The sequence below is a fragment of the Camelus bactrianus genome, chromosome 2 (genome assembly GCF_048773025.1).
Source record: "Camelus bactrianus isolate YW-2024 breed Bactrian camel chromosome 2, ASM4877302v1, whole genome shotgun sequence".
Lineage (NCBI taxonomy): Eukaryota > Metazoa > Chordata > Mammalia > Artiodactyla > Camelidae > Camelus > Camelus bactrianus.
This window is the reverse complement of record NC_133540.1, coordinates 11,666,519-11,890,868: the sequence shown is the minus strand read 5'-3', so window position 1 is coordinate 11,890,868 and position 224,350 is coordinate 11,666,519. Positions and strand designations below refer to the sequence as shown.

At 43.6% G+C, this 224,350-nt stretch overlaps 1 protein-coding gene and 1 long non-coding RNA gene across 54 annotated transcripts; one reads left to right on the top strand and one right to left on the bottom strand.

Moving 5' to 3' along the window:
- Window positions 1–20,482: 20,482 nt before the first annotated feature.
- LOC141579475 (uncharacterized) lies at window positions 20,483–215,501 on the bottom strand. 50 transcript variants are annotated; one of them, XM_074375806.1, is made up of 35 exons: window positions 215,282–215,494; window positions 213,477–213,855; window positions 212,724–212,859; window positions 210,168–210,254; window positions 209,660–209,820; window positions 209,323–209,369; window positions 206,649–206,777; window positions 206,172–206,305; window positions 205,713–205,765; window positions 203,769–203,933; window positions 203,349–203,461; window positions 201,397–201,940; window positions 193,924–194,083; window positions 190,147–190,870; window positions 163,343–163,528; window positions 160,738–160,858; window positions 157,380–160,017; window positions 139,897–139,984; window positions 133,301–138,687; window positions 132,643–132,779; window positions 127,989–128,562; window positions 126,438–126,607; window positions 106,063–106,248; window positions 103,378–103,601; window positions 77,790–85,162; window positions 73,153–73,728; window positions 51,136–51,321; window positions 48,431–48,655; window positions 45,223–45,394; window positions 43,044–43,227; window positions 42,088–42,287; window positions 41,664–41,787; window positions 39,692–39,852; window positions 36,142–36,237; window positions 22,804–24,733 (listed from the first exon to the last, which is right to left on the bottom strand). In XM_074375806.1, the coding sequence occupies exons 3-11, from the start codon at window positions 212,763–212,765 to the stop codon at window positions 203,458–203,460; spliced, it is 822 nt and encodes a 273-aa protein (XP_074231907.1). In that variant the 5' UTR covers window positions 212,766–212,859; window positions 213,477–213,855; window positions 215,282–215,494; the 3' UTR covers window positions 22,804–24,733; window positions 36,142–36,237; window positions 39,692–39,852; window positions 41,664–41,787; window positions 42,088–42,287; window positions 43,044–43,227; window positions 45,223–45,394; window positions 48,431–48,655; window positions 51,136–51,321; window positions 73,153–73,728; window positions 77,790–85,162; window positions 103,378–103,601; window positions 106,063–106,248; window positions 126,438–126,607; window positions 127,989–128,562; window positions 132,643–132,779; window positions 133,301–138,687; window positions 139,897–139,984; window positions 157,380–160,017; window positions 160,738–160,858; window positions 163,343–163,528; window positions 190,147–190,870; window positions 193,924–194,083; window positions 201,397–201,940; window positions 203,349–203,457. The 50 variants fall into 50 exon arrangements, 49 of the variants coding, with proteins under 49 accessions (XP_074232025.1, XP_074231907.1, XP_074232055.1 ...); XM_074375924.1 differs by lacking the exons at window positions 43,044–43,227; window positions 45,223–45,394 and adding an exon at window positions 20,483–21,081 and having other exon boundaries at window positions 24,520–24,733; XM_074375954.1 differs by lacking the exons at window positions 43,044–43,227; window positions 45,223–45,394 and adding an exon at window positions 205,239–205,430 and having other exon boundaries at window positions 203,769–204,434; window positions 215,282–215,501.
- A 198-nt stretch (window positions 215,502–215,699) lies between these two features.
- Window positions 215,700–223,141, top strand: LOC141579527 (uncharacterized). 4 transcript variants are annotated; one of them, XR_012511070.1, is made up of 5 exons: window positions 215,700–215,858; window positions 217,244–217,480; window positions 219,615–219,781; window positions 220,609–220,738; window positions 222,336–223,141. It is a non-coding gene; the product is annotated as an uncharacterized LOC141579527 (long non-coding RNA). The 4 variants fall into 4 exon arrangements; XR_012511068.1 differs by lacking the exon at window positions 219,615–219,781 and having other exon boundaries at window positions 215,702–215,858; window positions 221,647–223,141; XR_012511069.1 differs by lacking the exon at window positions 219,615–219,781 and having other exon boundaries at window positions 215,702–215,858; window positions 221,644–223,141.
- The last annotated feature ends 1,209 nt before the right edge of the window (window positions 223,142–224,350 follow it).

The window sequence follows — 224,350 nt, the reverse complement described above, 5'->3', positions numbered from 1 at the left end:
ACTGTTTCTACTATTACACTTTCCCTTAGAGCTTGATGAACGAATTTCCTCCACTTGCTCAGTTCTGAGAGCTACGTGTGTGGGAAAGCCACCCTTCACCTAGCTGTTTGGGAACACAAGGTTTATTTTTAGTTCAAATTACACTGCATAAATGTATAAAGGGAGGTACAAACCCCCACTCATTTTTTCATTGAAAACTGCAGGAATTTCTAACCGGAACTAGGAAACAGACTGAGAAAACAAAGTAAATGTTTCTCCTACAACCAGTTCCCTTTGGACTACATGAAGGAACGTCTCTCCACATGCTCAGTTGAGAAAAAAATTTTTGTGAAAGACGTCCTTCAACTAGCTTGCTGGGAACATAAAATTTTTTATCAGTTAGAAATTACACTATATGGATATATATATTGAGGTACTAGCTCCAATATATTTCTACAGTGAAAACTGCTGGAACATCAAACGGGCACTAGGAAACAAACTGAGAAAGCAGAAAAAAGTTTCCACTGCAAACCGTTTCCTTTGTGCTAGATGAACGAACGTCTGTCAACATGCTGTGTTCTGAGAGATGTTTCTTAGAAAGCCGTCTTTCATATATCTTGTTGAGAACACAAATTTTTTTCAGATGAAAAAACATTATCTACATATATATGGGGAGGTAGAATTTCCAACACGTTTTAAGTTTGAAAACTTCATAAACTTCACAAAGGCACAAGGAAACAGACTAAGAAACAAGAGAAAGTATTTTCCCTGCAACCCGTTCCCTTTGTGCTGGATGAACGAAAGTCTATCCACATGCTCAGTTCAGAGAGATAATTTTTTGTGGAAGCCGCCTTCACCAAGCTTGTTGGGAACGCAAAGATTCATTTCCTTTGGAAACTACACTACATACATGTATATGTAGATGTACTAGTTCCAAGTATTCATTACTGTGACAACTGCAGGAGCTTCAAATCGGCACTAGCAAACAGAATGAGAAAACAGAGTAAGTGTTTCTCCTGCAACCCGTTCTCTTTGTGCAAGTTGAACGAACTTCTCTCCACTTACTCAGTTCTGAGGGCTATCTGTGTGTGAATCCGTCCTTCAGCAAACTTTTTGTGAAAGCAAAGTTTGTTTTCATTTGGAAACTACACTTCATACATATATATGGGGTGGTACTAGCTCCAACTCTGTTATAGAGGGAAAACTGCATGAACTTTAAACAAGCCCTAGGAAACAGGGTGATAGAACAGAGTAAATGTTTCCCCTGAAAACCGTTCCCTTTTTGCTAGATGAACGAACGTCTATCCACATGCTCATTTCGGAGTATTAAGTGTGTGTGAATGCCGTCCTGCAGCTAGCTTGATGGGAACACAAAGTTTCTTTTCAGTTGGAATCTACACTACAAACATATATATGAGGAGGTACTAGCTCCAACTCGATTTTACAGTGAAAACTGCAGGCACTTCAAACAGACACAAGGAAACAGACTGAGAAATCACAGTAATTTTTTCCCAGCAACCCGTTCCCTTTGTTCTAGATGAACGAAAGTAGATCCACATGCTCATTTCTGAGAGATAATTGTGTGTGGAATCATTCCTTCAACAAACTTTCGGGAACAGAAATTTCTTTCCATTTGGAAACTACCAAACATAAATATATACAGGGAGGCACAAGTTCCAACGCAGTTTGACAGGGAAAAGGGCAGGATATTGAAACCTGCACTAGGAAACAGACTGAGAAACGAGAGTAATTGTTTATCCTGCAAAAACTTCCCCTTGTGCTAGATGAACGAATGTCTCTCCACATGCTCTGTTATGAGAGATTAGTGTGTGTGAAAGCCGTCCTTCAGATTGCATTTTGGGAACGCAAATATCTTTTCAGTTGGAATCTACTCTTCATACATATATATTGGTGGGTTCAAGCTCCAACTCGATTTTACAGGGAAAACTGCAGCCATTTCAAACAGGCACTAGGAAACACTATGAGAAAACAGAGTAAGTGATTTCCCTGCAACCCGTTCCCTTTGTGCTAAATGAACGAACGTCTCTCCACGTGCTTTTTTCGGAGAGATAAGTATGTGTAAAAACCTTCCTTCACCTAGCTTGTTAGGAACATAAAGTTTCTTTACATTTGTATACTGCACTTCTTACATATATTTGGGGAGATAATAGCTCCATTACGGTTTTAAAGTGAAAACTGCAGGAACTTCAAACCTGCACTAGGGAACAGACTGAGAACAGAGATTAAGTGTTTTCCCTGCGGCCGCTCCATTTGTGCTAGTTGAACGACCGTCTCTCCACAAGCTCAGTTCTGAGAGATAATTGTGTGTGAAAACCGAACTTCACAAGATTTGTTGGGACCACAAATAATCTGTTCAGTTTGAAACTACAGTACATACGTATATATAGGGAGGTACTATCTTCAACTCGGTTTTAGATTGAAAACTGCAGGCACTTCAAGCAGACACAAGGAAACAGAGTGCGAAAACTGAGTAAGTGATTTTCTTGTAAACGTTCCCTGTGTGCTAAATGAACGAACGTCTCTCCACATGCTCAGATCTGAGAGATAAGTGTGTGTGAAAGCCGTTCTTCACCTAGCTTGTCGGTAACACAAAGGTTGTTTTAAGTTGGAAACTACACTACATACATCTATAAGGGTATTTAATAGCTCAAACTCGGATTTACAGTGAAATCTGCAGGAACTTCAATCCGGCACTAGGAAAAGTCTGAGAAACCAGAGTAGGTGTTTCTCCTGCAATTCGTCCCCTTTTTTCTAGATGAAAAACTTCTCTCCACATGCTCACTTCTCAGATAATGGTGTATGAAAGCAGTCCTTCCCCTAGCTTGTTGGAAACACAAAGATTGTTTTCAGTTGCAAACTATACTCGATACATATATATGGGGAGGTACTAGCCCGAACTAGATTTTACATTGAAAACCGCATGAACTTCAAACAGGCACTAGGAGACTGACTGAGAAACCAGAATATTTCTTTTACTAGAAACCACTCCCTTTAAGCTAAGTGAACGAACGTCTGTCTATATGTTTAATCCTGAGTGTTAAGTGTGTGGGAATTCTTCTATCTTCTATCTTGTTTGGAACACATTTTCTTTTCAGTGGGTAAATACACTGCATACATTTATATGTGGAATTACTAGCTCCAACTCGACTTTACAGAGTAAACTTCATGAATTTCTAAAGGGCACTAGGCAAAGATACTGAGAAACCAGTGAAATTTTTTCTACCCCAATCAGTTCCATTTTTGCTAGATGAAACATCGTCTCACCACATGCTCTATTCTGAGAGATAAATGATTTTGCAAGCCATCCTAAAACTTACTTGTTTGAAAAACATTTTGTTTTCAGTGGGTAACTACACTACATGAATACATGTGTGGAGGTATAGCTCCATCTCCGTTTTACAGTGAAAACTGCATTAATTTCCAAGCGGCACTAGGAAACATACTGTGTGTCCAGGGTAAGTGTTTCTATTTCAACCCTTTACCTTTGTGTAGATGAACGAATGTCTCTCCACTTGCTCAATTCTGAGAGTTAAGTGTGTGGGAAACCTTCAATCACCTAGCTTGTTGGGATCACACAGTTTCGTTAGAGCCGGGAAATTCACTGCTTACATATATAATGGGAAGTACTATCTCCAATTCGGTGTTACAGTGAAAACTTCATGAACTTCAATCTGGCAAGAGGAAAACATACTGAAAACCCAGTAGAAGTCTTTCTAGTAGAAACCATTCCATTTAAGCTAGATGAACGAACTTCTCTCCACATGCTCATTTATGAGATTTAATTGTGAAGCCATCAATCTCCTTGCTTGTTGGGAACACACAGTTTCTTTTATGTGGGGACTACACTTCTTATATATGTATATGGATGTACTAGCTCAAACTCGGTTTTATCGTGAAAACATCATGAACATCAAACCGGCAGTAGAAAACATACTGAGAAACCCGAGTACGTGTTTCTACAAACCCATTCCCTTTATGCTAGATTATCGAACGTCTATTCACATTTTCAATTCTGACTTTTAAATGAGTATGAAAGCCGTCAATCACGTAGCTTGTTGGGAACACACAGTTTCTTTTGTGTGGAAAATTAAGCTAAATAAATATATTTTGGGAGGTACAAGCTCCAACTCGGTTTTTCAGTGAGAACTGCATGAATCTCCAACGGGCACTAGGAAAACATACTGAGAAACCAGAGCAAGTGTTTCGACTGCAACCCATTATTTCATGCTAGATGAATGAACGTCTCTCCACTTGCACAATTCTGAGAGTTAAGTTGTGTGAAAGTCTTCAATCAGCTAGCTTGTTGGGAACACAGTTTCTTATGAGTGGGTAAATTCACTACATTTGTGTAAATGTGAAGGTACTAGTTCCAACTGGGATTTACAATGAAAACTGCATGAAATTCAAACCAGCACTAGGAAGCTTACTGAGAATCCAGTGTAGGTGTTTCTACTGCAAACCATTCCCTTTATTATAGACAAATGAATATCTCTCCACATTCTCAATATTCAGAACTGAATGAGTGTTGAAGCCATCCTTCACCTACCTTGTTGGAAACCCAGAGTTTCAGTCCAATGGAAACTACCCTTATTTCATATATATGGGGACTTTCTAGCACGGACTCGGTTTTACACTGCAAACCGCTTTTATTTGAAACCGGCTTTGAGAAACATGCTGACAACTCAGAAAATGTGTTTCTGTATATCACTTAACCTTCAATGCTGGATGAAAAAACGCCTCTCCACAGTCTTACTTCTGACATCTGAATTTGTTTTGGAGACGTCCTACACCTATCTTTTTGGAAAACCAGATTTTCTGGTATAGGGGAACTACGCAACTTACATATCTAAGGGGAGGCACTTGCTCCAACGTGGTTTTCCACACTAAATCGCTTTTACATTGAAAACGGTGTTAGGAAACATGCTGAAATTGTAGAGAATGTGTGTCTATAATACCTCTGCATTTTATGCTGCATGAAGGAACTCCTCTCAACATGCTCAATTTTCATAACTGTATGAGTGTGGAAACCGTATTTCACCCAGCTTGTTGGAAACCCAGAGTTCCAGTCCAAGGTAAACTACGCTCCTTCCATATATATCGGGACGTACTAGTACAAACTCGATTTTACAGTGCAAACCGCCTTTACTTGAAACCGGCTATGAGAAACATGCATAGAAATCAGAGTATTTCTTTCTGTATGTCCCTTAACCTTCAATGCTGGATGAAGGAACGCCACTCCACAAGCTCACTTCGGATATCTGAATGTGTCTTGGAGCCATTCTTCAACTAACTTGTTGGAAACGCAGAGTTTGTGGTATAGAGGAATTAAGCTGCTTACATATCTAAGGGGAGGCACTTGCTCCAACTTGGTTTTCCACAGCAAACCGGTTTTACATTGAAAACGGAGGTAGGAAACCTGCTGAGATAACAGTGTGTGTGAAGAATACCTCTGCATTTTATGCTGCATGAAAGAACGTCTCTCCACATGCTCAATTTTCTGAGCTGTATGAGTATGGAAGCCATACTTCACCTAGCTTGTTGGAAACCCAGAGTTTCAGTCCAAGGTAAACTACGCTGCTTTAATATATATGGGGACGTACTGGCACCAACAAGGTTTTTCACAGTAAACCACTTTTATTTCAAACCGACTTTGAGGAACATGCTGAGAAATCAGAGTAATTATTTCTGTCACATAACCGTCCATGCTGGATGAAAGAAAGCCTCCCCACAAGCTCACTTCTGACATCTGAGTTTGTGTTGGAGCCGTCCTTCAGCTAACTTGTTGGAAACCCAGAGTTTCTGGTATAGGGGAACTACGCTACTTACATATCTAAGGGGAGGCACTCGCTCCTAAGTGGTTTTCCACAGCAAACTGGATTTACATTGAAAAAGGCGTTAGGAAACATGTTTAGAAATCAGAGAATTTGTGTCTCGAATACCTCTGCCTTTTATGCTGCATGAAGGAACGCGTCTCAACATAATCAATTATCAGATCTGTATGAGTGTGAAAGCCGTTCTTCACCTAGCTTTTTGGAAACTCAGTGTTTCAGTCCAAGGTAAACTACGCTGCTTTCCAATATATGGGGATGTACTAGCACGAACTCGATTTTTTTCACTGCAAACCGCTTTTACTTGAAAACGGCTTTGAGAAACATGCTGAGAAATCAGAGTACTTGTTTCTGTATGTAACTTAACCTTCAAGGCTGGATGAAAGAAACCTCTCCACAAGCTCACTTTTGACATCTGAATTTCTCTTCGAGCCGTCCTTCACCTAACTTGTTGGAACCCCAGAGTTTCTTGTATAGAGGAACTATGCAACTTACATATGTAAGGGGGGGCTCTCGCTCCAACTTCTTTTTCCAGATCAAACCACTTTTACATTGAAACCGGCGTAAGAAACACGGTCAGAAATCAGAGAATGTGTGTCTAGAAGTCCCTCTGCCCTTTATGCTGAAGGAACGCCTCTCCACATGCTCAATTTTCAGGAATGTAGGAGTGTGGAAGCCGCATTTCACCTAGCTTGTTGGAAACCCAGACTTTCAGTCCAATGTAAACTTCGCTGCTTACATATATATGGGGATGTACTAGCACGAACTCAGCTTTTCACTGCAAACCGCTTTTACTTGAAACCGGGTTTAAGAAACATACTGAGAAATCAGAGAACGTGTTTGTACATCTCATTCTGACTTTTATGTTTACTGTGAAACGCTGGTTTCAAAAAAATTACTTTGCTTTGGTAAACTGTTTTGAATCGTGTTCCTCTGCTTTGATATGTAAATTGGGTAGTTCCCGTATTCCAGAAACTCTGGTTTTCCAACATGTTAGGAGAAGGACGTCTCCAACACAAATTCAAATGTCAGAAGTGATCTTGTGGAGAGGCGTACTTTCATCCAGCATTGAAGGTTAAGTGACATACAGAAATACTTATTCTGAATTCTCAGCATGTTTCCTAATGCCAGTTTCTAAGGAAGAGTGGTTTGCTGTGGAAAACCGCTTTGGAGCGAGAGCCTCTGCTTAGATATGTAAGCAGCGTAGTTCCCCTAGACCAGAAACCCTTGTTCTCGAAGAAGTAATGTGAAGAATGGCTTCAACTCACATTTAGATGTCAGAAGTGAGCATGTTGGGAGGCGTTCCTTCTTCCACCATTGAAGGTTAAGTGACATACTGAAACACTCACTCTGATTTCTTAGCATGTTTCTGAAATCCGTTTCAAGTAAAAACGTTTTGCAGTGGAAATGCGAGTTGGTGCTAGGACGTCCCCAAATATAAGAAAGCAGCGTAGTTCCCCTAGTCCTGAAACTATGGTTCCCAAAAAGTTAGGTGAAAGACGGCTTCCGTACATATACAGATTTGAAAATAGAGCATGTGGAGTGAAGTTCTTTCACCCATCATAAAAGGCAGAGTGACATGTAGAAACACATTCTGTGATTTCTCAGCGTGTTTACTAACGCTGGTTTCAAAGTAAAAGTGGTTTGCTTAGGAAAACCGCGTTGGAGCGAGTGCCTCCGGTTAGATATGTAAGTAGCGTAGTTCCCCTAGACCAGAAACTCTGGGTGTCCAACAAGTTAGGTGAAGGACAGCTTCAACACACATTCAAATGTCAGAAGTTATCATGTGGAGAGGCGTTCTTTCATCCAGCATTGAAGGTTAAGTGACATACTGAAACACTTACACTGATTTCTCAGTATGTTTTTCAGAGCCGGTTGCAAGTAAACGCGGTTTGCAGTGTAAAACCTTTTTGGTACTAGTGCATCCCAATAGATATGTATGTAGCGTAGTTTCCCTATCCCAAAAACTGTGGGTTCCCAATTAGCTAGTTGAAGGATGGCTTCCAAACTCATACATATCTAAAAATTGAGCATGTGGTGTGGAGTTCTTTCATACAGCATAAAAGATGGAGTGACATATAGAAACACTAACTCTGATTTCTCAGCATGATTCTGAAAGCCGGTTTCAAGTGAAAGCTCTTTGGAATGGAAAAGCCTCCTGGAGATTGTGCCTCCCCTTATATATGAAAGTACCGTAATTCCCCGAGGCCAGATACTCTGGGTTCTCAAAAACCTTGGTGAAGGTTGGCTTCTACTCACATATGTTTCCAAAATGGAACAAGTGCAGAAGCATTCCTTTATCTTACCTAAACAGCAAGGCTTCATCTCAAGCACTTACCATGATTTCTCTGCATGTTTACTTGAGTAGATTTAAAGCTAAAAGCATTTTTCGCTCAGAAACCCAGTTAGAGCTTATTCCTGCTGTTATATATATCGGTCGGGCAGTGCCCCAACACCACAGTTCTGTGCTTCCAGCAGTGTTGGTGAAGGATGGCTTCCACACACTTTCGGTTTCCTCTCCTCCTCACTCTTCTGCTTAGACATCAATGCAGGTTGTGTATTGTGGAAGCCAAGGATTTATTTTTCATTTAGGATCATCCTCGGAGAAAACTGAGACCTGCTTCTGCTTCTTTTCCCTGCTAGATTTCCCCTTGTTGCATTTCAAATCCTCAACAGTGAGTTCCTTTAACCAAGTAATTATTTCAAAAAAATGAGCAGGTTTCCATAGGGCCATTTCTTCTTTTATATTCTTGCTTTTTAATACCTCCCTTCCATCTCTTTATCTCCAGTTGTCTTATTTCTATGTCCTTTGGTTTGGGCTGATGGCTAATCAGCATTAGTGTAGAAATTGTGGCTTGATATTACTGATCTATATTCTTTCCATGGATATTTGATTTATCATTGGATTTTAGGGAAGATAGTTTCTTTAAAAAAATTCTGGTAAGTAACTTGTGGGGGATACTGATTCTCTTGGCCTAGAATTATAATGCTTAATTTCTGAATAAGTGATACTTTCATAGAGCTCAAAATTCCAAAGGTTTGAGTGTCACCACTGTCCCGAAGCCTTTTATACTTTTCTTTGGGGGCACTCAGAACTGAGTGTGTGTGTGTGTGTGAGTGTGGCCTTCTGAAGTTAGTTTAGCCTGAAATGAGCAAAGACAAGTACCCCCCGTTTTACACAGATGACTTTCACAAATTGATACCTTTTAAAAATATATGAACTGTAATGTTGTATAATTTTACAAGAGGCAGTGAACTTCAGGGCTGTCAGCAATGGAGGCAGAACAGTTGGAGGGAAAGCAGGTACTCGTGCTCAGTGGCTGAAGTCACACAACATCCACGGCCACCTCTGGTTAATCTTATAGAGTTGGTGCTGTCTGCAGGCATTCAGGGCTGTGCCCCCCTCCCCACCAAAGATATATATTAGGAAAAGTGTTGAGACTCAGTATAAGAAACAATAAAGAATTAGTAAGGGGAATTGAGTTTATTGTTTTTAAAAAGAAAAATTAGCATCCAGGTAGTTTAATTTCAGCTCCTAATAGATTAATGTGTTGACATTCACAAGGATGCGTAAACACCTGCAAGATCTTGTGGCGGCACCGGAGACTCTGAAGCAGCAATCACCACACACATAGTTCACTGCTGCCCTTGACAGCCTTATAGAATTACTTGATTAAGAAAAGGCCATAGATGTTAAATATCATCATTTTGAGAAACCAGTTCTTTTGAAATCTTATATACAAATGTAACTGAATTGGATAAAGAAATGCTAAATGTGTAATAAAGTATCCAAAGAGGTAATGATTACTGAAATCACCACAAATTGAAGAGGACCACAGCATAATGTGCATATATATTTTAAAGATCTGGAAGAATCAGCTTAGCAGTATATTCAAGACATCTAGAGATGATGTCAAAAGGGGGTGTCTTTGGATAGCTTTTTGTGAATGTTAGAGTGAAGTCAGGGTCAGGTACACAAATTAGGTTTAAAAGCAAAAGGTGAAACAGATTTCTTTTCAAAAATCTATTGTGTCTGTTTAGAAATCATCAAATCCATGGGTCAAGGTAAGAAAAGAAAAAAAAAAACTAGTGACCACGTGACTGTTTCAGGAGCTGGTAATAAAATGACAGTTGACAATTGTGTAAATTAGATATGTTCTTGGTGCCCAACTGACCCAAATATTTTTAGTCCATGTGCCAAAAATATATCAAGGAATAAATAGTGATCTATGTTTTGTCAGATCTTTTATCCCCCCTTCAAGCCTGCATTGTGATTGGGAAACTAAGAACTTCTACTGCAGGGAGGGGGATTTTCAGAAATGGAATGTCCCCCAACTGAGAAAATAAAGAAAATGTAGCCGTACACTGTAGAGACACAGGGAGATCTGTTGAGCCAGATGACACTTGCTTTACTGTCAACTAGTAGGAGGTGCAGGTTTTGATGAATTGGGTACCATGTTGCTGCCTTTCTCAAGGTATTGCCCAAGGCTCTTGAGAAGCGATGAATTGGGGCCAAGGAATTAGCCTCCGATTGCCCTTTGCCATAGATGTTGTCTGTATTCTCCAATTTTAAGCTTTAGCTTAGACAAGTTGTAGCGTCTTGCCAAGTGAGCTACAGACAGGAAGTGAGTCTTGAAGCATACGGCTCTTTCTTCCTCACTGCAGCAGAGAACCACTGCATTGGAGCATCCTGAGATGTCATCGATGGTCATTTTTCATGTTAGGAATCAGTAAGGATGCTATGTCCACATGTATGTGGAGGGTAAGATTTCAGTCTCTAAAGTGGTAATGATGGGTTGACCTTTTCACTTAAAGAGTCTCACATCAACAAATGCGTGTCTGTTCTGGACCAAGAAGAAGCAAGTGTTTGAAAAAGAATAGCTTGAAAGGTCAGTGGGACATGTCAGGCATCTTCTTCATGTCTTCAAGTTCGGGTATCAATAATGCTTTTCCTATCCTGAGTGATACTGACAATTTGCCGTGTTCTGTGCCTCATGAATACCAAAGGCTTTCCTAAATAATATATCTAGAAATGGTAACATTCTTGATATGTGTTAAACCGGGGGAGATGAAGTAATTAAAATTAGTTCCAAATACTGATTTTTTTAAGGACATCAATTTTATAGAAACTTTTGAAGAATTAAAGTGACAGAAAATTTCAAAGCACTTTTCCTTCTGGTAAGAAAGGGTTCTGTATTCCTTTACTGATGAATGTAACATAGAATCAGTACTAATATTGTTTGTATTGTACTTAGTGTTTATAGAGTGATTCACAGATATTCTCCTATTTCATCTGTGCAATGACCTCTGGAAGGTAAGATTTCCTAGTTATGCTTTTTAATGTCTATTTTTAGCTCTGTCTAAAAGCAGATTGATTGAGCTCCATTTGCTCAGTTTAGAAGGCTGGACTGATTAATTGTGTCAGAACATTCCAGGAGGCAGAGGAAAGGAAGATACATGGGTTCTACATGATGGAAACTGCTCCTGAAATGATTTGACCAGCAGCCTTATCCATTTTTCCCAAGGCTGGAAACAGAACACAACCCAAGACATGGAAAACAGGGAGCCCATGTGACCACAGCCTTGGCATGTATAGTCACGGCTGTACTCCTGTGCCTTAGAGAGGAGGATGCTTTTGGTCTCTGTTCTACAAACTCTGTTTTGCTTCATCTCCACAGTGTCTTGTTTTATTGGCATATGCTGAAACTTGATTTACATTTCATACCATTAAAACAAATATCAAGATCTCTTTATCATTTATTAGCTATTTGGTAAATAGTTTTTGGTGAATATTGAACTTTATTATTAGGTCTTACCATGTCAATGTACAACACCTAGTTCCCCAGATAACAGCAGTGGCTTAAACATGCTAAAATTGTATTTCCCTCTTATATAAAGAAGTCAAGCAATCGGTAGCCCAGGGCTGGTTTGCATGATGGCCGCTGGGTCAGAGAACAAGATGCCTGTTATCTTCAGCCCATCAACATGATGGCCCAAATTGGCTGCCTAAGGGTCAACCATCAGGTCCACATTCCAGGAGCAGAAAGGAGGGAAGAAATGTGCTTCAGTTCCCTTTTGGGATGGTTCTGTAAAGTCCCTTGTAGCTTTCCTGCTTTTATTTTGCTTTAGACAGAGGGCTGAGAGACAGCTTTCTATGAGGTAAGCTCAATTCAGGACCAGCCATCTCCCTTGAGGGGAGGGGAGGGAGTGGGCGGGAAGGAACCGATCATCCTGCACATGGTGTAAGACACCACGATGAGCCGCCGGGGGCCTCTGCAGTCCGTCCATTGCTTCGGGCTGCACTGAGCAGTTGGTAACGGTTGAGATTTTCACATAGAGGTGCGTGTATGCTGGACCAATTGCTCGGTTCATTTAAACTAGTGGCGACCAGAGCACGTTGGAAAACACATTTGTTCTCACCTTCTAGCCAGTGACCCTCTCGCCAGGTTTCTGTCCTGCTGTTCATTTCCACGTTATTTTCCAAAACTCCCGGAGGAAATGTAAGCAGCCTGATGCTCAAATGCTTTTCTGTGTGATTCCCCCCTTGTTCTTTGCAGGAACAATAATTTGCCTAGAAAAGAGTGGACGAAATTCCAACCCTCCATTTCTTTAAAGCTCTGAGATTTGGTGTTAGGAAATAGAAGAAAATTCCAGAAACACCCTTAAGAAACATTATTCTTTCAAATGTGATTTGGAACAGCAAAGGACAATATATTTTATAGAACAATTTTTAAGACAACTGAATTGGCAGTAAGTTCACATAATGAAACTTCCAACAAGTCTTTATAATTCTCCTGGAAATTCCTTGGTTCTTGGTGTAAATTATTAATAATTAATATCAGCTTTCTATTCTTTCTCTTCCTGTAGTTGTAGAGTTAACATGAAAATAGCTTCCTGTGTCACTGAGAAAGCCTCCTGGTCAGCCTTCTAGTTAAACAGCATGTGTGCATTTCGGTGGCAGGTTTGCTAAATATTAGTTTTCAGGCACTTGAGGGATGCCCATCACACCAGCACTGCGGGAGCCTATTTCTCACCCACGACCAGGTGAGACCCTCCTTTCTTCCGCTGCCTCGCCCAGGCCCCAGCATTCTGGTTCTTTCTCATGACCCATTTTCATAAAGTTCAGCCCTGCACCAGCCGAGCAAGTCTTGGTTTCTCAAAGACCAGGGTCTTAGTTCTAGGCTTTCTGTTAAAGGACCGTGTATAAAATCAGGAAACTTTATATGTCTTTTGAGGCCTCAGGATCTCTGCAATTAAAACAAGAACTTCAGTTACAATACTATTCTTTTCCACTTCTGAATTTCTAAAACTCCACACAATAGCTTTTTTATTAATTAGCTAAAAATTTTTCCAGAATATATTTTTCGAAGATTCAGAAATATGTGTTAATTTATATTTAAAGATGCTATATTAAAGAAATGGAATAATTATTTACTTTTAAAAAGTAATTTAAGTCAAGAAATGTTTGATACTGAATGTTTACTATGAGTTCAAGTATGTAAGCTTAATTTTTGTGGTACTGTCAATAAACAACACAACGTGAGAGTTCTGGGTTAAGTTTTATCTGGGGCAAAATGAGGACCAGAACCCAGGTGACAACATCTCAGAGAGCTCGGAGGAACTGCTCTGAAGATGAGGGGGAGCTCAGCATAATATGAGATTTCATTGAAGGGGGACGTGCCGTCAAGTATACGTTAAGTCCGAGGCTGCTGCTAGTCGAGGAACAGGTGTCTCTGTTAATGATTTTAGTGCTTTTCTAGATAGGAGGAAATGCAAGAATTTGGGCTCTTAAAGTTTCCTGAAAATGTCTAACTATCTGAAGGCTTTTCTGCCCATTTTCCCAGAGCACAGAGCGACCCATTCCTGATCTCCACACAGAATTATTTTCAGAGGGTGTTGAAGGTCAGCAGCTGCAGTGGCTCATGACTTAATCAAATCAGAGGCAGATGGCAAGTGCCAATTTTTATTTGACAATATGTATATATTGTAGGAAAAAATTCACTTTTCAACCCTACCCCTGTTTTGCTTTTAGTTAGAGATCACCTGATAACTGTTAGATGACTTAAGTCAGACGAGGGGTTGAAGGAGTCGTCTCTTGAGCCAGCCAGTGCTCTATGTCAGCCTCCTTGGTCACATTCAATTTTCTTTCTCTTCAAACAGCATGCATCTGATATTATGAAGTTTGGAGCCTGTCCTGAGCACATGGGGTCTGGAAGTGGCCCTGTTCCTGTGGTCTTTGTTTATTCTGTGAATTATGGTGTGAATCTTTATGTGCCCAAGCTTCATCAAAATTTCAAACTTAAATGATTTAAATATGGGAGATGGATGCCAAGTTCTGGGAATAGATTTTCAGGATAACAGCCAGGATTGGTAAAAAGTAGGGAGAATGGCTACAGCCTTTAAAAAGAAATGTTATTTTACAATTTCTGGCAGATAAATTAAAGTGCTTGTTGGGATTCTGTCAGGAATGTTTAATTGGGAGACCTATCTCCCATTTTCATGAAATAAAGTAATTTTATTATATGTTTAGTGCCTACTGCCTAACAAATATGTATCCCCTATGCATATAGTTTTATCGTTTAATCTCTACAAAGATTCCCTGGAGAACACAAGTGTCACAGGTGAGGGAACCAAGATCGTCCAGGGTATGTGGCTGGAAGGCAGATGGGCTGGATGGCTTACCCTCCTTCAGGCTGATACAGAGACACCAAGGTTTATTGACAAGCCTGTTGTTGAAGTGGTTTATTTAATACTTTGCTTCCTTGATGAAGTGGATCTTTTGAAATTGTTTATGTCTGGATTATCTTCCCCTCTCTCCTCTGCCTCAGGACTTCTCCTCATAAGTAGTATGAATTCAGCCTGAACTGATTCAGGAAAATCAGAAAATAAAAAATTAGCCCACACAAATGCCTGATAAGTCTTTGTATTTCAGTACTTCCTAAAACTCTTAGAAACGCAAGGAAGGTGTGTTACCTCGGGGACTGAGTGCATTTCAAGTGTGAGAAATGTAAGTGTGATCTGGTAAAGGCACAGGCTCTATAGACAGTGATCCGGGTTTGGATACTGGCTCCCCTAAGTACTGGAAACATGACCACCCAAAGCCTCAGTTTCTTCATGTGTTAAATGGGCTGATGGAGCTCACCTCCAAGTGGCTAAGTCAAAATGAGATGGTACGAGTGACTCTCAGGCAGAATGCTTGTCAAAGTGCTAGTTGCTCTTGCTGCTTTATAATGTCTTCTTAGGTATTTCCATTGTCCATTGGCTTGCAAATATCTCCTCATTTGATTTAAAAAAAATAGCATGCCCTAAAAATTTTAAAAATAACGAATGAAGATTTACTGATTAATGCTGGGTGTATTTTTATAGGTCATTTATTAAAAAAAAAAAGTAGGAGTTCTCTAAAGAGAATTTATTCTGTGTGCCTAGAATATGATTCAGTTAAAAATGATTTTCCTTTAAAAACTTTTCAGAAATTATCTGTGATATTTTTCTTGAATAGTAGTTTAAGATTTCTGAGGAGGTTTTACATTTAGAAAAGTTTATTCTTGTAACAATTGACACGTTAAATAAATGTTTCAAACCCTGGACAGCATAAAGCCCTGGCTTTTTTTTTTTTTAATATATATAATTTTGGTGGTTAGTGCTATGACATATTATTTATTAACGGTTTTGATTTTGCTTCTGGGTTGTCCTAGGTTTCGGCGCATGTGCCTGGGAAGGTATCTCGGGCAAAGATGCTTATTTAAGAAGGTTGTCATTGTAAATGCTCTCAAGAGGATTAAACAAATTCCACAGCAAATAAATGAACATGTTTGGAAGGTTTTCCACCCTCATGTAATTTCCAGAAAACAGACATGGTTCACTTGCTAAACCAAACACACAGGTACAGTAATGAGCCTGGCTCACATGACTGGACAGCACCGAGGGAGCCTCATCTATTGGCGTGGGTTACGCTGCAGGAAGCGCAACTGAAATTTTAATTAGAATTTATTTCCAGCGAGTGCTGCTTCCGCGTTTTTCTCCCCAAAGTAAGGAAGCGCCCTCTTTGCCTGACCATCAGTCTGCAGAGCCCCGCGGCTCACACACTCCCCTGTTCATCAGAAGGCTGATGGAGCCAGTTTGCTTAGACACACTTAGCTACACTCGCAGCGGGGATCATCAGTCTCTTCTGTGTGTTCACCTCCACGTGCAGGGGAGAAAATCGATTTTTGCTGCCGACAAACGCTAATTGACTACCAGTTGTTTCAGAGGGACTGTGATGTTGAAAACTGGTGTCCCTTTCATTTTTATATGTTGGATGCTGACAAATTGCACGGCCACACCCCCACTGTAAGTACACCCACCAGGGAGGGTGTCGGAGTTTGAATCTGTGTGTTTTAGTATTCTGATTCTGGCACTTGTCAGCTTTCAGTGTTTTTGCTGGGTTTGGGAGACTATTTCTCGAGCGATTTCTTTGGCTACCTATAAATTTGCAAAGCCGTCTCCTTCAGTGGGGTTCCGATGAGTTGAGTTGGGAGGGGCATGTGAAATTGAGGCTGGCAGAGAGGTGCAATGAAAACTAGCCACCATCTGGTTACCTCTCATTTTTTATGGGCCAAAGATGCTTGTCTTCTTTTCTTTCCTCCTCCATCCATCCCTTCAGGTCAGGGAGTCGTCTTCAAGAATTTCATCCTAAAATGTAAAGTAATGATGAAGGCAGTGTGTTTCTGTTGTTGATTTCATTTGATTTGCATTCATTGTTAAAGATTTTCTGGTGAGGTTCTTATGAGCTCTTAAAAGCTGGAAGAGCTGCACAACCAAGGAGAGAAAGTCAGAGAAACGAGTCAGCGGCCCCTGTGAGGTATGCGGGACGAAGGCAGGAGGTGGGGCAGAGGCAGCACCGTGGCCTCCACTGCAGCCCTGTGGGCAACGTGCGCATGTAAAGCCAGTGTCTCTTGTCACCATGTGTTCTAACAGGACTCCCACTAAAGGAATGCGAGATTTGGGGAGGCCTTACCTTTTACCCTCTGGTCAAACATCTTTAATGCTGACTGTATTTATTCAAGATGACACAGAGATCACCTGCAGAGCGTGAGGGAGCAGTGCTTGCTTCCTGTCTTGCCCGCCCCAGGCTCACTCATCAGATACCTGATTCTCGCAGGCACTGCAGTGCCCGTTGGGGGAGCTCTGCTCCTGGGGGTCTCTGCTCCTGTGGGGGGAGCTCTGCTTCTCGGGGAGCTGGGCATGGGAGTGCGCACATTGGAGCCGGCCGCACCAGCGCTGATACTTCTCTACATGTTGAGCCCTTTGTGTAAGTAGTAGAGGTGGGATCCAGTGTCTTCCTGTGTCTATGGAGTTCTCCAGCAAATCCAACTTGGAGGAAAGAAAGAAAATGCCTACTGTTCCATGACTGTGTCCTAAGGGTTTAAAGCTCATGCGGAGCACACGTGAGATCTCATTCAGTAAATATTCTGGGGTCTTTACTCTGACTTGTCATGAATTTTGCATTCTCATAATGTTATTTCTCTTAAAACATGTCTAAGCAACCATTTTTGTGTGATGGTTATCGTGCGTAAGTGTCCTGAAGAAACTGTTGTGGATGGAAGTGTGGGCATCAGTGGTACAAGAATGTTTGGTGGCCCTGGGTGCTGCCCGAGCTCCACACCGTTTGTTACCAGCAGTCTTTCAGATTGCATCTTATTCCAGAGCTCACCGGGGCTCCCATCTCTCACTACGTGACTTGAGAGAATATTTGTTCAGAGGGTAGGGGACAGGATGCTTCCAAGTCTGGGTTCTGGGGTTCCCTGTCTAAAGGTGGCACTGGCACAAATCCTTTATTCATGGAGTAATGAAGCCCCCCAGTCTCGTGGCTAATTGGGACACCGTGTCCTTCATGTTAGGAGCTGGAGGGCTTGGGTTAGGCCCCCAAACCTGTTTATTGGTGAGCTTTCAGTCCTATAACTCCACCTGGGTTGTCCCGTTTCAGTCACATGACTTTGATTTTTGCAGGTAGGTGTGACTCCTGGATAGTGCCTGGGACTTCCTGGTTTCCCCTACAGTAGGGACACTGAAGAAAGTTCACCCCATAAGGTGTGTCCGGGGGCCTCGAGGACAAGTAGGGACCCACAGACTGATGTCTGGATGGGTGGCGATCAGGCCCGAGTCTTGGAAGAACAGAGATTCCATTACTGTTTTAACAGTGAATTTGAAGGAGTAATTCTGGAAGGTCTGATGCAACTGAGATTAAAATTATTATATGGTTTTTATTGTTAGCAGGAGTGGTTTTTAACCCTTAGACCCAGTCCCCCCTATTGACAATAAATATTTTGTAACCTTTCTTTTCTGTGCCCGGAAGTGAACGTCATAGAAAATGTAACCTAACTATAAATATGATAAACAAATAGACAGGTAGATGGAAAGATGTGGTGCCTAAACTCTTATATTATGGGGTATTTTATATTCTATGCTAATTAGTGACCACTCAGGACAAAAGGCACATACAAAGGGAGTCACTTCTAATAAACTATTTTTCCAAGCCTTACCTAACTGGGAAACAAGTGGCTTCAGAATGTTAGAGCACCTCCCAGGTCCCCGGGGAAATCGCCTTGTCAGAGTTACACTTGCTGATGGTGTCCTGTGCCAAGTGAAAGCAAATGCGGTTCGGAAGCTGCCCGGAGGCTGACTCCGGGGATTCCTTCTCCGTCGCAGCTGTGAGGGAGCCTTGTCTTTCCTGACCACAACCACAGAGGCGATTTTGAATCTCTTAAAACTGCCATACCAGTGTATATCACAACCCTCACAAGATACGTTGAATAAAGTAGAAAACTTTAAGTGTCTCCTTTAGGATAGAAATAGGGTATAAAAGAAATAAATTAAAAAATTCTAGTGCCCGAATAAGTGCTACATTACACTGGCTGCATTATAAGGTTAGAAAAGTTCATTACTGCTTTACATACCACATCTTGTAGTTAGATTTTATTTATCTTTTTTCCCTAAAGAAAAAACAATCATTTGATGAGTTCTTGTGTCAGAGGTGATGAGCAGAAAGCTAGTGTAAAACCGGGAATCGTGGTGCTGGTTAGTCTAAGACAATCTCCGTCACTGCGCAGATCATCTTTACTCATTTTACTGCACTTTTTGGAATCACCTTCTCACTTGGAAAAACTCCCGTGTCAGTTGGATTTGCTAGTAAAACAATTATTTTTCTTTCCTAGAACATCAGTGATGTTTTCAAGATGATAAAAAAAATTTGCCCATGGCATTTAAACAGTTGCTTGTTCTCGTAACTCATGGCTCACGGTCTCATATTTGTCACAATTGGAACTGTGTTTTCTTTGTGCAAATTCTCATTGCTTTGGTGATGCAGGGACACTTGTCCTTACTGGATGGAGTATGATAGTAGTTTTTTGCATTCTCTCCCTAAATCTGGAGTCCTGTGTTATGTTTCCTGTTAACTTAAAAAATAGGAATATTGTTATTTACCTAAATATCTAACCTCACAACAGTGGTGCATATGAAATTGGTCCAAATAGGAATTCCAATATTAAATGAAACAGTAATTTCACAACCCACTTTTCCAAAAATTTGGATTGATGGTTCAATTATACCAGGGACATTAGCTGTTTTAATTGAATCAATCATTGCTTTCTTCAATAAAATTTTCCATTCTATCTGCTCTTTTGGTTTATTGTTCTTCAGTGTTTCATTTGCTTTCTTTCCCAAAAATATATGATTTTGGCATTTGTCATTGAAAAACCTTACTGGTTTTGCTACCTCACGCTGGAGAGGAAGGCTTGTGACTGTTTTATAGTCACTGGTTTCATGGTTGTATGAGTGCTTAATGCCACGTTGCAGGGGTGTGGAGACCTAATGAATTGTGTACATAAAAGGCTTAGTCTACACTGAGTGCAGGGTTAGTGTTCGCAGCCCATGTCATCAGTATCATAATTAATCCATTACAATCATCCTCTATTAATCAGTGTTTTCCTTCTAACGTCTCCAGGAGAGGAAAAGTAGTAGTCTAAATGCAAAACTTTGCCAAACTTTCAGTCAATTCAAAACCTTTAAAGCTTTGCTGTCAATAGGAATGTGTGCCTGCTATCCCTAATTCTGCTCCTCCTGACCCAGGACACGGTCTCCACTGCTGATGATCCATGAGGTACTGGATTCTTGATCCCATGGCTCTGTGTGTTCTGAGACATCTGGGGACTTCAGCACTGTTTTAGGGGCTTTGGGTCCCACCTCTTCATAGCATTGCTGAGATGAGATCTGTGGGTTCATCCTCATTCTTGAGTGTTCGGTGCATTTTTCCTAGAACCAACACACGCCACCGTGGCAGCACTGCTTTGACCACGTGCTGGGACAGCGTATGCTTGTCAGTTCTTGAGTTTAAATTTTTTGTTCTAATTTCTAAAATGGGGTATATTGACAGATACACCCCATGTAAACAGAAGCTCTGTGGGGTTTTCAGCAGCTTCTAAGAGCATAAATATTCCTGAAGCAGTAATCTTCCTCCCAACAAGTGAGAAGCAAGCCGGTAAGCCCTGGGTGCCTGTCGCGGCCAAGCTCTGCAGCCCAGGCTGCTCACCGAGGAGCAAGGAGAAAATCTTAAAACCTACTTCCATGCCGTCTTTCACAGAATCTCAGAAATGAACGTTTTAATATCTAAAGAGGGGTGATTTTGCTAAATAAATTTTTTATTTTTTTCCTTTTTCAGTTTTATCGGGTAGAATTATTACAGTTCAACTTCACATACACATATTGCATGTAAATACATGTATAGAGCATACTGCATTTTTTAGTTTAAATATATATACTAATTATTCTTTCTAAGAACAGATTAGAGCTTTAGATTTTTAAAATTACAGTTACCAGAGGAATAAGGACATCTACAAAAGAATAAACAGAATATGGTAATCCTATCACAAAGGACAGTCAGATGTACTTACACATATTCAAGAAATCAAAATAATATTATTTCATTTGTGGTCTTATTATTATTGCTATTAATTTTAGATTCCCCATAAATGAAGTCATATGGCATTTTTCTTTCTCTTTCCACTACACTTCACTTAGAATGACAGTCTTCAGGTCCATCCATGTTGCTGCAAATGGCATCTTTTATGTCTGAGTAGTATTCCATTGTATATATGTATCACCTCGTCTTTATCCAGTCATGTGCTGATGGACATTTGTGTTGTTTCCATGTTCCTTGTTCTATGTCCCTTCTGGCAACAATTACTGATTTTAAATATTTTCCACATTAAAATCCTTCCTGAAAGAGATGTGGTAACTGGAATCAAAAACAGTTACAGCACAGGGTTGTGTGTGATGGGCCCTGGGGGCTTGGTAGGAAGGTTGGCAGAAAGGATTTCAGATTCTGATCAAATGATTCCTCCTCTTGTAGCCCTGATGATCGCCTCTCTCACGGCCGGTCCTACTAGTCTGATCAGTCCCTTCTGTGATTCCTACTGTATTGTGCACAAATTTTGTCCAATTGGTGTCATCCAGCAGGGACCTTAAGTGAGGCACGCAAGCTCCTGTGTTGGTTTCTTCCATCAGCCCTTAACTTCCTTGGGAGCCAGGACTGTCTCAATGCCCCAAGGATCCCTAATGCCTAGTGAGATGCCTGATAAAGCTGGTACTTAACGAGCACATAAGTCAAATGGAAAAACCTGATCAAAGAAAAGGCCCTCATTTCTCAGACATGTCTACTTGAGTACATAGGGTAAAATGACATGTCTTCTTGGATTTGCTGTCAAAAACTTCAACAAAGGACAAATAAAAGAACAAAGGTCTGAATAAAGGAAATATGGAAAAGTTTGTGAATTCCTTAATCTGGGTGATGGGCTGATTGTACTATACTTACTGATATATACTTAAGTTAGTTTATAATTTTACTGTCATTAGCTGAATAGCAAGTATTAATACGTATTAATTGAAAACCTTAGAACTGAATAAACTTACCCCACACAAAATCCTTAATATCCTAGTAGTTTGTCTTTCAGAAATCTTTTCCCACAAAGACAGGAAAAAAGGGAAAGGCAGATCCGTGGAGTATTTCCACGTTGTCAAAAGACCAAAGGCCGATAAAAAAGAAGAGATTGTAAAAAAGATAAAGAGGCTGAAATCAATGTCTGGTAAACCTAGCTAACAATCCTAAATGGCCCAACTTAACTAACCTCAGCACTGCTGCATCAAGAATGGGGCAAATAGCACCTAGTGGATTTTTTTTTTAATAAATAAATAATGATCCAGTTCCTACCACAGGCAATTATGATAAGACTGAGTATAAGTTCTAACACCAACTAGTGTACAAATCATAATTTCTACTTGATTCAAACTGCTTCTTCTATAAAATTTGAATCTTTTTATTCTTAAGACAGATTTGTGGCCTATGACCTAGTGATAAAATTTTCAACTGGCTTGTATTAAAAAAGTTCACCATAGTGAGAGTTTATTACATAAAGTATTCCTTTTTGGGAAACCCATGTGCCTTGTCACTCTCTTTCATAAGATTTCCTGTGGAAAATTCAATCCTTCATTCAGGAAAAGGCTGAGCAATATACCTCATGGAAAACCTTCATAAACTGCAACACAAGAAAATGAAAATGAAAGTGAGCAGCCCGTAAAGCCGGCAGACACACAGCGCACGGCTGTGTTCCCGCCTCGAAATTCCGTAACCAGCAGGGAAAATGTGCATTTCAAGAAATAGACATAAACACTTTTCAGGACCTGAGCACACAATTTCCCTTTCAGGGTTTAGTGGGCTTCCATTTAATTCTATGAGAAATGTTTAAAACAACAGAACAACAGCTGAGATAGGGTTTAAAGTAACTTTTATGTCTTAGTGAAAATAATGCCAACTGATAGTTATCATTTTTACTTTATTTGATCTCACTCTCTTACTTTACCTCCCCAACTTCCTCCACAAAATGATTGTGAACATCCCCTCCTGTGTCAGAAGGCTAAGTAGAAAGTACCAATCAAATGGAGGTGTGCTTTGTTGTTTTATTTTTCAAAACAAACAAGTTTCATTCATGTGATTTAATAATTTACATCAGAAACAAAGTCTACTCAATAAATGGTAGCCAACACATGTCATCATAGCTGCTCATCAGGTTTGGCCCCACGTTACACACCTTTACATGGACATGTGCCATGTGCTGTCATGAGAAACGGTGAGTGGGGACAGGGCCTCTGCTCTCACAGGGCACACATCCTGGTGGGGGAGGTGGTGTTCAATCATTGCCCTTTTTTTGTTAATGTACTTACAAATTATGGGAAATGCTATTTAAAAAGAACAAAATGAGTCAATGAAAGTGAAAAATACAAGGACAGTATTTAGGCTGAGGGAAGTCAGGGAACCTCTTTGAAGAGCTGACACTCCACTGAGACCCAAAGGACAACTCCGGTGCTGCAGGTGAAGGGCAGGGACACATTGATAAAGGGCTGATATCCAGAATATACCAAAATCTCTTTAAACTCAACAAGAAGGATGAACAACCTGATTGAAAAATGAGCAAAATGCCTGAACACACACCTCATCAAAGAAGAAGTCTAGATGCCAAAGAAGTCTACGGAAAGATGCTCCACAGCATCTGTCATCAAGGGGATGCAGACTGAAACAGCGAGGTACCACTGCACACCTGTCAGAACTGCCAAAACGCAGAACGCTGACAGCACCGAATGCTGTTGAGGATGTGGAGCGTCAGGAATTCTCATGCATTGCTGGTGGGAATGTAAAATTGCCCAGATACTTTGGAAGACGGTCTGGCAATTTTTTACAAAACTAAACGTACTCCTAACATATGATCCGGCAACTGTGCTCCTTGGTGTTTACTCGACGAAATGGAAACTTATGTCCACACACAAAACTGCATACAGATGTTAATAGCAGCTTTATTCATAATCACCAGAACTCAGAAGCAACTAAGCTGTTCTTCAGTAGGTGAATGGATTAACTGTGGTCCAGCCAGAAAATGGACTATTATTTGGTGCTAAAATGAAATGAGTTATCAAGGCATGGAAAGACATGGAGGAACCTTAAATGCATATTACTAAGGGAAAGAAGCCAATATGGGAAGGTTCCGCAACTGTCTGATTCCAACTGTATGGTGTTCTGGGAAAGGGAAAACCACAGAGACTAAAAGATCAGTGGCTGTCAGAGGCTAGAGGGGAAGGAGCAATGAATGAGGTGCAGCACGGAGCATTTTAAGGTCACTAAGACAGACTACTTTGTATGATGCTGTGACGGTGGATACATGTCATTGCACATCTGTAAAAACCCACAGAGTGCACACCACCAAGTGTAAATCCTAGTGTCAAGTCTGGGCTCTGGGTGATGATGACGTGTCAGTGCAGGTTCACCGATTGTCGCAAATGCACGCTCTGGTGCAGGCGTCAATAGTGAGGAGGCTGTAGGGACAAACTGCTGTTCATAAACCCAATCCAGCCCCAGACACTGCTGTTAATAAAGCTCTGTGGGTGTGTGGAATTTCCGGATGCTCTGGCGTCTGAACAGCAGAGCTGAGCAGCTGCACCAGAGATCAGGAGGTTTGCAGACCCTGAAATACTTACTCCCAAGCCCTTCACAGAAAAAGTCTGCTGAGCCCTTTTCTAAACGAATCAGAATTCACCCTGATGAGACAGGACAGCAGGGCCCAAACCAGGCATGGTTAATGGGACTGAAGCAATGTTTTAGTTCCAACACCTTTGCTGAAGTCCTGCAGATCCAGCGACAGACTGTAGCCAGGAAGCTTCTGCAGAAGGAGTCGGTAGCAGGCCTTCCCGCCAGGCTCCGTGATGCTGGGGGCCGCGCGCTGCACGGGGGCCACCCGCTTGAAGAAGGCGGACTTGCTGTGGAAGCCGATCAACTCATAGAGCTCGGAGAGGATGCTGCACTGCTGAATTCTCTCCTAGGAATGCTGAAGCACAGGGAGAAAAGCAACAAGCATCTGAACGAAACATGTAATTGAAAAAAGACCCGTAAAATATTTTCCCTTAAAACAGAGACCCAACGACACAGGAAGGAAGAGGAAGGCTGACTTCATGCACTGATGGGACCGGATGCAGAAATGCAGGGAAGCAGCGCTGTGCAGATGCTCCAGACCCCCTCTGGGCCCCACCTTTCCGAGTTCCGCCTCTCCTTTTACTAGAAAGTTCCGTATTCCCTGAAACAGAGGAATCTGCTACCTAAATATGGGACACAGAGAAGGGAAAGAGGAAAAGGACGGGAAAGTAAAGGAACAACAGTTCATCTAGACCCTGTGGTTTGGGTGGGACTTTCACCAAACACACAACCTCTCAAAGCACAGAGCACACAGTGAGAGGCTGACAGAGTGACTGCGACTTCTGCTCCTTAAACACCAGCTACCTGGCAGCACACGCTGTGCCCGTTACTGAATCATTACAATCATTTCAGAAACTATTACTACCCCGGCTCACAGGCAAGGAAATCTGAATCTCGGGGAGGATTATTATCATCCTGGACAAATTCCCACGGCCCAGAAGTGTCAGAGCCTCCGGCAGACCCTGGACTAAAATGCTCCTCATCACCAAGGGCACTGAGCCTCAGGCTGAGGCCACGTCAGGTCTGCAGGGGCCCAGAGCACGAGTCTGTGGGACAGGGAGTGGTCCCACTTGAAGTGCCAGGCCAAGGCCCTCAGGAACCTATGTAATGAAACCAAATACCCAAACTCATTTCCAACGCACTTCCCTGTCCGGGAGGACTGCTCGGCACATCTGGCTTATCACCTGTGCCCAGGCTGTGCAAGGGGCCCAGACAGTGATATGACGTCCCCATGGAAGTGGCTCAGAGACCGCTTCATCACAGGAGAGACTCTCCCGGCTTCCAACGTTAACTCTCCATTACATTTCCAACTGGAAAGTAAGTTTAGACTTGTTTTCCTCTCCAGAAACAAAGAGAGTGGTAACATCAGCGGGAAACTCAAGACTGAGGAAGAGTCTCCTGGCCATTTGGAAGGATAGGCTGGGGAGGGAACAGAGACAGGGATCAGAAAGACCCGTGTTCCAGTCCAAAGTCTGCACATCACTCGCTTTGACAGTTTCCTTATTAATACAGGTGATAAAATCTAATTATGATTGTTGGGAAAACTAAATGAAATAACGTATGCCACTAGCATAGGTGTAAAATCCTCCATGAATGTTCCAGAAATGGACGTGACCATGGTTAGATACTGTCTGCCAAGTCTTGTGTGCTAAGTTCACATCAGCCAGCCAGAGATGTGCCAGAGAATGCCTCAACAGCGAGCAGCCTTCTCCAACTTGGAAACTCACAGTGTCCGAAGAACAGGCAGTGGTGGATGCTTTGGGACACTCTGGAGGTAGCACTCCAGTGATGACTTTAAAAAGCTGGGGAGAATTTAGGGGACCATACAGTTCAAATACAGAAAACTCATTCCATGTCTACAAATATTCATCTCAAGCCATGATGATTCATAGAGGAAATACATATTCAAACGTATATCATTTTCCCACATAAGTGCATCAAAACAATTTGGAAAGAATGTAACTTTCTTCTCTAGATCACACAGTGGGGATTACGAGGTTTGTACTGAAAGCCCTACGTGTAAATCATCTGCAAACGTAACTGGGTCCATTATCAGTCATCATCATTCGAAGGGAAGGATGGAAAAGAACAAAGCCAAGCTAATACGCTCCGGTATTTTGTTGGGTTACGATGTCACAGAGGAGACGGACAGGTCATCAAGGAACCACTCTGCCGTGATCACGGAGCCGGAGAGCGGGATGGGCGGCCAGATGTATGGCGCAGCCATAGCTGTGCCTGCGCTTCTAGGCAGGTACCCAGTCACTTCGACAAGGTGTCAAAATTGTATGCCCACGTCCTCATCACCTGTCATGCATTAAAGAGAAATGGAAACCTATAAACGGCCAATAACCTCGGTGGGTACACCGTCCAAAGAGCAAAGTCACAGTTTGACAACTGGCCATCCCGGTTCCCTGGGATTCATTCTTGGAGAACCTTAAAAACCACTCCTCTGTCCTCAAGAAGTGCTGCCTACTTTTCCGATCTTTGGCTCAGGGATACACCACGTTCACGTGGACTTTAATGTCTGCACAGATTTGACTGTCTTTCTCCAGGTTCACTTGTCCATTCTGAAGAGGCCTGAGTTAAGTCCAAATTCCATAAGATCAATTCCCTCTAGTGACAACTCACCGAGTCTGCAATTACAAACCAACTGAACAGGACTGTCCTCAGCTAAAAATGTCACCCATCCTTCACTGTTTTCTTAATCTCCTCTCCTGGCTAATTGCAACAGACTAACACCACCCTCCAACAAGATCCCCAACTATGTCAAATAGAAAGTAAGATCCATAAAAGAGGAGACAACTCCATAGTCACCTCTGAATTCCTAGCATATATTAATGTCAATAAATAGAACTATGATTATGGCTTCTTTCCTTTAAAACCTTTCTGGTTATTTAAATGAGACCATGGAAGGGAGGTGTTTGGGTCCAGTATCTTGATCCAGAAAACTCTGGAGACCTTTTTCAGAATGGCTGCCCACTGATTCATTCAAAACACAACTTCTCTTTCCGGGAGGAGCTGTGATTTTCTGCCAGGAGTTTGTTGTCACTCTCATGCCAGAACAGATTTAAACTAAATACTTACATTGGATATGTTATTTTCCCCCGCTTCCAAAAAATTGACTTTCCTTACTTCCTTGCCTTGAGGAATGCTTTTTTGCTTTTCTTTCTAATTCACTCTTTTATACAGCAGGATTCAGGATGTGCTTGGCCTTACATAAGAACAGCCATCCAACTCCCAGTGTGAGAGGCCTGGGGCTCACCTCCTGCCCTCCTGTCAAGGCAACTGAAAATCAGTTCAGGAGCCAACTGGCCCCCCAGGGCTTCTAAGGCTCAAGTATCTCCCAGAATCCTTGCTTTCTGGTTTGACTTGGCTTCTGAGGATTTCCCCTCACTTTCTTGACAATTAGCTGTGCAGCTTGAAAGATGAGGAAGGAAGGTCTTATTTCTTAATCAGCATTTTAAGGAACTTATGTAATGAAGGTTTTCAAGAGTTTCTAGATCCCTCCATTGCCGAGACAGAAAACACACTAGATATTTTCTAAATCTAGCTATCATGTGCATGTTTTCTTTGCTTTTGTTTTCTTAACTGCTAACGGACATTTTTAATTAAAAAATAAAATAAGGCCCCAAATAGGATAGAACATTGAAGAGGAAACAAAATTAAAGGGCAAAGACAGAAAAATGATAAGTACTCTAGAAAGTTAATAGAAAACATACACTATGGATCAGATCAGCAATTCTCAGTAACAGCTAATTGAAACCTGACCATGAGGTAAAATGTCTCTCCTGTCAGGAGACGGCCAACAGAAAACAGAATTAAATCAACAAACTAAAATTCTAAGTCTGGCGAGGTAGAGAAGTCTACCAGCTAAATGTGTTTTCTTCTGGAAAAGAGGGAGATACACAAGATCTTTTCTGTGGAGCCTGAGCCCAGGTGAGGACGGTGAAGTGAGCTCTGTAAGTACCCAATTAGCAAAGTGAGTGATGAATAAAGGGACGTGAGCTTTGATGACAGAGATGATACTACTATTCACTTGTCCTGTAAGTATATCTTCACGTTCAATGATCAATACCTCGGCGTCCTCAGGGATTGAGATTATAGGAAAATGCACAGCCCGGGCCTAGACCTCCTCTATGATTGTGGCACTGCACTTAGATGTTTCAAGGGCACCTCCAACTTCACCTGCAAATAGTTGATTTCACGGTGCTCCTCCAATAGCCGTCCTGCCCAGGGCCCCTTGTAGGGGGTCAAGGTCTCTCTGCCTCTCCCAGCTCAGTCCCATCACTCATAGATGTGACTGGACCCCTCCTTCAGGGCCCAATTTCCTCAGTCAACGAGTCCCACCACCCACACCTCACCTACCAGATTCTCACTGGCACTCCCTCAGCACTAACTCTGTGCTGGGGACCACGCTGCACATTGTGCACACGTTATCTCACTGGATCTCCACAGAAGTCCTGGGAAGTCGGTATATCACTGCTTCAATTAATAAGATAAATTGTTTCACTTCCTTGAGTGTGTCATCCAAAGTGACATGGCTACTGAGCCACAAACCTGGGACTGAAAATCACTTGAAAATTGAACACTGCTACACCTCACAGCCACCCTACTCTGACTTATCACATCACCTCCTGCCGAGCCTTCTAAATGTTTCTAAGCATTCTACAAGACAAAAGTGATCTACGAGAGCACCCCTCTCCCCTACTTAAAATCTGACAATGACGTTCCACTTCCCTTAGGAGAAAGCCCCACCGGGCCTGAGCACAGCCCAATGGCCCGGCATCCGCGTTCCCTGCGCAGCCGCGCCGCCTCACCCACCATGCAGCGCTACATGTGCCGTGTCCAGGACAGGGATGCTGACTCCGTACAACCCAGGGCTCGTCTCACTCAAACAATGATCACCCTCTTCAGTGCTGACTCTCAGAAAATTGTTTTCTCTGGATGAATCAATATTTTTTTCCTTACAACTTCCCATCATTGATAATGAGCTCCCCCCAAAAGAGAGAAGACCTAATCCTCAGACTCCTTATCTGTAAAGTGTGAATAACAAGGAAATATGAGAGGTTTTAAGCGAAATACTATTCATGTGAAGCTAAAGGACAATTCCCAACATACAGTAAGCACTCAATATTTGCTTACTTAATATTAATAAGAATATAATGCATTCCAGCAACCTTAAATCAATGCTTTATGGCTTTGTCCAAAAGACTACCGACAAACTATTGGACGAACCCCTTTGAGCAGATCCGCCCAAGCGTACTGGGATAGGTAAGTCTTGACTCCAGTTACAGCTGCAGCCAACCAGCACTACGGGGCGGGGGCAGTTTGCTCAAACTCGTACATGTTGCTTGAGCATTTAATTGTCACTAATGAATAAAGACAGGTGTTCTTTAGTCAAATCTCCTGAAACATAAATCTTCAAAGATTGATGCAAATTAGTTTCAAGTACAACACTCTCACTAGAAATTATTTGAAAATTATAGTCTTAGCTCCTCCACACATCGAAAGGGCATTTTCTTAATGTATCTGACTATATACACTGAGAGGATTGTTTAAAAGAAATTAAGATGAAGCCATAATGAATAAGCTTTCAGTATAATCTGCACAAAGCCCCACCCAAGGATCTCACTTCTCACTTCCACATAGGTGTTCAGGTAGCTTAACCTGGGTCTTGGTTTCTTATGACACGGGGGTGGGAAGAATTGTGGATAGATTTATGTAGCAAATATAAATCTAGGGTATTTGCTGTGTAGGAATCCTAGAAATAAATAAATTGATATATACTCCCACCCTTAGAAAGCTCAGCCTTTCCAATTACAACAGCATTAAAAATAAAATGAGAGATACATTTAACAAAATTTTACAAGATTTGCACATTGAACATTTTGAAGTATCACCAAAAAAAATTAAAAGATCTACATATATGGAAGGCATCCCATGTTCATGGAATGGTAGACAATATTGTTAAAAATGTTAAGAATCCCCAAAGTGATCTACAAATTTAATGGAATCCCTATCAAAATTCCAGCTGACTTCTTTGCAAAAATTGAAAAACTGATGCCAAAATTCATATGGAAGTGCAAGGGTCCCAGGTCAGCCAAAACAATCTTGAAAAAGAAGAGCAAAGTTGGAGGACTCACTCAAAGGTTACTACAAATCTATAGTACACAAGTCATTATGGTACTGGCATAAGTTTGGATGCATAAATCTATGAGACACAATAAAAAATCCAGGGGGGAAATTTACATTTACAGTCATTTTTCCAGAAATGTGCCAACAACACTCTATTGAAAGAATAGTCTATTCAACAAATGGTGCAGAGACACCTGAGTATCTGAAGGAAAAAGAATGAATCTGGAATCTGGACCCCCGTATTTTATTTAACAAATAAAATATTAATTCAAAATGGATCACAGACGGAAATGTAAAAACTAAATGTATAAGCTTTCTAAAAGAAGACATAGTTTAAATCTTTGTGGTCCTAGGATAGGCTATGGCTTTCTAGATACAATACCAAGAGCACAAGTGAAAAAAAAGAAAGATAAAATGGACTTCATCAAAATTAAAACCATTTGTTACAAAGGACATCATCAAGAAAGTGAAATGAAAGGGGAAGGGGGTAGCTCAAGTGATAGAGTGCGTCCTTAGCAAGAAAAATAAAATGAATAAATCTAATTACCTCCCCTAGAAATAAATTGTTTTAATGTTTAAAAAAAGTAAAGTGAAACGACAATCTGCAGAATAGGAGAAAAATTTTGCAAAGCATATATCTAATAAGATACTAGTATCCAGGATATAAAACAAATGCTTACACCTGACCAATACAAAGAAAATCGACCCAATTTTTAAATATGCCAAGTATTTAAATAGATACACAATTGGCCAATAAGCATATGAAAAGATGCTCAGCATCACTAGCGAAATCAACATCAAAATGAGATCTGACTTTACACTCACTAGGATGGTTATAATCAAAACATGGACAATAACAAGTGTTGGTCAGGAGGCAGAGAAATGGGAACCCTCAATACACAGCCGTTGGAAAGGGGCAATGGTACAGCTTCTTTGGAAAAGCCTGGTGTTTCCTCAAAAGGTTAGAATTATATGGCACAGCAATTCCACTCCTACATATAGAGTCATCCCTCAGTATCCTCGGGATTTCGTTTCAGGAAACCCCCACCCTGGATACCATAATCCAAGGATGTTCGAGTTCCTTTACAATCAGCCATCTGGATCCATGAAGTGGAAACTACAGATATGGTGGGCCAACTGTACAGCCAACAGAATGAAAATATATTCTCACAAAACTTGCACATCAATATTCATGGCAGTATCATTCAGAGTAGCCAAAGGTTACAAACAATATCCATCCATCAATGAACGGATAAACAAAATTACCAAGAATAGTCCCACAAACATTTGGTCATTGAATCTTTGACAAAGGAGGTGAGAACATACAATGGAGTAAAGACAGCCTCTTCAGAAAATGGTATAGGGAAAACTGGACAGCTGCATGTAAATCAATGAAGTTAGGCTACTCCCTCACAGCATACACAAAAATAAATTCAAAATGGCTTAAAGACTTAAACATGTAGAAAAGACACTATAAACCTCTTAGAAGAAAACATAGGCAAAACATCTGACATACATCTCAACAAAGTTTTCCTAGAGCAGTCTAATCAAGCAATAGAGATACAAGCAAAATAATACAAGTGGGATCTAATTAAACTTACAAGCTTTTGCACAGAAAAGGAAACAAACAGCAAAACAAAAAGACCATCTATGGAATGGGAGAAAACAGTTGCAATAAATGAAACTGACAAGGGCTTAATTCCCAGAATATGTAAACAGCTTTTACACTTAATAAGAAAGAAAAACAAACAATTCAATTCAATAATGGGCAGAAGTCCTAAAGAAACATTTCTCCAATGAAGATATACAAATGGCCAATAGGCACATGAAAAAAATGCTCAATATCATTATCAGAGAAATGCAAATCAAAACTGCAATCAAGTCTCACCTCTCACCAGTCCGAATACCCATCATTCTGAAGTTCACAGATAAATGCTGGAGAGACTGCGGAGAATTGGGAAGCCTCCTACAATGTGGTGGGAATGCAGTTTGGTGGAGCCATTGTGGAAAACTGTATAGAGGTTCCTCAAAAGACAAAAAATTGATCTCCCATATGACCCAGAAATCCCACTCCTGGACATATATCCAGAAGGAACCCTAACTCAAAAAGACACTTTCACCCCAATGTTCATAGCAGCACTATTTACAATAGCAAGACATGGAAGCAACCTAAATATCCACTGAAAGATGACTGGATAAAGAGACTGTAGTATATTTCTCCAATAGACTACTATTCAGCCATAAAATAATAACAAAATAATGCCATTTGCAGCAACATGAATGGACCTGGAGAATTTCATTCTAAGAATAGTAAGCCAGAAAGAGAAAGAAAAATACCATATGAAATCGCTCACATGTGGAATCTTAAAAAAAAAAAAATCAAAAAACAAAGACACAAAAAGATAAACTTATATACAGAAAAGAAACAGACACAGAGACATAGAAACCAAACTATGGTTACCAGAGGGGAGAGGGTGTGGGAAGGAATATATTGGGAGTTCAAGATTTGCAGATACTGAGTATGTATAGAATAAACCGCAAGTTTATATTGTATAGCACAGGAGAATATATTTAATATCTTATAGTAACTTATGTTTAAAAAGAATATGAAAATGAATACAGGTATTTTCCTATTTAACTGAATTTTTGTGCTGTACACAAGAAACTGACACAACATTATAAACTGACTAGACTTCAATGAAAATATTTTTAAATAGACCAAAAACGAAAAAAAAGAAAAAGGATATTATGAAACCAAAAGTATAAAGTACTGACTCAGGCTACAATATGGATGAACCTTGAAATTTTATGCTAAAATAAGCCAGACACAAAAGGACAAATAGTGCCCTTTAAGGTGAACTGTATCTAAGCGTTTACTGTACTACTTCTGTAAATTTTCCGGAGGTTTGAAGTCTATCAATATCAAAATAAAATGTATTATTCATTAAAATCATAAAACGCTTCCTCACAGGAGGGCTTTAATTATTAAATGCAGAAATGCATGTAAAGCTCCTGGAAAAACAATTTGCACGTCCACACACAGACACTGCTGTCACTGACTCTCAGAGGGTGGTGCCAGCGCTGATGAGGGCTGCCTCCACTCGCTGCCCTGCAGAGAGGAGTGAGGGCCTGGGCTCTGACAGGCAGGGTGAGCGTGACCCTGGTTCAGACACAGCCATGCCCCAGACTCTGTGTTACCCAACTTTCTTATACAAATTGCAACATGTAATGTAAAAACGCTACAGGGATGTATCTTACAACACAGGGAATACAGCCAATGTTTACAGTAACTATAAATGGAGCATCTATTGTACACCTGAAACATATCATTTTAAATCAGCTATATCTTTGTAAAAAATTAAAAAAATAATTTAAAAATGTTATCACTTTAATATTCAATTCGGTTTTTAAGTAACGACTAAACAGCTTAGAATGTATAAAAGCATTTAAGTGTGCTGTATGTTTACATATTTATTTACTTTCAGCCTCCTGCTAAAAGAGAAATTAAACAATTTTTTTAAACACACCTTAACAACCATAACAACAAAAAGGCAAAATTGAGAGTGAAGAGAAATTGGAGATTCAATACTTAAATGAAACCAGGGGGAGGTAAAGTCATAAATATGGATTCCCTGGTGTCAGGGCAAGTGTTAAAGTCCGACTAGAAATTCAGCTGTCAGATTCTTGGCAGCTAAAGCAAAAAGAAAAGATCATAGGGGGTGGTAGAGCGTGTGCTTAGCGTGCACGGGGTCCCGGTTTCAAGCCCCAGGGCCTCCACTATCAGATAAATACACCTAATAACCTACCCCCCCAAAAGAGTCCGAAAGAAAAGAAAAAGAGAAATTTCTTTCCAAAAAAACCTGATATTAAATTTGGATTAAATACTTAAAAAAAAATAGAAATATAGAAAAGATGAGTGACACTGTGAAGGAAAAGCCCAGCTGGGCTAACGAGCTAAGTCACAAATCTAAGTGTGATAAGTGTCGGTTTACTGATCTAAGTATTGCTGGGCTAACTCGTAAATCTGAAGTTTAGTGTCATTTTACTGGGCTAATAAGCTAACTCGTAAATCCAAGGTCAACAATTGTCAGTAACGTGATCTGTTCCAAATTCATAAGCTTCAGTGTACTGATTCCTTGCTTTTTGTTGTTTGAGCCTTATTGGCTAATAGCCCCTTACTTGTAATTAACCCTATAGAACCTCATGTGCAGGTCTTGGAGGTGCTCAAAGCTTCGGAACAGGAGCCCCTCTGAGCCCGCCAGCATAAAAAATCTCAGTGCTTGTTTCTTGGCTGGCCTGTTCTATCCGTAACAACACAAGCGATAATGCCCTTGAGATAAATCTGTGATGGCTGCTGGCAGGTCCCCATGTCTCACGTGGCAAAATCTGAAACATCCTTCTCACCACTCAGAGTCATCATAAGCCCACTCCACACTTCACGCTGTTAAATGCAGGGGCACAGGCAGGGCCCGGCCTTTGCTCTCTCTGTGTCATCACAGTGAGACAGGATGGAAGGGGCAGAGCACAGCCATTCAAGGAAGGCCACAGCAATTAACATCAAAATGGTGAAGGATTCAACCCCCAGTAGGCCTTGAGGCTCAGGATGAAGAGATTTAACTTCTAGCAGAGCTTGAGCTTCATTATAAACCCATTGTAATAGTAACATGGTGAATATCATGCCCCAAGGTACCATGGCAGTCCCAAGGCTAGCCACAAAATGTCAAAGTGTGGGAAATGGCCAACTCCCCGGGAATCCCAGCCCCTTGCCTTTAGGCTGGTTCTTCTACATATTAGCAAATGAAACCACCAAGCCCAAGAAAACGAGCAACACAGCGCCACCTCGCGGTCACCCCTCTCTCTCCCTCTTCGGAGAAAGACCACAATCTGTGGAGTGTGTACTTACTTTTAATCTGAGCACCCAAACCCCACACCTCGTGGCCTTTCTGTTGCCTTTCAATGTGTCTCTGTGAATAAATCTACCTTTTCTCAACACTGGCTTGCTCTTGAATACTTTACTGCACGAAGCCAAGGAACAAAATCTGGTGGGACACATCCCAGGGGCTCAACCAAAGCCTGGGACACAGCCCTTCTCATGCCTCACGTTTTTTTCCTTGTATCAACAGGACTGGGTTGTGAAGGGAGCTCTGAGGCCCCAGCTAAGGGACAGAAGCCGCCCCCAGGGCTCGAATTGGCGGGCAGCCTCTTCCCCAGCAGGGGCCTTGGGGTCTGCCCGGTTCTCTGTGTTTCTCTGTTGTGCTGACTCCCCAGCCACAGAGCGTTCTCCCTAGGCCTGTCCCCACAAAACCCTTCTCTCCAAAATACAAGCACATCATGTCACAATCCTCTTGTTCAACCAGGAAATGCTTAACCCACTTTTTCCCTCCACAGTAAAGTACCTAACTGTCCTCCCTCCCATCACAACACTTCTTTCTTTGTGAGAACTCTGCACTCCCCACACACCACCCTGAACGCAGGTGCCTTGCTGGCTGGGAACGAGATGTTTCAGTCTCACACAGCCTGCATCCTTTCACTTTCCCCTTGTTACCATAAAAAAGCCTTTCCTGAGTCACCCACAAATCTGATTCCGAACTTCATAAAGTGCTGAGGTTGCAGTCACTGTGTGCATACCTCCCAGGTTTTGACTAAATTTCCTTCACGAGATCTTCATTAAGGAGCTGCATCAAGAAGTCGAAAGAGGATATTCTTACTTCTGAGAGAAGGAGCCTGCAAGAAATTTAAATGGCTTTCAAGACAGAGTTAACCAGGGACAGAGAGGTCACGGGGCCTAGTCAACAATGTCATGAGGCAAAATGTTCTTCAAAGACTCAGAGTGGCTTCTGAACGTAGAGTCGGCAGGGAGGAGGTGACACGCAGTGAGTGGGGTGAGTGACACAGGGTACGCTCCCCCAGCTGGGGAAGAATTGGATTTTGTTCTAGTTTTCCAAACAATTTCTTAATACCTTTTTCTCCTATTGTCACATACCATTTCCTATGAATTAAGAATATCAATGTCAGTCATTTGGGCCAGTTGGGAGAAGCTACACGATGCCATTCACAGGGCTGGGGCATGACAGCCACGCCAGTCTAGGTTGAAAGACCAGTGGGGGTATTTCCATGGTGATCACGGGCATGCAGCAAACTCCCCAGCTTCAATGACCTCATCTCAAAGGTGGGGCAATAAAACTACGAAGAATAGTGCGTGATGATTATGGAAGACATCTGTTTACTAGGTAAGTGCCCGTGACAGCTGCAGCTTAATGGGGAATGAGTATGATTAACAAGGCCCTGTCTACCTGGCCACACGCTCCCTGCCTTCCTGCCTTGGTGCAGCAGCAGAGTTTGTTTAGCTGAGATGAACGCCCCCCAGAGCAGCCCCGACGGGAAAGCTCGCAGCTCTGCATTGTGAGGCGTGTTCCTTTCCTTCTCAGTGCTGATCACAGTTTGCTGTCATCTGTTTTTATGTTTATCCCTTTTGTAACTTCCTCTCCTCCAGAGTTTGCTCAAGCAGTGCAGGGCCAGGTGTGTCTTGCGGCCTGCCCGATATTCTGGGCTGGGAAACAGCCGACCACACATCTGGCTCTGGTGCTGAACGGAGAGGGAAGAAGGCCCTGGGGCTCATGCTGAACTGAGGCCCATGCACCCAAAATTATGGTCTGACTTTGGGCAGATTACACAGTCTTCTTTACCCTGAGATTCCTCATCTGTCCATGAAAATAACTGCCCATGGCACACAGAGTTACCAAGATTAAAGGAAATCACCAAATTCACAGCATATTCAAGGGGCTACCAGTGCATTCTCAACAGACAAATGCTGCCTTTACGGCTCTGACACACGCCAAGCGGGGCGGCCACACACAGTGAACACTGCTAAGTGCTTCATGTGTGCTACAATACTCTTTAGAACTTACAACAATCCCAGGAAGAAACGAATATTATCATGCCCATTTCACAGATTCACCAACAGGTTAAGAGAGGTTACATTCTAGTCCAAGGCCGTATGGTGAGGAAATGGTTATTTAAACAGGAATGTGGGCCCAGGCTTAGGCTCCATCTCTCTCCCATCCACCTGACCACTTGCCTATGAATTCCACCTGTCCAATACACATGTTTGCAGCCGGCCAGCTCTTAAATGCAATGTTTGCCACCATTTGTCAATGTTGGTTAATTACCATAAACTGTTCTCAGAAACCACAACAGAAAAGAAACGTGGACTTAAGCAATTCTGCATTGCGTTCTCCTGTAATGTGCAGTCACCCTTCACTACACCACCAAATCCAAATGTATGCTTCCTCCATGTTTATGTTTGCACACGGCTTATTAAAGAAGAATGTACCTGCAGTAATTCCATCTCGGTTGCTTTCCAAGGTTGCAGATTATCCATAATCCGTCCATGAATGAAAATACTACAATGTGAATGAAAATACTGCAACCATGTCAGTAAACAAAGAATGCTGAAACCAAGTCATCAGCGGCTGCTGCCACCCCCCAGCGAGTGCATGCCTGCAGCCCAGCCTCTCAGCCACTCACAATGGTGCCCTCTGAGTGGATTCAGAGTAAGAAAGGACAGGATACTGGCCCTAGATACCTAGGTACCCGCCAAAGGGATGAATTCAATGACACAAATGTTTGCTTCCTCCCATACATAGAAAAGCAGTAAATACTTGATCTTGAGATATCTGGTTTTCTTTAGATAACAAGCAATATTTTATTGTTCCAACTACCTGGTCTTTCTTGTAAAACTTCTATATATCCTAGCTCTTCCCCTACCTCTTGGGAGCAGTCCCTCAGAGTGATCTGAGAGGTTGCCATCCCGGCTCGAGTCCTCCAGCCAAATAAAACATAACTCTTAACATTTAGGCTGAACGTTTATTTCAATGAAGTCCCAGAATAGACAGAACTCATCAATTCTGTAATGGAACACACTGGATCAGGAAACAAAAGCGTGTTTTAGTCTGGAAAAACTACGGTTTCCTCTTTCTTCCTGTCATTATTCAATCCCACCAGAACTCATTAATTTGCTGTCTGCTCATCTGGCAACCAAGATCAGAGAAGAGTCAACTCAGCAGAGTGCTCTACTCGGGAGAACACCCCGCAGCAGCACTGCAGGCTACCTGTCCTCCCGCACGCTCTGCTGACACTTGGTGTCCTCCGTGACGACCAGGACAACAGAGCTGTTCACAACAGCTGTGAAGTCCCACACGTTAAATAAATCATTTTATTTTATACGATATTTTACGTATATACCCATCTCTGAAAACAGCTTTGCTAGAAGCCCAAATCTTCAGCATCAATCTGCAAAGGCAAATCCGGTCCGCAAGAGAAAACTAGACTTAAGAGGAAGCTAAGGCATCCAAAGTACTCTCAACAACCTAAGGCCTCCAAAGTCCCCTGCAGGACCTTCAACCAAACTGCCTGCAGGCCTGCAGCTGCAGGCCACAACATGTCTGCTTTTAAAGCAACCCCTTCCTGCCCTCGGGCACTACAACGTCACTCTAGGCCCTCCCATCTCAGGATAAGAGCAGCCGCTGCAGAACCTCACAGGGCAGCACTGACAGGACTGGACAAAGAGGATCAGAGCTAAACAAAGCCTTCTGATGACACGAGCTTGTCACTCTGTCACTTTACATATGAAGATATATATAGAGAGAGGTGAGGTGATCTTGCTCAAAGTCACATAGCTAATAAGTGGCAAAGTCTATAACTCTGCTCCTCCCTCCGGCATGACGCCCCAGCTGGGACGCCCACAGGGTTCTCTCCTGCCTGCCGGACCAGTCCTTTACTGTCACTCATAAAACACCACAGGGTGTGACCCTAGCCTACATTTTCAGCATCTTTTCCCTGCAGTCTCGCAGGAACAAGGCGGTTCGGGCCATTGTATGACTTCTGGCTCCCAGAAGCCTCCGTGCTCAGGCTGGTCTTGCCTGTGCATCCAGTACCCTGCTCAGAGGCTCTTCCTCCCCTGCAGGAACACGTTCCCACTCTCCGCATGACACCCCCTCAGGGAAGCCCTCCTCTCGCCCTCAGCTCAGCAGGTGTCCCAGGCCACATCCCGAGCTGCACCATTAAGACTGCGGGTGCCCAGGTTTGCTAGTCAGACCAGCAGCCTCAGAGCCAGGGTTTATGCCCGGGTCACCCTGCAAACCTACTGCCCGCCATACAGACCCAGCCAGCAGGTCACCTGAAAGTCGCAGCAAGTGTCCCACCCAATCCCGAAGTCTCTTCATTTGCCAGCACCGCTGATGACTGGTCTCCAAACTTTGGTCAGTTTTGCACAAAACAGCAGCTTCCACTGTGAAGCAGGGGGTTTTCTCTTCTGCTCCCCATCCTTACTGGAAACGTCTAGGGAAATGAAAAGGCCTTTTCTCAACCCTTTTCTGATGACACCCACCCACCCACAATACTCACATGCTCAAGAGCTTTGGCTCAACCTGATTTTGTTTCCCTTACGCTAAGGGGCTCAAAACACTGCGGGATTCTTTCACTTTTGAGGGTATTTTTACTCAGTTTATCGGCTTTAATCTGTTTTTGTCTCTCTCTTCAATATCCCTAGAAGTTGCCACTTCTTATTCCATTCAGCAGCCTCCCTCCCAACATCTAGTCTAGGAAATCAGCTGTGATGATGGGCCCGGGGGCAGTCACAGAAGTTGCAACTAAGGCACAGAGAGGTGACATAATTTGCCCGAGTAGATCAGCTTCAAGCCCCAACACTGTGTGTCACTTCCCTCTGTTTAACTCTTATGCTAAGCAAGCGAACTTTTTGTAGATTATGGTTATAAACAGATGAGGTATGAAAATACATACAAGGACACACATCAACTCTAAGATGTTCATTAACTCCACTATTTTTTTCTATTTATTTTATTTCTATTAAAAAAATTAAGAACCTCTGCAGTCAATATAGCAAAATGTTACTGGGCTTTAAATACAGAATATAGAGGTTTTAAGTGTGTCATTACTCATCCTTATTTGTATGTTCACAAGACAAACTGATTTGAAAGTCTCTCTCCCCTCCCCCTACTCACTACTGGCTCTCACCTGAGCTCCCAAACCACACATCTAACAGCCTTTCACTTTACCCACAGCTGAACTCATCAGTTATCCCCCCAGAACTCCCTCTACAGATTTCCCTCCTCAGAGCATAGCAGGACCATCATTTACCTCATTAATCCACCCAGAAACCTGTTCCTTACTCTATCCTACCTTCACAGACATCATTCATCCTTTCCTTTTTACCATCTAAACATGCCTTCAATCTGTTCGCTTTTACCCGCTGACCATCCCACCGCTCAAGTGGAAGCCACCAACACTGCCCACCTGGACTCACGAGTCTCCCAAGTGGCCCCAAAGCCACTCTCCCCTACTTGAGACAAATGGGATTGTGTCACTCCCACGCTTTTAGGACTGTTTTCAAACCCACTGTTCTTAGAAGAATCTCCAAGTTCTTCACCTGATGAATGTCTTTGCCATCAAATTGTCAGCTCAGGGAGGGGAGGACACGCCCTCTCCCCTAGGACCTGCCCTCTCCCAGAGCATCAGCTTGGGAGGACCTGCTGAGCTACACCAGCCTGTATTCTAACCCTGGTCTTGAGTTCTTAGCAAACTGCTTCAACTATCCATACAAATCCAAGGTAGATTAGAAAGATTTTAGATGTTGAGCTAGACTATTGATTTGGGGATTTTGCACTAGCAACCTGCAAGTACATGTTCTAATGATTCTGTCTTCTTAAAACCACACCCAGATTTAAGTAGTATTTGTGGAATGTCTTCGGAGTAAAAGGGACTGTACTTTTACAGACTTTATGTTTTATACCATGAACAACCCGGACAGGGTCACAAATGGAACCGCCTCACAAGTGACAGAAGACAGGTGACAGGCATATAGCAACAGGTCACAAAGATGGCAAGAGCAAAGTTGTTTCTCCAACCCCACAAAAAATTTTTGAAAGAACTGAAAACTCTGAATTTTGAAAGTAAAATACTATCATATAAAGAAATAAAATAATCCTCTTCATCAGTGTTTCAAGATCTGACTCCAGAATTTTTAGCATGCCATATTGAATCCTAGCACAGAAAAATCACATGGACTAGTGGTGAGTAAGTTCCAGGAAAACTACAGTAATTCCTCCACTTGTAAAAGGACATAAACTCACCTGTCGAAGATGAATGTAAACCCCATTCTGGAGAAATTCGGAAGCTCCCAGGCTCTGCTTCTGGATGGCAAGGACACGGACAGCTTTGAAGCATGCTTCTAACTCAGTCACCAGCATTCTTACACTGCAGGGGGAAACGGAGGCCCTCAGTCAAGAGCAGAGGTGTTCCTGTCGTGTCTCGCAGGCCGTGCCTCGGGGACTCAGTGCCCTGCAGCAGCCCGGCCCCAGGCGAGGACACGCAGCATGGCCCACCCAAGCAGCAGGTACACTGGGCTTGAGAAAGCCCATCCCCGATGGGGGCAAGAGTGGCTGGTGGGTTTGAGTGAACATAATTGCCCATAGAAATATGCCTGCATTCATTCAAGTGATACAAGCAACAGTAGCAGGCTATTTAACAAAATTTCAACTGTCAGTGGAAATTTACCATTCCTTTCTGCTTGTCCCCTGCACTCTGAGACAGGCTTAGGCTCTCTCACACCGGCAGCTCTGATGCAACAGTTGTGAAGTCGTTTTACTTTGCTGCAAGTGTCCTCGCTCCCGGTGTGGCTATGACTGTCGTCTCTTAACACAGTCAGATGTCTTACTGGATCTCTCCCTGCGTTCCTTGCTCCTGCTTCTCAGATCCTAAGATAAAGGGCAAGTGATGACACATGACAAGAAAAGGCACCGTGGACTTGAACTAAGTCCTCAGTGATCCCCTAGGTGAGTGCTGCCCACCCCTTACCTTCGATTCTCAAGGTTCTGACCAGGGTGACATCCAGACAGGAGAGCGTCCTGGGCCAATTAAAAGCTGTGTGACTTGGGCCCTGGGACAGGTGCAGGAGCTGGTTCCAGAGGCGTGCCCCTCCCCACCTCTGCTCCCCTCTCTCCCATGGACCCACTGCCAAGCCCCCAGGTTCCCTGATATTCTGTCCTTCTCTTGTAATCTAATCCAAGCCCTTTTCCTCTTCCTTTATTCCCTAATTATCACCAGCTGAAGTGGTTTTTCAGTCACAGTATCTGAATAAATTTCCGGCAGTTGAAAAAGAGGTCTCCAGATGTCAATGCCCATATGCTGGTTCCTGAAGACAGCCCCTGGTTATGGGGTCCCTCACCAACACCCACGGGGCATCAGACATGTTGCAGAGTCGACCACCCCAACAAGAGTTTGCTGTGACCCCAATGCCCGCACAGCATCCCTGCTCTCATAAATATATTTGACGCACTTATCCGTTACTAAGAAGCAAAATTAAAAAAATTGCTCATGTTTCTTACTAAAATTATTTATGAGGTGGAAAAAGAAATTGTAATAGAAAAGAATAAATTTGACTGCATGTTAGATCTGTTCCTTTGGCTTTAAACCTTTGCTGTTTTCTAGGCTCAGACTTGGTAGCTCTGTACCTTTTGTAAAAGATAGTTGCCTTTAGCCTGAAATATCCAGGAGAGCCTATTCTCCGGGCTCTGATCTTTCACGATGTTAACTCTTCTGCACTTACATAGAGATGGCAAGTTGCAAAATAGAGAATCAACTTTGATTTTTTTTGGAGGTTTTAGAGGGGCACCATGATTTGACCCACGTGGACAGCTGCAAGAACAAAGAAGTCCAAGGAGAAACAATTCGTACCGCAAGAAGTTTGCAACAACCAACCACATCCCCGCCCCTTTTTAGTATAAAAGCGGACTGATTCCTGACTTGGGGGAGACGGTTCTCCAGCATGTCATTCTGCCATCTTCTGGGTCTGCCAGCTTTTCAAATAAAGTTAGTATTCCTTGCTCCATCACCTCAATCTCCCAATTTATTGGCCTGTCATGCAGCAAGCAGTACGAGTTTCGACTTGGTAACAAGATGACTGCATTGGAGGTAGTATGTCTCCACTCTTTCCTCGTTTCCAATATGTAACATGCACATCATTTATGATCTAGTGCAAATAATTCATCAAAGACTACCACAAAAAGAAACTACACTCACCTAGCTATCAACACTGAAGTCACAACCTATCAAATTTATATGCTGTTTAAAAACACAAATAAAAAACCTAAAATAGGGAATTGATTCCACAGAAATAAAATTATTTCTACTCCTTCAGAACCTTTTTTCTTTTCTATTTTATTTTGTTTTGCATATTGAAAAGAAAATAAAAGACAAATCATTTTATTTCACGTATTTTGTTATAGCTACATAATTTAATTACTACAAAGAGATTTAAATTGCAATAAAAAATTGTTCATATATTGTACAAATATATATGCACAATCAATGTGGATAAGGAAAGGAATGGACATTTACTAAAAATCCACTGCACATCCAGTCTTTTACAAGCATATCCTGGAATATAAGCTCTATGATCCAGGGGTCCCCCACCTGCATTCTCACTGCTGAGTCCCTTAGTAATCTTCTACCAAGGCACCAGCATAGAACCACGCGATCAGTATTTTCGGTATAAATGAGGGAATTAGCTCATTCAATTCTAAAACAAAAACCCTAAAGTAAATACTGAACTTATTTACAGATAAAGAAAATTGGGCACAAACAACTACAGTTTCTTCCCCAAGTTCACAAAGCTAATAACTGGTAAAGGCAAGATTTGAACTCGTCTGTCTGATTCTAAAAACTAAGGTGGAAGTCCCTTATGACTGGGGAGGGTCCAGCAGCACAGCCTATCACCCTATCTTTGTTCAGATCTAGCCTTAGACAGCCTGAGACAGCACCCCATTCCTATGGAACTTGAGGGCAAATGATAACAATAAGGATTTTATATCCAGTAGTTTCTTAGGTATCATTTATATAAACTGTCAGCAGGACAGCAGAAAAACTCTGGGAAATATGAGTGGGTCCAGACCTTTTTGCTGATTAGAAACTCAGTCTATCAGGACAGAGTGACCTTCCCATGAGAGGCCACACGGACCTAAACTAAAGGCAGCTGAGCAATGAAAACTAGCAAGACCCTGGAACTCAAGCAAGAAGGATCCCTGCCATCTCCCACCCTGTTGCCTCTTCATCCACGTGGACACGAAGACAGAAGACCTAGGTTCTTGTCCAAGTTACACTATCATGAATTCTCACCCATAAAAAGTTACGACTCTATGCTGTCCTAAGTCCTTTCCAACTCAAATATGTTGACACCAATATCTCAGCAGAATGTCTATGTCTCCACATCCTCTCTTCTATAAGGAGAATAGTTCTATGGCCACAAAGCAGAAATCCAATTAAAAACACCATGCACTAAGCAAGGTGAATGTCTGCGTAAGAGACTTTGCTCTCACGCTCAGTGAATGAAAACTCAGAAAAATTGGTCCTTCTCCCTCAGCAAGTGGGAGGTAGGCTGATTGTGTGGGTGGGTGGGTGTGCGTGTGTGTGTGTAAATCAAATACAATGACGTCTGGGATCTGTACAGATTTTTTTTAAGTTACTGTCATTTCATGAGGATGAGACACCCTTTAAAATAATTTGAATCTAGTGTTCTGAGAGAGTCTCAGGATCTTTTGGTGGAGGAGGGGAAAGGAAAGGAAGAAAGAAGTAAATGAAGCAAAGGAGTAAGAATACTGCAAGTGAAAGGCAAGACATTAATTTTGTTCCTACTTGCATCACAAACAAATTACGGACTGGCTTTGCCCCGATGTCCTGTCGAGCACTGAGTTGCAGATGAAGAGGTGACAGCCCATTTCTCACTGAGCTTGTGACTGTACGTGGCATCTTATAGAAACAAATCATTTATCCTGATCAAACACTCTAGCAGCAGGCCGTAATTCTCCTATTTTGAGAGACAAGAAAATAGGAGTTCAAAGTGGGTAGATAACTTGACAAAAGTCAGAGGAACAGTAAACAAGAGAGGATGAATTCAAACTCAGATCTGAATGCAGAGTCTGATCTTCCCACTCCCAGGACTGGACAATCCTTAACACACACACTCCCCAGCTCCCCTGCAGTGTTCCTGGCACCAAGCATTTCCCATGGTGATGGACTCCAGTTCTCACAGACACAGCACTCTGTGCAGCCAATGACCTTGATCAGACCTTGATCATCTACCTGCCATGCCCACCAGGCTTCACCATAAAGGTAGGAAAGCTGGCTTTCAAGTGCATACAAAGCCACCCCTGGTCTAACGTGGGCTCTTCTGGGGCTTCTCCAGCCTAAATGCAGCCATAAAAGTGCTCAGAGTTTGTACATGAGCCACACTACCTCTCTCCATCTGTCTCCACACCTATACTTCTTAGCTATGACCATTTTGATAATATTGGAAACAAATTTTTAAAAACACAAAAGAAAGGATCCTCGAACAATTACTTAATACTTACAATTTTAAATGATTTTTTACAAAGTGAGTATTTACAAACCGAATCTGCCTTCCTAGGTGTCAGTTTAAACAGTTAAAAAATATAATAGCAAAAAATTCTCACTTACAAAATTAACAAAAACATCAACAATAATCTGGAATAAACTCACAATTAATGCCCATGTTGTACATGGAGAAATCTACAGGACTGTACTGAGGGGTAAATAAGAGGTGTGAATGTAGAGACATCAACATATTGCACGGAGGAAAACAGTTTTGTAAATATGGAAGTTCTCCTAAAAATAATTCAAAACTTAATAAAAATCCCATGAATACTCTTATCTGATTTTTTTTTAAATTGAACAATATATTTTAGAATTCTTCAGGAATAATAAAGTCATAATAATAGCCAAGAAAGTTTGGGATGGAAGAAAAGAACAAAAAAAAAATCGCAATGTCAGATAATAATTAATTTTTACAATATTTAAGATATAGCGCTGGAGTAAGAAAGTAAGATTGACAGAAATAAAGCATGAGCTCAAAAAGAGACTCTAGTGTACATAAGTATTTTATACATGTGGGATTTCAAATCAAAGAGCAAAGTATGAATTCAATAATTGTCCTGGGACAATCAGAGGATCACCTGGAAAGAACAAATTCTATTCCTGTCATAATGACCACAAAAATAATTACAGATAGTGATGTAAATATTAAAATACTAATAACAGCAAATACAACTCTTTGCTCACATTAATTCAACTTCTCCTTACTATAACAAGTACTATTATCATCTCCATCTTAGACATTAAATAAACCTACATAAGAGATTTATACCATTATAAGAAAGTATTTCTAAGAATAATAACAAAGATAAAACACAAAAGGAAGACATTTACTATCTTAAGAATATTTTGAGCCACAACAAATATAAACCTACTGAACAAAATGAAACGAAAGAAATGACAAGGAAAAACTCTGTGATAGATGTTGATGAAGACAAGGGATTAATGTTCATAACATACAAAGAGCTGTCACAAAGCAAAAAGAAGCTTCCTCACTTAAATTTGTGCAAAGGACAAAATGGATCATTCACTTTTCAAAAGTCAGATGGCTAATCAGTGAAAAATGCTCAATACCTCACTGGTCATCAAATGCAAACTAAAACAATGAAAAAGCACTTTTGCTCATCTTATTGGTAAATATTTTTAAAAGATATTGTAGCTAGTGTCCATCTGTGGGAGAAAAAACTGTGAGCGACCTTTTTGGAGGATGACATGTCAATGGATATGTAAACTCTGAAAAACGTATGTACACACTGATTCAACCCCACTTCTAGGAATCGTTTCGTTTAGAAAAAAAATCAGTTCAAATAGATATACTGTTTACACTGGTGGGAAGAAAAGCTGAAGTGAAATCATATCCAGCGATAGAGAATTGGTTACGTAAGTAATTCTACATTTCTCATTCCACACTGGAGAAGGAATTTCTAGTCACTTGAAAGTAGCCTGTGATGAAAGTAAATTTCACATCCAGGGACTAAATTTCCAGAAGACTTAACTAAAGGCATGCTCATACAAGATCACAGGAATGTCTGTTAAAGAAAGATGCCAGTCAAACATCTTTTCTGACAGTGGAAAATGGAGAAAAGTTAAGTGTCCACCATCAAGACAATAATGCGGTAAATCACGGTGAGCTGTGGGCACTGAGGGGGCCAGCGTTTCCCCGTGGCCCAGGGCCTTGTCCACAGCACTCTCCCACCAAAGGTGTCCTTGCACAAGAGACCACACCTGCACATCAGGAGACCCCTCCACTCTATCTGAAAGGACCGGGTGAGTCTGGAGTGGGAGGACGTCTATGATATACCCCTGAGTGAATAAAGCGAGCTGCAGAAAACATATAGTATGGCCTTATTTTTCAAAAAACAATATATACACACATATACATAGATTTCTCATATGTATATATGTATGTATGTATGGGTATATATATATGTCATAGGCATAAAGGTCATGAAATATATACACCACATTGGCAACAGCTTTTACACTCAGGAAATAAGGGGAAGGGAGGTAGGGCTCTTTCGGTACCACCACAGCTCTCTTTTCAGTATTTCAGTTAAGTACACTTGGAATTTAAAAGTTTATTTAAGCCCGAAGTAAAATGGACGATGCCTCCACAAGACATAATGCTATACTGGTCATTAAAAATCATGCCAGGAGAGATAGAATATTGTAGAAAAACATGTAATAAGCCGAATGGAAAATGGAGGTCTCCACACAGTAAACAGGCACAGAGTGCTCACTGGTTTTTATGACAGAGCTGATACTCACTGATGAAAATAACAGAAAGTAGATGTTAAAGTGTTAATTATTATTTCTGACTAGTGGGACCTGGATAGCCGTTTTTGTCCCTTTCTTCAGAATTATTGCATTAAATATACATTATTTTTCATCTGAAAAAAGAATTTTTAGATGTGTAGTACCACACATTGGAGAATAATACACGAGTACTTACAGAAACAAATAACTAGGAGACACTGCAGCAGCGCCACACAATGTAGAACGGGCGATCCTGATTAACACCGTGCAGTTACATAAGGACCCACAAAGTGAGAGCACCTGCTGTAACAGGGCGCGGCCCCCTTCTATTTGTCACCTGTGTCTTCAGGGCTGAGTCAGTTCTGAGCATGGCCAGTGTCAGTGTTGGTGTCTGGATGGATGCCACTGGATGTGAGGGCACCTGCAAGCCGAGAGGAATAACAGAAATCATCCTCTGCCTTTTCTGTCTTGTTTCTTTGTTACTTTAAATGAGAGGCATAAATAAGATAAACTGTGTATCTTCCCTACTGAAATTTCAGTAATGAAACAGTTTTCAAAGGTTTTCAAAGTGTTCACAACTTATATTCTGCCTATAACCGTCTTTTCATCAAAGCTTCATATTTATTAAATGTTAATTAACTCAGTTAATTAACTCCCTGTTGAAACCTTCTACTATAGAGCATGAAATGCACTATGTGAAAGGACCACGCCTGCAGTGACTAGCTTGGCTGTCTTGACGGCAGTGCAGTCAGCCCCCAACATCCCGTGGCTCTGAGCTCCTGATGCTGCTAAGAGAGCACGCTGCCGCCTCAGATGGAGAGAAAGTGTGAAAGCATTTCCTGAAATCTACAGCACTGACAAAACATAACGGACAAATCCCAGGCTCCTTTGAAGCTGTCATTTTCGGTTTCTGGCCAACCCCAGTCAATGAGCAGAACCACCTCATTCCCGAGCAATGGCACTCACTTCGTAAGGAGTTCTGGAGAAATTTCCAGGTATAGAATGTAACCAACTATACGTAGAACTCTGACAAAAGAAACAATGCAATACCCTGATTTTGGAAGACACTCAGAATATTCTCCTAAGCCTTTGTAGCTGGAAAGGCTGGGCTTCTCCTGAGCCACTTATTTATTTCACAGCCAGTGAGCATCTCCCACAAACCCTGTTAACTTGTGTCTGCTGGGAGCCTCAGGCACACTCTAGCTGTCGATCTTATAAGTCACAGGGCAGAGGTGTGTGTCTCACGGCTGCAACCCTCAAACAGGCTCGCCTCCTAGCCTCAGAGTTTGAACTTGGCCCCATTTTCTAACCTGTTTATTTGGTATCTGTTCTTCTGTAAGCTGCCTGAAATGCTTTTTGGAACAAGTCAGAAGAATGAGTGGGTAGATAAATGGACAGATGGGCAGGTGAGAGATGGGCAGACCGAAAGAGAGACTCCAAGAAAAGGGGAACAAATAAAATTTCCTGTGCAAAACCCTCTTCTAGTCAGTGAAGGAAACCACCACGGAGAAGAGTGAAGAGGCAGGTAGGTTAGGACTGTTTCCTGGATTCCATGAAAAGTCACACCAAGAGATGAGAGGGTAGAACTATAAATAATAAAAGGAAAAAAGCACACATGCTTGAAAAATATATCTACAATATGTACTTTCTAAAGAATAGATTCAAATCAGCAGGGCCCAATACCACAATTCTTGGGTATTTACAGAAATGAGAATCCCATCTCCAAACCACAAGGCATCCCTTTGGAGCACTGCGAGTCTACACGGGGCAGTCATAAAGCCATCACCGCAAAATTTATGCTATCCTGCACTTACGAGGAACGAGCAGTTGTGCACGCGTGACAGTTACAACCCACAGCACCTCTACGGGGGAGGGAAGCCTAGCGAGCCCCATCTCTGCAGGACAGAAAACCAGTCCTGGAGAGCCTAAGCCTACATACCAGTTCTCCATCTCACAGGACTGGTCACTCCAGAGCAGGACTCGAACTCGAACACACGTCTATAAGCACGATATTATCATGCTTTGTGTGATTTTTGTGTGTATAATACATTTGTTTCTGGCATGAAAGGATATTTAATAAATAATTGATTGCCTTGTCTATCTCATTAGCTCACAATCAATCTTTATACTGTTGAATTGTACTCTTTTCCTCTGGAGAACAGAATGGAAAGAGCGGGTGTCAGAATGAGGTGGAGCTCCATTCTTTATCTGGTATCTCATCTCATCCAAGTCCCCAACCAGGGAGAAGGAGCCAATGTTCTCTTCATCTTTTAAAGAGAGAGCTCCACTGATGATGACTTACTCAACCCAAAAACCAAGGCTGGGGGAAGGGCACATGTAGCAACCAGAGCAGTATCAGATGTAGGAAAGTGAAAAGAGCTCACGGGAGGGCTCAGGGGGTCAGCCTGATTTAATTTCAATCGATAAAAGATACCACACTGTAAAAACACTAGCATGCAATAGATTTGTTCTTTCTTGACAAGTTTCCACAGCCCACATGTAACATTATCGTGAACCAGTGAAAGGAAGCGTCTACAGATAGGGAAAATCAATGTCACAGGCAGGCTGAAACACAGGCTGGAGTTTAGGAAGAGAAAGGGCATAGTTAAGAATTGGGGAAAGGCTGGAGGAAAAAATCACAAGGACTCTCAAGCATCATCCTACAATCATATAATCATTCATTCAAGAGAGAGTTACTGAGGTCCTATTTTGTGCAAGATTGTACACAAGGCAAAGCAAGAGCACAGCGACCATGTTGGCAGCAACGGGAGGGGCTAAAATACACTTATGATCCCGGTACCTTGCACACTTGTCCTCAGTATAAAGGCAAAGAAAAAAAGTAAAATAATATTCTGTAAACTCAAAGCATTGCTGAAAAAAAATTAAAGAAGTCCTAAATACCTGGACAGACACTCCACGTACATTCCTGGATCAGAAGACAGTGCTCTTGGAATGGCAGTGCTCCCCAGAATGATCCGTATATTCTACTTGGTCTCGATCACAATCCCAGCGGGCTCCTCTGCAAAAACTGTTTAGCTGCTGTTATAATTCATATGGGAATTCGAGGGTCTCAGTAACCAAAACGATCTTGAAAAAGAAGAACAACATGAGAGGACTTGTAATTCTCAATTTGAAATTTTACAACTGTATCTCTAGGTGAGATTAGAGGCCATTTTTAAGTTATTACTGTGTTTATCCTTATTTTCTAAATTCTCTAGAATGAATATAATTGTTATAATAAGGAAAATAAAAAGTAAGGTATCTTTTAAAACATGCACACCGATTCATTCATTGGAAAAAATGTATTTTAACTATAAAGTGGTAAACAAATATCTAGTGAAAAAGGACTACTTAAAAACAAGAGTGCATTTACATTTTTAAGAAATTGAAAACTGAAAAGCACAAACACATCAAGTTTCTAGGGAGACAAATACAACATATTAACAATTATTTTCAAAAATTCTAATTGAACAATGAAAACTCAAGAAATGGAAAATCGCGATTGACAGCCAAATGCAAACACATGGAGAGCAAAGGCCTAGAAATCACAGTTCCTTTAACTCTGCTACTAACTCAGTAGGGGAGGAAATTCCTCACTGAGGAGACAGTGGAATCCCATGCATAAGACAGGATACACAGTAGAAACTGCGCTAGAATCGGGGGTGACTTTCTTAGAAGAATTCTAAAGTTAGAACATTGCTGAAAAACTATAAATACACTGACAGACAGATTAAAACACACAGTCATATATATTATATAGAAACATATGAAGTCTGCTCCCATGTTACATAGAAATACAAACATATTTGTTCATTTATGGGCACTGATTACTTTTTCCCAGGTAGAATATTTCAACTAAAACAAATAATCAATAATACACCCCTCTTGTCAAAACTAGTTGATAAGTTACTCTGCTATGTAATCATAATATGCCTAAGATAGATCTAAAATAAGTGAAAAAGATCTTTGTATGGTTTCTTGAACTCTTCTCAACATTCCAAACTTAATTTTAAAATAGATCTGAGCAGTATTTCTATATTATCTTTTCCCTCGTGAAATGACCAATACAGTCTGTTGTCAAATTTCTGTCCTTACAATGATTCACGAACACCGTATCCTCACAAAACTGCTGGACAGCAAGTCACTATCCAGACACTGTGACCAAACAAACGAAACACAAGGAAGACAGTGACCCTATTCTGGAGGGCTTACCGTCTGCGTCAACACCGGGGTTTTTATTTGATTGGTTTGATTGGGTAGCAAAATAAAATCAATCAATTATTTTCCTCTCTGAGCATTCTGTAAGTCATGACTCTTTTCAGTGTCATGAGCAGGAAAGAATTAAGCATGACTTGATTAGGTCAAATAGCAACAATCATCACCGGAGAGTGAGTAATAAAGAAGTTAACTGATAGCAATTCTTCTGCCTACATGAGACCTAAAATAAACCTACACTGATATCCGAAAGGAAAATGAGGAGATGAGGTTCCCAATGAGAAAACAAACAAACAAGAAACCAAAAAAGGAAAGACTTTTTCATTAACGATTCCAGGCAGTAGTGGAGCATGGTGGTGAAGAGCACAGATGCTTGGGGACAATCATGAGGCTCTGAACTCCCACAGCACTGGGTAGCTTTGACACTCATAAGTCAGTGAAATTTTCTGCACCTCAGCCTCCTATCCATAGACTGGGTATAACAACAGCACCCGTCTCCTAGGACGGTCCTAAAAATTAAGATATTTTATATGTAAATTTTAAATAAAATACCTCAGATTTTAAATATTGCCCCAAAAGCACAAGGAAAAAAGAAAACAGAGATAAATTTGAGTTCATCAAATTTAAAACTTCGCTTCAAAGGACACCATCCAGAAAGTGAAAAAAACAACACTCAGGAGAAAATATTTTCAAATAATTTATCTGATTAGGAATTTGTATCTCCAAATAAAAAAGTGCTCCTACAATTCAACAAAAAAGACAACTAAATTAAAAAATGAATAAAGGATCCGAAATGGTATTTTTCAAGGAAAATATACAAATGGCCAATAAGCACAATGAAACGATGTTCAAAATCATTAGCTGTAAGGGAAATCATGTCAAAACTACTAGGAGAAACTGCTTCACACTCACTACATTAGGTTATAATTAAAGAAATAATAAGAAGAACTAATGAGTACACACAGGAATCAGAGATAGCAGCCCTTGCTGGTGAGATGTAACGCTGCGTGGCTACTTTGGAAAACAGCCTGGCAGGACCTCAGAGAGTTGAACAGTTGGTTTCTGAATGACCCAGCAATTCTGCTCTGTGGGCACACACGTAAGAGAACTGAAAACAAATGTCCACATAAAAACTACAGGAATGTACACGGTGCCATTATTCATCACAGCCAAAAAGAAGAAACAACCAAAATGCCTATCACCTGATGAATGCGTAAACAGAAGGGCCCAGCCATACAGTGGAATATTATTCAGTAATAGCAAAGCATGGAGTACTGACCCAGGCAACAACGTGGACAAACATTGAAAACGTTACTCAGTGTGAAAGGAGTTAGTCAAATAGACGGTTCCATTTACATGAATTGACTCGATTTACATGAAATGTCCCGCACAGGCAAATCCACAGAGGGAGAAGAGTGGCTCCCTGGGGCTGGGGGAGGATGGGGAAGATGGGAATGAGTGCTTATGCATATGGGGTTTCCTGTTAGGAGGATGAAAATATTCTAAGATTGACTGGGATGCACAATTCTTGGCATAGAGTAAAAACCGGTGTAAATATTAATGGGTGAATTGTATTAAAACTGTTAAGAACAAAAGCACCTCGGGTCAGTACCTTCCCATAGTAGATGCAAATTGCTAACTTTTATTACAGGAAGAAGAAACTGCCCTCAGCATGAAAGCAGGAGATCAGCAAATGTGAGTTAACCGAAATTGGACAAGAGCAGTTCACTTGAAACAGTTGCTGAGTGTATACGAAATATTCAGAATGAAGAAAATCAGTTTGACATCAAGATGAAGCATTCTGCTTCAAATGCCGATCAAGGATTCGGCAAGCCCACCTGCTAGAAATAACCAGAGAAGAAACCTGGTTCTTAAACCAAGCACCACATCCAACAAGGAAATGGTGGTGAGGAAAGCAGTCAGCCAAAATACTGGAACAGTTTGCTACAAATAATTTCTCCACTGAAATTTCAAAAATAAAATGAAAGTGATGCAATGCTGCGCTGCCCTCACGTGAATGGGCTTCCTCCGGTGCTCGACAGTTTTGTAACCCCGAATGAGAGACTCAGGAGAATCAGCATGGCTCCTGGGAGTCCCCAGGTGACTGCCCACCAGCACGCTGACCACCATCACATCTGCCAGGGTTGAATTGCAGAGAAGAGACCAACTTCTGAAAGGCACAGGAAATGTTGGCAAGGGAAAAAATGGCTGCAGTCAGTCCTGGGACAGAGGCCCTGACAGCAGAGGCCAGAAGGCTGCAGGTGAACTGGAGTGGCCCTGGGGAAGGAAGGGACCACAAGGGAGCAGATCTCAATTCTCTTCTCTCTCTCCCTTGGGTAGGAGAGATAAAGCCTGCATCATTCTCACCTGGAACTGTGGGTTATGGCTGGCAGAAGTCCTACCGACACGGAATGATTATTCAAGACTCTGTGGGAAAAGTCCAGAAAAAGAGAAGGAGTAGGGAGCCAACTCCACGAGCCTCTCAAATTCTCCTATATTTACTGTGTATAATGAAAGGAAAAAGTCATTAACTGTTGTGTGATAGTAAGTAGGAACTTGAGGAAAGACGGGAGGAGACAGAGATTGTAGAAACCACAATGAGTACAAAGGCTTAGTGTATCTTTAGGGAAGTCATGGGGTGAGGGGAATAAGATACATTCTTTAGATATGTGAATTACAAAGCAGACCACGAGACCAGCCAGGTCCTTGTTTTGGGGATAATAGACTATCTAAAAGCACACAAGCCCAGCTTGTATAGCTGAGGGCCTGGGTCCTTGCTTTGAAATGAGCAGAGTGCTATCTAAAGCATCAACTATGCAAGCAAATCATTGTCTCTGCTTTTTAAGGCAAGGAGACAGGAGTGAGGATGCACAGGCTCCTGCTTGCAAAGCAGTTACTAAGCACACATTTTTCTTCTGAACATTGACAGGCGCCTGGGGTCTGTTACAATTTGTTAACCTAATCTTGGGCTCCCACATGTAACCATTATGGAACCATTATGGAGGACACCCTAGGATAACAAATCCTAGCCCTGGGTCTTTTCCTGCCACCTTCAGACACTCTAGCATGATCTAGATACATCCCTGATTAACGATCCCACAGAACCACCCAGACTCTTAACTCCTGGCGCTTGAAACTTAATTTTAGCTCTACACAACTTAACAAAGAAAAGTTTCAGAAATAGAAGATATTACATTCTTTTATATCTCATCATATGAACTAATTTTTCTGATTGCTCTAAGCTGATTCTAATTGGCAAAGCACCTAATTCTGCAGGTGTATTCAGTACTTTCCATTGGGCATAACTTGCCAGTTTGGGCTCGCTAAATTCTATTGGTCAAATACTGATACACTTAATTGATTTCATTGTTCATCAGTTTCAGCCAGGAGGAGAGGGAGTGTCACTCTGTTCCTCAGCCCACCCTCAACACTTTTCTCATCAGCAACTCAGGTCTCCTGAAAATAAAACAAAGAATTTGTTTCCCTTCTACGCTTTCCACAAACCCAACAGGAAACATCAGCCTGGAGAAAGAATTCAACAAAAATGTTCAAACAAAAATCTATAAAACCTGAAGCAACTCCATCTCCGAATCATGATACACAATGACATGAAAGTAAGTGTGTCAAGCACAAAGCAGCGTGAGCCTGACCACCTCATTTCTATTCTTCAAAGGAAGGAAGGTTTTCATATTTTTTATTATCACTCTTTCTCATTGCTTCTGATTAAGCCAAAAATTAGTTTATGAAATAATTAAGCACTGCAATAACAGATTTTTGTTGTATCAATTATAGAAGGCATTCGGAGGGGATAGGAAAACCTACCTTTGTAAAAAATGTAAAATTTCTTCCCCTGTTAAAAACACGTATACAAAATGCAACAGAGAATTCAAATTCTTGCGGAGAGGAGCAAAAGCCACAGAATCAAAGCAAAGTCATTACTATGAGTCAATTCAAAATTCACTAGACAAGCATGCTCAAAGCATTCAAAGAATTTTAAAGGCACACTGCAAACCATTCACTTAATGATCTGCAGGCTAGAGGAATAATTTCCCTCTTTAACAGACAACAGAAATCAAAAGGGTGCCCCTCCAAACAAAGACGAAAGATCAATCAGGTTTTTAACAGTTCTTATAAATCAGCATGTTCTAAAGAACAAAATTCAGAAATTTTAAACATTCATTCAAACCACAATGAAACAAGCACTTAAAAAAAAGAAAAAAACCCCAAAGAAACTAAGCACATTGATGATGCACTTGGATCAATGAGAACGTCTTTTACCCTTCGAAGAACAGGCTATAGCCTTTTACTTGAAAATTAACACTACTTTAAATATAACTCCTAAAACGGATTTCATCATTCATGTTGCCTTGAAAACTCTGAGGCACTTGTATCTGATCAGAAAAGCAATTCTAGTAATAGTATGTTACAATTCAGCGCCAGTTTGCTTTAGAAGAAAAAAGAAAAGCTACTGTTCCTCAAATCCTGCACAGAGTGTGAAGTGCCTCCCGGCCTCTTTCTCCTCCCGTTTTCTAAGCTCATGCTCCCCAACCCTTCTGAAACAAGTATGACAACCTCTTATTTCCAATATGCCAAATGACAAAAGAATATCAATTTATTTGTGTAAATATATGCCTACTTCTTGAACTGGAGGAGGAAGGTATCAGAGGGCTACAAGGAACTTATTTCTACCTTCCTGAAATCACACACAAACACGTTCACACAGACACAAACACATACACACTGAATTACTGAGCACTTCACAAGCTTAGGAATTCCAACTTCTAGAAGATAACTTTGCAGTAAGTTTAAAATACAAAACTGTCAAGTTCTGAAAGACTTGATCATCTGCTAAATCATCCAAATATCAACGAGACCCAATTTGCCTTCTCTGTAGAATGTAATTTCCCATGATGTCAAAGCAGACCCTAAGAAGTACTGGATCCAAGACTCGTGTTTATCACTAGCTATTATCGTTTTTAAACAAGTAAACAGATTCAGAAAAGTATGTCCCAACATTTATTCTTATTGAAATAGCATATGTATTCAATTGTCTATACAGAAAATAGTTCCCATGATGGTGTTTAAGAGCTATTTTGTGTATTGCAATATTTATTTTTAATTGAAGACAAGGAGGGTGGGTATTACTCAGTTGTAGAGCACTTGCTTACCATGCACAATGTGCTGGCTTCAATCCCCAGTAATCCCCCCCCCCCAAAAAAGTGCTTATTTAAAAATAAGAAAAAAGTTATAAAAAAATGCAGACTAAAAACCACTGCAATGTAGAAGCCAGAACTATAAAAAAAAACATGTGTTTCTATCAAATACTGACTATATGTCAAACACAGGGACAACCACAAATCACCCCTGACAACCATCACGTGTGGTTCTCAGCAACCCTTCTAAGTAGACACGGATGAGAAGCCCAGCACTGCGGATGAGGAGACGGAGCTCGGAGGAGCCGGGGACGCTGACCGTCCTACTCCCCGTGACACCACGTCAGCCCAGGACAAGTGCTGACAGAGCTGCAGTGAGGGGACATGCAGCTGCGTGGAAACTTCGGGAGCTGGGAGTCCCAGAAAACACTCAAAATTGTTCAGTGAAAAACCAGCTCAAATATATTACATTGTGTCACATTCTTTAAACAGGGAACATGACTGAGACCTTTTTGATGCCTCCGTGTCCTTTATGCCATCATCAGTTATTTGCCCTCACAGCATGACCAGTGATGATCTGGACCCCTTATGAAGTGCACTCAGATGGCAGAGCTTTTAAAGCTGTTTTATGAAGTTTGTAAGACTCTGTCTATTCCTCACACAGGCGGTCATCCATCACTTCTCACTGGTGTGGACGTACTATCTAAAATCACTCCTTTCTGCTTTTTAAAATCCCTTCATCTAATCCAGACTTTTCAACAGCAAAGAATCAGCTCAACCACAGACAGTGAACAGCTTTTCAACAAATGGTCTCGAACAGCCCATCGGACTACCTGGAAGCCCTTTTCTTTTATTAAACCCACTTCCGGGTACTTCATCATTTTCTGATTGGTGGACTTGGCCTCTGACTGGCCTACTCAGAGAGCTCCCAGCCTCACATCCGAGGATGGGAGAGGGCCCTGCTCTTCGGAGAAATCAGTGAGGAAGGCGGACATCCTCCAGTCAGGACTGCACGTGTAGAAGTGCCACAACGTGCTCAGAAATTATACCGTAAGCACACCTGGGCTCCCATGGACTGGTTTCATATTAACCAAACTCACGAGACACTGATGCAAGAAAACCAGAAACTTAACTTATTAATGTAACAGAATATGTGAAACTATGAACCAGACTGAAATATCAGAGTTCAACCATGAGTACATTTTCTCCTCCACAGCCCAATCACGGGCAGGCAGTCACATGGCAACCATGGACAGAAGCAGAGCAGGAAGGGTTTCTAGATTAACTCAATGGACTAAATTTCTGTTATACCAACAGATCTACTGCCTGGAAAACAATTAACGCTAATCACGGTGCACTCTTCGTGGACAGTGGCTGAGACACGACTGTGAGCACCTGTGTAACTCTCCTTTCCCTGTCCTTATTGGGCAAACTGATGCACAGAGGTACAGAGATCCAGGGATGCAGATACCTATAAACACCCAAAGCCCATGCCTGGGAGCCTCAAAACCAGACAGCCAGGGTTTAAATACCAGCTCTGCCACTTACTAGCTCTGTGACCTTGGCCAACTTACCCTCTGTGTGCCTCAGTTTCCACACTGTAAAACTGGGATAAAAATCAAACATTCCTTACACGATTGTTGAGAAGATTGAAGGATTCATTTCTGTAAAACTCTCAGAAAAGAATGTAGCACATTATTGGTGCTCAACAAATGTCAACTTAATATTAAAGTGATTTACAAGTCTCCTTTCTAATCATCTTCTGTGTTTCCTGGCTAGACTAAGTCCCAAAGAAAATCCTTATTTCTCCTTTTATAAACTCTTGGGAAGCACCCTTCAGTTCCATACCACCATCTGTTTAAACTGAGGGAGGGGATGCCTCCTCCCCACTCCTCTTGGCCACGGAGAGTGCTTCTCCACACCACAGACCCATGGCCCACAGCTAGCCTTTATCACACTAACAGAGTGAGGTGTGAGTCCGGAGAGACAAGTAGGGTATGTGAAACCGTTCCTTTCCTTCCAGTGCTGGCCACACTTGGGAAGCACCCGGGATGCTCAGCTCCATGGCAGGACAGCCCTGTGCATGATGGGGCAGGTCCTCTCAAGGGAAGGCTCGCTGTGGCCCAGAGTTACCTGGGACAGGGTGAGTCTCTACTTCTGGGACACAGTATAATGACACGCATTTTCCCACAGCCCTGAAGTTCATGGAGAACGTGGCTTCATCAGTAAAAATGAAGACATATATCACCTGCTTACTCTTTTCTGTCATCTCTCAGTTGGCTGCTGGAGACAACATGTGTATAAGTATTGGATCCCATTAAGCCCCAACCAATTTGAAGTAACAAAAAATTCTGTGGCTTAACGTTGGTTCAGGGCGACTGTGTAACAGTTCTGACTTTGCTGATGCTAAATTATGGGTATAGGAAATATCGAACCTCCTCAAATATCTTTCATCATAAAACCAGCTTTCCTTATTTTCCTGTTTCTTAGTAATTGCCAAAGACTATCAAATGATGGCTTCTCACAAAACAGTAGCTAAAGTTTATGAGCCCTCTTGACATACCCACTGTGGTAAACACTTTACATAATTTCTAATTCTCACAATTCTACAAAGCAGATATGAGCATCCCCATCTCACAGACGAGGGAAATCTCAGAACGAACTGACTTAGGCTCACGTGGCTCAGTGGCAGCGTGTGCACGCAAACCCAAGTCAAAAAACTACACCCCTTACTATATGTACCAAATCTCCTACCACTAATTAACACACAGCGGCGGGGTCAATACTCAGGGAACCCAGTACAATGTTCAGCTTTAAGGTGCTCCAGAGGCCGCTTCTAGCTGTTTTATAAATTCCTTTCTCACTGGTTTCTAGCACTGGAAGAAAAGTCCGATTTTGCCATTGTTTGCACAGCCAGTCTGAGATGTTCACAGCGAGATGACAGAATAAAACTAAGATATAAGCAGAACAATATTTACAGGTAGACAGACATAATGTAGACTGTGCTATTCTGAAGCATTAAGCAAAGAAATCAAAATAAAATAACGTTGTTTAAGCTTTCTTTAACAAATAGGAAAATTAAGAAGTTAAGAAGGTGCAACAGCGCCACCTATGTCTAAAAAGACCTTCCAGGTTGCCGGGAAACATGCAACACAAAATTGCCTGTAGGATCAGAAACGAGAATCAGATAACTAAAAGCTTCTGTAGCACATACTGCACTTTGTTTCAGGGTAAGGGAGGGGTATTCAATATTTAATCTGATATTGCTAATACTCCTGAATATAAACAAAAGACATAGGCTTATGGAAACTCATCTTAGAGGAGGAAAGAAACCAGTCCATCCTCTTCAGTTTACAGGAAGTGGAGACTGAGATCTGGGATATGTCCTCCTGGCAATCGGCAGCAAAGCTCTCCTAGGCCTCATGTCTTGCACTGTAGCAAATACCAACAGATCTTTACTAGGCCTATATTCATAAAAGTAACGTCTGTATTTTTCCAACAGTAGGTAATCTTAGTATCTTGCCAAATACTTCTCAAAGAGCCAGGAAATCATAAAAGTTTGTTGAAATACAAAAACATTTATTTACATATTAAAACAGCATGAGATTTATTCTATTAAAAAAGTTACATGTCAAATCAATGTTTTGATATTTTAAACCTGTTAAAAGTGTAAGAAAAATAAACAAAATTTTCTTTAATCACAAAAGAGAGAAGATTATTCCCCGAAAATGATAAATGTGGATTTTTTTAAACTTAACGGATCTGGTCAGAATCCACGAATTTAAATGTCTGAGTGGATGTTAGACGGTAACATGAATTCTGAGTTGTAACAATACACATTCTGTGAAAATAATCTTCAAGGTCGTCTGCTTAAGGCAATTTAACTAATCCCTGTCTCTAAAGAATGATACAGATTTCATTAAAACTTCATAGTGCACTAAAAAAAATAAATGAATCCTTGTTACTTTAAGCCATATTCATATATATCATATATATACATATTGAATATGCATCAGAAATAAGCCACCCCCTTTAGTATTCAGAGTTGATCCTTCTAAAATACCTGTCATTGTGACAGCACATTTTTATTAAGCACCTTTTGGGTGCTTTGTATACAAGGCGTCTAACTCTCACAGACAAGGAAAACGATATTACTCAAATTTCACAAATGAGGAAATGTACTTAAGCCATAAAAACAACTTACCTATTCATCATCAGGAAAGAAAAGAGTAATGATTTTACTTACAATATTCACTGACAATCTTTTCTTCCATACTAAGACTACATAAAACCAATTCAGTCTTTCTAAGTATTTCTGTCAGTAAGGGCCAATAGAGAAAAGCAAGTAACATCACTAGCAATGGTTGGACTTTCAAAGCCCACTTCTCTTTTGCATTATAATTATTTTTAATGTTTTGTTTTTAGTGCTCACAGAGCACTAAAATTAAAAAAAAATTAACTTTTTAAGTCATTACATGAGAATAAAACTTTTGTAAAAATGTACAATTTTAATTTATGCCACTCTGTCTCACATTCTCACTGGTGTCTCTCCTTTGAAGTCCTCATCAGGCTGAGATCACTAAAATTGGCCATTTATGGAGTCACAGGAGTTCGGCAATCCACTCAACGGGAGGCTGATTAGAGGAGCAATTAAAAATGCATTCTGTGCAGCCAGGGTTCCAGCACTGAGCAAGCCACTGCCAGCTGTGTGTAATTTGGGACAAGGTGCTCCATCTCTCAATCCCTCAGCTGCAAAAAAGGAGACACTGATACCTACCCTCAAACACCTGCTATGAAGTAAAACATGAGGAAAGCATTTTAGCCTTAGGCAGGTGTCCATTCAGAGCGAGTTTGGTCATTATGATGATGAGGATGGGTGTTAATAAATTAAGCTAGACCAGAAAATAGAAATCACCATAAAGGATAAACATTTAAATCAATGAGCATTTTCTTTTGGATGGATTGCAGAATATTCTATTGATTTTTTTAATAAACCAAGATTTGTCCATTAATAATAGATTTACAGGTTCATGGACAAGTCTCCAGAAAAAGAATTAGAGGCCTCTAACCTCTGAATACTAAGAAAGTAAAGTTTAAAAAGAATTATGGGGGAGATTATACCTCATTTGGGAGAGTATGTGCTTAGCATGTATGCGGCCCTCAGTTCAGTCCCCAGTAACTCCATTTAAAAACTATTTTTTTAAGAAATTGAGAATTAAAGCAAACAGATGGAGGAATACAGAATTTTTTTAGAGACTCAACTCAGACTTCTGATGGGGAATAAAACATCCATTTCTCAGAGGAAATCTTGAAAACTATGTAAACTGGATCTGAGATGTCTAGTCTTTTAACATTATTGAAGAATTCATATTACCAAGTCTTAAAACTACCTGATAACCCACAGTGGTGATAGTGATCATAACAGCTGCCAACACGGATCGAGCTCCGGCTAGGAATGCTCTGTTCTGACATCTCTGCCCCCGAGGCCTCACCAGGCTGAGAGCACTAACTTCGGACATTCATGAGCATCTCGTGTAAGTCCTCAATTTGTGCTTCTCACTCCCCCCTCACCAGGCCCTCTGAGGGAAGCACTGTGATCATCTTCCCCACCCGCAGTTAAGGCCACTAAGGCACAGAGACTAAACCCGATCCAGGTCACACTGGCATTAAAGGACGTGTGTATTTCTGCTGTTTTACTTTTTACAAAGGAATCTGAGATATCAATTCAAGGGACACTGTTAAATAATAAAGTCTGTCTGGTCTCCACCTCAAAGAGCACATAATATAGATTCCTGATGTAGGATGAGGCTGCCGCCACAAACTGACTCAGCTTGAAATTAATATCCAAGATGAAGCAGCGGATTCACGTAAATATTCACGACTGTCAACTCCTCTCTCGGGTCTGGGCCCTTCACTGCCTGAACGGGGGTGAAATCCCCACCCCTGTCAGGGAGGGAAGAGCTGCTCTTCCAGGTCGCACCCAGGCTTCACGGGCTGTTTCCCCTCACAGACTGTCGTCAACGATTAAAAAGCTCTCAAGATTTTTACACCATGCAAAACTGAAAGACATTTCTGCAGATGGAGCACTTTCTCAGGCTTAAACAATTTTTGCCTACACTCAGCAAGGGGGAGAAAAGAAACATGACTCTGCAAAGTCTCTGAGCCTCACCACTCACAGGAGTAGAACTGCCTCAGCACAAGATGACAGTTCACATTGCAGGGTGAGAACAAAATAAAGCCGCCCCAACCACAGGCACTCCCAGAGACAGCGCTCAGCAGTCTTCTGCACACTCACGGTTGTGCAGCCCTCACCACCATCTATTTCCAGAAAACTCCATCATCCCAGAAGAAACCCCCTGTCACTATCAGTCATTCCCTAATCCTCCTCCACCCAGCCCCTTGCAACCATCACCTGCTCTCTGCCTCTGCATTTGCCTATTCTGCGCATTTCAGATCACTGAAGTCAATAATATGTGGCCGTTTATGTCTGGTTCCTTTCACTTAACGTGCTATTATCAAAGCTTTTCCATGTTGAAGTGGTATCAGCATCTCTGTCTTTTTTTTTTTTTTTGAAAACGTTAGTTTATTAAAGGGTGGTAAGTAATATCAAAAAGAGTAGAGTGGAGCATAAGGGGTGGGGATTCAAAGGGAAAAGGGTGGGTTGAGCAGTCAGGGTGGACTTCCCAGAACAGGTGGCCTTTTTCATCTTCCCCTTTATTTTTTTTCCTTTTTATTCACCCTTACGTATGAATAATGTTCCACTACATGGAGATACTACATTCAGTTCATCCATTCAGCAGCTATGTATGGACGACATCCAGAAGAATGAGGGTAAGAGGTGACTAGCAGGGATGGCATTAAAGCAAAGGGCAAGATGTGCTTTAAAAAAAAAAGCCAACAAACAGAGGCACAAGGAAATTTAGTCCGTTTCTGAGCAAAGTGCATGCTTGCTTCGGCAGGACTACAGTGCAGGTCTGGGGAGGATATTGGCAGGAATCACAGGGAGGGAGTCACCTAAGAAGACTCCCCACCGAAATCAGCTCAGCCAATTCTCCTCCCTCATGTTTCTAGGCTTCTCTTATTTCATGTAATAGCACTTTAACTACACATCTGATCATGTGCATCAGACCAACTTACCTTGAAGCCGCAGAAAATCATTCACTGACCGGAGCAGATCCAGGACAAAACTGTGATGGACCAGGGAGTACTGCAGCATCCCAGCCTGCAGGCACAAACCCCACATGTGCCTTGGTGATGTCCAGAAAGTAAAATGCATGGAAATATCTCACTGCTGGTGCACAACATCTGCCCCCAAATTGCCCCAAATCATACTGGTAAAGCACTACTCAAACCTCTCACTACAAAAAAAAAAAAAAAATGCTAAGAAGGCAAATTTAGGCTCTGCCATTGAAAACCTGCAACCATCAATGCCAGTATCTGAGCTGGAATGCTCCTGACTTCAAAAACCACTGCGGACTTATTTTTCAAACGGGAAAGCATATATGTATCCCACGTAGATGATATTACAGTAGGATTTTTATTTTCGAAACTTCCAGTTCAAAATTAGCACAAGAAAGATTATGTTCCAGCTTTTAAAAAACTCAATTATCTTCCACTTTCTTAATTTTGAACCTATTATTATTTTATAAATGGAGCAATGCTTCATATTATAAACCAAGTGTTTGGCTTCTGCAAACAAAACCTTTATGACCTCACTATTTCAGAGCAAACTTTAATGATGTTTTGAGAGGTGGGGCCTGGGGCGCTCACTAACAGCCCTTTAAATACTGACAAGGATGTGCTATTAATTAATGCAAAGGCACTAAGTCCACATTAACTAGGAAACCAAAGAAACTACACCAAAGCCTTACTTTATCATTTTTAAATATTCCTATTGTTTGAATATTAAAGTTCTTAAAAGATATGATTTTTTTGAGAAAGACAACAGCTGTATTAAATTTCCTCTTACCAAGAAAGCAAACTTTATCAAGAGTAAAAACCCCTGTGGAAATTCAAAAGACAGGACGTTTCTAGATAAGTGAACATGCAGATCTGAACACAAACATAAATCCTATCAGATCTCACTCGAACCAGCTCAACAAAGTCCTGGGCTACCCTGGAACTTAGCTCTTCTCTTCCAAATGTTGGCTGAGCTAACATCATCACACAAGGCAGGGAAGAAGTGAAGAGGAAAGTCCACCTGGCGTCCTCCATCTCTTTCCTTCAAGCCAAAAGGCGCCGCAAGGGCGGCCCAGCTAACAAGCCCTCCCCATAAGGAAATCCGGCATCCACACTGCCCCTGCCGTCCCCAAGCAGCCCCGATGCCCCTCTCCCACTTGTGGCCTCCCAGCCTGTGAATGGTCTTCTAATTTCACTCCCCAGTTGGTGGCACCCTCCCCCTCTTCCCCGCTACACACAAACACACACACACACACACACACACACACACACACACACACACACACAAACGCGGAGCCAAGGCAGGCTTCCCAAAGCATAAATTTGATTACATCACCCCACTTCAAACCCTTCAGAGGCTCCCTGGTAGAGTTCTAGCCCCACCCCCGACCCTGAACGCCCATCCTCACCTCAGTACCCTGGTCCCCAGTGACCTCAGTGGCCCCCTGACCTGCTCCTACTTCCCACTTGCCTCCAGGCTCATTGTGACTGTTTCTCAAGGAAGCCTTCCCTCCCTCCATCCTCCGCAATTTGTTCCTCTGTTCATAGAACATTCTAGGCTAAGTCAACTTCTGACACTGCTAAGCTCCCAAGGAGCATTTTGCTTACTAATGTGGGTCCAACCTCTCTCCCCTAGACACTCAGAAGTGTGTGTGTTATGAATAAATGAATGATGGGGTGGGTCTCAAAGGGACAGCCAGACCTGCTCTCGCCCGTCCCGACCTTTCTTACTGTAGAATATCAGAAGCAAAACCAGAAGTACCTTTCCTGAGGGTCACTTCCTGCTGACACCCTTCACTGCCTCCTGTGTCATTTCTAGTAAAACCCAAGCTCTTCGAAAGCCCTCCACCCCAGGCCCTCTCCAGTGTCCTCCCCAGCAGGGGCACCCACAACCCTGGACCACACATGGCACTCTCCCCGAGTCCCCACCGCACAAGCCTCCAGGCCTCTACCCGGGCTGCTCTGCCACATGAGCCACAGTCTTCATGCTTTCTACTGGCTGACCCTTACTCTGCCTTCACAACTGAATGTAGAGCCCATTTCTTCCAGGAAGTCCTCTCTGATAATATCCTTTAAGTCTTGGCAGGTCTCCCTCTGTAGCAGCACTGCATGGTGACCAACTGGGTGTTTGCTTGCTCCTTTGTGACCACGACCTATTGGGGGCCACGTGGGAAGGATTGAGAGATTACAAGAGAGGTGGGAGAAGCAAAAAGCAAAAATCACAGCTGAAGTCCCAAATTCAAGGATTCTTTCTCAGAAAAACAATAAAATATTTCACATGTGTGCAATTTGGCTACTATTTTTGTGGCTTGCGGGAAGCAAGGGCTTGGTGTTCTAGTCCAAAACCCGGGTTACATGCAAAGAAATGTATATATTCATATCCAAAGGAAACCAGAGCTGCTCCACAACAGTTTGCAGTCAGAATTGAAAGGAATTTTGATAAAGGCAATGTCTCTCTCTCTCTCTTCTTTCTTTTCTGGCATCATATAATTTTAGAAGTATTTGCGTGACTAAGAGATGGCTACAGCCCGTGATTCTGCACTGGAGAGTTTGGGCTGAGGAAGCCCAGATTACATTCACTGTGTAAATGCAATCACACCAACAAACTGACAAGTTCCCTTGTGGAGGAGCTGATGTTCCAAAGCAGGCAAACTCATGCAGTAAGAAAACTCTAAATAAAAAGTAAGAAATTCAATGTTCTGTACTCAATTTCATTAGCTATATGGGCCATTACCTGATAGTATATCTTGTCTAATGAAACCCAAAAATAAATTGTGAACGTTGATTTTCTTCATCTGACTGTTTTATGCTAAATTTGGATATCAAACCCACAATCCATACGGACAGCTCAGGCCTATGCTGCAGCAGAGCTACATCCCGTAGAAGAAAGTCTATCAAGGAAGAACTGGAGAGTTTCCCTTCAGAAGCTGCTAAGTCTGGTTTTGCACCTATACATCATTTGCAACCACTTCATCGTCAAAGGAGTAAGACCTTACCTCTGTGGGGCGTAAAGCACTGCGGTGCTTCAGAACAATCAAAGAACACTGAGCTTTGTGAATCAGTCCTGAGACACTTAAATCGTACTTTTTCTGAAAGGCCCCAAAACTGACCCACTTCACCATTTCACGTACACCAGGGAGGTACCGGAATTAGTAGAGAAAACACGCCCTTGAAGTCTGACAAGACCCTGCTTGAATCCTGTTACAGTATTTACTACCCTCTAAAAGGACCAATAACTTAACCCCTCTGAGAAGGCTTGCCAATCCGCAAAAGGGGGCTGCCACCGCCCACCTGGGAGGCATGGATGTGAATGCAACACGCAAGTAGGGCGGCCGACTGGTACCTGACACGGGGCCTGGCTAGTTTCCCTCCGCTGCCCTTGTCCCCCTTTAAACTTGTGCTCTTTACCCGGTACCAAATGCCCGGAATAGACTGCCCGAATATTCTGTGTATCCCTGGATACATGCCTTACCCTTAGGAGGCCAGAAAAACAACTGCCTCCTCCCCAGTCACTATCAATGTTCTTAAGAGTCTGGATTTTTTTAACCTCTATTTTGCAGGGAGACTATTCCAGAATTTTTCAAGCACCATTCTCCAGGTTGGCTCCTCTCCCAGCGCCCATCCCTTCTCACCTCAGATCCTCTGTCTGCCTTCTGTTCATTGGAAAGCGAGTCAAGAAGAGCGGGGACTCCCTAGGCCTTCTTCCCTCCCTGATATGTTAGTGTGACTACATTCAACCCACGCCCCAATCCAACTCCAGCTTCTGAGGACTCTACCCTCCCGGACCCTGCAGACTCTGCAACTTCCCAAGACACACACGTGGCCACGACCCTCCCTTCAGATTTCTTCCTGGCTGGCCCTGCCCACCCCCCGGCCCCTTAAAGATAAATGACATTGCCCTGAAAATCCCAAACGCCGCTGACTGACACACCAAAGCTGCATGGTCTGGGCTTTCCTCCAACCCAGGCACAGACCTGCCCCCCCTCAGCCTCAGTCTGCAGCTCTCAAGATGATCTAATTCACATGCGCGTCTGTGAACACCAGCTAAGAATGACGACTCCCAACGTGTATCTCTAGTCCGGCTCCTTCAACTCAGCCCCAGGCTCATAGACCCGAGTACCTCTATGAAGTCCAAACTTGGACGAAAAATGGCATCTTAAAAATGCCTCATGTCCACCATTTATTCTGGAATTCAATTTCTGGAAGGTACCTCCCATGCTCCCCATTTTAGTAACAGACCCAGCACTCACCTAGGTGTTTGAGGTCACATTCAATTTCCCCTGTTCCCTCCCTCCAGCCCTGGCCTGGAATATTAGTCCTGTCATTTCCGTTGCTATGCCCATCTCAAGTCTGGTTCTGCAGGGACCACGGCCGGATCCCCACAGGCTCACAGCAAGGTGCACTGAGTCACAGTCCTCCGAAGGGTGCTCCCTGGAGGGGGAGGCATCTCCTGCCACTGGTCACCACAGAAGGCACTGGATTCTCACAGAGGCTCTGGAGAAGGGACTCAAGGTTCTCCCGTGATCTGAGCTTTGAAGGTCCCGAGGTCTGGCGGAGCTCCTATTAGCAGACAAACTTGCCACTGAGCAGATGAGGATGGAGGAGCCCAAGCAAGGCTGTCCTCACTCCAACCCCTGGGCCCTCAGGAGCCACGGGAAAGGCCTGTGTCCAGGGCACAGCCCAACAATCACAGATCCCAGCCTGCATTTGCCAACCCGGACAGCCTAGACACCTTCTACTTGCGAGACTTACTTCTGTTCTGTTCCCCCCCGAGAATGTGATGGACACTTTCAGAATATCTGGCCTGTCTCAAGCGAGACAAAGTCAGTGAAGGATGAAGTGTTCACATTTGGACTAGAGCATGAAAGGAGAAACAAGACCTCATGATCAGCATGATGGTGGTGGCCAAACTCTTCCCCTGGGTGAGATGAACAAGGGTGGGGGTGAGAATCCAAGGTCTTAGATTGGCCAAAGCATCTTCCTTCAATGCTGACTGGGGGTTGGAGACTCACTAACGCAAACTAACGACACGGCTATCAGTGGGGGACGTCAGCAGCAACAAACACGGAGTCAGCTCTTTAATGCCAACATGGGTTAAAAGTAAAGGCCGGTGCAGGGAGGCCTGCACGGCTGCTGAGGCAAACCACAGACCCGGCTCTGAATGCCCACTGGCTGGAGCAGAGAGGAAGCTACGGTCCCTTTAACAGTCCCTGTGTCCACCAGATCCATGTAAGCCAGCTACTTAGGAGAAGTACATGTTGTCCTGATACTCAGAAAAACCAGCCTCGTAAAGGGAACAAAAGAGTGGCATGGATTTTAGACCCACTTCTGCCCCTTTATGAAGGCAAAATTAAGTAAATGGCACGGGGAAGTTGAATGTAAAAAAAAAAAAAATTAAATAACCAAACGGTGACTGATTCCTCCAACATTGTACCCTGCAGCTGCTCACCCCCAAGCTTGCCACTTTCTCACCAGTGACTGCCGGTCAGGAAGCGCCGTCACGCACGTCACACAGAGACAGCCAGGAACCGCGTGCTGAGCACGTTTGTGTAAAAGCAGGAATCGAGCAAGATGCTGCAGACTTTGACTTCACAAGTTTAAATACTCCCTGAAAAGAATCCCTCAACAGCCGCCTAAATCAATTCGCATCTCACTTCTTCTAAACAATTAAACTAATTGAATAAGGGTACATTTGTCACCAAATATAAGTAGGACCAAACAGGTTCCTCAAAGCAAAGATTTTAACAGATATCAAACACCAGTGGGTGATGTGCTAACAAATCAAATATTCCAAAAAATTAGAAAATAACAAGATGACTAGGATAATGCATGGATCAAGGCACCTGAAAAGTTTCTGCTTTTTAAAGCGATGGAGACAGCACGGAGGGCGATCTAGCTATTTCCAATGCAGGATATGCACAGCCACCTTTTCAGACGCAACTGCGCGGTACAAGAGAAAAAGTTATAAAGAAAAAGGAAAGGAGGAACAAGCGAAAATTAGAAACACACAAGAACAAAAATGACTTTGACAGCATGTACAAGAATTTACGTGAGTGTGTGAGGCCAGGGACGCAGGGACAGTGAGACCCACCCTCACCTCCTGCTCCAGGGAAGGCAGGGGCCTGAGGGGAGCGACGCTGCTTGGGGACCCCAACGTGGTCAGCGCCCCTAACCGAAACTCCACATACATGCGTCTAGGCAGCTTTTAAGCCACAAAATGTGGTCGCATTACAGGCTGGACAGTTTTACTCACTCCCAAAGTGAGTAGCAGGAGAGAATTAGTCTCTGCTCCTGCACCAAAGCATTGTTTTAAAAATTAATGGCTGTGGAATAGTGAAAGCAACAATGGAGTAAAAGTGACTGGAGGAGAACGTGCTTGACCCGAGCTCACTGGCCGCGTTATCTCACTGACGTTCTGATGCTGGCTGAGCCATTATGGTACCAAAGCAGACAGATCCACCAGGAGGGATTTTAATGCGCTGCTGTATTTTGATGCCGAGAGCCATGCCTGGTACACGAGGTTCTGGGTAAACAATGGTGACAGTGTCAACACTATGGGCTAAGCACACATCCAGCTACTCCGCCAAATCCCAAGGGCAGACTTCAAAAGGCAAATACAAGCTGGAATTCTCTGGTGGGTCTGCAGACTCAGAACCAAGCAGTTGCTGAGCAAAAATGTCACCAGTGCCTCCTATGACAAAAGAGGAGGCACTGGCCATGGGGCTTGGGCAGGGCTCCAGGCTTCCACTGCTCACCCACCAGTCTGTCCAGGGGGAGAACATGGTCCCTGCTTACGTTGCACTGATGCACCTACCTTGACTAACGCCTGGGGGCTCAGCAGGAGGTGACATGTGAGGTGAACGGAGCCAGCCTCGGTGTAGCCCGGTGCTGGCAGCTGTGCCCACAGAAATGCCCAGGCACCTAAACCTGCCACCTCATCCCCAAGGAGCAGAAGGGGGTGCGGACGTGTAGATCACAGGGCCCTGCGAGGACAAATAAAAATCATGGCCACTACATGTCTCACCCCTTACTAAAGTCATAGAGGTATATCCGGGAGGAACAGAAAATTCATACAGAGCCCACCAGGCACCACACGTAGGTGGGACTCAGGCCCCCTGTGCCTCTCACTCACAGGGATGGTCTGGACTTTCTTTTTATCAATTCTCTGGCATCTTCTCCTCCAACTTACCAACAACTAGAAAGTAGGATTTGATCTTAGGTAAGTTCAAGAATCACAGAGCACTGCCTCCACAGCGGGCCTGTGCCAGGTCCTCCGACCGTCACCTGTGGTACCGCCATGAGCGCCCTCCAGACTCAAGGCCCGAGGCCGTAGGCCGTGGGGGCACAGCTTCCCTCATTCTCCCCAGCAAAGGGGGACCACCTCTGGGCAAAGGCATCTCACCTCTTCTGCCCGAAGGAAAGCATGATAGATACACGGGGAAACAGAGCATAAGGTGGGGAGGTAGTAAGCCCAGGATAGCTCGTCTGCACATCCAAGGCAAAAGTGGGGCCATTGACTTAATCACAGGGACAAAGTGAGGATGAGTCTTTCCCTGCTTTGTCTCATACTCCGTGATACGCCTTTCCCTGCATAAGGAGTTCATCCGGAATTCCCTGGAGGTGTTTCTGATGTCCTAACTTGGCATGCTGGCTGTCGGGGAGGAAGAGAGGGCCTGAACCCAGCAGGTGCTGGGCCTGGGAGGCAGGAGACACCGGCTCCAGAAAAAGCTCAACAAGCATCTCGTTCTGCCTCTCGGGATACAGCATCTCATTTATAAGCAAACTGATGAGACTGCCCCAGGACAGGCTGCCTAACAAAATTGAAATGAGAGCCATGTAAAGAAAGCTTCCCAGTTGCCACATTTAAAACGGTAAACAAAGAAACAATCAAACAAACCAAAAACAGATACTAGAAACTAATTTTAAGAACAGATCTTACTTAATCTGCTGTATGTAAAATACTATCATTTTGACATGTAATCAATATATGAAAGTAACAAGATAGTTTACATACTGTTTACTAGACAAGTCTCAGCGTCTGATGTGCATTTGACCTACAGCACATCTCAGCCCAGACCAGCCTCTTCCCCAGCGCTCATAGCATCAGTGGCTGTGGCTACTCTATTGGACAGCAACTCCAGGGGTCCCACCAGGGGTCTTGGCTGAAAAGCGGGAGGAAGTCTCCACACTGACCCTAAAAGGATGTCTCTGAAACAAAGGCAGATTCACTTTTAAATGTCTGTAAATCGTCGGGCTGCACCTCCCTCTGCCCTTGGCTACAAGACAGGCCTCTTCCTTGCTGATCCCTTCCTGGATGTAGGGAAGGAACCCGGCACACAGCCAGGGTGGCCGGGCCTACAGGTAGACTTACCTGCTGTCTGTGTCCAGTCCCATGAAGTCCTCCTTCTCAAACAAGGTGCAGAGGAGTGGGATCTTGTCCCCAGACTTGTCAGGGGCCCCATCCAGCCACTTGGACTTGAGCAAGATGAAGAGTGACTCAGTGAAGTCCTCGATCCTCTTCTCCACCACCCTGCAGTCCTCGTAGTTTGAAGGCCACATAGGTGCGCGGCTACTCGGCTACCTCCCCATGCAGCACAAAGACAAGGTGCTGAGAGTCATTAAGCGTGGTGCCATACAGCTCCTCTGCACATGGAGCTTCTCGAAGGACTTGGCAGAGAGGCAGTCGGTAATGGTGACAAGGCCCACGACCGTGCGGTGTGTCTGGAAGTCACTCCACGCATTCTCGAACGCATAGTGGTGCCTGTAGTGGATACAGAGTGCCCACTGGGAGCCGCACGGGCTGATCTGGCTCACCAAGGGGATTCGTTTATAGATGCAAAAGAAATTGTCCTCTGAAATGATCCCCACGGGTTGGACGACTACGGGGAGAGTCTCGTATTCCTCAGCACACTGCACGTAGTCAGGGATGCTCATGTTGCAGGCCCTGCTGAGAGGGGAGAGGAGATCAATGTAAATATTGTGCTGCGGGCTGCGGGCCTCTCTGGGTTGCAGTGACCTGGTGTGTACCAGTCAGAAGGCAGGGGAAGCACAAGTAAAGCCGGGGGTACAGTTTGACCTCAGAGTCTGTACATGGCTACCGTAGCTCGGATCACATTACCCAGCTTTTGGTCTAGGCTTCCTGCCCCTGCATACAAGGGTCATTTCTTGTTTTCTGTTTCCAAGCACCTAGCAAGACCCTGATGCAAAGTCAGTGCTCAACACTGCGGAATAAAGAAATGAACAAAGGAAATGCTTTCCCCACCCCCCTTCAGCAGATTATAAAGAAAAGAACCGCAGTAGGATCAAAAGATCTGGATTTCAACACCAATTTATTTGAACTCCTAAACTGCAGAATAATGGATAAGAAAACTTGCCTTGGGGAAGAGGGTACAGCTCAGTGGTAGAGCACATACATATCATGTATGAGGTCCTGGGTTCAATCCCCAGTACCTCATTTTAAAAAATGAAACAAATGAATAATCCTAATTACCCTTCTCAAAAAATATTTTTTAATTCAAAATTCAAAAAACACCTTGCAATTGACACAACATTGTAAACTTGACTATACTTCAATTTAAAAAAAATCCTTGCCCTACAAGAATATATCTGGATTACGGAAGTTTGCAAATGTAAAATGCCTAGGGTACCACCTGCATAAAGAGGGGGGACTGCACAAATTTACTATCCCTCCTTTATGAGCTATATTTCCTTTGGGGGGTGTTATAAACTCTCAGAGCTTATTTTCTCAGATTTAAAAAACAAAACAATACTTGATTCTCGGTACTGCTGAAGAATCAGATAAGCCTGTGAAAGCATCTGACCCACAGAGGTTACTCAATAAATGTTTGTTGAATGAATGAATAAACAAGCAAAGTGAATGCTGCTCCCTGCCACAGAACATCAAAATGGTACTTCCTGGAAATCCCAAGCCCACGTTACACCCGACTACACAATAAACATGTGGGTGACCTGGGCAGGCCTGTGTGTTTCTCTAAGCCCCAGTTTAATGATAGATAGAAATGAGGGCAATAACACAAACCTCAAAGGGTTAGTGAGTCAGTAATGAATTGTACCCCAACTATGCAAGACGGAACCATTAAGGAAAATTGGGCAAAGGGTCCATAGGCCCTCCGTATATTATCTCCTACAAGTACAGGGGAACCTACATTACATCTCAAAATAAAAAGTCTAATATTTTAAAGAGGCTATTGAGGTTAAATGAGCTCATTGTCTCAAATAAGGAACACACAGTACAAGTACAACAATGCCTAGCCATGAGATACTCTCAGTTAACATTCCCACTGAACCCACTGGTCCCTCCAACTTCAGAGCTTGAGGATGGGTCCTCGTGGCCAAAGGCCACTGCACCTGAAGTTAACAAAGCTAATGGTCCCCACTTGCAAGAGCCCCTGTCACCACCCTTGTTCTAATTTTCTATTTGTAATATTTTTTTTATTTAATAGAAACCCCCAATTGCATAGCCTTCAGGTCACCAAAACCTGACCACAGAGATCATGATGGCAGCCCTCCTTGGTGAAACAATAAAATGAAAAGCCATTTCCACAAGACCTCTGTGTAAATCTACTAGGGAACTTCATCTTGGACAGAGGAAGAGGACTGGGGAGGAGGGGGCAATCTGGGGGCACAGAGAACTATGGGCCACCTATCCCACGATGGACTTTAGACTCAACCCTCACCCTCCAGGTAATTCAAAATACACACCGACAGAGTGCTATGGACAAGATTTTTTTAAAGAAATCCCTGACTCCCTAGCAGGTCTTGTTTCTACTGAGACACAGATGGCTTATGTGTATAATGTTTCACAAAAGCCTTAAAATATTATCACCCCAACTTGACACATCAAGAAACTGAGGTAGAGAATTTTATCATATTGTACAAGATTAGAGAGAGGCCACGTCAGACACCGTATTTAAACCCAAGCCCCTGTTCCAGGGCTCACACTAGAAATTGTGACATGCTGCCCCTTTCCTGCCCTCTCCCTGCAATAAATTTCTGAAGAGTCTTTTCTGTGCCATCTGGAATCACAATAATTTCAATTTTCCACAAAGAGCTATGTCACTCCCTGGAGGACATATCAAAATCTAAAGGGTTGGGATGGGAGGAGAGATTTGCATTTTCTGTTTCTCAAAGGAAACATGGCTTTAAAAGAAACTGAAAAGCACTTATCTAGTCTAAGCCCTCATTGTGCAGAGAAAGAAACGGAAGTTCAGAAGAGATGAGGAAAGGGCCTTATTAACAAATATTGCTTCAGCGCAGCATCATGCCAGCCCTGGGCACTGCTGGGGGAGGATCTGGGAGGCACAGGAGAATGAGTGTTAGAAAAAGGAAAGAGAAGAAGCATACAAGGCCCTGTCTCTACACCACCATACCATGAAATTCCACCAAATTACCCGGTATGGGATCAGCCAATATTAAGGTGGGCTAAACAGGTTATAGAAACCTGGAATTCTCAAACATAGTGCAAATTCCAACATTTAGTCTGCTTTTTTCCCCAGTTCAAGCATCAACTCAGTGGGCACTCTGTTCCAGGGACTACACGAGGCCTGGAGTTCTCCCAAGTACAAATCTCTATTACGTGTGCAAACCACATAAAGGCCCACCAGAAGAAAAGTGCCCACAGATAAGATGGAATTCCTGAAGCTGAAAGCAGTCAACCAGCGTATGTTACTAGGAAAATTGATGCTGCTAGAAATGGACTCATGGACTTAGAAAGCAAACTGTGGTTAGCAGGCAGGAAAAGGGGGATTAACAGATACACATTAATAAATATAAAATAAATGACAAGGACCTACTATATAGCACAGGGAACTATATTCAATTTCTTGTAATGAGTTGTGCTAAAAACAATCTAAAACATATTTATATACATATGCATATGTTTATAACTGAATCTCTGCTGTACACCTGAAACTAATATTGTAAATTGACTACACTTCATTAAAAATAATTTTAAAAAATAAGTACAAATAAAATCAACGCCATTAAGATAAAATAAAAGAACAATCTTATCCCCTCAGCTGTAGGTGGTGGAGAATTCTGGTTACAAGCACCAAGTCCACTGGATCACTCCAGCACTGACTGTCACTCTTTCTGACCATCAGACAGTCACTTGGCTACACTGAGGTTACTTTTCTCTTCTGTGTAAATCTACAGTGACAACTAATGATGTATAGAATCTCATCATTCACAAGCCCAACAATTAGTGAGGACTTCCCATGGGCCAGGCTCTGGAGAGATGAAAAGATAGGGTCCCAGATATATTCAAGGGTAGAAGAAGTTTATGCCATAAAGACAATTACTCTTCCTGTTTTGATAGACAGATTCAATGCAATTCTGATTAGAATTCCTACCAGACATTTCATGGAATGTAACAAGTTAATTTATGGTCAGGAACAGCCAAGAAACTTCTTTAGAACCACCACTGTGGAGGGGTGGATAGGTCATTCATTTCCACTGGTCTTTCTGAAGTGATGAAAACGTTCTGGAATAATAATTGTTGCACCACTGTGAATATGCTAAAAGCTGCTGAATTGTACCATTTAAATGGGTGGAATTCATGGTGTGTGAACAATATCACAATAAAGCTGTTATATGAAAAAGTATTCCTTGACAATTATTTTTCCCTCTATACAACTAGTCTACCCCACAATTTAAGAAAAACAAAAAACCAAAACTAACTAAACAGTGCCAGGAGCTTTTTAGGACTGCAATGTCCCTGGGTCTCCAACGCCTCTGGTGGTGCTGTTCCAGTTAACACACACTAGCTGGGCTGGGCTAGTTAGGGACTGTAACTATGTTTTTAAAATCGACGGTCACACGTTTCACCCTGGGAGAGGGAAGGAAGGAGCATGTCACAGCCTCATGCCTTCAGCTCATTTTTAAATGAACCTAGCCCTGCTTTCAACACTGTAATCCCTGGCACTATAAAAACACGTGACATCAACAAGCACCGCCATCATAACACCTGAAAGTGTTCAAGGTACTTACCTGTGGCAGAAACACTGAGGGGGGAGACGGAAACTCCCTCAGCACTGGCGCTCACTTTTCCAGACTGCATCAGGAGAAACTGGGCTTTACAGCTTGAGGCTCTAAGCCCGGGAAGCAGCGCGCATGCCGCTGAGCTGGTCCTCAGGGAGCTGGAAAGGGAGAGGAGGGCAGCCCCGGGGTCGCAGGGCAGGGAAAGCGGGGGTGGGGACGCGGGCTGCAGCCCCGCTCTGAGGCCAGACCCAGCCCCAGCCGCCCGCCCCCGATCGGGTCCGCAGAACCCGCCCACCCGGGACACAGCCCTCCCAGGGGCAGGGACGAGCCTGCGGCCAAGGAGAGGAAGCCCGGGAGGAGAGGACTCCTGCGCGGGAGAGGGGAAGGTGTCGCCAGCCGCAGACTGAGGGGAGCCCAGCTGGGACGAGAGGCGGCAGGTGCACACCTGGCCCTGGACAGCTGTGGCCAGGGCGCCGGGGTAGGTGGCACGGGCAGAGGTGTCTGGCCCGAGAAATTCAGCTGAACACAGGCTGACTCGCGCCCTCGCGGGCTTTGACGCGATGACCGCCCTCCGCAGACGCCTGAACCTTTTCCCGGGAGCCCCCCACCTTGCATTTCCAGAGCCAGGGGCCCCGGCACCGGGCAGGAGCTAAAGGCCTACCGGTTGACAGAGCTGAGAAGACTTTGGGGCCGATTCCCAGCTCGGAGCTGGGGCTTCCAACCCCCGGTCCAGCTGGCACCGACTGCGCATGCGCAGGAGGGCCAGCGATCTTCTCTTGGTTCTGTGATAGAGGCTGGGGCATCGAGGGAGGGAGAAGATGGGGGGAGGAGGAGAGGAGGGGAAAAGTGGAGGGAGACAGATGGACAGGAGGAGCAGAGAGTAGGTAGGGATCTTGAGAGGGGAGGGGAGTAGCAGAGATGTAGAGAAAAAGCTTTACTTCTGGGGCACCCCGAAGGAGGCGGCAGACCTGCCTCTGTACCTTTCTGTAACCCTTCAAGGCCCGCAGCTCAAGTTTTACCTCCCTGGTCCAGCCCTCCAGGCGATGCCTCTGCTGAAACCCTACGGGGATCACACCCGTTGTCCCCACGTGGAGCTGGGTTTCCTGTTGCTGTGGGAACCAAGCACCCGCAGGTGTTGTCTCTCAGAACTACCTTGGGAAGTGTACATTTTCCCCTTTTACAGGCTGGGAAAAAGGCAGGCACGATCTCTGCCTTAGCTCCACTGTCCCAGGTGTTGGCCTTGCGGGGAGCGGGAGGTACAAGATCAGAGCCCCAGACAGAGCAGACTGCCTGAGTGTTGGTGCATAGTCCCATCCCTCCTGGGTAAAACACACCTAACCCAAGTGGAACCATCAAGGGCTCACAGTAGGTTCCTGGGTGTGGGAGAGCTGTCCTCAGTTCCAGTACCCAGCTTGCTAGGTAGATAGGAGTGTTACCGAGTCCAAATTCATTCTCCTCAGTGAAGGACAGGCCAATAAGTGGGAGACCCGCTGCTGGGGCATGGAAAAGGAAGTTTCTGTAGAGCTAGATGGCAAACTAATGTCCTGGAAAGCCATCTCCCCAAGTCAGAATTCAGGCTCTTTCCTACGTGCTTGGTTGTTGCAATATTCCTGGTGTAGGAATTCCTTGTTGTTAGAATCCTTTGTTCTTGCAGCTATCTGCCTGGGTCAAATATCTGTAAACCTCGAACCAAACAAACGTTATTTTCTATTCTGTAATTTGTTATCTTTTTATGAATGAAAAAGTGTTAAATATCCTTAAAGGTCAGAGCCTTCAGAATAGGCTCTTCTGTATATTTCAGGCTCTAGGCAACATTGTTTTACAAGCAAGATGAAGCCTAGGAGACAGAGCAAAGTGTTAAAATCAAAGGAACAGATCTAATATGGAGTCAGGTTTGTTTTTTTCTATTACCGAGGCAGAAGCCACTTGAGGATTTAAATCCATTTAAGTTAAAAATAACTAAAACTTTAAAGGAATTTACATACATATTTGGGAATGTGCATACCATATCTGGAAAAGCATCCAAAGGATAGTAAACAGTGGCATCTCCAGGGACGGCTTGAAGAACAGAGGATGAGGGAAAACTTCTTTCACTTGTGTATTTTTGTGCTGTTTGAATTGTTTTTAACCATATGCATGTATTTCTTTTTCAGTGTAAAAAAAGTGTAATGGAGCAAAGGAGTAACAAGCTCAGCAAATACAGCAGCCATGGAATCACTGAGCCATCAATTTGATTTCAGCCAGGAAGCATTTATTGACTCTCTCCTATGTGCCCAGTGCTGTTTTAAAACTTCTTTTATTATTATTAATTTTATTATTATTTATAATATTATTATTGATTTTATTTATTTATTCTTATTCTTACTCTTATTCTTATTCTTATTCTTATTTTATTATTATTATTATTATTATTATTATTATTATTATTATTTTATAAAATAGCAACATTCTATCCCTCACCCCTGGCCATGGCTGGTGGAATACCAACTGAGTTTTTATTGAATTTTTTTCCAAGGAGTAGAGATGAGTTATAAACTGAACATATCTTCAGGGCAAAACAGGCGGAGTGGTTTTACAGCACGCCAGACAGCTATGAAGGGTTTTCAATAGAGGCACCCAGACGCTGAGAGAGAAATCCTCCAGGACCCTACAAAAAGCTGCCCAAACTTCCTTCTCCATGGCACTACTGAATTAGGAAAGAACAAATCTGACTCCATAGTAGATCTGTTCCTTTGACTTTAAGAAAGTCAAGTTAATACGCTCCGGTCTTTTCATGGGTTATGATGTCACAGAGGAGATGGACAGGTTAACAAGGGACGACTCTGCAGTGATCACGGAGCCGAGGAGCGGGATGGGCTGCAAGATGTTTGACGCAGACGCAGCTGGGACCGAGCTTCTAGGCAGGAACCCAAAGTCACCTCGACAAGGTGTCAAACACGTGTGTCCACATCCTCATCACCTGACATGTATTAACGAGAAATGGAAACCCATAAAATGCCAATAACCTTGGTGGATATACCGTCCAAATTGCAAAGTCACAGTTTGACAACTGGCCATCCCGGTTCCCTGGGATTCATTCTTGGAGAACCTTAAAAACCACTCCTCTGTCTTCAAGAAGTGCTTTCTAGTTGTCCGATCTTTGGCTCAGGGATACAGCACGTTCAAGTGAACTTCAATGTCTGCACAGATTTGACTGTCTTTCTCCAGGTTCACTTGTCCATTCTAAAGAGGCCTGAGCTAAGTCCATCCTCCGTAAAATCTATTCCCTCCAGTGACTAATCATTGAGCCTGCAATTAAAAGTCAACTGAACAAGGCTGTCTGTCCTCAGCTAAAGTTTACCCACCCTTCACTGCTTTCTTAATCTCCTCTCCTGGCTAATTGCAACAGACTAACACCTCCCTCTACCCCAACTATGTCAGTTTGTCTCCCCAAAGAGAAAGTAAGTTCCATAAAATAGGAGACAACTCCATAGTTGTTGCCGACGAAATGAATCACAGAGCTGCTGTGGTGCAAAATGTCTCCCGATATTCGGGTTCCTTTATTTTTTATACCATCTACACAAAGGAGTAACTCTTGCCAAGCACAGAGAGTAAACATTTTTTAGGTTGACGCATGTGCACTACATCTAAGGCTTCCTTATCTTAATTACACTGAGACTCTCCTGTTCCCAGGCCTGTTCCTTTTGAGGAACTAATAAACATTCTTGTCTGCAAGCAATGTTTCCCCTGGGAATGGGCAGAGTCCTTTGGCAGGAATTTATGTTTGCAGATAAGTCCGGTCACTTCTGTGAAATGTCCCGCGTGCAGGCACATCCACAGCTTATATGCTAAGTTACCTTCACATAGTTACCTCTGAATTCCTAGCATATAGTAATGTCAATAAATAGAAATATGATTGTGGCTTCTTTCCTTTAAAACATTTCTGGTTATTTAAATGACCCTTGGAAGAGAGGTGTTTGCGGTCCAGTATCTTGATCCACAATACTCTGGAGGCCTTTTTCGGAATGGCTGTTCACTGATCCATTCAAAACACAACTTCTCATTCCAGGAATAGCTGTGCTTTTCTGCCAGGAGTTTGTGGTCACTCTCATGCCAGAAGAGCTTTAAACTATATCCTTACTATGGATTTGTTATTTTTCCCCTCTTCCAAAAATATTGACATTCCTTACTTTCTTGCCTTGAGGATTTTTTTTCCTTGTTCAACCTTTAGTAAACCAGGCTTCTTGGGATGGGCTTGGTCTTACATATGATCAGCCATCCAACTCCCAGTGTGAGAGGAATCGGGCTCACCTCCTGCCCTCCTGTCAGGGCAACTAAAACTCAGTTCAGGAGCCAACAGGCACCCCAGGGCTTCTAAGGCTCGCTTATCTCCCAGAATCCCTGCTTTCTGGTTTGTCTTGGCTTCTGAGGATTTCCCCTCACTTTCTTGACAATTAGCTGTGCAGCTTGAAAGATGAGGAAGGAAGGTTTTATTTCTTAATCAGAATTTCAAGTAACTTGTGTAATGAAGGTTTTCACGAGATTCTAGAACACTCCATTGCCGAGACAGAAAACACACTAGATATTTTCTAAATTTAGATATCATGTGCATTTTTCTTTGTTTTTGTTTTCTTAACTGCTAACAGACATTTTTTAATTAAAAAAAATAACGCCCCAAATAGGATAGAACATTGAAGGGGCATACAAAATTAAAGGACAAAGACAGAAAAATGATAAATACTGTACAAAGTTAATATAATACATACACTATGGATCAGATCATCAATTCTCAGTAACAGCTAATTGAAATATGATCATGAGGTAAAACGTCTCTCCTGTCAGGAGATGGCCAACAGAAAATAGAATTAATACAACAAACTAAAATTCTAAGTCTGGCGAGGTACAGAACGCTACCAGCTTAATGTGTCTTCTTCTGGAAAAGAGGGAGGCTCACCAGCTCTTTACTGTGGAGCCTGAACCCAAGTGAGGGCGGTAAAGTGAGCTCTGTAAGTACCCAATTAACAAAGTGAGTGATGAATAAATAGACGTGAGCTTTGATGACAGAGATGATACTACTATTCACTTGTCCTGTAAAGTATGTCTTCACGTTCAGTGATCAAACCTCAGCATCCTCAGGGATTGAGATTATAGGAAAATGCAAGGCCGGGCCCAGACCTCCTCTTTGAGCTCGTGACATTGCACTTAGATGTCTCAAGGGCACCTCAAACTCCACCTGCAAAGAGCTGACTTCACGGTTCTCCTCCAATAGCAGTCCTGCCCAGGGCCCCTGGTCCGGGGACAAGGTCTCCCTCCCTATCCCAGCTCAGGCCCATCACTCACAGATGTGACTGGACCCCTCGTTCAGGGCCCAGATTTCCTCAGTCATGGAGTCCCACTACCCACACCTGTCCTACCAGGTACTCAATGGCACTCACACAGCACTGACTCTGTGCTGGGGACCACGCTGCACACTGCACACATGTAATCTCACTGGATCTCCACAGCAGTCTTGGGAAGTCGGTACATCACTGCTTTAATTGATTAGATAAATTGTTTCACTTCCTTGAGTGCGTCATCCAAAGTGCCACGGCTACTGAGCCACAAACCTAGGACTGAAAACCACTTGAAAACTGAACACTGCTACACCTCGCAGCCACCCTAATTTGACTCATCACATCACCTCCTGCCGAGACTTCTAAATGTTTCTAAGCATTTTACAAGACAAAAGTGATCTACGAGAGCACCCCACTCCCCTACTAAAAATCTGTCAATGATGGTCCACTGCCCTTAGGATAAAGCCCCACAGGCCTGAGCACAGCCCAACTGTCCGGCATCCACGTCCCCTGCGCGCCCTCGCCGCCTCATCCACCACACAGCCTTACACATGCCGTGTCCAGGACAGGGATGCTGACTCCGTACAACCCGGGGCTCATCTCAATCGAACAATGATCACCCTCTTCAGTGGTCACCCTCTTCATTGCTGACTCTCAGAAAAATATTTTCTCAGGATGAATCAATATCTTTTTCCTTACAACTTCCCGTCATTGATAATGAGCTCCCCCCAAAAGAGAGAAGACATAATTCTCAGTCTCCTTATCTGTAAAGTGTGAATAACAAGGAAATATGTGAGGTTTTAAGAGAAATAATATTCATGTGAGGCTGAGGGACAATTCCCAACATACAGTAAGCACTCAATATGTGCTTACTTAATATTAATAAGAATATATTGCATTCCAGCAACCTTAAATCAATGTTTTATGGCTTTCTCCAACAGACTGACAAACTGTTGGACGAACCCCTTTGAGCAGATCAGCACAAGTTTACTGGGAGAGGTAAGTGCTGACTCCAGTTACAGCTGCAGCCAACCAGCACTACGGGGAGGGGGTAGTTTGCTCAAACTCTTACATGTTGCTTGAGCATTTAGTTGTCGTTATTGAATAAAGACAGGTGTTCTTTAGTCAAAGCTCCTGAAACATAAATCTTCAAAGATTGATGCAAATTAGGTTTAAAGAACAACACTCTCACTCGAAATTATTTGAAAATTATAGTCTTAGCTCCTCTGCACATCAAAAGGCCATGTTCTTAATGTATCTGACTAAATACACCAAAAGGTTTGTTTAAAAGAAATTAAGATGAAGCCATCCTGAATAAGCTCTCAGTATCAACTGCTCAAAGCCTCAACCAAGGGTCTCATTTCTCACTTCCAGATAGGTGTTCAGGTAGATTAACGTGAGTCTTGGTTTCTTATAACATGGGGGTCAGAAGAGTTGTGGAAAGATTTATGTAGCAAATATAAACCTAGAGTATTTGCTGTGTGGGAATCCTAGAAATAAACAAATTGATATATAGTCCCACCCTTAAGAAGCTCAGCCTTTCCATTTACAACAGCATTAAAAATTAAATGAGAGATACATTTAACAAAAATTTACAAGATTTGTACATTGAACATTTTCAAGTATCACCGAAATAAAATTTACAAGATCTACATATATGGAAGTCATCTCATGTTCATGGAATGGTAGACAATTTTGTTAAAAATGTTAAGACTCCCCAAAGTGATCTACAAATTCTGTGGAATCCCTATCAAAATTCCAGCTGACTTCTTTGCAAAAATTAAAAAATTGATCCCAAAATTCATATGGAAGTGCAAGGGGCCCAGGACAGACAAAACAATCTTGAAAAAGTAGAGCAAAGATGGAGGACTCACTTTAAAGGGTACTAAAAAGCTATAGTACTAAAGTCAGTATGGTATTGTCATAAGTTTGGATTAATAAATCTATGAGACACTATAAAAACCCAGGGGGAAAAAACTTACATTTACATTCAGTTTTCCACAAGGGTGCCAACAACACTTCATTGAAAGTAGAGTCTATTCAACAAATGGTGCAGTGACACCTGGGTATCTGCAGGGAAAAGAAGGTATCTGCAGGGAAAAGAATGTATCTGGAATCTGGACCCCCATATTTTATATAACAAATAAATTTAATTCAAAATGGATCACAGAAAGAAACGTAAAAACTAAATGTATAAACTATTTAAAAGAAGACACAGTATAAAACTTTGTGGTCCTAGGATAGGCTTTGGTTTCCTAGATACAATACCAAGAGCACAAGTGATAGAAGAAAAAAGCAGATAAACTGGACTTCATCTAAATTAAAACATTTTCTTACAAAGGACATCATCAAGAAAGTGAAATGACATTGGAGGGGGTATCTCAAGTGATAGAGTGCGTGCTTAGCAAAAAAATAAAATAAATCAATACATCAAATTACCTCCCCTATAAAGAAATTTTTTTTAATGTTTAAAAATCTAAAGTGAAAGGACAATCTGCAGAATAGGAGAAAAAATTTGCAAAGCATGTATCTAATAAGAGAGTTGTATCCAGGATATAGAACAAATGCTCACAACTGAACAATACAAAGAAAATAGACCCAATTTTTAAATTTGCCAAGGATTTAAATAGATATACAAATGGCCAATAAGCATATGAAAAGATGCTCATCATCACTAGCCAAATCAAAATGAAAATGAGATCGCTTTTTACACCCACTAGGATGGTTATAATCAAAACATGGACAATAATAAGTGTCGTTCAGGAGGCAGAGAAACCTCATATGCAGCCAGTGGAAAGGGACAATGGTGTATCTTCTTTGGAGAATTATGGTGTTTCCTCAAAAGGTTAGCGTTATGTGGTTCAGCAATTCCACTCCTACATATAGATTTATCCCTCAGTATCCTCGGGGGGTTGGATCAGGAACCCCCCACCCTGGATAACATACTCCAAGGAAGTTCGAGTCCCTTTACAGCCATCTGGATCCATGAAGTGGAAACTACAGATATGGCGGACCAACTGTACAGCCAACAGAATGAAAACATACTCTCATAAAATCTTGCACATCAATATTCATGGCAGTATCATTCAGAGTAGCCAAAGTTACAAACAATATCCATCCATCAATGAACGGATAAACAAAATTACCAAGAATATTCCCACAAACTTTTGGTCATTGAATCTTTGACAAAGGATGTTAGAACATACAATGGAGTAAAGACAGCCTCTTCAGCAAATGGTGTAGGGAAAACTGGACAGCTGCATGTAAATCAATGAAGTTAGACTACTCCCTCACTGCATACACAAAAATAAATTCAAAATGGCTTAAAGACTTAAACATGTCGACAAGATAGTATAAAACCCCTAGAAGAAAACATAGGCAAAACATCTGACATACATCTCAGCAATGTTCTCCTAGAGCAGTCTACTCAAGCAATAGAAATAGAAGCAAAAATATACAAGTGGGAAATAATTAATCTTACAAGCTTTTTCACAGCAAAGGAAAGAGTAAGCAAAACAAAAAGAAAACCTATGGAATGGGAGAATATATTTGCAATAAATGAGACGGACAAGGGCTTAATTCGCAGAATATGTAAACAGATTTACACGTAATAAGAAAGAAAAACAAACAATTCAATCCAAAAATGGGCAGAAGACCTAAAGAAACATTTCTCCAATGAAGACATACAATTGGCCAATAGGCACATGAAAAAGTGCTCAATATCATTATCAGAGAAATGCAAATCAAAACTGCAATCAAGTCTCACCTCTCACCAGTCAGAATAGCCACCATTCAGAAGTTCACAAACAATAAATGCTGGAGAGGCCGTGGAGAATAGGGAACCCTCCTACACTGTGGTGGGAATGCAGTTTGGTGGAGCCATTGTAGAAAACAGTATAGAGGTTCTTCAAAAGACAAAAAATTGACCTCCCATATGACCCAGCAATCCCACTCCTAGGCACATATCCAGAAGGAACCCTAATTCAAAAAGACACCTACACCCCAATGTTCACAGCAGCACTATTTACAATCGCAAGACATGGAAACATCTAAATATCCACTGACAGATGAATGGATAAAGAGGTTTTAGTATAATTGTAAAATAGACTACTATTCAGCCATAAAAATATAATAAAATAATGCCATTTGCAGCAACATGAATGGACCTGGAGAATTTCATTCTAAGAAAAGTAAGCCAGAAAGAGAAAGAAAAATATCATATGAGATCGCTCACATGTGGAATCAAAAAAAACCAAAAACCAAAAAACAAAAAAGAAAGAAACAAAAAGATAAAGTTATATACAGAACAGAAACAGACACAGAGACATAGAAACCAAACTATGGTTACCAGAGGGGAGAGGGTGTGGGAAGGAATAATTTGGGATTTCAAGATTTGCAGATACTGACTATGTATAGAATAAACAGCAAGTTTATACTGTATAGCACAGGAAAATATATTTAATATCTTATAGTAACTTATGTTTAAAAAGAATATGAAAATGAATACAGGTATGTTCCTATATAACTGAATTGTTGTGCTGTACCCAAGAAACTGACACAACATTATAAACTGACTAGACTTCAATGAAAATATTTTTAAATAGACCAATAAGGAAAAAAAAGAAAAAGGATATTATCAAACCAAAAGAATAAAGTACTGATTCAGGCTACAATATGGATGAACCTTGAAACTTTATGCTAAAATAAGCCAGACACAAAAGGACAAATAGTGCCCTTTTAGATGAACTGTATCTAAGCGTTTACTGTACTACTCCTGTAAATTTTCCGGAGGTTTGAAATCTATCAATATCAAAATAAAATGTATTATTCATTAAAAATATAAAAGGATTCTTTAAAGGAGGGCTTTAATTATTAAATGCAGAAGTGCAATTAAAGCTCCTGGAACAACACTTTGCACGTCCACAGACAGTCACTGCTTTCACTGCCACTCAGAGGGTGGTGCCAGCGCTGATGAAGGCTGCCTCCACTCGCTCCCCTGCAGAGAGGTGTGAGAGCCTGGGCTCTGACAGGCAGGGTGACGGTGACCCTGGCTCAGACACAGCCATGCCCCAGACTCTGCGATAACCAACTTTCTTATACAAACTGCTCCATGTAACATAAACACGCTACAGGGATGTAACTTACAACACAGGGAATATAGCCAATGTTTTACAATAACTATAAATGGAGCATAACATTAAAAATTGTGCATCTATTGTACACCAGAAACTTATATCATACTGTAAATCAGCTATACTTTTATAAAAAATTAAAAAATAATTTAAAAATGTTATCTCTTTAGTAGGCAATTTGGTTTTTAAGTAAATACTAAACAGCTTAGAATGTATAAAAGCATTAAAGTGTGATGTTTGTTTACATATTTATTTACTTTCAGCCTCCTGCTAAAAGAGAAATTAAACAATTTTTTTAAACACAGCTTAAAAACCATAACAACAAATAGACAAAGTGAGAGTGAAGAGAAAATGGAGATTCAATAATTAAATGAAACCAGGGGGAGGTAAAGTCATAAAAATGGATGCCAATAAGCCAGTGTAAGTGTTAAAGGCCTACTAGAAATTCAGCTGTAAGATTCTTGGCAGCTGATGTGAAGGAAAAGCTCAGCTGGACTAACGAGCTAAGTCATAAATCTAAGTGTGATAAGTGTCGCTTTAGTGATCTAAGTTCTGCCGGGCTAACTCGTAAATATGAAGTTTAGTGTTAGTTTACTGGGCTAACAAGCTAACTCGTAAATCCAATCTCAACATGTGTCAGTAACGTGATCTGTTCCAAATTGATAAGCTCCAGTGTACTGATTACTTGCTTTTTGTTGTTTGAGCCTTATTAGCTAATAGCCCCATACTTGTAATTAAACCTATAAAACCTCATGTGCATATCTTGGAGGTGCCCAGAGCTTCCTAGCAGAAGCCCCTCTGAGCCCGCTGGCAAAATAAATCTGAGTACTCCAACCCTCCGAGTGGTGCTTGTTTCTTCGCTGGCCTGTGGTTTCTGTAACATTAAAGCAAAAAGAAAAAGATGATGGGGCGGGCGGGAGAGCTCAGTTGTAGAGCGTGTTCTTAGCGTGCACGGGGTCCCGGGTTAAAGCCCCAGGGCATCGACTAACAGATAAATATACCTAATTACCTACCCCCCTCCAAAAGAGACCCAAAGAAAAGAAAACGAGAAATTTCTTTCATAAAAAAACCTGATATTAAATTTAGATTAAATATTTTAAGAAAAATAGAAAAAGATGAGTGACACAAGCGATAATGCCCGAGAGATAAATCCGCGGTGACTGCTGGAAGGTCCCCATATCCCAAGTGCAAAAATCTGAAACAACCTTCTCACCACTCCGAGTCATCCTCAGCCCACCCCACCCCTCCCCCTGTTAAATGCAGGAGCACAGGCAGGGCCTGGCCTTTGCTCTCTCTGTGTCATCATAGTGAGACAGGATGGAAGGGGACAGAGCACAGCCATTCAAGGAAGGCCACAGCAATTAACATCAAAATGGTGAAGGATTCAACCTCCAATAGGCCTTGAGGCTCAGGATGAAGAGATTTAACTACTAGCAGAGCTTGAGCTTCATTATACACCCATTGTAATAGTAACATGGTGAATAACACGCCTCCAGGCACAATGGCAGTCCCAAGGCTAGCCACGAAAGGTCACAGGTTGGGAAATGGCCAACTCCCCGGGAATCCCAGCCCCTTGCCCTTAGGCTGGTCCTTCTACTTATTAGCATATGAAACCACCAAGCCCAAGAAAACAAGCAACACAGCGCCACCTCGCGGTCACCCCTCTCTCTCCCTCTTCGGAGAAAGCCCACACTCTGTGGAGTGTGTACCTACTTTTAATCTGAGCACCCAACCCCCACACCTCGTGGCGATTCTCTTGACTTTCAATGTATCTCTCTGAGTAAATCTACGTTTACTCAACAGTTGTTTGCTCTTGAATAATTTCCTACACGAAGCCAAAGACCAACATCTGGAGGGACAAATCCCAGGGGCTCATCTAATGCGTGGGACACAGCCCTTCTCATGCCCCACATCTGTTTTCTTGTATCAACAGGACTGGGTTGTGAAGGGAGTTCTTAGGCCCCAGCTAAGGGACAGAAGCAGCCCTGGCGTCGCCCAGGTTCTCTGTGGTTCTCTGTTGTGCTGACTCCCCAGCCACAGAGCGTTCTCCCTAGGCCTGTCCTCACAAAACCCTTCCCTCCAAAATACAAGAACATCATGTCACAGTCATCTTGTTCAACCAGGAAATGTTCAGCCCACTTTTTCCTTCCCCAGTAAAAACCTAACTGTTCTCCCTCCCATCCCACCTCTTCTTTCTTTGTGAGAAACCTGCTCTTCACACAGACAATCCTGAACGCAGGTGCCTTGCTGGCTGGGACCGAGATGTTTCAGTCTCACAGCCTGCGTCCTTTCACTTTACCCTTGCTACATTAAGCCTTTCCTGAGTCTCCCACACCTCTGATTCTGAACTTCACAAAGTGCTGAGGTTACAGTCACTATGTTCATACCTCCCAGGTTTTAGCTAGTTTTCCTTCGCAATATCTTCACTAAGGAGCTGCATCAAGAAGTTTAAAGAGGCTATTCTTACATTTGAACTGAGGAGCCTGCATAAAATTTAAATGGCTTTGAAGGGAGAGTTAACCAGGGACAGAGTTGTCGCAGGTCCTAGTCAACAGTGTCACGAGGCAAAATATTCTTCAAAGGCTCAGATTGGCTTCTGAACACGGAGTCGGCAGGGAGGAGATGCCAGGCAGTGAGTGGAGTGAGTGACACTGGGTACCCTTCCCCAGCTGGGGAAGAATTGGTTTTTGTTCTAGTTTTCCAATTTCTTACTACCATTTTCTCTTATTGTCACATACCATTTCCTACGAATTAAGAAAATTAATGTCAGTCATTTGGGTCGCTTGGGAGAAGCTACGTGATGCCATTCACAGGGCTGGGACATGACAGCCACACCAGTCTAGGTTAAAAGACCAGTGGGGGTAATTTCCGAAGTATAGAAGGGCATGCAGCAAACTCCCCAGCTTCAATGACCTCATCTCAAAGGTGGGGCCAATACAACTACCAAGCAATGCACGTGATGATTATGGCCAACATCTGTCTACAAGGTTATGTGCCCGTGACAGCTGTCGCTTAATGGTGAATGAGTACGATCAGCGAGGCTCAGTCTACCTGGCCACACGCGCCCTGCCTTCCTGCCTTGGTGCAGCAGCAGAGCTTGTTTAGCTGAGATGAACGCCCCCAGGGCAGCCCCGACGGGAAAGCTCCCATCTCTGCACAGCGAGGTGTGTTCCTTTCCTTCTCAAAGCTGATCACAGTTTGCTGTCGTCTGTTTTTATGTTTATCCCTTTAGTACCTGCCTCCCCTCCTGGGTTTTGCTCAAAAAGCACAGGTCCAGGTATGTCTTGCTGCCTGCTGGATATTCTGGGCTGGGAGACAGGCGAGCCCACACCTGATGAACGGAGAGGCCAGAAGGCCCAGGGGCCCATGCTGAACCGAGGACCCTGCACCCAAAATTATGGTCTGAGTTTGGGCAAATTACACAGTCTTATTTACCCTGTGATTCCTCATCTGTCCAAGAAAATAACTGCCCATGGCACATACAGTTACACGGATTAAAGGAAATCACCAAATTCACAACATATTCAAGGGGCCACCAGTGCGTCCTCAACAGACACATGCTGCCTTTACTGCTCTGACACACGCTAAGTGGGGCGGACGGATGCAGTGAACACTGCTAAGTGCCAGTTTGTTAAGTGCTTCATGTGTGTTATAATATTGTTTACAACTTGCAACAAACTCAGGAAGAAATGAATATTATCATGCCCATTTCACAGATTCACCAACAGGTTAAGGGAAGTTACACTCTAGTCCAAGGCCCTTTGGTGAGGAAATGGCTATTTAAGCCTGAATCTGAGCCCAGGCCTAGGCTACGTTTCTCTCCAATCCACCTGACCACTTGCCTATGAAAGCCACCTGTCCAAAACACAAGTTTGCACAGGCCAGCTCTTAAATGCAATGTGTGCCACTGTTTGTCAATGTTGGTTAATTACCATAAACTGCTCTCCGAAACCGCTACAGAAAAGACAGGTAGACCCACATCCCTGCCCACAAAGAAGAGGAGTTCTGTCTTGCCTTCTCCTGTAGTGTGCAGAACACCTTCCCTACACCACCAAATCTTTTTTATATGCTTCATCCGTGTTTATGTTTGCACACGGCATATTAAACTAGAAGGTAACTGAGGTAATTCCATCTCGGTTGCTTTCCAAGGTTGCAGGTTATCCTTAATCAGTCCGTGAACGAAAATACTACAATGTGTATGAAAATACTGCAACCATGTCAGTAAACAAAGAATGCTGAAACCAAGTCAACAGCGGCTGCTGCCACCCCCCAGCCAGGACAGGCCTGCAGCCCAGCCTTTGCAGCCACTCACAATGCTGCCCTCTGAGGGGACTCAGAATAAGAAAGGACAGGATACTGGCCCTAGATAGCTAGGTGCTTGTCAAATGAATGAATTCAGTGAGCCCAAATGTTAGCTTCCTCCCATAAATATAAAAGCACTAAATTCTTTAACTTGAGATATCTGGTTTTCTTTAGATAACAAGCAATCTTTTATTGTTCCAACTACCTGGTCTTTGTTGTAAATCTCCTATATATCTTAGCTCCTCCCCTAAGTCTTTGGAACAGTCCCTCAGAGAAATCTGAGAGGCTGTCATCCCCGCTGGAGTCCTCTCACTGAATAAAACTTAACTCTTAACTTTTATGCTGAACATTTATTTCAGTCGACACAACTTACAACAAACCCAGGAAGAAGTGAATTTTATCATGCCCATTTTACTGATTCACCAACAGGCTAAGTGAGGTTACATTCTATTCCAAATTCCTATGGTGTGGAAATGCCGATTTAAACCTGAAGCTGGGGTGCCCATGCCTGTGCTCCTTCTCTCTCCCATCTACCTCATCACTTCTCTGTGAAATCCACCTGTCCAATACAAAAGTTTGCAGCCTGCCACCTCTTAAATGCAATGTGTGCCACCATTTGTCAATGCTGGTTAATTACCATAAACTGCTCTCAGAAGCCGTTACAGAAAAAACAGGTGGAGCCAATTCCCTGCCCACAAAGAAGAGGAATTCTGCCTTACCTTCACCTGTAATGTGCAGAAACCCTTCCCTACACCACTAAATTCAAACGTATGCTTCATCCGTGTTTATGTTTGCACAGGACTCATTAAAGAACAAGGTGTCTGCAATAATTCCATATCGGTTCCTTTCCAAATATACAGATTAGCCCAAATCAGATCCAGAACAGACACAACTCATCAAATCCGCAATGAAACACACTGGATTAAGAACAAAATGCTTGTCCTAGTCCAGAAAACTACGGGTCCCTCTTTCTTCCTGTCATTATACAAACCCACCAGAACTCAATAATTTGCTGTCTGCTCATCTGGCAACCAAACTCAGAGAAGAGTCAACTCAGCAGAGCGCCCTACTGGGGAGAACACCCCGCAGCAGCACTGCGAGCTTCTTGCCCTCCCGCATGCTCTGCTGACCCTTAGTGTCCTCCGTGACCAGGCCAAAAGAGCTGTTCCCAACAGCTGCAAAGTCCCACACATTAAATAAAAGCATTTTATTTTAGACGATATGTTACATATATACCCATCTCTGAAAGCAGCTTTTCCAGAAGCTCAAATCTTCAACATTAATCTGCAAAGGCAATCCGGGTCCCCAAGGGAAAGCAAGTCTTAAGACGATGCTAAGGCCTCCAAAGTCCTCTCCAGAACCATCAATCAAACTGCCTGCATGTCTGCAGCTGCAGGCGGCTACATGTCTGTTTTTAAAGCACCCCCCTCCTGCCTTCGTGTGCTACAATGTCCCTCTACGCCCTCCCATCTCAGGGTAAGAGCAGCCGCTGCAGAAACTTGCAGGGCAGCACTGACAGTACTGGACACAGAGGATCAGAGCTAAACTAAGCCTTCTGATGACACGAGCTTGTCACTCTGTCACTTTACAGATGAAGATATATATAGAGGGGTGGGGTGATCTTGCTCAAAGTCACACAGCTAATAATTGGCAAAGTGTATAACTCTGCTCCTCCCTTCAGCGTGACGCCCCATCTGGGATGCTCACAGGGTTCTCTCGTGCCTGCCTGACCAGTCCTTTCCGGTCACTGATAACCCACCACAGGGTCTGTCCGCAGGCTGCCTTTTCAACATCTTTTCCCTCCAGTTTCTCAGGAAAAAGGCTGCTCCGGCCACTGTATGACTTCCTGCTCACCGAACCCTCCGTGCTCAGGCCAGTCATGCCTGTGTATCCGGCACCCTGCTCAGAGGCTCTTCCGTCCCTGCAGGTGGATTTTTCCACTCTCTGCAGGACACCCCCTCAAGGGAGCCTTCCTCTCGCCCTCAGCATGGCAGGTGTCCCAGGCCACATCCCGAGCTGCCCCATTAAGAATGCTTGTGCCCAGTTCTGCTAGTCAGACCAGCAGCTTCAGAGCCCAGGTTTATGCCCGGGTCACCAGGCAGAACTACTGCCCATCTCCCAGCCCCTACCCAGCAGGTCACCAGGAAGTCACAGTAGGTGCCCCACCCAATCCAGAAGGCTGTTCACTTGCCAGCAATGATGATGACTGCTTTCCAACCTTTGGTCAGTTTCACACAAAATAGCAGCTTTCACTTTAGAAGCGGGGGGGTTTCCCTTCTGCTGTCCATCCTTACCGGAAACATCAAGGGAAACCAAATCGCCTTTTCTCAAATCTATTCTGATGACACATTTCCACCCACAATACTCACATACTCAAGAAGTTTGGGTCCACGTGGTTTTGTTTCCCTTACGCTAAGTGGCTCAAAAGACTTTGGGATTCTTTCTCTTTGGAGGGTATTTGTTTGTACTCAGTTTATCGGCTTTAATCTGTTTTTGTCTCTCTCGTCAGGGTCCGTGGCAGTTGCCACTTCTCTCTCCCTACAGCAGCCTCCCTCCCAACTTCTAATCTAGGAAATCAGCTGTGATGAGGGGCCCGGGGGAAGTCACAGAAGATGGATCTAAGGCACAGAGAGGCGACATAATTTGCCCGAGAAGATCAGCTTCAACCCCCAACAGTGTCACGTCCCTCTGTTTAACTCTTATGCTAAACTACTTAACTTTTAATAGATTATGGTTATAAACAGATGAGGTATCAAAATACATACAAGGACACACGTCAACTCTAAGATTTTCATTAACTCCACTATTTTGCTTCTATTTATTTTATTTGTATTAAAAGAATTAAGAACCTCTGCAGTCAATATAGCAAAATGTTAATGGGTTTTAAATCCAGAATATAGAGGCATAAGTGTATTACTCACACTTTTTTGTATATTCACAAGGTAAAATGATTTGAAGGTCTCTCTCCCCTGCCCCCTACCCACTACTGGCTCTCACCTGAACTCCCAGACCACACATCTAACAGCCTTTCATTTTACCCACAGCTGAACTCATCAGTTTTCCCACAGAACTCCCTCTGCAGCTTCCCCTCCTCAGAGCACAGCAGGACCATCATTTACCATACTAATCCACCCAAAAACCCTGGCCTTACTCCATCCTACCCACACAGACATCATTCATCCTTTCATTTTACCATCTAACATGAATTCAATCTGTTCGCTTTTTCCCACTGACCGTCCCAATTCTCAGGTGGAACCCACAAATACTTCCCACATGGAATCATGAGTCTCCCAGTGGCCCCCCAGCCACTTTTCCCTACTTGACACAAATGGGATTCTGTCACTCCCATGCTTTTAAGACTCTTTTCAAACCCACTGTTCTTAGAAGAAACTCCAAGTTCTTCACCTGGTGAAGGTCTTTGCCATGAAACTATCAGCTCAGGGAGGGGAGGACCCGGCCTCTCCCCTCAGCCCCACCCTCTGGCAGAGCATCACCTCTGGAGGACCTGCTGAGCTACACAAGCCTGTATTCTAACCCTGGTCTTGAGTTCTTAGCAAACTGCTTCACTTATCCATACAAATCCAAGGTAGATTAGAAAGATGTTAGATATTTAACTAGACTTTTGATTTGGGGATTTTGCACTAGCAACCTGCAAGTACATGTTCTAATACTTCTGTCTTCTTAAAACCACACCCAGATTTCAGTGGTATCTGTGGAATGCTTTCAGAAAAAAAGGAACTGTACTTTCACAGACTTTATGTTTTATAATATGAACAACCTGGACAGGGTCACGAATAGAACCGCCTAAAAAGTGACAGAAGACGGGTTAGAGGCATAAAGCAACAGGTCGCAAGGACAGTAAGAGCAAAGTTGTTTCTCCAAATCCACCCTAAAAAGTGAAAGAACAGAAAATTCTGAATTTTGAAAGTAAAAGACTATCATATAAAAAATAAAATAATCCTCTTCATCAGGGTTTCAAGATCTGACTGCAGAATTTTTAGCAGGCCATACTGAATCCTAGCACAGAAAAATCAGATGGACTAGTGGTGAGTAAGTTCCAGGAAAACGGCAGTAAAACCTCCACTTGTAAGAGGACACACAACCACTTGTCGAAGGTGATTGTCAACCACATTCTGGAGAAATTCAGAAGATTCAGGTTCCACTTCCAGATGGTGATGACAAGGAAGAACCGCTTGGATGCACGCTTCTAACTGAGTCACCGGCATTCTAACACTGCAGGGGGAAAAGGAGGCCCTCAGTCAAGAGCAGAGGTGTTCCTGTCGTGTTTCGCAGGGCGCGCCTCGGGCACTCAGCGCCCTGCAGCAGCCCGGCCCCAGGCGAGGACACGCAGCGTGGCCCCCCAAAGCAGGAAGGGCACTGTGCTTGAGAAAACCCACCCCTGATGTGGGCAAGATGGGCTGGTGGGGTTGAGTGAACCTATAAATGCCCACAGAAACACACCTGCATTCATTCAAGTGATACAACCAAAAGTAGCAGGCTATTTGGCAAAATTTCAATTGTCAGTGGAAATTTTACCATTCCTTTCTGCTTGTCCCCTGCACTCTGAGACAGGCTCAGGCTCTCTCACACCTGCAGGTCTGATGCAATAGTTGTGAAGTCATTTTACTTTGCTGCGATTGTCCTCGCTTCCCGTATCACTCTGTCTGTCCTCTCTTAACACAGTCAGATGTCTCTCCCTGAGTTCCTTGCTCCTGCTCCTCAGATCCTGAGATAAAGGGCAAGTGAAGACACATGACCAGAAAAGGCACTGTGGACTTGAACAAAGTCCTCAGTGACCCCCTAGGGGAGTGCTGCCTACCTGTCAACTTCAGTTCTCAAGGTTCTGCCCAGGGTGACATCCAGCCAGGAGAGTGGCCCAGGCCAATTAAAAGCTGTGTGGCTTGGGTGCGGGGACAGGTGCAGGAGCTGTTTCTGGAGCCGGGCCCCTCCACACCTCTGCTCCCCTCTCTCCCTAGGCCCAGCTGCCAAGCCCCCAGCCTCCCTGATCTTCTGCATTTCTCTTCTACTCTACTCCAAACAATTTTCCTCTTCCTTTTTTCCCAAATTATCCCCAGCTGGAGTGATTTTTCAATCACAGTATCTGAAAAAATTTCCTGCAGCCGAAAAAGAGGTCTCCAGAGGGCAATGCCCATACGCTGTTTCCTGAATAGAGCCCCAGGCTGGGGGGACCCTCACCAACACTCCTGGGGGCATTAGACATGTTGCGGGGTCAACCACCCTCAACAAGAGTTTGCTGAGACCCCAAGGCCCGCACAGCATCCCTGCTCACAAAAATGTAGTCAGCTCACTTATCAGTTATTAAGAAGCAAAAATACAAAATTGCTTATGTTTCTTACTAAAATTATTTATGAGATGGAAAAAGAAATTGTAATAGGAAAGAAGAAATCTGACTCCGTGTTGGATCTGTTCCTTTGGCTTTAATCCTTTGCCCTGTTTTCTAGGCTCAGACTAGTTAGCTCTACACCTTTTGTGAAAGAAAGTTGACTTTAGCCTGAAATATACAGGAGAGCCTATTCTCTGGGCTCTGATCTTTAAGGATGTTAGCTCTTCTGCACTTATGTAGAGAGTTTCAAGTTGCAAAATAAAGAATAACCTTATTTTTGTTGAAGGTTTTAAAGGGGCACCATGATTTCACCCACATGGACAGCTGCAAGGACAAAGGACACCAAGGACAAACAATTCGTACAGCAAGAAGTTTGCAACAACCAACCACACCCCTCCCCTTTGCAGTATAAAAGGAGCATGAATTCTGACTTGGGGAAGAGGGTTCTCCAGGAAATCAGTCTGACATCTTCTGCGTCTGCCAGCTTTTCAGATAAAGTCACTATTCCTTGCCCCAACACCTCATCTCCCAGTTTATTGGCCTGTCATGCGGCAAGTAGAATGTGTTTGGACTCGGTAACAAAATACATTGGAGTTAGTATGTCTCCACTTCTTCCTCATTTCCAATATGTAGCATGCACATCATTTATGATCTAGTGAAAATAATTCATCAAAGACAACAATAACAAGAAACTCACCTAGCTATCAACACTGAAGTCACAACCTATTAATTTTACATGCCATTTAACAACAAAACCAAAAAACTTAATATAAAGGCTTGATTCCATGGAAATAAAATTATTTCTAGTCCTACAAAACTTTTTCTTTTCTATTTTCTTTTGTTTTCATTATTGAAAGGAAAATAAAAATCAAATCATTTTATTTCACGTATTTTTGTTATAGCTACATATTTTAAATACTACAAAGAGATTTAAATTGCAACAAAAAAAGTTCACATATTAGTATAAATATATATATACAATCAATGGGGATTAGGAAAAGAATAGACATTTACTAAAAACCCACTGCAATCCAGTCATTTACAAGCATATCCTGGAATATAAGCTCTATGATCCAGGGGTCCCCCACCCCCATTCTCATTGCCAACTCCCTTAGTAATCAACTACCAAGGCACCAGCATAGAACCACGCAATCAGTATTTTAGGTATAAGTGAGGCAATTAGCTCATTCAATTCTAAAACAAAAACCCTAAAATAAACACTGAACTTATTTACAGATAAAGAAAATTGGACACAAAAAAGTAAACTTTCTTCCTCAACGTCACGAAGCTATTAAATGGTAAAGGCAAGATTTCAACTCGTCTGCCTGATTATAAAAACTAAGGTGGAAATCCCATTCCACTTGTGATGGTCCAGCAGCACAAACTATCACCCTATCTTTGTTCAGATCAAGCCTTAGACAGCCTGAGACAGCACCCATTTCCTATGGAATTCGAGGGCAAATGATAAAAATAAGGGTTTTATATCCAGCAGTTTTCTTAGGTCTCATTTACATAAAGTGTCAGCAGGTCAGCAGAAAAACTCTGGGCAATGTGAGTGGGTCCAGAGCTTTTTGCTGATAAGAAACTCAATCTATCAGGATAGAGTGACATTCCCATGAGAGGCCACATGGACATAAACTAAAGGCAGCTGAGCAATGAAAACTAGCAAGACCCTGGAACTCAAGCAAGAAGGATACCTGCCATCCCACACCCATTTGCCTCTTCATCCATGTGGACACAATGTCAGGAAACCAAGGTTCTTGTCCAAGTTACACCATCATGGATTCTCACCCATAAAAATTTACGACTCTATGCTGTCTTAAGTCCTTTCCAACTCAAATATGATGACACCAATATCTAAGCAGAATCTCTATGTCTCCACTTCCTCTCTTCTAGTAGGAGAATAATTCTATGGCCACAGAGAAATCCAATAAAAAAAACAATGCATGAAGCCAGGAGAAAGTCTGCTTAAGATACTTTGCTCTCATGCTCAGTGAATGAAAACTCAGAAAAAGTGGTCCTTCTCCCTCAGGAAATGAGAGGTAGCCAGATGTGTGTGTGTGTGTGTAAATCAAATACAGTCAAGTCTGGGATGTGAACAGATTGTTTTATGTCACTGTCATTTCTAGGGAATGAGCCAACTTTTAAAGTAATTTGAATCTAGTGTTCTGAGAGAGTCTCAGGATCTTTTGGTGGAGGAAGGGAAAGGAAAGGAGGAGAGGTAATGAAGCAAAGGAGTAAGTATACTGCTAGGGAAAGGCAAAACATTAATTTTGTTCCTACTGGCATAACATACAAATTAGGAACTGTCTTTCTCCCGATGTCTTCTCGAGCACTGAGTTGCAGAAGAAGCGACAGCCTATTTCTCACTGAGCTTGTGACTATACGTGACATCTTGTAGTCACAGATAATTTACCCTGAACAAATGCTAGCAGCAGGTTGTAATTCTCCTGTTTTGAGAGACAAGGAAACAGGAGTTCAAAGAGGGTAGATAACTTGACAAAAGTCAGAGGACCAGTAAACAAGAGAGGATGAATTCAAACTCAGATCTGAATGCAGAGTCTCATCTTCCCACTCCCAGGGCTGGAAAATCCTTAACACACAGGCTCCCCAGCTCCCCTGCATTGTTCCTGGCACCAAGCATTTCCCATGGCAGAGGTCTCCAGTTCTCACAGACACAGCACTCTGTGCAGCCAATGACCTTCATCGGATCTTGATCACCTACCTGCCACGCCCACCAGGCTTCACCATACAGGCAGGAAAGCAGGCTTTCAAGTGCATACGAAGCCACCCCATGTGTAACCTGGGTTCTTCTGGGGCTTCTCCAGCCTAAAGGCAGCCATGAAACTGCTCACAGTTTGTACATGAGCCACACTACCTCTCTCCATCTGTCTCCCCACCTATACTACTTAGCTATGACCATTTTGAGAATCTTGGAAACAAATTTTTAAAAACACAAAAGAAAGGATTCTGTAACAAGTACTTAATACTTACAATTTTAAATGACAATTTACAAAGTGAGTATTTACAAACCGAATCTGCCTTCCTATGTGTCAGTTTGAACAGTTAAAATATATAATAGCAAAAAATTTTCACTTACAAAATTAACAAAAACATCAACAATAATCTGGAATAAACTCTAAAACAATGTCCATGTTTTACATGGAGAAAGTACAGGACTGTACTGAGTGGTAAAGTAAGAGGTGTGAATGTAGAGACATCAACATATTGTATGGAGGAAAGTAGTTTTGTAAAGATGTAAGTTCTCCGAAATATAATTCAAAACTTACTAAAAAATCCCATAACAACTCTTATCTGTTTTTTTTTAACTTGAAAAAAATATTTTAGAATTCTTCAGGAATAATAAAGTCATAATACTAGCCAAGAAAATTAGGGATGGAAAAAACAATCAAAAAAAATCGCATTGTCAGATATTAAATAAATTTTTACAATATGTTAGATATAGCACTGGAATAAGAAAGTATGATTGACAGAAATAAACCATGAGCTCAAAAAGAGACTCTAGTATACATAAGTATTTTTTACAGGTGGGATTTCAAATCAAAGAGCCAAGTATGAATTCAATAATTGTCTTGGGACAATCAGAGAATCACCTGGAAAAAACAAATTCTATTCCAGTCATAATGACCACAAGAAAAATTAGAGATAGTGATGTAAATATTAGAAAGTACTAATAACAGCAAATATAACTCTTTGCTCATATTAATTCAACTTCTCCTCTCTATAACAAGTACTATTATCATCTCCATCTTAGAGATTAGAAAAACCTACAGAAGAGATATATACCATTATAAGAAAGTATTTCTAAGAATAAAATCAAGGATAAAACCCAAAGAGAAGACATTTACTATCTTAAGATTATTTTGGGCCACAACAAAAATAAACCTACTGAACAAAATGAAAGGCAAGATATGACAAGTAAAAGCTCTGTGATACATGTTGATGAAGACAAGGGGTTAATGTTCATAACATACAAAGAGCTGTCACAAAGCAACAAGAAGCTCCCTCACTTAAATGTGTGCAAAGGACAAAAGGGATCATTCACTTTTTAAAAGTCAGATGGCTAATGAGTGAAAAATGCTCAATACCTCTCTGGTCATCAAGTGCAAACTAAAACAAAGAAAAAGCACTTTTGCTCATCTTATTGGCAAATGTTTTTAAAAGATATTCTAGCTAGTGTCCATCTTTGAGAGAACAAACTGTTAGCGAACTTTTTGGAAGACGACATATCAATGGATATGTAAACTCTGAAAAACGTGTGTACACACACACTGAACTCCACTTTTAGGAATCATTTCACTTAGAAAAAAAGATCAGTTCAAAAACATGTACTCATCAGAGCATTTACACAGCAGTTTTTACAATGGTGGGAAGAAAAGCTGAAGTGAAATCATATCCAGTGATAGAGAATTGGTTACATAAGTTATTCTACATCTTTTCATTCCCCACAGGAGAAGGAATTTCTAGAGTCACTTGAAAGCGGCCTGTGATGTATGTAATTGTCACATCCAGGGACTGAATTTCCAGAAACCTTAACTAAAGGAATACTCATTCATGGTCACAGGAATGTTTGTAAAGGAAGAATGAAAGTCAAACACCATTTCTGACAGTGGAAAATGGAGAAAACTTAAGTATCCACCATGAAGACAATGATGCCGTAAATCAAGGCGAGCTGTAGGCACTAAGGGGCCAGCGTTTCGGCGTGGTCCAAGGCCTTGTCCACAGTACTCTCCCACCGAAGGTGTCCTTGCACAAGAGACCAAACCTACATATCAGGAGACCCCACTACTCTATCTGAAAGGACCGGGTGAGTCTGGAGTGGGAGGAAGTCTATGATATACCCCTGAGTGAATAAACTGAGCTGCAGAAAACATATAGTATGGCCTTATTTTTCAATAAAGCATATATACACACACATATAGATAGATTTCTGATATACGTGTATGTATGAATGTGTATATATATATGACATAGACATACAGGTCATGACATATATACACCACATTTTCAGCAGTTTTTACTCTCAGGAAAAAAGGGGAATGGATGTAGGGGCTTTTTGGTACCACCACAGTTCTCTTTTCAGTACTTCAGTTAAGTATACTTGGAATTTCAAAGTTTATTTAAGTCCGAACTAAAATGGAACATGCCTCCACAAGACAGAATGCTATACTGGTCATTAAAAATCATGCTAGGGGGGATAGAATATTGTAGAAAAACGTGAAATCAGCACAATGGAAAATGGAGGTCTCCACACAGAAAAAGGCACAGATTGCTCACTGGTTTTTATGACAGAGGAGATACACAATGATGAAAAGAACAGAAAATAGATGTTAAAGTGTTAATTATTATCTCTGAGTAGTGGGATCAGGATAGAAACTTTTGCCCCTTTTTTCAGACTTTTATATTAAATACACATTATTTTTCATCTAAAAAAGCATTTTTAGATGTCTATTACCACACATTGAAAAAAATACACGAGTACTTACAGAAACAATAACTAGGAGACACTGCAGCAGCGCCACACAATGTAGAACGGGCGATCCTGATTAAAACCACGCAGTTACATAAGGACCCACAAAGTGAGAGCACCTGCTGTAACAGGGCGTGGCCGCCTTCTATTTGCCAGTTGTGTCTTCAAGGCTGAGGCAGTTCTGAGCACGGCCAGTGTCAGTGCTGGTGTCTGGATGGATGCCACTGGAGGTGAGGGCACCTGCAAGCCGAGAGGAAGAACAGAAATCATCCTCTGCTTTTTCTGTCTTGTTTCTCTGTTACTTTTAAAGAGAGGCATAAATAAGATAAACTAAATCTTCCCTACTGAAATTTCAGTAATGAAACCGTTTTCAAAGTGTTCACAACTTATATTCTGACTATAACTGTCTTTTCAACAAAGCATCATATTTATTAAATGTTAATTAACACAGTTAATTAACTACCTGTTAAAACCTATTAAAGAACATGAAATGCACTACGTGAAAGCACCACGCCTGCAGTAACTACCTTAGCTGTCTTCACGGCAGTGCAGTCAGCCCCCACCATCCCGTAGCCCTGAGCTCCTGATGCTGGTAAGAGAGCACGCTGCCACCTCAGATGGAGAGAAACGGTGAAAGTGTTTTCTGAAATCTACAGCACTGACAAAACATAACTGACAAATCCCAGGCTCCTTTGAGGCTGTCATTTTATGTTTCTGACCAACACCCGTCAATGAGCAGAACCACCCCATTTCCGAGCCATGGGACTCACGTGGGAAGCAGTTTTGGAGAAATTTCCAGGTATAGAATGTAACCAACTATACATAGAACTCTGAAAAAATAAAAGATACAATACCCTGATTTTGGAAGACACTCAAAATATTCTCCTAAGCCTTAGTAGCTGGAAAGGCTGGGCTTATCCTAAGCCACTTATTTATTTCACAGCCAGTGAGCATCTCCCACCAACCCTATTTCCCTGTGTCTGCTGGGAGCCTCAGACACACTCTTGCTGTCGATCATATAAGTCACAGGGCAGACGCGTGTGTCTCACGCCTGCAACACTAACACAGGCCCACCTCCTAGCCTCACAGTTTGAACTTAGCCCCATTTTCTAACCTGTTTATTTGGTATCTGTTTTTCTGTAAGCTGCCTGAAATGCTTTTTGGAACAAGTCAGAAGAATGAGTGGGTAGAGAAATGGACAGTTGGACAGGTGAGAGGTGGGCAGACAGACAGAGAGACTCCAAGAAAAGGGGAACAAAGAAAATTCCCTATGCAGAACCCACTTCTAGTCAGGGAAGAAAACCGCCACGGAGACGTGTGAAGAGGCAGGTGGCTTAGGGCTGTTTCCTGGATTCCATGAAAAGTCCCACCAAGAGAGAGGGTAGAACTATAAATAATAAAAGAAAAAAGCATGCATGCTTGAAAAATATATCTACAATATGTACTTTCTAAAGAATAGATTCAAATCAGCAGGGCCCAATAACACAATCCTTGGATATTTACAGAAATGAGAATCCCATCTCCAAACCACAAGGCATCCATTAGGAGCACTGAGAGTCTTCACGGGGGGGTCATAAAGCCGTAACCGCAAAAGCTATGCTCTCCTGCACTTACGAGGAACGAGCAGCTGTGCTAGGGCTGCCCACGTGCGTCACTTACACCCCCAGCACCTCTATGGGGGGGACGCCTAGCGAGCCCCGTCTCTGCAGGACAGAAAACTAGTCCGAGAGACGCTAAGCCGGCCTACAAGTTCTCCATCTCACAGGACTGGTCATTCCAGAGCAGGACTCGAACTCGGACCCACGTTTGTTATCACGGTTCTACCGTGCTTTGTGTGCTTATTTTGTGTATAATACATTTGTTTCTGGCATGAAAGGACATTTAATAAATGATCGGTTGTCTTGCTATCTCTTTAGCTCACAATCTTTATATTTTTGAATTGTACTCTTTTCCCCTGGAGAAAGGAACGGAAAGAGCAGTGGTCAGAATGAGCTGGGGCTCCATTCTTTATCTGTTACCTCATCTCATCCAAGTCCCCAACCAGGGAGAAGGATCAAATGTCCTCTTCATCTTTTAAAGAGAGGTCTCCAGTGATGGTGACTTACTCAACTCCAAAACCAAGTCTGGGGGAAGGGCACATGCAGCTACCAGAGCAGTATCATGTATAGGAAGATGAAAAGAGTTCAGGGGGTTAGCCTGATTTAATTTCAATCGATAAAAGAATACCACACACTAAAAATACTAGCATGCAATGGATTGGCTCTTTCTTGACATCTAGAAAGTTTCCACAGCCCATATGTAACATTATCGTGAACTAGTGAAAGGAAGAGTCCACAGATAGGGAAAATCAATGCCACAGGCAGGCTGAAACCCAGGCTGGAGGAAAGGAAGAGAAAGGGCATAGTTAAGAAAAGGGGAAAGTCTGGGAAAAAGATATCATCACAAGGATTCTCAAGCATCATTCAGCAATCATAAAATCATTCATTCAATAAAGAGTTACTTAGGTCCTATTTTGTGCAAGATTTTAGAGGGCAAAGAAAGACCGCAGGGTCCATGGTAGCAGCAAGTGGTGGGGCTATAATACAGTTCTCATTCTGGTACCTTGCACATTTTTACTCAGTATAAAGGGAAAAAATAAAGAAAAATAATACTATGTAAACTCTACACATTGTTGAGATAAAATTAAAGAAGACCTAAATACCTGGACAGACACACCACGCGCATTCCTGGATCAGATGACAGTGCTCTTGGAATGTCAGTGCTCCACAGAGCGATCCATATATTCAACGTGGTCTCGATCACAATCCCAGTGGGCTCCTCTGCAGTAACTGACTAGCTGCTGCTACAATTCATATGGGAATTCGAGGGTCTCAGTAACCAAAACGTACTTGAAAAAGAAGAACAACGTGAGAGGACTTGTAATTCTCAATTTCAAACCTTACAACTGTATCTCCAGGTGAGATTAGAGGCCATTTTAACTTATTACTGTGTTTATCCTTATTTTCTAAATTCTCTACAACGAATATACCTGTTAGAATAAGAAAAATAAAAAGTAAGGTATCTTTTAAAACATGCACAACGATTCATTCATTGGGAAAAAAATTATTTTAACTATAAAGAGATAAACAAATATCTAGTGAAAAAAGACTACTTAAAAAAAAGGGTGCATTTACATTTTTCATAAATTGAAAACTGAAAAACAGAAACACATCAAGTTTCTAGGGAGACAAATAGAAAATATCAACACTTATTTTCAAAAATTCTAATTGAACATTGAAAACTCAAGAAAGGGAATATCGTGATTGACAGCCAACTGCAAACACATGGAGAGCAAAGGCCTAGAAATCACAGTTCCTTTAAATCTGCTACTAACTCAATAGCAGAGGAAATTCCTCCCTGAGGGGACAGTTGAATCCCATGCATAAGACAGGATACACAGTACAAACTGCACTAGAATCTGGGGTGATTTTCTTAGAACAATTCTGAAGTTACAACATTGCTGAAAAACTATAAAAACACTGACAGACAGATTAAAACACACGGTCATATATATTATATAGGAACATATGAAGTCTGCTCCCATATTACATAGAAATACAAACATATTTGTGCATTTATAGGCACTGATTACTTTATCTCAGATAGAATATTTCAACTAAAACAAAAAATCAATAATACACACCTCTTGTCAAATCTACTTGATAAGTTACTCTGCTATGTAACCATAATGTGTCTAAGATAGATCTAAAATTAGTGAAAAAGATCTTTGTATGGTTCCTTGAATTCTTCTCAAAATTCCAAGCTTAATTTTAAAATAGATCTGAGCAGTATTTCTATATTATCTTTTCCCTTGTGAAATGAACAACATAGTCTGTTGTCAAACTTCTGTCCTTACAGTGATTCACGAGCACCATATCCTCACAAAACTGCTGGACAGCAAGGCGCTATCCAGACACTGTGACCAAACAAATGAAACACAAGGAAGACAGTGACACTATTCTGGAGGGCATATAATCTGTGTCAACACCGGGTTTTTATTTGATTAGTTTGATTGGGTAGCAAGATGAAATCAATCAAGTACTTTCTTCTTTGAGCATGTTGTAAGTCATGACTCTTTTCAGTGTCATGAGCAGGAAAGAGTTAAGCATGACTTGATTAGGTTAAATAGCAACAATCATAAACGGAGAGTGAGTAATAAAGAAGTTAACTGATAGCAATACTTCTGCCTACATGAGACCTAAAATAAATCTACACTGATATCTGAAAGGAAAATGAGGAAATGAGGTCCCAAAAGAGAAAACAAACAAACAAGAAATCAAAAACTGTAACAGTTTTTCATTAAAGATTCCAGGAAGGAGTGGAGCATGTTGGTGAAAAGCACAGATGTTGGGGACAAACATGAGGGTCTGAACTCCCACAGCACTGGGTAGCTGTGACACTGATATGTCAGTGAAATTTTCTGCATCTCAGTCTCCTATCCATAGACTGGGGACAACAACCGCACCCATCTCCTAGAACGGTCCTACGAATTAAGTTATTTTATATATAAAATTTTAAATAAAATACCTCAGATTTTATATAATACCCCAAAAGCACAAGGAACAAAGAAAACAGAGATAAACTGGAGTTCATCAAAATTTAAAACTTTGCTTCAAAGGGCACCATCCAGAGTGTGAAAAACCAATACACAGGAGAAAATTTTTTCAAATCATTTATCTGATTAGGAATTTGTATCTCCAAGTGAAAAAAAAAAAAAAAACCCTACAACTCAACAATAAAAAGGCAACTCAATTAAAAGGTCAATAAAGGATCTGAAAAGGTATTTTTCAAGGAAAATATACAAATGGCCAATAAGGACAATGAAACGATGTTCAATATCATTAGCTCTAAGGGAAATCAAGTCAAAACCACTAGAAGAAACCGCTTCACACCCACAACAATAGGTTATAATAAAAAAAAAAATAACAACCACTAATGAGGACACAGAGGAAGCGGAGCAGTCAGCAGTTGCTGGTGAGGACGTAACACAGCATGGCCACTTTGGTAAACAGCCTGGCAGGTCCTCAGGGAGTTGAACATTTGGTTTCTGAATGACCCAGCAATTCTGCTGTCTGGGCACACACGTAAGAGAACTGAAAACAAATGTCCACATAAAAACTCCTAAAGGAATTTTTGCAGCGACACTACTCATCACAGCCAAAAAGCAGAAACAACCCAAATGCCTATCACCTGATGAATGGGTAAACAGTGGGGCCCAGCCATACAGTGGAATATTATTCAGCAATAGCATAAAACTGACCCAGGCCACAACGTGGACAAACATTGAAAAAGATACTCAGTGTGAAAGAAGTCAGTCACAATAGACGGTTCCACTTACATGAAGTGACTCGATTTAAATGAAATGTCCAGTACAGGCAAATCCACAGAGAGAGAAGAGTGGCTCATTGGGGCTTGGGGAGGATGGGGAAGATGGAAATATCTGCTTATGCATACGGGGATTCCTGTTGGGTGGAAGAAAATGTTCTAAGATTGAATGGGATGCACAATTCTAGGCATAGAGTAAAAACCGCTGTACATTTTAATGGGTGAATTGTAATAAAACTGTTAAGAAAAAAAGCACCTCGGGCCAGTACCTTCCCATAGAAAATGCAAATTGCTAAATTTCATTACAGGAAGAAGAAATTGCCCTCAGCATGAAAGCAGGAGATCAGCAAATGTGAGTTAACCGTAATTGGACAAGAGCATTTCACTTGAAACAGTTGCTGAGTGTACACGAAATATTCAGAAACAGGAAAATTAGTTTCACATCACGAAGAAGCATTCTGCTTCAAATGCAGATCAATGATTCGGCAAGCCAAGCTGGTAGAAATGACCAGAGAAGAAACCTGGTCTGTAAAACAAGCACCAGAGCCAGCAAGGAAGTGGTGATGAGGAAAGCAGGCGGCCGAAAATCTGGAACAGTTTGCTACAAATAATTTCTCCAATGAAAATTCAAAAATAAAATGAATGTGATGTAATGCTCTGTTGGCCTCACGTGAATGGCCTTCCTTCGGTTCTCGACTGTTCTGTAACCCCGATTGAGAGACTCAGGAGAATCAGCATGGCTCCTGGGAGTCCCCAAATGACTGCCCACCAGCACGCTGACCACCATCACATCTGCCAGGGTGGAATTGCAGAGAAGAGACCAACTTCTGAAAGGAAATGTTGACAAGGGAAGAAAAGGCTGCAGTCAGTCCTGGGACAGAGGCCCTCTGAGCAGAGGCCAGAAGGCTTCAGGTGAACTGCAGTGGCTCTGGGGCAAGAAGGGACCACGGGGGAGCATATCTCAATTCTCTCCTCTCTCCCCCTTGGGTAGGAGAGATAAAGCCTGCATACTTCTCACCTGGAACTGTGGCATCTGGCTGGCAGAAGTCTTACCAGCACGGAATGATTATTCAAGACTCTGTGTAAAAAGTCAAGAAATCGAGAGGGAGTAGGGAGCCAACTCCACGAGCCTCTCAAATGCTCCCATATTTATTGTGTATAATCAAAGGAAAAATTCATCAACAGTTGTGAGATAGTAAGGAGGAACTTCGGGAAAGACGGGATGAGGCAGAGATTGTAAAATCCACAATGAGTACAAAGGATTAGTGTATCTTTAGGGAAGTCATGGGGTGAGGGGAACAAGATACATTTTTAGATATGTGAATTACAAAGCAGACCACCAGACCAGCCAGGTCCTTGTTTTGGGGATAATAGACTATCTAACAGCACACAAGCCCAGCGTTTATTGCTGAGGGCCAAAGTCCTTGCTTTGCAACCAGCAGAGTGCTACCTAAAACCTCAACTATGCAAGCAAAGCATTGTCTCTGCTTTTTAAGGCAAGGAGACTGGTGTGAGGATGCACAGGCACTTGCTTGCAAAGCAGTTTCTAAGCATATTTTTTTCTTATCAAAGTTCACAGCCGGCTGAGGTGTGCTACAGTTTGTTAAACCAATCATGGGCTTTCACATGGAACCATTATGGAGGACAACCTAGGATGACAAATCCTGCCTCTCGGTCTTTTCCTGCCATCTTCAGCCACTCTAGCAGGGTCTAGGCACATCCGTGAATAACGATCCTACAGAACCACCCACACTCTTAAATCCTGGTGCTTGAAACTTAATTTTAGCTCTACACAACTTACCGTAGAAAAGTTTCAGAAATAAAAGATATGATATCCCTTTTATATCTCATCATATTACTGATTTTTCTGATTGCTCTAAGCTGCTTCTACTTGGTAAAGCACATAATTCTACAGGTGAACTCAATAATTTCCATTGGGCATATCTATCATTTTTGGGTTCGCTAACTACTATTGGTCAAATATCGATACACTTAATTGATTTATTTGTTTATCAATTTCAGCCGGGAGGAGAGGGAGTGTCACTCTTTTCCTCAGCCCAACCTCAACACCTTTCTCATCAACTCAGGACTCCTGAAAACAAAACAAAGTATTTGTTTCCCTTCTACTCTTTCCACAAACACAACAGGAAACATCAGCCTGGAGAAAGAATGCAACAAAAATGTTAAAACAAAAATCTACAAACCTGAAGCAACTCCATCTACGAATCATGATACACAATGAAATGAGAGTAAGTGTGTCAGGCACAAAGCAGGCGTGAGCCTGACCACCTCATTTCTATTCTTCAAAGGAAGGAAGGTTTTTGTATTTTTTTTATCATTCTTTGTCATTGTTTCTGATTATGCCAAAAAATAGTTTATGAAATAATTATGCACTGCAATAACAGATTTTTATTGTATCAAGTATAGATGGCATTCAGAGGGGATAGGAAAACCCAGCTCTGTAAAAAATGCAAAATTTCTTCCCCTGTTAATAACACGTATACAAAATGCCACAGAGAATTCAAATTATTGTGGAGAGGAGCAAAAGCCACAGAACAAAAGCAAAGTCATTACAATGAGTCAATTCAAAATTCACTGGACAAACATGCTCAATGCATTCAAAGAATTTTAAAGGCACACTGCAAACCATTCACTTAATGATCTACAGGCTAGAGGAAGCATTTCCCTCTTTAAAAGACAACAGAAATCAATAGGGTGCCCCAACAAACAAGGACCAAAGAACAATCAGGTTTTTAACGGTTCTCATAAATCAGCATGTTCTAAACATCAAAATCCAGAAATTTTAAACATTCATTCAAACCACAATGAAACAAGCATTTCAAAAAAAAAAAAAAAAAACAAAGAAACTAAGCACACAGACCATGTACATAGATTAATAAGCATGTCTTGTACCGCTGGAAGAAAGAACAGGCTATAGCCTTTTACTTGAAAAATAAAACTACTTTTAAAGATAACTGCTAAAACACATTTCAACATTCATGTTGCCTTCAAAAATCTGAGGCACTTGTATCTGATCAGAAAAGCAATTCTGAGTAATAGTATGTTACAATTCAGCGCCAGATTGCTTTAGAATAAAAAAGAAAAGCTACTGTTCCTCAAATCCTGCACAGAGTGTGAAGTGCCTCCCGGCCTCTTTCTCCTCCCGTTTTCTATGCTCATGCTCCCCAACACTTCTGAAACAAGTATGACAACCTCTTATTCCCAATATGCCAAATGACAAAAGAATATCAATTTATTTGTGTAAATATATGCCTACACCTTGAACTTGAGGAGAAAGGTATCAGAATTCTATATGGAACTTATTTCTACCTTCCTGAAATCACACACACAAACGTTCACACAGACACAGACACATACCCCCTGGATTACTGGACACTTCAAAAGCTTACGAATTCCAACTTCTAGAAGATAACTTTGTAGTTAGTTTAAAATGCAATTCTGTCAGCTTTTGAAAGCCTTGATCATCTGCTAAACCATCCAAATATCAAAGAGACCCAATTAGCCTTCTCTGTAGAATGTAATTTCCATTGATGGCAAAACAGACCCTAAGAAGTACTGGATCAAAGACTCGTGTTTATCACTACCTATGATCGTTTTTAAGCACATTAAAAGATTCAGAAATGTATGTCTCAACAACATTTATTTTTATTGAAATAGCATACGTGTTCAATTGTCTATACAGAGACTAGGTCCCATGATGGTGTTTAAGATCTATTTTGTGTATTGCAATATTTATTTTCAAGTGCAGACAAGGAGGGTGTGTATTACTCAGTTTTAGAGCACCTACTTAGCATGCACAATGTCCTGGCTTCAATCCCCAGTACCTCCAAAATAATAAATAAAAATAAGTGCATATTTAAAAATAAGAATAAAGTTATAAAAAAATACAGACTAAAAACCACTGCAATCTAGCTGCTACAATTATACTAAAAAAACAAGGGTTTCTATCAAACACTGAGTATATGCCAATCACAGAGACAATCACAAATCACACCTGACAACCATCACGTGTGGTTCTCAGCTAACCTACTAAGTAGACACGGATGAGCAACCCGGCACTGCGGATGAGGAGATGGATCTCGGAGGAGCAGTGGACGCTGACAGTCCTGCTCCCCGCGACACCACGTCAGCCCAGGGCAAACGCTGACAGAGCTGCTCTGATGGGACACCAAGCTGCATGGAGCCTTGGGGCACTGGGAAGTCCCAGAAAACACTCAAAATTGTTCAGTGAAAAACCAGCTCAAATATATTACATTGTGCCACATCCTTTAAACAGGGAACATGACTGAGACTTTTTGATGCCTCCGTGTCCTTTCCGCCATCATCAATTATTTGCCCTCTCAACGTGACCAGTGATGAACTGGACCCCATATGAAGTGCACTCAGATGGCAGAGCTTTTAAAGCTGTTTTATGAATTTTGTAAGACTCTGTCTATGCCTCACCCAGGCGGTCATCCATCACTTCTCACCGGTGTGGACGTACCACCTGAAATCACTCCTTTCTCCTTTTTAAAATCCCTTCATCTAATCCAGACTTTTCAACAGCAAAGCAGCAGCTCAACCACAGACAGTGGACAGCTTCTCACCAAATGGACTCGAACAGCCCATCGGACTACCTGGAAGCCCTTTTCTTCTATTAAACCCACTTCCGGGTACTTCATCATTTTCTGGTTGGTGGACTTGGCCACCGACTGGCCAACTCATAGAGCTCCCAGCCTCACATCCAGGGGTAGGAGAGGACCCTGCTCTTGGGAGAAATCAGTGAGGAAGGCGGACATCCTCCAGCCAGGTTTGCACGGGTAGAAGTGCAACAGTGTGCTCAGAAATTATACCTTTAGCTTCCCTGGGCTCCCATGGACTGGTTTCACATTAACCAAACTCATGACACACTGATGCAAGAAAACCAGAAACTTATTAATGTAACAGAAGAAGTGAAACTATGAACCAGACTGAAATATCAGAGTTCAACCATGAGTACATTTTCTCCTCCACAGCCCAATCACGGGCAGGCAGTCACATGGCAACCATGGACAGAAGCAGAGCAGGAAGGGTTTGTAGATTAACTCAATGGACTAAATTTCTGTTATACGAAAAGTTCTACTGCCTAGAAAATAATTAACGCTAATCACAGTGCACACTTCGTGGACAGTGGCCGAGACATGACAGTGAGCACCTGTGTAACTCTCCTTTCCCTGTCCTTTCTGGGCTAACTGATGCAAAGTGGTACAAAGATTCAGGGATGCAGATACCTCTAAACACCGAAAGCCCATCTCTGGGAGCCTCAAAACCAGACAGCCAGGGTTTAAATACCAGCTCTGCCACTTACTAGCTCTGTGACCTTGGCCAACTTACCCTCTCCGTGCCGAAATTTCCACACTGTAAAACTGGGATAAAATTCAATCCTTCCTTACTCACTTGTTGAGAAGATTGAAGGATTCATTTCTGTAAAACTCTCAGAAAAGAATGTACCACATTTTTGTTGTTCAACAAATGTCAACTTAATATAAAAGTGATTTACAAGTCTCCCTTCTAGTAATATTATGTGTTTCCTGGCTAGTATAATTCCCAAAGAAAATCCTTATTTCTCCTTTTATAAACTCTTGGGGAGCACCCTCCCATTCCATCCCACCACCTGTTTAAACTAGGTAGGTGATGCCTCCTCCCAACTCCTCTGGGCCATGGAGAGTGCTTCTCCCTTCATACCCCTGGCCGCTGGATCACAGCTAGCCCTCGTCACACTAACAGGGTGAGGTGTGAGTCCGGGGAGACAAGCAGGGAATGTGAAACCCTGCCTTTCCCTCCAGTGTTGGTCACCATTGGGAAGCACCTGGGATGCTCAGCTCCATGTCAGGACAGCCCTGTGCATGAAGGGGCAGGTCCTCTCAAGGGAAGGCTCGCTGTGGCCCAGAGTTACCTGGGACAGTGTGAGTCTCTAATTCTGGGACACAGTATCATTACACACATTTTCCCACAGCCCTGAAGTTCATGGAGAACGTGGCTTCATCAATAACAAAGAAGACATTTATCGCCTGCCTACTCTTTTGTGTCATCTCTCAGTTGGCTGCTGGAGACAACATGCATATAAGTATTGGATCCCCTTAGGCCCCAACATATATGAAGTAACAAAAAATTCTGTGGCTTAACGTTGGTTCAGGGTGACTGTGTAACAGTTCTGACTCTGCTGATGCTTAATTATGGGTATAGGAACTATGGAACCTCCTCAAATATCTTTCATCATAAAGCCAGCATTTCTTGTTTTCCTGTTTCTTAGTAATTGACAAAGACTATAAAATGATGGCTTCACACCAAACAGCAGCTAAAGATTATGAGCCCTCTTGACATACCCACTGTGGTAAACACTTTACATAATTTCTAATTCTCACAATTCTACAAAGCAGATACCAACGTCCCAATCTCTCAGACGAGGGAAAAACTCAGAACGAACTGACTCAGGCTCACATGGCTCAGTGGCAGCGCGTGCACGCAAACCCAAGTCAAAAAACTACACCCCTTCCTATATGTACCAAATCTCCTACCACCAATTAACACACAGCAGCGGGGTCAATACTCAGGGAAACCAGCACACTTTTCAGATTTAAGGTGCTCCAGAGGCTGCTACTAGCTGTTTTATAAATTCCCGGCTCACTGGTTTCTAACACTGGAAGAAAAGTCCGACTTTGCCATTGTTTACACAGCAAGTCTGAGATGTTCACAGCGAGATGACAGAATAAAACTAAAATATAAGCAGAACAATTTTTCCAGGTAGACAGACATAATGGACATTGTGCTATTCTGAATCATCAAGCAAAGAAATCAAAACAAAATAACGTTGTTTAAGCCTTCTTTAACAAACAGGAAAATTAAGACGGTAAGATGGTGCAACAAGCGCCACCTATGGCTAAAAAGACCTTCCAGGTTGCCAGGAAGCATGCAACACAAAATTGCCTGTAGGATCAGAAACGAGAATCAGATAACTAAAAGCTTCTGTAGCACATACTGCACTTTGCTTCGGGGGAAGCGAGGGTAACTCAGTATTTAATCTGATATTGCTAATACTCCTGAATATAAACAAAAGACACAGGCTCATGGAAACTCATCTTAGAAGAGGAAAGAATCCAGTCCAGCCACTTCATTTTACAGGAGGGGAGACTGAGACATGGGACCTGTCCTCCTTGCAATCGGCAGCAAATCTCTCCTAGGCCTCATGTCTTGCACTGTAGCAAAAACGAACAGATTTGTACTAGGCCTATATTCATAAAAGCCGCGTCTGTATTTTTCCGAAAGTAGGTTATCTAAGTATCTTGCAACATACTTCTCAAAATCCAGGAAATCATACGTTTGTTGAAATACAAAAACATTTATTTACATAATAAAACAACATGAGCTTTATTGTCTCTATTAAAAAAGTTACATATCAAATCAATGTTTTGATATTTTAAACCTGTTAAGAGTGCAGGAAAAAAGATCAAAATTTTCTTTAATCACAAAAGAGAGAAGCTTATTCCCTGAAAATGATCAATGTGGATGTCAGAATCCAACGAATTTAAATGTCTGAGTGGATGGTTACACGGCAACATGACATCTGAGTTCTAACAATACACATTCTGTGTAAATAATCTTCAAGGTCGTCTGTTTAAGGCAATTTAACTAGTCCCTGTCTGACTAGAATGATACAGATTTCATTAAAACTTCATAGTGCACTAAAAAATAAATGAATCCTTGTTACTTTAAGCCATATTCATATATATCATATATATACATATTAAATATGCATCAGTAATAAGCCACCCTCTTTAGTATTCAGAGTTGATCCTTCTAAAATATCTGTCATTGTGACAGCACATTTTTACTAAGCACCTCTTGAGTTCTTTGTATACAAGGCTACTAACTCTCACAGTCATAAAACTTAAATGATATTACTCAAATTTCACAAATGAGGAAATGTACTTAAGCCATGAAAACAACTTATATATACATCATCAGGAAAGAAAAGAATAAAGATTTTCTTAAAATATTCACTGACAATCTTTTCTTCCATATTAAGACTACATAAAACCAATTCAGTCTTTGTAAGTATTTTTGTCAATAAGGGCCACTAGAGAAAAACAATTAACATCATCAGCAGTGGTTGGACTTTCAAAGCCCCCTTCTCATTTGCACTATAATTATTTTTAATGTTTTGTTTTTAGTGCTTACAGAGCACTAAAATACATAAAAATTATCTTTTTATGCCACTACCTGAGAATTAAACATCTGTGAAAATGTACAATTTTAATTTATGTCACTATGTCTCACATTCTCATTGGTGTCTCCCCTTTGAAGGCCTCATCAGGCTGAGATCACTAAAATCGGCCATTTATGGAGTCACAGGTGTTCGGGTAACCACTCAACGGGAGGCTGATTAGAGAAGCAATTAAGAATGCATCCTGTGCAGCCTGGGTTCCAGCACCGAGCTAGCCACCGCCAGCTGCATGTGATTTGGGACAAGCTGCTCTATCTCTCAATCCCTCAGCTGCAAAAAAGGAGACACTGATACCTACCGTCAAACACATGCTATGAAGTAAAACATGAGGAAAGTATTTTAGCCTTAGGGAGGTGTCCACTCAGAGCGAGTTTGGTCATTATGATGATGAGGATATCTGTTAATAAATTCAGCTAGACCAAAAAGGAGAAATCACCTTAAAGGAGAAACATTTTAAGCCAATGAACATTTCCTTTTGGATGGATTGCAGAATATTCTATTCATTTTTTTAATAAACAAAGTTTTGTCCATTAATAATAGATTTACAGGTTCATGGACAAGTCTCCAGAAAAAGAATTAGAGGCCTCTAACCTCTGAATACTAAGAAAGTAAATTTTAAAAAAAATCAGGGGGGAGATTATACCTCATTTGGGAGAGTATGTGCTTAGCATGCATGAGGCCCTCAGTTCAGTCCCCACTAACTCAATTTAAAAATTTTTTTTTAAGAAATGGAAAATTAAAGCAAAATGATGGAGGAATACAGAAATTTTTTAGAGACTCATCTCAGATTTAAGATGTGGAATAAACCATCCATTTCTCAGTGGAAATCTTGAGAACTATGTAAACTGAATCTGAGATGTCTAGTCTTCTAACATTATTCATGAATTCATATTACCAAGTCTTAAAACTACCTGATAACCCACAGTTGTGATACTGATCACAACAGCTGCCAACACGGATCTAGCTCTGGCTAGGAATGCTCTGTTCTGACATCTCTGCCCCTGAGGCCTCAACAGGCTGAGAGCACTAAATTCAGTCATTCATGAGCATCTCCTGTAAGTCCTCCCTTTGTGCTCCTCACTCTCCGCTCACCAGCCACTCTGAGGGAAACACTGTTATCATCATCCCCACCCGCAGATAAGGCCACTGAGTCACAGAGACTAAACCCTTTCCAGGTCATATTGGCATTAAATTACGTCTGTATTTCTACTGTTTTGCTTTTGACAAAGGAATCTGAGATATCAATTCAAGGGAGACTGTTAAATAATAAAATCTGTCAGGTCTTCACCTCAAAGAGCAGATACTATAAATTCCTGATGTAGGATGAGGCTGCCGCCACAAACTGACTCAGCTTGAAATTAATATCCAAGATGAAGCAGCGGATACACGTAAATATTCACGATTGTCAACTCCGCTCACGGGTCTGGGCCCTTCACTGCCTGAACTGGGGTGAATACTCCACCCGTGTCAGGGAGGGAAGCGCGGCTTTTCCAGGTCTCCCCAAGGCTTCACGGGCTATTTCCCCCCACAGACTGTCCTCAACAATTAAAAAGCTCTCAAGATTTTTACACCATGCAAAACTGAAATACATTTCTGCAGATGGAGCACTTTCTCAGGCTTAAATTTATTTTGCCTACACTCAGCAGCGGGGGTAAAAGAAACAAGACTCTGCAAAGTCTCTGATTCTCACCACTCACACTAGTAGAAAGGCCACTGCACAAGATGTCTCTTCAGAGTGCAGGGTGAGAAGAAAATAAAGCCGCCCCCAAACACAGGCACTCCCAGAGATAGCGCTCAGCAGTCTTCTGCACACTCACGGTTGTGCAGCCCTCATCACCATCTATTTCCAGAACACTTCATCACCCCAAAAGAATCCCCCTGTCACTAGCAGTCACTCCCTAACCCCCCTCCACCTAGCCCTTTGCAACCATCACCTGCTCTCCGCCTCTGCATGTGCCTATTCTGGGCATTTCAGATCACTGAAGTCAACAGTATGTGGCCGTGTGTGTCTGCTCCCTTTCACTTAACATGTTCTTGTCAAGGCTCGTCCATGTTGAAGTGGTATCAGCATCTCTTTTATTTTTTGAAAACGATAAGTTTATTAGAGTGTTGTAAGTACTATCAAAAAGAGTAGAGTGGAGCTTAAGTGATTGTGTTTCAAAGGGAAAATGGCGGGTTGAGCAGTCAGAGTGGACTTCCCAGAAGAGGTGGCCTTTTTCATTTTCCTCTTTTCCTTTTTTATTCACTCTTACGTCTGAATAATATTTCACTAAATGGAGATTCTACATTCTGTTCATCCATTCAGCAGCTATGTATGGACAAGGTCCAGAAGGATGAGTGTATGAGGCGACTTGCAGGGATGGCATTTAAGCAAAGGGCAAGATGTGCTTTCAAAAAAAAGCCCACAAACAAAGGCGCAAGGAAATTCAGTGCGTTTCTGAGCAAAGTGCATGCTTGCTTCGGCAGGAAAACCGTGCAGGGCTGGGGCGGATTTTGGCAGGAATCACGGCGTGGGAGTCACCTGAGAAGACTCCCCACTGCACGCAGCTCAGCCAAATCTCCTCCCTCATCCTGTATTGTTAGAGCCATATTTCTAGGTTTCTCTTATTTCAAGTAATAGCACTTTAACTACATATCTGATCATTTGCATCAGACCACTTTATCTCCAAGGCACAGAAATTTATTCACTAACCGGAGCAGCTCCAGAACATAACGGTGATGGATTAGGGAGTCCTGCAGCATCCCAGCCTGCATGCACAAACCCCACATGTGCCCTGGTGATGTCCGGAAAATTAAACGCATGGAAATATCTCACTGCTGCTACACGTCATCTGCCCTCAAATTGCCCCAAACTAATGCTGGCAAAGCACTACTCAGCCCTCTCACTACAAAGAAAAAAAAAAAATGCTAAGAAGGCAAATTTAGGCTCTTCCATTGAAAACCAGCAACCATCAATGCCAGTATCTGAGTTGGAATGCTCCTGACTTCTAAAACCACTGCGCCGTTACTTTTCAAATGTGGAAGTCATATATGAATTCCACGTAGATGATATTACAGTAGGACTTTTCTTTTCAAAATTTCCAGTTGCAACATTAGCACAAGAAAGTTTATGTTTCAGCTTTAAAAAAATCAATTATCTTCCACTTTCTTAATTTTGAACCTATTATTATTTTATAAATGGAGCTATGCTGCATAATATAAACAAACTGTTTGAATTCTGCAAACAAGACCTTTATGACCTCACTATTTCAGAGCAAACTTTAATGGTGTTTTGAGAGGTGGGGCCTGGGGTGCTCACTAACAGCTCACTAAGGATGTGCTATTAAGTAATGCAAAGTCTCTAACTCCACATTAGCTCAGAAACCAAAGAAACTACACCAAAGCCTTACTTTATCATTTTTAAATTTTGCTATTCTTTGGAATATTAAATTTCTTTAAAGATATGATTTTTTTGAGAAAGACAACAGCTGTATTAAATTTCCTCTCACCAAGAAAGCAATCTTTATCAAGAATAAATACCCCATGGAAATCGAAATGACGGGAGGTTTCTAGCTAAGTGAACATGCAGATCTGAACAGAAATCTAAATCCTATCAGATCTCACTCGAACCAGCTCAACAAAGTCCTGGGCTACCCTGGAACTTAGCTCTTCTGTTCCAAAAGTTGGCTAAGCTAAGATCGTCACACAAGGCAGCGAAGGAGAGAAGAGGAAAGTCCACCTGGCAGCCTCCATCCCTTTTCTTCCAGCCAAAAGTCGCCTCTCGGGCGACCCACATAACAAGCCCTCCCCATAAGGAAATCCGGCATCCACACTGCCCCAGCCGTCCCCAAGCAGCCCTGACGCCCCTCTCCCAGCCTGTGAATGGTGTTTTAGTGGCCCCCCCAGTTGGTGGCACCCTCCCCCTCTTCCCCGCTACACACACACACACACAGAGGAACGGCAGCCTTCCCAAATCACAAAGTTGATTATATCACCCCACTTCAAACCCTTCAGAGGCTCCCTGGTGGAATTCTAGCACCGCCCCCGACACTGCTTACCCAGCCTCAACCCAGTTTCCAGGTCCCCAGTGACCTCAGGGACCCCCTGTCCTGCTCCTACTTCCCACTTACCTCCAGGCTCATTTTGATTGTTTCCCAAGGAAGACTTCCCTCCCTCCAACCTCCGCAACTTGTTCCTCTATTCCTAGAACATTCTAGGCTAAGTCAACTTCTGACACTGCTAAGCTCACAAGAAGCAAATACATTTTGCTTACTAATGTGGGTCCACCCACTCTCCCCTAGACACACAGAAGTGCGCGTGTTATGAATAAATGAATGACGGGGTGGGTCTCAAAGGGACAGACAGACCTGCTCTCGCCCTTCCCGACCCTTCTGTCTGTAGAATATCAGAAGCAAAAGCAGAAGTACCTTTCCTGAGGGTCAATTCCTGCTGACACCCTTCACTGCCTCCAGTGTCTGTTCAAATAAAACCCAACGTCTTCCAAAGCCCTTCACCCCAGGCTCTCTCCAAGGTCCTCCCAAGCAGGGGAACACTCCACCCTGGACCACAAAGGACACTCTCCCCAGGTCCCCACCCCACAATCCTCCAGGCCTCTGCCCGGGCTGCACCTGCCACCTGAGCCACACTCTTGACTCCTTCTCCTGGCTGACACTTACTCTGTCCTCAAGATTGAATGTAGAGCCCATTTCTTCCAGGAAGTCCTCTCTGATAATGTCCTTTAGGTCTTGGCAGGGCTCCATCTATAGCAACAGTACATGGTGACCAACTGGGTTTTTGCCCACTCCTTTGAAACCACGAACTCTTGGGGGCCACGTGGGAAGGAGTGAGAGATTACAAGAGGGATGGGGGAAGCAAAAAGCAAAAATCACAGCCCAAGTCCCAAATTCAAGGATACTTTCTCAGAAAAAAGTATAAGCTATTTCACGCCTGTGCAATTTGGCTACTATTTTTGTGGCTTGTGGACAGCAAGAGATTGGTGTTCTAGTCCAAAACCCAGATTACATGCAAAGAAATGTATATATTCATATCCAAAGGAAACCAGAGCTGTTCAACAACAGTTTGCAGTTAGAATAGAAAGGAACTTTGATAAAGGCAATCTCTCTCTCCCTCTTCTTTCTTTTCTGGCATCATATAATTTTAGAAGTATTTGCGTGACTAAGAGATGGCTACAGCCCGTGATTCTGCACTGGAGTGTTTGGGGCTGAGGAAGCCCAGATTACATTCACTGCGTAAATGCAATCACACCAACACACTGATAGGTGCCGTGGTGGTGGAGCTGATGTTCCAAAGCAGGCAACCTTACTCTGTAAGAGAACTCTAAATAAAAAGTAAGAATTGCAATGTTCTGTACTCAATTTCATTCGATATATGGGTCATTAACTGATAGAATATCTTCACTAATGTAACCCAAATATAAATTGTCAACGTCGATTTTCTTCATCTGACCGTTTTATGCTAACTTTGGTTATCAAACCCTCACTCCATATGGAAAGCTCAGGCCTATGCTGCAGCAGTTACATCCCGTGGAAGAAAGCCTATCAAGGGAGAACTGGAGAGTTTCCCTTCAGAAGCTGCTAAGTCTGGTTTTGCACCTGTACGTCATTTGCAACCACGTCATCGTCAAAGGAGTAAGACCTTACCTCTGTGGGGCGAAAATCACTGCGGTGCTTCTGAACCATCAAAGAACACTGAGCTTTGTGAAACTGTCCTGAGACACTTACATCGTATTATTTGTGAAAGGCTCCAAAACTGACCCAATTCACCAATCCAGGTACAACAGAGAGGTACCGGAATTAGTAGAGAAAACATGCCGTTGAAGTCTGACAAGGCCCTGCTTGAATCCTGCTACAGCATTGACTAGCCGCTAAACGGACTAATTCCTTAACCCCTCTGAGAAGGCTTCCCAATCCGCAAAAGGGAGCTGCCATCGCCCACCTGTGAGGCATGGATGAGAATGCAACACGCAAGTAGGGCTGCCGACTGGTACCTGACACGGGGACTGACTAGCTTCCGTCCGCTGCCCTTCTCCCCTTTAAACTTGCACTGTTCCCCCTGGTAAGGATCAAACCCCTGGAAAATACTGCCCGAATCTTCTGTGTATCCCTGAATACATGCATTACCCTTAGGAGGCCAGAAAAACAACTGCCTCCTCCCCAGTCACTATCAATGTTCTTAAGAGTCTGGGTATTTTTAACTCAAATTTTCAGGGAGAGTATTCCAGAACTTTGCACGCACCATTCTCCAGGTTGGCTCCCCTCCCAGTGCCCATCTATTGTCACCTCAGATCCTCTGTCTGATTGCCTTCTGTTCATTTGAAAGCGAGTCCAGTAGGGTGGCGACTCCCAAGGACGCCCTCCCTCCCTCACAGGTGAGTGTGACTACTTTCTCCCCAATCCAACTCCAGCTTCTTAGAAGTCTACCCTCCCGGACCCTGCAGACTCTGCATCTTCCCAAGACACACATGTGGCCACGACCCTCCTTTCAGATTTCTTCCAGGCTGGCCCTGCCCAACCCCCGGCCCCTTAAGGATAAATGGCATTAGTCTGAAAATCGCAAACGCCGCAGACTGACACACGAAAGCTGCATGATCTGGGCTTTCCTCCAACCCAGGCACAGACCTGCCCCCCCTCAGCCTCAGTCTGCAGCTCTCAAGATGATCTAATTCACATGCGCGTCTGTAAATGCCAGCTAAGAGTGACGACTCCCAACGTGTACCTCTTGTCTGGCTCCTTCACCTGAGCCCCAGGGCCATAGACCCGAGTGCCTCTTTGAAGTCCTAACTTGGATGACAAATGGCATCTTAAAAATGCCTCATGTCCGCCATTTACTCTGGAATTCGATTCCTGGCAGGTACCTCCCAGACACCCCATTTTAGTAATAGCCCCAGCACCCACCTATGTGTTTGAGGTCACATTCAATTTCCACTGTTCCCTCCCCCAAGCCCGGCCCTGGATTCAGTCCTGTTATATCCGTCACTAAGCCCATCTCAAGTCTGGTTCTGCAGGGACCACGGCCGGAACCCCACAAGCTCACAGCATGGTGCACTGAGTCACAGTCCTCCAAAGGGTGCTCCCTGGAGGGGGAGGCATCTCCTGCCACTGGTGACCTCAGAAGGCACTGTATTCTCACAAAGGAGGCCCAGGAGAAGGGACTCAAGGTTCTCCCGTGGTCTGAGATTTGAAGGGCCCGAGGTGTGGGGGAGCTCATAATTAGCAGACACAGTTGTCAGTAAGCAGACGAGGATGGAGGATCCCAGGCCAGGCTGTTCTCACTCCGACCCCTGGGCTTTCGGGAGCCACGGGAAAGGCCTGTGTCCAGGGCATAGCCCGGCCATCACAGATCCCAGCCTGCATTTGCCAACCCGGACAGACTAGACTCCTTATACTTGCGACATGTACTTCTGATCTGTTCCCCACCCACAATGTGATGGACTCCTTCAGATATTCTCTCTTGTCTGAAGCGAGACAAATTCAGTGAAAAATGAAGTGTCCACATTTGGACCAGTGCATGAAAGGAGAAACAAGGCCTCATGGTCAGCATGATGGTGGTGGCCAAACACTTTCACCGGGTGAGATGAACCATGGTGGGGGTGAGAATCTAAGGTCCTAGGTCGGCCAAAGCATCTTCCTTCACAGTTGACTGGGGTGTTGGAGACTCACTACCGCAAACTAACGACAAGGCCGACAGAGGTGGACGTCAGCTGCAACAGACACGGAGTCAGCTATTTACTGCCAACATGGGTTAAAAGTAAAGGCCGGTGCAGGGAGGCCTGCACGGCTGCTGAGGCAAACCACAGACCCGGCTCTGAATGCCCACTGGCTGGAGCAGGGTGGAAGCTACGGTCCCCATTAGCCGTCCCTATGTCCACCAGATCCAGGTGAGCCAGCTACTTAGGAGAAGGACATGTTGTCCTGATACTCAGATAAACCAGCCTCGTAAAGGGAACAAAAGAGTGGCATGGATTTTAGACCAACTTCTGCCTCTTTGTGAAGGCAAAGTAAAGTAAATGGCACGGGAAGTAAAATGCAAAAAAAAAAAAAAAAAATTAAATAACAAAACGGTGACTGCTTCCTCCAACAGCTGCTCACCCCCGAGCCTGCCACTTCCTCACCAGTGACCGCCAGCCAGGCAGCGCCTTCACGCACGTCACACAGCGACAGCCAGGAACCGAGTGCCAAGCACGTTTGTGTAAAAGAAGGAATGTAGCAAGATGCTGCAGAATTTGACTTTACAAGTTTAAATACTCCATGAAAAACATCCCTCAGCAGCCGCCTAAATGAATTCGCATCTCACTTCTTCAAAACAATCAAACAAATTTAATAAGGGCGCATTTGTCACCAAATATAAGGAGGACCAAACTGGTTCCTTAAAGCAAGGATTTTAAGAGGTATCAAACACCAGTGGGTGATGTGCTAAAAAAAATTAGAAAATAAAAAGATGACAAGAATAATACATGGATTAAGGCAGCTGTTAATTTTTTGCTTTTTAAAGCGATGGAGACAGCACGGAGGGCGATCTAGCTATTTCCAATGCAGGGTGTGCACAGCCCACATTTTCAGACGCAACAACATGCTCACAGGGCAGTACAAGAGAAACAGGAATAAAGAAAAAGGAAAAGAGGAACAAGAGAAAATTAGAAACACACAAGAACAAAAATGACTTTGACAGCACGTACAAGAATTTACGTGAGTGTGTGAGGCCAGGGACGCGGGGATGGTGAGACCCACCCTCACCTCCTGCTCCAGGGAGAGCAGGGGCCTGAGGGGAGCGGCGCTGCCGGGGGACCCCAACGTGGTCAGCGCCCCTAACCAAAACTCCACATACATGGGTCTAGGCAGGTCTTAAGCTACAAATTGTGGTCACATTTCAGGCTGGACAGTTTTATGCACTTCCACCAAGAGTAGCAGCAGAGAATTAGGCTCTGTTCCTGCACCAAAGCATTGTTTAAAAAATTAATGTCTGCGGAATAGTAAAAGCAACAATGGAGTAAAAGTGATTGGAGGAGAACGTGCTAGACCCTAGCTCACTGGCCGCGTTATCTCAATGACGTTAAGATGCTGGCTGAGACCTTACGGTACCAAAACAGACAGACGCACCAGGAGGGAGATTTAATGCGCTGCTATATTTTGATGCCGGGAGCCATGCCTGGTACACGAGGTTCTCGGTAAACAATGGTGACTGTGTCAACCACTATGGGCTAAGCACATATCCAGGTACTCCTCCAAATCCCAAGGGCAGACTTCAAAAGGCAAAAACAAGCAGGAATTCTCTGGTGGGTCCGCAGACCCAGAGCCAAGCAGTTGCTGAGCAAAAATGTCACCAGTGCCTCCTGTGACAAGAGGAGGCACTGGCCAGGGGGCAGGGGCAGGGCTCCAGGCTTCCACTGCTCACCCACCAGTCTGTCCAGGGGGAGAAGTTGGTCCCTGCTTATTTTGCACCGATGCACCTACCTTGACTGACGCCTTGGGGATCAGCAGGAGGTGACATGTGAGGTGAACAGAGCCAGCCTCGGTGTAGCCCGGTGCTGGCAGCTGTGCCCTCAGCAGTGCCCAGGCTCCTAAACCTGACACTTCATCTCCAAGGAGCAGATGGGGAGCGCGGGCATGTAGATCACAGGGCCCTGTGAGGACAAGAACAGATCATGGCCACGACATGCCTTGCCCCTTCCTTAAGCATGTTCCGGAGGAACAGGAAATTCATCCAGAGCCCGCTAGGCACCTCACGCAGGTGGGACTCGGGTCCTCTTGCCTATCACTCACAGGGCTGATCTGGATATTCTTTTTATCAATTCTCTGGCATCTTCTCCTCCAACTTCCCAACAACCAGAAAGTAGAATCTGATCTTAGTTAATTTCAAGAATCACAGAGCACCGCCTCCACAGCGGGCCCGGCAGCACGTGCCAGGTCGTCCGACCATCACCTGTGGGACCGCCATGAGCCCTCTCCAGACTCAAAGACCGAGGCCGTATGCCGGGGGGACACAAATTCCCTCACTCTCCCCAGCAAAGGGGGACCACCTCTCGGCAAAGGCATCTCACCGTCTTCTGCCCTAGGGACAGCACAATAGATACACGGGGAAACAGAGCAGAAGTTGGGGGGTTAGGCAGCCCAGAAGAGCTCGTCTGTAATTCCGAGGCAAAGTGGGGCCGTTGACTTAATCACAGGGAAAAAGTGAGGATGAACATTTCTCTGCTCTTTCCCATACTCCGTGATACGCCTTTCCCTGCATAAGGAGTTCATTCGGAGGTCCCTGGCGGTGTTTCTGATGTCCTAACATGGCATGCTGCCTGTCGGGCAGGAAGAGAGGGCCTGAGCCGAACAGGTGCTGAGCCTGGGAGGCAGGAGACACTGGCTCCAAGCCAGCTCAACCAGCGCCTCGTTCTGCCTCTCGGGATTCAGCATCTCATCTATAAGCAAAGGGATGAGACTGTCCCAGGAAACGCTGCCCAACAGAAATGAAATGAGAGCCATGTAAAGAAAGTTTCCCAGTTGCCACATTTAAAACGGTAAACAAAGAAACAAACCAACAAACAAAAACAAGTACTAGAAACTGATTTTAAGAACATATCTTACATAATCTACTGTATGTAAAATACTATCATTTTGACATGTAATCAATAGAGGAAGTAACAAGATAGTTTATATGCTTTTAGTAGACAAGCCTCAGCGTCTCATGTGCATTTGAACTACAGCACATCTCAGCTCAGACAGCCTCCTCCCCAGTGCTCCTAGCACAGTGGCTGTGGCTACTCTATTGAACAGCAACTCCAGGGGTCCCAGCAGGGTCCTGGCTGAAAAGCAGGAGTAAGTGCTCTAACACTATCACTAAAAGGATCTCTCTGAAACAAAGGCGGATTCACTTTTAAATGTCTGTAAACCGGCGGGCTGCACCTCCCTCCCCCCTTGGATATAAAAGAGTCCAATTCCTTGCTGAACCCTTTCTGGATGGAGAGAAGAAACCCGGCACACAGCCAGGGTGGACTGGCCTCCAGGTAAACTTACCTGCTGTCTGTGTCCAGTCCCATGAAGTCCTCCTTCTCAAACGGCATGCAGAGGAGTGGGATCTTGTCCCCAGGCTTGTCAGGGGCCCCATCCAGCCACTTGGACTTGAGCAAGATGATGAGTGACTCAGTTAAATCCTCGATCCTCTTCTCCACCACCCTGCAGTTCTCGTAGATTGAAGGCCACGTCGGTGCGCGGCTGCTTGTCTTACCTCCCCATGCAGCACAAAGACAAAGAGCTGAGAGTCATTAAGCGTGATGCAATACAGCTCCTCTGCACGTGGAGCTTCTCGAAGGCCTTGGCCGAGAGGCAGTCGGTAATGGTGACAAGGCCCACGACCGTGCGGTGTGTCTGGAAGACGCCTCATCCATTCTTGGTCGCATAGTGCTGCCTGTAGTGCGTACAGAGTGCGCCCTGGGAGCTGCACGGGCTGATCTGGCTCACCAAGGAGATTCGCTTATAGATGCAAAAGAAATTCTCCCCTGAGATGATCCCCACTGGTTTGACCACCACGGGAAGAGTCTCATAGTCCTCAGCACACTGCATGTAGTCAGGAATGCTCATGTTGCAGGCCCTGCCGAGAGGGGAGAGGAGATCGAGGTAAATATTGTGCTGTGTGCTGTGGGCGCCTCTGGGTTGCGGTGACCTGGTGTGTACCAGCCAGAAGGCAGGGGAAGCCCAAGCAAATCCAGGGGTACAATTTGTCCTTCAGAGCCTGCACATGGTAACCGTAGCTCGGATCTCTTTACCCAGCTTTTGGTCTAGGCTTCCTGCCCCTGCAGAGAAGGGTCATTTCTTGTTTTCTGTTTCAAAGCACCTAGCAAGGCCCTGATGCAAAGTCACTGCTCAAAAATGCGGAATAAAGAAATGAAAAAAGGAACTGCTTTCCGCAAGCCCCTTCAGCAGAATATAAAGAAAAGGACAACAGTAGGAGCAAAAGATGTGGATTTCAATTCCAATTTAATTGAACCCCTAAGCTGCAGAATAATGGATAAGAAAACTTGCCTTGGGGAGGAGGGTACAGTTCATTGGCAGAGCACATGCTTATCATGTACGAGGTCCCCGTACCTCATTTTAATAAATGAAACAAATAAATAAACCTAATTACCCTCCTCAAAAAATACTTTTTAATTCAAAATTCAAAAAACACCTTGCAATTGACACAACATTGTAAACTTGACTATATTTCAATTAAAAAAAAAATCCTTGCCTTACAAGAATATATCTGGATTATGGAAGTTTGCAAATGTAAAATGCCTAGGGTACCAACTGCATAAAAAGTGGTGAATACAAATTTACTATCCCTCCTTTATGAGCTATATTTCCTTCGGGGGGTAATAACCTCTCAGAGCTAATTTTCTCAGATTTAAAAAAAAGTAAATATTACCTGATTCTCAGTACTGCTGAAGAATCAGATAACCCTATGAAAGCATCTGACCCACAGAGTTTACTCAATAAATGTTTGTTGAATGAATGAATAAACAAGCAAAATGAATGCTGCTCCCTGCCACAGACCATCATAATGGTACTGATTAGAAATCCCAAGCCCACGTTCCACCCGTCTCTACACTAACCATGTGGGTGACCTGGGCAGGCGTGTGTGCTTCTCTAAGCCCCAGTTTAATCGTGAATAGAAATGATGGCAATAACACAAACCTCAAATTGTTAGGGAGTAAGTAATGAATCGTACCCCAACTTTGCAAGATGGAACCATTAAGGAAAACTGGGAAAAGGGTCCATAGGCCCTCTCCATATTATCTCTTACAACTACATGGGAATCTATATTATATCTCAAAATAAAATTTCTACTTTTTTAAAGAAGCTATTGAGGTTAAATGTGCTCACTGTCTCAAAAAAGGAACACACAGAAAAAATAGGACGATGCCCAGCACATGAGATACACTCAGTTAACATTCCCACTGAACCCACAGGTCCCTCCAAATTCAGAGCAAGAGGATGGGTCCTCGTGGCAAGAGGCCACTGCAACTGAAGCTAACAAAGCTAATGGTGCTCACTTCCAAGAGCCCCTGTCACCACCCTTGTTCTAATTTTTTATTTGTAATTTTTTTCTTTTTATTAAATAGAAACTCCCAATTGCATAGCCTTCACCTGACTGGACATCAAGATGGCAGCCCTTCAAAATCTGACCACAGAGATCATGATGGCAGCCCTTCTTGGTGAAACAATAAAATGAAAAGCCATTTCCACAAGACCTCTGTGTAAATTTACTAGGGAAATTCATCCTGGAATGAGGAAGAGGACTGGGGAGGAGGGGCCAATCTGGGACATAGAGAAATATGGGCCACCTGTCCCATGATGGACTTTAGACTCAACCATCACCCTCCAGGAAATTTAAAATACACAGCGACATAGTGCTATGGGCAAGATTTTTTTTTTTTTAAATCCCTGAATCACTTGCAGGTCTTGTTTCTACTGAGACACAAATAGATTATGTGTATAATGTTTCACAAAAGCCTTAAAATATTATCACCCCAACTTGACACATCAAGAAACTGAGGTAGAGAGGTTTGTCACATTGTGCAAGATTAAAGAGAGGACACGACAGACACCATATTTAAATCCAAGCCCCTGCTCCTGTGCTCACACTAGAAAGTGTGACATACTGCCCCTTTTCTGCCCTCTCCCTGCAATAAATCTCTGAAGAGTATTTTCTGTGCCACCTGGAATCACAATAACATCAATTTTCCACAAAGAGCTACGTCACTCCTTGCAGGACGTAACAAAATCTAAAGTGTTGGGATGGGAGGAGAGATTTGCATTTTCTGTTTCTCAAAGGAAACATGGCTTTAAAAGAAACTGAAAAGCACTTATCTAGTCTAAGCCCTCATTGTGCAGAGAAAGAAACGGAGGGTCAGAAGAGATGAGGAAAGGGCCTCATTAAAAAATATTGCTTCAGTGCAGCATCATGCCATCCCTGGGCACTGCTGGGGGAGGATCTGGGAGACCCAGGAGAATGAGTGTTAGAAAACGGAAAGAGAAGAAGCATACAAGGCCCTGTCTTTAAACCACTATACCATGAAATTCCACCATATTACCCAGTATGGGGGCAGCCAATAATAAGGTGGACTAAACAGGTTACAGAAAACTGGAAGTCTCAACCATAGTGGAAATTCCAACATTTACTATGTTTTTTTCCCAGTTCAAGCATCAACTCAGTGGGCACTCTGTACCAGGGACTACACGGGGCCTGGAGTTCTCCCAAATACAGATCTCTATTACCACGTGTGCAAACCACATAAAGGCCACCAGAAGAAAAGCGCTCACAGATAACATGGAATTACTGAAACTGAAAGCAGCCAAACAGCATATTTTACTAGGAAAAACGGTGCTGCTAGAAATGGACTCATGGACATAGAAAGCAAACTGTGCTTAGCAGGCAGGAAAGGGGAGATTAACAGATACACATTAATAAATATAAAATAAATGACAAGGACCTACTATATAGCACAGGGAACTATATTCAATTTCTTGTAATGAGTTCTACTAAAAACAATCTAAAACATATGTAGATACATATGCATATGTTTATAACTGAATCTCTGCTGTACACCTGAAACTAACATTGTAAATTGACTACACTTCAATAAAAAATAAATTTAAAAAATAATTAAAAATTAAAGCAACGCCTTTAAGAAAAAAAAAAGAATACTGTAATCCCCTTATCTGTAGGTGCTGGAGAATCCTGGTTGCAAGCACCAAGTCCACTGGATCTCTCCAGCACTGGCTGTCACCCTTTCTGACCATCAAACAGTCACTTGGCTTCTCTGAGGTTACTTTTCTCTTCTGTGAAAGGCTACAGTAGCAACTAACGATGTATAGAATCTCATCATTCACAAGCCCAACAATTAGTGAGGACTTCCCATGGGCCAGGCTCTGGAGAGATGAAAAGATACAGTCCCAGATATATTCATGGGTAGAAGAAATTTATGCCATAAAGACATTAATTCTTCCTGTTTTGATACACAGATTCATTGCAATTCTGTTTAGAATTCCTACCAGATATTTCATGGAATGTAACAAGTTATTTTATGGTCAGGAATAGGCATGAAACTTCTTTAGAAACACCACTGAGGAGGGGTGGGTATGTCACTCATTTTCACTGGTTTTTGTGATGTGATGAAAACGTTCTGGAATAATAATTGTTGCACCACTGTGAATATGCTAAAAGTTGCTGAATTGTACCATTAAAATGGATGGACTTCATGGTGTGTGAACAATATCACAATAAAGCTGTTATATGAAAAAATATTTCTTGACAATTATTTTTCCCTCTATACTACTAGTCTGCCCCACGATTTAAGAAAAACAAAAAACCAAAACAAACCAAACTGTGCCAGGAGCTCTTTAGGACTGCAATGTCCCTGGGTCTCCAACGCCTCTGGTGGTGCTGTTCCTGTTAACGCACCCTAGCTGGGCTGGGCTAGTTAGGGACTGTAACTATCTTTTTAAAATCGACGGTTACACGTTTCACCCTGGGAGTGGGAAGGAAGGAGCATGTCACAGCCTCATGCCTTCAGCTCATTTTTAACTGAACCAAGCCCTGCTTTCAACACTGTAATCCCTGGCACTATAAAAACACGTGACATCAACAAGCACCGCCATCATTACACCTGAAAGTGTTCAAGGTACTTACCTGGGGCAGAAACACTGAGGGAGGAGACAGAAGCTCGCTCAGCACTGAGGATCCACTTTCCCGACTCCACCAGAAGCTGCGCTTTACAGCCGGAGGCTCTCAGCCCAGGGAGCAGCGCCCACGTCGCTGAGCTTGTCCTCAGGGTGCAGGAAAGGAAGAGCAGGGCAGCCCCGGGGTCGCGGGGCAGGGAAAGCGGGGGGGGGGTTGGTGGAAACGCGGGCTGCAGCCCCGCTCGGAGGCCAGCCCCAGCCCCAGCCGCCTGCCCACGTTCGGGTCCGCAGACCCCACCCGCCCGGGACACAGCCCGCCCAGGGGCGGGGACGGGCCGGCGGCCGAGGAGAGGCAGCCCGGGAGGAGAGGACTCGCGGGCGGGAGAGAGGAAGGGGACGCCAGCCACAGACTGAGGGGAGCCCGGCTGGGTGAGAGGCTGCAGGTGCACACCTGGCCATGGACAGGTGTGGCCGGGGCGCCGGGGTAGGTGGCGCGGGCATAGGGGTCTGGCCAGAGCAATTCAGCTGAACACAGGCTGACTGGCGCCCTGGGGGTCTGTGACATGCCGACCGCCCTCCCGCAGCCGCCTGACCCCTTTCCCGGGAGCCCCCCACCTTGCACTTCCACAGCCAGAGGCCCCGGCCCCGGGCAGGAGCTAAAGACCTACCGGTCGACAGAGCTGAGAAGCCTTTAGGTCCGATCCCCGGCTCGGAGCTGGAGCTTCCAACCCGCGGTCCAGCTGGCACCAACTGCCCATGAGCAGGAGGGCCAGCGATCCACTCTGGGTTCTGCGAGAGAAGGTGGGGCAGCGAGGGAGGAAGAAGATGGGAGGGGGAGGAGAGGAGGGGAAAAGTGGAGGGAGACAGATGGACCTGAAGAGCAGAGAAAAGGGATGGATCTGGAGAGGGGAGGGTCGTAGCGGAGATGCAGAGAAAAAGATTTGCCTCTGGGGGCACCCCAAAGGAGGCGGCAGTCCTGCCTCTGTACCATTCTGTTACCCTTCAAGGCCCGCAGCACATGTTTTACCTCTCTGATCCAGGCCTCCATCCGATGCTTCTTTAGAACCCCTATGGGTATCACACCCGATGCCCCCACGCGGAGCTGGGTTTTCTGTTGCTCTGGGAACCAAGCACCCGCAGGTGTTGTCGTTCAGAACTACCTTGGGAAGAGTACCTATTCCCCTTTTACACGCTGGGAAACAGGCAGGCATGATCTTGCCTTAGTTCCACTCTCCCATGTGTTGGGCTGGCGGGGAGCGGGGTGGTACAAGATCAGAGCCCCAGACAGAGCAGACTGCCTGAGTGTTGGTGCACAGTCCCCATCCCTCCTGGGTAAACCACACCCCACCCTAGTGGAACCATCAAGGGCTCACAGTAGTTCCCTGGGTGTGGGAGAGCTATCCTCATGTAAAGGAAAAGCCCAGCTGGGCTAACAAGCTAAGTCACAAATCTAAGTGTGATAAGTGTCAGTTTACTGATCTAAATTCTGCTGGGCTAAGTCGTAAATCTGAAGTTTAGTGTCAGTTTACTGGGCTAACAAGCTAACTCGTAAATCCAACCTCAACAGGTGTCACTAACTTGATCTATTACAAGTTGATAAGCTCCAGTGTACTGATTCCTTGCTTTTTGTTGTTTGAGCCTTATTGGCTATTACCCCTTACTTGTAATTAACCCTTTAAAACCTCATGTGCATGTCTTGGAGTTGCTCAGAACTTCGGAGCAGAAGCCCCTCTGAGCCCGCCGGCATAATAAATCTGAGTACTCCAACCCTCCCAGTGGTGCTTGTTTCTTGGCTGGCCTGTTGTTTCCATAACACTCAGTTCCAGTGCCCTGCTTGCTAGGTAGATAGGAGTGTTACCGAGTCCAAATTCATTCTCCTCAGTGCAGGACAGGCCAATAAGTTGGGAGACCAGGTGTTGGGGCAAGGAATAGCAAGTCTCTGTAGACCTAGATGGCAAACTAATGTCCTGGAAAACCATCTCCCCAAGTCAGAATTCAGGCTCCTTTCCTACGTGCTTGGTTGTTGCAATCTTCCTGGTGTAGGAATTCCTTGTTGTTAGAATCCTTTGTTCTTGCAGCTATCTGCCTGGGTCAAATCTCTGTAAACCTCCAACAAAACAAACGTTATTTTCTATTCTGTAATTTGTTATCTTTTTATGAATGAAAAAGTGTTAAATATCCTTAAAGGTCAGAGCCTTCAGAATAGGCTCTCCTGTATATTTCAGGCTCTAAGCAACATTGTTTTACAAGCAAGATGAAGCCTAGGAGACAGAGCATAGGGTTTAAGTCAAATGAAAAGATCTAATATGCAGTCAGATTTGTTCTGTTCTATTACCCGGGCAGAAGCCACTTGAGGATTTAAATCCCTTTAAGTTAAAAATAACTAAAACTTTAAAGGAATTTACATACATATTTGGGAATGTGCATAGCATATCTGGAAATGCACACAAAGGACAGTAAACAGTGGCATCTCCAGGGAGGGCTGGAAGAACAGAGGATGAGGGAAAACTTCTTTCACTTGTGTAGTTTTGTTCTCTGTTTGAATTTTTTTTAACCATTTGCATGTATTTCTTTTTCAGTTAAAAAAAAATGTGTAATGGAGCAAAGGAGTAATTAGCTCAGCAAATACAGCAGCCATGGAATCACTGAGTCATCATTTTGACTTAAGCCAGGAAGCATTTATTGACTCTCTCCAATGTGCCCAATGCTATTTTAAGAATTCTTTTATTATTATTATTTATTATTATTATTACTATTATTATTATTGTTGTTATTTTTATTTTATGAAATAATAAGAAGTTATCCCCCACCCCTGCCCATGGCTGGTGGAAAATCAACTGAGTTTTTATTGAGTTGTTTTCCAAGGAGTAGAGATGAGTTATAAACTGAACACATCTTCAGGGCAAAACAGGCGGAGTGGTTTTACAGCACTCCAGACAGCTATGAAGGGTTTTCAATAAAGGTGCCCAGAGGCTGAGAGAGAAAGCCTCTAGGCCCTAGAAACAGCTGCCCAAACTGCCTTCTCCATGGCACTACTGAAGTAGGAAAAAACAAATCTGACTCCATATTTGTTCTGTTCTTTGAATTTAAGAAAACCACGTTAATATGCTCCTGTATTTTCATGGGTTATGATGTCACAGAGGAAACGGACAGGTAAACAAGGGACCACTCTGCCGTGATCACTGAGCCGGGGAACGGGATGGGCGGCAAGATGTATGACGCAGCCATAGCAGTGCCCGTGCTTCTAGGCAGGTAACCAATGTCGCCTCGACAAGGTGTCAAATACTTGTGCCCACGTCCTAATCACCTGACGTGTATTAAAGAGAAATGGAAACTTATAAAATTCCAATACCCTTGGTGGGTACACCGTCCAAAGAGCAAAGTCACAGTTTGACAACTGGCCATCCCGTTTCCCTGGGATTCATTCTTGGAGAATCTTAGAAACCACTCCTCTGTCCTTAAGAACTGCTGCATATTTGTCCTATCTTTGGCTCAGGGATGGAGCATGTTCAAGTGAACTTTAATGTCTGCACAGATTTGACTGTCTTTCTCCAGTTTCACGTGTCCATTCTAAAGAGGCCTGAGCTAAGTCCATCCTCCGAAATATCTATTCCCTCCAGTGACAGCTCATTGAGCCTGCAATTAAAAGCCAACTGAACAAGACTGTCTGTCCTCAGCTAAAAAGTTCACCCACCCTTCACTGCTTTCTTAATATCCTCTCCTGGCTAATTGCAACAGACTAACACCTCCCTCTACCAAGCTCCCCAACTATGTCAGTTTTTCTCCCCAAAGAGAAAGTAAGGTCCATAAATGAGGAGTCAACTCCATAGTCACCTCTGAATTCCTAGCATATAGTAATGTTAATAAATAGAACTATGATTATGTCTTCTTTCCTTTAAAACATTTCCAGTTATTTGAATGAGACCTTGGAAGAGAGGTGTTTGCCGTCCAGTATCTTGATCCACAAGACTCTGCAGGCCTTTTTCGGAATGGCTGCTCACTGATTCATTCAAACCACAGCTTCTCATTCCAGGAGTAGCTGTGCTTCTCTGCCAGGAGTTTGTGGTCACTCTCATGCCAGAAGAGCTTTAAACTATATCCTTACTTTGGATTTGTTATTTTTCCCCTCTTCCAACAAAATTGACTTTCCTTACTGTCTTGCCTTGAGGAATTTTTTTTCCTAGTTCACCCTTAAGTAAACCATGCTTCTCGGAATGGGCTTGGCCTTACATATGATCAGTCATCCAACTCCCAGTGTGAGAGGCTTCGGGCTCACCTCCTGCTCTACTGTCAAGGCAACTGAAATTCAGTACAGGAGCCAACAGGCACCCCAGGGCTTCTAAGGCTCATGTATCACCCAGAATCCCTGCTTTCTGGTTTGTCTTGGCTTCTGAGGATTTCCCCTCAGTTTCTTGACAATTAGCTGTGCAGCTTGAAAGATGAGGAAGGAAGGTTTTATTTCTTAATCCGCATTTTAAGAAACTTGTGTAATGAAGGTTTTCACAAGTTTCTACAACCCTCCATTGCCAGACAGAAAACACACTAGATATTTTCTATGTTTAGCTATCATGTGTATTTTTTCTTTTGTTTTCTTAACTGCAAAGAGACATCTTTTAATTAAAAAAAATTACGGCCCCAAATAGGATAGAGAAAGGGCAAACAAAATTAAAGGGCAAAGACAGAAAAATGATAAGTACTCTACAAGGTTAATATAATAGTTACTCTATGGATCAGATCAGCAATTCTCAGTAACAGCTATTTGAAATATGACCATGAGGTAAAACGTCTCTCTTGTCAGGAGATGGCTAATAGAAAATAGAATTAAATCAACAAACTAAAATTCTAAGTCTGGCGAGGTACAGAAGTCTACCAGCAAAATGTGTCGTCTTCTGGAAAGGAGGGAGGCTCACCAGCTCTTTACTGTGGAGCCTGAGCCCATGGGAGGACGGTGAAGTGAGCTCTGTAAGTACCCAATTAGCAAAGTGGGTGATGAATAAAGAGACGTGAGCTTTGATGACAGAGATGATACTACTATTCACTTGTCCTGTAAAGTATGTCTTCACGTTCAGTGATCACTACCTCAGCGTCCTCAGGGATTAAGATTATAGGAAAATTCACAGCCTGGGCCCAGACCTCCTCTTTGAGCTCGTGACACTGCACTTAGATGTCGCAAGGGCAACTCCAACTCCACCTGCAAAGAGCTGACTTCATGATGCTCCTCCCATAGCCGTCCTGCCCAGGGCCCCTGGTCGAGGGGCAAGATCTCTCTGCCTCTCCCAGCTCAGGCCCATCACTCACAGATGTGACTGGACCCCTCATTCAGGGCCCAGATTTCCTCAGTCACCGAGTCCAACCACCCTCACCAGTCCTAACAGATACTCACTGGCACTCACTCAGCACTGACACTGTGCTGGGTACCATGCTGCACACTGTGCACACGTTATCTCACTGGATCTCCACAGCAGTCCTGGGAGGTCAGTACATCACTGCATTTATTGATTAGATAAATTGTTTCTCTTCCTTGAGTGCATCATCCAAAGTGACACGGCTACTGAGTCACAAAACTGGGACTGAAAACCACTTGAAAATTCTACACTCCTACACCTGGCAGCCACCCTAATCTGACTCATCACATCACCTCCAGCTGAGCCTTCTAAATGTTTCTAAGCATTCTACAAGACAAAAGTGATCTACGAGAGCACCCCACTCCCCTACTTAAAATCTGTCAATGACTGTCCACTGCCCTTAGGAGAAAGCCCCACCGGGCCTGAGCACAGCCCAATGGCCCGGCATCTGCTTTCCCTGCGCGGCATCGCCGCCTCACCCACCACACAGCTCTACACTGGCTGTGTCCAGGACAGGGATGCTGACTCCGTACAACCCGGGGCTCGTCTCAATCGAACAATGATCACCTTCTTCAGTGTCCACCTTCTTCACTGCTGACTCTCAGAAAAATGTTTTCTCAGGATGAATCAGTATCTTTTTCCTTACAACTTACCGTCATTGATAATGAGCTCCACCCAAAGAGAGAAGACTTAATTCTCAGTCTCCTTATCTGTAAAGTGAGAATAAAAAGAAAATATGTGAGATTTTAAGAGAAATAATATTCATGTGAGGCTGAGGGACAATCCCCAACATACAGTAAGCACTCAATATGTGCTTACTTATTATTAATAATAATATAATGCATTCCAGCAACCTTAACTCAATGTTTTATGGCTATGTCCAACAGACTACAGACACACTGTTGGACGAACCGCTTTGAGCGGATCAGCACAAGCATACTGGGAAAGGTAAGCGCTGTCTCCGGTTACAGCTGCAGCCACCCAGCACTACGGGGCGGGGGCAGTTTCTCAGACTATTACATGTTGCTTGAGCATTTAATTGTCACTAATGAATAAAGACAGGTGTTCTTTAGTCAAAGCTCCTGAAACATAAATCTTCAAAGATTGATGCAAATTAGATTTCAAGTACAACACTCTCTCTAGAAATTATTTGATAATAGTCTTAGCTCCTCTGCACATCAAAAGGGCATGTTCTTAATATATCTGACTACACCGAAAGTGTTGTTTAAAAGAAATTAAAATGAAGCCATCCTAAATAAGCTCTCAGTATCATCTTCACAAAGCCTCACACAAGGATCTCATTTCTCACTTCCACATAGGTGTTCAGGTAGCTTAACCTGGGTCTTGGTTTCTTATAACATGGGGGTGGGAAGAGTTGTGCATAGATTTATGTTGCAAATATAAACCTAGGGTAGTTGCTGCGTAGAAATCCTAGAAATAAACAAATTGATATATAGTCCTACCTCAAGAAGCTCAGACTTTCCATTTACAACAGCATTAAAAATAAAATGAGAGATACATTTAACAAAAATTTACAAGATTTGTACATTGAATATTTTGAAGTATCACCAAAACATTTTAAAAGATCTACATATATGGAAGACATCTCATGTTGATGGAATGGTAGACAATATTGTTAAAAATGTTAAGACTCCCCAAAGTGATTTACAAATTCAGTGGAATCCCTATCAAATTTCCAGCTGAATTCTTTGCAAAAATTGAAAAACTTATCCCAAAATTCATATGGAAGTGCAAGGGGCCCAGGACAGCCAAAGCAATCTTGAAGAAGCAGAGCAAAGTGGGATGACTCACTTTAAAGTGTACTAAAAAGCTATAGTACTAAGTCAGTAAGGTACTGGCATAAGTTTGGATAAATAAATCTATGAGACACAATAAAATCCCAGGGGGAAAAAACTTACATTTACAGTCAGTTTTCCACAAGGGTGCCAACAACACTCCATGGAAAGAATTGTCTATTCAACAAGTGGTGCAGGGAAAGCTGGGTATCTGCAGGCAAAAGAATGAATCTGGAATCTGGACCCCCATATTTTATATAACAAATAAAAATTAATTCAAAATGGATCAGAGACAGAAACGTAAAAACTAAACCTATAAACTTTCTAAAAGAAGACACAGTATAAATCTTTGAGGTCCTAGGATAGGCTTTGGTTTCCTAGATACAATACGAAGAGCACAAGTGATAGAAGAAAAAAGCAGATAAACTGGACTTCATCAAAATTAAAACCTTATTGTTACAGAGGACATCATCAAGAAAGGGAAATGACAGGGGAAGGGGGTATCTCAACTGATAGAGGGCGTGCTTAGCAAGAAAAATAAAATAAATCAATACATCTAATTACCTCACCTGTAAAGAAATTGTTTTAATGTTTAAAAGAACTAAAGTGAAAGCACAATCTGCAGAATAGGAGAAAAATTTTACAAAGCATATATCTAATAAGAGACTAGTATTCAGGATATATAACAAATGCTTACACCTGAACAATACAAAGAAAATCGACCCAATTTTTAAAATTTCCAAGGATTTAAAAAAATACACAAATGGCCAATAAGCATATGAAAAGAAGCTCAGCATCACTAGCCAAATCAAAATGAAAATGAGATCTTATTTTACAACCACCAGGATGGTTATAATCAAAACATGCACAATAACAAGTGTTGTTCAGGAGGCAGAGATACCTCATATGCGGCCAGTGGAAAGGGACAATGGTGCAGCTTCTTTGGAGAAGTGTGTTGTTTCCTCAAAAGGTTAGAGTTATATATCTCAGCAATTTCACTCCTACATGTAGAGTCATCCCTTAGTATCCTCGAGGGGTTGGTTTCAGGAACCCCCCATCCTGGATTCCATAATCCAAGGATGTTCGAGTCCCTTTACAATCAGCCATCTGGATCCATTAAGTGGAAACTACAGATATGGCGGGCCAACTGTACAGTCAACAGAATGAAAACATATTCTCACAAAAACTGGCACATCAATATTCATGGCAGTATCATTCAGAGTAGCCAAAGGTTACAAACAATATCCATCCATCAATGAACGGATAAACAAAATTACCAAGAATAGTCCCACAAACTTTAGGTCATTGAATCTTTGACAAAGGAGGTAAGAACATACAATGGAATAAAGATAGCTTCTTCAGAAAATGGTGTAGGGAAAACTGGACAGCTGCATGTAAATCAATGAAGATAGACTACTCCCTCACAGCATACACAAAAATAAATTCAAAATGGCTTAAAGACTTAAACATGTAGACAAGACACTATAAACCTCTTAGAAGAAATCATAGGGAAAACATCTGGCATACATCTCAGCAATGTTCTCCTAGAGCAGTCTACTCAAGCAATAGAAATACAAGCAAAAATATACAAGTGGGATGTAATTAAACTTACAAGCTTTTTCACAGCAAAGGAAACAGTAAGCAAAACAAAAAGACAACCTATGGAATGAGAGAAAATATTTGCAATAAATGAGACTGACAAGGGCTTAATTCCCAGAATATATAAACAGCTTTTACACTTCATAAGAAAGAAAAACAAACAACTCAATCCAAAAATGGGCAGAAGATCTAAAGAGAGTTTTCTCCAATGAAGACATACAAATTGCCGATAGGCACATGAATTAATTCTCAATATCATTATCAGAGAAATGCAAATCAAAACTGCAATCAAATATCACATCTCGTCAGTCCGAATAGCCATCATTCAGAAGTTCACAAACAATAAATGCTGGAGAGTCTGTGGAGAATAGGGAACCCTCCTACACTGTGGTGGGAATGCAGTTTGGTGGAGCCATTGTGGAAAACAGTATAGAGGTTCCTCAAAAGACAAAAAATTGACCTCCCATATGACCCAGCAATCCCACTCCTAGGCACATATCCAGAAGGAACCCTAATTCAAAAAGACACCTACACCCCAATGTTCACAGCAGCACTATTTACAATAGCAAGACATGGAAACAACCTAAATGTCCACTGACAGATGACTGGATAAATAGGTTGTAGTATATTTGTACAATAGACTACTATTCACCATAAAAAATAATAATAAAATAATGCCATTTGTAGCAACATGAATGGACCTGGAGAATGTCATTCTAAGTGAAGTAACCCAGAAAGAGAGAGAAAAATACCATATGAGATCGCTCACATGTGGAATCTAAAAAAAAACAAAAAACAAAAAATGAAAAAACAACCAAAATAAAAGATAAACTTATCTACAGAACAGAAACAGACACAGAGACTTCGAAAATAAACTATGGTTACCAGAGGGGAGAGGGTGTGGGAAGGAATAAATTGGGAGTTCAAGATTTGCAGATAGTATGTATAGAGTAAACAGCAAGTTTATACTGTATAGCACAGGAGAATATGTTTAGTATCTTATAGTAACATGTTGAAAAAGAATATGAAAATTAATACAGGTATGTTTCTATATAAATGAAGTGTTGTGCTGTACACAAGAAACTGATGCAACATTATAAACTGACTAGAATTCAATGAAAATATTTTTAAATAGACAAAAACGAGAAAAAGAAAAAAGATATTATCAAATCAAAAGAATAAATTACTGATTGAGGCTACAACATGGATGGACCTTGAAAGTTTATACTAAAATAAGCCACACACAAAAGGGCAAATAGTGCCCTTTAGGTGAACTGTCTCTAAGCGTTTATTGTACTATTCCAGTACATTTTCTGGAGGTTTGAAGTCTATCAAAATCAAAATAAAATGTATTATTCATTAAAAACATAAAATGATTCCTCACAGGAGGGCTTTAATTATTAAATGCAGAAATGCATGTAAAGATCCTGGAACAACAATTTGCATGTCCACAGAGAGTCACTGTTGTCACTGCCACTCAGAGGGTTGTGCCAGCGCTGATGAAGGCTGCCTCCACTCACTCCCTTGCAGAGAGGAGTGAGGGCCTGGGCTCTGACAGGAAGGGTGACCATGAACATGTGTTAGACAGAGCCACTCCCCAGACTCTGCGTTACCCAGCTTTCTTATACAAACTGCTACATCTAACATAAACACGCTACAGGGATGGATCTTACAACACAGGGAATATAGCCAATGTTTTACAATAACTATAAATGGAACATAAAAATTCAAATTGTGCAACTATTGTACACCTGAAACTTATATCATTTTGTAAATCAGCTATACCTTTATAAAAAATTAAAAAATAATTTAAAAATTTTATCACTTTAGTATTCAATTCGGTTTTTAAGTAACTACTAAACAGCTTAGAAAGTATAAAATATTTAAGTGTGATAAGTTTGTTTACATATTTATTTACTTTCAGCCTCCTGCTAAAAGAGAAATTAAACAATTTTTTTAAACACGGCTTAACAACCATAACAACAAAAAGACAAAAGTGAGAGTGAAGACAAAATGGAGATTGAATACTTAAATGAAACCAGGGAAAGGTAAATTCATAAAAAAGAATGCCATGAAGTTAGGGTTAGTGTTAAAGGCCGACTAGAAATTCAGCTGTAAGATTCTTGGCAGCTAAAGCAAAAAGTAAAAGATGATGTGATGGGTGGTAGAGCTCAGTGGTAGAGCGTGTGCTTAGCGTGCATGGTTTCCTGGGTTCAAGTGCCAGGGCCTCCACGAACAGATAAAAACACCTAATTATCTACCCCCTAAAGAGCCCCAAGGAAAAGAAAAAGAGAAATTTCTTTACTAAAAAACCTGATATTAAATTTAGATTAAATACTTGAAAAAAATAAAAGAAAAATAGAAACGATGAGTGACACAAGCGATAATGCCCGTGAGATCAATCTGCAGTGGCTGCTGGCAGGTCCCCATCTCCCACGTGGGAAAATCTGAAACATCCTTCTCACCACTCAGAGTCATCCTCAGCCCACACCACCCCTCCCCCTGTTAAATACAGGAGCACGGGTAGGGCCCGGCCTTTGCTCTCTCTGTGTCATCACAGTGAGACAGGATGGAAGGGGGCAGAGCACAGCCATTCAAGGAAGGCCACAACAATTAACATCAAAATGGTGAAGGATTCAATCCCCAATAGGCCTTGAGGCTCAAGATGAAGAGATATAACTTCTAGCAGAGCTTGAGCTTCATTATACACCCATTGTAATAGTAACATGGTGAATTTACATGCCCCAAGGCACCATGGCCATCCCAAGGCTAGCCACAAAAGGTCACAGGGTGGGAAATGGCCAACTCCCTGGGAATCCCAGCCCCTTGCCCTTAGGCTGCTCAGTCTACATATTAGCATATGAAACAACCAAGCCCAAGAAAACGAGCAACACAGCGCCACCTCGCGGTCACCACTCTCTCTCCCTCTTCCGAGAAGGCCCACACTCTGTCTGTGGAGTGTGTACCTACTTTTAATCTGAGCACCCGAACCCCACAACTCGTGGCCTTTCTCTTGCCTTTCAATGTGTCTCTGTGAATAAATCTACCATTACTGAACAGTGGCTTGCTCTTGAAATCTTTCCTGCAGGAAGCCAAGGACCCATGTCTGGTGGGGCACATTCCAGGGGCTCAACCAAAGCCTGGGACACAGCCCTTCTCATGCCCCACATCTGTTTCTTGTATCAACAGGACTGGGATATGAAGGGAGTTCTGAAGCCCCAGCTAAGGGACAGAAGCAGCCCCGAGGGCTCAAAATGGCGGCAGGCTCTCCCCTAGCAGGGGCCCTGAGGTCGGCCCTGTTCTCTGTGGTTCCCTGTTGTGCTGACCCCCTAGCCAGACAGCGTTCTCCTAGGCCTGTCCCCACAAAACCCTTCTCTCCAAAATACAAGCACATCATGTCACAGTCCTCTTATTCAACCAGGAAGTTTTCAGCGTACTTTTTCCTTCCCTAGTAAAGAATCTATCTGTCCTCCCTCCCATCCCACCACTTCTTTCTTTGTGAGAACTCTGTACTCCTCACATACCATCCTGAACGCAGCTGCCTTGCTAGCTGGGACCGAGATGCTTCAGTCTCACACAGCCTGCGTCCTTTCACTTTCCCCTTTCAACCTTAAAAAGCCTTTCCTGAGTCTCCCACCCCTCTGATTCTGAACTTCACTAAGTGCTGAGTTTGCAGTCACTGTGTGCATACCTCCCAGGTTTTGGCTAGTTTTCCTTCCAAAGATCTTCACTAAGGAGCTGCATCAAGAAGTTTAAAGAGGCTATTCTTACATCTGAGCTGAGGAGCCTGCATAAAATTTAAATGGCTTTGAAGAGAGAGTTAACCAGGGACAGAGAGGCCGCAGGTCCTAGTCAACAGTGTCATGAGGCAAAATGTTCTTCAAAGGCTCAGAGTGGCTTCTGAACACGGAGTCGGCAGGGAGGAGATGCCAGGCAGTGAGTGGGGTGAGTGACACTGGGTACGCTTCCCCAGCTGGGGAAGAATTGGATTTTGTTCTAGTTTTCCAAACAATTTCTGACTACCTTTTTCTCTTATTGTCACATACCATTTCCTACGAATTAAGAAAAATCAATGTCAGTCATTTGTGCCACTTGGTAGAAGCTACACGATGCCATTCACAGGGCTGGGATATAACAGCCACACCAGACTATGTTGAAAGACCAGTGGGGTTATTTCCAAGGTAATCACGGGCATGCAACAAACTCCCCAGCTTCAATTACCTCATCTCAAATGTGAGGCCAATAAAACTACCAAGCAAAGTGCGTGATGATTATGGCCAAAATCTGTTTACTAGGTAAGTGCCCGTAAGAGCTGCCGCTGAATGGGGAATGAGTATGATCAACGAGGCCAAGTCAACCTGGTCACACGTGCCCTGCCTTCCTGCGTTGGTGCAGGACCAGAGTTTGTTTAGCTGAGATGAACGCCCCCAGAGCAGCCCCGAAGGGAAAGCTTCCAGCTCTGCGTGGCGAGGCGTGTTCCTTTCCTTCTCAGAGCTGATCACACTTTGCAGTCGTCTGTTTTTACATTTATCCCCTTAGTACCTGCCTCCACTCTGAATTTTTGCTTAAGCAGCACAGGTCCAGGTTTGTGTTGCTGCCTACTGGATATTCTGGGCTGGGAGACAGGCGACCCCACGTCTGACTCTGGGGCTGAACGGAGAGGGCAGAAGGCCCAGGGGCCCATGCTGAACCGAGGCCCCAGCACCCAAAATTATGGTCTGACTTTGGGCAAATTACACAGTCTTCTTTACCCTGAGATTCCTCATCTGTCCATGAAAATAACTGCCCATGGCATATACAGTTTCAAGGATTAGAGGAAATCACCAAATTCACAACCTATTCAAGGGGCTACCAGTGCATCCTCAACAGGCACATGCTACCTTTATGGTTGTGACACACGCTAAGCGGGGCGGACAAACACAGTGAACACTGCTAAGTGCCTGTTTGTTAAGTGTTTCATGAGTTTTATAATACTGTTTACAACTTACAACAAACCCAGGAAGAAACGAATATTATAATGCACATTTCACAGATCCACCAACAGATTAAGGGAGGTTACACTCTAGTCCAAGGCCCTTTGGTGAGGAAATGGCGATTTAAAACTGTATCTGAGCCCAGGCCTGGGCTACATCTCTCTCCAATCCACCTGTCCAATACACAAGTTTGCACAGGCCAGCTATTAATTCAATGTGTGCCACCGTTTGTCAATATTTGTTAATTACCATAAACTGCTCTCAGAAACTGCTACAGAAAAGACAGGTGGACCCACATCCCTGCCAACAAAGTAGAGGAATTCTGCCTTGCCTTCTCCTGTAATGTGCAGAAACCCTTCCCTACACCACCAGATTCAAATGTATGCTTCATCCGTGTTTATGTTTGCACACGGAATATTAAAGTAGAAGGTACCTGCAGTAATTCTATCTCGGTTCCTTTCCACGTATCCAGATTATCCACAATCAGTCTGTGAATGAAAATACTACAATGTGAATGAAAATACTGCAACCATGTCAGGAAACAAATAATGCTGAAACCAAGTCATCAGCGGCTGCCGCCATCCCCCAGCGAGGACAGGCCTGAAGACCAGCCTCTACAGCCACTCACAACAGTGCCCTCTGAACAGAATGAGAATAAGACAAGACAGGATACTTGCCCTAGATAGCTAGGTGCTTGTCTAAAGAATGAATCCAGTGAGCCCAAATGATACATAGAAAATCACTAAACTCTTTAACTTGACATACCTGGCTTTCTTTAGATAACAATGTTTTATTGTTCCTACTACCTGGTCTTTGTTGTAAAGCTCCTATATATCCTAGCTCCTCCCCAACCTCTTGGGAGCAGTCCCTCAGAGCGATCTGAGAGGCTGTCATCCCGGCTCGAGTCCTCCCGCCAAATAAACATAACTCTTAACTTTTAGGCTGCACATGTATTTCAGTCAACACTTTTGGACACCATGAAGGGACCCAGAGCAGACTTTCTCCACCTGAACTCTCCGAGTATCCGGAGCCTTGGTACCAGCAGTGGCCCTTTGTGCCCATCCACCTCCTCGGGGAGTCCAGATGAATTTGGGTGAGTCTATCTTGGTTCTCAGATCTCCCATATTGGGTGATAATCCTGAGTTTTATTTGGCGGTGTATCCAGGTACCTGGCCCTCCAGTTGAAAGATACTGGGGGGGAATAACCCACCCAGTGGAGACATACTGGGTGGGTTCTGGTTGAAAGATAATGGGAAACACCCATCTTTAGGAGACGTCCAAGGTGGGGCTGGTTGAAAGATACCAGGAAAATACTCAGTGGAGACATCCAGGGTGGGTCCATGTTGAAAGACACTGGGGTCAGGACTGAGTGGTTAGGTAAGAGGCTGGTCTAATGTTTTCCTCAATTTGGTTACCTCCATTGAATTTTTCGGTATAAAAGTAAAACTCTTATGAGGAACCTTTCAACTCCAAAAATGGGACCCTCTTCCTGGCTGGTAACAGTTTTCTTGGATGACTGAGAAACTTGCAGGAGTGGTATAGGCAAAGACTTCATGCCATAGAGTTGTCCCTGCGGGAAAACCTACTAGCAATTTTATTCTGACAACCCTACCTTAGAATGGGGAATAGAACTTTCAAAAAAAAAAAATAAAGAAAAAAAAGAAAGTAAGAAAGGAAGAAAGAAAAGGAAAAAAAGAAAAATAAATGACAGATTGCCAGCCTCCAACTAATTCCCCAGCCAGGTTTATATACATACAAAACTTACAAATTTAATTGGGAATTAAAAAAAATTCTCACTCTTAAAGTAACTAACCAGGCCTCGTAAAAACATTTTTTGGAATTCTGGACTTATAAAAACCAAAACCCTTTTAGGGGGAACTTGGATTTCTCTTCATGTGTCCTTGAAATATAAACGTTTTATCTTTCGCTCGGTGTTTTATGTGTGTGTATATATGTATATATGTGTTTCCTTTTGGTTTTTAATGGAAAATTTGGACTCTGCCATGCAAAAGCTACAAGTATTTTGTACATATGGTGGCCACACAAATAAATTGGGATTCTCAACAATCCTTTGTACCAATTTTCAGGCATTTTGCCATCTTAACCTTTGTTGCATCAGTCTGGACCATGAATTGCTTTACCTTTTGGAGAGTAAACTTTTGAATTTTATTTAGGCAGCACCCCTACTCTCATTTGGAAAAGCCTCTTCATCTTATTCGTTTAAAATCATTATATATATATATATAAATTGATGGCCATATGATGGATCCCTTAATTTGGAAAATCTTTTAAATTGGTGAGAGTTGAAAGAGCTCTCATTATAAACAGCCGTTTTATTGGTACCTATTAAAATCAAGTTTAAAGGTAGAAAATATATCTAATGGTTAATCTAAGAACTTATTTTTAAAAAACTGGTTTAAAAAGCTACATTTATGTTTTTCCCTTCCCATTAATGGTTTTAGAGATGTTAATAAAATCTAAGAATAATTAATGTTAATTAGGTTGAGTAACTGGAAAAAAGAATGTAAAAATGTCGAAAGATTTTTTTCTTAACAGAAAAAAAAAATGATAAGGGGATTATCCAAAATGGGTAAATTTTTTGATGGTTATTTTGAATGAGATAAATAAAATGGACACTTTTGGATTTAGAGACAAGATTTTGATACTACACTACGTAAAGTTAAAAAAAAATGGCCAAAGAGATCACCTACTGCCCCCCAAAATTAAAGTTCAAAGAAGTCCGTTTTATTTGCCCCAGTTTAAAATGTATGTATTTACAGAGATAGATACATATAATATATGTAGACTGTGATATTTGATCAATGACTGGGGCAACAGACCAATTAATCAAATTAAAAGTTGAGAAGGGCCTAAGTTCTTTGGCTCAAACTTGGGGATCCCAGAGACTTTTCTATAAAATTAGATACAGTGAAAAAAAAAAAAAAAAGAAAGAAAAGAAGAAAAAGGCTTCTGGCATTCCTTCTAGAAATAAAAATTATTGATTAAACCTAATAAATATTAAAATTAAAGGTATAAGAGTTAATAAAATTGAGATAAAAGTTTGTAAAATTGGTATGTTTAAATGGGCTTTATATAAACTTTTTGCTTAATTATGTTGTGGGATAGATAAGTTTCAATGGAAAAACGCTTCCTCTTCTTTGTATTACAAGGCTGGGCACATTTCTGTCCCTCAGAAAATATTAATTGAACAAAATAAAAGAAACCAATAGAGTTACATGAGCCGTCAAATATAATGTAAAACTAAAAACTAATATTCAGTGGCTAATAGAAAAATATAATAAGAGGTTTACCCTGGGTTTCACTTATAACTCAAGGAAAAGAGACCTTACTAAATGCCTTATGCAAGCTTTGGAAGACAAGATAAATTGAACCTTAAAGTTTTAAAACATGGAATTCTTTGTTTACAGCTCTTCTCACTGATACAAAAAAAGCCAAATAAGGAGATACAATTGGGCCTGCGTGACAGAGCAGTTCTCTGGGGAACTGGAAGTGTCTGTCACTTTCTTGCAGATCAGAAATGTATATACAGCAAACAGTGACCTAGGACTGAGCCTAATTAGCTCAATGAGAGAAAACTTAAGGCCAAAGAAATTTTTGGCATTTTAGAGCTCAGAACTCTGATGGGTCCGTCAGACTTTGTCAAGAAATCTTAAATGTCTTTTTCATAAATAGTAAGCCTTAGTGATTTGAGCAAGCAAATTAAGCTTACTCCAACTATTATTATACCTATCTTATAAGTAAGTTTTAAAGTGAAGCTATGAGATCTCTAACTTTGGTCTGTTTATAAGCCTGAGTACACATTATAGATGTGAGATATTTCTACAGCTAAAAAAAAAAAAAAAAACAAAGTCAAAGAGCTCTGCTTAATTGACGTAAAAAGTAATAGCTTACAAATTAAGTATTTTTAAAATAAATACTGACTAAGTTGACCTTCAGTTTCACGTGAACTGGAAAATATTCAATATTAAGATAACACTTGGTATTGTTTAGTTTAAGTATGTTCTAATTAATATAGACATCTTTAAAGTCATCAATATTAAGTATAATACCTTTACTGTACCTAGGTTTAATGAAAGTCAAATAAGATCCTGTTATATATGTTACAGATTTGTCAAAAAAAATAATAGTATTGTGGTGTGATAAAATTTGAAGTAAATTCAATGCAAATGAGATGAGAGTTTTGGGTAAATTTTTTAAAATATATATTTAAAATGTATGCTTAAGATAATCTCTAAATGTTTGGTATCTAAATTCTAGAGTTGTGCTAAATTAAGTTAAATGATAGGATTTTATTTAATAGCTATACCATTTTCAGATAAAATAAGATTGAAATATGAATTACTTAACATATGACTTCCTCTTACAGAGAAACTAAAGGTGTTTAGAAATATTAATAAATGCTTGGTGCCACTCTGAAATAGTCTCTATTATTAAGGGAAAGATCTCAGTAACCTAGGAAGGTAAGATAAATGTGTAAGGGAAGATATAAGGAATGGAATTATATTTTGTTAATGAAAAATAGTGACTTTGTCCTGAATCTGGTTACTTCTGAATGGAAGAAAAAATAAGGGACACACTAATACGAGTATAGAAAGCTGGGGAAGGCTTGTGGAAGAGGAACCCTGAGGAAAGAGTTTTGTACGTGGTCAGAATTGGCTAAGTTTAGAATCAATTTGGGCAAAGTAAATGAATCTTAGAAGTAAGCTGGTACAAGACTACATTTGGTTTTCTCTCTGTTAAGGGGACAAAATTTTCTTAAAATATTAATCCACCTTCAGTAACAAATTGTAAACTTCTTATGCAAATTAAGTGATCTGTTGTGTCTTTACCTTTGAAATATTTTTTGTTAATGAGTAAATACTACTTTACAGTGATCTATACATTTATCTGATCAAGTGTTTTGAAAACTTTTAACAAGCTCCCCAAATATCAATTTCTCATTAAAATTCTTTTAGTCTTCAGTTAAGTATGGGATGCTACAAAGGGTCCCTGAAACATCTCAAAGAGAGATTTTAAAGCAGTAAGTTTCATTTGGCATGTTAACTAACATGGGAAGTATTGTCAAATGAATAATAAATCTTCCTAGGTTGTATTGTATGAGAAAATATTATTAATATAGATATTCTAGAAATTATATGGACTCCCTAACATTCTGGTATATCTGAAATGTTACCAGTCATAATTCTGGTTATTGTGACCAGGTTTCTTTATAGATTACAGTGTAATATTGTTTAACCATGCTGTTAATTCTGTTGTCATTTATAGGCAGGTAATTGTTTTCTTCTGATGATTTTGCAAGATACTCTCTCTTCAAGAGATTTACTGATTTCTAATAAATTTCAAACTATAGCACTGAAATAAACTGGGTAAGAAATTTTAAAGGTCTAATGAAAACTCTGATTAAAAGAATTAGTTACGTGGGACCGAATAAACTGATGAATATGGTTACAATTTTTGATTTTGTCTGAAATACTACTGGCTTTTAACCTGTTTACCAGACATAAAGAAACTCTTCTCCTTAAACTAGTTATGATTCACGTCAATTTGATAAATTATACCTATGTAAGCAGACTTAGAACAGTTATCTTTTCTCCCTATCTGATCCCTCAAGAGACTAAAATCTTTAAGGTCCCCAGTGGCTCTATGAGATAAATTAGGAAGATCGTCTCCTAACAGGTATAGGAACCTCAAGGTATTTTAAGGACTTCAAAAAGAAAAGAATTTACCTAAATCTGTTAGGCAGAAATCTATGACAAGCCCTTGACGGGGCTTTGCTGGCCTTAGCAAACCTTATTAACATTCTAGCTTAAAAGTCCTTATTAAAAGTTCCAACACAGTCAATTTAAAACAGCCTATATGATCAAATAATCAGACTTAACTTGTAAACAAATTCACCTTGATTTGACTATATTTGATAAAAATGAGGGAACTTTAGAGAGAAAAAGTTTATATTTTAGTGGATATTAAATTCTCGTTTTGTTAATTGAGGTCTATATTTAGTAAGACACTTCCCAGATCATTCCTTGCTGTCATGTTACATTGCTGCAAAGTTTAATTGAATTATTAAAAGGACACTGTATGTTTCTTTCTGAAGCTTAGTAATATATCCTTGGGTAAAGATCCAATGCCCCATGACCTGCGGCCAGGGGATTATACATACTGGAACAGGCATGACTTAAAAAACTGTCTCCAACATGAATGGAAGGACTCTATCAGGTACTCTTAACTAGACCATACACAGCAAAGCTGAAGGAAACTGACTTTCAGATTCATTTCCAATCAGAAAGAGCCCCTGCAGTGCACTGGCCTATAGAGCACTGCTCACCTTAAAACAAGGCCCAAATGGAGAAAAACTACCAGGCCAGGATGAGAAGACGACGACATATGAGGTAGAAAGCTGACCCAAGACACCAGATCAGGCCTGTATACCAATTACTTTGATAATTTCTCCTACCTTTGATTATGAACTACTCCAATTGTTAAGTTTATGGTAAATTACCTATGTCTAGTACTTCTGTGTTACCTTGGTGGGTTTCCCTACTCCAAGGCTCTAACTAGATAGCCCTCAGAAACGTTATTCTAAAAAGGAAATTATAGTTCTGTTTAGGCCACTGTTGATCTTACAAGGTGGGAGACCTCACCTGGCCAATTAATACCTGTTCGAAGCCTGACCATAAATACGAACTTTCTCGTAAGATCACTCAAACTCAGTCAGAAACACAAGAAAAATTTTAACCCAAAAATATAACTTCTTGACTATTAAATTCTTAATCGTGACTTTATTAACGTTACTAGATGTATTACTTATATCCTGTCTATTTTTATAAGATTGTTTTCTCTTACATTTCCCAAAGTGTAGCTAGGCCTACAAAAAGATTGATGATGGCAAATCATATTGAAGAAATACATAAAATTTATAACCCTGCATAAAATAATTATAACAGTGTGATTCTAGGTATGGGAATGAGCAACGAAGGGTAAACATTTCCTGGATCATAACAGACTAGTAAGACTGGCCATCCAGAGAACTTTTAGTATCAACAGGGCCTGATAAAAACACCTAACACCTTGAATGGCAGGTCAGAAGTTTCTTCAACCTGAACTAGGAATGAGCCTTCATAGCACCCTGGGACAAAATTGGTCATGAAATGTCTCTCAAAATATTGGTCAAATTTAGGACCAAGGGGGAAAACTGTGAATGAATATACTACAATGTGAATGAAAATACGGCAACCATGTCAGTAAACAAAGAATGCTGAAACCAAGTCATCAGCAGCTGCCACCATCTCCCAGGGAGGACAGGCCTGTGCATCCAGCACCCTGCTCAGAGGCTCTTCCTCCCCTGCTCAGCCTAGGCAGCCACTCAGAATGGTGCCCTCTGAGGGGACTCAGAATAAGAAAGGACAGAATACTGGCCCTAGATAACTAGGTGCTTGTAAAAGGAGTGAATTCAATGAGCCAAAATATTTACTTCTTCCCATACAAAGAAAATCACTAAATTCTTGAACTTGAGATGCCTGGATTTCTTTAGATAACAAGCAATATTTTATTCTTCCAACTCCCAGGTCTTTGTTGTAAAGTTCCTATATAATCCTAGCTCCTCCCCTACTTCTTGGGAGCAGTCCCTCAAACAGAATTGAAGGCTGTCATCCCGCCTCGAGTCCTCCCGCCAAATAAAGCATAACTCTAAACTTTCAGGCTACACATTTCTTTCAGTCGACAAGTCCCAGAATAGACACAACTCATCAATTCTGTAATGGAACACACTGGATCAGGAACCAAAAGCATGTTCTAGTCCAGAAAAACTACGGGACCCTCTTTCTTCCTGTCATTATACAATCCCACCAGAACTCATTAATTTGCTGTCTGCTCATCTGGCAACCAAACTCAGAGAAGAGTCAACTCAGCAGAGTGCCGTGCTGGGGAGAACACCCCACAGCAGCATGGCGGGCTGCCTGCGCTCCCACACGCTCTGCTGACCCCTAGTGTCCTCCGTGGAGACCAGGTCAACAGAGCTGTTCCCAACAGCTGAAAAGTCCCACACATTAAATAAAAGCGTTTTATTTTATACGATATTTTACGTATATAACCGTCTCTGAAGACAGCTTTGCAAGAAGCCCAAATCTTCAACATTAATCTGCAAAGGCAAATGCTGCCCCCCACGGAAAACAAGTCTTAAAACGATGCTAAGGCCTCCAAACTCCTCTCTAGGACCATCAATCAAACTATCTGCAGGCCTGCAGCTGCAGGCTGCTACATGTCTGTTTTTAGAGAAACCCCTTCCTGCCGTCAGGTGCTACAATGTCCCTCTACGCCCTCCCATCTGAGGGTAAGAGCAGCCAATGCAGAACATTGCAGGGAAGCACTGACAAGACTGGAAACAGAGAATCAGAGACAAACTAAGCCTTCTGATGACACGAGCTTGTCACTGTGTCATTTTACAGATGAAGATATATAGAGAGAGGTGGGGTGATCTTGCTCAAAGTCACACAGCTAATAAGTGGCAAAGTCTGTAACCCAGCTACACCCTCCGGTGTGACGCCCCCGCTGGGACTCCCACAGGGTTCTCTCGTGCCTGCCGGACCAGTCCTTTACTGTCACTCATAAAACACCACAGGGTCTGACACTAGCCTGGCTTTTCAGCCACTTCTCCCTCTAGTTTCTCAGGAACAAGGCTGCTCGGGACACTGTGACTTCCGGCTCCCCAAACCCTCCGTGCTCAGGGTGGTCTTGCCTGTGCATCCAGCACCCTGCTCAGAGGCTCTTCCTCCCCTACAGAAGGACGTTCCCACTCTCCGCAGGGACACCCCCATAGGGAAGCCCTATTTTCGCCCTCAGCACAGCAAGTGTCCCAGGCCACATCCCGAGCTGCCCCATTAGGACTGCGGGTGCCAAGGTTTGCTAGTTAGACCAGCAGCCTCAGAGCCAGGGTTTATGCCCGGGTCACCCTGCAAACCTACTCCCCGCCATACAGCCCCCAGCCAGCAGGTCACCTGGAAGTCGCAGCAAGTGCCCCACCCAATCCCGAAGTCTCTTCATTTGCCAGCACCGCTGATGACTGGTCTCCAAACTTTGGTCAGTTTTGCACAAAACAGCAGCTTCCACTGTGAAGCAGGGGGTTTTCTCTTCTGCTCCCCATCCTTACTGGACACGTCAAGGGAAACCAAAAGGCCTTTTCTCAACCCTTTTCTGATGACACCCTCCCACCCACAATATTCACATGCTCAAGAGCTTTGGGTCCACGTGGTTTTGTTTCCCATACGCTAAGTGGCTCAAAACACTGCGGGATTCTTCCTCTTTTGAGAGTATTAGTTTGTACTGAGTTTATCGGCTTTAATCACTTTTTGTGTCTCTCTTCAGTGTCCCTAGCAGTTGCCACTTTTTACTCCCTTCAGCAGCCTCCCTCCCAACATCTAGTCTAGGAAATCAGCTGTGATGAGGGGTCCGGGGGCAGTCACAGAAGATGGAACTAAGGCACAGACAGGCGACATAATTTGCCTGAGAAGATCAGCTTCAAGCCCCAACACTGTGTGTCACGTCCCTCTGTTTAACTCTTATGCTAAACTAGTTAACTTTTTATAGATTATGGTTATAAACAGATGAGGTATCAAAAATACATACAAGGACACACATCAACTATATGATGTTAACTCCACTATTTTGTTTCTATTTTTTTTATTTCTGTTAAAAAAAATTAGGAACCTCTGCAGTCAATATAGCAAAATGTTAATGGGTTTTAAATCCAGAATGTAGAGACGTAAGGGTATCATTAATCATAATTATTTGTATGCTCACAAAATGATTTGACAGTCTCTCTCCCCTCCCGCTACTCGCTACTGGCTCTCACCTGAGCTCCCAGACCACACATCGAACAGCCTTTCACTTTACACACAGCTGAACTCATCAGTTTTCCCCCAGAGATCCCTCTGCAGCTTTCCCTCCTCAGAGCACAGCAGGACCATCACTTACCTCATTAATCCACCCAGAAACCTGGGCCTAACTCCATCCTACCTTCACAGACATCTTTCATCCTTTCCTATTTACCATCTAAACATGCCTAAAGTCTGTTCGTTTTTTCCCAGTGACTGTCCCACTGACTGTCCCACCGCTCAGGTGGAAGCCACCAACACTGCACACCTGGACTCACGAGTCTCACATGTGGCCCCACAGCCGCTCTCCAATACTAGACACAAAAGGGATATTGTCACTCCCGTGCTTTTATGACTCTTTTCAAACCTACTGTTCTTAGAAGAATCTCCAAGTTTTTCACCTGGTGAAGGTGTTTGCCATGAAACTTTGAGCTCAGGAACGGCAGGACACCCCTCATTCTTGGCTCTCCCCTTTCCCCAAGGCCCAGCCCTCTCCCCCTCAACCCCGCCCTCTGGCACGTTGCTGGATCAGGAGGACCTGCTGAGCTACACCAGCCTGTATTCTAACCCTGGTCTTGAGTTCTTACCAAACTGCATCACTTATCCATACAAATCCAAGGTAGATTAGAAAGATTTTAGATGTTGAGCTAGACTATTGATTTGGGGATTTTGCACTAGCAACCTGCAAGTATATGTTCTAATGATTCTGTCTTCTTAAAACCACACCCAGGTTTTAGTAGTATTTGTGGAATGTCTTCGGAGTAAAAGGGACTGTACTTTAACAGACTATATGTTTTATAACATGAACAACCCGGAGAGGGTCACAAATGGAATCGCCTCACAAGTGACAGAAGACAGGTGAGAGGCACAAAGCAACAGTTCTCAAAGATGGTAAGAGCAAAGTTGTTTCGCCAACCCCCCAAAAATTCCTGAAAGAACCAAAAATTCAGAATTTTGAAAGTAAAAGGCAATCATTTATAGAAATAAAATAAATGATCCTCTTCATCAGTGTTTCAAGATCTGACTCCAGATATTTTAGCAGGCCATACTGAATCCTAGCACAGAAAAATCAGATGGACTAGTGGTGAGTAATTTCCAGGAAAACGGCAGTAATTCCTCCATTTGTGTAAAGACATACACTCACCTGCCGAATGTGAACGTAGAACGCATTCTGGAGAAATTTGGAAGCTTCCAGGGTCCGCTTCTTAATGGCAAGGACACGGACAGCTTGGGAGCATGCTTCTAACTCAGTCACTGGCATTCTTACACTGCAGGGGGAAAAGGAGGCCCTCAGTCGAGAGCAGAGATATTCCTGACGTGTCTCCCAGGCCGCGCCTCGGGGACTCAGTGCCCTGCAGCAGCCCGGCCCCAGGCGAGGACACGCAGCGTGGCCCACCCAAGCAGGAGGGGCACTGTGCTTGAGAAATCCCATCCCCGATGGGGGCAAGAGGGGCTGGTGGGGTTGAGTGAACCTATAAATGCCCACAGAAATATGCCTGCATTCATTCAAGTGATACAAGCAACAGTAGCAGGCTATTTAACAAAATTTCAATTTTCAGCGGAAATTTTGCCATTCCTTTCCACTTGTCCCCTGCACTCTGAGACAGGCTTAGGCTTTCTCACACCTGCAACTCTGAAGCAATAGTTGTGAAGTCATTTTAATTTGCTGCAAGTGTCCTCGCTCCCCGTGTCACTGTGTCTGTCCTCTCTTAACACAGTCGGATATCTTCCTGGATCTCTACCTGAGTTCCTTTCTCCTCCTCCTCAGATCCTGAGATAAAGGACAAGTGAAGACACGTGACCAGGAAAGGCACTGTGGACTTGACCGAAATCCACAGTGACCCCCTAGGTGAGTGCTGCCCACCCCTTACCTTCGATTCTCAAGGTTCTGCCCAGGGTGACATCCAGCCCAGAAAGGTGGCCCAATTAAAAGCTATGTGGCTTGGGCACGGGGACAGGTGCAGGAGCTGGTTCCGGGGCCAGGCCCCTCCCCACGTCTGCTCCCCTCTCCACCGAAGCCACGCTGCCAAGCACTCAGGCTCCGTGATCTGATGTCCTTCTCTTCTACTCTACTCCAAACCCTTTTCCTTTTCCTTTTTTCCCTAATTATCCCCAGCTGGAGTGATTTATCAATCGCAGTATCTAAAAAATTTCCTGCAGCCGAAAATGAGGTCTCCAGATATCAATGCCCATATGCTGGCTCCTGAAGAGAGCCGCTGGCTAGGGGGACCCTCACCAACACTCACAGGCATCAGACATGTTCCAGGGTCGGCCACCCCCAACAAGAGTTAGCTGTGACCCCTATGCCCGCACAGCATCCCTGCTCACAAAAATATAGTTGACCCACTTATCGGTTATTAAGAAGCAAAACTACAAAATTGCTCATGTTTCTTACTAAAATTATCTATGAAGTGGAAAAGGGAATTGTAATAGAAAAGAACAATTTTGACCCCATGTTAGGTCTTTTCCTTTGGCTTTAACCCTGTGCCCTGGGTTAAAATAGAAAAATAAATAGTAGAATAAATTCTACTCCTGTCATAATGACCACAAGATAAATTGCAGATAGCGATGTAAATATTAAAAAGTACTAGTAACAGCAAATACAACTCTTTGCTCTTATTAACTCAACTTCTCCTCACTATAACATGTACTATTATAATCTCCATCTTAGAGATTAAAAAAAACCTACAGAAGAGATTTATTCCATTATAAGGGAGTATTTCTAAGAATAATGTCAAAGATAATACCCATAAGGAAGACATTTACTATCCTAAGAATAGTTTGAGCCACAACAAAAATCAGAAAACTTCCTGAACAAAATGAAAGGAAAGAAATGACAAGAAAAAGCTCTGTGATACATGTTGATGAATTCACTAAGTTAATTTTCATAACATACAAAAAGCTGTCACAAAGCAACAAGAAGCTCCCTCACTTAAATGTGGGCAAAGGAAAAAAGGAATCATTCATTTTAAAAAAGTCAAATGGCTAATGAGTGAAAAATGCTCAAAACTTCACTGGTCATCAAATGCAAAGAAAAACAATGAAAAAGCACTTTTGCCTATCATATTGGCAAATATTTTTAAGATATTCTAGCTAGTGTCCATCTGTGGGAGAACAAATCATGAGCGACTTTTTCAGAGGATGACATATCAATGGATTTGAAAGCTCTGAAAAACGTACATACACACTGACTCAACTCCACTTCTAGGAATCGTTTCCTTTAGGAAAAAAAAAATCAGTCCAAAAAGATGTACCCATCAGGGCATTTACACAGCACTGTATACAAAGGTGGGAAGAAAAACTGAAGTGAAATCATATCCAGCGATAGAGAATTGGTTACATAAGTAATTGTGCATTTTTTCATTCCCCAATGGAGAAGGAATTTCTAGTCACTTGAAAGGAGTCTGTGATGAATGTAAATGTCACATCCAAGGACTAAATTTCCAGAAGCCTTAACTAAAGGAATACACATACAAGATCACAGGAAGTTCTGTACAAGAAGGATGCAACTCAAACATTCTTTCTGACAGTGGAAAATGGAGAAAACTTAACTGTCCACCATCAAGACAATGATGCGGTAAATCAAGGCGAGCTGCGGGCGCTGAGGGAGCTGGCGTTTCGCCGTGGTCCAGGGCCTTGTCCACAGCACTCTCCCACCAAATGTGTCCGTGGACAAGAGACGACACCCACACATCAGGAGACGCCTCCAATCTATCTGAAAGGGCCGGGTGAGTCTGGAGCGGGAGGATGTCCATGATATACCCCTGAGTGAATAAAGCGAGCTGCAGAAAAACATATAGTATGGTCTCATTTTTAAATAAAGCATATATACACACACCTATACATTGATTTCTCATATGTGTATATATATGTATCTCATAGGCATAAAGGTCATGAAATATATATACCAAATTTTCAACAGCTTTTACTCTCAGGAAATAATGGGAAGGGAGTTAGGGGCCTTCCTGTACCACCACAGTTCTCTTTTCAGTATTTCAGTTAAGTATACTTGGAATTTAAAAGTTTATTTAAGTCCGAAGTAAAATGGACCATGCCTCCATAAGACAGAATGCTACACTGGTCTTTAAAAATCATGCCAGGGGAGATAGAATATTGTAGAAAAACATGTAATAAGCCGAATGGAAAATGGAGGTCTCCGAAGAGTAAACAGGGACAGAGTGCTCACTGGTTTTTATGACAGAGATGCTACACACTGACGAAAAGAACAGAAAATAAATGTTAAATTGTTTATTATTATCTCTGAGTAGCGGGACCAGGATAGAATCTTTTGCCCCTTTTTTCAGATATATTATATTAAATGCACATTATTTTTCATCTGAAAAAAGCATTTTTAGACGTGTAGTACCACGCATTGGGGAATTATACATGAATACTTACAGAAACAAATAACTAGGAGACACCGCAGCAGCGCCACACAATGTAAAATGGGCAATCCTGATTCACACCGCTCAGTTACATAAGGATCCAGAAAGTGAGAGCACCTGCTGTAACAGGGCGTGGTCCCCTTCTATTTGTCAGTTGTGTCTTCAGGGCTGAGGCAGTTCTGAGCACGGCCAGTGTCAGTTCCGGTGTCTGGATGGATGCTACTGGAGGTGAGGGCACCTGCAAGCAGAAAGGAAGAACGGAAACCATCCTCTGCCTTTTCTGTCTTGTTTCTTTGTTACTTTAAAAGAGAGGCATAAATAAGATAAACTGTGAATCTCCCCTAGTGAAATTTCAGTAATGAAACCGTTTTTAAAGGCTTCAGAGCTTATATTCTGTCTATAACTGTCTTTACAACAAAGCATCATATTTATTAAATGTTAATTGACTCAGTTAATTAACTCCCTGTTGAAACATTCAAGTAAAGAACATGAAAGGCCTTACGTAAAAGAACCACACCTGCAGTGACTAGCTCAGCTGTCTTGACGGCAAAGCAGTCAGGCCCCACCATCCCGTGGCCCTGAGCTCCTGATGCTGGTAAGAGAGCACGCTGCCGCCTCAGATGGAGAGATACTGTGAAAGCATTTTTTGAACTCTACAGTACTGACAAAACATAACTGACAAATCCCAGGCTCCTTTGAAGCTGTCATTTTCGGTTTCTGACCATCCCCAGTCAATGAGCAGAACCACCCCATTCCCGAGTCATGGGACTCACATGGGAAGAAATTTTGTAGAAATTTCCAGGTACAGAATGTAACCAACTATATGTAGAACTCTGACAAAAGAAAAGATGAAATACTCTGGTGTTGAAGACACTCAAAGTATTCTCCTAAGCCTTAGTAGCAGGAAAGGCTGGGTTTCTCCTCAGCCACTTATTTATTTCACAGCCAGTGGGCATCTCCCACACACCCTGCTTCCCTGTGTCTGCTGGGAGACTCAGGCACACTGTTGCTGTCGATCTTATAAGTCACAGGGCAGACGCGTGTCTCTCATGCCTGCCACCCTCACACAGGCTCGCCTCCTAGCCTCACTGTCTGAACTTGGCCCCACTTTCTCACCTGTTTATTTGGTATCTGTTCTTCTGTAAGCTGCCTGAAATGCTTTTTGGAACAAGTCAGAAGAATGAGTGGGTAGAGAAATGGACAGTTGGACAGGTGAGAGGTGGGCAGACAGACAGAGAGACTCCAAGAAAAGGGGAACAAAGAAAATTTCCTATGCAGAACCCTCTTCTAGTCAGGGAAGAAAACCACCACGGAGACGTGTGAAGAGGCAGGTGGCTTAGGGCTGTTTCCTGGATTCCATGAAAAGTCCCACCAAGGGAGAGGGTTGAACTATAAATAATAAAAGAAAAAAGCATGCATGCTTGAAAAATTTATCTACAATATGTACTTTCTAAAGAATAGATTCAAATCAGCAGGGCCCAATTACACAATCCTTGGGTATTTACAGAAATGAGAATCCCATCTCCAAACCACAAGGCATCCCTTCGGAGCACTGAGAGTCTACACGGGGCTGTTATAAAGCCTTCACCACAAAAGCTATGCTCTCCTGCACTTACGAGGAAAGAGCAGCTGTGCCCGGGCTGCCCACGCGCATTATTTGCACACTACAGCACCTCTACGGGGGAGGGACGCCTAGCGAGCCCCATCTCTGCAGGACAGAAAACAAGCCCGAGAGAGGTTAAGCCGACCTACCAGTTCTCCATCTCACAGGATTGGTCACTCCAGAGCAGGACTCGAACTCAGACCCACGTTTGTAATCACGGTACTACCGTGATTTGTGTGCTTTTTGTGTGTATAATACATTTGTTTCTGGCATGAAAGGATATTTAATAAATGATCGGTTGTCCTGTCTATCTCATTTGCTCACAATCAATCTTTATAGTGTTGAATTGTACTCTTTTTCCGTGGAGAAAGGAAAGGAACGAGCGGGTGTTAGAATGAGGTGGGGCTCCATTATTTATCTGGTACCTCATCTCATCCAATTCCCCAACCAGGGAGAAGGAGCAAATGTTTTCTTCATCTTTTAAAGAGAGGGCTCCACTGATGGTGACTTAACTCCAAAACCAAGTCTGGGGATAGAGCACATTCAGCAACCAGAGCTTTATCACATGTAGGAAGGCAAAAACAGCTCACGGGAGGGCTCAGGGGGTCACCCTGATTTAATTTCAATCGATAAAACAATAATGCACTCTAAAAATACTAGCATGCAATGGATTGGCTCTTTCTTGACATCTAGCAAGTTTCCACAGCCCACATGTAAAATTATCGTGAACCAGTGAAAGGAAGTGTCTACAGACAAGAAAAATCAATGCCACAGGTAAACTGAAACCCAGGCTGGAGGAAAGGAAGAGAAAGGGCATAGTAAAGAAGTGGGGAAAGGCTGGGGAAAATAAATCATCACACGGACTCTCAAGCATCATCCAACAAGCATATAATCATTCGAGAGAGAGAGTTACTGAGGTCCTATTCTGTGCAAGATTGTAGAGCGGGTGAAGCAAGAGCGCAGCGACCATGGTGGCAGCAAGTGGCGGGGCTCAAATACACTTCTGATCCCGGTAAATGGCACACTTGTCCTCAGTATAAAGGAAAAAAAAAAAAGTAAAATAACTCTGTAAACTCAAAGCATTGTTAAAAAAAAAAAAAATGAACAAAACCTAAATACCTGGACAGACAAACCAAGCACATTGCTGGATCAGAAGACAGCGCTGTTGGAATGGCAGTGCTCCCCAGAACGATCCGTATATTCAACGTGGTCTCGATCACAATCCCTGCGGTCTCCTATGCAGAAACTGACTAGCTGCTGCTACAATTCATATGGGAATTCGAGGGTCTCAGTAACCAAAACGTACTTGAAAAAGAAGAACAATGTGAGAGGACTTGTAATTCTCAATTTCAAACCTTACAACTGTATGTCTAGGTGAGATTAGAGGCCATTTTAAGTTATTAATGTGTTTATCCGTATTTTCTAAATTCTCTACAATGAATATAACTGTTACAATAAGAAAAATAAAAAGTAAGGTATCTTTTAAAACATGCACACCGATTCATTCATTGGGAAAAAAATATTTTAACTATAAAGAGGTAAACAAATATCTAGTGAAAAAGGACTACTTAAAAAGAAGTGTGTATTTACACTTTTCATAAATTGAAAACTGAAAAGCACAAACACATCAAGTTTCTAGGGAGATCGATGCAACATATTAATAGTTATTTTCAAAAATTCTAATTGAACAATGAAAACTCAAGAAAGGGAAAATCGCGATTGACAGCCAACTGCAAACACATGGAGAGCAAAGGCCTAGAAATCACAGTTCCTTTAACTCTGATACTAACTCAATAGAAGAGGAAATTCCTCCCTGTGGGGACAGTGGATTCCCATGCATAAGACAGGATACACAGTACAAACTGCACTAGAATCTGGGGTGATTTTCTTAGAAGAATTCTAAAGTTACAACATTGCTGAAAAACTATAAAAACACTGAAAGACATATTAAAACACACAGTCATATATATTATATAGAAACATATGAAGTCTGCTCCCTTGTTGCATAGAAATACAAACATATTTGTTCATTTATGGGCACTGAATATTTTATCCCAGGTAGAATATTTCAACTAAAACAAATAATCAATAATACACACCTCTTGTCAAATCTACTTGATAAGGTACTCTGCTATGTAACCATAATGTGTCTAAGATAGATCTAAAATTAGTGAAAAAGATCTTTGTATGGTTTCTTGAACTCTTCTCAAAATTCCAAGCTTAATTTTAAAATAGATCTGAGCAGTATTTCTATATTAACTTTTCCCTCGTGAAATGAACAGCACAGTCTGTTGTCAAAATTCTGTCCTTACAATGATTCACGAGCACTGTATCCTAACAAAACTGCTGGACAGCAAGGCACTATCCAGACACTGTGACCAAACAAATGAAACACAAGGAAGACAGTGACCCTATTCTGGAGGGCTTACCGTCTGTGTCAACTCTGGGGTTTTTATTTGATTGGTTTGATTGGGTAGCAAAATAAAATCAATCAAGTACTTTCTTCTTTAAGCATTCTGTAAGTCATGACTCTGTTGTTAGTGTCATGAGAAGGAAAGAGTAAAGCAAGACTTCATTAGGTCAATTAGCAACAGCCATCACTGGGGAGTGAGTAATAAAGAAGTTAACTGATAGCAATGCTTCTGCCTACATGAGAACTAAAATAAACCTACACTGATCTCTTAAAGGAAAATGAGGAGATGAGGCCCCGATGAGAAAAACAAAAACTAACAAGAAATCAAAAAAGTAAAAAGTTTTTCATTAACGATTCCAGGAAGGAGTGGAGCATGGTGGTGAAGAGCACAGATGCTTGGGACAAACATGAGGGTCTGAACTCCCACAGCACTGGGTAGCTTTGACACTGATAAGTCAGTGAAATTTTCTGCATCCCAGTCTCCTATCCGTAGACTGGGGAAAACAACAGCAACCGTCTCCTAGAACGGTCCTAATAATTAAGTTATTTTATATATAAAAGTTTAAATAAAATACCTCAGATATTAAATATTACCCCAAAAGGACAAGGAAAAAGAAAACAGAGATAAATTGGAGTTCATCAAATTTCAAAACTTTGCTTCAAAGACACCATCCAGAAAGTGAAAAAACAACACACAGCAGAAATTTTTTCAAATCATTTATCTGATAAGGAATTTGTATCTACCAAAAAAAAAAAAACAAAAACAAAACAAGAACAAAAAGAACCTCCTACAACTCAACAATAAAAAGGCAACTCAATTAAAAAATGAATAGTGGATCTGAAAAAAATTTAACAAGGAAAATATACAAATGACCAATAAGCACAACGAAACGATGTTCAATATCATTAGCTGTAAGGGAAATCAAGTCAAAACCACTAGGAGAAACTGCTTCACACTCACTACAATAGGTTATATTCAAAAAAAGAGTAACAAGCACTAATGAGGACACAGAAGATGCAGAGGTCGCAGCCGTTGCTGGTGAGGATGTAACACAGCCTGGCCACTTTGGAAAAACGCCTGGCAGGTCCTTAGAGAGTTGAACATTTGGTTTCTGAATAACCAGGCAATTTTGCTTCCTGGGCACACACGTAAGAGAACTGAAAACAAATGTTCACATAAAAACTCCTACAGGAATATTCACGGTGCCATTACTCATCACAGCCAAAAAGCAGAAACAACACAAATGCCTATCACGTGATGAATGGGTAAACAGAGGGGCCCAGCCATACAGAGGAATATTATTCAGCAATAGCAAAGCATAGAGTACTGACCCAGGCCACAACGTGGACAAATATTGAAAACGTTACTCAGTGTGAAAGAAGTCAGTCACAATAGATGCTTCCACTTACATGAAGTAACTCGAATTACATGAAATTTACAGCAGAGGCAAAACCACAGAGAGAGAAAAGTGGCTCCCTGGGGCTGTGGGAGGATGGGGAAGATGGGGATGTCTGCTTATGCGTAAGGAGCTTCCTGTTGGGGGGATGAAAACGTTCTAAGATTGAATGGGATGCACAATTCTGGGCATAGAGTAAAAACCACTGTATATTTTAATGGGTGAATTGTTATTAAAACTGTTAAGAACGAGAGCACCTCGGGCCAGTACCTTCCCATAGTAAATGCAAATTGCTAAATTTTATTACAGGAAGAAGAAACTGCCCTCAGCATGAAAGCAGGAGTTCAGCAAATGTGAGTTAACCGAAATTGGACAAGAGCATTTCACTTGAAACAGTTGCTGAGTGTACACAAAATATTAAGACATGACAAGGAAAATCAGTTTGACATCACGAAGAAGCATTCTGCTTCAAATGCAGATCAAGGATTCTGCAAGCCCAGCTGATAGAAATGACCAGAGAAGAAACCTGTCTCTTTAAACAGGCACCAGAGCCAACAAGGAAATACTGGTGAGGAAAGCAGGCGGCCGAAAATCTGGAAAAGTTTGTTACAAATAATTTTCCAATGAAAATTCAAAAACAAAATGAAAGTGATGTAATACTGTGTTGACCTCACGTGAATGGGCTTCCTCCGGTTCTCGACAGTTTTGTAACCCCGAATGAGAGACTCAGGAGTATCAGAATGGCTCCTGGGAGTCCCCAAATGACTGCCCACCAGCACGCTGACCACCATCACATCTGCCAGGGTGGAATTGCAGAGAAGAGACCAACTCCTGAAAGGCACAGGAAATATTGACAAGGGAAAAAAAGGCTGATGTCAGTCTTGGGACAGAGGCCCTGAGAGCAGAGTCCAGAAGGCTGCAGGTGAACTGGAGTGGCCCTGGGGCAGGAAGGGACCACGGGGGAGCAGATCTCAATTCTCTTCTCTCTCTCCCTCGGGTAGGAGAGATAAAGTCTGCATCCTTCTCACCTGGAACTGTGGGTTCTGGCTGGCAGAAGTCTTACCGACATGGAATGAATGACTCAAGACTGTGGAAAAAGGAAAGAAAGCGAGAGGGAGTAGGGAGCCAACTCCAAGAGCCTCTCAAATGCTCCCATATTTATTGTGTATAATCAAAGAAAATAGTCTTTAACAGTTGTGTGATAGTAAACAGGAACTTGGGGAAAGACAGGATGAGACAGAGATTGTAGAATCGACAATGAGTAAAAAGGCTTAGTTTAGTTTTAGGGGAGTCATGGGGAGAGGGGAACAAGATAAATTCTTTAGATATTCATTACAAAGCAGACCACCAGTCCAGCCAGGTCCGTGTTTTGGGGATAATAGACTATCTAACAGCACGCACGCCCAGCATTTATAGCTGAGGGCCTGGGTCATTGCTGTGCAATGAACAGAGTGCTATCTAAAACCTCAAATATGCAAGCTAGGCATTGTCTCTGCTTTTTATGGCAAGGAGACAGGAGTGAGGATGCACTGGTGCTTGCTTGAAAGCAGTTACTAAGCACAATTTTTCTTCTTAAGGTTCACATGCGTCTGGAGTCTGTTAAATTTGTTAACCCAATCATGGGCTATCACATGGAACCATTATGGAGAACACCCTAGGATGACAAATCCTGGCTCTGGGTCTTTTCCTGCCAGCTTCGGCCATTCCAGCAGGGTCTAGACACATCCCTGAATAACGATCCCACAGAACCATCCAGACTCTTAATTCCTGGTGCTTGGAACTTAATTTTAGCTCTACACAACTTAACAGAGAAAAGTTTCAGAAATAATAGATATTATATTCTTTTTATATCTCATCATAGAACTGAATTTTCTGATTGCTCTAAGCTGCATCTACTTGGTAAATCACCTAATTCTGCAGGTGAATTCAGTACTTTCCATTGCGCATAACTAGACAGTCTGGGCCCTCTGACTTCTATTGGTCAAATAAATACCGATACACCTAATTGATTTCATTGTTCATCAAATTCAGCCTGGAGGTGAGGGAGTGTCACTCTGTTCCTCAGCCCACCCTCTACTCTATTCTCTTCAGCAACTCAGGCCTCCTGAATACAAAACGTAGCATCTGTTTCCCTTCACCTACAATTTCCACAAACGCAACAGGAAACATCAGCCTAGAGAATGAATTCAACACAAATGTTAAAACAAAAATCTACAAACCTGAAGCAACTCCATCTCCGAATCATGATACACAATGACATGAAAGTAAGGGTGTCAGGTACAAAGCACGCGTGAGCCTGACCACCTCATTTCTATTCTTCAAAGGAAGGAAGTTTTTCATGTTTTTTATTATCATTCTTTGTCATTGTATCTGATTAAGCCAAAAAATAGTTTATGAAATAATTAAGCACTGCAATAACAGATTTTCGCTGTATCAATTACAGAAGGCATTCAGAGGGGATAGGAAAACCCACCAATGTAAAAAATGCAAAATTTCTTCCCCTGTTAAGAACACGTATACAAAATGCAACAGAGAACTCAAATTCATGTGGAGAGGAGCAAAAGCCACAGAATCAAAATCATTACTATGAGTCAATTCAAAATTCACTGGACAAACATGCTCAATGCATTCAAAGAATTTTAAAGGCACACTGCTAACCATTCACTTAATGATCTACAGGCTAGAGGAAGAATTTCCCTCTTTAACAGACAACAGAAATCAATAGGTTGCCCCACCAAATGAGGACCAAACAGCAATCAGGTTTTTAACAGTTCTAATAAATCAGCGTGTTCTAAACATCAAAATCCAGAAATTTTAAACATTCATTCACACCACAATGAAACAAGCACTTAAAAAAAAAACAATAACCCGAAGAAACTAAGCACAATTTTCATGTACCTGGATCAATGGGAACTTCTTGTAACGCTGGAAGAAAGAACAGGCTATAGCCTTTTACTTAAAAAAAAAACTACATTTAAAGATAACTGCTAAAACACATTTCATCCTTCATGTTGCCTTGAAAAATCTGAGGCACTCGTATCTGATCAGAAAAGCAATTCTGAGTAATAGTATGTTACAATTCAGTGCCAGTTTGCTTTAGTAGAAAAAAGAAAAGCTACTGTTTCTCATCCTGCACAAAGAGTAAAGAACCTTCCTGCCTCTATCTCCTCCTATTTTCTAAGCTCATTCTCCCCAACCCTTCTGAAACAAGTATGAGATCCTTTTATTCCCACCAATATGCCAAATGACAAAAGAGTATCAATTTATTTGTATAAATATATGCCTACCCCTTGATCTGGAAGAGAGAGGTATCAGAAGGCTATATGAAACTTATTTCTACCTTCCTGAAATCACACACACACACACACACACGTTCACAGAGACACAGACATGTACACACTGAATTACTGGGCAATTCACAAGCTGAGGACTTCCTATTTATAGAAGATAACTTTGTAGTTAGTTTAAAATACAAAACTGTCAGCTTTTGAAAGCCTTCATCATCTGCTAAATCATCCAAATATCAACGAGACCCAATTAGCCTTCTCTGTAGAATATAATTTCCCATGATGGCAAAACAGACCCTAAGTAGTGGATCCAAGACTCGTGTTTATCACTACCTATGATCGTTTTTAAACACATAAACAGATTCAGAAAGTATGTCCCAACAACATTTATTCTTATTGAAATAGCATATGTATTCAATAGTCTATACAGAAAATAGGTCCCATAATGGTGTTTAAGAGCTATTTTGTGTATTGAAATATTTATTTTTAAGTTCAGACAAGGAGGGTCTGTATTACTCAGTTGTAGAACACCTGCTTAGCATGCACAATGTGCTGGCTTCAGTCCCCAGTACCTTCATAAAAATAAATAAAAATAAGTGCTTATTTAAAAATAAGAATAAATTTATAAAAAGAGTAAATGCAGACTAAAAACCACTGCAAACTAGGAGCCATAATTTTAATAAAAACAAGAGTTTCTATCAAATATTCACTGTATGACAATCAAAGAGACAACCACAAATCGCCCCTGACAACCATCACGTGTGATTCTCAGCAACCCTACTAAGTAGACACCGAAGAGAAACCCAGCATTGCGGATGAAGAAACGGAGCTCGGAGGAGCCAGGGACGCTGACCGTCCTGCTCCCCGTGACACCACGTCAGCCCAGGATGAGCGCTGACAGAGCTGCACTGTGGGGACACCCAGCTGGACGGAACCTTGGTGCACTGGGGAGTCCCAGAAAACACTCAAAACTGTTCAGTGAAGAACCAGCTCAAATATATTACATTGTGCCACATCCTTTAAACAGGGAACATGACAGACCTTTTTGATGCCTCCGTGTCCTTTCTGCCATTATCAATTATTTGCCCTCTCAGCATGCCCAGTCATGAATTGGACCCCATAGGAAGTGCACTCAGATGGCAGAGCTTTTAAAGCTGTTTTATGAAGTTTGTAAGACTCTGTCTATGCCTCACACAGGCGGTCATCCATCACTTCCCACCGGTGTGGATGTACCACATGAAATCACACCTTTCTGCTTTTTAAAATCCCTCCATGTAATCCAGACTTTTCAATAGCAAAGAAGAAGCTCAAACAGAAACAGTGGATAGCTTTTCACCAAATGGACTCGAACAGCCCATCGGACTACCTGGAAGCCCTTTTTTTCTATTAAACCCACTTCCAAGGACTTCATCATTTTCTGATTAGTGGATTTGGCCTCTGACTGGCCTACTATGAGAGCTCCCAGCCTCACATCCGTGGGTGGGAGAGGACCCTGCTGTTCGGGGAAATCAGTGCGGAAGGCGGAAATCTTCCACCCAGGTCCGCACGGGTAGAAGTGCCACAACGTGCTCAGAAAATATACCGTCAGAAACACTGGGCTCCCATGGACTGATGTCACATTAACCAAACTCATGAGAGACTGATGCAAAGAAACCAGAATTTGAATTTATTAATGTAACAGGAGATGTGAAACTACGAACCAGACTGAAATATCAGAGTTCAACTATGAGTACAGATTCTCCTCAACGGCCCAATCACGGGCAGGCAGTCACATGGCAACCATGGACAGAAGCAGAGCAGGAAGGGTTTCTAGATTAACTCAATGGACTAAATTTCTGTTATACGAACAGATCTGCTGCCCAGAAGACATTTAACGCCAATCACGGTGCACTATCCATGGACAGTGGCTGAGACACGTCTGTGAGCACCTATGTAACTCTCCTTCCCCTGTCCTTTCTGGGCTACGTGATGCACAGAGGTACAGAGATCCAGGGATGCAGATACCTCTAAACACCCAAAGCCCATCCCTGGGAGCCTGGAAACCAGACAGCCAGGGTTTAAATACCAGCTCTGCCACTTACTAGCTCTGTGACCTTGGCCAACTTACTTACTATCTCCGTGCCTCAATTTCCACATTGTAAACCTGGGATAACAATGAAAACTCCCTTACTCACTTGTTGTGAAGATTGAAGGATTCATTTCTGTAAAACGCTCAGAAAAGAATGTAGCACATGTTTGGTGCTCAACAAATGTGAATTTAGTAAGAAAGTGATTTACAAGTCTCCCTACTAATCATCTTCTGTGTTTCATGGCTAGTCTGAGTCCCAAAGGAAATCCTTATTTCCCCTCTTATAAACTCTTGGGGAGCACCATTCTCTTGCATCCCACCACCTGTTTAAACTGAGAGAAGGGATGCCTCCTCCACACTCCTCTGATCCATGGAGAGTGCTTCCCCCTTCACACTCCTGACCCCTGGCCAACGGCTAGCACTGTTCACAATAACAGATTGAGGTGTGAGTCCGGAGAGACAAGCAGTGCATATGAAACCTTTCCTTTCCCTCCAGTGTTGGCCACCCTTGGGAAGCACCCGGGATGCTCAGCTCTATGGCAGGGCAGCCCTGTGCAGGATGGGGCAGATCATCTTAAGGGAAGGCTCGCTGTGGCCCAGAGTTACCTGGGACTGCGTCAGTCTCTAATTCTGGGACACAGTATCATGACACGCATTTTCCCACAGCCCTGAATTTCATGGAGAACGTGGCTTCATCAGTAATAAAGGAGACATTTATCGCCTGTCTGTTCTTCTGTGTCATCTCTCAGTTGGCTGCTGGAGAAAACATGTGTATAAGTATTGGGTCCACTTAAGCCCCAATATATATGAAGTACCAAAAAATTCTGTGGCTTAACATTGGTTCAGGGCGACTGTGTAACGGTCCTGACTTTGCTGATGCTAAATTATGGGTATAGGAACTATGGAACCTCCTCAAATATCTTTCATCATAAAACCAGCTTTTCTTATTTTCCTGTTTCTTAGTAATTGCCAAAGACTCTAAAATGATGGCTTCATACAAAACAGGAGCTAAACTTTATGAGCCCTTTGACATTCCCACTGTGCTAAACAATTTACATAATTTCTAATTCTCACAATTCTGCAAAGCATATATGAGCATCCCCATCTCACAGACGAGGGAGAAACTCAGAACAAACTGACTCAGGCTCACGTGGCTCAGTGGCAGCGCGTGCATGCAAACCCAAGTCAAATAACTACACCCGTTCTTCTATGTAAAAAATCACCTCCCACCAAATGACACACAGCGGCTGGGTCAATACTCAGGGAACTCAGTACACTTTTCAGCTTTAAGGTGCTCAAGAGGCCGCTTCTAGCTGCTTTATAAAATCCCGGCTCACTGGTTGCTAACACTGGAATAAAAGACCGATTTTGCCATTGTTTGCACAGCAAGTCTGAAATGTTCACAGCGAGATGACAGAATAAAACAAAGATATAAGCAGAATAATTTTTCCAGGTAGACAGACATAAAGGACATTGTGCTATTCTGAAGCACTAAGCAAAGGAATCAAAGCAAAAAAATATTTGTTAAGCCTTTTACAAACAGGAAAATTAAGACTGTATGAAGGTGCAACAGCGCCTCCTATTGCTAAAAAGACCTTCCAGGTTGCCGGGAAAGATGCAACACAAATATTGCCTGTTGAATCAGAAACAAGAATCAGATAACTAAAAGCTTCTGTAGCACATACTGCAGTTTGCTTCGGGGAAGGTAGGGGTATTCAGTATTTAATCTGACATTGCTAATACTCTTGAATATAAACAAAAGACACAGGCTCATGGAAACTCATCCTTGAAGAGGAAAGAATCCAGTCCAGCCACTTCATTTTACAGAAGGGGAGACTGAGATCTGGGATCTGTCCTTCCGGCAATCAGCAGCAAAGCTCTCTCTCCTAGGCCTCATGTCATGCACTGTAGCAAAAACAAACAGATCTGTACTAGACCTCAATTCATAAAAGTCACGTCTGTATTTTTCCAACAGTAGGTAATCTAAGTATCTTGCAAAATACTTCTCAAAGAGCCAGGAAATCATACAGGTGTATTGAAATACAAAAACATTTATTTGCACATTAAAACAGCATGAGCTTTATTCTATTAAAAAAATGACATGTCAAATCAATGTTTTGATATTTTAAAACCTATTAAGCATGCAGAAAAATAAATCAAAATTTCTTTAATCACAAAAGAAAGAAGCTTATTCCCTTAAAATGATCAATGTGGATTTTTCTACACTTAATAGTTCTGGTCAGATTTCTACGAATTTAAATGTCTGAGTGGATGGTTACACGGCAACATGAATTCTGAGTTGTAACAACACACATTCTGTGTAAATAATCTTCAAGGCCGTCTGCTTAAGGTGATTTAACTAGTCCCTGTCTCACTAGAATGATACAGATTTCATTAAACCTTCATACTGCACACACACACAAAACCCTGAATCCTTGTTACTTTAAGCCATATTCATATATTCATATATATGCATATTGAATATGCATCAGAAACAAGCCACCCTCTTTAGTATTCAGAGTTCATCCTTCTAAACTATCTGTCCTTGTGACAGCATATTTTTACTGAGCAGCTCTTGGGTGCTTCGTATACAAGGCGTCTACATCTCACAGTCAAACAAGGTAAACGGCATCACTCAAATTTCACAAATGAGGGAATGTACTTAAGCCATGAAAACAACTTACATATTCATCATCAGGAAAGAAAAGAGTAAAGATTTTACTTACAATATTCACTGACAAAACTTTCCTCCATACTAAGACTACATAGAACCAATTCAGTCTTTGTAAATTTTTCTGTCAATAAGCACCGCTAGAGAAAAACAAGCAACATCATTAGCAATGGTTGGACTTTCAAAGCCCACTCCTATTTTGCACTATAATCATTTGTAATGTTTTGTTTTTAGTGTTTACAGAGCACTAAAATAAAAAAATATAAACTTTTTAAGTCATTGCCTGAGAATGCAACATTTGTGAAAATGTACAATTTCAATTTATGCCACTCTGTCTCACATTCTCACTGGTGTGTCTCCTTTGAAGGCTTCATCAAACTGAGACCGCTAAAATCGTTCATTTATGGACTCACAGGAGTTCGGGAAACCACTCAACACGGGGCTGATCAGAGGAGCCATTGAGAAAGCATCCTGTGCAGCCTGGGTTCCAGCCCTGAGTCTGCCAGCGCCAGCTGTGTGAGATTTTGGACAAGCTGCCCCATCTCTCAATCCCTCAGCTGCAAAAAAGGAGACACTGATACCTACCCTTAAACACCTGCTATGAGGTAAAACATGAGGAAAGCATTTTAGCCTTAGGGAGGTGTCCACTCAGAGCAAGTTTGGTCATTATGATGATGAGGATTACTTTTAATAAGTTAAGGCAGACAAAAAATTAGAAATCACCATAAAGGAGAAACATTTTACGTCAATTAGCATTTCCTTTTGAATGGATTGCAGATAGTTTTATAGAACTTTTTAATAAACCAAATTTTGTCCACTAATTATAGATTTACAGGTTCATGGACATGTCTCCAGAAAAAGAATTAGAGGCCTCTAATCTCTGAATACTAAGAAAGAAAAGTTTAAAAAAAATCACGGGGGAGATTATACCTCACTTGAGAGAGTATGTGCTCAGCATGCATGAGACCCTCAGTTCAAACACCAGTAACTCCATTTAAAGATTTTTTTTCAAGAAATGGAGAATTAAATCAAAAAGTTGGAGGAATACAGAATTTTTTTAGAGACTCAAGTCAGATTAAAGATGGGGGAAAAATATCCATTTCTCATATGAAATCTTGAGAACTATGTAAACCGGATCTGAGTTGTCTAATCTTTTAACATTATTCATGAATTCATATTACCAAGTCTTAAAACTGCCTGATAAACCACAATGGTGATACTGATCATAACAGCTGCCAACACGGATCGAGCTCCGGCTAGGACTGCTCTGTTCGGCCATCTCTTCCCCTGAGGCCACACCAGGCTCAGAGCACTAAATTTTGTCATTCATGAGCATCTCGTTTAAGTCCTCCCTTTGTGCTCCTCAGTCTCCCCTCACCAGCCCCTCTGAGGGAAGCACTGTTATCATCTTCCCCACCCGCAGGTAAGGCCACTGAGGCACAGAGACTAAACCTGCTCCAGGTCACATCGGCATAAAAGGACGTCTATATTTCTGCTGTTTTACTATTGACAAAGGAATCTGAGATATCAATTCAAGGGAGACTGTTAAATAATCAAGTCTGTCAGGTCTTCACCTCAAAGAGCAGATACTATAGATTCCTGATGTAGGATGAGGCTGCCGCCACAAACTGACTCAGCTTGAAATTAATATCCAAGATGAAGCAGCGGATACACGTAAATATTCACGATTGTCAACTCCGCTCACGGGTCTGGGCCCTTCACTGCCTGAACGGGGGTGAATCCCCCACCCCTGTCAGGGATGGAAGCGCGGCTCTTCCCAGTGTCACCCAGGCTTCACGGGCTGTTTCCCCCCACAGGATCTCCACAACGATTAAAAATCTCTCAAGATTTTTACACCATGCAATACTGAAAGACATTTCTGCAGATGGAGCACTTTCTCAGGCTTAAAAATTTTTTGCTTACACTCAGCAAGGGGGAAAATAACACATGACTCTGCAAAGTCTCTGAGCCTCACCACTCACAGGAGTAGAATGGCCTCAGCACAAGATGACACTTCACGGATGAGAACAAAATAAATCCGCCCCCAACCACAGGCACTCCCAGAGACAGCGCTCAGCAGTCTTCTGCACACTCACGGTTGTGCAGCCCTCACCACCATCTATTTCCAGAACAATTCATCACCCCAGAAGAACACCCCTGCCACTAGCAGTCACTCCCCAACCCCTCTCCACCCAGCCCCTTGCAACAATCACCTGCTCTCTGCCTCTGCATGTGACTATTCTGAGCATTTCAGATCACTGAAGTCAACAATATGTGGCCGTTTGTGTCTGCTTCCTTTCACTTAACGTGCTGTTATCAAGGCTCGTCCATGTTGAAGTGGTATGAGCATCTCTCTCTTTTTTTTTTTTTTTTTTGAAAGTGTTAAAGTTAATTAGAAGGTGGTAAGTACTATCAAGAAGAGTAGAGAGGAGCATAAGTGATTGGGTTTCAAAGGGAAAAGGGCGGGTTGAGCAGTCAGGGTGGACTTCCCAGAGCAGGTGGTCTTTTTCATATTCCCCTTTATTTATTTTTTCTTTTTTATTCACTCTTACGTCTGAATAATGTTCCACTACATGGAGATACTACATTCTGTTCATCCATTCAGCAGCTATGTATGGACGAGGTACAGAAGAATGAGTGTAAGAGGTGACTAGGCAGGGATGGCATTTAAGCAAAGGGCAAGATGTGCTTTCAAAAAAAAAAGAAAAAGCCAACAGAGGCACAAGGAAATTCAGCGCGTTTCTGAGAAAGTGCATGCTTGCTTCAGCATGACTGCCGTGCAGGGCTGGGGGGGTGGGGAGTGACAGGAGACACAATGAGGGAGTAACCTGAGAATATTCCCCACGCAAGCAGCTCAGCCAATTCTCCTCCTTCATCCTGTATTTTAGAGCCATTTTTGATAGGTTTTCTATTTCAAGTAACAGTACTTAGTTACATCTGATCATCTGCATCAGATCACCTTACCTCCAAGCCACAGAAAGTCATTCACTGACTGGAGCAGCTCCAAGACATAACGGTGATGGACCAGGGAGTCTTGCAGCATCCCGGCCTGCAGGCACAAACCCCCACATGTTCCATGGTGATGTCCGGAAAGTAAAATGCATGGAAATATCTCACTGCTTGTGCACGATATCTGCCCCCAAATTGCCCCAAAATCATGCTGACAAAGCACTACTGAGCCCTCTCACTACAAAAAAAAAAGAAAAGATAGAGAGAGAGACAACAGAAAAGAAAAGAATAAAGCTAAGAAGGCATATTTAGGGTCTTCCATTGAAAACCAGCAAGCATCACTGCCAGTATCTCAGCTGGAATGGTCCTGTCTTCAAAAACCACTGCACAGTTACATTGCAAACGTGATAGACATATATGTATTCCACGTAGATGATATTACAGTAGGATTTTTCTTTTCAAAATTTCCAGTTGCAACATTAACACGAGAGTTTATGTTTCAGCTTTAAAAAAATCAATTATCTTCCACTTTCTTAATTTTGAACCTATTATTATTTTATAAAGGGTGCTATGCTGCAAATTATAAACCAACTGTTTGGCTTCTGCCAACAAGAACTTTATGACTTCACTATTTCAAAGCAAGATTTAATGATGCTTTGAAATGTGGGGCCTGGGGCGATCACTAACAGCTCTTTAAATACTGACAAGGATGTGCTATTTAAGTAATGCAAAGGCTCTAAATCTACATTAACTCAGAAACCAAAGAAACTACACCAAAGCCTTACTTTATCATTTTTAAATTTTGCTATGCTTTTGAATATTAAATTTCTTAAAAGATAAGATTTTTTTTTGAGAAAGACAGCAGCTGTATTAAATTTCCTCTCACCAAGAAAGCAATCTTTATCAAGAATAAATACCCCTATGGAAATCCAAAAGACGGGACGTTTCTAGCTAAGTGAATATGCAGATCTCAACACAAGCCTAAATCCTATCAGATCTCACCCGAACGAGCTCAACAAAGTCCTGGACTACCCTGAAACTTAGCTCTACTGTTCCAAATGTTGGCTGAGCTAAGATCATCACACAAGGCAGGGAAGAAGAGAAAAGTCCACCTGGCTGCATCCGTTTTCTTCCAGCCACAAGGTGCCGTTAGGGGGTCTCCGTTAATAAGCCCTCCCCATGAGGAAATCCGGCATCCACACTGCCCCAGCCGTCCCCAAGCAGCCCCGACGCCCCTCTCCCACTGGTGGCTCCCCAGCCTGTCAATGGTCTTCTAATGACCCTCCCAGTTGCTGGCACTCTCCCCCTCTTCCCCGCTTCACACACACACACACACACACACACACACACACACACACACACACAGCCAGGACAGCCTTCCCAAAGCACAAATTTGATTACGTCACCCCCACTTCAAACCCTTCAGAGGCTCCCTGGTAGAGTTCTAGCCCCACCCCCGACCCTGCTCGCCCACTTTCACCACAGTACCCAGGTCCACAATGACCTCAGGTGCCCCCTGACATGCTGCTAATTCCCACTTGCCTCCAGGCTCATTTTGACGGTTTGTCAAGGAAGCCTTCCTTCCCTCGAACCTCTGCCCTTTGGGTTAGGTGCCCCTGCTGTGTTCCTAGAACATTCTACGCTAAGACAACTTCTGACACTGCTAAGCTCTCAAGAAGCAATACATTTTTCTTACTACTGTGAGTCCACCCTCTCTCCCCTGGACACTCAGAATTGCATGTGTTATGAATAAATGAATGAAGGGGTGGGTCTCCAAGGGACGGGCAGAGTTGCTCTCGCCAACCCCGACCCATTCTTTCTGTAGAACATCAGAAACAAAACCAGGAGTACCTCTCCTGAGGGTCACTTTCTGCTGACACACTTCACTGCCTCTTCTGTGTCAGTTCTAGTAAAAAAGCAAGCTCCTCCAAAACCCTCCATCCCTAGGACCACTCCAGGGTCCTCCCAAGCAGGGGCACCCTCCACCCTGGACCACACAGTGCACTCTCACCGAGTCCCCACACCACAAGCCTCCAGGCCTCTACCCGGGCTGCTCCTGCCACCTGAGTCACCCTCTTGATTCCTTCTCCTGGCTGACTCTTACTCTGTCCTCATAACTGAATGTAGAGCCCATTTCTTCAAGGAAGCCCTCTCTGATCATGTCCTTTAGCTCTTGGCTGGGCTCCGTCTACAGCAGGACTGCTTGGCGACCAAATGTTGTTTGTCCACCTGCTCCTCGGAGACCATGACCACTTGGAGGCCACGTGGGAAAAAGGAGTGAGACGACAAGAGGGGTGGGAAGAGCAAAAAGCAAAATCACAGCCCAAGTCCCAGATTCAAGGATTCCGTCTCAGAAGAAAAGAATAAAATATTTCATACGTATGTCATTTGGCTATGAGTTTTGTGGCTCATGGAAAGCAAGAGGTTGGTGTTCTAGTCTAAAATCCAAGTTACATGCAAAGAAATGTACATATTCATATCCAAAGGAAACCAGAGCTGCTCAACAACAGTTTGCAGTTAAAATCAAAGGAACTTTGATAAAGGCAAACTCTCTCTCTCTCTTTTTTTTTTTTTTTGTATCATATAGTTGTAGAAGTATTTGTATAACTAAGTGATGGCTACAGCCTATGATTCTGCACTGGAGTGTTTGGGGCTGAGGAAGCCCAGATTACATGCACTGTGTAAATACAATCACACCAACACACTGACAGGCGCCCTAGTGGCTGAGCTGAAATTCCAAAGCAGACAACCTTACGTAGCAAGACAGCTCTCATTAGAAAGTAAGGTATGCAATGTTCTGTACTCAATTACATACGTTATATGGGCCATTAAACGATAGTGCATCTTGTCTAATGAAACCCCAAAATAAATTGTTAACGTCGATTTTCTCCTTCTGACCCTTCTTTGCTAATTTTGGATATCAAACCCTCACTCCATACGGAAAGCTCAGATCTACGCTGCAGCAGGTTACATCCCGTGGAAGAAAGCCTATCAAGGGAGAACTGGAGAGTTTCCCTTCAGAAGCTGCTAAGTCTGGTTTTGCACCTGTACGTCATTTGCAACCACGTCAGCGTCAAAGGAGTAAGACCTTAACTCTGTGGGGCGAAAATCACTGTGGTGCTTCTGAACCATTAAAGAACACTGAGCTTTGAGAAACAGTCCTGAGGCACTTAAATCGTACTTTTTGTGAAAGGCTCCAAAACTGACCCAATTCACCTATCCAGGTACAACAGGGAGGTACCGGAATTAGTAGATAGAACATGCCCTTGAAGTCTGACAAGGCCCTGCTTTAATCCTGCTACAGCATTGACTAGCCGCTAAACGGACCAATCCCTTAACCCCTCTGAGAAGGCTTCCCAATCTGCAAAAGGGGGCTGCCACCACCCACCTGGGAGACATGGATGTGAATGCAACACGCAAGTAGTGCGGCCGACTGGTACCTGACACGAGGCCTGGCTAGTTTCCCTCCGCTGCCCTTCTCCCCCTTTAAACTTGCATTGTTCCCCCTGGTAAGGGTCAAGCCCCCGGACCAGACTGCCCGATTCTTCTGTGTATCCCCGGATACATGCCTTACCTTTAGGAGGCCAGAAAAAGAACTATCTCCTCCAACGTCACTATCAATGTTCTTAAGAGTCTGGGTTTTTTTAACTCTATTTTGCAGGGAGACTATTCCAGAACTGTCCAACCACCATTCTCCACTTTGGCTCCTCTCCCAGCGCCCGTCCCTTCTCACCTCAAATCTTCTGTCTGCTGGCCTTTTGTTCGTGGGAAAGAGAGTCCGCTAGGGTGGAGACTCCCTAGGCCTCTGTCCCTCCCTCACAGGTGAGAGTGACTACCTTCTCCCCACTCCCCACTCCGACTCAAGCTTCCGAGGAGGTTCCCCTCCCAGACCATGCAGCCTCTGCATCATCCCAAGACGCGCACGCGTGGCCACAACCCTCCCTTCAGATTTCTTCCTGGGTGGCCCTGCCCACCCCGAAGACCCTTAAGGATAAATGCCATTGCTCTGAAAATCCCAAATGCCACTGACTGACACACCAAAGCTGCATGGTCTGGGCTTTCCTCCAACCCAGGCACAGCCCTGCCCTGCCTCAGCCTCAGTCTGCACCTCTCGAGATGAGCTCATCCAACTGCACGGCTGTGAACACCAGCTAAGAATGACGACCCCCAACGTGTATCTGTGGTCCGGCTCCTTCACCTGAGCACCAGGGACATAGACCCGAGTGCCTCTTTGAAGTCCTAACTTGGATGACAAATGGAATCTTAAAAATGCCTCATGTCCACCATTTACTCTAGAGTTCGATTCCTGGCAGGTACCTCCCAGGCTCCCGATTTTAGTAACAGACCCAGAACCCACCTAGGTGTTTGAGGTCACATTCAATTTCCCCTGTTCCTCCCCCCGGCCCTGCCCTGGAATCAGTCCTGTCATTTCTATCGCTAAGCCAGTCTCAAGTCTGGTTCTGCAAGGACCACGGATGGAACCCCACAAGCTCATAGCAAGGTGCAGTGCGTCACAGTCCTCCGAAGAGAGCTACCTGGAGAGGGAGGCATCTCCTGCCGCTGGTCACCTCAGAAGGCACTGGATTCTCACAAAGGAGTCCCAGGAGAAGGGACTCAAGTTTCTCCTGTGGTCTGAACTTTGAAGGGCCCGAGGTTTGGGGCAGTTCCTAGTTAGCAGACACACCTGCCAGTGAGCAGATGAGGATGGGGGAACCCAGGCAAGGCTGTTCTCACTCCAACCCCTGGGCTATCGGGAGCCACGGGAAAGGCCTGTGTCCAAGGCACAGCCCAGCCTTCACAGATCCCAGCCTGCATTTGCCAACCCAGATAGCCTAGACCCCTACTTGCTACTCTTACTTCTGTTCTGTTCCCCCCCAGAATGCGATGGACTCTTTCAGAAAGTCTGGCCTGTCTCAAGCGAGACCAAGTCATTGAAGGATGAAGTGTCCACAATTTGACCAGGGCATGAAAGGAGAAACAAGGTCTCATGGCCAGCATGACTTTGGTGGCCAAACCCTTTCCCCGGGTGAGATGAACCAGGGTGTGGTTGAGAATGCATGGTCACTTCACGGCTGACTGGGGTGTTGGAGGCTCACTACCGAAAACTAACGACACGGCCGTCAGTGGTGGACGTCAGCTGCAACAGACACGGAGTCAGCTATTTACTGCCAACATGGGTTAATAGTAAAGGCTGGTACAGGGAGGCCTGCATGGCTGCTGAGGCAAACCACAGACCCGGCTCTGAATGCCCACTGGCTGGAGCAGAGAGGAAGCTACGGTCCCCTTTAGCGGTCCCTGTGTCCACCAGATCCAAGTGAGCCAGCTACTTAGGAGAAGGCCATGTTGTTCTGATACTCAGAAAAACCAGCCTCGTAAAGGGAAAATAAGAGTGGCATGGAGTTTAGACCCGCTCCTGCCTCTCTATGAAGGCAAAGTAAAGTAAATGGCACGGGGAAGGTGAATGCAAAAACAAAAAACAAAAAAAACATAAAACCGGTGACTGCTTCCTCCAACAGCATCCCCTGCAGCTGCTCATCTCCGAGCCTGCCACTTTCTCACCAGTGACTAACCGGCCAGGAAGCTCCGTCACGCACGTCACACAGCGACAGCCCGGAACCGCGTGCTAAGCACGTTTGTGTGAAAGACAGAATAAAGGAAGATGCTGCAGATTTTGACTTTCCAAGTTTAAATACTCCATGAAAAAATCCCTCAGCAGCCGCCTAATTCAATTCGCATCTCGCTTCTTCAAAACAATCAAACAAATTTAATAAGTGCGCATTTGTCACCAAACATAAGGAAGACCAAACTGGTTCCTCAAAGCAAGGATTTTAACAGGTATCAAACCCCAGTGGGTGATGTGCTAACAAAGCAAAAATTCCAAAAAACTAGAAAATAAAAAGATGACTAGGATAATATATGGATCAAGGCAACTGTTAAGGTTTTTGCTTTTTAAAGCGATGGGGACAGCACGGAGGACAATCTGGCTATTTCCAATGCAGGGTGTGCACAGTCCACTTTTCAGACGCAACAACATGCTCACAGGGCGGTACAAGATAGAAAGGGAAATAGAAAAAGGAAAAGAGGAACAGCGAAAATTAGAAACACATGAGAACAAAAATAACTGACAGCAATTACAAGTATTTAGGTGAGTTTGGTGAGGACAGGGATGAGGGAACGGTGAGACCCACCCTCACCTATTGTTCCAGGGAAGGCAGGGGCCTGAGGCGAGGGGCGCTGCCGGGGGACCCCAACGTGGTCAGCGCCCCAAACCTAAAATTCACCTAGATGCGTGTAGACAGCTTTTGAGCTACAAAATGTGGTCGCATTTCAAGCTGGACAATTTTACTCACTCCCACCAAGAGTAACAGGAGAGAATTAGGCTCTGTTCCTGCACGAAAGCATTGTTTAAAAAAGTAATGACTGTGGAATAGTAAAAGCAACAATGGAGTAAAAGTGACTGGAGGAGAGCGTACTTGACCCGAGCTCACAGGCCGCGTTATCTCACTGACGTTCAGATGCTGGCTGAGCCCTTACGGTTCCAAAACAGACAGACCCACCAGGAGGGAGGTTTAATGCGCTGCTGTATTTTGATGCCGAGAGCCATGCCTGGTACACGAGGTTCTGGGTAAACAATGGTGACAGTGTCAACCACTATGGGCTAAGCACACAACCAGCTACTCCGCCAAATCCCAAGGACACACTTCAAAAGGCAAAAACAAGCTGGCATTCTCTGGTGGGTCTGCAGACTCAGAGCCAAGCAGTTGCTGAGCAAACATGTCACCAGTGCCTCCTGTGACAAGAGAGGAGGCACTGGCCAGGGGGCTGAGGCAGGGCTCCAGGCCTCCACTGCTACCTACCATTCTGTGCAGGGGGAGATGGTGGTCCCTGCTTACGTTGCACCGATGCACCTACATTGACTGACACCTGGGGACTGAGCAGGAGGTGACAGGTGACGGGAATGGAGGCAGCCTGGGAGTGGCACGGTGCTGGCATCTGTGCCCTCAGCTTTGCCCAGACCACTACATCTGCCATCTCATCTACAAGAAGCAGAAGGGGAGAAAGCCGTGTAGATCAAAGGGCCCTGCGAGGACAAGTACAGGTCATGGCCACGACATGCCTCGCCCCTTCATTAAGCCATAGAGGTATGTCCGGGGAGGAAGTGAAAATTCATCCAGAGTCCGCCAGGCACCACAAGCAGGTGGGACTCGGGTCCCCTGTGCCTGTCACTCACAGGACTGGTCTGGACTATCTTTTTATCAATTCTCTGGCATCTTCTCCTCCAACTTACCAACAACCAGAAAGTAGAATCTGATTTTAGACTCACAGAGAATCGCAGAACACCTCCTCCACAACGGGCCCGGCAGCACGTGCCAGGTCCTCCGACCGTCACCTGTGGGACCGCCATGAGCCCTCTCCAGAGTCAAGGCCCGAGGCCGTAGGCCGGGGGGACAGAGATTCTCACAATCTCCCCAGCAAAGGGGGACCACCTCTCGGCAAAGGCATTTCACCCTCTTTGCCCAAGGGATATCTCGATAGATACACAGGGAAACAGAGCAGAAGTTGGGGGGGTAGGCAGCCCAGAAGAGCTCGTCTGAACTTCCAAGGCAAAGTGGGTCCGCTGACTTAATCACAGGGACAAAGTGAGGACGAATCTTTCCCTGCTGTGCCCCATAATCCGTGACACGCCTTTCCCTGCGTAAGGAGCTCATTTGGAAGCCCCTGGCAGTGTTTCTGTTGTCCTAAATTGGCATGGTGGTTGTCAGGCAGGGAGAGAGGGCCTGAGCCGTGCAGATGCTGGACCTGGGAAGCAGGAGACACTGGCTCCACCCCCAGCTCGACCAGCGCCTCATTCTGCATCTCAGGATTCAGCATGACATCTATAAGTAAAGGGATGAGACTGTCCCAGGACAGGCTGTCCAACAGGAATGAAATGTGAGCCATGTAAAGAAAGTTTCCCAGTTGCCACATTTAAAGAGGTAACCCCCCAAAAAAAAACCCTAGAAACTGATTTTAAGAACATATCTTATCCTACTGTATGTAAAATACTATCATTTTGACATGTAATCAATAAAGAAAGTAACAAGATAGTTTACATTCTATTTACTAGACAAGTCTCAGCGTCTGATGTGCATTTGACGTAGAGCACATCTCAGCTCAGAGCAGCCTCCTCCCCAGCTCTCCTAGCATCAGTGGCTTTGGCTAATCTATTGGACAGCAACTCCAGGGGTCACACCAGGGTAATTGGCTGAAAAGCGGGAGTAAGTGTCCATAATAACCCTAAAAGAATCTCTCTGAAACAAAGGCGGATTCACTTTTAAACGTCTGAAACCCGGCGGGTTGCTCCTCCCTCACGCCTTGGCTACAAGACAGCCCTCCTCCTTGCTGATCCCTTTCTGGATGTAGGGAAGCAACCCTTCATTTAGCCAGGGTGGCCGGGCATCCAGGTAGACTTTCCTGCTCTCTGTGTACAGCCCCACGAAGTCCTCATTCTCAAACAGGATGTACAGCAGGAGGATCTTGTCCCCAGAATTGTCGGATGCACCGTCCAGCCACTTGGACTTGATCATGATGAAGAGAGACTCAGTGAAGTTCTCGATCCTCTTCTCCACCACCCTGCAGTCCTCGTAAATTGAAGGCCACGTCGGTGCGCGGCTGCTCGGACACCTCCCCATGCAGCACAAAGACAAAGAGCCGAGAGTCATAAAGCGTGGTGCCATACAGCTCCTCTGCACGTGGAGCTTCTCGAAGGTCTTGGCCAAGAGGCAGTCGGTAATGGTGACAAGGCCCACGACCTTGTGGTGGGTCTGGAAGTCGCTCCACCCATTATCGGGCGCATAGTGGTGACTCTAGTGGATACAGAATGCCCACTGCCAGCCGCACTGGCTGATCTGCCTCACCAAGGAGATTCGCTTATAGATGGCCAACAAATTCTGCTCTGAGATGATCCCCACGGGTTGGACCACCACGGGGAGGGTCTGGTGGTCCTCAGCACACTGCACGTAGTCAGGGATGTTCATGTTGCAGGCCCTGACGAGAGGGAAGAGGAGACCGAGGTACATACTGTGCTGCGGGCTTCGGGCCTCACTGGGTTGCGGTGACCTGGTGTGTACCAGTCAGAAGGCAGGGGAAGCCCAAGCAAAGCCAGGGGTACAGTTTGTCCTCAGCGTCTGCACATGGCTACCGCAGCTCAGATCACATTACGCAGCTTTTGGCCTAGGCTTCCGCCCTCTGCAGAAAAGGGTCATTTCTTATTTTCTGTTTCCAAGCACCTAGCCATGCCCTGATGCAATGTCAGTGCTCAAAACTGCTGAATAAAGGAATGAATAAAGGAACTGCTTCCACACCCCTCAGCAGGATATAATGCAAAGAAACACAGTAGGATCAAAAGACCTGGATTTCAACTCCAATTTATTTGAACTCCTAAGATGAAGAATACTTGATAAGAAAACTTGCTTTGGGGAGGAAGGTACAGTTCAGTAGTAGAGCACATGCTTAGCATGTATGAGGTCCTGGGTTGAATCCTCGGTACCTAATTTTAAAAAAAATGAAACAAATAAATAAACCTATTTAATCCCCTCAAAAAATATTTCTTGAATTCCAAATTCAAGAAAAAATAAAACACCTTGCAATTGACACAACATTGTAAACATGAGTATACTTCAATTAAAAAAAAAATCCTTGCCTTACAAGAATATATCTGGATTATGGAAGTTTACAAGTGTAAAATGCCTAGGGTACCACCTGCATAAGAAGAAGGAACTGTACAAATTTACTATCCCTCATTTATGAGCTATATTTCCTTTGGGGGGTATATAACCTCTCAGAGCTAATTTTATCAGATTAAAAAAAAGAAGGAAACATTACCGGATTCTCCATACTGCTGAAGAATCAGATAAACCTATGATAGCATCTGACCCACGGAGTTTACTCAATAAATGCTTGTTGAATGAATGAATAAACAAGCAATGTGAATGCTGCTCCCTGCCACAGAACATCATGTTGGTACTGCCTGGAAATTCCAAGCCCACGTTTCACCCGACTCTACACTAACCATGGGTGACCTGGGCAGGCCTGTGGGCTCCTCTTAACCCCAGTTTAATCATGAATAGTAATGAGGGCAATAACAGAAACCTCAAAGGGTTAGTGAGTCATTACTGAATTGTATCCCAACTTTGCAAGATGGAACTTTTAAAGAAACTTGGGCAAAAAGTCCGTAGGCCCTCTCCATATTATCTCTTACAACTACATGGGAATCTACAATATATCTCAAAATAAAAAGTCTAATTTGTTAAAGAGGCTATTGAGGTTAAATGAGCTCACTGTCTCAAATAAGGAACACACAGTACAAATAGGTCAATGCCCAGCCCATGAGATACACTCAGTAAACATTCCCACTGAGCCCACTGGTCCCTCCAACTTCAGAGCACGATGATGTGTCCTCATGGCCAGAGGCCCCTGCACCTGAAACTAACAAAGCTAATGGTCCCAAATTTCAAGGGCCCCTGCCACCACCGTAGGTCTAATTTTGTACTTGTAATTTTTTTCTTTTATTAAATAGAAAAACGTAATTGCATAGCCTTCAGGTCACCAAAAGCTGACTACAGAGATCATGATGGCAGCCCTTCTTCGTGAAACAATAAAATGAAAAGCCATTTCCACAAGATCTCTGTGTAAATCTACTAGGGAACTTCATCCTGGACTGAGAGGAAGAGGACTGGGGAGGAGGGGGCAATCTGTGGCACACAGAACCATGGGCCACCTGTCCCACGATGGACTTTAGACCCAACACTCACCCTCAAGGAACTTCAAAATAGACACAGACAGAGTGCTGAGGATAAGATTTTTTTTCTTTTTAAAGAAATCCCTGATTCTTTCGCAGGTTTTGTTTCTACCGAGAAAAAAATGTCTTATGTTTATAATGTTTCACAAAAGACTTAAACTATTATCACCCCAACTTGACGCATTAAGAAACTGAGGGAGAGAGGTTTATCACATTGTGCAAGATTAGAGCGAGGCAAAAAAAAAAAAAAAAAGATTAGAGAGAGGCCACGTCGGACACTGTATTTAAACCCAAGTCCCTGTTCCAGTGCTCACACTAGAAAGTGGGATATACTGCCCCTTTACTGCCCTCTCCCTGCAATAAATGTCTGAAGAGTCTTTTCTGTGCCACCTGGAATCACAATCACTTCAATTTTCCACAAAGAGCTATGTCACTCCTTGGAGGATGTGTCAAAATCTATATGTTGAATGGGAGGAGAGATTTGTATTTTCTGTTTCTCAAAGGAAACATGGCTTAAAAGGAACTGAAAAGCACTTTTCTAGTCTAAGTCTTCATTGTGCAGAGAAGGAAACGGATGCTCAGAAGAGATGAGGAAAGGGCCTTATTAACAAATATTGCCTCAGCGCAGCACCAAGCCAGGCTTGGGCACTTCTGGGGGAGGATATGGAAGGCCCAGGAGAATGAGTCTTAGAAAACGGAAAGAGAAGAAGCATACAAGGCCCCGTCTCTACACCACCATACCATGAAGTTCCACCAAATTACCCAGTATGGGTGCAGCCAAATTTAAGGTGGGCTAAACAGGTTAAAGAAGCCTGGAAGTTTCAACCATAGTGGAAATTCCAACATTTACTATGTTTTTTTCCCAGTTCAAGCATCAGCCCAGTGGGCACTCTGTACCAGGAACTACACGAGGCCTGGAGTTCTCCCAAATACACAACTCTTATATCACGTGTGCAAACCACACACAGGCCCACCAGAAGGAAAATGCCCACAGATAAGGTGGAATTACTGAAACTGAAAGCAGCCAACCAGCATATATTACTAGCAAAAACGGTCCTGCTAGAAATAGACTCATGGACATAGAAAGCAAACTGTGGTTAGCAGGCAGGAAAAGGGGGATAAACAGATACACATTAATAAATATAAAATAAATGACAAGGACCTACTATATAGCACAGGGAACTATATTCAATTTCTTGTAATGAGTTGTACTAAAAACAATCTAAAACATATGTAGATACATATGCATATGTTTATAACTGAATCTCTGCTGTGCATCTGAAACTAACATTCTAAATTGACTACACTTCAATAAAAAATAATTTTAAAAAATAAGTAAAAATAAAAGCAACGCCATTTAGAAAAAATAAAAGAATACTCTGATCCCCTTAACTGTAGGTGCTGGAGAATTCTGGTTACAAAAACCAAGTCCACTGGATCACTCCAGCACTGGCTGTCACTCTTTCTGACCATCAGAGAGTCACTTGGCTTCAGTGAGTTTACTTTTCTCTTCTGTGAAAGGCTACAGTTGCAACTAACGATGTATAGAATCTCATCATTCACAAACCCAACAATTAAAGAGGACTTCCCATAGGCCAGGCTCTGGAAATATGAAAATATAGGGTCCGAGATATATTCATGGGTAGAAGAAATTTATGCCATAAAGACATTAATTCTTCTTGCTTTGATAGACAGATTCAATACAATTCTGTTTAGATTTCCTACCAGAGTTTTTATGGGTAACAAGATAATTTATGGTCAGGAACAACCAAGAAACTTCTTTAGAACCAGCACTGGGAAGGGGTGGATAGGTCATTCATTTCCACTGGTCTTTCTGAAGTGATGAAAACGTTCTGGAATATTAATGATTGCACCACTGTGAATATGCTAAAGGTGCTGAATTGTAGCATTTAAGTGGGTGGACTTCATGGTGTGTGAACAATATCACAATAAAGATGTTAAATGAAAAAGTATTTCTTGACAATTATTTTTCCCTCTATACTACTAGTCTGCCCCACAATTTAAGAAGAACAAAAAAACCAAAACAAACCAAATTTTGCCAGGAGCTCTTTAGGACTGCAAAGTCCCTGAGTCTCCAACTCCTCTGGTGGTGCTGTTCCTGTTAACACACCCTAGCTGGGCTGGGCTAGTTAGGGACTGTAAGTATCTTTTTAAGAAAGACGGCCACACGTTTCACCCTGGGAGAGGGAAGGATGGAGGATGTCACAGCCTCATGCCTTCAGCTCATTTTTAACTGAACCAAGCCTTGCTTTCAACACTGTAATCCCTCTCACTATAAAAACAGTGACATCATCAAGCACCGCCATCAAAACACGTGAAAGTGTTCAAGGTACTTACCTGGGGCAGAAACACTGAGGGAGGAGACGGAAGCTCGCTCAGCACTGACGCTCCCTTTTCCCGACTCCAACAGGAGAAGCTGGGGTTCACAGCCGGAGGCTCTCAGCCCGGGGAGCAACGCCCACACCACTGAGCTGGTCCCCAGGGAGCGTGAAAGGGAGAGGAGGGCAGCCCCGGGGTCGCGGGTCAGGGAAAGCGGGGGGGGGGGGGGGACGCGGGCTGTAGCCCCGCTCGGAGGCCAGCCCCAGCCCCAGCCGCCCGCCCCCGTCCTGGTCCGCAGAACCCGCCCGCCCGGGACACAGCCAGCCCAGGGGCGGGGACGGGCCGGCGGCCGAGGAGAGGCAGCCAGGGAGGAGAGGACTCGCGGGCGGGAGAGGGGAAGGGGACGCCAGCCGCGGACTGAGGGGAGCCCGGCTGGGGCGAGAGGCGGCAGGTGCACACTTGGCCCTGAACAGCTGTGGCCGGGGCGCCAGGGCAGGAGCCAAAGTCCTACCGGGCGAAAGAGCTGAGAAGCCTTTGGGGCCGATCCCCGGCTCGGAGTTGCAGCTTCCAACCCTCGGTCCAGCTGGCACAGACTGCGCATGCGCAGGAGGGCCAGCGATCCTCTCTGGGTTCTGCAAGAGAAGTTGGGGAAAGGAGGGACGGAGAAGATGGGAGGAGGAGGGGAGAAGGGGAAAAGTGGAGGGAGAGACATGGACAGGAGGAGCAGAGAGAAGGCAGGGATCTGGAGTGTGGAGGAGAGTAGCAGAGATGGAGAGAAATAGTTTTAACTCTGGGGGCATCCTGAAGGAGGCAGCAGTCCTGCCTCTGCACACTTCTCTAACCCTTCAAGGCCCGCAGCTCATATTTTACCTCCCTGGCACAGCCCTCCACCCAAGGCTTCTGCAAGACCCCTACGGGGATCACACCCGTTGCCCCCAAGCGGAGCTGGGTTTCCTTTTGCTCTGGGAACCAAGCACCCGCAGGTGTTGTCGCTCAGAACTACCTTGGAAAGAGTACATATTCCCCTTTTACACGCTGGGACACAGGCAGGCAATATATCTGCCTTACCTCCACTGTCCCAGGTGTTGTGCTGGCGGGGACCGGGAGGTACAAAGTCAGATCCCAAAAGGAGCATACTGCCTGAGTTTTGGTGCATAGTCCCCATCCTTCCTGGGTAAACCACTCCCCACACTCGAGGAACCATCAAGGGCACACACTATGTCCCTGAGTGTGGGATAGCTGCCCTCAAATCCAGTGCCCAGCTTGCTAGGAAGATAGGAGTGTTACTGAGTCCAAATTCATTCTCCTTAATGCAGGACAGGCCAGTAAGTTGGGAGACCAGGTGTTGGGGCATGAAATAGCAACTTTCTGTAGACCTAGATGGCAAACTAATGTCCTGGAAAACCATCTCCCCAAGTCAGAATTCAGGCTCCTTTCCTACGAGCTTGGTTTTTGCAATCTTCTTGATGTAGTAATTCTTTGTTGTTAGAATCCTTTGTTCTTGCAGCTATCTACCTGGGTCAGATCCCTGTAAACCTCCAACAAAACAAACGTTATTTTCTATTAGGTAACTTGTTATCTTTATATGAATGGAAAAGTGTTAAATATCCTTAAAGATCAGAGCATTCAAAATAGGCTCTCCTGTATATTTTAGGCTCTAGGCAACATTGTTTTACAAGCAAGATGAAGCCTAGGAGACAGAGCACAGGGTTTAGTCAAAGGAACAGATCTAATATGGAGTCAGATTTGTTCTTTTCTATTACCAGGGCAGAAGACACATGAGGATTTAAATCCCTTTAAGTTAAAAATAAGTAATATTTTAAAGGAATTTACATACATAGGTCGGAATGTGCATAGCATATCTGGAAAACACACAAAGGTTTGTAAACAGTGGCATCTCCAGGGAGGGCTGAAAGAAGAGAGGATGAGGGAAAACTTCTTTCACTTGTGTATTTTTGTGCTCTGTTTGAAATTTTTTAACCACATGCATGTATTTCTTTTTCAGTTAAAAAAAAATGTGTAATGGAGCAAAGGAGTAGCAAGCTCAGCAAATACAGCAGCCATGGAATCACTGAGCCATCACTTTTGATTTCAGCCAGGAAGCATTTATTGACTCTCTCCTATGTGCCCAGTGCTGTTTTAAGACTTCTTTTATTTTTTTCATAAAATAATAAAGTGCTATTCCTCAACCCTGCCCATGGCTGGTGGAAAACCAACTGAGTTTTTATTGAGTTGTTTTCCAAGAAGTAGAGATCAGTTATAAACAGAACACATCTTCAGGGCAAAACAGGCGGAGTGGTTTTCCAGCAGGCCAGATAGCTATGAAGGGTTTTCAACAGAGGCACACAGAGGCTGAGAGAGAAAGCCTCCAGGACCCTACAAAAAGCTGCCCAAACTGCCTTCTCCATGGCACTACTGAAATAGGAAAGAAAAAATCTGACTCCATATTAGATCTGTTCCTTTGACTTTAACCCTGTGCCCTGTTTCCTAGGCTTAGTCTTGTTGGTTCTGCACCTTTTGTAAAACAATGTTGCCTAGAGCCTGAAATATACAGGAGACCCTATTCTCAAGGCTCTGACTTTGAAGGATATTAACACTTTTCTATTCACATAAAGATAACAAGTTACAGAATAGAAAACAACATTTGTTTGTTGGAGGTTTACACGGATGTGACCCAGGTGAAGAGCTGCAAGAACAAAGGATTCTAACAACAAAGAATTCATACACCAAGTTTGCAACAACCAAGCATTCCCACTTCCCATTTTTAATATAAGAAGAGCCTGAAATCTGACTTGGGTTGATGGGTCCCCAGGACATTATTCTACCATTTCTCAGCTGGCTTTCCAAATTAAAGTCGCTATTTCTTGCCCCCAAAACCTGGTCTCCTGATTTATTGGCCTGTAATGCACGAGCAGAACAAGCCTGGACTCGGAAACACAGACATTGAAAGTACCCATTTGGTATATTAAATGACCTGCTTCTACTCATCTTCCTGACGTTTTATTCTCTTGACCACTCCTGCTATGTTTATGAAAAACCTGTCATGTGGACACATTTCCACCTCTAGCCACTACACTTCCAGGTAACAACTGATGCCAAGAAGGCAATGGAAGTTGCTAGAAGGTATTACCTGGACAATATAGAGCAGAAGTGGGTTCTGGCTGATGTTCAGGAGCAGGCTGGAACACCTGACAAGATGTTATAAGTACGGATAGACAGCTGGGCACCAAAGGAGAAGCTTCTAAACTTCCATGAGGGACTTGTTGGATAGGAAGGAAAAGTCCCAGACTATAGCTCGGATCCCACCACGAGCTTCCTGGGCGAGTCTGGGCAAGTAATTTAAAATCTCTAGGCCCGTGCTGTCCAACATGGGAGCCACCAGCAACATGCAGGATTATGAAGTTATTCTGTAGCCAGACAGAATTATAAAAAGACATTTTATTGCAAAGGCCCAGCAGGTATAATATTTAAAAACGTTATTGGTTATCTTGACCTAACGAGATATTTTTGTATGTGTAGGTTTCTGTGGTTTGTAAGGCCTGTGACTAATGATTCCGTTACAGTGAAGTATTTTGAAATTATAAGTTACTGGACACAGTACCCTCATATCACAGTTGAAAAAAACTGATCCACATAAGCAAGGTGATCTGACTTATTAGTTATGAGCAGGGGCTCTGGGGCCAGCCTGCCTGAGTATAAATTCTCACTCTGCCTCCAGGGGGTTCTGTGTGAATCTTGGACAAATTATTGTTGTTTTTGTTGTCGTTGTTATTATTTGTGCCTCTTTTTCCTTACCTTTTAAGTAGCGAGGAATATGTAGACTCTATCTCCTACTGTGTTGGCAGGATTAAATGAGTAAACGTCTGTGCCGCCCACTTCCCTGGGTTTCAGCATTCTCCAGGCAATCAGTGCCAAACTCAGAGGCATTCTCCACTGTCTTCGTCAGTCTGGGGTGCTGTAACAAATTACCGTGGGTCGGGTGGCTTAAACAACCAGCATATTCCTTAGGGTTTGGAGGCTGAGACTTTCAAGGTCAATGTATCCTTGAGAGGATTGCCAGCTCGAAGATGGCTGTCTTCCCAATATCTTCATATCCCAGAGAGCAGAGAGAAGCAAGCACTCTGGGGGCTTGTATAAGAACACTAATCCCATTCATGAGGGCTCTACTCTCATGACCTCATTTCATCCTACTAATCACGTCCCAAAGGCCCCACCTCCCAATACCATCACCCTGGGAGATGGGGTTTCGACATATGGATTTTGAGGGGATGCAAACATTCAGTCCACACATCGGCTAAGTCTCCCAAACATGCAGTCATCAAACCTGTAGCTAATTTCAAAGTAATATTTATGTCTCTCTGCCCATTTCCATTCCTACATCCACTATCACTGAAGCCCTGTTACATTTTATTCCTTATTTTTCTGGTAGAGATTTAATTGATTCCTCTAACTCCAATGCTCCCCTCGCTCCAGTCTGCTTAACAGCCCTGCCAGGTAGGTCTTCCTTAAAACACCTTCCCACTTCACCTGGTTGTTTTTTAGTTGTAAATGTCAGAATCCTCTCCACACCCCATCCTATACCTTTAATCCGTTACACTACGGCTCACTATGTTATTTTCCTCTTACCAATGTAAGAAATTTCCATAAGCTTAAGAGCTTAAACCAGCACAGATTTATCAGCTTATGGCTGTGGAGGTCAGAGATCCAACACAGTTCTCATTGGGCTAAATTCAAGGTAGCAGCAGGGTTCCTTCCTTCTAGAGGGTCTAGAAGAGAATGTTTCCTTGTTGTTGTTGTTTTTTTCCAGTTTCCAGAGGTCACCCACCTTCCTTAGCTTGTGCCCCACGACTTCCTCCATTTTCATGGTCAGCAGCCTTTCTGAACATTGCTCTATGGCTACACCTCCCTCTGATTTTAAACTCAGCTGGGAAATGTCCTCCATTTCAAGGACCCCTGTGATTACATTCAGCCCACCTGGACAATCCAGGCTACTCGCCCTATTGTCTCATCTCAGGATCCCCTTGTCCCATCCCATTCAGGCATTATGAATGTGGCTGTGACACTCACCTTGTGTAACATTTCCTCTCATGGGCATTTTATGGTTCAAGGCACATATGGATGACTTTTTGTTTTTCTTCCTTAGCCTTTCTACATTCAGTATGTCTGGTGAGATTATATGAATCCTTTTAATTTGTCCCCCTGCACTAATCTTTAATAATGTATCATGGGTTTAAAATGCTAACTGATAGACAATTTAGAAGACAGAAATCCTCTAAGATTTTTGTCCTAAAATATCTGTCATGCATTTTGCCATGTACAGTAACATGTCACAGGTGGCTACCCTGTGGCCGGGGAGGGACATGATTCTGCCATAACACACCCCTCATTCTCACCAATGTGCTGATCACCTAACCAAGGACCTATGCTCCCCGCTTCGCTCACTTCCTCCTCCTTTCCATTGACTACCCTGTTCCCATCGCTTCCTTCATTCAGCACATCAGGATTTCATGACCACATTCTTCTCTAAATGGAATGGGTATCTTGAATCTAATGTCTGACAACTGTTCTTACTCTATATGCACACACTGACCTGCACATAACCCCGTCCAGCTCTTTATTTTCCTAGAATCTCCCAGAGGAATCAGTTCCATGATGATGGTGATGATGATGATGATACTGACAATGATGACAGGGACCTCTCAAGGATTCTGATAAAGAGGGAATCAATAAAGGGAGGGAATCATTGCAAAATTGCCCCAGAGACAGGCTTAAAAGTAAATAACTGCTGTAGTGTTTAATGAAATTGCCTAATATTTAACTATTTTTAAAACTTTATATCACTGAATTTAAAATTTTAACGGGAATTCTCATTCACCAGTAACCAAGATTCAACTCTAGGACCAAAGTCTAAGGATTTCAATCTTCTAACAAATTGTCCTCTAGCCTTTTAAACACGTGATCCTTTTAAAAAGCTTAGTGCTGGGCTGAAAATAAGCAGGATTCATATAATCTCACCAGACAAAGTGAATGTGGAAAGACTAAGGAAGAAAAACAAAAATCCATTCATAACGTCTTGAACTTCACGTTGCTCACAGGAGAAAATGTTAGCCAAGGTGAGCGTCACATCAACATGACGCCTGAGTGAGATGGGGAAGCTGATCTTCCTCATCAGACATTTATCCTGATTTGTTAGATGCCAACACAGTTTCCTCATTGGATTTGCTTCTAACAAGTATGGAAGAATTTACGTTCTACCAAAAGCAGTCTAAACATTTTCCCCTGCTGTCAGGTCTCTGGACTGAATGTCCCCACAAGAAGGACATGAATATGTTTCATAGGGAATTCTTCCTGAGAAACAACAGGATTTTCGAGGGAAGAACTGCAGGCCCCCCATGGAGGGCTGGAGGAGTGCTAGAGGGGGCACTGGAAAAACAGCAGGAGTGAGTTCAGATACAACCGCTCAGGTTGCCAAAGACAGCATTGCTATCTCTGAGGATATGACATTCTCCCAAAAGTTCCATGAGTGAAGGTACCTGTGAACACTAAGCAGGTTGTTAAGAAACAGCAGCACATAATTTGCGTCACAGCTCAATTACAGTATGTTTTGATATTTGGAAAATAATTAGCCCATTTTCCTTTGAAACTGCAGCAGTAGCAATAGAAATAAAAAAGGCTGAGCCGTCTTGGAGACAACAATCAATAAACAATTCTAAATCTGCAGGATTCCTTGACGATATGCAAGCAATGAGCTAGATGTGTGCTGCAGATACCTCTTACTGCAGGGCTCACTCCTGCAAAGCATAGAACTAGTTTTCTCAGCAGACAGAGGGAACCAAGTCAAGATTCCAAATCTTGAGAGATTTACTATATGGCAGGAAAGATCACACAAGTACATCCAGCCAAATATGAATAAATGTAATCAAATATTATCAAATGTGATTGGAGCACAGATGAAACAGAAATTCCTTTCACCTGGGATCTAGAGAGACTTCTTCAGAAAATGTGGCTTTGGAGATAGCCAAAGACATGGGTGGAAATTTGGCAGAACAGGATGTAAGGAATTTTAAAACTGATTCTAAAATTCATATAAAAATTCAAAGGATCCCAAATATCCAAAACAATTTTGAACAAGAAAAACAAAGTTGGAAAACTTGCACTATCTGATTTTCAGCCTTTTTTTTTTTTTTTTAAACTACAGTAATCAGAAAGTATGGTGTTGGTGTAAAACAGGAAAATAGAATAATGGAGCAGAATAGAATGTTCAGAACTAAACCAACACTTATATAGACAATTGATTCTCAAAAAGGATGCAGTGGAGAAAGGATCTTTTCAACAAGTAGTGCTGGAAGAATTAGATAGTGATATGCAAAAAAAAAAAAAAAAAAGAACTTTGATCCACACCTCACAAAATATACAAAAATTAAGTCACAATGGATCATAGATCTTAATAGGAAATCTAAAACTATAAAACAGCTAGGAGAAAAAGCATAGGCTTAAGCTTTATGACCTTGGGTTTGGCAAATATTTCTTTGCTATGACACCAAAAGTATAATCTATTTTAAAAAGAAACTGATAGAGTGAACTTTATCAAAATGAAGACTCTTCAAAGCTGTTCTAAACACTGCTAAGCAAATGAAAAGACAAGCCATAGACAGAAGCAATTTGCAGATCATATATCTGATAAAGGTCTCTCTTTGTATCTGATCCAGAATAAAGAGGTCTCAAAACTCAATAATAATGCAAACACCTGAATGAATGAATGAGGCCAGAAAACACACTTCAGTAAAGATATCCAGATGGATAATAAGCATATGAAAAGATGCTGATTAAAGATGCCATTAGTCATTAGAGAAATGCTTTTAAAAACCACAGTGAGATACTAGTACACATACATACAAGAATGAATACGATTAGAAAGACCGACCTTACAAAGTGCTGGTAAGGAAGTAGAGCAACCAGAGCTGATACACACCACAAGGAATTTACAATAGTACAACCATTTTGGAAATGTCTTTAACAGTTTCTTTAAAAAAGGTAAATACCTATCTACCATATAACCCAGATATTCCTCATGTGGTGCTTTAGAAAAGAAAAGCATATGTCCATATAAAGACTTGTAACCAAATATTCACTGCAATTTTATTTATAATAGCTCAAGTTGTAAATAACCCATGCATCCATCAAGAAGTAAATGGAGAAACAAATGATGGTCTATCCAAACACTGCTCACAACAAACTCTTCAGTAAAAACTCAGCACTAAACAATACTCTGCTATAAGAAAAATAAGCTATTAATACAGCAACACAGATGACTCTCAAAATAATTACACTGAATGAAAGAAGTCAGACAACATAGAGTAGATACTGCATTAATCCATTCATACAAGGATCTTGAAAATGCAGACCAATATGTTGTGATGGAAAGCAGATCAATGGTTTCCAGGGGAAGAGATGGGGAGGGAGCGAGGGACAACAAATGGCAGGAGAGAAGCTTTGTGGGTGATGGGTATGTTCACTCTCTTGAATGTGGTCATGGTTTCTTGAGGATATACTTATGTCAAAACGTATTAGCTGTACACTTTATACGTGTGAAAATTACTTTGCCAAGTATACCTCAAAGCTGTTTTAAGAAAAAAGGCACTTCAGTCCTGATCCACCTCAGCGCCTGATTGGAGCGACATGATCAGTCCCTCACCCTGTTTGCCTAACAGGAAGGTAGAAAACCTCTCACGGAAAATAACATATGGATTTTTCATTTGCAATGTCTGCCATGTAATAAAGAATTTCAAGACATGCAACATGTCAAGACTATATAACGGATAATATGAGAATAAGAAACATTAGACAAAGGATGCAAACCCCCAGGTGATGTAGGCATCAGAGTTACCAATAAAGGCTATAAAATACTTTTAATATATTCAAGAAAATAAGGAAATTATGGGAGAATAGACAACAGGGTAAAGACTTTCACCAGAGAAATATACTGGAATGTATTTTTAAGAGAAATCAAACAGATACTCTAGAACTGAAGCTTTCAGCTCTGGAAACAGGTAAACAGAGCTAATTAGGATCCCTTTTAAGTAAAACTTTCAGTAATGCCGGGTAAAATACAACAACAAATGTAACACAGAGCTAACTATGGAAAGAGAAGTTCCCAGGTGACAATACAAAGAGGACACTTAAAGCCCAGAGTGGTAATCTTGTGAGCTGATGCCACCACACCCTGGAGGGAAGGGGTTTTAATCTGCACATAAATAGAGATACAATGTCCATTTAGGAAAAAGGGTCCATACCAGATGTAGAAGACTCTTCCTTTATATCTATATAGTCAGAGACAGAGATGTAAAGTGGCAGCAGAGGTCACAGTGACACAGGGCCCTGGGCCAAGGAGTGTGAACACCTCTGCAAGCTGGGAAAGGTAGGAAGACGAATCCCTCCCTAGAGCCTCGGTGTGGAACGTAGCCTTGGCCACACATTGGTTTAAGCCCACTGACAATGACTTTGCACTTCTGCACAAAAGAACAGTGAGATGATGAATGTGTATTGCTTTAAGCCACTGAGTCTGTGGTCCTTTGTTAGAACAGCAAAAGGAAAGAAACTCAGGAACCAACATGAACATGAACCCCAAGCTGCCTGCTGTGCTGGCAAGAATTTCTTTGTCTCTGAACCTGGGGGAGTCTCCTGTCTTCTGGCAGCATCCACAAACTACCTCATGCTAACTTGAGAGCTTGCAGAGGGTTCAATCTTAACCCTGCACAGTTCTTGATATTTAGTTAATAAAAATGATGGTGTCATCATGGGTATTTTTCCATCTTTTAAATACCCTTCAGTCTTCTAATAAAGCTACCTCTAATTGAGAGACAGTGTAAATAGTTTTCAAACTTCATAATAAATAACTGTGGTTTTATTTGGTTACTTAAATTATGAGTAATAATATTCACATTAGTAAAAGTTATTAAAATCAACATTGTTTAATGAAAATATCATTTCTTTTTGCATGAACATGTATTAACTACAATAAATGTTCCATGCTTTCTTCTACGATTTACTGTTAGAGCCTTAAAGAATAATATTTTCCTCAAAAGATATTATGGCAAAGGGATTTCTTTTGGTGGAACAGTTCCTACATCAAATCTGGTGCATGGCTCAGGCCACTGGGAACCTAGAGATGATAGATATTAGGAGGCATTATAAACACAAAATGATTTTTAAAGGAATTAAACAACTGGATGTGTGAAAACAAAGAATCTGAGAATATTCTAGTGAAATAAATGTATTTTTCAGCTTAAGCAAGACACTGGGTGAATAAATCTAAAATGAAAAAACCACCCAGAGATCAGCAGTGAGTCATGCATGCAGTGTGACTGATCAAAACCAAGTTGTTTCCAAACCAGTGTGCAGGCTTGATGCCTTCATGAATCAAGTCTGTGTGGCACCAGGCCATCTCGAATACATGTTGATGAGGTATTTATAAGCCCTTCACCATCCCAGCACAAAGCCCACACATGAGCCACAAGACCATCACCTACACATCTGCAAAAGACACAGCATGGTGGATAGCACTTTTCTTGTTCAGTAGCCGGTGGCAGGGCACTGTGAGCAGACAGAGATACAGGGACACAGAGACACAGAGGCACTTCCCCTCACTCAGCTGATAAACTTCCGTGCATTCCTGGGGACAGGATTGTCATAAAATGCACCATGGATTGATCCTCCTCCTAGGAAAGGAACGGTAGGTCTGTCCTCAGGTTGGAGCAAGGGTGGCCGGAGGATCTCAGAAGAGCTGTTTCAGCACAACCAATAGAAATGTCTGCCACCGTGACCAGGAGAGACAGGTCTCCTGCCATCCCGGTAGGCACTTGGGCTCCTGACAAAAGCTGGGCTCAGTAAAGGCTTGAGTAGAAGGCACAGACCTGAGGGATGCCCCAGCAAGAGACAGGAGGTAGGGCCTGGTTTATGCTGCTCTGGGTGTGTCCCAGCCTCATCCGAATACGAAATCAGAAATTTGCAAAACAGCAGAGCTGGGATGGATCATCTACTCCAGACTCCTCACATTACAGTTTAAAGGGTGGCAGCCCTGGGAGGCAAAGCAACGTGCTAAAGGCAGAGCGTGGAAGTGGCAGCGCCAGATGAAAAGCACCATGGCAACCCCGTTCAAGGCCGCTGACACTGAGGACGGGGCCAAGGTTTCCAACGAGGAGAATGAGACAGTGTAAATACTTTGTTCCCCCCAAAACCCCAAATGTTTACTAAGGCACAAAAACTCACCTTAACTAGCTCTCTTCTGAGGGGGCTCTCTTCTGTCTCCGTCTTTCTGTCTGTCTCCATTTCTCTCTCTCAGACACAAACACATACAATTTTGTGAAAGGGGACTTCCTGCCATACAAAGACAGACTTCACATCTTCAGAGAAACACTTGACAAAGCACATTTCCATTTCAAGTCCTTGTGTGAGGTCTGGGCAACTGGCTTATTTTCTAGAACAATCGGTGGTTCCAAAATCAGGAGATCATCTTCCCCAAAGGAAGAGTTCTGGTCCGTGTTGATGAAGCTGGGGGTGTCACATTTCATGAGCCCGTTAGGCTCCTTCTCTGGCCACCTGCTGCATCTGATGGCTTCCTGGAGCCGAACATCACTGTCAAGGGCTATGGTTGGGATACCAGCTTTGGCCTTGTCCATGCGGTCCACTTCATTGACGTAGCAGTGAAAGAGGGACCTAGATTCGTCATTGTGCTGCCAGAGAACCCCTTGGGCACCAGCGGTCTTCCAAAGTCCGACACAAAGCTGTTCAGTCTGAATCTCTTCTCGGGAGACTCCGCATTGCAATAAAGAAAACCAAAATAAAAGATCGCTCACACTCTAGCTCGGTGACCTGAAGACTTATAGTTTTTGATATCTGCTGAGAGCAAATCCCTGCACAGAGCATGCTGACAAGCACTGGAATTGAGAGACATCACTTTCGAACTCATACAATTACACCCAAGGCAAAAGTCTCGTGAGGGCCCTTGGACCATCCTGAAAAAACATCGCTCCCTGAGAATCCTCAATACTGGTGCATCGCACACCAGTGTTTCTCAGTGGGACACTCAGATCATCTTCATCAGAATTAGTTAAAGTGCTTCTTAAAATGCAGAATTCTGGGGTGCACACCCTCAGAGTCTCCAGAATTAGGGACCGGCAGTCTGTATTTTCATAGCCACCAAGATCACTAAACATGCTCAGGTTTAGCACCGCGGTCTACATCGGGTCACCTGAGCATCGACAATGCTGTCTCATGGGGTGGGGGGGGTGCCATATGTGTCAGTGTGCTGTCCTACCCACGTGTCTCCCCTGATTCTCAGAACTGACAGTGCAGTCCCATTGGGCAAGAAATACCACCATTTCACAATGCATACGCAGGGCGCCTGACTGACAGATACAATCAGTGCTAGGAAAGGGGACAAAACTCAGGTTCCTCATTGCTTGTTTCACTTACTGTGGGACAAATGATCAATTCAAGGGTAATAAATCAGTGTATGAGTGAATAACATGACTCTCGTTAGTCCCACGAGTGCCTGGAAGAGCGAGCCTGGGCACACTGAGAATCATAACAGCCCATCTACTTAATTGTCATCCTCCCCAGATTTATGTAAAGGTTACTTCCACCCAGGCAGTGACCCCTGAAGGGCAAGAATCATGTCTGAACACACTCTCAAATCCAGAACAGAACCTGACAACAATTAGGCTCTGGGGTCTGTGTTTAGCGAGTGTGGAATCTCAGTGATGCCAGCTCTTAGACCTTGCCTTCCCTTCCCACCCCTCACGATATGGCCCTTATGACCAGCTCTCCCGGGGCTGGGGCCACGGAACCCATTTACAGGACTGGAAGAATCTGATCATATAAACCATCCCCCAGATTATCATCAAGAGTCACCTGCATTTCAGGGATCAGTAATCCCAGAAGCTTTGCAGTTCAGGCAGGTGAGGGATTTTTATATCAGCTCTGTCTTCTACTGTGACTGCCTGGGTGACATCAGACAAGGAATTCTCAAAAGCCTGAGCTTTTCCTTTCAGGAATAATCTAAATAACAAATCTCGTTGACCACTCAACAAGTGTGATGTGAAGATCAATGATTTACACAGGAGTACAACATTCACTAGGTCATGGATTTAGAATCAGAGAAAAATCATTTGAGAAAGATTGACAGAATGTAGCTTTAATGCAAATTTAAGTATTCTTACCTTTCAGTAAATCATCTTCTTCCCCAACTTATCACTTCACCCAAGTTTAAAAGATGTTTGAGAACAGGGATGAGTGTGCCAGCAATCTGGGACCCAATAACCTAAAATGTCACCTAGGAAAAAGAGGGGAGTAACACATTTTTAAAAAGCATGGTGAGGATGGCGGGGCCATCCCCCAACTCCAGACTAAGAAGCTCTAAGCAATACATTTCCTGCCTGCCTGGGGCATCAGCTGATGTGAAAACCCGCCCAGAAACCTCACTGTCCAGCAGCTCCTCCGTAACACAGGCTACACTTTCTCAGAATTAAGAATTGGGGCCAGTAACCACTTTGCTGAAGAATAAAGACAAAGAAGAAGAAGAGCGTTCTGCCCCTCCCCAGGGGAGAGCCCAGACCTAGGGCTGCATGCACTGAGCCTACCTCCCAGGAGAAGGATAAACTGGAGAAGGGCGTCCTGCGAAACTGGGACAGCAAATGTTGAGATGGGAACAAATTGACCGGCTGGCCAGGGACAGCCCCCTCCGTCGCTGCCTTGGCGGCTGCCTCCGCCCCCTCAGCACATCCTGCCCACTTCCGGTGGTTAAGCTGTCAGGGAAACAGTGCTTTGCGACCTGGGGCAACAGAGGCTGCCCCCAGGCCAAGCTGCGGGGGAAATGGGATCTAAACCACCAGCTCCCAAGCGGCAAGCTCCATACCCCCGCCAACAACCCGCCGCCCCCGCAGCCTACAGCACCCCCGGGGCAATATGTCCTGGAGAAGGGTGACCCAGGAATGAGGGGCAGCAGAGGCCACCCCCACGTCAGGCCTCCAGAGAGATGGGAGCTTATCCTCCAGCCCGCCAGGGGCAGACCCCCCTCCTCTCCAACCCTTGATGTCACCGCGCCCACCTCCCAGGAGCAACCTGACCGGGTGTGGGGTTTCAGGCTAATCTTGGGCGGGAGAGGCCGTCCCCAGGCCAGGTCAGGGGAGAGGAGAAGAAGTGGCCCCATTAGGCGGGGCAGCCGGCCGTCGCAGCTGCCTCTGCCCCTCGACAGCATCGCGCCCGCCTCCCAGGAGCAAGCTGACCTGGAGACGGGCATCCGGCTTCTTGGGCAGCAGAGTACGCCCCCAGGTTTGGCCGTGGGGAAGAGGAGAGCAAATTGACAGGCTCCGCGCTGCACGTCCTCTACGCCTGCCGTCGCCTCCCCCACACTTTAAAGGCACTTCCCAGGGCGCCCCTCCCCCAGCAGGCTAAATGGGACAGGTGTGTCTGGTGATCTGAGGCAGGAGAGGCCACTCCCACACCAGGCCATCGGGGAGACGGGAGCCAATCCACCAGCTCCCCAAGGCAGCCCCCTACCCCCACAGCAGCCACCGCTCCTGCCCCCTGACCTCACGGTGGCCGCCTCTAGGGAGCAGGCTGACCTGGAGATGGACGTCCGGCGAACTAGGGACAACAGGGACCGCCCCCAGGGCAAACCACGGGGAGAAATGGGAGCAAATGGACCGGCTCCATGGGAAAACCTGCCGCTGCTGCCACCACCCCCAACGTAACACGCCCGCCTCCTGGGGCCAGGCTGACTAGGATACACGTGTCTCTTAACCCAGGGCAAGAGACACCGCCCCCAGGACAAGCCGCGGGGAAGATGGGAGCAAATGTGCCCGCTCCCCCGCTGCAGGCCCCCGACCCCCGCCACCCGTGCACCCTGACTACCCTGCCTCCCGCCCCCAGCAGGCAAAGTGGGAAAGGGTTGTCCCAGGACCTGGCGCAGCAGAGGCCGCCTGCAGGCCACGCGGCACAGACATGGGAGCTAATCCTCAAGCTCCCCCGGGGCAGCCTCCCTATCCCCGCAGCCACCACCATCCCAGCCCCCTGACTGCACCGCACCCATCTCCCAGGAGCAAGCTCACCTGGAGTCGGACCTCAGGCAAATCTCTGGCGGCAGAGGTCGCCCCCAGGCCAGGCCGCGGGGGAGAGAAGAAATGGAGCAGCTCCCTGGAACGGACCCCAACCCCCAGCCGCCGCCGCCGCCGCCGCCTCCCAGGACCAAGCTCACCTGGAGACCGGCGTCCCGCCTCTACGGCAGCAGAAGCCGCCCCTGGCTCCGCAGCGGGGGAGAGCGGAGCGAATTGACCGGCTTCCGTGCGGCAGCCCCCCTATCCCCGTGGGCCCTGCACCTTAACCACACCGCCTCCACTCCCCACTCAGCTTGCTGAGTGGGACAGGTGTGTGCAGCGACCTGGGGCAGCAGAGGCCGCTCCCAGGCCCGGCAGCCGGGAGAAGGCAGCTATTCCATCAGTTCGCCAGGGGCAGCCCCGCTCCGCCCCCTTGCCGCTGCCACCGCCCACTGACCTAACCGCCCCACCACCCAGGAGCAAGCTTACCTGGAGTCCAACATCTGGCGAATCTCCGGCGGCCAACACCCCCCCAGGCCAGGCTGCAGGGAAGAGAAGAAATCGACCGGCTTGCCCGGGCAGCCTCCCACCCACCGCCGCCGCCGCCGCCGCCGCCGCCCCCTCCGCCACCCCAGACCATTGCACTAATCTCCCGGGGTCAGGCTGACTGCGAGGATGTGCACTTGCCTTCTGACCCTGGCCACGTGCCGGAGCACCTTCCTGAACCCCTACACTCCCTGTACCTCTGCACCCCTGCCACTCTCTGCCCTTCCGCACTGCCTGCACCCCCGCATCCCCTGAACTGCCTGCACCCTCCACAGCCCCTGCACCCCTGCCACCATTTACACCTTTGCACTGCGTACACTCCTGCACCCCTGCTTGTCCCACACACCACCTCTTGGGCCTGTGGCAGAGTCTCTGCTGTTAGACCAATGCACAGGAACTCACATCTTTGCCAGTATATGATGCATCAGTGGACGTCTGGGGTTGGCTGCAGGAAGGTACATGTTCCAGGTCACTAGCCTGGGCCACTAGGGTGATCTCTGTGAGGTCACCCAGGACGGGCTCAGAGATGCTGTTCTCTGGGAAGAGAGGAGTTGAAACCGGTCTTGAGGGCAGAGCTCTGCTCACCAGGTCGTCCACGCTTCATGTTTTACACAGGGTTTCGGAGAAGTGAAATTGATCCGGCCAAGTAAGACCGGCCTGCTGTGCGCCCACCTCAGTCCTGGGCTCTGAGGCAGACCGACTGGCTCCCACCATCAGGACACAGTTTGGGCACCTGAATGGTCCCTTGGAGGCATCCTATCACTTCTCAGGAAGAAGTCTGGCTGCTTCCACCCTATGGCCCTCCCTCCCACTGTGCTGGCCTCAGGAAGGTTCCTTATTTGGGGAAGAATGCAGCCCACCCCCTAACCCACCCCTCACCTTTCTCTAACCCAGGCTGGTGCTTTCTCTGCCCTTCAGAGTCTGGAAAGCCATTTCTCTTCAGGTATGTCCCTTCTGAGATGGACTTGCTTCCACTCAATTCTAGGCGAGGATGCACCATGGAATGCACTGGGTAAGAGAACCAAAATAAATAGTTTCTTCTGTGAGGTTTTCTGTTTATCTACTGGGGCTGGGCTGTGTGTAGTTTGCTACAGCTATTCGTGCGAGAGGCTAAAGCCACCCGTGAGTCCTTGTTTTCATCTCCCCGCTGTCTTTGTGTTTTCCCTAGACACTCCTGAGACATTTACTTCTTTTAATTTTATTCCTGTTATTACACAGGGGCCCTACTGACATGGAGGTAAGGTGTTGGGGGAGCGGGACAGAGCAGGGCATCTGTAGTCCTGTGATTAGTTCTCATTGAGCCTGTGCCCTGAGCTGTGACCTCCACAAGTGTGTCTCTTTCCCCCACCCCAATCTGGGTGACACAGAAGGTATTTCCCTTCCCCCAGGTAGGTTAGGCTCTGGTAAAATAATTTCTCATAAAAAAAAATAAAAACACAACCCCCCACAATGGAAGAGAATGTTCTGGGTGTATTTCAATAGAGCTATTTTTTCCTTTCCTGGCAGGAACCATGAGGAGTTTTCCTATGATCTTCACTCTGAGAACAGGAAACGGTCCTGGAGGTAAAATGCATGAAAAAGAGCAGGGGGCCCCTCTGACTGGCCCCCTGGAGTTGTCACACTCGGACTTCCCCACGCTGAGCCTCCAGCTGGCCTCAGGGACCTGTTAAATCTGCCTGCCCCCGGGGTTCTTACAAAAGCGGGTTCTGCCCTGGGAGCTGTGACTCTCCAAGCCTGCCCGGCTGCCTCTCTGTGTTGGGAGCAGCTTTCCCCCTCAGTTTTCTTGTGGATCTAAGAAGAGCAGTGGGTTTGCAGCTCCCTCAGCTCTGGTGTTGTTTTCAGGACAGAAGGAGCAACTTCTGAGCTCCACACGAGCTGGACCAGAGGCTGGAAGCCTCCCCTCCTCTGCCTCCATGCAGACAATCAGTGGCTGTGGTTCTGGCCGAGTTTCTGAAGATGTGGATTTAAACACACACATCCCAGCCCCCACAGGAGCACACAGTCCCATAAATCCCTACAACTTCCACTGGTAACTACGGAACTGATGAGGACACGGGTTTCGGGGCTGCAGAGGCCTGACTGCATGACTTTCTCAGTGGCCTATTAATGTGGTTGTTATGGGCCTTGTCTGAAGTGTCTTGCTTACCGCACCTGGTACATGGGAAATATAAAATAAGTACTAGAACCTCCACTTTTTCTCCCTCTTGGGCCTTCCAACCTAAAAAGTAATACGTGAACTCAGACGGCCTAGTCACCACAATGAGGTCCGATCAGCCCGGCTCTCCTGAGTGATGGACACTGACTTGCGCATTAACTTGGAACAGTAGGGGAACCGCCTTCCTCTAACTGGGCCTCTCCCCACACCAGGCACGCCCTCAGCTGAGAAGGGGCCAACTCCCCCATTGAGGTTTGTGCTGGTGGCTTCAGTGTGACCTGGCCTTGCCGGGAGATGAAATTGCATTGAGGTGGAGTGTCAGGAGGAGGGGGGGTCCCTGCTGGGGCAGCAGGGGGCCCGGTAGCACCCTGCGCAGCCTGGTGCCTGGGGCTCCCCAACATCTCCTACGGCCCCCGGGTCGGCTCTGGTCTGGGCCACTCCATGCACCCTCCCAGTATCTTTTCATTAAGTCCCTTTTTTGCTTTTATCAGCCAGAGGTGGCTTCTGTTGCTTGTTCAGTGAAACAGTGCATCAGGAAACCAGACTATTTCTAAGATCAGTAAAATACGAACTTTGGTCAGCTCGCCGGGCAGACCGTGCAGCACAAATTCCCGCACAGGGCTGTGCAAATGCCTTACGTGAAGGGTCCTCATCATCTGTCTTCAGAGATACAGAAGCTCGTGGTTCCGGTAAAACCTCAGGGAGGGATTGAGGAATCCAAAGCTGGTTGGTTTCAAAGACTAACCGGTCAGAACAGACCCCTGAGCTGTGGTCAGAAGCCTGGCTCAATGTCACGCAGACTCAGCACCCTAATGTCCAGTGGGGCCGGTGCTGTTTCCTTTACAGGCTCTCGTTGGGGAGTCACTGTAGCCCCTTACACTCAGCAGGGAATCCAGCCCTCTTAGCCCCCACCCTGAGTGTTCCATGACACAAATCTCGGGAGTGTTTAATTTTCATCTTTGTTTAGGAGGATGAATGTGGGGCAAGAGGAGAGATAAATTCACACTTAGTGACACCAAGTCACAGCCAGTACCTCTTCCTCGGAGAGCTATGTGCTCCCACAGTGGTGGCTGGGGGCCTGGGCAGAGACCCTCCTCTGGTCACAGAGGGACTCACTCCTCTGACTGCAACTGATGGGTTGGACAACCAATCCAGAGGGGACAGAGCATCTTTCCCGGGAATTTGGAACTGACACACAGAAATTAATTTCACTCATCTGGGGATTGGGAGGAGGGTGGGAATCAAATGAAACCAGAGCAGTAGAGAAAGTTACAAGTGAATGAGAGAGACAGAGAGACTGAACTTGTGAGAGTAAATAGTGTGAAGGAAGGATTACAATCAGGGTACAGAGGAATTCCAGCTCCTGGCAGTCTAGTGTGTCCCAGCCCATCAACAAACCTGCGGGATGGTTAACATCATTCCAGTTTTGCAGATTAGGAAACAGGCTGAAAGAGACGGGGGTTGGCTTTGGGTGCACAGTTAATTTAATTGCCACTGGACCCCTCACTTCCCACTGCCTGAAGGCACCATGATCCTCACAGGGACCCTGCAGTGCTGACAGCCTAGCACCCTGATCAAAGGGACCCTGCGGGAGTGGGAACCTCTCTGAGTTTGGAGAGTTCCCTGCACCGAGATTCCATGCATCAGCCGGCTCCCGCTCACCCCAGGTTAACGTCTCCCCAGCTGTGTAGTCCCCCGAACCGCTTCCCTCCCTGCCAGGCACCCCCGTTCTTACCACCGAGTGTACTGCAGGAATTCAGGCACAGGGATGCCCAAAGCAACACGAGCCCACCGGCTGTACAAACAGCAGACTCCCAGCCCCACCTGCGCTCCATGGGGATAGTAGGTGTCCTCACCTTTCATGTACCTAAGGCAATCTGTTTCTTCAGCTGGAGGCTATAGAGAAAAATAAAAGGTCCAAAACATTGTTCAGTGAGGAATTCCTCCAAGGACCTGACTTCAGTGTCTACAAACAGTTGTGCTGGCCGCTCTTACCCCCGGACATTGGGTGAGGTGGATTATTGATCAGCACAATCGCCGGTGGCCCAGCTCCTGGGCTTGGCTGCCCAGAGGGGGCTGGGGGAATGGGTAAGGCCAGGGCACTCAGGAAGAGCACAGAGGACCTGACATCTCGCCTCCGCAGTTGTAAACCCTTCCCCAAATCTCAAGGCATCGGACAGAGTGCAGCCACCACAATAATGAGATGTTCCCATCTCTTCACTCACTCCTGTTGGTTCACTTACGTGCTGAGCATCCACTGGGTCACAGGACATGACACACAGGATGGCCGATGGGACAGGCTTGGTACTTCCCCCTGGATCCTGTTCAATCTGATGGAAGAATGATCACTCATAAACGGTTTCTCAAAAGGATACATAGACAGGAGACAAACTGCAGAGTGAATCAAATTTTAAAATATAAATGAAGATCCCCCAGTCTCCCCGCCTAAGGTTAACAGCATAAAGAAAATAGATCTTGCCTTTGATCACCAAGGAAGTGGTCACCCTCTCTCAGGAGGAAAGGAGAGTTAATCTTTGAGCAGGACACAGAAGTGCTCCATCGAATTGGACCAGGACCTCTGCTTTCATTCAGCAAATCTGTATAAGCTCCTACTACTTATGGGAATCTAGTAACTATACCCATTCCCAAGGCTCTTGGGCTTTATTAGTCAACAAAATAGACACGACTCCCCATCACTGGGGGCTCAGAGTTTTAGCAGAGAAAACAGGCAACATGATGGGGGTAGCAAGAGCTTGGGGAAAAATAAGAGTGATATGAGCAAACTCAGGTGATTGTTGTGGGGTGGGAGGCAGGCAGGAGGGAATAAGGCAATCCTGGCAGATCTCAAGGAGTAATGAACTTGAAGCAGAATAGATCCGGAGGAAGAAGGAAGAGCCGGAGCCAGAGGCCCCCAGAGTGATGGGGAGAGTGTGGGCGGAGAGGCAGAGCAGGCCGGGTCCTCGAAGACTTTGGGACGACTTTGGCTCCTAATGGAATGGTGACCCTTTTAGTGAGTTTTGATGGGATGGGTGATGTCCAATTTATGCTTTTGTTTTGAGTTTTCTTGGGAGGAGGTTAATTTATTTATTTTAGTGAAGGTGCTGTAGTTTGAACCCAGGATCTCATGCATGCTAAGCATGCACTGTATCACTGAGCTACACCCACCCCCTCAATGTATGCTTTTAAAGGCTCCCTCTGACTCTGTGTGGATGAGATTGTAGAAAAGCAAAGATGGAAGAAGTAGGCTAATTGGTGTCCAACAAGGGGTTGAAGGTAGCTCCTAGGAGGGTGGGGAACAGGGAGTATGTGGTTAATGATTTCAGAGTAGCCAGAATTTTCTAACAAGCTGGATTTGCTGTCTGTGTGTGTGTAAGAGAAAGAGAGAGAGAGAACATGGTTCCAACATCTGGACCTGGAAAATGGGATGGATGTCCTCTCCATCCACAGGGGATGGGACAAGATGGGGCTGAGCAGGTGGAAAGGGGCTGGAATCAGCTCAGTTCTTCAATGTCATGATTAAGGAGTCTATTAGATATTGCCACAGTAATGCCTAATAGGTAGAGGAGTCTGGGGGTTTTTTTCTTTCTTTTTAACATTAAAAAATATAATTTAAATGTATTAATTTTATTATGTGAATGGATTTGGAATTTTATTTCATGCCAAGGTATATGTTATAATAGCCAAATGGAAAATATATCAGAAAAGGGGAGAAATGAGGGCTTTCACATAAACTGACTGTCCATAACGTAGGTAAAATTTCAATGAAACAGTCTTCAGTGCAAAAACCTCATCTTGGTGTTACATAAAATTAAATGAAAAAGGACTATGTTGATGTATCATTATTTCATGTTACATAGTAGCCCCAAACTAACACACTGTTTATCTATGAGGCTTGTAGAAATACTATTCACTTTATTGACATAAATACAGAAATGCAGAAAGGTTCTAAGGTAGAATAAGCATCTTAGTGGAAATAATAGAGATCTGAGTATTTCACATGATATGTATGGACTGATTCAAAATTTGGAAAAGTAATTTACACAGTAGAACATATGTATGAATGTGAAAGCAAGATGAATGAAAGAAAAAGAATATGAGTATCAGGGAGAGAGTTCCAAATGGAAAAGGCCAATCAGGGAGTTTTGGACAAATCGGGAAATTGATGGCATGTCAATTTCCAAGTCTGGTTGCTTCCACCAAAAGTATAGCAGTGAGATAGAGGAGAGACCCAGGACCCAACTCCGAGGCACATTCGCAGTAAATATTTGGAAAAAAGAGGAGACGTTGGCAAAAGACCAGCCAGTGGATCGAAAGCAGAACGATGGGCTGGAGGCCAAGTGAAGCAGGAACACGGGGGAGGAGAAATGGAAGAGCTGGGTCAAATGCTGCCAAAGGGCCACGCATGATGAAGACTAAAAACTGACCACTATATTTAGCAACGTGGGGTCACTGATGGCCTTGACAGAGCAGTTTCCATAGAGCGAGGGATCAGGGGGAAAGCCAGAGTGGGTGCCAAAGGGAATGGCTCAAGAGAATATGCAGACAGTGAGTTTAAACGACTCATTAAAGATTTGCTGCAAAGACATGGGGTGGCAATTGGTGGGGGCCAATTAGAGTCAAGGAGTGCTGTTTGTTTCTTTTAAGAGGATGGACTTTTATATACTGATAGGAGCCAACTAGCAGGAGAACAAAATAGATGAGGTAGTGACAGAGAGGATGGATGTGGGAGTGACAGCCCGGAGAAGATTGTATGGATGGGCCCCCTGGTGACTTTTGGATGATCTGGCTTTCGATGTCACCTGTAATAAGAGGTGGGGCAGCGAGAGTGAGGTCACAGACATCAGAAGGCGAGCGGATGTGCTGGGAGTTGCTGGTGAAAGTTCTCTTCTGTTGGCTTCAGTTTGCTTGGTCAAAGTAGAAAAGTAAACTTACCAGCTGAGGGACGAGAAGGAAGAGTTACTGGAGTCATGAGCAGAAGATACAAAAGAGCCTTCAGGGACAATGGGACAGTGAAAAGAGCAGAGGGAGACGGGGGGAGTGTGCTCCCAGAAAGTTACGTTTTATCTTTGAGGTCCCCAAGTGTTGGATGTGTGATTGCCCTTCCTGCTGTCTACGAAATAAAAATTGAATATGGTTCAGGGAAAATGCTATTTCATTCTAAGAGGCTGCCTGTTTCTCAGGAACGGTCATCTTAAACTGCAAACACTACAAAAATGTTGAAAAGAAGAACTTGTGTACCCAATGACCCACTATTTTCTATAAATTTGGTTGCTATTTAGTTCCCCTATCAATACCACAGAACCGATACTGCCTAGGATGGAGATACATCGATGCTTAAATGGAAATGAAATCTGTATCTTTTTCCTAAACTCCATGGCTTCCTTAACATCCCATTCCCCTTGGAATTTAGGGGTGTCCGGTATAAGAAATAAGAAACAGTTTGAGAAAATCCCGGCTCAGAATTACACAGCACAACCTCAGCTCAGAAGTATACAGCCATAAAAATGTTTAGAAGCAAAACTCCATAACTACTCTTAAAGAATTTTGCAAACCTGGGCCTGCCCAGATGTTTCCAAACTGGAAAGGTACTCCAATCAGTTGACCGGTACGGGAACCAGAGGCTGGTCAGCCTTTTCTGTAAAAGCCAGAGAGTAAATATTTTCAGTTTTGCAGATCATTTTGTTGTAACCATGCAGGTCTGCAATAAGAAAGCGAAGAGCACTGGGAGACACGAAACAAATGGGCATGCCCACACCCTCCCTTCCACTCAGGGCAGCTTCTCTGTGGTGGGGAGCTTTGCCACAATGACTTGTTTCTTTGTTTCCATTGGTTTCTTTGTTTCCACCTTACTGCTCAAACTCAGAACTTCAAGTGAGCCTGGTCCTTCAGCATCCATGCAGAAAGAAGGCTGAGCGGGGTTGGGGATCCCACCTGACAGAGAAGAGAGATGGCTTGTCACCATGACATGAGACAATCACACCTTCCGGGGTGAAAGGGAACAAAGATAAGGGAGGGGCACAGCAGTGGGACCCCTGGGTCACCTGCCAGGCTTGCTCTCCCTCCACGGCCACCCTGGGGGCCTGGGTGGTGTTGGAACTCAGCTACAGTGATTAGGCTGAGGGGACTCAGGATAAAGGACCCTCCGTCTCCACACCGGGTTCCAAACGCAGCCTCTCTAAGTCTACCCTCTGAATTTCTGGAACTCAGCTGGAAGAATACATGATCAGGCCAGACCCAGAGCCCAAGCCAAACACGACAAGGGTCACGTGGGGTTGTAACCCGGTGCTCAGCGGTCGGGGTCTCCTTGCAAATCTGCAGAAATCCCTGTTCTGCCTCATTCCTGGGAGAAACCCCACATCTCTTCCTGCTCTGTCTGTTCTTCTATTGAGGCTATTGTCCTGGAGGGATGCAGAGTCCTTGAACCTGGCCCTCCAAACGTACATAAGCAGCCTGTTCAATAAAACAAATTATGCACTTTTTCACATTTGCCAGTTTTTTGATTCCAGAAAGGCTGCGGGACTCTTTCTCACTGTCTCCTGTGCCCCCACCACTTGGTGGCCCTCTCCTCATGGAAACACGATTTCCCACAACTGCACCCTGCCTCCCAGCTTGTCAGAGGGGAGTGACCCACAAAGACACAGGTGTTTGTGAGGATCCTGTCCCCCAGCAGAAAGCCTACTCCTGGAGCCACGGACAGGGATCTGGCCTCCTGAGCCACTCAGCTCTAATTGAAAGCCTAAACTGGGGACCCCGAACATTGCTGACTGACTTTCTGAGTCACCTGGGCTGGAAGGGCCTGATTTTTCTTTCCAAGAATGGATGTAGCACAGCCTCCATTTTCAGGGCTGACATTCATGACGTATCTAGTTCCCCCAAATGCACCCCAGGAAGGAAAGGCCCTTCCATCCCACTGGTTAGAAACCCAGCCCAGGGGAGTTCCGAAGCACTGCATTGCTGTCAGGTCCAGCATCCCTGCAGAGTGGCCCCTGCCCCTGAATGAGCCCCTTCCCTGGGCCTTCCCTGCCTCGACATGACCACACCCCAGGTGGTGCTGGGGAAGGCAGGGAGTGCAGTGAGGGGAGGGGGGAAGCAGAGCCCCTTGCTCTGGAGTGAGGAGACCACAGAGAAAGGCACACACCACCCCGACCCTATACCCCAAACTCTTAGCCCCGCCAACACAGGGGCCGCTCTGCGCCCTCTCACCGTGGCTCTCCTGTGAGACTGCACCCAACCCGACATCTGGTACCCAAGCCCTACCTCCCCTCTTATGACAGATCCCGTCTTCTTGGAAACTGCTTAGCAGCGCGTATTCAAGGCCGGCAGCGGGCCTGGCGGATCTGCACTTCAGGTGCCCTACCTGGCCAGCCGTGCGTGCCTGAGCTCAGTCCTCTATCTTGCCCACCGGTAGCCTGGGTCCACGTCCGGTGCAAGCGGAGGCCACGGAGCCCAGGCTGATCCCCACACACGGACAGGTGAGGGTGCCCCCGCCCCGCTGCCCCGCTGCCCCGCCCACTGGTGGCAGCAACGCCCCAGCCTCCGGCCGGCGCCACCTGCAGGTCAGGACTTCCGGGCGGCCCTGCCCTCCCCGGCCCCGCCCAGCTGTCCCATAAGCCTCCCCCCACCCCCGTCCTGGCTGCGCCCTGGCTCCCATTGGCTCCGCAAGTTCTGCCCTCGCACAACTAGACTCGGGAGGACGCACGACGCAAGCGCTAGGGGAGGGTCCCGCGGAGTTGCCATGGTTACAGGCGCCACGCTCTGCGCGGGCCGGCGTGCGCTTCTGGGGCGGGTAGCGGGCTCCGGAAGTGTGCAGCTGCCCGGGACCATGGCGGTGCTTGCTGCTGGGGATGGCGGCTTGCTCGGCCGGGCGACTAGTTCTGGCCTGGTCAGTCGGCGGCCGACATCCTGTCTGGGGCGGCGTCCCACAGACGGTAAACGTACGTCCGCGCCGTCGGCGGGGCCGGCGGACATGAACCGGGGTGGGATCGGGGTTGGGGCGGTGGCCGGGGAGGGCTGTGGTGCCGGGGAGCGTGTTGGGGCGGGGCGGGTCAGGGCTTGGGCACAGCCTCAAGCTTTCCTCTCCCTCAGGCCCTGGGGCTGGGGCCGCGAGTCTGGGTCGCCCTTGGTGGCCGCGGCCTCCCAGAACCCCCCGGGAAGGGCAGGCGGAGGACCCATCTTAGATGAAGCGGGGCCTTACCCGGGTTTTGAAGAGCCCCAGAATCAGATGTTGGAATGGGGTGGCTTATCAGCCTTGTTTATCTGCAGGGAAATTTCAGTTCCATCCAGATGTTGGTTCCTTCAGTCAACCTCAGGAAAAAGACACAAGGGTCAGTGCCGATAAGCAGTTATCTAGGGCTTGACTCAAAATAAACTATGCGGGGTGTAGGGATGGTAGATGGGACCCTCCCTCTTGAAGTTAGCAGTCTTCTGGGATTAGAGGCCCCAGTTGAGGATTACATCCTCATCTGCAGTAATGGAGCTTGTGAGAAACACACAGAGAAGGGAGGGGTGTGGTGGCGGTAACTCATTACAGAATCCAGGACCCTTGCCTGGCTCTTGTGTAGAAGAGTCTCGCCTTGGATAGGGCAACAGTTATCAAAGTGTATCCAAGGCCCCTGAGGTGCAAGACCATTTTCATAGAAACGCCGGGATGTCACCTGCCTTTTGCACACTCTTGCTCTCCCGAGTTCCTGCGGGGTTTTCCAGGGAAAACCTGGCCTGCGATATCACAAAACAGGGAATGCAGAGGCAGATAGGAGAATTCAGCTCTCACCAGTCCAAAAGAGATTTGCAGAAATTAAAATCACTGCTATTCTTCTCACTAATGATTTTTCTTTTGAAAAATAGAATTATATTTTGTTTAAGAGTATTAATGGTAACATACAGTAGATTGTTAATATTTTTAAGTGAATTCATACACTTTCTCTAACTTCTTATTTAACTTCTAACACAGGAAATAGTGATAGATTAAACTCACATAAATAGCAGCCTTTTGGAGTTCTCAGTAATTGTTAAGAGTGTATAGGGTTCTGTAGAACAAGAAGTTTGAGAGCCCCTGGAGAACGGGTGCTCAGATGCTAGTCGGGTGCTTAGTGGTGTTAGACGGATGCCAAGATGTCTTCCGCAACTGCTCCCGGACTTGAAGTAATTGGCCACATGGAGATGGGTGGGCAGTGCCTCCACTTTACAAACCAGAAGCTGCTGAATGTGTCTGGAGTCTAGGCCATGGGCTGTGCAGGGATTCCCGTTGTATCTGTTCTATCTAAGCCGGGATTCCTGTGCAGAGGCCTGGCCCTGAAGACCCGCTCTCCTTTGCTCCCAGCCAGGTACCTTCTGTGTGACTTCAACCCTCCAGAGGGCTTCAACCTCCTTAGGAACGTCTGCATCCACATTGCCTTCCTCCTGAAGACCCTGCTGTAGATGGAGGAGCCGGTACTGGTGCTATTCCCTTGGGGCCACCTCTACCACTGGCAGAGCCCCGATCCCTGGTCCGACTCCTTTGACCTCCCAAGTCTCAACAGAAACATCCCTGACATTGAGTACGAGCAGTTCGTTGCAGGTGAGGTGGTGGTCATTTAACTGGGGCCAGGTGGTCTTTGTTCTGGTTCCGATCTGAACATCGGGCCATCTTACTTTGGGCTTGTCGGTCTGCTTAGGGGCCCTGCTCATGTTTCCTACACTGCAGGTGAATTTGGTTTTTCCATAGTTTTTTCGGGAAGTCAATTTGAAGTGTATGAGCTCTATGTCCCCTCCCCTCTGAAAACCCTGGCCTCCTGGTGAGATGCAGCGGTGACAAGGAGGCCACTGCCACAGAGGCCCTTGTCCCAGAAAGAGTCGCTCGCTGTGCAGTCAGGGCTGTTCTTACCTGTAGGAAAACACGATGTGTGTGTAGCATGGGCCACGTGCTGGAGAAGATATGTAACTGCCCATCCAGTATAATTTGGTCCTGCTCAAGCTACCCATTTTAAATTTTGTAAGAGGGAAGAGTTCAAGATTTTCTTTGAATAAAGGTATTTAGAGCTTATCAATTTTTTTTAAATTGAAATGTGTTTGATTTACAATGTTTTGTTAGTTTCAGTTATACAGCTGTTTTGTTAGTTTCAGGTATGCAGCATAGTGATTCAGTTGTACATATACATAGTCTATTCTTTTTCAGGTTCTTTTCCATTATAGGTTGCAAGATACTGAATATTCTTCCCTGTGTTCTACAGTGAATCCTTGTCGTTTGTCTGTTTTACATATAGTAATTTGTACCTGTTAATCCCAAACTCCTAAGTTTGTTTTATAAGTCTGTGAGTCTGTTTTTTGTTTTATAGATAAGTCCATTTGTATCATTTTTTAAAAATTCCACATATAAATGATATCATATGATACTTGTCTTTGTCTAACTTATTTCACTTAGTGAGATAATCTCCAGTTCCATCCATGTTGCTGTAAATGGCCTTATTTCCTTCTTTGTTATGACTGAGTAATATTCTGTTATATCTAAATACCGCATCTTTATCCAGTCATCTGTCAGTGAATGTTTAGGTTGCTTCTATGTCTTGGCCATTGTAAACAGTGCTCCTGTGAAAATTGGGGTGCAGGTATCTTTTGGAATGAAGGTTCCCTCTGGATATATGCCCAGGAGTGGGATTGCTGGATTAGGTGATAAGCCTTTTTTTTTTTTTTTTTTTTGTCTTTTGAGGAATCTCCATACTGTTTTCCACAGTGGCTGCAACAAACTACATCCCCACCAACAATGTAGGAGGGTTTCCTTTTCTCCACAGCCTCTCCGGCATTTATGGTTTGTGGACTTTTGAATGATGGCCATTCTGACTGGTGTGAGATGATAACATTGTAGTTTTGAGTTGCATTTCTCTGATAATTGAACGATATTAAGCATTTTTTTATATGCCTATTGGCCATCTGTGTGTCTTCATTGGAGAATTGCTTGTTTAGTTGTTCTGCCCATTTTTGGATTTGGTTGTTTATTTTTTTCTTATTAAGTTGTATGGACTATTTATATAGTCTAGAAATTAAGCCATGGTCAGTCTCATCTTTTGCAAATATTTTCTCCCATTCCATAGGTTGTCTTTTAGTTTTACTTATGGTTTCTATTGCTGTGCAAAAGTTTATAAGTTTAATTAGGTCTCATTTATTTATTTTGGCTTTTATTTCTGTTGCTTGGGTTGCTTAGATTGCCCTACGAAATCATTGCTGAGATGTATGTCAAATAATGTTTTGCCTATGTTTTCTTGTGAGAAGTTTATAGTGTCGTGTGTAATATTTAAGTCTTTAAGCCATTTTGAGTTTGTTTCTTTTTGGTTTTTTTGCGACTCTATTGTATGCTTTTGATTTGTGGTTACCTTATTCTTCAAATATATCAGCCCATTACTATATCTATTCCCTTTAGACTGATAAATCACGTAGGCTCCAACACATCCTAAGAATAACGAAGAAAAAAAAGAAAGAAAAAAATCTACATTTTCTTGCTCCCCTCTCCCATTCCCAACTCTTTTTATTTTGATGTCCTTTTTCATTTTTACATCTTTATGTTTATTCTCTTGCAACTCGTTATTGCATTTCCAACTATGGTTTTCCTGTTTCTATAGCATCCTGCTTCCTTTCTGTTTAGAATGGAACTTTTTAATGTCTCTGTTAGGTTCAATATTGCTGAGTTATCTCACCTCCCCCTCCCCCCTTCCCCCCAGGCCTCTGAATCCTCAGTCCAGGGAAGCTAAACCATTCTAGCCTTGATCGGTTCTGGGAAAGCAATCTTCAGAGTGGGAAAAGACATTGAAAAATAATATTCTGTGAGTTGCATTCTACCCTTGCCCAGAGATGAGAAACATCTGAAGGTGGAGGAAAACAGTTGGAGGTGGGGAACACAAAGTCTTTTCTCCTTTTGCTACTGATGAAATGATTGCTTTTGTAATTAGTGATGATGCCCTTTAAATTGGTGAGATCGAGATTCCACAGCTTCAGCGCCTGTGAATAACCAGCTGGGAGAAAGCTCTCTAGGGCCCCTGCAGTGGGAAAGGCAGCCCCTCTGAGCACCTGTTGTTCTGTATTCATCCTGCCTCCACACGGGTTCCCTAGGCACCGTGCAGGACGATGCAGTTACCCAAGGTGGAGGACGGGGAGACCCCTGCTGTGTGGCGAGCCACAGAAGCCCACACTTGAAGGACAAAATGTAGAGTAGTGGGGCGGTCATAGGAACAGGGGATGGTTGAGACCCAGGATGGTGTCCTGGAGTCCAGCAGCCAAGGCTGGTGGGGCAGATGGGGCCCTGGGGCATGGGCAGTCCTTGAGGGATCTGAAGCAAAGACAGGAACCAAGAGACTGGATTCGTGTGGGGGTACGGCACCCCTTGGAGGCTGCGGGGCAGCTCAGTGGGCCCAGGGGGAGCAGGCACTTCCCCAAAGCTGGGTTGACAGGTCACAACCAACTCACTGGGGACCGAGAGGCACTGAGTCATTTTTAACTTTTTGTCCCTCTTCCTGGAAAAGAAACTGCTGCCTGTTAAATAGCCTGTGTCGTTAGTGAGAATTAAAGACATGAAGCAAGATTGCCTCAAAAGTCATCCATTGTGTAGTTGTTAATAAGGGTCAAATGAAAACTTGAATAGATGAAATGAAGCATTCATCAGAGGATTTGAAACTCCTTTAAAATAAAAATTCTTGCTGCCTTTGTTCTTCATTTCAGGGTTCACTTGGTGATAATAATCATAACCAAAGCAACAGCAAACCCTTACAGAACTCTGTCCTGCTGTTCCAGGAACGCTGTGTTCATGACAACCCAATGAGTTGGCACCACTATGAGTTCCACTTTAAAGGTAAGGACATTCATTAGTCACACGGCTAATAAATGGCAGAGCTGGGACTTGAACCCGAGCTCTCTGGACCCAGAGACCCCTCTCAGCCCCTTCACTGCAGCTCATCACTTGGCATGCCCGACACAGGCCAGCATTTACGAGCAGCGTGACCTTGGCCAAGGCTGCTTCACTGCTTGCTCTCTGATTCCTCATCTGTAGAATGGGGGTGTGGGCAGTGAACTCTGTGAGCTCAGTGGTCACTTCCTCCAGCTCTGCAATTCTACTGCTTTGAGTTAGTATAGTAAGTATCCGAGCCCCTACATGGCCCAAACATGGGCTGGCGCTTCGCTAGGCCCTGGGTTACGGAGCAAAGTAAGATCCGCCTGCTCCTCCGAGGAGCCTGTGTCCCTCCACGGCAAACAGCTGCGAGGCCCAGGCTCCCTCGCTGGCGGTCGGGGGCTGGGCAGGAAAGTCTGATAAGAGAAGATGGAGGCAGAGCCCCTCCGGGAACAGTGGTGGCCACACAGCTCTCAGGAGCGAGAGCCTCTGTCCAGGCTGCTGAGAGGGGGATCCTCATGAGGCCAGTAGTCCCCCCAACCTAAGCCCTCAGGACAAAGATCCAGCCATCCCTGCAGTGTCACCATAGAGCCAGTCCATCCTCATCACTGTGCCTCTGTGCTCCTTTGTCCTGGGGCCTCTCTTCCCCCTACACTCAGAAGACTCTTCTCCCTCTCTTCTCTGAGTGCCCCCTCACTTCACCCGTGGTCCCTGCTTCCTGGGCCACCATCACTGGAGTTGACGCTTTGCACCTTCACAACCCCCGTTTGATCAGGAGCCTGGGTTGGCCTCCTTGTGCTCACTTTCCACCTTCAGATGATTGCTCCTCCCCTCGTGGGAGCACATGGAAAACCCAGATCCTTTCCTAGCAGTGCCTGCCACCCTGGCCTCCCTGCTCATCTGCCTCAGTCAGGAGCACCTGGACCACCAGCTCTGTATTGCCTCGCCTCCTACCATCAAGACGTCAAAGTTCATTCTCCTTCCACCACCCAGTATGGTCATTGTAGGGTCTTCTTCTCTGTCAGCCTGAGCCAGCCACCCCCCATTCACCCTACCCCCGGGCTCATACCCGGGCGTGTCTCCACCCAAGGTCCAGCCTCTCTCCTTTAAGTGCCCACCTCTAGCCGTCCAGCTTCTTCTCCACCAGCCTCCCTGGCCCTCCTTCACCCTCACTGGGGCATCATGCGCTGAATCCTCTGCTTTCCTGCCTGTCCACGTTCCTCTTACTTCCACTTCCCCACCTTCCAGCTCTGCATCCACAGTCAGCACTCTCTTTATGACAGACAAAACCCCCTTGAGCCTTGACCTTTTCAGTTCCTCACCAGGCCGACTTCCATCTCGGTTCACCCAGCTCTACTTGTTCTGAGCCTGCAGGCAGCAGGCTCTCCCAGCACAGATTTCCAAGACTACAAATCAATGCCCACCATGTTGCCGCTGCCAGGCAATCCTCCAGGATTTCTCTAGTGAGCACATTTCCCCACTTATCACTCAGTGGTGTCAACATTCTCTGCTCTCTGCACACCTCTAACCTTCCCTCTGTCTCTTCCCTGACTCCCAGCAGATGGCCTTGCCTCCTGCTTCAGAGAGAATGACATGTCACTGGAAAGGAACTCGCTCACCTGCAGCAAACCTGCTCACCTCACCTTTTATCTGTCCCTCTCCCACCTGGACTCTAGCTGTAGTTGTTCTTAATTCAGTGAGTTTAGTTGACATATATATACACAGTTAAAAGCATAGCACACTATCGGCTACCTTCTAGGGGTTACTTTTTCAATTTAACATGGAGTGTGTGATTCATCCACTTCATTGCATGTACCTGCAGTTCATTTGTTTTAACTGATCTTAAATGTTGTGTGTGTGAAAGTAACACAAGGCAAGGGTAAGCCAGGATTCAGGATGCTGGTTACTTCCTGTGAGAAAAGGCCAAGAGCAGGATAGGGAAAGAGGACACAGTATGTCACTGTCAATATTCCTGTTATGATGCTGGGTGATAGGTTCATAACTGTGTCTTATAATATTAATTTTAATACATAAATACCTCTGACAGGCACCTAAGATGAGAATGTGTCATGAACCAAGACATACAATGGGTAATATTACATCATTATTGTTATGTAATCTTGTTATATTATATATTAATCATAATCTTACATTATTTGTTATGGGTTATATATTATATAGATGCATGAATTATATATTATGTGTATAAACACCTACATATGTATTATATACTATCTGCTAATAAATAAACAGAAGATAATATGCTAGTATATCTTCTATTATGTATTATTTAATAAATAATAACATACTCTATCCTGTTATATGACATGGAACATAATCTTTAATAAAATAAGAAATCTGTCAATATATATTGGTAATTAATAAAATTAAAAAAAACAGCCCGCAGCTTTTAACGCCGACACCGCTCCAGCTGTCACTGTGATTTCTCTTCCCTTTCATGGCCGAGGCCCTCACAGTGCTGTCCGTTCCCCCTTTCATCTCCTTATCCTGAACCTTCCTCCTCCTCCCATCCCATGCTGCCTTCTGCCCCGTGGCCCCTCTAGTCACCAGCGGCCTCTGGGGCACTGACCTGCGGGCACGGTCTCAGGCCCCAGCTCACCTGCCTGTCCGCCGCCTCTGCCACCGCTGGTGGGGGCGGGGCGGGGGTCAGAGTGCACCCCTTGTCCTGGAAGAGAACACAGCACAGACTGTGACCAGCAGCAGGTGTGGCCCAGAACTGCAGGACTTGGGGGAGAGCCAGACTGTCTGCATCCAGACCTGGGGCACTTGGAGTGTGAAGAAGCCCCGTCCTCACTGCCCCTGAAGTGAGGAAAACACCCTCAGGTGAGTTAAAGTGCTTATGACCTAGGTCTGTTGGCTGGAAAGGACAAACGGGCCCCTAAGGGGAGGGTAGTTGATGTTCCAGGCCCCACCAAAGCCCTAAGGGCTGGCGGGGAACCAGGCTGGACGCTCCACTGGACCCAGTGCCCCCTCGGGGGTGGGGCCTTCGGGAACAAGCAGAAAGCCCTCTGTCTCTGGGGGGGGGAACGGGGCAGTGTGGGAGCATCCCTGCAGCGAGTCAAGTGAAGTCAGGGCCTGTGGGATCCATTTGTATGGCCACATCGAGCCTCAGCAGAAGCCACAGCAGGAGTGGATTCCTGTCTCTCCAGCTGTCATCCTCGTGTCTGAGTGCCAGGCTTCAGACCCGATCCCCTGGGGCGCTAGGACAGTTATAGACAGAGGCGGCTCGGGGAGGCCTCAAGAGGGTGGTACTGGCCTTCCTGCCAACACGATTACATGAAGATCAAACAGTCCATCGATGGGAAGAAAATAAGAACCATGGTCACCTCTGGACCCCAAGCTTAGACGTGGTGCATGGGGGACATCTATCGACAATTCAGCGAGTTTGTGGCCAGAGCTAGAGGCCAGGGCAGCAAGCCGGGAGTGACACTGGGGAGCATCATTGTGCAGAGGCTGGACTGGGTGTCTGCAGGCTCCTCCCAGGAGAAGCCTCAGAGTTTGGGAGGTGGCTAACATGGTTCCTTCATGTCACCAGCAAGTGGTGCCACCTGTGGA

Bases quoted from the DNA above. Each gene is read 5' to 3' on its own strand.
- LOC141579475 (XM_074375924.1), bottom strand. From the start codon at position 212,765: ATGTCTGTGACCTCACTCTCGCTGCCCCACCTCTTATTACAG. The intron at 209,370-209,659 runs GTAAGAACGGGG...CGTCTCTTTCAG, and splicing joins TTCCTGCAGTACACTCGGTG to CCTGTTTCCTAATCTGCAAA. The intron at 203,934-205,712 runs GTAAGCTTGCTC...TTTCCCTGACAG, and splicing joins CGCCAGATGTTGGACTCCAG to CTTAACCACCGGAAGTGGGC.